Source organism: Ptiloglossa arizonensis, chromosome 9, assembly GCF_051014685.1.
Source record: "Ptiloglossa arizonensis isolate GNS036 chromosome 9, iyPtiAriz1_principal, whole genome shotgun sequence".
NCBI lineage: Eukaryota > Metazoa > Arthropoda > Insecta > Hymenoptera > Colletidae > Ptiloglossa > Ptiloglossa arizonensis.
Genome location: NC_135056.1, coordinates 18,213,401 through 18,475,258, shown reverse-complemented (window position 1 = coordinate 18,475,258; position 261,858 = coordinate 18,213,401). Strand labels below are relative to the sequence as shown.

Sequence of the window (261,858 nt, the reverse complement as noted above, 5' to 3'; positions counted from 1 at the left end):
TAGTCGTATCTATCTAACCGAAGTTTCAGAAGAGAAATTCGGAAAGGTGGCGGAAAGATACATAGAGACCGCAAGGGACTGCTCGGTTAATCTGGGCTCGTGTGTGGGCACACAATAGCCGATCGGGCATACTGGTGGTGACACGACTGCGGACTTTCCTTAGACAAGAACGAGAACATACGAAGCTCGCGAAGTGCATAGTGCCTGTGTGCGTGTCATCGGGAAACAGTTCAGAGCCGCTACGGCGGCGCTCCCCGAATCGTAACCACAGAATCGAGTCCGCCGCGGTGGTAAGACAGACCTATCGCGGTCTGTCTATCGGGCCACGAGAAATTGAACAGTACGATCGCGATCGCACGCGGCGGAGCCGTTTGTAATGGAGGTGGTTTCCGAGTGTGTTCCCGTGCAAGAGAACAGGTCACGGCGATGCATGCCGTATTGACTGAGACGCGACATTTATCTTTGACTATTCCTCCCGGCCGGCCGGGTGAGAAGAGAGCCAGGTCGAAATTGGTATGGAATCGTCCAGGGTCTTCGACACGACGAACATTCGCTCCCGTCTGTGATAACTATTAGCCGCATAGAAACAGATAGACGCAGAAGAAGAAAAAAAAGGGGGAAAAGATAGCTGTGCGTGCGTTTCGCGCGTGTTACTCCTTCCTTCTACCCTTTTCTTCATCCTGAATTAAGTGTAAACAGTTTTCCTGAAATCTGCTTCGAGGTTAGGATAGCATGGGGATTGATCCCCTGAAGGCATCGACCGACGAACCGTGACACCTGCGACTCGCCGCGTACACGGTGTGTTTCTCCTGTCTGTGCGTGCGTGCGTGCGTCGTGCGTGCGTGCGTGCGTGCGTGTGTGTGCGTGCGTGCGTGCGTGTGCGTGTATCCTCCCCAGGAAGCCGCTGGAGTATTATTTCCATCGGCGGTTGTTCGAGGGAAGACGAGAAAAGAAAATATGTCAAGAATGGGGATCGATCCCCGATACAACAACGTACATCGTTGCGACCATTAAAATCGACCGGGTTTATTATTCGACGTGTCGGGGGGAAAATTTTGACCATACGATCGAGCGTGTTTTACCTCAGCAGTTAAACGGACTGTTGCGGATACTCTGCCACGACGGAGGACACTATATAGCAAAATGCAGAAAAGGGACGGTAGAGATACACGCGAGAAGGAGCTCGCGCGTAATTCGGAACGCGATCAGGAAGCCGCCAAGAGGACTTCCCGTGGCAGCGGTAACGCCGCCAGATCCAATGTGCATTCCTCGAGGCATAGTGTCACGTCGTCGGCCAACGTGCAAATGGTCGGTCCTAACTTCCGTGTCGGCAAGAAAATCGGCTGTGGCAACTTCGGGGAACTTCGACTCGGTAAGTCGATTGTCTCTTTTTATTATCCGTTCTCCCGCGACGTTCCATCAAACGTCGCATGTATTTACTTTATCGAACTCGAAACGGCACGGAATAAATATCGTTTACCGTTTCACCGCTCGCACAGTCCGCGTTACGTTACATTACTGCGCCTCCGTTGACGACAATGCTAGCGCGCGAAAGTGGGTTGTTTAATGGCACATAAAACAAAATGGAGCCACGTAAAAGAGCACACGGTGCGTATGCTTTTACTCGTAAGCAGGAAATCCTTTTCCTAACCTTACGGAGCGATCGCGTTGCGGTTAGGAGCGGCGCCTCGTACCGAATATTTCGTGCTGATCGATCTTAATGTATCGAGTTGGTGCACGTGAAATGTCGTTTTTTTTCGATCGAACTTCAAAGGGGTTGCAATCTTCTTAAGGTATCGCGTGCTTGATCGAAGTTGTTCCCGTGTAAATTTTTATACATTTTCTCACAAGGAAACAATTCTGGGGTGCACTACCTCGGATAGGAATAGGATAAGTAATGAAATTGCTCGATATAGAAACAATACGAATTATAATTATAGACGTGGTCTATGTGGATATCAATGTCGAGAAACAGGAAAAGTTCGCTTTGTACCTCGAGTACAACCCTGAATAATATGCGCATAAATAAATAAATGTAGACTTAAGAAGATTTACGATGAAATATTTACAGGCTCGTATTCAGGTGTAAGGTGGTCATTTTGAGCACTTGATACGAAGAAAAGTAGTTGTAAGTTATTCGAATACAAAAGTGAATATAAACCGGAGGCCAGGCGAAATAGGTCATTTGTTTGTATATATGAATTTTTAAGAAGCAATTTTTCGACGTTAAATCCATTTTTAAAAGCCGGTGTACCATTTATAACGTATACATTTATTGTGTACAATAAATTGTATAGCAATGTATACGTTGAAAAATTTGACTTATCGATAATAGACGCACACTAATTACTTTATCCACCGTCATAGATAATCGCGACCTTGAGTCTAGGCACGACGTTCAAAGGAAAGAATACTTGTTGACGCCAGATCGAACGAACGGATAGTATCTGGTAAAATTTGATATTCCAATTCATGAAATTTTTTCATCGTCGTCCTTAATGCGCGAAATCTTGCGCTACCTTGCAGCAGGATCGATTTCCACCTATTCGCTAATGCAGGTTGTTTTTTCTTCTGATTTAAATGCACTTTTTCAATTTGTTTGCAATATTTTTCAGCAAGTCGTAGCGAATTGAAGAAAACAAATTTTGGACCGTAGCTAGTACCTTTTTTCGTGCGAATCGATTATTTCGACGGGTTTCTTTCCATTCATCGCGAACGACGATTCGATTCAAAAATGAATTTTGTTTGTTTCTTCGAAGTATCGAAGCGGCTGTATCTCTACTCGCTTTCAGCTTTCGAACGTCGCTCAAATCATGCGGAAGCCACTTATCCATCTTTACTTTGCAAATCTTTTCCAACCAACCAACGATCGTAGAACGACTGGCATTGATTTTTGTGTCTATTTCTTGTTCAATTTGACGTGGATTATTATTAGGATCTCCTTAAAAATTTCATGTACAATTTCCTTGGGTTTCTCGGTTCGATCATTAGCGGTGCATTACGAGCTTTTAATTTTGCGAACCAACGTTGAACGCAACTTTTTACACGAATATCGCTCCCTCTGGATGTTGTATTTTTTTCATCGTTTTTGTAACGTTATTGAGGAGGCCCGACACTGAAAATATCCAATCGAACGTAACAATTTATTTCTAATTAATATTATGCATGGTAATTGGATTTGTATCGTCGTATCGAGAGTTGAATTTTAGGAAAACGGCATTGCGCACGCTCCAATCTAATACATAGTTTGTTTCAGCCAATTAAACGAGTAATTATTAATATTCGCTGATCGATATTTTAAGCGAATAATAATAAATTGGCCGGTGACGCGTTAACTTTTGTATTTCGAATGCATCGCTTATCGTCGAAGTTCACGTCTTACGCGTGACGTAATTCTGCATGATAAATTTATATCTTTTATCTATGCTAAGAAGGAGCCGAATTTAGAACTGTTTATGTTTGTCGTACGATTATTAGTGTCGAGTTGCTGTTTTATTATACATGTTTACGCGTTCGGTAAACAGGCAGCTTTGAACTTCCAATTAACAGCTGTTAACGCTTCTGTAAATCATCGTGTTGTCGAATACTTTAATAACGAAGTTAAATCATACGTTATGGTTTGCGTGTCTCGGGTTAAACGAGTTATCGATGAACATTGTTCGACTTTCAACGGTTGATAATGTTTTATGCATAAACGCGTCGCGATAAACGGTGGATTAAAATTTGGACAAGTTGAAAGCAACTCGTAGCGAACTCTTTACACGTCTATCTCGTTTTGTTTACCTCGACCGGGGAGCAGTTAACTCGCGACGCGCGTTGTCTCATCGGGAACACAAAGATGTAAGAATATTTTTACGTCACTCATCGCGCGCGTAAATATTGCAAAAGACAACACGGAGTTACCAGGCCTCGAGGAGGAAACGGATTTACGTATCACACGCGAGAATGTACGCGGATTTCCCGAGCGAGAGAGAGATTCGTTTTCCATTTGGTCAATCGAAAATCGCCCGTATAGATCTTTGTATCGTTGGATCGGTACGTGTTTACGCGTTATCGGCTGAATTATTACCCCGTGTTCTGCCCTGGTCGCTGAATTACACGCGGTTCGCTGATATTTTAGAATTAAGATTCGGCCAATCGAGTTTCACATTGTACCCCTCGACGTGTTCCCGAAGTTGTTCACTTTGTGAACAAATTTGCGTATTTCGTTTGATTTACCAACGGTAATAAGAAACAAGTATCGAGCGAAAAAGAGAAGAACGAAAAGGAAACAATTATCCTTCTGACCGTTGTAGCGAATTTTTCGATACCGATTTTCATTGAACACGACACCGTAAATATTTCACATCGCGAACAACGCGTCACGTACTTCCGTTCGACGAATCTTCCCTATTCGTTCGTTCTTTCCTCTTGAAAGTTTTTATCCGGGAGCTCGTTTCGCACATGTTCCGTTGGTCCGTAATTGCCCCCAAAGATACGAAGTATCGTTTCATCGTTGAAGCCGATAACAACGTTGATAATTTATGTAATCAATTCGGAGCCGATTTGTGCCGGATTTCTCGTAAGAAATATATCCGTCGCGAGCGATCGGAATTCCTTTTGACAATAATCGTTCCCGTTTATCGCGCGCGTCGATAGAATAAAACGCGCTTTGTAATTCCGTTACAAAGTGCACAATCGTGTTAAATCGTTAAAGTCTGCATCGATGAGTACCAACGTCGCGTACGGGTTCGAATGTTTCGGGCAAACACCGTGAATTAGCGTAGCAGCGATCCGAGGATATTATTTTTCCCGGCAAGTCCGAGGCGGCACGTTGGATTTTCAATCAGCGTTTCGTTTTCTCGTTCGCTTAACGGTGAAAACGGTCGCTCCGAAGTTTCGTTTTTCGCTTGCGTTCCCCCGTGAACGGCAGCGTCGGGCTGAAAAATTTTTAGCCTCTTCCCGTGATTCATCTTCGAAAGATCAGCGGCGTGTGAATCCCCATTTAGTTCTTCCGCCTCGACGGTTCCTTAAAATCCCTCCGACAAATTGAGACAGTGCCTCGCTACTGTTCGAACGCTCACGACTCGTCGTATTAAGCCGTCTCTTGTTGCAGTTTACGGCTGTTCGAGGCTTCGCGGTATGAGCGGTGATTTAAAAGAAAAAAAAGAAAAAAGAAACTACCACCACTGTGTTGCACGATTATCAGGAACTTTGGGACGTGATACGACAATTACGCTTTCGCGTTACAATTTTGTCGTATCCCGTTTCGGGGAAAATTGAATAGACATTTCAATAGGGTATCAACAGTATCATTTATTTCTTGTAGTTAATCCGCAACGGGTGCATCGAAAAAAAAGACTTACGCTCAAGGTACACTTGTTACAATTTTTATCCTCTTTTTCCTCGACCCGTGAGTATGGGTATTACCATGAAAACCAAATAAGTATAAAGTTGTAAGAGCTACAAAAGCATATTTCTTTCTAGGTGTTTACGGAGAAGATACAAGAGTATCGAACAAAAATGATTTTAGTTGATAAAAAGTCCGTTTCATCGAGGAATTTGCAAACGTACCGAGGTTTTGAAAGTTCTCAGGGCCCGGGTGTCTCGGATACGTATTAGTATCGTTTCAAGTTTTTTAGTACAAACAACAGGGTCTGTTCGAAAAACGATGGTTTCGCAACGGGGTTGAGAATACATTGCTAGCGAATCGTACTTTCGGTTCTCTTCTATTTAAATTATGCATACCGATGCCACGAATCGTTAACCATTAGCCATGAATTTTGGCCACTGCGAGGAACATCGATGAATCTTAACGATATCGACCCAAATTATTTATTCCAGAATTTAAGAATTTCTCTTGTTCCACGTCCACTTGAAATACTTCAAAATTATACTTTCGTCGCAAGCTTTCGTTATATTGAACGTTTATCACCGAACTACAACGACAATCTAAACCGTAAGAAACTAATATTCTATTTCCAGTGGAAACGAAAGGATCAACGGGCTCGATGTTGGTCGTTTACGTTTCGCGTACACTGTTCAAAATTTGTAGAAAAAGCGACGACATCCGGTGTCATCGATGATTCGAGAACCGACTGCTGGTGAACCGCGTTTTCGATCGTTTTCTATTCAACCCTTTCGTTGCGCCAGAGTCCGCGGGAAACGCGTTCCGGTACGGGACACTGGAATCGCGCAGCCACGCGAACGAGGCTACAATTTAATACCCATAAGATTATCGAAACTTAGCAACGAGAGGATTAAGTTGCACACACCGATGTGTTAAAGCATCGACCGCTGACCACAGTTCTCGGTTACTTTCCCAGAACACACGGAAATTCTGGAAGTGTTCAAACATTCCGACAACACCGACAAGGACGCTTGGCTGTCGTTCAAATTTTTTGGCGCGACTGGTATTCAAACACCGATGACGTTTACACGGATCGATAGAGTAAACCGTCGTCGGACAGCGTTGAAAAATTCGTGGAAAAAAAAAAAGAAAAAAAAATCGCGCTACACCGATTCCTCCCTTCCGTAGGAAGATTCACGCGTCGGTGCAGTTGAACGTTATTTGGAGCACCCTCTTTCTCCATTTTGGTCCACCAATTAAAAGTCGCAGTCGGTGGTCTACGATCCGCGTTACTAGCGTGCGCGATTTAAACAAAACGACGATCGGGAACCATGCCCCGAGAGTATCGACGCGTTCTCAGATTCCAATGGCCGTAATCGCTTTCAAAAAGGACATGATTTACAGCCCGGAAGCCTCGAGCGATATTACCTACGAGAACCCGGGGCCGTGGAGACCTCAAGGACCCCTATCTCTTGTTATTTTACTTTTTTTTTTCCTCCTCCTCCTCCTCCTTCTTCTTCTTCTTCGTCTTCGTCTTCTTTCTTCTTTCTTCTTTCTTTCTTTCGTAATTCTTCGATCACGATCGGTGTATTCGATTTTCCTCGCTGAAACGCCGCTAGAAATTCGCGTTGATTTATGAACGGTCGTTGAAGCGTCGAACGAGAGCCCGTCTGTCCGGGAATGTATGAATTAAACGCGGTTGTCGAACGCTCGTTCGCTACCGATACGCCGCTGAGAAAAACTCGGGAGTTGTTAATAATCGTTGCTCGCGTACACGCGTGCCCCCGTGTAATTACGAGCGGCGATGTTAATTTACGGTCGACAATAACGTCGGCGGTTGTAACGATTTAGCGACATTATCTCTTGATAAGTTAGCGCTCTAGCGTGCCGCGAGTTCGGTTGCATTTAGAACGTCGTCGTTGAACGCGTGAGTCATTTTTAATATTAAAGCGCTGTCGTAGGATCGCGAGCGAGGCGCGTTGTCTGTCGTTTACGTTCGCGTTACTGTATAGTTGGCTCGCGGATCGGGCCACGGATGCGTTAACATCGCTGATCGTTTCTTCGCCGATGTTTATCGCGGGCCACGATTCCGCGTTCGTTTCCTTTCTTTTCGGTGAAACTCCGTGGCGCGTGTCGCGCGTGACACAACCGTTTCTGCAGTGGAGGAGGAGATCCGCGCGCGCACACGGAAATCCCGGTGGCGGTTGTTAACGTTATTTTTATCCGGATCGAAAAATATTTTATTTGTTTCTCGTTGAACAAACATTAGTGTTTGCATTGTAGAACGGGATATCTCACGTTGGTATTATTCGTTTTCGAATGAAAATTTCGCCCATTCCTGTTCAAAACCAACAAGGAACGAATCGACTCGACGATCTCCGATTTCGACGGAACTTGGCACGCGGATTCAGCGTTGGAAAACTATTCTATACGTATTTTTTTCATCGGTCAATATTCGTATTTAAGGGGCGAGAACTAGGTTGCGAACTGAATATCCATTTTGTCGGGCACCTCGAGAATCGATGGAGACGGAACAAAGTATTTGTATGAAAAAGTTTGGGTTTTTCCAGCGCGGTCTCAACGCGCGTATAAACATTTTAACGAATCACAGGTGATGCTACCTGTAGCTCATTCGATCGCCCTTTTATAAATATCCGATCGACTACAGTGCCTTTATCTACGGCTTGGTGAAATTTTTATTCCGGCTTTGTTCTTGCACGTCAAAAATCGAACCCTTTTTATATGTAATATTTTTTTTCTATCGCCGTTGGTATCCGAGATTTTTCACTCGTTAGTTTTCATCCCTTGAACACGAATATTGACCAATTAAAATGAAATCCGGGCATAATATTTTTCAATTCTCTACCAGTGTGCCAAGTTTTATGAAAATCGGCGATTGCCAATTGGACGATGGTCCTTGTAAGTATAACTTATTAATTATAGAACTAGAAGTATAATTGTATGCAATATCGGAATCCAATTGGACGTGTTCGAATCCTGTATAAGTACTGGGGAACTTCATTTACCCGAACACATTGGGAGGTAAGACTGTTCCGAATAATTGGTAGGTCGGAATAATAGGAGTTCGAGTTTGGATAATAGTCTACACCAGTGTTTCTCAGATGGAGGTTTGCGGATCCCTGAGGGTGCGCGAGCTCTCGGAAGAAACAAAGGAGCGTATGATACAGCGTGGTAAAAAAAAATGCTTCTCGTTTTTATTTTCATTAAAAGTACTCGTTAAAAAGTTTCCTACCATTAGTAGGGAAAACACACCAAAAAAAAAAAAAAAGAGGAAATAAAAAATAATTATCTCTCGTTAAATACACTCGAAGAAGATCCTTGCGAATCCAATACTTTTTTGATAAAATCGTTTAAATCGAATAAATATATTAAAAAAAAAATAATTCAATTGTACCGTAGGGGATCCGATAAAAGTTTTTCTTTGTTCTTTAATCGGGCAGGGCAAAGTTGGAAAAACACTGCACAGTGAAGCAATCGTTATTTTGTAACGGAATAATTATACTTTTCGCTAGAGTCATAGAGAACGTCGAGTTGACGTACATATTTAAATATTCCGCAAAGAGACCCGATAAGCAGAGCTCAGTAGCGGCGGGGTCGGTAGATCGTTCATTGAGAAAAATTTCGTATCGATAAATGGAGTTTGACCGTATTTTATCGTAGCAATAAAATACCGGGTAAGCACGCGATTCGAAGTGATACGGAGACGATTAGAAATATGCACGCGCAGTGGTACGTACTTCTTAAAAGGTTGAGTACTGGAGAACACTCGAGAAACTTGATTCGTAGGAGGCAGTTTGTTTTGTCGTTGGTCGTATCGATCTGTTTAACGTCTAGAGTCGATGTTGCTTTACATTCGAGTGATTTCATTGGCAACGATAGCGGTACGTTAATATCGTGTCGTTTTTGTTCGTGGACATTCGTCGTTCGACTAAATCACCCAAGTGCGAAGCGTCCCTTTTCCGTTCACGATCGTCTGTTATCAACGCGATTGAACGTGTCTACGTCGGTTCCTCGATGGAAATAATTCGCGCAAGCTACGAACCATCGCCACGGATTAGTGGAATAATCGAGGTACCGTCCACTTTATTCGGTTTGCTTTTCGTTTATCCGGCAAACCGATATCGGGTTTACATTCCCGTAGGTTACAGGGCAGCTACGATCGAGCCACGTCGGTGCAAGCTTCGTGTCGGTGGATTTGGCATTGTTCAATCGCATCTAAACAACCGACAATTAACGAGCGATACCCGTTCATTATCTAAATGCAACGACCGTGGTGAGAGACACGGTTATATCAATTTGTCCGTTATTCCATTAATACTAATTGCAGATTCGTACTTTGAGAGCAGCGACGCTCTCTACGTTCCAACGGCGGAACGAATGGACCATCGGGTTCCATTCTTGAGAGATTAGTTCGTCGTCCGTTTTATTGCGGCGAGGACAAAGTTTGTTCATAAGCAAAGTTTGTTATAATCGTGTAACCTACAGTTTATAGCCAAAGTTGCCGGTTTGGTCACAGGGTCACAATTGTACGGCCGTGTAGAGTAGAGACGCCGATGAGACTTTTTTAATATTCGTGGTCGTAAATTAAAATCATTTCCCGAACGACGTATATTTTCTTCGACCACCGACTTTCGAAATTTGATTTCGTTTTACATCGCGGCCAGGGCAATTAACTTTTTATGTACATTCGTGGAACGTTCTCGAAGAGGGAAATTTACGAATTTTCACCCGAAGCGACCGAAAGTCTAGAAAGAAAGTCACTTTGGCGACTAACCAGTCGCTTTGTTCGATTTAATCGGCAGATGGGTGTCTTCGTTATAGCATACGTTTATTACACATTGTTCGTTGCATCGAGTTTGGTATTCGTCGTGCAGCTTCGTTCGTTTTATCGATAATCAATGCAAACGTTAATTCGTTGCCTACGATAATTGCTCTTCGGTTATTTCGGACCCTCCGAAGAGTCGATTAAAATTTGATCTTTGCTTATCGACGATTGTTATCGTCGATATTCTATCGTTTCGAGGACCTCCCCGCCCGATTGAATATTGCAAAATCATTGGAACGATTTTGTTGTTCGTGGAGACGGCGAGAGTTTATTTTCGCGGAGTTACGTATTCATGGCATCGGTTGTCGATTCTACTTTCAAGAACTTGCCGAATTCGTCAAACGAGATGGATTTCCATTAGGATGCGAGTCTCTCGTTTCTCGAGAAATTAGGAGAAGTCAGGTCAGGGATTATTTCTAATTCTCGAACGTACGCTTTGGTAGAAACCGGAGCAACTATTATAAGCACGTTCCAGACCGCAAACTGGTATTAAAAGATCTCAACATTCGAGCAAAAGGGCGAAGAAGAGATCTCCGACTGTAGCAGTTTTTACGATAGATACACAAACGTTCGATCTATACTTCGTCGGCCGCTTTTAACATCGCTTTATTAGATGTTCGTGATCCGAAATGATCTTGCGTCACGGATATTAAAGTTACATTGGAGAAAATAGACTCGACCTTGGGATCTCCGTGAAACCCTCGACTAAAAATCGGTTCCCTCTATCGTACGATCTCTTGCCTCGAACCGTCTAACTTTCGTGCTTTTAACGTAGACCCACCCCTCCGGTGCGAGTACTCGTTGACGCATTTAATCTCGAATTAGTGGGATAAGATCGAAGTAATTCGCTCTCTTATTGACGAGTCTCGTAACTGCAAACCGATTGTACCGTTTGCATCGATTATCGGAGAGGTTGCGTGCAACTTCTCTTAAGTCTTAAGATCGCCAAAGGAACGACACCGAGCTCTTCACGCTAACGTTTCGATCCTCGGGATCGTTCATCTTTGGGGAAGTAAACGGAGCAGCGGCAAACGCGACGCGTACGTGGCAGGAACGAAAGAAGGAAGCGTAAAAACACAAATATTTAACGGTAAAATGATTTTGACTCTTTTTCCAAACACGCGCTATCCATTATCTACTCGCAGGTCGGGTGACAGATCGTCCGGGACGAGTTTACTTGTACTCGACGGTCGACGTGTTAACACAAATTCGGTGATGTATCGGTCAACCGAAGCCTGTATCTCGTCCGATTCTTTTTCTATCCCGATCGGAGTAAAATTAACCCAACGTCGAGCTCGTGTCCTGCCAGTTTACCGATCGATCTTCATCCTTCATATCGGTAATTCGCGCGGTTGACACTATCGCGATTACAAAGATAATCTACCGTAGAGCTGGATCGATCGATTCCCTTTTCTATTCATCGCGAGGAGACGATCGGAGCGTCGCGAGAGCGAGAGAGCGAGGGAGGGTCATCGAATCGTGACTCGCTCGACACGGAATGCAGAGGCAAAATCGTCTCGCGGTCCACGCCACGTGCTACCATTAACGTCGTCTCGCGCTCTTGCGTTATCAGTTTATCACCTTCCTCGTCGCTCTCGGCGACCATAAATGCATTCACCGAGGGCAATCGGGCCGTGATGCGGTCATTGTACGTCGGCTGTGTTTCTTGAATCGTGGTCGCCCCGGCGGGGTGAAATTGCTTTACCAAATCGATCCAGAAGCGGTGTTTCCACGGCGCACCGGTGAAACTGGCTCTTGCGGTCGCGAACCGAGCGCGCACATCGACGACTTCGCCAGGGTGTCGTCTTCCACGGGTGTATCTTGCATCTGCTTCGCGTGGAACTCGAAGACGCGTTTATCGATTCTCGGGGCGACGCGTGACAGAGAAGAAATCTCCGTCGACGATCAAACCGACGACGTTCCGTCGGTGATCTTGGCTCGCGATATTCGCCGTGTCAGGCAGTGTCAAGGATACCGATGACAAGAGGGACATTTGAATTGTACGGAGATCGATGCTTCGGTTTCCCCTTTATGAGCGTTTATCGATTCTTTAACGGACCTATTTCGGTACGTTACGTCAAAAGAAAAAAAAATTGAACTACGAATCGTTGCAGTTTCTTAACTGGGTACGGAGCAGCGGTTCGTACTTGTTTTTTTTTTACGCTCACTGTGTAGTCTAGAAAACGGTTCTTCTCGGACACACGGTACGATTTAGGGCGTGATTTCCCCGGGACGCGACCCATATTCGGCCGTAAAGTGTCATAAAGACATTTATTTCGGAAGCAAGTGCCCGTGTATCGCTCTTATTTTTTATTTTCAAAGGTCACCGTTTCGTTAAACGTTATTCCGTGTCACGCGTCCCGATTTAGAATCCAACCACGCTCGTGCGAACGAGATCGAAACAATTTTTCTCTTAACGAGAAAAAATTCGGCCACCGCGATAGATTTTGCGAGCGTTTCCAACGGGGTGAAAAAGTCGTCGAAATTTTATACGGACGAGCGGCGGGTAGATATTTATTCGATACGCGTGTAAAATTTCAAGGCGGCCGGTGCATCTGTTCGCGAGTTATCGCGGCGAGAAGAGTTTGAAAAATCTTGTTTCGAGTAAAGCTGCTTTAAAGTTTTTTCGTGCGTGGAACGAGGGCGGGGTGGGCGGCTGGATCGATTCAAGTTCTGTAAGCGCGGCAATGTTTCGAAATTCATCGCGATACTTTACAATCAAGTTTTTCACGCTAGACACTTTAAGAAAACGAGGGGCGAAAAATCGATTCCTTTTACCTCTGAACTAGGCAGCCCCCTTGAAAGACGCGTTTCAGTACTTTGTTCAAGCGGCGCGGCGCGTGCTTCTCTTTAACCCGCCTTTGCATCGATCTCCTCTTTCAACTACGGAGAAGCTCGGTGTCGTCCAAGCGAACGCGCGCGTTAGTTACATGTCGCAACGTATCGGCAATAACTTGGCTGTAAAGCTCTGGAACGGGCCGCGGCACGGTGCTGTCTATCGCTGTCTCTTTTCACCGCAATGGTGCACGCCGGAAAATTCGATCAGCTGACGCTGACGTCATTGCGGTGTAAAGCTGTTAAAGCGGCCCAGTATTCCACACGCTTTTGGAATCTTCGCGGCCGAGAATGTATCGCCCGAGCTTGGTTTCTTTGCGTGTATTCTTACGAGTGTCCCGAGCGTTCCCATCGATTTTATTGCGGTAGATACGATTGTATTGGCGCGTTACTACCGGGCGTTGAAGAAACTTAGAACCGAACTTCAAGGACGGGTATCGCGGAGCAAATAGAAAAGTCTTCGTAAATACGAGCCCGTGAATCATTTGTCCCGGATTTATGAAATATTTTCAACGGTGAAACATTATTAACGTTGTTCGCAGCGACACCCGTTGTTCCACGCATCCGCCATTTATTTCAACACACGTACGAAGACGTTCGTTGTTGGATCGTCTACACGTTCCACGGTCGCGTAGATGATACCCTGACGCGCGTATTTGTGTTATTGAATTTACTTCCCAGTGACACGTGCTTGATGAATGACTGTCATTACTCAATACAGTTTAGATAGGCACGCATAACAAGGTGTTGTTCCGTTATTGGTTTTTAGACGAGAATAATTCATGAATTCGAGGTGACTGTTTTTTTACAGTCTCGCAGTTGCCAGGATCGCGGATCACGATCGTTGGGGATCGACGTACCGAAAGAAATAATTGTTCGTTTCGGTACAGGGGTTACTACGAGCTAGCCGAATAATGCAATAAATATTGTGCATTCTCCTATCGAGGGTAATTGAGGAAAATAAATACCCCGTGGTCGCGAGTATTTTGCTTTACCTCGTGTAACTCCAAAGTTCGGCCCTTAATGTATTCAAAACCTTGCGTGTCATCGTGTTAATTCTTGTTCTCTTATCTGTGTTTATTTCTACGTTAGTAGTCGACGCGTTCCGCGGCAATAACAGTTTTTAATACAATGAAACATCCATTATCGGAGCGTTCTGTTATCTCACCGGGTTCTTGTTTATTCAGGCATTCTTCCGTAACGGTAGAAATTAATTCAGATCGTAAGAATTTAGTACGAAAGTTGCAGTATACACGTTCTCACATAGTAATGGCGTTAAAGCGGAAACGCGTTGCACCGTCTACGAGATAACACGAAAGTTCGAAAATACTCGAACGGACTGGCCGTAAAATTCAATCCACGGCCGTGGTTCGTTTTCGTGGATCGTTGTTGGAAAATTGGCGAAACGGATGCTCTACGGTACGTTTCGACTAGGTTTCTCGTAGTCGTTGGGCGAAGGTCCTTTATTTGGGCGGAATCTTGGTACGCGTTCGGGGACAGGAAGTACGAAATTCCAAACCGTAGGCCACAGAGTGGCGTACTGTAAAACCGACCTTCCGGTCGTACCTGAGGGGGTCGATCGTGCCCGTTACAAGGTTCCCACGGTCACGTTCGGGAAAAATTGATCGAGAACGTGCTTCGAGGAACGATCGGTGAAAAATGGTCGTTTTTGGTACTCCACGAGGAAGAGAAATGTTTGCGTACTGTGTGCATCTTATCGGTCGATTTTGTTACCCACTTTCTTGCCCCGGACGAGTACCGAACAATGGAGTCCTTTATCGTCGGTCGATCGTGTAGGTAGTACGTTCGAGAACGAGATCCGTGAACGTAACGTGTTCCTCGATCCGTTAAAGGTTACGTTAAAATTCGATAAACGAATCTAAACAATCGGTGCGCGCGTTTCCAAGGGTTCCTCCATCGTGGTCGGTTCCATCGGTCTTCTCATCCTCGATCCAATTTGCTTGGAATCCTCACAGTCCTCCGCGTTTCCGCTTTAATTTACTCAGCTCGTTTCACTTCTACGATTATATAAGTTTCGCATCGCCGCGACTAGAGCTTCGGGGGACTTCGTTCTCATGGTCCGTGATTGTTTGTTTCGAGTGGAAACAGAAGCCAAAGAAAGGGGCTGCCTCTTCTACGGTCCTACGTTGCGAAGGGAGGGGCGGTGTGGAAGAACCGTGGTCGATTCTTGGCGATCCACTTTCCGAACACGCTCGATGTTCCAAGTTTCTCGGTCAGCTGATTCACACCGGGCGCCCAGCTGACTCTTAATTTCCCCTATGGTCGATGGACGGGCCCCTCGATCGGGAGCGGTGGGCCTTCGTCGTCGTTGTAGTCGTTGTCGTCGTAGTCGTCGTCGTCGCGCAAATTTTCCAGTATCGAGTCGCTCGAACGACCGGTCCGCACCCGTGGCATCGGTGAATTCGCAAACCGTGCTGCACACGGGAAACACACAGGCTCACAGGTTCGCCTGGTCGCACGTAGACGGGCACGCGCGCGCACGCACACCGTTCCCTGAATGTTCCGAGGGCAGGTAGCAACCTGTCTGCCTGCCCGGCCAGCCGACTCGCTGGCTCGAGTGACTCAGGAGAACCTGATGACTGCAAAGTGAAATGAACTCGGCCCCGGATCCGGCTAGACTAGCCGCACACCGTGTAACGTCCTTTTAACGCCGCCTCGTCGCTGCCTGGCTGCTTTGCTTCGCTCGATGCCCCCCTCTGCACATACTCGCGCACAAACGCGCACACACACCTGACACACGCAAACGCCACATACACGTACACGTACACACACGCACACGCGCGCGCGTGCACACACACACACTTCACACCACACCTTCCCTCTCTCTTCGTGCGCCTGTATTCGCCAGCTCGGCAACGGAAACGCGATATATTTTTAGACGACCACTTCTTCGGCTACTCGGACTTGACCCACGCGGTATTAACGGTGTCACGCGTGTTTATACGCACGCCCCTACCTGTTTGGTGGTCCCGCGTCGTTAATTGGTCCTACATCTCGCGCGGGACTCGCGAGATCGTTCGCGAGACACGGTAAAAACGAGAGTTTTCGCGTTGCAGAGAGAGAGAAAAAAAGAAAAAAGGAAAACCAACGGGAGAGTAGTAGTCCGTAGTGAAATCGTTGGGTAAACGAATTCGAGATTCCGTGTCGGTGGTTATTCCGTTTGTACGCGGTACGAAAGGACGATATCGTTGGATCTACACCGTCGATAGTGTAGAATTTTCGTCCGATTTGATTTTCACTCGGAATTATTAGTCCGAGGCCGACGATTGATGCAAAGCGTACGTCCATAATCGTACACTCGGAGCTGATGTTTGCGGGCTCGCGTTTGTCGGTAAAATATAACCTATCGGCAAGGCGGGGCGCGCTGGTCTCAGCCGAGTTATGTGCTTTGTCCGAGCAAGTCGCCGTTGGAAAAGTTTGAGAAACACTGCATTAGGGGTTGACACATCGATCCGTGCGCGGTATCGCTTTAACCCCTTCGTGTTCCGTGTCGTTTTCGATATACACTGGTTTCAGACAATTTATATTACGGTATCAACGATGCATGTTTCTTTTTGTTTTAGGTCGGTACATTGCTCGCGAACGTGTTCGATACGATTTTACGACGATAGAATAGTCGTGACACCGATGTCTGACAAATATTTTTCTTTTTCTTTTTTTTTCTTCATGGAATTTCCTTACACTCGCGACGAAACAAACGAATTACAGAAAGGATACAACGTTCACCGCACCTAGGCACGGGCACGAAAGGATTAAAGTTTCAGCTGCCGGACACGGGTAGACCGACGATTTCAATGTTTCTCATTTAAAATCGTGAACACGTCCGTGGAGGCTTTGTTTATGTCGCTTCCGTTACCGATTTCCTCGACCCGGCTTCTTTTTCTAATTCGCTCGCTAAAGATACGATGGCCTTATTTCAACCAAGTTGAAACGATCAAAGTTTATTCTCCGTTCCCGTTCGATTCCTTGTAAATTTTATCCAAGAGAGTGTATTTTCAAACACGCTATCGAACCCTATCGAACCCTGTTAAATCCCTTTACACTGTTTCGACCGTGTTGAATCGAACTCGTGCAATTCGAGTACCGTGCAAATCGAAAGTATAAGCGCGTATTAATCGCTCGAGCGTCGCGATTCTCGACGATTAAAATAATAAAGCGTAAAGTAAAAGAAGAATTATACAATTTGCAGTGGGGAATTTTCAATACACTTCCGCGAACGGCTTCGAATGTGTGAAAAGCGAAACGGAACAAAGAACGTTGCGTTTTTTAGCTCGGCTGCTGAAAAAAGAAAAATTCGACAGGGAAGTGGTTACTACTCGGTGCATTGTTTCGCGAATACAGTGAATGCATATTGTACAAGAAATTCTCCATCGAACGATAAAAAAAATAAAAAGGAAGAAAAAAAAAAAATCTTGTACCGTGAAACGTGTTTTGTTCTTTGTAACGATCGAATCTTTGAGCACGGAAAGCGAACGCTTTTAACGCAAAGACAGAATTTTGTCGAATACCGATCGGAGACGGTAGGCGTTCAGAACGGACGAGGGAACCGCGCCAACTTTCACGATTTCAACAAAACTGTGTAGACGAACGGAGAACCGATAAACATTAAACTTACGTTCGACTGTCCTCCTCCGACGTAGACACTCGATGATTCACGTAATATTTAACAAGGAATATCGTGTCTCGCACTCCCCCGTTAAGTGCACAACCGTTGGAAGCGACGCGGCGAATTATGTAGTTATTACGTTTCACCTCTATTCGCGTAGTTTCGTTCGTCTCGCGACTGTACGCGATCACGCACTTCCTCGGTTTCATCGCAGTTTCAATTCGTAATTGGCGACGAAGCTCCCGAACTCTCGCGCGCGCCGCTACAAACGAACTTCCGTTAATTAGCCGCTGCCACCTGTAAAAAAAAAACATCGAAAAAGCGATCGGAATATTTCGAACGGTATTAACCTGCACGCGTTATTTTATATTTCATTTGTGTCACCGTGTCGCGCGCGTACATCGAACTTCAAAGAAACGAACCACTTACAAAAAAGTTCTTTAATTACTTCATTAGTCCGGTCCATCGGAATGGAAACGCGCGTTTTTTTTTCTCCTTTTTTTTTTTTTCGTTACCGTGCGCGCGCCTTGCTTTCGATTTGGTCGTTAAAAGTTTCGACCGGGAAAGAAAATCGCTCGTTACCGTGCCGATTACCGACAGAATTACGTGTCCGTTTCATCGCGTGGAGCCTCGTTAATTGCTTAGGATTTGCTGTTTTTTTTTCTTTCTTTTTTTTTTCATTTTTACGGGGGTCAACGAATCCTCCGCTAACGCGTGGCAAATGGGTCCCTCGCGAATAATTAGTACCGGCCTACGCTGTAACGACTCGATGCTTACGTGTGTCCGCGCGCGCATTCCGATTTCTGCGTGGAATCGCGACACGTGCGATGTATTCGTCACGTAAGGCTGTGTACTGTAACGCGCTGAAAGTGTATCGGATGCAAGAGGTAAGGAGGGAACAGATGTCGCGGCAGCGTGAAATTAAAGTAGGGACGTGGTACACGTCGCAGGATTTACACGGGATAATTAATCGGTGTTTCTCTTCGAATATTCCGACGTTTCTTTTTTTTCTTCTTCTTCGTCCGACAACGGTACGCGAGAATGTATCGAATTTTCTTCCAGACGGTGGTATATCGCAGCGCGAGTCGAAGAGCAACCTCGTTACCTTCCGATGCACTTTTCGTACACGTTGCACTCTCCGCGGGTGCCTCCCTCGACGGTTCGCGAGAATTTTCGATAATATTTTATCGGGCCAAACTCGAAACGGATACAATTGATCGAAAAGATCTCGATCGTTTCTGTGCAAACAGGTACGATTGCACGGTATCGCGAGTATCCGTGTTCACGTGACACACATATATACATATATATTATATGTTGCAAAATTTTCGACATTGAAATATCGCGTACAGGAATATTATCGTTGTCGAGACCGTAGAAATGTTACAACGTCGCTGTTGCCTCGGTAGATTGTACGCGTTTGAAAAGTGTTCCTCGTGCGTAATTCGAAGCCCCGCTATAATCGGAATAGAATTCAAGTTCGCGAAGAAGTCCGTTCTTGGGGTACCTCGGGACCAGATTTAGAACATCGAGGTTACTTTGGTAATTCTTCGTGCGATCAAAGTTTTCCCGTGCGCGTTTGGTAGCCGAGCGGACCGATCGGGGGATCAAAGAAATACGACTTTGCAACGAAAAGTAAGTTCTCGAAGAGGGAAGAACGTTCTTGAAGCAAGGACAGCCCAACGGGAGAAAGTAGAGCCGACATTGAACAGACGTCCAATAATTCGTGGCGCGGCGGTATTTTCGTTTTTCTTCGCAACTATCGACCCTCTCCCCCACAGATTTTCTTCGAATCCTTCTTGTTGCGTGTTATCGCGCACGTGTAAAATGTAAGGCGTCGGTAAACACCGCGTGGCGTCAGAAGCCATGCACCGAGCGTGGCGAGCGATTCTCTCTCGCGCGGTTCCGCTCGTTAGCACGGTCTGCTATCGAGTTTTCCCGCTGACAATGATTTATGCCTGGCCACGCGTATTGGCAGAGATTCGCGGTCTCGTCGAGACGGATAGTCGACGCGGAGAGACGTCGTTCTTCGATCCGTACGATTCGGTAGCGATAAAAATCTCCTTTCGTAATCCGTTTTATCTGTACTCTCCTCTATCGCGGCACTTTTCCATCGGGGCCGTGGAATATTTTTCGGTCGTGCAACCACGTCTAGAGAGTCTCCGTTAAAATCCGAACGGTACACTTCTCGCGAACGGTTCCACGGTCACTCGCTACGATGGAGAAACGAAGGAAGAACGTTTCCCGAAGAGGAGATACGGAGTAATCCGTGGTCTTCCTGGTCGTTGTAGACTCTATTCGAGACTTTAGATAGGACGCGATAGCGCGGTATCGTCGAGTGACCTAGGGTTGCGCGGGATCGTGTTAAAAGCGTAGTTTACAACGCAAACATTAAACGTCGCGCAGCGTCTTGTTTCCGAGGTTCGTTCGGTCGATATCTCGCGAAATTATCCGCGACGATGGTCCGGTAATTGTTTCTCGGGGCGGTGCAGTTGAGCAGAGACAGGAAGGCATAAATTTTTTTTTTTTCTTTTTTCTTTTTCAAGCCCGAGCGTTGCTTCTCGCGCTCGTCTCCGACCGATATACATACATACGTAATTCCAAGAAGCTTTGCCATTGCCGCAGACTACTTGGCACAGTAGCGTCTGGCTGCCTCGTGACATAATCGGGGGAGAACGCGTACCGTAGGCGGATTTATTGTGCAGAGGTCGTTGCAAATACATAACGTTGCGTTACAGAAACGATTACATCCGTAATAATCTCGAGAAACAAGTGCCGGGACGTGAGCGGAATAGAGCGGGGAAGACGGCGGCGCGCGTCTCGGAAGCAGGACGAACGCGACAACGAGGAGGAGGATCGCGATTTCTCGCGATGCACCTGCTCGACGCGTCCTTGCGAACTTTTCCAATTAAAAAGCCACGTATACGAGCGATCCGCGAAACAATTAAGCCGGGAATATATCGTTCCACGAAATTAACGATCGACTCAGGTTCTGGCGCGCCGTACACCAGTCACCGCCGCTGTCTCGGTTATCTGTGTCCGGCAGACGGTCCTGTTATTATTCCTATTGTTTAAAGTTCTATCCAAGTGTTACGGTAGAAGGTTTCGATCGTCGAGAGAAAAAAAGTAGGTCGGTCGTGCGTTGAGCTCCGATAACGGGACTATCGCGTTTCGAACGAAAAATTGAAAAACCGTGTATACGAATGTTCCTGGCCTGCGTTCGTTACACATTATTGTTCGGCTTGAATAGTTTACTGTTTTTTTTTTTTTTTTTTCAAATAAATTACAGAGTTTACACAGGCTTCGTTCGTGAAATGCGACAGTTTGAATTTTTGAACGTATCGATACTTCACACGTACTCCTTTGTTCTTTGCGTCTTGAAAAATTCGATGGTACAGCGACCCGTACAGAGCACGTAAATTTGTTTCCGTGATATTCAAGCCGCCTTTGTAACATTGATAAGGGGGGGGGGCGATTTTCATATTGCTCACCACCGACGTGAATGCCTCCCGAGAATCGCGGGACAAGAAAAACTTGGTTATTCCTTTCGTAGAACCACATTTCTAGTACACGTGCTAAGTGTGTTGCAGCCATGCACCGATGAAAAAATGCAACATCGTTTCCCCTTAGGGGTGTGAGTATGTTTGAATACGTTCACGGGAATATTTAAATACCGCCGTGGAATAAAATATTGCAACTCGTGCAAACTTCCTGCCAGAGGGATATCATTCTTCTTTCCACGGATAATAATACGCACACCCAAATCGGTCCATTCGAATTAAACTTTTCCCCATCCGAGAATATTACTTTGTGTCATTGATCGGTTCGAATCATACGTGGTCGCCTGTACACGCGACTGACTTCCACGCGACGCGTTTTATACATGTTTCTTGTTACTCGTATTTTCGTAGTCGGAACGGATGCCGTTTCTCCAATTTCGTGTGCAATTTTTTGTCTAGGAAGCGTCGAGTTTCAAATAACATATTTTTATACGAGACTATTCAAATAAACACCGCTCGATCGCTTCCCTCTGGTCATTGGGCCCGTTTGGTTTCTTCGTTTCGCGCGAGTTTACATCGATTTTCGTTCGCGGAAGTCGTGCGTTCGCATCGAACAATTATGCAACGATATCTATCTCGATGTCGTCCGAAAATGTTCGCGCGTAGAGCCGCGGCCGTGGTTTTTCCGTGCCCGGAAGCATCGTTGGACGAATATCGGGAAGCGTCGGATAGAACGGCTGCGAAACTATTTTAATATCGGCGCGGCGTTCGACGCGGTTTTCACGTCTCGGAAAGCCTTTTCGCTCGCTCCGCGAGCGGGGATTTATCGTCGCGCGCTGCGCATGCGTTCCACGGTTTTCGAAAAAATCTCGTGACTTTGGCAACAACATTGGAGACTTTGGCCGCGATCGCGCGCGTTCACGGGTACTCGTCCTGACCCGCGAGGCCGCCTCGTTTTCGAGTAATTCGAGTAATCGGAATCACCGAGCACAATTGCACGAGAGAACCACGCGCGGCGACTCGGAACAATGACTTTCTTGCTTACCGACGAGAATAATAACAGCCCTGGATAAAATATTTCTGTTATCGACGAGTTAACGGTGACGTTTATCCCTCCGCCCGTAAACAAACACCAACAGGGAATACGGTCACGTGTAGTTCCTTTTTCTTAGGACGGTCTTCGCCAAACATCCGATTGAATGAGATTCCCTTTTTTTTTTCTCTCTTTCTGCTCGTTTTACAACGCCGCCCATAAATCCATTCACCTGGTTCCACGAGGTACACTCAGTAGGGTACGAATGAATGCTTAAAACGATGAAGTTAAATGCCCGGCGTACAATAGCGTCCTCTCTTTTTGCCCTTTTATTACGTCGCGCTTGCGAGTGTAGCCAGTCCGAGTGTAGTAAGACGGCCTTTAAACAAAAAATCAGCGATATTTTTAACGTCCTTCTGAGTCACGTCGGCCGATTTCCACCAGATTTTTGTTGCAGTCGCGCGATGCACCTGCGCGTATGCAGAAGCTAGCCGCGGAATGCGGGCCAAAAATACGCCGGATTTGAAATAATTTCGTACAGCGAGTCGCGAAACTGCAAACCGGACTATTATTAGTTCGTAACACAGGGACTTCATTGTTCCCCCACCCTCGCGTTCCGGTTTGTTTTTTTCTTCCTTTTTTTTTTTATTCTTGTTGTTATCGTCCGAAGGTACACGCCTTCTATTATCTCGTCGTTAGAATAATAAGCCGTCACTCGAGCTCGATAAAATAGACGAGTCGATGGGCCAGAAATTGCATCGCTCGCAACGATAATCGTTCGCGTACCATTTATTGCTGTTGAGCGTTTACGTACAAAGTGTACTTTTATCCGCGAGACCGTTCCGAGACTTAATGTCTCCATACAGAAAAATTGTTCACGGTCGCGGCGCTTCCGAACAATCGTTGTTTAACGTCTCGATTTACGGCGACGTATCGAGAACTTTTTAACGTTTATTTACGCGAAGAAATTTCTAATTAAAAAAAAAAAAAGAAAGAAAAAGTGGCATCGTAATATCTTCGACGAAGAAACATCGTTCGACACATCGTTGGATTTCGTTGAAAAAATCACTCGACGGAAGAGGAATCGAAGTAGTTGATATTCCATTGTTCCCGATGTAAATACACTATCCCGAACACGACAAAGTTTTCGTCTCGGAAGCGGCGCATTTGGAGTTAAATATATAAACGTATCTGGCGTACTTTTACTCGGCGGAACAACGATTTCGAGGGAAAGGCCACGGAACAATGCGGCAGTTTTCGTTCGTAGGTAGCCGCACGGTTGTTCGCGTTGTCAACAGGCGAATCGCTTTTTGCACACGCACGCACACGCCTCGAAGAGCACATAATAGCGAGGTCTTCGTCGATGGCCTCTTTAGCCAAAGTCGGCCTCGGCTTCTAAACGTGAACGCGCACGCATAGAATTCTGGCTTTCGAAGTTTCGAACGACGTATACAGGGTGTCCCGTTTTGTCTAACGCAGCGACGTGTGCTTCGCGAGTCAATTTTTCAAAATAAAATTCGTACCGGGGTGCATTCGTATCGCGTTGCACGGTTCCCGTGATAAAAACTATTCGGTCGTTCGTTCGAAAACGAGAACGGAACGAACAATAGCGGAGCGTTGCGGAGAGAAAGAAAACAATACTGTTTATTTTTGTTTCGGCCAAGACCGTATTCTTGTTTGCGTAATAACGGTACTGTATCTCGGAAACTAAGTGATCGCGCGAGTCTATGTTTGCGCGAAGTTTGCTCTTGTTTCGAGTACCGCTACGGTTTCGAAGTTTGTTGAAAAAGATCTTTCATAGTTCTCGAGTCGATTTCCGTCGTGGCAAATTTCAAATCGGTCGGTCTATCGATATCCGAGATGTTGCTTCGACTGGCTCGAAGACTATCGTCGAGAAAAGGGTAATCGAAATTTAAAAGAAATTCAACGTTGAAAGAATGAAAATTTAACGTTGACACCGTGTTCGATTAAGTATCTGAAAATATTGTCGATTCTCTTTTAAAAATGATTTCTCGATCGTATTTATCGTCCGCTTCCTCTTCGGAGAAATTTAAAACGTTGGTCTTGGTACGACGGTCCCTTTCGAACAAAGGAGTTTGCGAGAAAGGATGACGGTGTCGCGATTGTATTCGTGAACAGCTGCTCGACGGTAACGGAACACGTGAAACACCCTGTAGAGGCGACACGAGGCACGCGAGTAGTTTACACTAACCAGCTGATGTTTAATGCGCGACGTGGATATACAGACGGGGTGTACACGATGTAAACTTTACCTTTCGTTGATTCAGGCCTGTTCCTCGCATCTCGTGACCTTCCGCTAATGTCACGGAGATTGAATCCTTCGAGGCAAGCCTTTGACGATACTTGCGCGATAAAACGATTCCCTCGGTGTTATTAAATTTTTCTTATTTTTTTTTTTCTTCTTTCCGTCTTGTCTCTCGATCGAAAAGCGAGAATAGAAAATTACAAAAATATCGACCGAGGCGGGACACGGAATCTTTCACGACCGATCGAGTTATACTTCGATACATTTTACCATCGTCCTTGGTCTCCACAACCGCGTTAGAAGATTGCGTCAGTCGGCGGCGTTCTTGTCCTTCCCTTCTCAAATCCAACACGGATTCTACTCGCATCGATCCTGAAAATACCGAGGTCAAGAACTTTGTTAGAAAGACGCGACGACGATTCGGCGTAAGGTCAAGCACACCATTGTATTTGCGATCTCAGCCCCCCTAAACCGGAACTCTAATTTCCACCACTTCGACAGATTTCTGTTGTCTCTCGGACCTTCGTTGTTTACAGACAGCAGCGAAGTTGCACTCTATTTTGCCTCCGGCTGGCGTGGGCGCTTTCGCTCCGACGACGGTTTCCACGTCGTTGCTCGTCGTTGCTTGTCTCGGCCCTCTCGTTAGTCCGGGGAAACATCTCGAAAGCTTTTCACGAGAATTCCGTCGATGCGTCTCAATTTTCACGCGAACCGCACGATAACGCACGAGTCTACGCCGAGGGGGACGATAATTCGATAATCCGAACCTTGGCTCGAGTCCGATTTATTTCTTATTGATAAGAACCGCGGTGTATATTATCACGTCCTATATAGAAAAATCAGAAACGGTGCACTCCGCGGACACGAGAACCCGTTTCGATTATTTGCCTCGAAGTTATAACGGACGGTCGGCGGCTATCCATCGAATTAATATCCAATGCTTTCTCTCGTGTTAATTTTCATCCCGAAGACCATCCGTTTCCGGCGTTCTCGCTTTCGCTTTATCGTCCAGTCGTTAACTTCGAACTCGAAACGTTTTTCCTCTATCGAGTGGAACGAGTTCGGAAGCCTCGTTAAAATCCTCGAATTTATTTTTCCTCCGCGCCAATAATGTTCCGCCCGATGAAACGAGATTCTTTCTTCTTGTCGTTGTCGTTGTCGACGTCGTCGTCGTCGTCGTCGTCGTCGTCGTCGTCGTCGTCGTCGTCGTCGTCGTCGTCGTCGTCGTCGTCGTCGTCGTCGTCGACGTCTCTCTGTTCCTTTATCGTGTACCTTTACGACGAACAAGGACACGGGAGCGCGGTAAAGTTTTCCAAGCTTGAAAAGCAATTTCCGCGGATATTTATTAAAGGAGCGCACGGACAAAGTTTGCCAGACGTTTTTTTCCCTAGTTTTTCAATTTGTTCATTACTGAACCCCGTCCGCGTCAAAGAATGGAACTGATTTTCGCAGCTTGCGTTATATTTTGTAGCCTCTGTTGCTTGTATCAAAAGCGAAGCGATAGAAATACGCCGCGTTTCTGCTCTCCGAAACCGTAACATCGAGAGCCACTTATAACGAGCGTAACCTCGCCCGCTCGAGCTGGTTTTCCCAGTGAAATTTTATCTCGAGAAAGAGGGTCGGTGGCGCGCATCGTGCATTCGAGATCAAAATGTCAACACGAGAACGATATACATATTTCTCTTAGAAGAAGCGTCATACGTCGAGCTTTGTTGGGGGAAAAAAAAGTGGGGAGGGGGGAAAACTCGAGCGCACCTCGCAATCAGCTTTCTCGAAGATTTTCCAGGATTGTTCGTGGATAAAAGTCCCACGATAGTTGTGATCTCGCTCTTTGAAAGCACGATCGCGTATTATACAACCATCGAGATATCAAAAGGATCTTCGCAAATTGGTCTCCGCAAACGATAGAAAAAGATGAAGGAGAGTCACCTTTCTTACGCAAAAAAAAAATAAATAATAATAATAATAATTTTTCATCGTTCTATTATAACGATTACAGGATTTTTCTTAATTAACCGAAGAAAATCGTCGTTCCATGAATGTAACGATGGCCATTAATTCGAGGCATCGCAGTTCGCTAATGCCGAAAGTCTAACCGTCTTCGAATACGAGTTGTTTCTCGATGATTCGCGCGTAATTAAATCGTCGAACTCCTCCCTAATTAGAGCTCATCCTGCCATTCGAAGCACCCATCGTCTTATCAATCTGCATTTAATTAGCGTCACTGCCGCTCCATTGGAAACATAATTAGCTAGATCTGAGAAAACTTAACACTTAAATTTGCCAGTGTATCGTTAAGGAGGACGATCGAAAAGTAGACCAAATAACTGTCCAACGAAATAAATAGATATCGTTAACAGTTTTTCGTAAAATCGTTTCTCCCGAAGGTCGGCGAGATAATTGTCTGCGTTAAATTGAGGAAAGACTGCGCGGAAGTACGCCGGTGAACACGAAATACTACGGCAACGTGCGAGAGGAACGAATCGGATCGCGATGCGAAAGTTCTTCCCTCGTTCGGCGCGTGAAATTCCATTTTTCAATGCCCGAACTTGCAGCGCGGAGCTGCCGCTAACTGTAAAGTTATCGATAAATTTAAATTAACTCGCGGTTGAAAATATCAACGGTCGGATGGAAACGTCCGCGAAATTTCAACCGAACGTTTCAACGGTCCACGGTTTCGTGGAAAATAATATTTATCGTTCAAAGTACGGACCAACCCGTTTGAAAAAAAAATTCGTTCCTAACGAAGTAAGCGAGCGGGTTTCGTTTCGTACCGTTTGTCAAAGATGTCTGTGTCCGATCGATGGTTTCTTCGTTCTCTCTCGATGAAAAAAAAAACTACCGTCGCCGCTGTTAAAATATTAAACATCGTATCGAATGATGTTTAATAGGACCTTTTTGCTCGAAACTCGAACTAAATAGAGCGACGCTAAAAGCTTTTCGCGTACTATATTCTATTTCACTTTGCGCGTACGTGCTTTATCGTTAATCGTCGGTAGCATCTCAATCGCGAAGGCAGACGGGACCGTTAAAAAGAAAATTCTAATGGTTCTTCGGTGCCGGTTACGACATCGATGATCAAAGAACGCATTGAGAACTCTAGAAATTTGATTCACGCTCGCGAGGATGTTTTGTCCGCGTGCCAATTGATCGTTGCCGGGTGTCAAACGTTGATCGTCTAACAAGGCACTCCAGGTCTCGCTTTGTGCAGTTTAATTCTCGGTTCTTAAAGCGTTCCACGGCGAACGCGGAACCACGGATAATGGCGGTTCCCAGCCCGCGGCAAAGTTCGGGAAAACTTGGCCACGAGATTCGTGGAAAGTTGGGAATCCAATAGGAGGATCGATCGTTCCCTGGTACGCGGTGTTTACGAGCGATGCCTCGCGCGGAGATCTCTGTTCCAACCGATCCACGAGGAACGAAGCTGTCGAAATTTCAAGGAAACAAGGGTGAAAAATGACCAAACAATCGATGAACGGTGACTATTAATATCGTAACGGCGTTGCGGATGTTTGCACTTCCCCGTTCGTATTTTCAAGTCTGTTGCCGTGCGGAATATATTTTCCGGGATCCCGATAGACCGATTCGTCGTTCGCGAATCCGACGCTTTCTAATTACGAGCCCGTTGCATACACACTTTTCTCCTCCAATTACGGAATAAACAACTATAGGAGCGGTGTATACGACCACTATCACCGAACGAATATAATTTTAAACCAATCGATACTGTTCGCGTATGCATAAATAATTGGGGCTAACGACCCGAATACTTCGGAATCCTCGCGCAACGTTTCGCCCGGTTCGGATTCGTCGTTGTCCACGTCGTTGTCGCCGTTTCCTCGTTTGCGTCGCGAATTATTAATCTCGAACCGCGATGGAAGTTGTGTCGCGCGTTGGATCTGAAATTGCCCGGAACGTCTGAAAATTTGTCATCATCTTCGCGATACGTCCAACCGGGGGCCCCACGGCACGGGGAGTTCGGTACACGGGCTGAACGTCGCGGAAAAAGCGTCGAGCGACTTTTCGCTCTCCCGTGGAAAATTGCGAATTACGAACTTCGAAGCACCTTGGATTACCCTTGATTGTAGATTACACGCGGAAAGAGTTGACGGAAGCAGATTACTCGTTAAAAAGGTTTACCCGTCGCGCGTAATTTCATTTGATAATTGAATGTCGCGCGCTCGGATTATCAGGCGTCTGACATTTAGATATTTCGCAGACGTTTAAAAATTATTTTTTAACGGCCCGCGGATAAGTACCTTTTCCCGATGGAACGCCTAATCGAATTCGAGACGCGCTAGGAGGAGACGTCTCGTTTAATTTTTTCGAACACTCGAAAACCTCGTTCTTCGCGAACCTTGATAAATTCTCCGGTCGTAATTGCAGAGCTACGATCGTTTCGTTCGTAGACCAACGTACTGTTGCGATTCTTTCGGACGATTTCCCCTAGCACGATGGAGGCCCGTACCACGAGCGATTCGGTGCCGCGAGTTCATCTTGTTCGCAGCACGGCCGACATAAATCGTTTAGCGCTCAGTTAAGCCTCGATGTTCTATCCGTAATACGTCGATGTTAATGGACCGAGCTCGGTGCAGAGGTCTTTGGTTCGAGTACAACGCGCGTATTTCCGGAAATAGCGCAGCTTCCGATCGAGAGCCCGGCTGCACTGGGAGAAACACGTATCCCCGGTGAATATTATCGATCGTGCCCTGGGACGGGAAGATTGTGTCCGATGTGAACCAAGAGCTCGTGACTGACAGCCTCGAAATCGTGGATTTCGTCAAGGTTTCGAAACCGGAGCCACGAAAATTCCGCGAACGGCGCAAAAAAAAACAACGGCTCGAGGCGGTGCTCCGAAGCCCTCTGGAGATGGCCGAAAGTGGCACTCCTGGACGCGGATAGGACTTCTTCCTATTCGCGACGTATTCTTTCGTCACGACCGGTCGGCTGCACGTGCTGGTACCCTGACCTACATTCACACCTACGTCCAAGTCTATGTCTACGACGGTCGATCGTCCGACCGTCCGATTGCCTGGCAACTGGGCGGACCGATTTAATATTTTCGAAATTACCTCCGCACTCTGGCCTACATTCGAGACGGCGTCGCGGCTGAAAAAGTATTTCCGTCGGCGCCGCGGCGCGGTTTACGCCGCAGTCATCAGATCTCGAACCTGTTGCTTCCGTTCTATTAGCTCGGCGCGCATTGCGCATCGCGCATCCTTCTTTCTTCTTCTTTCTTTTTTCTCTGCTTCTTCTTCTCTCCTCGCCGGAATCAAATTTCGGAGATGCGCGCGCACTTTTCTCACAACGATGCGCAACGATGTATCGCCGGTACGGTTCTAGCGCGGAATTTGTAACGCTTCGTCAACCGTTGACCAGTTCTCGCACGACCCGGCGTGCTTTACCCGGAATCGCGAGCTGTACGGTACATTTAATTGCATTGCGCGTACGAGTTTTTTAACGCGTCGAAAGTCCCTGTTCAGCACTGCGTTGACCACTTGCAGCGTTCATTGTCCGAAACTTCGAATCGTTACTCTTGTTACACCTCGATCGAACCGTTTCGAATGATCCTCGTGTACGGATGTTCTCGCAGTAACGTCTCGAGGATCGTTATCCCGCAACACTACCGAGGATCGTTTCCGGGAAGTTTCGTTCTCGCGTACACGACCCGAGAAACCCTTTCGCGCGATACACGACGATTGATAATGTATTTTGAAACCTCTGGTCGAACGGCCGGGGCAAGGTAATCGCGTTGATTTTACGACGCGAGTATTTGTTCACCGGTCGATCCTTGGCTATATAGATAGATAAACCGTTAGGGATAATAGGGATTTTTCATTAGGGGGCTGGTTTTAAAGTCGTTCGTTCAAGGACTTCCCCGCGAAGCCCTCGATAGAATGATATCTCTCCGCGTTCGTTGTGAAACTTTTTATTTAACGCCGCGCGAACTCTCGTGTCCGACGACACTAACGAACGTGTTTCGCCGCGGCGCGGTGTGCAGCCGTTGAGTCGCTGTTGCACATTCTATCTTGTTTAATTAATAGTTTCATTACCTATTTATAGGACGGGTATCTTTCACAGTTGAGGCTATATCGAGGTCGTTCGCTCGCGTTTTTATTCATCGTCGGCGCTCATTTTTATGCCACTTCGCGCGCACTCGAGAAGCAACACCCGAGACTCTTCGATCCACGGGAAATGCCGGAGAAAATCGTCGGACGTTCTCGTAAATTTCGAGACAATTGTCCCGCCACGTGTCACGTACGCGCAGCTCTTTTTTTTCCCGCGACCGGTGGCCCAGCTCCGTGTAATCGCCGATCGTTACTCAAACCAGACGCGGGATTATTTTTATATCGTTCTTTCAGCGTTATTTTCATTAATTACGCGGTGCTCGTGGAGCCTTCGAGTAGATCAAAGCCCCGACCCGCGGCAAAAGAAGACCGTGCCGGTAAAGAAATGGGGAGACGAAGGTAAATCGATAATGCAGCCCTTCTTTCCCCCGTTTGTCGGCTTTTATCTGCGTTCGCGCGTCGTGCAAGACAACAACGTCATTAGAATACCTGGGGACACGTGTTTCAATTAACGAAGCCGAGGAACGAAGCGTGCCCGCGCGCGCCTTGCGAATCCCCGAGCTGGCTGTTTCGTCGTCGCTTCCTTCCTTCCCAAGTCCGTGGATTTCTTTCAAAGGGTCCCTGGCGAAAGAGAAACGGGGACGAGAAAAAAATGAAAGAAAAAAAAGAAAGGAAAAAAGTCCACGCGACACACAGGATCCATTATTGCGAGGAAAATCACGGCACGGTGCGGAAGCTTCGAGTACAGACTTTCGATGAAGAATTTAGAGAGCATAATCGTGTCGACTGTAATTACAAGCTGCTCCTTCCTGGTAGTTTTCTCCTCTCGGATTCGCGTTACAATCGTTTCTATGCTAATCGCGGCGCTAATCTCGTTCTCAAATCCGTTCATAATGAAAACACCGTTAACTTTCGTGCGCGATCTCCGATCTCGGTTCGAATTCTCCCGGGTACGAGAAATTATGCATTTCCTCAAGGGCGTATCGATTCCCGTCGTCGAAAACTACGCGAGTGGGGGCGTACGGCTCGAGAAAATCCCATTCGTCGTTACGGCAATGTCGCGACATTGATATTTACTTTTGAGGAACGTTCGACGAGGCCACGGATGATCGATAAATCGAACACCGGGAAGCCCTCGTCCGGACGGGTTACAGACTTTGTCGATGGAACGAATAATTAAAGTAATCTTATACGCAACCACGAAGGTGTCCTCTCGGAAATTAAAATTTCTACTTCGATACACTCCGGGGACGTCGTTATCGTTCTGGCGATGCAGAGTCGAGTGACTCGATCTTCTTTCGCGCTTTCTCTGTGTTACACGCTCGATGCGACCCGGGTACAAATTGTCACCAGGAACGTTTATATTCCCGTTACGGTTTTCATCTGTTCGTCGTTCGTCGAGCTGATCGCATTTTACTACGATATCGCTCCATTGTACCGGATACCGTTTCTCCGATACCGTCTCGAACGTTCAGCGAATTTTCGGGTTCGTTCTTTCCTCTCGATCGAACGATTACCGTTTCGATTGCAATCGCGTAGGAACAATTTAACCGACGCTCGTGCAATTCTACTCTCCGATGTCCAAACTTCGATTTCCGTACGAAACGTAGATTTGTAGAGCGCAGGGAAGAATTTTCGAAAATAAAAAGGAACACTCGAGAAGGAGAAAAAGTCACGAAGAGTTATCCGGAAAGTTGCTCCCGATCGTAAGGAGAACAAGTCTGGTGGAAACAAATCGGAAGAATACGTTAGAGAAAGAGGAACTGGAATTCTCTTTTCCGAAACTGCGATTTCGCTCGGTCGAGTTTGAAATATTCTGCATTCGCTGCCGGATATTCCGACCGATCGGTCTTGGAATTTAAATGTCACGGTACGCGCAGGTAAGTGAAATCCATTTTGGGTCGGACGCACGAACCAACCGGAGTATCGGTATTGAATCAGGGCGATGTCAAGTGCGTTGCGATGTCGTTAGACGGTATTCAGTCAACGGTTTGCAACGTCACGGCAACGCCAGGACACGCAGATTGTACGTAATCAGCACTCAGGCACACTCCGCGTGCATTAACGGAGAAATTCGATCTCGTCGTGTACAGAATCCACGGCCGAACGTAACATCGACGATCGCGTAACATCGCGAACGGTGGAAAGAAATGTTCAATCCCGTTAGACGCGCGTCGGTGGATTGGAAATTTCGTTAATTATCGTTGGATGCGCATCGATAGCTGCCACTTGGTAACTTTCGTCGCGGATTAGTATACCAGTTACGCGAGTTACGCGCAAATTAAGCCAGAATCGCGTCTCGAGGAAAACTTTGCTGCCAAGTTTTGTCGCTTGACGATCTCATTAGGAACGAGACGTGGACTCTTCGTCGCAACGGATTCACCAACGAACCGTACAAACGAGATTTGTTTGCCGTTGGATTCCGGTGTCGAGTAACGCTCGGTTATTTCACCGCGGTACGCGAAAAACCGTTCCATTAAAATAAATATGAAAATAAATATTTCATTTCGTCGAAAATAAACTATTTTCCTTTCGTAACTTGGCTTCCGTGCAAATGTAAATAATCGTATATTTGATCGGTGTATTCCGTATACCGTGCGAGTGATTAAAATGTTACACGGAAACGTCGTGTATTTCAATGTTGCGTTCAAATTGACGGGATTCGTTTTCGACGTTGTGTATTTTGGCGATTCGAGCGAGAAACGATCGATTTTTCGATCCGAATTTATCTGACCGTTACGACGCGGACTTGAGTTTTCCTTTTCGAAGTGCAAGGAAAGTACTCGCGGCAGATTCAACGGAGTTGGATTACGCGAATCCGCGGTATCGACACGGTGTATCGTCCGTAGTTGCACGTACATTGGTTCGGTATCGATGTCTAATTGCTTTAGTATAAATCGTGCCGCTAATTGGATCGGCTTAATTAACCGAGCATACGTTAGCGGCTTTATTCCGGCTAGAAACGTTCCACAATGCGCGCTTTGTATTTTGATGTTTCTAATGGCTTCGTAAGCTCACGTTGCACGCGTAACTTGCATTGAAGCTCTTCGATTGCCGTGTACACACGCCTCGGTATCCGTTTAACGGGCGAACTCCCGCAACTTTGCCGGAAATAGTTGCCCGAACGTCTTCCGCGGTACACTTTGCGTATTAATTCGCGCTCGGTTCGATCGAACGCTACCATTACGAAGCAATTTGTGACTCGATTATTTCAGCTATTTCTACCGATTTAGCGATCGCGCGCAACAAAGTTAGGCGTGTATCCAACGAAGCATGACGTAGGTTGACGCAGCGCTGAGAGATCCTCAAACAGCGTAGCGTATCGCGCTTTGTGTTAACGTACGGTTCGATTGTATCGACGGAACGGTTCGATTATATCGGATCTGTATCGCGATAATTGTCTCGATCGACTGGAGAAATTGGTATTTCTAAGTCTCGTCCAGAGATCCGGGACACTGTTGCGTCAAATGTCCGCTAAAAAAATGCAATAAAGTTTCCAACGATCCGTAAACTGGACACGCAATTAAGATTTTCGAAGTTTCGCAATACCGTGTTACGCGCAGTAGTAAGCGCGTATGCAAAAAATATCTCCCTAATTAAATTTAATGCTCGCGATATGTTTCTACGTTAGTCGGTCCACGTGAGTCACGCGACATTCTACGGTGTACGATTGTTTCACTCCGTTCGTAAAACTCGTACGGTGGATCGAACCGATTCCCCGCGTAGTCGAACATTTTTCACCGCCTCTTTCCACATCTTACCTTCACCGTTGCGACACAGAGCGAGTTTGAAAAATTAATCGGAGCGTTTAAACGACGAATCGACGAGAGAGCATTTCCCAGCATCGGAAAACCACGACGATGAGAACGAAAGACCGTCGGTTCGGCAAACGGTGGGAATTGTCGAGAAAAAAAATCCACGTTGAATCAAATCCGTGTTGTACTGGGCCCCACCGTAACCTGCCCGTTTAGCTTAACTCGCTTCGTTCCGACGAGATTTTCCGCCCCGTTTTCGCACGCGTTCGACGCGTTTCGAGCGTTCCCCGGGCTATCAGCGCCGCGCGCTGACCTGACCGAGAATCTCGACAATTATCGAATACGGTACGGCCACGCTCATAACGGCATTCTAGCAGGTGCTTCGTCATCAATGGGATTACATCGGGCGGACAAAAAGTCGGTAGACAGCACTTGTAAATCTCGTTACCGGTATTCCGACGCAAAACGCGATTTTAGCCGGACGACGTTAAACAAATTTCGTTCAAAGTACATTAACGACGGAACGTATCGACGCGGCGTCGTTATCCAATCAACGACGATACTCGCTAATGAAATTTTATCGTACACCGGCACGATTTTTCCGTCGGCCGTGCCGGTTTTTCGGGAGTTTTATTTTCGTCGCGGTGACCGCCACGGTCGCACGATGGGACACGAAATCCCATCGCGAGACCTGCTCGACACTCGTACCAAACGAAAAATCTTAATAGGAACCGCGATTACGGTCGACGGTGAAACTAAACGTTCTGGTTCTCGTTTACGTTCGTTTGCAACGGAGTACGAAGCAATCGAATGGTCGATCGCATTTGCCTTCTGCGATACGGACCGAAGTTTCGAATCTAGAATAGAGGAACTTTTTGTCCATGTTCAAATTCTCCCTCGCGCCGAATCGAACGCCAAATTGTTCCCTCCGGTGCGAATTCTCGGATGATGAGCAACGTTACGATATTTTCTTCAATTCGGAGCATCATCGTTGGAGATTTTCGCGAAGGATTCGTAAATTCGTACCGTCCGAGAGGATCGTCGCGGTCGAGCGAGCTTTCGTTCAGGACGTGCTCCTCTTTTTCTGGCCGAGCTCGACGTGGATCGCGAACTCGTGTTCGTCCCGCGACAGGCGAACCACGGTCGATCAAGTTTTCACGCGAACCGTGTCGTGACGCCCGGGGCGCATTGAACTATAACATCCTAAGGATTCAGCGCGAAGATGTTCTGGGGCTTCGCCAACACGTGTTCTGGCATCTCTTTCAGAACGTCCGGAAGACCGTTCAATGTCCTATCATTGAACAATTCCTATTTCCTCGGTGCGTTCGCGCGAAACGAATCGAGCGAGCGTAGTTAGGCCGACGAGGAGCTATCCATCGAGAGTTTCACGGTTCGAGCACGGTTCGTTCTTCGTTGGTTCGTTCGCGTGGATTTCGTCCATGTAGTACAGTTCTATCGCGAACACTTACAAATTGGTGACGTTTCACGGTGAGAGCACGGTTCGTTCGTCGTTGGTTCGTTCGTTGTTGGTTCGTTCATCGTTGGTTCGTTCGCGTGGATTTCGTCCACGTGGTACAGTTCTATCGCGAACACTTTACGGACCGGTGACGTTTCACGGTACGAGCACGGTTCGTTTGTCGTTGGTTCGTTTGCGTGGATTTTGTCCACGTGGTACAGTTCTATCGCGAACACTTTACGGACCGGTGACGTTTCACGGTGCCAAACCGAATAGAACGCGTTACGGACAACTCGAAACGAAATCAAGACCACGGGGTTTCAATTATCGGGGAAAGGTCGTGTTCTCGTTCCAGAAATTTCAGGTCGAGGCACGAATGTATCGCACGCCGAGGAGAGTAAACGGGCGGGGTACACCGAAACCGAGAGAGAGCGAGAGAGCGAGAGAGACAGAGCAACAGCGAGCGAGTCTCGGATTACTCGCGTTTGACGGCCACCGAGTGCCATAAGCAACGCGCTCGGGATGAGTCATCCGTCAATGAATATTAAAATGTTTATATTTACCGTTGTATCCTCGGGGGAGTACTTATCGCCGTTTGTTGCGATTTTCCCAATGGAAATAGGCCCGAGTATGCACGTGCTCGTTTGAATTATTTTTAATTACACGTTACTCGAATCGGTTCCGAGAAACTTTCTATTACGCGCAGTTAAAAATAATCCGAGCGAGGTCGCGTTTCGACTTGTTTTCACTGGGAAAGTCGCATCGATCAACGATAACGCTCCGACGAAGATACGACGGTAAATATACAAATTTTTTTTATTTTTAGTAACGCCGACGTGAGTCAGTGGATCGCCGGTTGTTACGAATAAACGTAAACAACGGCGGTGATAATTTAGTTTCAATTATCCGATGAAAAAATCGCTCGCGGCGCCAAAGTACGTTCAATGTCTATCGCGTGCATATCGCGATACGCGATTCGACCTCAATTACCGCCAAGATTTAAATGTAAGTATCACGGATTCGCACGCCATAAATTAAAAGAAAGCTAATTCCTATTTTTACACTTTGTAATAAGTTTAAATGTATATACCGTTCGAAGAGGATCCGATGAATTACCGATCGTTTCGATCGGTTCCGACGAAAGTGAAAATGACGATGCGGTTCGTGCAGCGTATTTACAACGGATTTGTACGTGTCGTTACGTTCCGTATTTGATACAAGTAGCTCGGCACTACGACCCCGTCGATAAGGTGTTGAGTGGCCGTTGCAATGTACAGGGGTTGAAGCAGTTTCGAAAGAGGGATTAAGAGGGATGACAATGCGTCTTTCATAAACTGTATTCGTCACCCTGTGCTGGTACTCCAAAAGCCTCGACGCCGAACGTTCCTTAATTGCTCCTGCTTCTTCGAGTCCGGGAAACGCCCGGTTTATTGCACTTACCTGGCTCCAATTCGGATTTACGAGAGGTCGTATTCGTAAAATGTATCGTATCCGATTTAGTCCGCGGCACATCCGGACACGTGTCGACGATCTCCCGAAAACGAAGCGAGTTTTGTCCGGATCGATCGACCTATTGTTTTCAACTACCAAAGTCTTTAACCTATTCGCGTACATTATTACTGAAAAGCGTGAGTACCCGTTTAGATGAAAAAGGGAGTCGCAAATTTTGAACAAGATGAATTTAATTACAAAATTTACAAGATCGCCTCTGTCCGCATAGGAAAATATTTGACTCTTTTGAAAACGCTGTTGCGCTTAATTGGGCGAGAGGAACCAAATTAAACTCGCATATTATAATTTAGAACGAACCCATATATTACGAAGAATTATTAAAGCGAAAAGTTTAACGCAAAACGAACTATTTTCATCAACGCACACCATTCTCTTCGTTTGGTCATTTTCCCACGGCTTGGGAATAATTTATAATTTCATTCAATTTTTCATTCACGAACCGTGCGGTGCGTTCGACGGTAACAGCTTTAAACACGATCCTGATTTACTATTATTCTTTCCGGTGACACCACCGACGTTGGGAAAATTCCATTGCATTCCGATCGTCCGTCAGAAGTCAACGAAGCCTCGGAAAACGTTGATCAATGGTCGATTCCTTGATAGATAGCGGCGCTGCGATCGGACCTTTCTAAAATCCTGCGTAACGTATCTCGAAACGAATTCCAACCGAACGAAACGAAGAACGCACCACCGTCGCGAAAATCACGATTCTCGAGAGTCCATCCCCCTTCTTCCTCCATCGATAAAAAATCAGGAAACGATCGAATGGTTCGCGCTTCGTTGGAACTGCTCCGAGAAACTGCTTTCGATTCTCGGACAATTCGACCGTCCATCTTCCAAGCCGGTACAATTCCTCGGGTTTGAAGCGTCTCGTAAGAGCCAGGGTCGTGGATGGCCCAATCCGGGAGAGTCGAAAAATCAAAGGTGGCTTTCGACGAGCCGGGTACTACTGGGATCGTAAAATGCGTTCTTTTTATCCCTGACCCGGTGGCAGTTGGTTCGGAAGGATGCCGAGGAAGCCTGGAGGTCGAGATACCGTGTGAACGGGGCTTCACGCGGTGTAGGAAGAAACGCTAGAACGAGAAGGCAGCGAGCCACCAATAGAGTGGCGCGGGCCGAAGAACAAAGAGAGACAGGACCGAGCGGATCGTGGAAGAGAGAAAGGAGAAGTGCAACGCACAAAGTGCAACGCGGGCCGGCCTGCAGCGTGCACCGGAGACTCGTCTCGATCGTGACACCTGCGCTTCTCTCTCTCCCCTCTCGCTTTTTCCTCTCCTGTGTCTCGCTCGTTCCCTCGTTCGTTCATTTGTTGCTTTCCTTTCCGTGCATCGTCAGTCAGCCGCACTTTGTGCCGGTTCGCGGCATTGCGCGCGGACAGCTGTCCCTGGTAACGGTCGGAGGGATCCTCAAGGTCCTCCGTCGGTTACCACGCTTTCGAAATTCTTTTCCAACGTTCCTGGCTCCCGGCTCGCGTCGCCGCGACACCCGCTTCTAGGAACGATACTCCGCTCATTTCGCCCGTATTTCTTTCCATCCGTGGCCCGGATAACGAGCTACGGCCGCTCGTGTACGTCCGAGACCCATCGCCCGCGCAAACTCTTTCGTTTCGAGAAACGTACGTTGCGCACCAACCGCGAAACTCGATGTTACGGCCAACTGCTGCACCGAGCACACCGCGCAACCCTGGGAATTTCGTGGCCGATCAAGCGTGCACGGATTTGCGCGGGAATCGGGACTGGTGGATAGTATTTTTCGATAGTATACTACACATACGCACTGAACTATACATTTTTCCGGTCTGTCGCTGATCGTCACCTCTATGGTCGTTGCATACATTGAACTCGAATTTCGAAAGAACGACTCGAAAGTTTCCAAGAATAATTTCTCTATCGTTCCTTTCGGGGAAGATCGAATTTTCAGGATTCATTTTTTTCGAATACGAGGAAAAGAATTCATTCAAAGTTTTCGAGCAATTTTTTCACGGAAGGATTACTCCGTTCTCGATTGCGCTACGATTTCCACTCCATCGTATATATCGGTCGAATCGACCGGCGAATTTCTTGCGTTCTTCGCTCGTCGACGGAAGCAGCATTGGTACGCTAAAGCTGTCAATTCCGCGATCGGGTGCCGGTATCGTAAATCCTGGCGAATCGCGAGATGGACGTGGCTCCGATACGGGAACAGTGTACCGGTCTTCGCTAATGGCAATTCCTGATAGTCAAACACTGTGTTTGAAATGTTATCGCGCTACTAAACATTCATTAGTCCGTTGGACACTCTTCTCCCGGCGATACCGAGTTCTAGAATCGTTGATTCAAACGGAATCTCTCACGATGTACCGGGGTTCAACGAATCGATATAGAAAAATATTGGGTTCTTCGGACGGTGATTTCGTTTTCCAAAATGGAGAATGTATAATTTGATAAAACGTTTGTACACTCTAAAAAAATAAGTTTCATTTTCACAAAAAGAAAAAAAAAACAACAAAAATGTATCTCTCTTCCGCGGAAACTTACACAGCCAACAAGTAACGTAAATTTCATAGGATTTATCCAACAAGAGAAAATTAAATAACAGTCTCTCAGTGTCAAAATCGTTCGATTATTTATCTCGATTTCTGCCCGATCGGTCCGTTCTCCGTAATATTTGCAGGTGTTTCTAGCAGTCTTCGCAATGGTATTATCGGTGGAATTTGTTTTTCCGGATTCACCCTCTAAAACGAACGAAACGCGACGGAGCGATTGGCGTCGGATTTGTCCATTTTCCTTTTTTTTTCCCCTCTTTCTTTTTCTATAACCACATTAACCTCCGCGGGCTTCGACGAGATTGCGTCACATCGAATCAGTTTGCATTTGCGAATGATGCAACCGCTTCGAGGATCCTCGCGTTTCCACCCTCCCCCGGGGTAATCTATTCCTTATTATGTTTCCGAGAAAGCGGAGATTCGTCCCGGTGACGCGGTATCCATTCGACGGACGATCGAAGTCGCTCCTCGGTATTTTCTTTCGAGAATCGATCGCCACTTCGGTGCAGGACTTACGGACCCGTTGGACGTTTCAATCTTATCGGAGCGTCTCGCAAGATCTCGTTAATTCACGTTCGTCGTAGAAAAAAAAAAAAAAAACTCGACGAAGGTGAGAACGGAGAGTCGTGTTACTTTCTTACGGAACGTAGTGTGTCACTCCTTCAAATGGAACTCGCGTTCGTATTTTGAAACGAGCCCACGCATCGTTGCGTGCCGCCGGTTACCAGCTCCAATTACACGCGGGGAATACCGCTATCGATGGCTGATAACGCGCGCGAGTTGCCGATGTTTCCAACGTCGATTCTCTGGAAATTATCGGGCGTCTACGAACCGTGCCCGATGCCCGGTATCGCGCGCTTCCGAGCGAAATAAGTACAGAGAGGTACGTACCAAGAGCGTCGTCGCGACGCTCGGTTTTTCGTCGTCGAGATTCGTTGCTGCGCGTCGACGCCTGCCCAAGATCGAGCGTCTCTCGAGACTCGCGGAACTGGGAACACGCCCTGTGTCGCGACGCGTTCGCGTCGTTTAATTATCGCCGATATTCCGGCCGCGAATCGAACAAATATCACCATCACCGGTGATAAATTCGATCGAAAACAAATCCCCCGGTACTTGAAACCGAACGCGAATCGAAATTGTTTCGATTCACTTTTTTTCTTTTTGATTTTACTTTATATCGTTGTTTACGAATTTACGTTCACCGGTTACAATGCGTTTCGTTGTATCGCGTAACGGTTAAACGAGTCGAGTGCACCGTCGAGAGGAAGTACACGTGCACGTATTTTCATTTTACGAATTACGTACCTATCGTCGTTCGCCAACGAATCGTACCTGTTACGCATCGATCGAAGTCAACGCTCGAGATTGAAAAAAAAAACATTGAAATCGGGGGAAAAGAAAAATATTGAATCCAAACGAGAAGATTTGAGCAGAGAGGATCGTGTAACGTCGAGGATCGTGGATAACCCGCGAAATTGTATCGACGATTGCGAAATGAAACGCGGGAAATTAAATTCAAATTGAACGGTAAACAGAAGCGAAGGATTAACGAACGAAAAAGAGAATTACGTTTCGTACGTACAGGTATACACGCACGTGAAATTCAACAAATCGAACGAAAATAAAGCGGAAGATAATATTTAGTTACGGTTATTATTTTTATCTTTCGCTTTACTCTTTGCTTTAATCGTTTGTTGTTTCTTTTTTTTTTCTTTTTTTTTTTTTTATCTTATCCATAATGCAATAATTGTAACACCCGTAACTTTCGTTCCCGTCATATTTCTCGCACTTTTGTCTCTTTCTCTTCCACCGTGTGCTTCTTTTTCCATCGTCGTCGTAATTATTCTCATTTCCTCGTCTCTTTGTGTTGCGCGAGTCTCTCGAAAAGATTACTTTCTCGACGTCTTTAAAGTCGGAGGCACGGCGTGGTTTTAAACGGTATAATTCTAACGAGAGTTCGCCGAGACTACCGGGAACGTAAATTTTAATCATTTTCTTCGAAGAAGCAATTGTTCCGATTCGAAGCACGGACTATCCAGGGTGATCGGGAACGGTGAATTATTTCGGGATTAAAAAAGGAAACAAAGAGAAAAGAAAAAAGGAAACAACTATGCATAGCGAGCTCGACGGTAGCGTTTCTCGAACCGGCGGGGCGAAAATAGAAAAAGAGTCGCTGAAAGTCTGGCTGGTAAAATTGGCCGCGGATTAAATCGTTATCGGTCGGTACTCGAACGGGAATTCGATTTCCGGGGGTTGGGAGGGTGCGCGGTTCGGAGCAGGTTTACAAACGCGTCGGAATAAGCGGCACGCGCGCGCTTCGCTCGGCGGAAAAGCGGCGCAGAAAGGGGCGCGCGATTGTCGGCCGGGTGAGTAGAGGAGGAGAGGCAGGGCAGGGCAGAGCAGAGCAGCGGTCTGGATCGGAGAAACACAGACAACGGACCGAAGTGTGACCAACGTCCGATATGGAGTGGCACGCGTGCGGCGTTATTGCGGGAGCAGCCCGATAGAGAGGCGGACTCGAAACGGAGGGGCCATCCGAACGGAGAGAGCGCGCGCGAAAGCTTCGGCTGAAAAGAGACCAACCGAGAAAACAATGGTCTCGAAGGGGGTTCAGCGGAAGAAAGGGGATGTAGACGGACACGCGGAGAAAGAACGGGGCAAAGGGTGGTGCGGTGTACACGGTGAGCTGTGCCGGCGGACGAGATTAAAAGAAGGGTGGAGGAAAAAGGAAGGAAGGAAGGAAGGGGGGTAAGGATCGGGAAGGAGGGCGAAAGAAGAAGAGAGGAGACGAGGGTGGAAATAGGCTTCGGTAGCCCGATCGATGGGAGCGATGTTGCCTCCGCTCGCTCGCTCACTCGTACGTTCCGCTTCGATTTTCTAGCCGTCGAGGAAGGCCGGGTCGAGTCGGTTGCTCGGTCGACCGGTCGGCACGCTGGTTGGCTGACGGCGTCTGCGAGAACGCAGTCAGCCCCGACTAGGTTAGAGGGTTAAAAGTGTCCGCGCACGACTACCCAACACGTGGAGACGACGCGACGCGACGCGACGCGACTCGACGAGATTCGACGCGACTCGACGCGGTTTTCCTTTCCTCCGCGAACACGCGCAGCGGCCCACTTTTTATCCTCGGGGCACTGCCGCCGCCACCATCGCCGCCTCCTCCCTGTTCAACCTACAACCGCCGAGCTACCCACCTATTCGGAGTCGTCGACTGCCTACCTTTGCCCCGATATCGCCGGCGACGCACGATTCTCTTCTCCGCGTCCGACGAGGTTATCGCCGACTGGAAAGTCGAATGGTGTCCCGCAAGAAACACGTGCATCTTTGCCGGCGTTGCCCGGCCCCGTGGCCACCGCTAGAACATAATTTTCCCTTTCACCGCCTACTTTGCCTCCGCCGCCGTCCCGTCCTGTCTGGTCCGGTCCGGTCCGGTCTAGTCTTGTCGTTGCTCGTTCCGCACCGGTCATCCGGTTTGTCGATATCGTCGTTCGGCGTCTCTTAATTATCCCCATGGATCGGTCGCCGTAATATCGGAGCGCCGCCGTTATTATTACGCTTTCGTGTTGCGCTTTAAAATAGCATTGCCGTGGTTGGTCGTCGTCAGGGGGTGGGGAGGGGGGCTCGGTTATCGATTTTCTGGAACACACGGTCGGTCTCGGGGCTGGAAATTCGAAATCAACCGCGCGGCGCTCTTTCTCTTTCTCTCTCGTCGCCTCGCGTCGCGGCGGACGATTTCAATCGACGGAATTCTGTCCGTAGTCGTTCCGTACGCGAGATTTATTCTGGCGTGTAACGCCGCCCCGCGCCGTTGCCCGATGCTTCTTAACGAGGCGGTTGCGCGCCCGTTAAAACGGGGAAGCGTGTGTACGTCACCGAGTATTAGGCTCTCGAGTGACCTACTTTTACCCCCCGTGACCCCCTCCCCCCACCCCCTCACCGGCCCCGCGCGCGCGTCGGTATCCTTTTCTTTTATATAATCTCGACGCCACCGGCGCGCGGCGTCCGCGCGTCATTGTTATGCATTGTGATTTTGTTTTTCAACGAAACAGGTAAATAAGTGGAGCTCCGTTCTGAATACTTAATAGAGCCGGGGCTTCGGCGTCGTTCGGTATATTCCCACTTGAGAACGGGCCGGTGCAACGTCAGCTCGATTCTCTTCCAGCTTGTCGTCGCGATTTTTGTCCGCGTTGAGTCTCGTTTGCACCGGTAAGACAGGTTGTGTCCGCCCAGAGATACGGCCGGATAAAATCCTCGGCCGGTAGCTTTCTGCGGCCAGGCTCGAACGGTCGTTTCTTCGATGCGAATCGAATAACGCCTAGCGCGGGATTTCCTACGCCCGTAACCAGGTTAATTCTACCGATCGATCGCTCGTTAATCGCTGGTTTCTTCGTCCGCGTTAATTTCGCGCGCTCTATTAGGCCCGGTCAGCGGCGTGGGCGGGACCTTTCGGCATTGGAAGGTCGTCACTCGCTTCAGGGACTTCTCCCGAGGCCGCGGGCGATTCGCGTTAACGTCGATTTTCCCGAAAATTGCCGGAAGGACGCTCGTTACCAAAGTATACGTAGCAACGTTTCGAACGTGCTCGAAGAAATTTTTAAATCGCGTACCTCGAAGAGTCCTCCAACGGTCCTATCCCCGAATCGCGTAATTCGGTAAACGTTCGCGGCAATACGTTAAATCTCTATGGAAGATCCATCGCCTCGTACCGGTCGTAATTGTGTTTTCTCCGATTGAGCGCGTTATTACTTTGTTGCGTAAAAAAACACTTTTTCCCCTCTATAAATAAATGTCTTTAGAAATTCATAAACGAGCGAACGATTTTTTAGTCCGTGTTTTTTTTCTCCCGCGTTTTGTGCACGGACCAAGCAAGAAAAATGACGACGCGTCGACCGTAGAACAACGGATAGATCGATAAAAACGGTTAATTTTTTAACATTCATGCTTTAAAAATAAACGCCCTTCGAGACTGTAAAATTTATAAACAGAAGAAGAATACACCAGTGGTAGAATGTATCTGGGTCTTTCGAACCGATACCGGTAAGATGCGCGGATGATATTGTATCTTAATTCTTCTTCGCAAAAAAAGAAGAAATAATTAACAGTGTATCATCCACTGTCGAAATTCTATCGTCTCGTCTCGTCTCGAAGCATCGAATACGAGATCCGCGTGGCAGCGTTCACGAGTACCGAGACTTTCGCCTATAACCCCACCGATCCGAAGATCACGAACCGTAATAGTACCCATCTCCCAGCAGTTACCTCTAACTAGGCCTCTCGTCGTATTCGACTCGTCCAGGTTGGGTACGCAGGACCCTTGACTCCAGTCTCGAGCAATAATTGTAAGGAAGTTTACTCTCGGGTCGTTTTTGACGCTGGAGTTTAACGCAATTCCATCAAGGATAAGACTCTTCCGAGTCGAGGAGCGTTAAGTGCGAGTTCCGCGCGGTAAGGTTTACGAGTACCGAGGCTTTTGCCTATAACCCCATTGGTCAAGGATCACGAATCGTACAAGTATCCAGTATCCAGCGCTACCTGGAGCTACGGACGACCAGTCCTCTCTTCGTACTCGACTCGTCGAGAACGGGTTACGAATGACCCCGCAACTCCGATCTCGGACAAATTGCAAGAAAATTGAACGGAGTTTAATACAATTCCGTCGCAGATAAGACCGTTTCGAGTCGAGGAGCTGTCGAACAAGTACGCGCACCTGTACGCCGGATCCGTACCTTTTACCGTATCGACTAAATTGTCGACAAAGAGTGTCGATAGTGCGCGGCTCTGGCCTCGAGGGCGTTCGTTGCGTTTAACGCGCGCGCGTCTCGTTCCGCCGCAACCTTTTGTTTATCGCAGTCCGCGCAATTAACCCAGCTGGTAGAAGAAACGCGCGATTCAATTTGTCGTGGTTTCCCTTGTACGCGACGCGTGCGAGTTTTCCGGAAACTTTGCTTTCAAACGTGCGCCAAGCTGTAATGGCCTGTCGGGACGCAATTTCCGAGTATTTACGTAGAAGAATGTGACGAGACTGAATCGAAGTATTAGATTGGCGCCACGTGAAATGTCGTTTGTTCTCGGTTAGACTCGAACGGGACGCGGTCGTTCGTTCGTTCCTTCGGTAGACTTTTTCCACGTTTTTACGGATGGCGAACGACGCCACGGAATTTTCATGAAAATTCGGGAGCCGAAAGTTTCTTCGGTTGCTGTCTAATTTCGTAGAGAGCTCCCCGAGCAACTTAGAGAAAGGAATAGTTGCGGGCGGACGGCCGTGGCGGGGATCGGGGAGGATTTGTTAAAATTGCTATTCCGGTCCGCGAAGGTCTTCCACGTTAAAATGGGGATCCGGGAAAGGATTATTTTGTACAACCACGCCCCCGTATTCGTTCGCCTACCTAATCCAGATCTAACGTCCGTCGATATCTTCCTTTTCTCCGGGCCGAAACCGATACCGGGAAGTTGTTCTCCGGCTGGACGATCGGGTAGTAAAATTTGAATACTCGGAACGAATGGTTACGCTTCTCGAAAGGGGATGGGGGTGGAGCGGTAAGTCTTAGGTAGGTACGCGTACACGTCTATGTTTCGTTTTCAATCGTTGGTAGCCGTAGGCTCGATATTAACGGCACGACCGTGAAAAACAGCTTCGATACGGATATTATCGTTTTACTTTTTGTACGCGAGTAATCGTCTAAGTCACGGACGATGCTCCCGAGAACAATAGTTAATTCGGTAAAGGGGCGTGGCGTTTGTATCGGAAATTATTGTCTCGCCGTCGAAATTCGCCTCGACGCGAAATGCAACATTAATTACGCGAAAGCAGTGACTAATTGCATGTACGAGTCAACGACCTTCGACTGCGCAAGAGGTCCGAGTCATCCGTGGATCGGGTTCAGGCTTGCTCAGCTGTATCTTTTGTGCCACTGTCGGTACAAGTGAATGCAGGAATGCGCACTTATGCTTTCGAGTGGTGGGCGATGATGCTTTCGACGAATCGGAGCTTCAGTTTTGCGTAATTGCAGTGCAGTGACATGTGTCGCGTTCCGAACCGCGTAAAATGGAAACAGCAGGATCGTTCTCTTTCTCCCCTTGCCTCGCTCTCCGTTGGTAAACGGGGGGTGGGGGGTTAAACAAATATCAATCGGAATTGTTGCGCCAATTTTTTCGTTACACGGTTGCGAATGGGGAAAAAAAAGAGAGAATGATTTTTCGTTAGCAGAAAGTAATATTTTTTATTCGCCGCCGGTCAGCGACGAGCGACACACGTCCGCGGATGGTCGAACGAAATTTGAAAATTTGCGAAAAAGAATAAAACGATACGAGAATTTTATACGAAGGCGACAACGATAAGTATCGCTGTCGGTTTCTTTTTTTTTTCGCCACGGGTGGGTGTAAACGTTTAAAGCGACACGAAAATGGAAGAATCGTCGACGATAATACTTCCTGGCGAATCGATACGTCTTTCCAATAGCGTTGCGAGCGGATTGGAATATTGGTAATCGCCACGAGGAAATTACACGGAATTACACACGCGATTACTGGTGCGGCGGTCGGCCGGTAGAACCGTTGGTAGGATATTTCGTAGGTACGGTGATGGAGATCCACGCGAACGGAAGGGTTACGATCGATACAATCTTTCGATGGAAATATAACGCCGTCCGCGGACTGAATTTTGTACGCTCGGCCACCACCACCACCCAGTCACGCGTCCTACGCCCTCGAAATACCTTTGGCCAACCTAAGCCTTCCCAATATCCTGAATTATCCCCTGGCGCGGTGCATACGGTTGACCTCGCGATGGCCTTCCATTGTGAATGCGGAATTGCGAAACGAAAGTTTGCCTTAACGTTCTCGACGATGTTCCAGATATTCACGCGCAAGAAGAACCTCTAGCGAGCGTGAGCGCGGACGCGTTGGTACATCCGTCTTCGGTTCGGCTTTCAGCGCATTCGTCTTCGTTAGCACCGATTCAGTTTAGCTTACGTTAGACGAATTCCCGTTAGAAGCTCTCGGCACTCGGGTAAAATGTAGCAGAGATTTCAGTCAAATCCAAGATGTTGGCGCAAAAAGTGCCCGCCCGACTTGGCGTGGAACGACTCGGAGACGTTTTTCGAGGTCGATGAATCGAGACACAGGACGGTTCCTGGACTTCGCGATGAGTTTTTAAACACTGCGGGGATTCGCGGGACTCTGTCCGCCCGTTACGACGCTTTTGACTTTAATATACTCCGTTTCTTCTCCGCGGTTCTCTTCTTTTTCTTTTTCTTTTTTCGTCCCTTCTTCTCTTTCCCCGGGAATTTTTTTCATTACTCGCGGCGTAACAATCTCTCCGTGCCGACTCGACGAAGCGGCGGCTGGCGTTGAAGAACGACATCGATTGCAGGAAATATCTTATTCGCGACTTTTTGGCCGGCGGCCAGAATTTCAACTTCCGGTGACGCGTTCACTTTCGTTTCGTTGGCAAACTCGGCCTCTGCCGTGCAAAACCGCGCCGATGTTAATAACGGAACCATCGAGCGTTATCTTCGCGAACTTTGTTCCGCTCTCACCTCGATCCCGCGGAACCTTCCACGGGGAGGAAATTAATTGGGGTTCGTAGTCCGATGAAAAATTTCGTACACCAGTTTCGCGAGTTCTATTACCGATCGAATGCTCGGCTGAACAAGGATTTCGACATGCCGGGTGAACGCAGATGAGCCAACTACCGACCGAAGATCGTTAATGTATCCTGCGCGACTCACCGTTGAGAAAACAAGCGTAACGAAAAACGGAAACAAAAAAAAAATTTGTCGGACGAGAATAATGAAAAAAGTTCCCGGTTGCAACCCACTCGTGCGGAGATAGTTAATTTGCTCCGAGTAAACAAAGATCGATGCCCCGGGAAAAAGTATTATTCTCGAAACGCGATCCTTCGTTAACCGCAACGTACAATTCGAAAAAAAAGAGAGAGAAACCGTACAATTTTTCGGTGTATTTTCGAAAATTGCGAATACTTGGGAACGTACTTTTAAAGTTTCGTTTGGAAATTCGAGAATAATAAACCGTGTTACCGAATATTTTCCCCCTACGTCGAACTGACCCGTTGCGCGTTAATGAAGACGCATAAGAAAATAATTATCAAGCTCCGAGGTAAATTGGGAAAATAATTGCGGGAATGTTGGTCGAAATTCGATATCTCGCGTGCGTTTTCGGCATGGAAAGTACCCTCTGTGAATCGAGTACCGTTACGAGTGGACGTTTATAACAACGAAACGTTTAACCGGTTAAACATCGAGTAGGGAATATCGTGAATTTTCTCTTCGGGGAGGGGCGGGGGGCACTTGGGAAATAACTTTCGGCGTCGTTGCGTTATTCCGCGTCGCGTCGAAATCAACAGGCTGGCGAGCCGGCGATGTGTTTCCGCGCGACTCTCTGCGTTCGATTTATTAGATTTTCCGTACGCGGTTCGCGCGAAACCTTTCGCGACCGCAGCCGGACACCTGGCTTTGCGTCTTAACGGGCTTCCGTGGTCCAGTTTGTCGGACATTTCGTCACAACTCACGTGTCCGGTATGCGGAAAATGCTTAGCCCGCCCGCGGAGGGACACCCGTGGAAATAGTCCGGAATGCTGGAAAAAAATCAAGGACACGAGAGGGCCAACGTGGATTAGTTTCCGAAGTTTTCTCGAGAAATTTCCGAACGCCACGAGCATCCTGAAAAACATTTACATTCGCGCGAGAAACGATGGTCAACGCGTCAATGTTGCAGAAGACGAGCACTTCGTCGAATGGAGAGTCCTTCCTCTCGATGCGAGTGATCGTCCACGATGTACGACACGACGAGATCGTTCGTGAAAATATCAGAACGATCGAAAAGAGGCTGTTTTTAGAATCTTCCTACGCAATCGAAAACGAAACCGTCGATGACAAGGCTGCACATTGTGATCCCGATTCCATGTTTATATTTTTCCCTACGATACACTTTTCGAATCTTTATCAAAGTACCGCTCTTTGGATACTGTACGTACGACTTTCCATTAAAAAGGAACGAACACAGGCGATGCTCGTTCGCAAAAGATGCACGTACGCGGTTGATAAGTCGTGTACGAATCTACTACTTGGTCTCTTCGTTTGGCCAAGGTCGAAAATAGGTACGTATAACGTAACACTGGCCGAGACATTTCAATATCCCGTAAAACGATACAGGCGTGGATAACTGGTTGATAACTCGTAGAATGATAGAAAATACACCGTACTCGTAGGACTCGCACCGTGAAAAATATTTACTCGCCAACGATACTCGCGGGTGATCCTCGTCTCGAGATGCATTCGGTTATTTACAAATAGACGACCGATCGATATTTTTCGCACGATCGGTTCAAGTAGCCGAGAAAAGGGCGCGGAACTTTTCTCGTCCCGAGTATTCTGTCTGGACTGAAAAAAGCTGTAAAAAGAAAAAAAGAAAAAGCCCTTTCGTATTTTCCGCTCGTCGTTATCAGCGAGCTCGAACGTCGAAAAACATGGAATTCATCGCGGAACCGATAATGCAAAACTACCGGTCGAACATATTGATTGCTCGTCGCTTTCAGCGGGCCCGGTTGTTTCGAACGATCAACGCGGTTGAATAGAGCGAACCGTAGCCTGGATTCAATTTTCCATCAACGTACCGTCCCACCTCTAATTGGATTTTCAGATTCTGGTGTAGCTACTGACTTTCGGCCGGTCGAGAAAGTAGATTATTTGGAAAACAAGCTACAGACCGACCAGGAATCGCGGGAAACAAGATTAACGCGAAACGTTCACTGTGGGTAAACAAATTTAATTTAGCCGCAGTTACTTCGAGCCAGTATGTAGGACAGCGTGCAGCCAATTTCAATACGCGTTCGCGCCGATTAAGAACCACCGCACGCGGGAACCGTCTCTATGATTCGCGATCGAGAACCGGTGCGGCTGGAAAACACATAAGTCGGAAAACGGTTGGTGAAATTTCTTTCACCGATCGATGGTCGCGAGACCGTCTCGACTGTCCGTAATCGAGCCCGATGTTCACCAATCGGGAAAATCCACGGATTTATTTGAACGACGCGGAGTCGGTTTTCCTTCGCGTTGAAAAATTTCAATTTCAACCGGCGAGTTTTAATTCCCGGGTTCTCTCTTTCGCTCCGGGAGGCGAACGGTGGGACCGAACATGCGCCAGACACGCGTTAACCGTGTCTAAATAGATATTTCAACGCTCGGTATCGAACCGTCGTGCCGCTTCGCTCCTCACCCTCCGCTCGCCCCCGTTCTGTATCGTTCGTAAAGCTCGAAAGCAATTTCTACACGGTCGCAACTCCAGACGCACCGCGTAACGCGCCGACTTCGACTCTAATTATCAAACGTGTATACTTAACTCGGACTCTAATTATCGGTCTCGGTCCCGTCACAAAGGGTACCACTGTGTACACCGGTTCTCTTCGGACTAGGCCAAAGACGTCGAGCACACATCGAACGAATCCATCGACGAACGGCAATACCGATACGGGCGCGTAACGGTTCCAGAATCGTTTTTGTCGGTCATCGAACACCCGAGAACAGAGCCACGCGGGTGTCCATCGATGAAAATGTTGTTCCCGCGGCTAAAACCTACCGAACAAAAGCCGCTCGAGTATTATCGTCCGACCACGGCTCCGCATGTAAACGACCATCGGTCTCGAACGCTCGTACGAACGGAGAGCGCCGAGCGGGCATCGTCGGACGATTCTTATTGTTAACCGGGATTATTCGCTCGCGATGTTTCAATCTGCCCGCGCACCTGTTACACCAGTCGGCGATCCATCGGTGTTTACCAGCCTCGGTCACCGACAACACCGGGATCCGTATAATCAGGAAAATATATAAATATTTTTCCGCTCGGTGGCTTCCCGTTAAATTGTCGTTCAAATGTATCCGCTCGCGGCCGGTGTTTATTTATCGAAACAATACGGGCGCACGGGCAAATATTAATTTCCGAAGTGACACGGCGATACGATGTACAACAATTTCTCGAATAACGACACGGTCGCGAAACGGGGACAGTTTACAGCGATGCCATTTTTGTCGTTGACGCGTTCGGGGTACTCGTGTAGCTTAAAACGGCCCGTCCGAGCGCGAGTCGACGCGTACCGTTTCGTTCGATCGAGAGTCGATCGAGAGTCGATCGAGAGTCGATCGAGGGCTCGGTACCCGCGCGTATATACAGATTCGCGTCCGGCCCGTCGCGTTAAATTCATTTCCCAAGCCGTGTAAATATAATTAAACGACCTCTACCGTGCAATTTCTCCGAGCGATCGATGCGACCGCGTTCGAAAGATACGAGCCTAGACGCCTCTTTCGTTCTCCGCGTTCCCTCGGAGATCAACGATTAGATTTTTTTTTCTTTTTTTTTTTCGAAAGAGCAGAGTAGATCTCGATTTCCTCCGCGTTACGGTGAACATTCGATGAGGAACAGGTATACGGTGTTACCCGTACCCGGAATACCGTAAACAACGCCACGACTCGTGGTGGTGTTTTTATTTTCGAAAGCAAATTTTCGACCCTGGGGACACACCGGCGCGCAATGATCGATAGGAAACGATATATCGACAGTACACGCAAACGATCTTTATTCTTCCTCCATGGAATACGTAAATTATTCAACGCGTTGACCGTCGCGTCACGCGTACACGACCGATACCAGAGAGTTGTTCAGTAATTGATTACTTTGTATTTGCTTTTGTAATTAATTAATACAAGAGATTGTGATAATTGTATCCATTATGTTGATTAATCATCGTCGTGATTAATCAGCAATCGTAAACACGATTTGGTATCCGCGTCGGTAAATCGGTAATTGGAAACATTTCGGTGAAGTATTACACCGCGCCGCGGTCCTTTTTATTCCGTGCCCGTTGCTTCGAACGTGATCAAAAGTGCAAGTAATGCGTTTCGTAATTAACTCTCGACGCGTCGATCGGGTTCCGATGATTACGTTCGGTTCGATTGCGGCTGTCGCGCGATCGTAATTTCCACGACGAATTGTAATTCTCTCTCTCGAGGAGGAGGAGGAAGGTATATCGTTACGCGGCACGGTGTGCCTAAAAATAGAAGAAAACAGCGGTTCCGTTATCAGAGCCGTATCTTTGTAGCGAGTGTCACGAGCCACCGAGAGTCTCTTTCGAAGGAACCCTCGGTTGACCAGTCATCGGAGTCGCGGAAGCCCGAAAGTACGATAATCACGGTATCGTATCGCTCCGATCGATTTCTCCGTTAAACGAGCCAACCTCCTCCTCCTCCTCCCTTCCTCCAACGATCGAAACTTTGTCCGTGTACGCGAGGCTTTGCGCGCGATCGATTCGCGTTGTTTCGAAGAATTTTGGAGCAACGTAAACGGGCCAGTGACCCGTCGTTGAAGCGAGCGATGGATCGTCGAGCGTCACGTGACGATCGCCTCGACGATCTTGAAATTGTCCAGTAGGCTCGGCGCGTTTCGTTGTTATCGTTAATCGAACCCGGGACCCCGGTAGCTTCTCGTCCGGCTAAACGGTGAAATTGAATCACACGTAACGACGAATAGATGAACGGGAAGGCTGTAAAGTACGCCCGTGTCGATAATATCCGTGTATTAATTCACAATTAGTAAGCGCGCAGCCGCGACGCGTTAATTGCCGGCGTGTAAAGCGGAGTCGGTAGTCGATCGTCGATCGAATTTTAAGCGAGTTTCACGCGTCACGCACCACCGGCCCGTAAACCGTGCGAAAAACAAACCGGAACGGGGATCGTTTCGTAATTTCTCGCTTTATGTAATTGGCGTCGATCGTGTGGAAGCTCGAAACGAAAGCCGGAGAAAGCGACGCGACGCGACCCGACGCGACGCCCCGGCTAACCGCCGCCACCGCCGCCGCCGCCTCCGACGTGTTCAGTTTTGAGACGCTCGAGTATACCCGCGCTTAGCGGAAAATGCGTCTCAGGTTTTTCCCGTTCGTCCTTAAGGATCCGTTTCAAATTTCTTTCTCCATCCTTGCGCGCCGCTCTTACGAGTTTGGCCGAGTAATTGGAAAATCAGTCCGATTCGAACTCGAAAGCATCCGATGAAACGACACTGCGACAAATGTTACGGTATACGTTTCTAAGGAAACCTTTCTCAAGGAAACTTGCATAAAAAGTAACGTTTTTCGATTTAAACACGATCTAGACTATCATTTCTCGACGTTACTAGTATTTCCCGGCCGTCCTCTGGAGACGCTAAAGATCACAACGTAGTTGTTATTATTATTTATACTCCTTGATATACTTTCCAAGAAAACGTTTCTCAAGGAAACTTTCATCGAACAATTTCATAAAAAGTAACATTTCTTATCCAAACACAATCTAGACCATCGTTTCTCGACGATCCGAATATTTCCCGGCTGTCCTCTGGAGACGCTAAAAATTACATCGTAATTGTTATTATTATTTGAAATAACAACGATCCAAGTAATCGGTAATATCAAAAGTAGAGGTAACATTGTGCGTGAACCCGCTAAAATTACCTCAATTTTGCCAGGATTGTTCTGTTGGGTTTCCAATCCGAGTGCATTATACAGGAGAGGGTTAACCCGTAAACCGGGTAATTTCCCGATCATGAACGCCCGTCTACGCGTAGTTAACCCTTTCACAGTTTAGCCCGTCAGAGACACGGACAAGGCGTCAAGTACCGAACAGTTTAATCCGGCGTAGAAACGGACAAAGCAACGTCTCGGGACTGTTTGGAGTACGATGGATAAGGAACGGTTCGCGTTGCACGTACCGTTTTCTTATCTCGAAGTGGAGCGATATCAGTTTCGGAGCAGAATATTTTAAATATTGAGAAATGCTCGGTGGGGCAGTTGACGCAAGGGACGAGAATAGGTACTCGTGGAACGTGTTCAGTTTCTATGATATATTTAGGATTGGAAACTTTTAAATGTATTTTACTGCCTCTAAATGTTTAGAAATCGAAACGAGAAAATATTGCGTCCTTTGGATCGATTACGAGATCTCGACAGAGTAGTCGTTCTTGGGAGGAACGAGAAAAGATTCTCGTAGAACGTGTTCAATTTCTATGATATATTTAGGATTGGAAACTTTTAAATGTACATTAGTGTCTCTAAACGTTTAGAAACCGAAACGAGAAAATATTGCGCCCTTTGGATCGATTACGGAAAAGATCTTGGCAGAGTAGTTCTTGGTAGAAACGAGAAAAGATGCTCGTGGAACGCGTTCGATCGGTCGAGGCTCGAGTCTAAAAATAATAAAGATTCAGCGATAAATCGTCCGATAGAATATTCCTTAGCGTTTCGCGGATGTGTAAACGCGCGCGGGTGCAGTTACGTTTCTGGAATTTATATTTCACGGAATTAATCGGCGTGGCCGTTGGAGGAGTCGGCCTATTTTCGAGGACAGATCAATTCTTCGGCGGTATTCGAAGCCGGTAGGGATTTCTACGGCTCTTGTAGCTTCCTGCTGACATATTTTCCATTGTCGGACATCTGCTTACAATTAGCGGAATTGGATCAGCGTCGACGTCGTCGTGGTCGTCGTGCCGAGGAACGCCGCGGACGAGTGGACGCCACCGTCGTCGTTTGCTGCCGGATGAACCTTTGTTTTCGCATCGGCCGGTGATACGTGACGTCGTGGAACTTGACCCGGGTAACTCGTGGTTGATCCGATGCCGATCGTCTCGTTAAAATTTCGTCAGCCGCGTTCCCGTCGTTTCTCGTCGCGAGTCGTCCATCGAATTTCCGTTTCGCTCGAATTTCATCGTGCCGGATAATACCACGGGAAACGAAGAGACGTGTCGCGGCACGGAACGACTCGCGAGATAACGTCTCGGGTTCGATCGTTCGTTTAATCGAGCACGCGTGACCACTCGTTCGCATCCGGTTTCGCTCTCTTCGATCGGCGGGTGTTCTCGCGAACGATGGAAATCTCGCGTGTCGTTCAACGGTTGCGTCTCGCGTTTCGGCTAGGGACGAACAACGTTCGAGAACGACGTTTGAAAAGAAAAAACTATAATAATAATGATAAAAGGTAAAGAAACCCGCGTGGCGAAGTATACATCGAAAAGATGATTTTTCGTACGCGTATCGGTCGATTGTTTTCGTTCGATCCGCGAGGCGCGGCCCGGGACACGTATTCGCGCGCGTACGACAACGTCACGTGCTGCACGCCGTGAACCACGGCTACACGCGCACGCATTATGCTCGTCTGACGCGGCACGTGAGATCCGGCACTGATTCATCGACGTTGCGCACTCGTCAATTACATTCCCGCTTGATACATTCGCGATCCGCGCGTCTCGAGACCGCGATTCCTGTTGTCGTTCTCGATCGCGCCAAGTCCAGCCTTCTCCGGATACGATGGCGATTCTCGCGTTCGATATCCGAAGTTCAACCGCGTCGATCACCGTACAATATCCACTTGAACGAACGACCGTTTCGTTCGATCGTTTCGATGGAAAATTCCTAAGCGAACGAGTTCTCTGCGAAAAGACGCGGACCACCGTACGTATTCGGTGTTGCGCCGAAGCGAGCGACTCAACGCTCGCGAGACGATCAAAGTTATCGAGTTATCAAATTTGCCGATGCTCCTTTGTAAATACAATTTAGAAATCCGTGTAAGAAACTTGTCCAACGATGGAAAGAATCATAGGCGTCTACTTTATGGACGATCGGTATTTTTCGCACGTCCGTACATATTTTCCTGGAATGCAATTTCCTCGAATAAAAATGCGCGAGAACTTGCGAAACGACCCGATGCAACCAACAAAGGACAAAGACCGCTTTGGATCGGTCCGCGAAGAACGCGATCGTAAGTTTACCAGTTGTCGTCCCCTATTTCGGGGAGGTTTTCACCAAGATGTGCCAATGTCGTTTACACGATTGTCCGATCGTCTCGTGATCGAAAGAAAACGCGTGCACTTTCGTTTTCGAAAAGCTTGGACGCGTTCGGAGGTTCCGTTGGCGAGAACCGAACAACAAACTGTCGGTCGGTCGCCATATTCTCGTCACGAAAATGACGTCCATAGGATCGCGGAAAGTAGCTTTGTTTTCTTGGTCGTGTAATGCAAATTCGGTCGATGACGAATCTTCGCGTCGCGGCGAGTGTCTCGAGACGCCGCCGAGTAGGTCGGAACCGGGATATCGAATCGTATTCGTTTGCAGCGAGAATTGAATTATCGATACGTTTAAAATTTGCGATGTACGGATAGGACTCGGTGGGAACTAATAGCCGATAACCATAATACCGCAACGACCGCGTATGTTGGCCCACAAATCTGGACAATCGAATTTCTCGCGCGCTGTGCAATCAACGGGAGGACGTTATCGTCTGCAACAGAACTGTTGCACGGTAACAGGATTAACGGGACGCGTATTTTTCTTTCTACGTTTCTCAGGCATAATTACGCGCGTCGATACGGATAGCGGTGCCCGTGATAATTGCAACGTACATAGGCGCACGGGATTTATTAACGATTCGATCGACGAGAGAACGGAATCGTTACGTATAATGGACAGAACGAGACACCATCCGTACCGGTACCCGCGATTGCGTAAAACAGTGACGACGAGTATAATTAAATATTTGCCTACGCTCGCGGTGATACACGGAATGCATTAGATATCGGTAGCGTTGACAAACCGTGTAAAAAAAGTATCGAGAAGGTCGATTGGTGCGCGACGCGTGTAACTGGCGGGATCGTCGAACGTGTATTGACCTTTTACCTTTCGTTCTGTTTCAGGGAAGAATGTCTACAACAACCAGCATATAGCAATTAAAATGGTGAGTTCGTTACCATTCTTGATCTTCTGTCGCGAGAATTGTTATTTATTTTTCAAACGTCACCGTTTTCGTTTAAAAAGACAGAATCTTTTTCAAATTAAACCGAACTATCCATTCAAGTTACGTTAAATCATCGAATCGTTACAATCTCCCGCAAATTCGTGCCGTTCTAACGCCTTGTTTTCTCTTTTCTATTTCCACAGGAGCCGATGAGGTCAAAGGCGCCACAGCTTCATTTAGAATATAGGTTTTACAAAATATTAGGTACACACGGTGAGTGTTCTCGCTTCGTTCTTCTTTTTTTAATAATTCGAACCGAGCAACGGAAAGAATCGTCGAATCCAACTAACGATCTTTTGCGTTTCATGTGCCGCGAGTAGAGGGTATACCGGAAGTATATTACTTCGGACCATGCGGGAAGTACAACGCCATGGTGATGGAGCTTCTCGGACCGAGTCTGGAAGACCTTTTCGATGTCTGCGGGAGGAGGTTTACCCTGAAGACGGTTCTCAATATCGCCACGCAACTCGTAAGTGGAATTTATGCACCGGCGTTAATGTACGTGGATTTCGCGTCGCCGGAGAGCCATTTGCATAGATAGGATTCGGATCGGGACATCGATTCGGTAATATTCGTACGTCGGTTCGAACTTGGTAATTCGCTCGCAAATAGCGGAGGAAAGTTGCTGAATTTGGACCAGTTGGCTCATTATCGATCGCACGCGCCGAGAATTAAATATTTTCACCGAACTGCGATAACGTTGCTCGTTCACGGCGGATTCGTGCCTCGTTCGTTCGTTCGTACGGTCGTAAAATAGAAAATGATTTTCGTTGCGCGAACAGTGACGTTGGTCCCTCGTGAGAATGAACGCGTCGCGCGCGCGTGACGCATGGTAACGAACGTGTTAAATATTTGACCGTTAACCGACGCAACGCTATCGTCGAGCCACGAGAGTGAAACGACTGTCGGGAACGAATCGAACGATCGCGTCGTCGGCTAACCAGCGCGGATCCGTGTCGTTCCTCGAACGAGACGAGTTCACCCTAAATCTGAAATTCGAACACCGCGATCGAACCTAGACGACCACGGTCCAATTAAGGCGACTCCTTTCCTCCCCTGTTTCGCTCGTAATCGCTGGATAACACATTTTACGTTACGATCCGCGACGGCTCATTGATACATCGGCCGACAGTTTCGTAGTGCTTCTAATCGGCTTCTGCGAAGCATTTCTCGCGCGAACCACGAACGTGCTCCTAATTTGAAACTTCTTTGCGCAGCTCCATAGGATAGAGTACGTTCACAGTCGACACTTGATCTACCGCGACATCAAGCCTGAGAACTTCCTGATAGGACGATGCACAAACAAACGGGAGAAGATCATTCACATCATCGACTTCGGACTGGCCAAAGAGTACATAGACATGGAGACGAACAAGCATATACCGTATCGAGAACACAAAAGCCTGACGGGCACGGCGCGTTACATGAGCATCAACACGCACCTGGGAAAAGGTAATGCGTGATTCCCACCGGTGCTCGGGGGACGACTCACGCACCAACGAGAGACGCGAGAGCGTCCCGTTTCGTCGTTAATGGTCGCGTCGCGGTGCAACGACGCGATTTCGCGATAGTTTTTCCTCTTCGAACCCTAGCCTCGAGTGTTCCTCGGGCGTCAGCGGGAATCGATCGTAACTTTTACCACGTCGCGGTTAGATTATCAGCGGCAGACGACAACGACGATGACGACGACGACGACGAACTCGCTCCAGACTCGTCTATCCATTGCGCCGCGACGCTGGAGAAGTTTATCGCGCGCGCGCGCGCGCGCGCGCGGGCGGGTGGGCACGACCGATTCCTACGCGCCGAGAGAAAGTTGTAAGCGAACCGGCGCGCGTTGATACGCTATGCTAAATCCGGCGAGTCTGTCGTCCGCAGTGCACCGGCCGGCTAGTGTTTCTGTTCGGTAATTCAATCGCGAGCGAATTGTTGCGTCCGCGTTACGAAGAAAAACGAGAAACGTAGCGCAGTCTATTAGACCGTCTTTCGTAACGTTGTTCGATCAAGGGCATAAAAATTCCAGACGCGACCATGCGAAAATGCGGTCTGCGTTCGCGCGCTCGAGACGTCGAGGGTTATTCCGCTTCCTCGGTGCACGCGTTTGCGCGACACGATCGCGGTATCAATTCGCTCGAACCTCGCGCGTTTGCTTTCGTATCTACACCTTCTCTCTGTTATCGATCGAAGTCTCTCTCTCTCTCTGTGTGTTGAGAGAGCGAGCGAAAGTTCTTAGAATTTTAAGCGTCGTTGCTCCGCAAGATCTCGTCGACGAGTCGGACTCGCAACCGGGTATCTTAGCCGGTCGGTCTCGCGGATACGAGTAGTGGCGCGTCTCTGAACGGTTCCCTGGATGTTAACGGTGTCGCGAAGCGTGTTCCAACCGCGCGCGTTTTTTTCACGCGTGGGAACGCGGCGTAAGACTTCGAAACGAGACCGTGAACGACGTGGATTTTTCTTTCTCGCCAATCAGAGCAGAGCAGAAGAGACGACCTGGAAGCGCTCGGACACATGTTCATGTACTTCCTGCGCGGTAGTCTGCCGTGGCAGGGTCTGAAGGCGGACACGTTGAAGGAACGGTATCAGAAAATCGGCGACACGAAGCGGAACACGGCGATCGAGGTACTCTGCGACGGACATCCCGAGGAAATGGCCACGTATCTGCGGTACGTTCGCAGACTGGACTTCTTCGAGACGCCCGACTACGAATACCTTCGAAAGCTGTTCAAGGATCTCTACGAGAAGCGGGGCTTCGTCAACGACGGCGAATTCGACTGGACTGGCAAAACGATGGTGCGTGATCCATTGTTCAAGTGATCGGCCATTCGATCCCGCGTATACTTTATTTATGCGCGATGCATGCAAGAACGGAAGAACAGAAAATAATAGGGAGTGTTCGCGATGATCAGGGGCGAATCGCAAGAGTCGATATCGATACGCATTTATCGGAGATTTCTCGTAATTACGTCGTGGTAATGTTTCTCATTGCGCGGTTAACGCTATGTACGACATTGTCGAGACCTGTCATTGGATCGTGTAAATTAAAAGATATTTATCAACGAATTGTTTTTCAATCGATCGATACCGTTCGAGCAACGCGCGTTTCGCGGTGCGTATACATAGAGATCGTTTACGGTTGAAACTCCGAGGTATCGTCTCTTCGGGGTAAGTAAGTTGCCCTGAGCGCTCCTTCGACGTCAATTCATCCGCCATTATTGGTAAAATCGTATTTCATTGATTTTTAACGTTTGCATGCTGCCCCCAATCTATCTATAGCCATCAAATTTCGACCAACTTAGAACTTTGCGGATGGCTCCTCCATCTCACCTTGAGAAGACCAAGTCGAACAAGGTGGGTGACGTTCCGCGGTTCTCGCGTTTGTTTATTACCCGTGCCGAGGCACGCGTGTCCAAGAGCGTTCGAATCGAAGTTACCCGGGAAACAGAATTTCTGTTAATAATAAAAGGATGACGCTGCTACGCCTGTGTATAGTTTGCCACAGAGAGGTGTAATCGTGCTCGAAGAGTTGCTCGTAAAGTGCAGAGAACGATACTGGGAGCTTATCGACTTTTATTTCGTCGAACGTAAAAATCTTATTTCTCTTCTGAAACGCGATATCTCGTTCCCGACCGAGATTCGCATCTACGCCTGCCTGAATATCGCACGAAAGTTGTTCAGCATTTATTATGCGCGCATACGGCTTCCTCTTCTCTTGCGTTAAACTATTTAATTTACACTCGGTGTACGGCTGTTTCACGCGATATTTACGGTAGTCTTGTTGCCAATGCATGCCGATCGATAAGGCTTTTCTCTTTGTTTTTAAGAAGCTTGTTGATTCGAAGAAAAGAAAAAAAAAAAAAAAAATTAAAGAAACGAAAGACAAAACGAATAAAAGCACAAAAAATAACGAGTCGTACGACTTTTACTTTAAACGTATCTTACATTTCTAAATCGTACTTTGAACGTCTTCGTTTCGTTTTACGTACGAGTTCCAATTGCATTGACTTAATTGGATACTTTCTTTTTGCAGACGATATTAATTGAAATAAATATTGTGTAATTTAATTTCTTCGCTTAACGAGAGCATAGAATTTGTTGTCACCTTCGATTCGAAGAGTTGTCGAATCTTACCGCCGTTTGTTTCGTTCTTGGTATCAAGTACGTTGTACGAGATTCATCTATACGTAGTCGCACGCGCCGACGAAGTTTATCGTTTAAATATAATATTTACGTTTCTTTTCCAGACTACACCTGTCGGATCGTTGCAGACTGGACAAGAGATTATCGTATCGTCGAATCGCGATCGGCTTCCTTACAAGGTACGTTCGTACACATTCGTATTTTTCGTTTTCATTTGAACGGAGCATGAATGTGTAAAGCTTAACTATTTCGAATAACCGCATGAATATTCACGTCATTAGTACCTGGATAGATTTTCGATCTCTTTGGATAAAAAATATTCGCGATCGCGGATCGAGAACCGAACGGGATCGAAGCACTGAAACGGACGATTCGTGTAAAATCGTTTACTTGTCTCGGTTGTTGTCGGGGCGTTTACCTTAAATCTCTTTCAAAGCAGACAGATAAATAAATGATTCTGTTTCTTTGCGAAACACGGATATCCTCGGTGTATAGGAATGCGATGATTTTGAGGAAGATGTAGTCCTCATGTTGGATGAGGTTCACATCGAATTGCAAGGCAACTATGTAAGCCATCAAAATTTTGTAATGCCCTGGTCTTGCTTCTTCATGCATGTTTTATCTTATCGAAGATATCCGGGCCGATGCTTGAAAGTTTATAGTTACGTGAACGTACGTGCACGATCGGCGGTTGCCATGCAGTAACCAGATGCCTTGAAATGGTAGTAAACACCAGAAACTTACATTAAACCGCGTCGTTGAAAAATAGAATCTACGCGACGATTAATGCGTGTCGAATAATGCTCGATCGAACGCGCAAAGCGTCGAAACCGCGAACATTTCGACGAGAGTAAAAAATTTTACTGGATAAAATTATTCGCCGTTTCGTGTCGGAAAGTATCGTACATGCGTGAAGAAGCGTCGTAGGAAAAATTTGTACTTAAAAATCCCTGTTGGTAATCCTCTAGCGTTACTTTCTAGTATCGACGGTACAACTTAACGTAGCTAGTTACCGTAGTTTATACACATTAGTGTATTTTGTTGAGATCTCACGACTCGATTAAAACCGTTGATTAGCGTTTGTACATGTAGTATACATCAATGTCAAGCGCGTATATTCACACGTATACGAAAGGTCACACTGACGTATCAAGCCGAAAGCAGTAACAAATTTCATTCGCGTTACGATAATTCACGTTTCGGAAAAGCAGATTCACCTTGAAACTGTGTATCGGCCGAGTTTGCAAGGTTCTGTGTATCGGTCAAAGTACTCTTTTTTTAATTTTTTGTTTTTTTTTTCTTCTCCTGTATTGGCTATCGCGTTGAAATCTGGACATTCTCGTGCTTGTTCCTTTAGGATGTGACAGGTCCAAGGGTGGGAGGAGAGGGCGGTAAAGGGGTGGGCACCACGTGGCCAGATACTTTGAAGCAGTCAGGAGCTGGTGGTACATTGACACCTGCTGATAGGCACGGTTCAGTACAGGTGAGTGGACCTTGCGATCCCTTGTGCCGTCCGAAAGATCGTTGTTCCCATTTTACTGTTCTCTTGTCGTCTCCGATTGTCGATTCGCTCGAGACACACGCTCCGCATCGTGTTAACGATCGTTTAACTCGTTTCATTCGTTCGGTGTTAACGTACAAACGTTTCAATTTCGTTCAAGTTATACTGCTTCTAAGGTGAAATCTGTAAAAAAAAAAGAAAAAAAAATATATATATGTTCGAGCGCGGACAAAAATTTGAATAAATTTTCCTTCACCGATTGATCTTTTCGCTCCTTTCGTTTAACATTCTCTCAGCCCGGAAGGTGACGCGCAAACGCGTTTGCGAGTAAACTGTTCGCTCTATTTCTAGACAAAGCGCCAATGGATTATGGTCAGTTAGACAGACGTCTATGCGAGTTGGTTTGTTGCAGCATGCTGACATTGTTTCGTTGATCGAGTTGCCACTGATTTTTCACCACACTAATCCAGCACTATCACGTTCGCGTTTGTTTAATTCTCACCCCTCTCCGCGCTCGGAAACGTAATTCGCGAGTTTCTGGTTTCTTTTTCTTTTTTTTTCTTTTTCTTTTTATAGGAGTAACTTGTTGATCAAGTTAACGAATTATATCACGTGTTAGAGTATCGCTGTGTTTGCATTAACAACTCCTCATGAATATAAAGTGCCGCTTGTTTCACGTAAATTACGATCTTATTCCTTCAAAGTAGAGACTTGTATATATACGTATGTACATGTGTACGTAAATATATATATATATATATATATATATATATACGTTTATATATATATTATGTATCTCGTGTCGTTAGCCTTGTAGTGTACTCTATATACATTTTAACTCGTCGATGTACAAAGTCCCATCGATTGTTACATTTTCCAGTAATTGAACGTACTTTTTTTTCGTCTTTTATGTAATTCAATGTTCTTTCTCTACGTTTACGTATAATATTTCTCACAACAATGTGTCGTATATTTAGGTGGTGTCCTCGACGAACGGGGAGTTAGCAAACGATGATCCAACTGCAGGACATTCGAATACACCAATTACAGCACCTCAGGAAGTGGATATGGTCGATGAAACCAGGTTAGTATCATAATCGTTTCAAATTCTCGTACTATCGATGGATTATAAATTTTATAAACACATTGTTTCTTTACCTTTGTTTCGACAAACAAGATAAACGACGATCACAACAAAATTAACGCTTTTGATCGGGGATCGAAAAAGAAAAAAGATAAAACGGTTACACTTTAATTTAAAAAAGTCCTGTCACGACTTGTATCTTTCGTTTAAAAGAATATGCGTACTCGTTGTATGTTCATGGAAAGAAATTTTACCATTAGGAACTTTTTTAACGATTGAATCTAAGAGAAACGTTTAAACAATGCCTGTTAAAAAAGTTCCACAATTGTTTGGATCCTCGAGTTTGAAAGACACTTTGTAAATATTGCATGTGTGTGTTTTCGTCGTGTGACTCACTGTAAATCATTACCAGAAATGAATTTTGACCATACCGAAACAATGTATTGTACACTTAACACGATAGAAAATTAGCAAGAATTGTATTAATAGGGGCAGAAAGTATTGGTCGCTCAAGGTCGTTCGATAGCTATACCCACCAGACGATTGTCTATGTCCACCGTGTCGTTTGGATAACCTCAACGTACCGTTTAACCATTCCCTTCGTACTCTCGTGGTCATTGCCGCCATACAAAGAGACAGAGTGCCTGACGTGATTTGCAATGAGGGAAGTGACCTTGAGCGGACAACATTTTCTGCCCCCAAGTGACAACAGTGTCGTTCGTCCGTCACGGTAAAGTTTTTACACTCGTTATTTGTTATGTGCCGCATGATGTATGTTAAATCTCCTGTCTATCCTATTTCAGACACGAATCATTGCCGACAAAAAAACGTTGTCGTGGATGTGGAAAGACCCTACGCCGCCGTCCATACTCCCATACGTCCACCGCTGAACCTAGACAAATCCCTGAACTTGGTTTAATCCCTCAGTAGAAGTGGCCGTTACAGAATTTCCTATTGTGCAACATAAAAAGCAAACTATCGTATTTCATAATCATCTTTACTTACCCAATTATGGTTGTAGCGGTCGGAATGTTCTTGTTCATCGCGCACAGAGGTATTAAAAGACGTTACGTAGAATCTGATATACGATCTCGTGATTCAAATCACGATAAAAAGCAAGCATTATCGTCGGTAAAAATATCCACGAAAACGTTACCGTTCCTCGTCTTTCCCTCCTACTGTACCCCTATTCGACACACGACTCCACGCGTCCACCTCTGCGTCCGGACGAACCTGTAATCGGTCCAAGCCGATCTCGGTTTTCCGAAAGACAAGCTCTATTTTACCCACGCCGCTTTGGAATGTCTTCCTGTGTCGTAGCTGCATGTTGGTGTTTTAGCGTAAGACGATTGAAAGAAGACGATTATACGTCCTATTAGTGTTTGCTTTATTTGCAGATGCTGTTGCCTCTTCAAACGGAAGATGAAGAAAAGTGGAAGGCAGAAGTGACTGTTCATCGGGCTTGAGGTGGCACTACAGTGCGTGTGTAACAGTGAGGATAATTTTGGAAGGAACGTGTCGCCGCCATGGCAGTGCAAATCGTTAAACGCGATGGGACCGCGGCCAGGGAAGCTGCACCCGATCCGGAAAGGAAGGTTGCCGTTACCTTGCTACGTGCCGGAAGTTGGTCCGCTTTTTGAGATTCGGTGCTGCACACCATCATCACGATGACACGCCGTAGCCGTCGCCACCGTTATCAAATTAAATCACCACACAGCCATCATTATTACTGCTATTATTATTACTATTATTACCATTATTATTGTCACGATTAACTTTGCTCTTCTTCCTTTTCTTCTTACGATTATTATTATTATTATTATTAATATTATTATTATTATTATTATTATTATAATTATTATTATTATCACGATTATTGTATTATTATTTTATTATTATTATTATCGTCTATGATTATCATTGTCATCTCGTCTATGGTCATCGTTTATGAATCAACATCGTTATTAATGTCGATGTTACCGATACACCTGTATGTAACTCGTCACCGCTGACTGAGGACAGTCGGGGACCGTTGTCGTCGGCCCCGACAACGTTCAGTACCGGCAAATCCGGTGTCCACCACCAACATACCTGTAAGAAGTAAGGAATTGACGTGCCGATGGTGAAAGAACGCGTTTGTGCCTACGACACTATAATCATGTACCGCCGGCTAGCAATCTTTGAACAACACGCCGATTACTGCGAAATGTGTTACGATACGTGTATTAAATTGTAAATGAATTGAAGCTGAGATCTCATTTCACTCAATGTCCCGGACAACGAGCGCGTACCGTGTACTCCTGCTTGTGTCAAGGTTCAACGACGCTCGTGAAGTCTGATCGAGCTGAAAAGGCATGAAACTGAAAGGAAAACACGTTGGCGTGCGCTCGCTCCGATCGATTCCGAACGCATCCGGCTTGACAAAGTATTAACAAAAATTTGTGATCGCGTAAGATAGTCAATCGAACCGTGAATTGAACGTAGTAGTATCGTTTGTAAAACTTGGATTTTGTTCGTTGGATCTTGCCGACTGTTTTCGAAGTACAGAACCAATTGTGCGACGAGTGCTTTCAACGGATTATTGATTGTCCGTTTGATTTCACGTTGTAGGGTACACGAAGCAATCGTATAACAGTATTAACGCTATCGATAAGTAGCAGCGAAGATCGTGCTGGATTGTGCTCATCGTAATCTTAGTTGATTAATCTTTATTTTACACAACGATTTTTTACGCCTACACTGCCGGTCGTTGCTCTATATAAGTACACGATTATACACGAAGTCACTGCACTGTACATAATGTATCAAAAAAAAAAAAAAAAAAAAAAAAAATGTTTTGCTACGGGGGCTTAACCGTATACTTCTTTAATCGGGCGCGCGACGTTTCAGTTAATCGTGTATCGTGCCGCGAGCTTCGTATCGCTTCGAAGCGGACGTTCGAATTTTCAGTCAGTAGTCAGGGAGGAGATAAAAAGAAAAAAGAAAAAAACGATTCAAGGGAGATCGATTTCGGTTTCATGCCTTCCGCGATATTGTCGCGCGAAAAGCGTAATACATCGCAGAATTCAAACTACACTTTACATAACATATCGAAAGGGAATAAAAGAACACGTAAGAGTTTTTGTCTGTAGATTCTAATCGTCTACCATGAAAATTTCATAGTCCGACGTAGATGTCGGCAAATTATACACATGTATATCGATACACCCGATTCGTGTTCTACCAAACGCGAGGATTCGAGGAAAGAATAGGTTTTCTCGAGTCTAAATTATCGTCTATGAGTGAACCTGCTAGTATCGAACAAATTTTGTTTTTATTCGTGGAACACGTGTGTTAACGAACACAGCTAACTAAAAATGTAACAAATAGAGAACCAAAGTATGCCTGTAATTGATTATACATCAATATAGCACTGATTTTAAAACAATGAAAACTTTTACCGTCTTTGTTTGACGCTGCAAACAAATAAACAAGCAAACAAACAGAATTTCCTTCGAACGAAATGCCAGATCGACGTAAATAACATTGGATCCGAGTCAAAAATCAATAACGAACGAAAAATATGTAAAAATGAACGCGATACTGAATGCAGTACTGTGATCTTACTTTGTGGAGAACTTTGTCGAGGACTTATTTAATACGTTATTTCCACGAAGTTACGAGAAGAAGAGCGTTACGAAGTGATATATAAGTATAGAAATCCCTATCGATGTTCTCGAAATGCATTCAAGCAATGAAGAGATACTTAACGCGAGTATGCGCGCAAAGCTGGTGGCAAAGGAGAAAAGGATCTCGTCAGCTGCCGATTAAACGATCAAGTAAGAGCGTTCGGTGTGTCGACGATACGACGTTTTGTTACAAATTTGCAATATCGTCCCCGCGTCCCAAATGTGACGAAAGTTAGACATTTAGATGAATCATTTCACTCGACTCGTTCATATTTTTCGTCGGTGAATTCGAGCCCGTGTTCTGTTCGTTCGTTTGCAGACTGATCAAGAGTAAAGTGATTTTTCAATACACCTTAATTTCCTCGTGTTTCGAAAATAGATCGAATTTCCTATTGATACGTATTACAACATACACGACGTAGATATTAAGATAAAGAATTCCCCAGTGGTGTTGAAGTTATGCACACAACTATGCCAAGTTTTCACAAAACGTCCTTTCGTTCTTCGTTGTAGTGTTTACACGAAGAGAGAAGATACACACAGAGAGCGATAGATAAACATGTCCATATCTCTAAATATTACCAATAACGTATTACGCATAGGTGTACAAGAAAGTTACTATTCGAAAGTAAATGCATGTATCGCCATAAGTATATCAGTAGTTGCAGGAGTAAATATGCTATCGTTAGACTGATAAAGGGCAATGACGATAACGAATGAAAAAACTGTCGCGGCGATGTCGTTGCGTCTTGTTAGATAATCGTTGCCTGATAAAAAAAAAAAAAGTGACGTAACAGATTATAAACGTTAGTCGATGTGTGATAGTTCTTTCATCCTAGAATAAAATCTCGACCACTCGGTGGGAACTCCGATCTCTGACCACGAATTTGTAACAAAATGAACGAACGGGTCGACCCGAGAAGCGTACGTGTTTAATCGGCTAGTAAGCGTAGATGTTTTTCTTCTTGCAGGAGTATATTAAGGGGCGGTGTAAACGACAGATCGACACGTTTGTGCATCGGAGACGGTGAGCGTTGACTTTGTCGTGTCCGAAGGTCCGAACTTCTACTAGTCTGGCCAACGATTGCGTACTCCCGAGGCATACCAATGTACCGTGTTAGCGTACCGTGAATGCCCGTACACGTTGTATCCACTATTTAAATGACCAAGCACATCCGACGACGAAACGATCTGATGTACTTAGACAGCGTATCACGGATTCGGTGAAACGTGCATTAAGCGTGTCGCGCGCTTCTTCGTCTGTAAACGACACGCTAATTATCAGCCGTCGGATGTCTTTATGTAATACGCTTAAACAGAGATAAGAGCTAAACCATTAACTCTGTGAATTTCCTCTCTCGTTATACCTGTATCTTCCCACTGGATACGCACCGAGAGTATTGTTCCTTTTGTAAGCTTGCCAGCGCAAGTAATCGTCAAACAATCGGACGTTACGTTTGTATTACAGTGGTGAGAAGAGGAGAATGAGAAGCGCGAAAGTGTAGAAGAGAGAATGGACCGCGGGAATGTGAATCGGAGAGAAAGCGGAAGAAAAACGACCGAAACGATAGAGTGACAGGAACGAGAGAAAGGGAAGGACAAAAGCGGAAGGACCGCGTCGTCCTCCGGTGTACGTGTGTTCGCGCGAAAAAATGTATGAATCTTTTATGTTACTCGAATGCTTAAGCTAATGTCCCTTAAGTTTTCTTATTTTTGTCGACGATATCTCGTCTGTAAGCATGATCTCTTGACGGATAACATATACACACGTTCACACACATAACACGTACATACATACATACATACATACATACATACATACGTACGTACACACACGTATACGTATGCATACAAACGTACACATACCTCTTAAAGAGGCACACGCGTACACAAACAATTCCGTGATTAGGATTTATATTACTTCATGAATTCCAAATTTAAGGAACAGTATCTCCATGAAGAGAGAAAGAGACGGAGTGATCGAGCGAGCGAGAGATGGTGGTGAGTGAATTTTATGAACACGAGAGCCTCTGTATTTATATCTCTACCCTGCCACAAATTGTCGGCGCGATTATGTTGCAACTATGTTGCAATTTAGCTTGTAGTTTTTTTAGTCGATTTTTCAAGCGTCATCGATTTTTAAATACAACACGACTGACTGCTGGTTAAGTATGGTTGTGAGTGAACAAAAAGGAAGGAACGTTCCCCTATACGATCTAGGATCCCTTCATTCTTGATCTTCAATTTTATTTTTATTTGTTTTTTTTTTTCTTTTTCTTATTCATTCTTGTATGTACTCCGTACAGAAAGGCTGTTACGCTCGTCCTAATGGCGAGGTTATCCATTTATCGATGAAACACGGTGATTTAGTTCGAAAGCGATTATTTGTATATTTGTAAATTGGTGCGAATAGATCGGACCAAGATCAACGTATGCGTATATGTGTCTTTCATTTCCTTGCTCTCAATAAGTTGTAAAAAAAGAAACGATCGTTCGTTTCTCAATCGCGAGTACGGCGATAGGCGATTAAGTCTTCGCAAGACTAGAATCGAACGCAAAGTAATGCATAGAAGATATTTGCTTTCGTTTTATATTGCTGCGGATTATGTCATTTGTATTATGAAAAATTGATCTACCGATGATTGTTTTTTTTTCTTTTTTTTTTTCGTTTACGACGATTGTAATAACCGTCTGTTTTTTTAATTGTTCCTTTCGTCTCTGTCTATCTTCTTTGCACATTCTATATGCATGGATAATATCTTAGCTGCTCCAGTGTATCTTCAGCTCGTTTTTATTGTAAAGCAAGGAACATGTCATTGAATTTTGATTTTTTGAATGTGTCTGCTTCTGAATGTTGGCAACACTTATTAAAAATGCATTCAAACTATAACTGCTGTGTCGTGCTTTTATAGTGAATTTTTCGCGCGATAACGTTACTCTACGAACGTGATTTAGATATGCGATTAATGTGCAAATTTTGATTATTATTATTATTACTACTATTACTATTATTATTACTATTACTATTATTACTATTATTATTATTATTATTATTATTATTATTGTTTTTTCTAGCATGTATTCGTTGCTAAAGGATTTTACGTAGCTTGTGTTCAATGATTTTTTGCCACTTATATGGAATTGGCAGCTCACGTGCATTACGATAGTGTGCCCATGTATAATGAGTGTGTTTGATGACGTTATAGACATTTTGACAAGTTTATCGATATAGTGACGAGACCTTGTGCTATGTGCAACAGAAACAAAATCGGATATCGATTAATTTTTGTAAATAGGAATTATTGGAATGGACAGAAGTACGCACACGGAGACACGAAGAGTTAGCAAATAATGAAATGACAAATATGTCAGGGAGATTGTATCAGCTTCAAATTATATATACGTATTCATATACATAAAACTATATCAATAATGGCGATTAATAAGCTACGTTGTTACTACAGTAATCAATACTGTTGCACCAACGGCAGCGACCGACTAATTTTATTACCACGTAATCGTAACGATGCCAGTGAGAAAGTGGGTGTGTTCTTTACGGCGAAATCGGACAAAGAAGCATGAGATCGTAATTATTCTACTTGCTAATTTATAGAGACAATTTAACGGTGTCCAATATGCTTCGAGTGTTTTGTCCATTTCGTACATGTCTACAAACACAAACAGACAGATGTCCGAAGTTTTTGCGAGGATATACTATATTAACGAGAACGAAATTGTTCACTTTTAACGTGCTTTTTTGTTATAATTAGTGGATTCGTTTTCTTTCCACTTGTGAAACCCATAATCTAACGAACTGTTAAAGACGAAGAAATTAATGTACATAGAAATTAAATTTGTTTGAGTACTATTCCGATCGATTCTGTGTTTACGAATACAAGCGTAAGGACTACGAAGGCGGAGAGCGGTTTGCATCATGATGAAAAACACGAGACTGAAAAATCACGCCGGACCATAACAAATTAAATGCGTTGAATTCGCGTAACATAAACAACGTAATACGACTTATGAAATGAAACAAGGTTTTCATTAGTTTTGTCAACAAATGTGCACCTCTCTCCCCTATATATACTACATTTCTATCGTACTTGTAAGCTGTGATTGAAATCCTATCTTTTAACTTGTAATCACTGGCTTACAAACTGTTATTTAACGACTTTATATATGTGTATATATAAATTCGTCATAAGAATGATGCTTCTTTATATATATGTATATATAAAGAAAACCGTCTCATAAAACTGCTTTAAATAGAACTGAAAAAGACATTGAAAGTGCGCGGAAATCTTTTTCTGTAAATATGTGTTGTGCCTGTGCACTTAGAAAAACAAGAGAAGAGTACTACCTGAATGTCTTGTATGTTTCCATTTTGATTTACGCAACTTTGGTTATACCTTTACCTTTCAAGCTTGTTTTGTCTTCTTTTTCTACGTATGTTTCAGAAAAATTGTTCCCAAAATTTCAGGTTATATTAACATGCAGTAAATAGAGGAAATACAAAAAATCTGGTTTTCAAGTCTTTTATTTTGTTGCAAAATATCTCTTTCTCTACATAATTTCCACAAAATGTCACTGCGATTTGTCTTAAAGTTATTTTTTAAATATTTTGTACAAATTTAGTCGTTGACGTACCAAAAGAAATAAATTTTATTGCAGAAACAGCAATTTTAAATAAAAAAAAAAAAAAAAAAGAATTCAGAGAAGATAATAACAGAGTTTCACGATGTCAAATTCTTATATCATTTTTTTTTCTTATGTACAAAAGATGATTACAAACTTTCATTGTATAAAATTAATTTAATATAAAATTATATACAACTTCTTACTTTGAGTTAAGTACGTTAAAATTAAAAATATTGCTATTGTTAATTTGAATTCTGCATAAAAATTATTACATTTAAAGCATAATAAATATCAACATACAAAAATAATGTGTTAATACAGAATTATAGTATTTAAACTTTATCTACGTACTGGTTTCTGTACTTTTATTTGCATTTTCTGTGTTGTTTTGCAACATTTTTAATATCATATCCATACTAATTAAATCTCTATGATTTTCCAGTAATTTTATCAGAATTGGTTTTGTCAATAGCATTTGGTTAGAAGCAGCAATTAAATTTACTATAAGTTTTTTCATTATATTTATTTTTAGCAAGAGTTTCTTTGTGTGCTTTTTTTTACTAAAACAAAAAAAAATTGAAGAAAAAGTTAATTAAAACCATTATTTGCAAATTGTTATGTATATACACTTACCTTGCTATACTAGGATTTAACTCTTTTAATTTTTGGTTGTGCAGTGCCTCTTGTACTTGTAAGAATTTTTTATAATCAAATAGCGCATTCTGACACTGAATCTTTAAGTCCAACTGCTTTTGTAATGCATCTTGCATGGTCCTTTGTAATAACAAAGTATCGTCATTAAGACTAAACAATTGACACGCAGTGGTATAAATTTTTCTAAAATAATATTAAAACTATTCAATATTATATAGTTTAAAAAATTTTCAATTTCTTCGCTTCGGTGTTTCAGGACAAAAGTTCAAAGTTTAAATTATTCTTTGGTTTTTAACTGTATAACTCTTCTTACTTTTGCATATTATGATCACCTTCTTTGCCTCTTAGAATAGCTTCAGTAGTTTCGGAGTGAAAACATAACTTAATTGCTCTGTTAGTTATCAGAGACATCGCTGTTTCTTCGTGTAAATTTGTTAACGTACATTCTATATCTTCTTCTGGTTCATTATTTGTTGTTTCTGAAACAACACCATTCAAATTATATCCATATAAACGAGTATTACTTTAGATATAGTAACTTTACAACATACGAAGTTCATAGTACGTATTCAACATTAATAATCTGGCATTTAATAACTTTAGCGATTCTCGCATATTTCTAATTCTTTCCTCAATAGGTGTAAAATCGTCTATGGAGACAGCTCCAACAGGAAAATTCGATACACTTTTATTTAAACTTTTGATGGCAACTTTTAAATTTTGGAATTCTGACATTTTGGGGACATTTATTTTATTCTGTTCGACAAATGTAGGTGTCAACTACAATGTGTCTTTTTAATAGTTTCAATATTATTTTTAGAGTCTACTTTATTTATTTACAACTATCATTGGACTCATTTTACACAATACTATTTCACTAAACCTATAAATATTATATTATCACAAATACATTTCACACTCGCAAGGTCATTATTTTTGTTCTAGTAAGGCTATAAGAAATGTATTAGAGATTATAATATTTAAATACTCTTTTTGAATACTTCTTTTAAAAATTATATACCGGTATAAACATTAAGGTTATATCCAAGATCGTATAAGTTTATGAAAGTAATTATAACGAAGTCGACGAAATTTCTAGACTTACATGATTGGTCGTTGATATAGTAACTTCGTAATGGACAATGTAGCTAAATGGTTACATTTTATAGGTGAATTATTTCTGGATTTTTATTTGCTAATATGTGAAGAATAGAACATAGAAGAATGCAATCCAGTAACTTTTTTGCGATTAATGTTTTTATATTACTATTTTGGTTTACACAAAGTGCTATGCTACATGTTAAAATTTCTTATCGATGGCCTACATTATTATCAATGTAAAATATATACAAATAAGCATATAAGAATTTGCATGTTACATTCATTATATTATCCGTTCAACTTAAAAGTAGAGTGCGAGTAAATAGAATTACGTGTTGTGATAGGAGCGTAATGGCAGAGATGTATTCGCCGTACAAATATTTATATACGTTACTATGTACCTATAGTAGTGTATCGTTTTACCAAGATTTGCACCAATTTTTTAATGGAAGATTTCTCATCTATTTTCTCATCGTTTGTATTGCTTTTTCATAGTTTGATCCATTATGCGTCGACATAATAGCGTAGTATAGTTTAATACACCACTGACCAACACGACGGTGTCGACACAGCGGACCAATGGAATTCTGATCATGCGAAGCAGTACTATTTATATCTACTCTATCTGTAAGTTGAATGGATAATAGATATTTAATCAAGGATTGTAAGTTATACTGTTAATGTGATTACAGATATATTATGTTTAGGTTTAAGGTAGAGTTAATTCATTAATGTAGTGGGTAGACTAGCTCACTGCATTTATATTATATGTATAACTGTGCTGTAAAGTAATAATGTAAGTAGTCTAAGCCTATGTTTATGGATATAAGACATATATTTATGTATATAAGAATGTAATTCTAATGGAATTCGTTTCCATGTAAAAAGAGAAAAAACTGTTCAATATTTTTAGACATGTGTTAACGTTGAAAAATTATTTCTTTAAAAAGGAATTTTCGTTGCACTTTCAAAGTTCACTTTGAGATTATTTGCTTCTGATAAGTGTATCTTATATAACTTAAAATTGTGTATATATTTAGATCATTGTAATATAGTCTCGAGAAACTTTACTACATTCACAGATTTCCTTATTATATGCAGTGGGTCACGTGCTAGGACCGAGTAGTCGATAAGTAGTATGGCATTCACGCAATAGAGAGCGCCTCGAATTATTTTGAAGCTCGCACATTCTTCGAGTTTGAATACATTAGAGTGTGTGCACACTGCAAGTGCACTGTTCGACTTGGCTACCAAAGAATAAACGTATTTGCTAGTGAATTGTCCTTACATCGGCAAATACGTTTCATTTTCGCTGGCCTAGTCAAATATTAGAGGTTACTCATTGTTTACAAATGTGAGAAGAAGAGCTTCAAGAAGAGCTTGGTTTCGTTTATTTCTATTGGAAGTTACTTACGATTGCATGTATATGTACATCTATAGAGGTAAATTAAGCATTTTTAAGTGTACGAAATACAACATATCTATATTATGCAGGTCGTATATCGTGTACTGTTTCTATAGACGGATTTCTAGCGAGGAGATTCGGTCTTAATTTTCAAACTCGAAAGATCCGACATTGTTCGACCCGACATTTTTTCGTTACGATTTCGAGACGCCATTACCCTGACGGAATCGTTCATTTCGAGCTTACATTTCGAATAAGAAGGAAATAACGATTCGTTACCTTAACAAACGGTCCTAACCTTGAAAAAAAGATCCATCTCGCATTCAGTTACCGAACATTAACGATGTAAATATAAATGTTAAGAAATCGAACGGAAAAGGGAAAATACGTAAATGTCAATGATTTTGTTCACCAGATACGTAAGCCTTATACTTTCAATTACACCAAAGGTTACTTTTCTTTTCTTTTTTTTTTGTAGAAACCACGTTTCCTTGCATTTACGTCATTTTCCTTCATTTTTCTATGTATATCGATGTTTTGCAAGCTATTGTCACGTTCAGTGAAATACAACGGATTAACTGTATTATGGATACATGTTTACATATAAATTCCCTCAGTGTGATATTATCGGATAAGGTAAATAGAAAATGTTAAACGTATAAATTGTTCCTCGCGAGCACACTTGTGTTCCTCGATAAAATTTATCGAGTTTCCAATGTTGTTTCAAATCGTAGGTTCTAATACGATCGTCCTACACATACAGACTGGTAAAAGTGATCGTAGTCGCGTGTATTACTCGTCGCTATAATAACCCTTTCGATGGGAACGGAAGTTTGTCTTAACTTCCGCCTGCCAGGAAACTGATTCCTTTGAATTGATTCAAAAGCTTGATTAGCACGTTGATTGCTGCAGGGAAACGTATACGTATGTGTGTCTTGCGCGAGAATACAAGACGGTCGGCTTTTACGCCATTGAAGAGACACGTGTGCCCATATCTACTCGACAAATTGCTTTCGTTACGAATCGATGATACCGCGGTATCGGTTCGATTCGAATTGGAAACATTGGGCCAATTCGTTTACCCGCTTGCGTACACGTGTACTCCCGTACACGATGATCTCGTTTCAATTGTTTCAATTAAAAATGTTAAACGTATATACGAACTGCGCGTATACAGGCTGGAATTATTGTACAATGAGCACGTTTACGATAAAAATTAATCGAATCTGACGAGTAAATATTACGATTGGCAGATCGTCGTTTTTCGAGGTCAAATTTTTCGAGACCCCAAGCTCAATGATATTTTTCTTCCAAATGGGACTCTATATTTTTCCTTATACGATTTTACAGTTGATACTCCACGACACATAACGAGATACCCTTTAAATAACCTTGAATACGGAAATTCACGTTTACGTCAGTTTGAACAGTATATTTATTGACAAAGCGATTTCAAAATTCAAAATTTGTTTTTAAATTTGATGAAAAACGGGGAAACATTTGTACTTCGAGAGATTTCAAGATCACGTTTTTGTAGGTCACAATTGTCGATGTCGATTATTGTTTTAGACGAACAATGGTATTGTAGTTCAGTTTAAACGAAAATATCAAGGACTTTGGAGTTTCAGAGAACTTGGCCTTGACAAAAATATTAAACTTTCCGTGTTGTGTTTCCTCGTGGCCGTGAATTATTGCGGATCCGTGACTTGATTTCTTTTTAAATCGAAAGTTACTCGTTTCATGATATTATAATCTATTAGTCGTAAAAAAATTTGTTCGCTAAGGTTGTTGGTCCACTAATTCAGTCGCCGATCTCATGGAAGTTTTACGGTATTGTATACCCGTTTATTTTAATTAAATAACGTTAACGTTGCGTTCGTGTCGCAATTACACAAATCGTAGTTAGAGTGAGGGCACAATCTTTGCTCGTGAAAGCTTCGCGTAACGGTCGTATTTTTTGTCGCAGCTTTAAATTGCGTTATCCCTGTTCCTGACTGAACTCGCGATTGTCTTTTTTTCGTGTAATTTGTATCTCGTGTTTATCTTTTAAATTACTCGGCCCGTGTATACCACATAGTCGCCGTGATTATTATTACGGGAGTCGTATTTTCGTTAGGATCGAGGAAAATTCATCAGATAAAAATTCTGCGCAATACTTGTTCCAAATCCGTCCCCTAAAACCCTGAACTGAGCGCAATTAAAGTGAAATACGTTGAAACGCATAAATAAAGTAATAAAGGAGGTAACTCGGCGCTCGGACTACTTTGTTTTTTTTTTTTTAATACTGAGATATCAAGAGTATATGTGTATATATATATATATATATGTATATTATTTCCTAGCAAAGTTTAAACGATTTTTTAATCACGGTCGCCAAGTCTATCGAAGGGGTTAAAATGATTGCTTACAGGAAGAAATGAATGGAAGTATCGATAAGCGGATAATAAATTGAATAATTTTAAGTAAACCGTAAGAAAACGTAAAATAGCGTAAACGGGTTTCGCTTGTATGTAAATGTGTTGACACGATTCGCTGTATAAATGTTACTGCCACGTTTCAATTGAAGTTAAATTACCTTATAAGGACGAGAATTAACGTTTACACATACTTCTTAAGCAGTTCTAATAACGTCCATTGATATGTACCTTCGTGCTAACGTTTACGCTATACATGTATTTTGACTGACCTTTATTGAACATCGCGCGATCATTATCATTGCTTTCAATTACACCAGTATCTAATTATGTATGCGTAAAAATGACGATCGATGGATGTGAATGTTATATGTACCTCGATGTGTGATACGTGTAATGGATATTTGAATATATGGAAAGGAACAAACCTTACTATCGATTATTTATATTCCTTTGTTTTTCAGCAATAAAACGCAGCAATAAAAAAGATCAACCCTTTCGACAAATTGTCCAATCATCCATTAGAAAATGTTGAAGAAGTTTCGGAAACACTGATCAAGACTCTCCACTTAATGCATGTAATTCCATTTTCCTATATTTATTATTTTAATACAATTTCCTATCGCAAAGCTAGCGTTAAGATTCTCGTAGATCCTGATACGTATCAGGTTGTGCGGAATTTTATTCACGTTTTCATTCAGAGAGACGAATAGGTCGATTCGTTGGTTTGGATTCAATATGTCCTGACAGAATCTCCGACCGACTCTGTTCCAATAGTTGGCTTAAAAATCATAACGTTTTCTTACTTATTTCTTACATTTTCAAAGTCACTTACGAAAACAGTATTTACAAACGTCTCCTCTAAATTGTACATCCCCTCTTTTATTTCCTTTTCTGTTCTTTTAGCGACGAAGCACGATTTCACTTGGTTATTCAACAACCGTACACCGGAGTTAATTAGTTAAGGACGTCGGGCAATAACTACGCACGGTAATGCGAATTTAATTAACTAATAGGTAGGTACCATTACATAGTAATAAACAATACAAAATTAATAGCGGCCAAGATAATATTAACAATATCGCCGTAGATACTGCGATAATTGTTATACATCGTATCCAATTGTTATTCTACCAAATGAATAATCGGATCTTGTTCGAGGCTGTGCGAATCTGTCGTTTCGACCGAAGGAAAAATAATTCGGTAGATCGTTGAGGAAAACAGTATTGGTAATCGTGCAAAGTTGGATATGTACGTTAGGATAACATTTCTCACCGTTTTAATCGAAGACGATCGTTAAGTAAACGGGACACGATGTATCGGCAGGTGGATCGATTAATCTTGAACGGTTCCTTGGCATTAATTCACCGCAAAATGGCGATTGGGTAATCCTCGGTTACGGAGACGTCAGAGGTCACGCGCGCTACTCGCGATCACCCGCAATAAATAATCCCATAAACAAGGTAATCGAGCTTTCGACCGCAAATGATCCACGAATACGCGTGTTTTTGTCTCGATCGTAGTTCCCCGACAATTTGCGTTTGTCGGGCGCGTTACGAGCGACGACGACAATGGATTTCGTTCGGCGTCCGGGAGCCGAGTCCGCGTATCAGTTTCCAATAAAAACCGCTCTTCAATCTATTCGTATAATGGCGCGTGCTGTTGTTTCGCGAATCGAACGCTCGCTTTTGATGACGTTCTCGAAACACTTGTAGCTTTCGACACTCCTTTCTTGCGAGGGAACGATTCGAAAAATGCCGCCGCATCGAGAGAGAAATCGAGCACGAAGAGTCTCTCGGGCGCGGTTCGATTTTTTCAAGATACGCACGCGTCTCGTAACGTTCCATGTTTTATGAAAACGAAGGAAGACTCGGTTGGGTACCTATTCGAACGACTTGCGTTACGATTCGCGCGATGTCTCGATCGTCGAAACGTTTTAATTTATAATCTTTCGCCGACAACTCTCGAACCGCGGTTATCGAATCGACGACTAGTTATCGCGTACAAACAAAGAGGGATACCAGGATTTATTTCAACGGTTGGTCATTTTTTTTATTTTTCTTTTATTTCGAATATTCGTTCTCTATTTTCCAAATACCTGTCCGCCGGATGGAGGAAGATTACCATCGATCAGAGTGGCTCGTGCTTTTTGATGTTTCACTTATTCCCCACGGCGAAACTCGATTGCGATGACCAGTTAACGCTGCAGTTTGCGAGCAAACGTCAAAAGTCAAGTGCTGGTGAGCTAATCGCGTAGTCGGGGAATCACGGACGTCGAAAGATTTAAAGAACCGGAACGCTGGAAAGTTAGCAGTTAATCCGTCCCGTATGCCAGTTGTTTAATCCTACTGCCGCAATACTGTCGCGCGTTCATTTCGAGGATTCGCGCCACGGTACGCAAGAGGGTGAAATTTTTGGGGTTCGATATCGTCGACAACGATAACTGTAAAATAATCGACCCACGGACTCTCGTTCGCTTCCGTTTTTAACAATCGAGCTTGTTCCGCGAACGATGATCACCAATGGCTTCGCACTCTCCGTTCGCAATCGAAAATTTCAACTGTTCCTTACTCGGACCCGATGAACATGAAAAAAATTGAAATTATTCGAAAGATATTCCGCGAAATTTTTATTCCTTGTCACGTTTTCAACCTCCTCCCGAGTAAAACGTTTCGATAAACGAAACGAGACTATCTGCAAGACGATTCAAAATTGTTCGCAGACCTCTTTTAACGCGAGATTTCGATCTATATATCGTTGAAAAAATACTTTGCTCTTTCCGTTCGGATGAAATTTCCGAAGACGACGTTTTATCCCGACGTATCGTTCAAAAGTGGTCGAAGTAATCGAATTATCGGCTCGATGCTATTACGATCTTTCGAAAAATGCGGGTAATCGGTGACTCGCGCTCGTGGAACATTCCACGTCCTTGTCTCCTTTGCGGTGCAACGTAATCGAGAAAGCGGCATAGACGACGATACAGACGAACGAAACTAGTCGATTGTGTGCTCTATCGCTATTTAATTTGCGCGTATGGCCGCTGCAACAGCGTGGGATAACAGTTCCCACCGGTCTTTGACGGTGCGCGGGGTCACTTGTTGTCGATTATCGAGGCTACCCTCGCCGCTGACATTTGAAAACCGGGGTTGAAATCCTGGAAAATAATTCCCCGCGCGAAATCGAATTTCCATCTCGATTTAACGTATTTCGTATCGCTCTCGTTCAACGTACGCTCCCCGTCCAACGATTATCAACACAGTTATAATATTTTCCGATTATATCGTGCTGGAATTAATAAGAAATGTTTATACAATGCCGAGCGGGGAGCGGTATGCATTTTAATTAAAGGGGGAGAATCGTTATTCGATCCAATTTTCCACCTAGAACGTTTATACAAAATCCGCGCAGCTTCTTTTTCATTATAGGATTCGCGATTAAAAACCCGGTAAACGCGAATAATTTCAACTGTCCCCTCGCTGAACACCGCTATTTCCCCGTTTCATCTGTTTTTATCGAGTAACACCGGTGTGCCCGGCAAAGTATTATTTGAATCTCTCGTTTTAATCTGCCTCGGTAGTGTAATTACTGGCTCCATTTCCTCCATACGTGGTAACGTAACAGCCAAAAAACAACGGGACCGCTCCAAACGGCAGTATTAAATAGAATCGCCCTTTCGACGCTTGTACGAGATCTTAACGAGCGTTTTGCAGCCCATACTTTCGAAAGAATATGTTCCTATCGGTTCGTAGATAGTATTTATCGCAGTAGAGCACGGAAGGTTCGTTTCTCGAAGTTGACGCAAAATAATTTCCAACGCGTTTTCACCCACCCTGGACAAACACAGCGAGCAAAAAAAAAAAAACACCAATGATTTTACAAATTTTACATCGTCCCGAAGAAAGTCCACATCGGTGCGAAACGTCGACAAGTATACATGTCCGTTCAAAAGTCGCGTCCATTGTTGCTCACCGCCACGAAACATCGACAAAGTCCACGATTTTTGGAAGATTTCGTAGCGAGGTAATCGTACAACGGAACCGAATGGAAAAAGATTAATGTACCCATGGAATATCTCGTAATAAAGCGAGTTCGGAAAGCCGAACACCGTGTTCCCGGTCACGCGAAACCGAGCCGAAAAAAGGCGGGGAAAAAGGCGGGCAATAATTCGAGGTCCGGTCGGCGGAACGAAGTTCCCGGTAAGGGCGGCTAATCGGCGGCGTATTCCCGTCGCGCTATTTAATTTGCGTTCGCGGCGACGGCGTAAGGTTACACCGGGTTCTCTCGCACTTTGAGGTCGTCGGTTGATGGTCGTCGCCGGTACGTTGGTGGGCTCGCGCGGGGATGGGTGGAGAGCGGGTGGGGGTGATCCCGACGGTGTTACGCGGTGGATACCGCACGGAACACGGATAGCCGTTCGAGGAGGCGGGGGTACGGGGCACGCTGGACAAGGACGCGAAGAGGGAGGAGTTGTACCTGGATAACGGAGCGCAGGGGGTGAGCTCGCAGAGGTGGTGGGTTCCCTGGTGCGCGGGCTGAGCTGCGGTCGGAGGACCTCGTAACCCCGCGGATATACCCGCACTTAGGCCTGTCCGTGTATACGTGCAGAGCCGCGGGCCGTGGCCGCCTCAGGGATCGCGCAGGATGTCTCGGAGTGTGGGTCGAGAGGAACCGAGGGCGGTCGAGGACTACCGAGCGCGCACGAGCCGCGAATCGCCGCGGGAACCTGTCGCGCGCGGCACCCGACACGGCCAGTCTCTCACTGGCGCCCGACGCGGCGAGTGCCCGAGAGACTGGATCGCGCGCAGCTTGCGCGACCGTGATACTAGTCGAACGAGTACGACCGTTACGCCACAGGGAGCGTACACGCACAGGGACGAAGAGAGATAAAGAGAGAGAGAGAGAAAGATAGAGAAAGATAAAGATTAAGAGAGTAACGCACAGTAAAAGGTAGACCTGCGCGGGGGGCTGGGACCGGACGGCGGTAGACGTTCCGTCCTCTCGAGGTTTCTACCCCGATTCGGTGATCACCTATGATCGGAGAACGGCTGCAGAGTGGACGGTGCGCCAGGATGCGGCGTTATCCGTTCGTCGATCCTCCGGGCCACGTGGCTGGGAGTCTATCACTCTGGATCGTTGTTCTCCTGTTCTTCGTACGGGGTGAGTAGACAATCTTATTTCGCGTGTTCCGTATTCGAGTCGCCGAGGGGGAGAATTGTCGCGGTTTCGACACGGACCGATGGTCGGTGGATGAAGAAAGGGGGAGAGAGCGAAAGACGAGGATTTGCGGTGCACCTACACGAGCGATACCTCGACCGTTTGTCGAAGCACGACGCGTCCTCGAACGGGTGGCGGTAGGTGGAAAGATCCCCGCGCTGCGAGGGGCAGAAGCGTGACGAGTAAGAACGATCAGCCAAAGGGGTTTTCGAAGACACCTTCGTTTCGATTCGCTGACTCCGTACGGGTCCCCGAGTCCCCTCTGAATTAGCACAATTGCGGCTCCTTAGAGTATCCGTTCGATCGTCGGAATACTTTTCCCACAAATTGCATCGGTTTCGCCCCGTGTCTCGGGAGGACCGTGTTCGTTTCGATCGTACGGAACCAGTTCCATCTCTCCTCTTAGGTTTTTTTCCGAATCGCGTATTCGTTTCACGGGGTAATTCCATTCGCTCGAAACGAGTCACGTAAGCTCGATACCTTCGTTCGTACGGGTCCTGTGCCCTCTCTCGTCGGATTAAATAAGAAGCGAACGGGGGTGGGGCTGGGAGGAGACGAAAGTTTCCTGCGAGAGACTCCTTAACAGGCAAACGAGTCCACCTTTGACCCCGAGCGGGGGTAAAACGAGCGCAAAAAGCTAACTAACTTGGCCAGAAAGTCCGTGACTCGGGTTCGAAAAGATTTCGGTTCGTTCGGTGGGAACGATAAAGGGTGGTGGTTCGAAAGGGGCGGGGACAGGGACACGTTTGCCTTATCGTTGTTATTTTTGCGGCTGGTCGATGCGATTATCTCGAGCAACGAACGTATCCTTTCGATTTACTCGAACGACGAAACGATCGGAAACGAGACGGGGGTGTAACGTCGATCGCGTTCGAACGTTCTTGAAAGAGCTCGAAAAAAAGGAAGAGGAAAATAAAAAAAAGAAAAAGCCCGAACAGAGTCGACGGAAGCCTCGAATATTCGTAAAATAACAGTTAGCCGAATCGCTTAATTGGCTCGTCGGCGTAACAAAAGCGGCGCGGGGCCGAATTGTTTTTATTCGAACGAGCTCCGTTGTTCGAGCAACGTTGCGTATTAAAAAGAATATAATCGTCCGAACGATAAGTAAGCGCGGCGCTGACTCGTCGCGAACCGTTGGAAAATACCACCGATAAAGCGAGCCGCTATATTTTCCTTCGAGGGTGTTACGCGCCTCGAAACGCACGATACCGTGGACGTGGTTTATCGCGTGTTCCTCCTAAAATTTAAACTGCTGCCGGCAGGCCAAGCCACGGCACACCAGGACACACCGTGTCGTGCCGTGCCGTGCCGTGCCGTGTCGAACCGTTGCCGGATTTATGGCACGGCGTGCAACTTATAGCCGGCCGTATCGCGAAACGCTCCGAGGCGGATCACTCGGACCCGAAGGAACGAGACAACGCGGCTACCGTGGAACTTAAATAGCCGATGGTCAATGAAAATCCTGCTGGTCCGCATCGAGCCACTCCGTTCGACGTTGATCGGCTTTTCTTCTTACGTTGCGTCGGTTTCCGTTTCCCGTGAGCAGGTTCGCGCCGTTCGAGAGCCGGCTGTAAACCTCGCCCCGTGATTCACGGGGGCGCGATAAATTCGCGGAGACTTTAATGCGGACTGAACCAAATTCTCTATAAAAAAAAAAGGAGAAAGGAAAAGGAGCGAAAAAAAACGGACAAACAACGGGTAGGAGAAATTTTGATGGAGTTTCGCGAGGAAAAGTTTCCCCGAGTAGAGTTGTTTTTCGCGCACGGTAACGTTGGTAAACTTGAAATATTATACAACCGCTCGATGGAAGTGCGTTAATTATTCGTTCGACGAGCCGACGTATCCTCGGTTGTGAAGTACGTTCGACGGCAAGGTCGATGATCGTTATCGAACGAGGACACGGATTCCATCGAAGCGTTTATTCGGAAAAGTCGTTAACGGCGTCGGAGGACCGTCTCGCTGTACGCCCGCACGCGTCGAACGGAGTTTGTCAATGTATCCGATAGCTACGAATGCCTCCGCGTCTTGAAAGCAATTTGCTACGTCTTGTAAATTGCGAGCCAGAATTCACCGCTTATTTACGTTTCCTCTCGGTGCGTCTTCTTTCTCCCAACTTTGATCAAGATAAGAGCTTTCCACGGTTGAACGGGGTCGGGGAGGTATCCGTTTCTTCTTGGAAAGCAGATTTCGCGCAACTTAACTCCCCTTCGACGGTTAACAATTCAGCAACAGATACCCTCGAGAATATTCCACCGAACGGGCAACCGAATACACCGTGGATACCGATAGGAGGTCGTCGATCTGGTACCGATGAAATCTATTTCCCGTCTGTCGGGACGATTGTACCACCGCCGTAGTACGCGGCCGGAGTACCTTGAATCGAGATGCATCGTACGCGAGACACGTTACTGGGATGTATAATCCCGGATCGATCGTTTGGTATTTCCTTCTTCGGTCGTTCGAAGATAATTGCGCGTTGAGCGGTCGACGGATCGAAACGGATGAGCGATAGAATTCGTCGTTCGTTGGCCAGGTCGGTTGATAATCGGCCGATACACGGGTGAGGAGAGAAGCGGGGTGGGAGGGAGAACGATAAGGTTCGTCGAGCGCGTAATCGCGGTGATAAAACGCGGACCGAGATCGCGGAACCGTGAAGATCGTTCCAACGAATTTTAGCTACGGACGATGTCGCGTCGTCGAGAGGCCAGGTTCGACTTTACGGGGCGCGAATCACGGGATCTACGTACGCGATATTACGGCGCCGCATCGCGAAATTAGTCCGCAGCCAGACCGGGGTAGACCCTCGAGTGCGAAGTTAACTCACGGACTTGACTCTTGAATGGTAAGAACCGGGTCACCCGGTAGCCAACGACCGCAAAGGACGCGGCACGCGGGAAGACGAGGACGAGACGCGTTATTCGTTCGAGTAACGAGCCGGCAGCCACGTTTCGTGTCTTCTTTCCCTCGATGGTGCACACGAATCTCTCGGTTTCGCGTTTTCGCGCCGGGATAACGGGTCGGCCGCTCCCGTAATTGATCTTGTTATTTACATTAACGAATCGAGGTCACCGGAACGTTTGCGAACGCGGAAACGGGTGCCGTGTACACGTCAGATTTTTTACCCGGGGAGTGGATTTTCGATGAACGTTTGTATTGCGGAAATAGGGGACGACCGGATCAAATACAAGATGTGTCCCTCGCCGATGGGGATCCCCGGACGTTACGTACCGCTCGACGATAGCGTGGCGATTCTTGGTTGGGAAAGTAAATGGTAAAATGAATAAAATTTGTTCGCACCGTGGCTTCGTTTTCAAGAAAATCGAGCCGAAAAATTCGCCCGGTTACGATTCGTTCGGCGCGTCCGACCATTGCTCGGTGTTTCTACTCGCTTCGATGGTTATGCGCGTCATAGCTGGTGGAACAGTTGCGGTACGAGCTACCTCTAACTAGTTATTCGCGTACAACGTCGATCTGTACGGATACTATATATTTTAAATACTCGATCCGTGCACACTGTCGCTCGAGAGCGTTCGTTGATACATTCGGCACGATAAAAATGTTGTTTTATTCTCCAAAAGGAACCCAGCGTTCGAACGGAATATTTTCTTTCGAAATATAGTACGCGTATTCGCGGAGACGGTAATATCGGCGCGTATTGTTAATTTTGGTAAGTTCACGGTTCGATGTAGTTTCTCGACGGATGAGTAACGTTGCAAAATTACGGCTCCTAGAGAAAAAAGGTGTCTAGAAGCTACTAGCTGCGATTCTTCGAACGTTGGAAAAAACGTTATCGTTGCCGTGACCCTGACATCGCGATCCCGGAAGATAATCGCCACCCGTGGAGAGGGCATTTCCGAAGCGTATCAACTGCAGACTGTCTAATGCCGCTAATGGAGACGACGCGGCTGCGTCGACCGTAGAGAGATTATTGTCGCGAGAAACGGTTGGTCGCGCGAATCGATCTCGAGAACAGTTTCGCGCGGACGCGATCCTGGGTGTCTCGCGTTGCACTTTCGCGAAAGAAAAAAGAAAAAAAAAGAAAGAAAAGAACGTTTCTTCCGAGGATCGCGACGAGGATCCTGTGTACGTACATCCGGGAGGAGAATATCCGGCCGGGAAGAGCGAACACTTAGCATTTATATTCTTCTTTCATCGACTGCTGAAATGGAGCAACCGCTCTTTCCCGATTCCTTTGAGAAGCTCCTTATCGCTCTCAGCGCCGAAGGATCTCGGTCCGCCTTTTCCGATTTCAATTCAAGTGCGTTCGAACACCGAACGTCGCTTTCATCGTTATTGGATTAAAGGATTAACCCCTGGATCTACGAGGAATTATGAAGTCGGCGGGACTCCTTTGAAAGTCGATGGCTCGACGTATCTCACGGCACTGTAAATACATCCCGGTTCCTTTTAATCGATTAAACGCGGCTGAAACGAGATACTATAATAGCCACGGTAATCCGCGATTCTTAAGCGGCCGGACTCCACACGTGTGCCGGTGTATTTTCAACCGTTGATCCTTCGATGGATATTCGAGAGTTTTCGAACGATACGGTGCTATTCATTGGCCCCGAAACCTTTGTCCTCGTCTTAGGAAAATTGTCGATAGGAATCGTCGCGAAACGATCGATCGACGATTCTCTTTTTCTCGCGTTCCGTTACCCATTTCTATAATTACGCGATACTTTGCGAACACGTTGCACACGATTGATTCGTAGCAGAGGAACGCGTAACTTTCGCGGTATCTACGTTGGCGAGTGTTCTTCGTTCGTCGACACCGGCTGGCGTAATTCATCGAATTAAAGTTCCACTAGCGAAACATCCGAGCACCGTGTTGTACTTTACCCCGGTGTTCGCGTACTCCGTTCGTCCGTATCTCTCTGTCCACCGTCGCGTGTCTCTCGCGTTACCGGTTCATTAGGTACACCGTCCTCGAAAAAAAAAAGAAAAAACAGGAAAGAACGGGCGCGGAACGAGCCGCTCGTTCCATGGAACACGTTCCCGGGGATTGGGACGATTCGCGGGGTTCGCGTTATCATCAACGACGGGGCTAATTGACGAAACGCTGCGTCGCAACAACAACCGGGATCGTTGATCTCGCGGAAGTCGTTCGCGCGGCTCGTCAGTCGTGAACTTTAATTTCCTGTCCGATGCGCGCCGCGTGCATTAGGCGTGCACACGGAAACGCGGCTATAACACCGCGATCCGTCCGCGAATTCGATATTCCATTCGAACGGAGTATAGACGGAATTTTTATATCGAAATTCATTTCCGAATACAACGACGAGGATTTTATTCCCCTCCTAGGATCAAAGAGTCCTCGGAGATCGCCTTCGAAGAGAATCTTTCCTATAAACGTACGCGTGGAGTACGTAGTGGGTTGTTCGATAAGTTTCGACGTTTCTTCCATTGCAAAAAAATGACACTTTGACTTTGAACAAGTGTAAATACACGAACGACTCGACGCATCTACGCGAACGCTGGTACCATCTTTAGAGAAATAAAACGAGGAATGTGATAATTTTCTTTCTTATCCAACGGCGAAACTTATCGAGGAATCTATTGCGTCAAAATTCGGGGTACGAACATTGTATTCTGTACAGAGAACAATAACCGTAGCCGTTCACAGTGAAATCCGAACACCGGTGATCGGTCAGGTGCACGCGCACCGAATCGAGTGCGTTTTCCTCGGAAACGAAGTGTACTACGTCGCTACGGAGTTCGATGCACCGTGTCGTGTTTTCTCGTTGTTTACGAAAGACCACTTGGATAGAAAAATATGGTCCGACGAGCCCGTTAACGATGGAATAACACGTTGTTTCCCGCGCAAACCCCTGCTACATTTACAGCCGGCGATATTTAACGGTCCCCCGCGAGGGGAACTCGGGATGTCTTTTTTTTTTCTTTTTTTCTATATTTGCGCACTGCGAAATGATTCGATGGAGCACGACAAATATTTGCACGCTGCACGACTAGGGGGAACGATGATCGTTATTCGGCCGGTCGAGTAAACAGCATTGGAACGACTCAATAATAGTCGGTGCATTTCGTTTGCTGTTTATACAATCGGCGCGTATCGGTTGGATTTTTTGTTGTCATATCGGTCCGCGTTGGAAAAGCAATTAGTTTAATTATAATAGAAATGGCTGGCGGGAATCGAGGCAACGAGCGTGTCCAGTCTCGTACGCGAGGTAGGGTGTACACGCACACGCGCACGTACACGCGCGCGCGTCAAATTGCCCGATCAAGATCCGCTCGTGCCTGGCGCGCGCGTTTAACGCGACGTTACGAGCCCTGTTTTTCGGAGTATCGCGATCGAGCTACACAGCGGGACGGTCGTTCCGTCAACGAGGCAAGGTTAACCGGTTGTTGCGGCCCGATGAAATTTATGTGGCCGCCGGCCGACTCCGAGCCGACAATCGGTCTATTAAAACGTCCGACGTACCGACTCGATGGAGAAAAATCGGACGGTCGCCTCGCTCGGAGTGAGCTTCTTTTTTTTTTATTTCCTATTAAATTTGGAACCCGAACGAACGTTCGTCGACCTCCTACGCGGCGAACGTGTAAATGAAACAGCCACTTAACGAAATAGCGCTCCCCGGGCGAACGAGCTCGCTTTTTTCCAAGGGAATTCTTCCGCCCGCGCGGCTAACGCGAATTACGCGTGCGTTACGCGATAGAGGCGACCGAGAATTTATCCGCGTCGCGGCGATGTCTCCGCAACCCTTGAATAATTTTCCACGTCGTCGACCGTGTCTCGTGTAATCAATTTTCGTTTTCTATTTCGAAACGAGGGAAAAAAGAAAAAAAAGAAGAAGAAGAAGAAGAAAGGATGGATTCTGAAAAGACGGTAGTTTCCGCGGGAGAAATATTCAAGGTTCATTTCGAAATTCTACGAAGAGTATCCTCGATTCGTGTCGCAAGCGCGAGTCATTGCGAACGAAACGAAATACGCTCGAACTTGATTCCGAGGAGTACCGAAGTCGATCTACTTCGATTGGTCAAGATTGATAATTTCTTTTCGTTCGTATCGGGAACGATCGAAACGTTGGAATTAAAATAACGGAAAGTTCCAAGACTTCGTTTACCGGTACGCGCTAGATGAAACTGCCAGATGTAATAAAATTGCGATCAATCACTGCTAAAGCGATCCACGAGAAAGTTGCTCCAAACGGGAAGCAGATAAGCTCTACTTATGTCAGACATGCAGTCACGCAGTAGATAAGGTCGCCCCGAGTCAGACGCCCGTCAGACTAATAACGGCTTCAACTACTTTGCTCGTGGAGCTAATCGTCGAGTATTATGCGTATTAACGTTAAAGCGTACGTTAAGAAGGGAACGTTCAACTTGGTCGGTTCACGGATTGTTAAACGTTTAATCTACGGTGGAGTTTGTCGGTTCCGTTGCTTTGGGAAATTTGGTGGGAAATTGGAAACGTCGAGGAGAGCGGAGCCAATTAGACTTTTCCGAGTATCGTATCGGTACGGCATAGTTTAAAACGTGTATCGTCGTTGGTTTTTCGTCGTTATCCGCCTCGTGGATGTACTTTGTGCGTAACTCTTTGTACTTCACCTTCGAACGGTCACCGGATTCTCCGGAGTCGAATTAAATTATCATATTTTTTGCACGTAACTCGAAACCGTTTTCCGAAAAAAAGTTTATTTACGTTCGAAAGGCATTCGTTTCATTTAAACGGTTTTATTTCCTTTAATCGGAATATTTTATAGGTTTTTTTTTTTTTTACAAATGTGCAAAAATAAATACGAAAAAATTCACAAACTCGTATTCCCGTCCAGGAATATATTTAATATTATTTAGCGATCGATTAATTTTTTTGATCGAATAGTATCGGATAATCCTTACTCGGCTTACGGCTAAAATTGTTTGCGTTTCATTGCGGACGAAAACTGCGATAAAATTCCCCATTTTTGATCACTTTTAACGGAGATAGAACGGGAATACGTTACAAATAGAAAATAATTGGATAAAAATCTACCGAAGTTTCGTTCGTTCTGCACTTTCGAGCCTTTTGATTCCTCTTCCTTTTCTTTTCAACGGGTGTGTTCAATACCGGTAAAATAGAACGGAGTACCGAGCACCGATGTTTAGCGTAGGTTGTTTCGTATCGAGAAAACTCGAAACCGTTCGCCCGGACGAAGATAGAAAAATTCCAAACGACTCGTTTAGGGTTGAAATTTGCCAACGTTTGCGTTCTCGATGCGACGAAATCGTTCGAAAGCGATCGAACCGATCGAAAGAGCGGTCGCGGTATTTTTTTTGGAAAACCGTAGAAATCGATGGTAGAACGAGTTTCGCGACGTCGCGTATCGGAAAGTGCATCGCTCTTAAATTTTTGTATCGCGCGGGGTTCGTGTCTCGTCTAAAATTTGAATATTCATTATCGGCGCCGTATCCAGCGGTTACCGGCAGGTGGAATGAAAAAATGTAAAAGGACCGGGGCGAATAAAATCGCGCGCGATACCTGGCCGGGCGAGGGGAGGCGCGCGGGAAATAATAAAACGGAAGCGAGAGCACGAAGAAACAGATGGATACATTAATCAATATAGGATAGCGGGTAACAAAAAAGAAAGGTAATGCGGGATGATGAAAATTCAATATCGGTGGACGCGGGAGGAACCAGCGGGAACGCCACGGAAAAAGAGAAAGGATACGGAAAAGCGGGGAGCAACGAAACTAGAAAATAAAGTGACCAAGGAATAATCTGGCGAGTTGGCCGAACGAAAAGCTCGGATGTAAAAGTTGAATTCTTTTTTCTTTCGGGAACAGTCGGACAAATAAAAAAAAAAGAACGGGAGGTCGAGCAAAAGTCGCGTTCAACTTTAGACGGGAATACACAGGGTGTCCCTGGGAGATACGGCTGCGATAACTTGGAGAGAAAATAAATACGCAATCCGCGATAAAAAGCTCGCCGTTCGAGACTTCGTTTTGTGAAAATTAACGTCGAAAGTTCACCGGTTAGGCCCGCGCTCGATTTTTATCTCGCGATCGACTCGCGTTTGTAAACCTTGGTAAGATTACGGTTCGAGAACGAACGAACGGTAGCGTTCGTAATAAATATCATGAGACCGGTAGACCTTCGGGAAAAGAAAGATACGATTCGAGCAACGTTTACAAACACGAGAGAGAGTGAACGCGCGCGCGCGATGCTTTCCACGAAGAAAGAAACATCGATCTTGGAAGGAGCAGTCGTGCCAGCGACTCTCGAACAATTACGCAAGGTTGTCTCTGTTATTCGCGCTACCACAGTGGCCTTAACCCGGGACCTCTTTCCAAGATACGATGCAACGGTGGAAAGTTCGAATCGGTGAGAAAGTTCGATCGTCGGGTGTTAACTTCCTACCGGTTGTTATCCGCGTGCTCGCGGAACACCCAGTATTTTCGAGTGTCATTTTACGCACCGAGGATTTCACCTTCGTGGACCGACGATCACGCGCGATACATTCGCGCGGGGAGGAACGGTCTGACGGGCAACGCCAAGTTGCTTTTCGGTTGTTGGCTTCGCGAAAGTCGTTAAACAGCGTCAGCGTGTGCCATTTACGGGCTCCAGTTTTCCGCCAGACAGAAACGGGCATGGGTTGGATTCTCGTTGCTCGTGCGTGCACCATTCCGGTCCGTCGAAACCGCACAGTAATCGTGTTTATGAGATACGATAAATCAAGGAATTGAACGAAACCGTGTTGCGCGCCGCGCCAGGAGAGACTGACTGCGAACGGTACGAAATCTGTTACGATTCGAGCGTGACTTTACTTTTCTTTTCTTTTTTCTACGCGAAGATCGACGATGATTGTTGTTTCGCGGAACTCGAGTTCGACGATCGATCTCGATCGGAAGAAGGTGCGTTCTTTGCATATTTTTTTTTCTTTCTCTTTAATTTTCGTGTCGGGAACGCGTGACTCGTGGACGAGGGACGACCATCGAATTGGAAAAGGTTACACGTTTACAACGATCGTGGAAAATCAACTCGCGATTCCGTAGCCAGCCGAGCGCGACACTTTCATACGTCGGGAGGTTGATTTCGCGAAATAACTTTTCACGAAACCACGCGAATAAACATCTCGATTTGCAAACGGGGAACCGCGCAACAGTCTCGTCACGCGGAACGGCCGGGGTGAGGGTGAGGAGAAGGGGGAATGGCGCGCACTATGATGAATTTTTTGCTCGGAGGGAAATTTTTCAACCCGATGAAACTGTTACAACCTCCGAAACAATCTCGTCGTTACGGTGTCGTCGTCGAAACGTACAAAAAAAAAAAGAAAAAAAAAAAACAGAAAAAAAACGAAAAAAAAAACCGCAAAAATAGGAAAAACGAAAAACAAATTCACGAAAAAATCCACGTTCCCCGACTCTCGAACGGGGAAACCGCGTTCTTGGTTTGGCGGGGGTCGCGCGACGCGGCGTACCATTTAAAATTCCGGGACGATCCACGGTCTGGTCCGATTGTCCCCGAAATTCATCGGAACGTTTCTCCGGGCCTATGCGCGGTGTTCTTCCCCCTCCCTCTGCTCGTCCCACCCGTCCTCGCCGAATAATCAATGAAACGCCACTTTCTCGATTCTCGATCCGGCGCGCGGACTCGTTAAAAGCCGCGTAGGACCCGGTGTGTCGCTCGCAGGCTCCTCTTCTGTTTTCTGGCGGCGCGCGGTTGGATATCCGTTGTCTGGATGCACAGGCGTGCCGTTGCAACGGAACCGTGTAATAACCACCGTACACGAACCGCGATATACCATTGAGGGACGCGCAGGGACAGAGAGAGACAGAGAGACACACACAGGGAGCGAGAACGTGGTATATACTGGGTGTACATGGAACGCGGCGGGTCGAGAAGTTCGCCCGCGGTGGGAGTAGTAGGGGGGTAGGATGCTGGGAACGCGGGGAGGGCAAAGAATGGGATAAACACGGATAGACGAAGACAAAGAGACGAGGCAAGATACACAGAGCAGAAACAGACCGACCAAGGCGGAGTAACAGGGGCCGGAGGAGGGTATGGAGAACGAACGGGGGAGGGGGCGATGCAAATTTACAGGAGAACCGACCGTGAGGGCGGAGGATACGAGTTGCCGGATTGTATGCGTTGAGTGCACCGATGCAACCACCCCCTCCCCCCGGCCACCCGCTCAGCCACCCCCCCTGGGGCTCGGTTTATCCTTATCGGGGGTACCGTGCCACATAAATCAAAGTGTTTACTCAGCAACCGGGCCGACGGTGGAGGATGGAAACGGCGCAAACTCACGGCTAATAATGAGTACCGACGCTTCCCTCTGACCCGTTCCAGGAGCCATCCATTCAGGCAAACCAGCCTTCCCCGTGCCCTTCGACCCTTCCGGGTCCATTCACCGACGTCGATGCAGAACGGACGGCTGACCACATCCTTCCTCTCCCCCGTGCTTCGAAATCTCTCTCGCTCGCTCGCGTTCTGTCTCCCACTCTCTCTATATTCCCCTCTACCGGTCAGATACGTCGTTTTTCTTTGATGCCTGCTCGGACCAAATTAGTACGAGGGTTCGCACTTTGAAAAGGCCACGCGGCGCGGAGCCGAGCGGAACTGGTCCGTTCGGCAACCCCGACATCGCTGTTTAACGCCACTCGCTCGAACCCCCGCCGTTACGGCTGAAACTGCTAATCCCTGGTATCGCAGCCAATGATTCCTCCGTGTTGCGGGTGAACTCGTTCCGTCGGGTATCGGTTGACGGTGGTTTGACGTCGCCGACGAGAGTAATTTGCGGGACGTAATCGTCGGGGTTATTGGATTCCCGCGATACGTATACGTGTACGCGATTGTTACGTCGCAACCGTCGCGAGGAAAAAATCCTCGATCGTTCTCTTGCTAGGGTAACGTAACGGAAAGGGGAACGATATTACCATTTTTTTATTTTCCATTTCTTCGTAGGGATTGAATTTAGGTGTGTAAAAAAAATACTTTCGACGCGTGATTTGAGTACAATGACCGACGACGATCCATCGTTGACGATTCGTTAACGATTCGTTGACAATTCGTACCCGTTCGAACTCGTCGGGCATTCGAGGTCGTGGCTCTCACGGATACCGTGGTTGGTGTCTACGACCTTGTTTACACGAAGATCGCCGACTGTACGAATTCCCTAGCAGTCCTCTCCGTCAGGTGACTCGCGAACAACCAGACCTCTCGTCGTGTACGAATCATCGAGAACGGGCACGGAGGACCCTCGACTCCCGCAATTGCGAGGATGTTCCCTCTCGAGCCATTTTTAACGGAGTTTAACACGATCCTGACGGTACGACTCGAACCGACCCAAGAACAGTCGTCGACGCGTAATTCGACACGGAGTTCGTAGGCTCGTGAGAAGCACTTTCAGCGAAACCCAGTCGAGGAGGGTTTCGCGATTCGACGATCGTCTATTCATTCCGCGTGCCGTGAACTTGCATCGACACTTCGAAGATCATCTCGACTTTGAATTCGTCGTGTCCGAAAGTCGGTTGCTCGAGGTTCTCGGACGAGTCACGCGTCTAGGTTGCTCGTGATCGCGGCGTCGCTTTTCTTATTTTTTTCGTCTCACCATGGGTGACGTTCAGGAAGAATTTTCTAACCGAAAACTCGGCTACGATCGTCTTCACCGAGAAACAGTGTTCCTCGATTCGATCGAATACAACTGGAGAAGTAACGCATCGATCGGAAGTAACAACGATAACAAGAGATAACCTTTGCTCCCTGAATGCGACGCAAAGGGACGCGCAATCGTTCCGAATCGATCCGTCAACCGTCCCCCTACGCAACCACGATAATCTCGTTAATCCCCTTCCCGGTCGGGTTTGTTTTAAAATTCGGTAAACTCTCGGTCGAGCATCGGTGTCCGGCACTTGGCACGAAACGATCGCTCGAATTACGATCCATCGTAATCGTCGATTATCGTCGAGCGTAGTCCTCGCGTGGCTAGAAAGTAGCCGGTTCGTTTCTCCAACGAACCGATTCCGGCCGTTTAAAAGGCTCAAAGGACGCGTCAGCGAGCGACCGCTTCCGGGGAACGTGTTCGTCTTTGAAACGACCTGGTCGCTTTTATTCCAGCCGCGAGGGAATACTTTGGGCGACGTAAAATCCATAATGAGCGGTGCCCGGGGAATTCGACGCGGAAGTCGAATGCCTCTTAACGAGCGGTTGTGTGTATCGTTTCTCCTTGGAGCTGTGTTAAATTGATACACCGGTAAAGACGGTCCTCGTCCAACGTCCACGGACCGTCTCCTCTCCACCGAGAGTCTCCTCTTTACCGAACAAACTTTCCAACCGCGCGACCAACGCGAGACCGCCTTGTTCGTCGAACGGACAGACTTTCGGCATTGACGGTGGAGGCATTAAACGAGTTTCTTGGCGGAAAGAACGCTTCAACTTTCACCGACGGTGGCAAAGCGGACGAGCTTTGGGGAAACGTTCCCTTGTTATGGGAACGAAAGATTACGGGGCACGGTGTTTAATTACCGTTCCCGGTTAATACCGAGCGCAACTACCGCAGACTGGATCGACCGGGGCCGTCCATTGAACCACTCGGTAATCCTTGGGGCCACAATGGATCTACGACACGGAATGCATCGAAGCATCGCCTACACGGTCCCGATCTATCGCCCGTTCCCGCATGGATGGCCAGAACACGCCTTTCGAGATGCCGTTTCCACCTACACGCGATTCCTGACATTCCCATTCGTACGCCATTCGAAAGCCACGGAAAACATACGGGTTGCGCTTCAACGCGAATCGACGTTACCAACTTTTTTACCACGGAAGGAAAACAATCCTGCTCGATACGCGACCGAGAACCTTGAACCTCGACGTGTAATCGCAGGGAACCCGTTAACCCTTCTGCGGGCGCGGTTAAAAATTGCGATACCGTTGTTCGGTTTGTACGAGAGAAAGAGAAAATACCAACGATTTATCAGCGGCGTTCGATCGGGAAGTTTTAGACGAATAAAGAGTCGTTTGTCCTTTGTTCGAAATTTTTATCAGGATTATAATTACGCTCGTACTCGCGGCGAGGTGTGGGATTCTTTTTGTTTTTTCTTTTTTCGCACCGTGAGCCAAAATTCGCGACCCGAACGAGCTCGCGAGAAATCACGGCAATGAGGCGAGAATATGGAACGAAATTGCATCGGAGATTTCCTTCTCGAGAGAAATGCATTCGAAAATCGATCCAACGCGCGATGCACTTAATCGACGATTGGCGTTACGGTTTTCCATTGCGTACGGATAGAGCGATCGCTTTTCTACGGGATGAAACGTACAGTTCGCATTTTTCTCTCGTCTCGATCCGCAGAATTCTCCTTGGTCCCGATTCGAATCGCGAGTTTTGGTCCACGGGGGTACGCAAACGTCGAAACTGCGCCATTAACGGGAAAAATGCATTACCGAGCTCATTCCGTTGGACGAAACTTGGGCGAGCGACTATGCAGTGATCGGTCGATCGCGATTAAAACGCGATCGGTCAGCGATCAGTGCTCTTCTCGAGAGAACGAACTGGAAAGACTCGTACAACGCCATTAGCTACTGTTCGGAGAATTGTCAGCAACTCGTTGCTTTTAAACACTTCAGTCGACTCCGTTATACCAGCTCCAAAACTATCGGAACGCAACAATGCTCGCAACTTGGAAACAAATGAAAAGGGTAGAATAGAAATAGGTCGTACGTCTATCGGATGTTTTTTTTTTTTTCCTTTTTCCTTTTTCTTTTTTCTTTTTTTTTTTGGTCGTTCGTATCGCGAACGCAACCCCCGAAGTAGGTTTCGTTTATTAGGATAACCCTGTACGTCCACCGTTGTCGATCAATTTTCTATCGATGTTCGGTTTCCACTTTTGGAAATGTAACGAGAAAGATACGCATTGTTTGCCAACGGACCGCAGATTGGCGTTATAAAAACCCCGACTTTACCGGGGAGTTTGTTATCGATTGTGGCGCGCCCCTATTGTTCGGCTCTGTGTGTTTTTTTTTTTTTTTTTTTTTTTTTTTTATATTTTACGCAATTAGCGATAGGAAAAAGCGTGTACGTTATGGGATTTATTTGACCTCAAAATCGATTACAATAATGCTCGAAGAGAAGTCGGATGTTGTTCGGCCGGACGTCGATTGTTCGTTAGGTTGCACGGAACGGTAATTGTATCACTGGGAATGGATTGAATCGTGCTGTCGATATAATACCTATAACGTCCGCGGGTATAATAGTTGCGCGTTAATTAGCAAATTAACAACGGTACAATATAAGGGAGGCGCGGTGTAAACGACCGGGAACAAAGTTTTCCCTTTCGCGGACGTTGACGGGCGCCGGTGATTTGTTTCGTTTCATCGGCGAACAAAAGACACCGAGTCGTCGAAATTTTTCTCGCGGGCGAAAATAAAGATTTTTAATCTACCGTCGGCGAGAATCGACCGGAAAATTCATTATCGATACGTTGGCTCGCGTTCGTTACGTCCGTACGTTTCGCTAACGACGAAAAGGAAGAATCGACGAAAGAACGGAAAACGCAACTCGCAAGAAGGGATCCGTCGATACGGCGCTGAGTTTTTTCGATCGAGGCTTTTTCCGTGGTTTGAACATCGACGTTAACGATACAGGGTTATCCAGCGAACGATTAAAACGTAGCGCGCGTTGCTGCTCGTCGTGATAAAAACACGAGCGATCGACCACGTAGCCTCGACCGACGTCGTTCGTTTCTTAACGAACGTTCCGACCGCGAATTTAAGTCTTCGTTACGATCGAACGAAAAGCAAACCTTGTTTCGATTTAACGCGATCGAAACGCGAAAAACGAGAAACCGATGGCTTGATAAATTCCACGCGATTGGTCCGGTAACGCGTAACGAATATCTACAAAGTTGGAGCAATCTATTTCGTATTTCGTTTCGGGAAATTTTAAAGTCGAAAAAAAACAAAACCTCGGACGCATCGACTCGTCCAATTTTTATCGTTGCAAAACAGTGTCGAGTTGCGAACGGACGAAAATCGAGCGATAATAGAAACGAAACGGTGAAACGTTTCGAGCGTACGTTTCGAAAGTTTGGTGTTTTTGTCGACTGGTTCCCGATCGCGTCTTGCATCGGTCGATTCTCAAGAGTACGCGAAATCCTCCTCGCGTCTCGAAACCTCCTCGCGTGGAAAGAAAGGCTCTGTTCTCGAGGCGAGAGGAACGCGTACGTACGAGTACTCGCGAGGAATAACGAGTCGCTCGTTTACCTCTCGATCGGAGTTACCCCTTGGTCCTTTTCTCCTTCTCGCGGTCCTTTCGAAGGGGTTCCATCCGCGTCGGTTTTGCTCCATTCAGACCCACACCACCGTCCGGCCATTACGGAAGTACGTTGTAAAATACGCCAAGGCTATCTTTTCCCGAGCGAGCCACGAACGAAGAAGACGTCTTTTGAAATGCCGTTTCCACGTAGCACGTCGGTTCCTTAAATTCGCGGTTAATGGCTCCGCGGCGCGACACCCTGTGAAAGCTTAAAGGGGAGGGAAGGTGCGGATACGGTTCTCCACGGCCGAGGGTATAATCCTGTTTAAAGATTTTAAGACTCTCGCGCTACTCGCGACATTATTATGCGGCCGGAACGCGGTGCGGTGACGCGGGTGGATACGGGGTAACGGGGGGTGTGGGGGTTGAGTTTTATCGACGTCTGTCTTATAGAAATTTGCATGCATTTCGGTACCTTCCATCGAGCTTCGTCGCTCGAAGGCGTTTGGAAGTAATAGAATAGAGGGAGAATTTTTGAGGAAAAGGGAGTAACGGGCGTGGAGCGTCGTGAAAATTCTCGAGAGGTCTCGTACGCCGGTACGCGGAAGAGGGGAGGTTCAAGGGTCGGTTGTACAGTCTGGTGGTAATTTTAGCTTCGCCTCGAAAACCGAGATAAAGTCTTAATGTAATAGTTTCGGGGGTAAGCGCCGGCCCGACCTTTGCGGTCTTTTTATCGCACGGGGATCGTCGTCTTCCCTATTTCGCGGCCCGAGACGCGGTAAACTCTTATTTCGAGATTCGGACGGGACGACGCGTCGTAAGATCGCTCGGCATCCTCGTTGAACTCCATCAATGGTGCGCAGGGTTTACCCCTACGAGTGGTCTCCTTCTTTATCAAAAGGGAGCGCAACCTCTCGAAGGAAGTCCAGACTCTGTGGCGGCAATTCTGAAGCGAAACTCGAACGAACCTACGTACGAATGTGTATATATATATATATTTACGTGTGTATATAGATATACAGAGCTCTCTCCAGAACTCGTACCGAAAAGCTGCAGCTTTCAAACGCGTTAACGCTAATACGTCCACGGTGAGCTTCGAGAGGACCGCCGAAGAAACGGCGTAATTTCGTTTTTCGTAATCTTCCAAGGTCACTCTTCAATTTGTTTTTCTTTTCTTTTTTCGACGAGGCGCTACGACCTTTGAACGAGTACGAAAATATCGTAGAGTACCGCGATTCGTAGTTTCGTACTCAAGGTCGTTGGAAAATCGAATACGTACAATGAAATATTTTTAACGAAGCAAAAAAAACCGTTCAACGACCGCTACTCCGAATTCGCGAAAAATTCGCAATCAATGTTTGACCGATTACTTCCATTTCGCGACAACGATGGCCGTGTCATCGTCGAAATCAATTATGAATATTTATTTGCAATTTCAACGGTCGGCAGTTGCAGTATTTAAAACAATTTGTAAATCGTGCGAACGCTGGCTCAACGCTGCGACAACTTACAATATTTGTCGCTGATCAATATTTTCGAATTTTTTTTTCGCATTTCTCTCGTCAGCCCCGTTAAGCTGTTCTCGAAACGGTTTTCCTCACCGTGGTGTCCCAATTTTCGATCTCGATCTCGGTTTTCGAAACGCGCGAGTCGTATCTTCGAATCGCGGTTCTAATAAGGAAGAACGACAGCTTCGTCCGATTCGCTCTTTTTCTCGGCCGAGTTATTCCCACTCGAGTGCAACGGAACTGCATAAAACTCGCGGTCGTGTTCGAATCACCGTTCCCCCTCCCCTTCCCCCCGAACCGTGAAACGACTATCGGTTTTCCTTAGTTCGAACGTGCCTCGGCAAATATCAGAAGCTCGAATCGGGCCGCGAGTGCAGGATTTCCTCCGCTAATTCCATCATAATGGTCGGCCGGCGAGCCTCGAGTTATAATAACCCCCCCACTTTACGATAACGCGATCCTTTCTGAAAAGGTGGCCGGCTCGGAATTAATTTATCGAATTTCTGCCAATTAAGAGCCGTTCGGATCAAGAGCACGGCGTGGCAAACAAAACGAATTTCCCTCGACGAAATAAAAGTGAACGAGACCCCGCGATTCTTCGAATAGTTGGATCGCGCGAGTCGAGCATACGGAAACACGTTGCGCCAAATCGATCGTAACGCACTTGGAAACTTCCCTAATCTCCGTCGAACGGTTATCAATATTTTCCTCGACTTTCCCGCTTTCGTTACATTTCAAGTTCAAATCCTTTCGCGTCGCGTTCACCGTCGCGTTCGCGATTCTGTTACAGTTTACGAGATCGTTGAATTTATTCTTTACGCTTTAAAGAAATATAAAAGGAAGACATCGGTGAAAAGTCTCGCAAAAATTACCTTTGACGCAAAATAATATCGCCGCGCGTGTCTTTGAACTCTGTTTCGAGGAATTTTTTCCGAATCTTGAACAACTTATACATCGAAGTGTTCCCTTTTAAACATTCACCCACGATGTTTCCATCGATCGTACTTCCCTAATGAAAATCTATCTTGCGTTCGTCCGTTCGTCGAGTAACCGTGCGTAGCCAACGTTTTATACGAGCACGAACTCGTTGTCGATGATAAAATTCTATTATCATTAGTCAAAGTGAGCAACGAAGCGTCGCGGAAATAATACGAAGTACGCCCAATTAAGGATTTCGTTTTCTCTATTATTGGGACAATTGCGCTTTATAGTATTAATCATCGCGGGACGAGCGTCCGATTCATCGGGCCGGTCTCGCGTCGTTAATTCGATATGGAACGTCGATTCGCGTATCATCGTCCGCGTGCGCGCGCTACCGAACGAGATAATTTACGGTATCGCGAAATATCGTGCCGGAGATCGCGATACGTATCGAACGAAACGTTTCGATGGAGTTCGAAGTTGAACGGTACGAAATGGAATTTCGGTGTTGTCGTGGCGGTGCTTGATTTTCTCGTAAGAGTTATCGTTTCGCGTAGGAAAGAAGCGAGAAAAGCTTCGAGAAACGTAATCGTTCGCTAGTCTCGGCGTATACACCGTCCTGTACGATTAATCGAACAACTCGAACTCGGTCCCATTAACGATTGCACGGTACACGCATGCGTAATGGCGATCAATCGCGATTTACCCTGAATCACGAGTGAACGGCCGACGGTATGTGTGTTCCGTAGCCGCGAAATCGACCTTGTTCCGACGAAATTTATAGCTCGAAAACAGAGACACCGTACCGCGCGCCGTCGCGTCGCGACGCGTGGCGTCGCGTCGTTTCGTTCCGCGCGTCCGTTCGTTGCGGGCATTTTAATCGAACGGCCGCTAATTCGCGCGATCCGCTTCCGGTTATCTCTGCTTTCTGACGTTCCCGCGGACAACAACGGCCGGATCGTAACGCGCAAACAACTTGTAACGCTCGCCGACGCGCGGCTAATTTACCGAATTATTATACCGTCAATTTTCATTATCGTCCAATTTACACGGCGATACATTATTCCGATGGAATATAATGGGGCATAAATTTCAGCCGACCAATCAATAACAGAAGTGTCGGTGGATGGTATTTCGTCGGCGATTTCCCGCAAAATGGTACGATTACGTCCAACGAATCGCGTCAAGTTTTCACGTGCGTTCTGCGCGCGGGATTTTTACGCGAATGAACAATTTGTCGCCGATCAAAGAACCCTGAACGCTGTTGTATCGAATTTTCGGGATCGTGGCGAGTATCGAGATAGGTTTGACGTTACTTGGCGGACATTTGAGACACTTGAGGGCGATCCGAAGATCGTTTCGAAACTCTCGAAGACGGTTTCGTAGGACATTTTGGAACTGGGGTAAGTTACTTGAAAATCGCCCGGAGGATCTTTAAGATTGAATTTTAACGAACGATCGAACGCAATTTTGATATCCGAGGGTGCACGAGGTTATCTTGAAATCGGAACGCGGAGACAAATTTATGTTAACTGCGGTTAACAGGTGTTTCGAATTCGTCGTAAACGTCATCGAGTTACGGGAGAGGAGCACCGGGACCGCGATGGAAATATTTTTATCGAGCGACCTTGGATGGCTTCCAAACGACCGAAAACTCTCAGTACCACGGTCGAAACTTCCATCGTGGCGTCTCTGTTCCCTGCAAGTTCATATTTCACCGAGTCCGCCAGGACTCTCGCCGTTAAAGTCTTCGCTTTCTCCGTTCTCTTTTTTTCCTTTTTTTTTCTTTCATTTTTTTCGCGTCGCTCCGAAACGCGGGGGTGGTCGTCGGTCTCGAACGTTCGCGTCGCGAGGAAAATTAAGCAACTACCGAGGGATCGAGCGACGAGAACCTCGTTTCTTTGCACTTCGAGGAGAACCTACGCCAAAGGGTCCCTAAGTACGACCAAAGGAAATACCCGCGAACGTTACACGGGATACGTTCAGAAATCACAGAGAGAAACGCTTGCGCAGGATCTCGTTTGCGGGGTTTTTTCACGTTCGTTGCTACCGTGAAAATACACAGGATGTTAATCGATGGTACGAGACGAAAGAGAGTAACGCTGCGCGGAAAAAATTTACGAAAAAAATGTCACTTTACGCTTTCGACTCGTATATTCCTGTAAATTATTGGGTTGTTCGGAAAGTGATTTCGTTTTCCAAATTAGAGAATATATAACTTAATAAAATGTTTATTAACGATTGATTTTCTAAAAAAATCGTGTTTTACCAAAAACAAACGATACGACTTTCCGAACAACCTAATAATTGCGGTTCGTATCTACTTCGATAACCCCTGTATATACTTGCTTTAAAAATCTGTGGCGATGCTACCCACGTTCGCCACCAGAGGGAAATTGACCACCGACCGTTTCTCGCGAGTTCTCGTACCTGCTCCGATCGGTATATATACGATCCCTTATCGATCTCCCATTGTCCCAACGAATAAGGTAGAGCCTGCTATAATACCTTACCGACGGTCCACTAATAGGCCCGGTACGAAATCCCTATTAGTGGATCCTCCCCCTAATCGGAGAAATCCCTTTCGTTTCCCTCGCTTTCCTTTCCTTCGCTTCAACATTTGTCAAAGCGCGTAAACTCCTTCTTCGACCCCCTCGCGATTCCGCGTCGATCTTGACGAAAGATACCCTCGTGTCTCGATTATCTCCCGGTCGAAAAATCCAAGTTTAATTTCTCGATACGAGAAACATGTACGTATCCTCCGATCTGTTCGCGTTGGTTCCCTACCTCTGCGCGGCGTATTCAAAGCGCGTTACCGCGAACGGAGCAACGGAGTATTACCATTTGAAGCCGATCCCTCAACGGAGTTAGCGGTTAAAATTAATTCAAAGGCAACTCCTCGGTGGGAAGTGTCGAAATCGAAACGAGTTCGAAGGGTCGGGGCGCCCGCGTTCCGTTTGTCGATATCAAATAAAACGGGGCAAGTGTGTGTGGGGGGTTTGCTAGCGAGCTGCTGGCCGATGGACGCGGCGACGCATCGTTCGCGCGCGCGGCGTGTCCCCTCTCGTCGTTCCCCGTGCAGTTCGCGCGCGTGGCTGTAAATCGGAAAAATGTAGGAGAAGGGTCGTCGCGCCGCGTACCGAGCAGCCTGTTGATTTTCTCGCGATATATCTGTCGATACGCGCGAACCGGCGCCGGTGGTTTCGCGCGCGTACCCCGAAACGAGAACCGATCGAACGAGAGAGGAAAACGCAAAAACAACCCCCTCGGTGTATCTAATCGGGAAGCAATTACGAGGGTGGTCGACGTTTACGCGTTGTATCGACGCCGGTGCCCCTGTGTCGTCCGTTGTACCGTGGATAGGGGGAGGAGAAGGGGGGCAGGGTCGAAATATAACGCGTTGTCGTCGACGTGGCGTGGTTGTTATTGTTGTACGTCGCGGCGCTTAAATTATATTCGCGACCGCGGTCGATTAAAAGCGTTTATGCACGCTCGACGTGTACGTGACACGCGTTGACGTGTACCGCGCGCGTGTCGATCCATCGCGAGCCGTTTCTCTTTTGATCGAATTATCGGCTCGACGCGGCGCGTGATAGCGCGGTGAAACGCGCCGTGAGGGGGGAACTGAAGGGTCTTTCGGGACCCTGGGATCGATCTCGGGTTCCTGGATGCTTCGATTCGCGGGTAATCTCTACAGAGAGGTTTCGAGAAAGTGGAAACTACGCGAATTGGAACCGACTACCGATACGGATCTTCGAAACGGTGATCGGTGTTTCGGTGTTTCGGTGTTTGGGGAGTTTGCTCGCGAAGTGCCACGGTTTCGAATCTATCGTAGAATTAGATCGAGTAATTCTTGATTCTCCAGTTATTTACGATTCGTTATTAAAATAACAGATTTTATTCCAAAGAGTGATTTCTTTTACCTCGAGTGGAACTTGTCTACGGTCTGGACACCGCGAAGAAATTTCGGTTCGCCAAAGAACACGGTGTCACTTCGACCAGAGTACGTATTCTCGAAACTACTCTTTGCATCGTAACGACGTTAATTTTTCCAAGTCTCCTCGCTCGGTACCGATGAGCCCCAGGGTAATACGTTGTCCAAACGTCCTTATTTCCTCGAATAGTCTCGCGGATGTTACAGGTTCGTTTCGCGGCACGACTTCCGAACGAGATCACCAGCGAGCGAAAGAACCGAGGTCGAATCTACGCCCCGATCGGCTTACTCGCGGGAACACGAAGCTTCCGCGCGATAACAAGGGTGCACGCGCGTCGAATTCGTCGAGAGACGGCCGATTCGCCGGTTATCGCTGGCGTCCGTTGGTTTTACGTTCCGCCGCGACGCGACGCCGTTTTACGCTCCCAGACTCCGCAATTTTTAAGATCGCCCCGTACGCTCGGACGATTTACGCCCGGCATAAATTCCCGCGTCGCGTATAACGCGGCTCGACGCGTAATACGACAAGAATCACGAGCAGGGGCGTGCACGAGCCTTCGCGAGCCGAGCCTGTTTAGAGACTCGTAACCGGGGGAGAGAAAAAGAGCGAGAGAAGAGAGACAAAAGGAAAAGAAAGAGAGAAAGAGAGAGATAGAGAGAGAGGGAGAGACAGTTTTCCGCGGCTGGAAAGACGCGGCCGTGCCCCGGACCGCAACAATGCTATTCATGCCACTTCTGGGAATAGTTTCGTTGCTGGTCTGCCAGGTTATTGTTCCTGGTTCTTTCTTTCGCGCCCCTCGTACCCCTACACCCCGTATCCCACCGTGTCTCGTAACTTCGGCCAGACGAGATCCGTGGCTGGGAAACGCTAAGTCGAGCAGGTATTCCGCTCACGCGCGTCTTTGCAAACGCCCGACATAATTTAGAAGCGAAAAGCTGTGTCTTTCGTAGCGTGAACTTCCATGAGATTACGTTGCCGCGAAGCGAGCGGGGCCACGGGTTTGCAACAACGGTGTGGCGAAACGCTGATCCCCGCCGCGAGGCTGAAACGCGAATCGAGAGACCGAGAGACTTTACCGTGTTTTCGAAACGCTCGAGACGCTCACGGGCAGTGATGGCGAACCACGGATCGAGAAGTTCGAGTTCGATGGGGAGGATCGAGAGGTTCGTGTTCGATAACCGGTGGTCGCGAACGGAGAAACCAAGGATAGAGATTCCGGTTTCGAGCGTCGAGAAAGATCATTTCGTAACTTCCGAACGCGTTTCATCCGAGAACGAATTCTTCCGAGAATCTTTCTCGTCTCTCGTTGGTTTTTTTTCTTTTCGAATTCCTGTAAGTAAATTTCACGTTCGAAGTCCGGAAAGACCAAAGAATTCGCATGAGCGTTCGCGAAGCGGGATTTCCCCGTTAAATCCTCGCAACAGCGAAATCAGCGAACTCTACCGCTCCGGAATATGAAATTTCGCGCGATCCGAAGGATTCCGCGCGACCCTGGCCGACCGCGTAGCCGTTCGCGGCGAGATCTCGCCGTCAGATTTCGAAACCGTAATAAAACGATATCGACGTACCGGGAAAACCCCTCGTGTACCGAATTTCCCCGTAACTTCGATCCCGTTCGACGCGTCTGCGAATTTTGATCAGTTTTCGGTCGGTGGCTGCCACCACGGGTCACGGTTTCCGGTCGCGGCAATTTTCGACCTTATTGGCTTCGACGTGGAAATTTAAGTATGCTCTAAGATCCCTTTAACGGAGTAGAAAATTGAATTTGCTCGGGGAAAGAACTAGGAGCTGCGCGAGCGAACGCGGAATGGCGCTCGGTTAACTTCCAGCGGCCGATATTATTCCACATATTTCCGATCTGTAACGGAACTCGGAGCGTGCACAGTTTGTGTTCCGAAGCGGGGGGTTGGGGGACGGCTGGGGTGGCGCAGGGGGACAAATGCGTTTCCATTTACCGTGGGAAAAGAAGCTTGCACTTCCACGGGTGGACGGGGGCCATCGACCTGAAATCTTTGAGCAATTCCATCGGCACGGAGCTAGCTCTTTCTCTGTCTCGTTCGTTCTTCTCTCGTTCTCTAGCTCGCTACCTCCACCGATGTAACTTTCGCGAGCCTCGCGCGGAAATTGGGAAAATACGGCCGCGGATCCGAACCTACCGTGATCCGAACTTACGTTCACCCGGTTGAAAGTTAGTCGTCGCGAGGACGCGCGCGGATACACGAGAAACAAGTTGTAAATACAATTTGAAACGTTTCCGGTCGCGAAGAGAGAGAGACACAGAGAGAGAGACAGGGGAATAGGAAGAAGGAGATCGGTGCTCGGTCTTCTCGAAATTTTTCAAACGCGATTAACATCGACCCGGCAGCGAAACCCTATATCGAATTCCATCCGGCGCGCGGGAAGAAGTAGAGGCGACCGGCGCGGAATTTCAGATCAGGCCGTGTACGAGCCGTTTCGCTCGTATAAGTCTTTATTATCGGGGACTGGGTAAAACGCGGATCAACTATAAATTCAAGCATCGAACGTTATTCTTCCGTGGGGGTCCACGGACGGTCGTTGGCAAAGCCTTCGGCTCGGTATATCTTCGGAGGTGTGTCACCCGGTTAACATCGATTTGGGAACGTGACTTTACCGATCAACTCCGCGCACCGTCCGAGGAAATACACGGTACAATGGGTATAACGTTTCGTGCTATAGGGGTCCATTCATCTTGGCCCATTCCAGCCGGCGCTGCTGCTTTTTCGTTGTTCCATTAACTCTTATTTTTCCTTGGGCCCGCCCACCAGCTATCCCGTGCCAGCGGAGCCAGCACGGGGAGAACCGAGAACTTTAACCCCCGAGCCACCGTATCAAGGCATTTCCTTCTCTTTCTCTTCTCCTCCAGACTTTTACTCCCCCGCCGGCTCCTTCCCGTGGCAGCCATCAAAAGACAGTTCTTTCACCTGCACCCGGCATTGTGCGCCGGATGCTGCCGCGGCTTATCTTCCACGATACCCCTCTTCCACCCGTTACGGCGACCACCCCTCCGAACGAATCGACAATTTAACAGTTCGTAAATACAACGCGGTGTAATTAATTTTCATTCGCCTCGATACTCGAAACGTGGCTCGAAGCGACGCGACGAACATCCTTCGGCCGGTTCGAATCCATCGCACTGCTCGGAACGTTGATAATCGTGACTGATCCGAGAGATGGAAAAACGATACGTAGATCGAGAGGAAAATACTGTCCGCGAGAGGAAGATACTCTGGTTTGAAGTTTACCGGTTCTTCGTCGCTATCGTCGATCCTCGAGACAGTCCTCAACCTATAGCGACAAAGTTTGCGTTGGCAGCTGGTAGATGGTACACCAGAGTCTAGATGCGAACGTTCGTTGGCCTTTTTCTCGCCAGCGAACAGTAGCATCACGTTTAAGAGGAACGTGCGTACGATCGGTACGCGTCTGATCATCGATCGCTGATTCTACTTGCACCGACACAAATTCGATAAGTTTAGGAATAATTGCTTTTTTCTCGATCGTGTTACAATTTCTTACAATTACATCCACTTGGACGCGATCTCGCGAGACGCGATACCATTCAGCTGTTCGCCGATCTCGACGTTTTTATTTCGCCCTCGCGCGTTGCGCAACGCGGATACGTTTGTCGGCGATCGGTAAATAAAAATTGTCCGTTTTCCAACCGGCCGCTACCGTTCTCGTACTTTCCATAGGGAAACATTGCACGCGTTGTCCCGCGTGGATGCACCAGTAGCGGTTACGGCCGCGATTTCGCGGGAAAGAACGAACGGAAATTTCTTTTCCGCTTTATTCGACCGTGAAACGCTTATCGTTCACAGTTTCGCGCTCCGAGAGAACGCGATGTTCAACGAGAACGGTGTACGTCGTCGAACGCGGGACCGATTTTTCGGTTAATTATAGAGCCGGCTACGAGTTCACGGTGGAGTTGTTAACGCGTTCCGTACGTCGAACAAGTAACGAGCGCGGTAATGTCACGCGTCGATACCGAAACGTTACCGAAATTTAATAAATACGTTCGTTTCGATTCCCGCCCCGCGTCGTTCACGTCAGCTAATTACCAGTGTATCTTTCTCGCGGACACCGAGCGAATGGTTTTCATTAATTCGCCGCGTCGATGTCGATAATTGCGTTTTCCGGGTGACTTGAAATTTTTCGACGTTATAATTGCCAAGCCGAGTCACGGCTCGTCCGACCAGAAACGAATGGTACCGCTGCGCGACGATGGAAACCGTATCGGTTACGAGCGTAAACGAGCTACGAATCGTTCGACGTTCGAATATTTCACGGACACTCGAGTACCGGCAATCTCGAGCGCAGCGATAACTCGCTCGTCGAAACGGGAACGAAACTACGGCCAAGAGTCCGAGTTTCTCGAAACGTACGAGATTACCGATCGCGCGATGCTTCTCTCCGCTAAGTGCTGCAAGACCAACCGGACCAAAGTCCGTGCTTTTTCTTCCATGGTTGCTCCCCTCGTAACGCGAACGCGATCCATCGTCGGTGAAACGCAACGTACGAGATTCCGGTGCAAGAACGAGCACAATCGACTCGACCACGGTGCAACGAACGAGGTCGCGTTCGAGCATCGCCGCGCGAACGAGAATTTCGAAAAGAACGTTCAACACGAAGATACGCGCAACTCCCGCTAATCACTAGTATCGCGAATATCGGGAATATTCGTAGGGTGGATCGATGATCGACCGTATCGTTGGATTTCGAGGCGTGTACCGTTGGCTCGGCCGACAACCGGAAGTTTGTACCGGTTCGAAATACGAATCGTATAATTAATTCCCTCGTTTATGGAGGACGAGTGACGCGTAACGCGACGCGGCGATGACGTTGAACGACGGACGTTCTATATTTTTTTTCCTCGTTTATCCGACCGGTCTTTGAACGTTCCCCGAAAGGATCCCGTACCTTTTTCGCATCGCGTACAAGACAGGTATTTCCCGGTCGACCGTATTCGTCGAAATCGGAGCGATTTCGGCGATACGGCGATGGCGGACCGGCCAAAGCCCAGGTAAAATTAAAAGTCGAGTAATTCGATCGTAGACTTCGATGTTAATCGTAACGTCAGCGAGCGGAGTTACGCCCGCGTTCAAACGCCATTCGACAAAATTCCACGTCGGAACGTTCCGTCGCTATTTACAAAAGGTTTCACGGCTCCGTTGATAACAATGGGACCTGTGAACGTTGAAACGTAAACGTCTATTGTTATCGCGAAACTATTTTAGAGCTAATTGAAAACTTCAACAAACGCCGCGCTTTTCGGCGTAACTGGAAACGATTGTAACGCGGATACGGAGAGTGTACTTTTGCGTATCGTGGTTCGTTCTCGCGTGAAATCGAGAAAATTACGGAACTGAAATTACCAAGGTGGTTCGATTCGCGTTTATTCGATCTTCGAGGAGGACGTCCGGACCTGGACGACGCCGATCGATTCGTCGTGGATCGATTACTCGAGTCTCGTTATTCGTTAGCGCGACGATCACGGATCCGCGACGAAGGGGAGGAAAAAAATCAATTTGCGGATCTGCTCGAGCGTACGATCAAAGATCTCGACGTAATTACGTCGAGCGTTATCGGGAACCGATATCTCTCCTCCGTTGCGATATCGTTTCCTCCTGCGGAGGGTGTCGTGCCACGATGGTTCGCGGCTTCGCGGTGGTTTCGACGAGTCCGCGCCGCGTTACGAAAATCCTCGTCTATTTTACCGCGATGGAGGCTAAAACCGAGTGCTTGCCGCTGACAGCGTTTTAGTTAAAGCTGTTTCGTCGAGACCTCGCGGAGACGTCTTTGGAAGCTAGCGGCGGGACGCGGGAGAAAAACGGAAAAAAAAAAAAAAACACTGCGAGAGACAAGGGTACGAATAGAGCGAGAGGATGCGCGGAGGGAACGCGTCCGACAGGAGAATTAGCATTCTTGTACGGTAATCTTCCTGACAACGAAAACGAGCTTTTCCACCTCGGGCAAGTTTTTCTTTTTTTTCTTTCTTTTCGAAGAAACACGCGCGCATCCTCGTGGGTAATCGGAGCGGCGAGAATTCGATTTCGTTTCGATTATCCGGGGGAATCGCGGTCGGTCTTGAAAATCAAAGTGGCGACGATCCCTTTGACGAGGTCCGGCGATCGATTCTCGAAAAATTTGTACACCCCGTTGGGAAGATTATTGTTCGCGATCCATCGAGATTAGCCGTTAACTCGGGAGCGGAAATTTGATCGTCGGTGGCTCTTACCGGGCGGGTCGTTATCGAGGTAAATTTTTTACGACGGAATCGATCGCGGAACGGATGCCGGATGGCTCGGGAACGGTGGTTGTTTATCGGTGGAGGGTTTCGAGGAAATGAGAAATTGGAAAGACGATGGAACGGGGAGGAGGCGTTGGACGCGCGCATCGTTCGTTGATAAATATTTCGCGGTAATCGGGGGGAACAATCGGGTATCGTTTACAGTCGGTTCGTCGATCGCGAAGACGCAGAACGCGCAGCAGGTTTCGTATAGCGCGATGTCTCGAGTCTCGTAAGGAAGTCGATTCGTCGTCGAGCGTTGAACGGACAATCGGAAGCGCGGGAGCAATTACGGGAGCCGGTTGGTCGTATTGTCGATTCCTCGGTCGGGAATCTTTATGCAATCACGGTCCATCGAGGCGGCGCGGTTCGTACGGTATCGGAGAGAGGAGTTCCTCGTTTATTCTTCCGCGGACGAGAAGCCGGGCAGCTGTCACTGGCAGCATTTAGTTAAAGAAACGGTGGAGAGGAGAGATCTTCGGGGGACTTTGAAACGAAGCGAGACGAAGTAGATGGAAGAAAGGTGCGAGGGGTACGACGGTGGTTAGGTAGCGAGCAAAAGAGGGAAAGAGGGAGGCCCGAGCGGAAAGAAAAAGACGAGGAGGCGGCTAGGCGCGGCGCGAGGTAAGCGGGAAGGGAAAAAGGAACGCGAGCTTAGAGGAGCTTGCAAACGCTCCACGGGTCACCGCCGTCACACAACAATACAACCCCATCACCCTTAGCTGCAACCAGCCCTCCTCCGCTCTCTTCTCCGGCAGCGTTCTTCCTGCTATCCGCGCCTTCGCCACTGCTCGTTTCCACGCTCGTTTCCACCGTACCCTCACCTCCCCTTCCCTTCCCGTCCCACCATCTTTTCACCGCGCGGCCTACAACTCGCCGGGTGCCCTATCCAAGGTGAAACTCACCCCTTTTTTCTTTTTTCCCTCTCGTCGTCTCTCCTCGGGTTTCTCCGGTACTAAGGAGCACCGGTTCGCCCGGCTCGCCCTCTACCCCACCCGGTTCCAGACTTTCTCTTTTTATTTCGCGTTTCGCTCTTTTTCTTGGCCTTTCGAGCTCCTGCTTTCTCGGCAGTCGTCGTCGTCGTCGTAGTCGTCGTCGTCGTCGTGGTGGTGCTCACCCCCTCTCGCTCACCACGGAAATAAATGAGAAGCACACGTCAAAGTGGAAAAGGAAACCCCCTCCCCGTTTCTCCGGTCGCAGAGTCGGTGCACCCGTTCCCTGTGTGTTCTCGCGTTCTTGTGCCCGACGCTCGTGGAACGCCGCGCACGAGTCGGTGGGACGCGTTTCCTCGCAAACGATAGACGCCGCGACGGCTGGGCTCGTTCTTCTTTCCACCGTTCGAACCGATAATACCAGAGCGACGCCGAGGACGCCGGGGGCCGAGTTCGCGGACCGTCGAGCCACAGAGTCGAGGTTCGATTCACGGTCCGCGCGAACTCCCGGTACAGCTCCGAGGCCGGAAAATTTACCGGAAAATTCAACGGGAAAATTCTCACGGTTTTCTCACCGTTCGTCCAGGAATCATTACCCTAGAGGAGAGGGCAGCAATTCGCGCCAGTTCTCGAGACGGCCGTGATTTTTCTTCGTTTTCGCGTTTCAACGACTCCGTGTCGCCCGCTCGTGCGCGCTTTCCTCGGATCTCTCGCTGCTAATGATTGCCGAGATTCGTTGCCCGTGGTATACGAGCGCGCACGCCCGAACGAGTCGCTCGTTCGAATTCACGCGGGAATATTTACGCGAGGTACCTCCTCGCGGAATTGTTCGAATAACCGTCCTCGAGACGGGAGCCCGTCCTCGTTTCTTTTCTCGGGTGCCGTCACGGCCGAGCGATATTTACCTAGAGCTTGTTTCGCCGAAACCCTCCAACGTTTCCCGCGAATCGTGCAAATTGGATCGCCGAAATACCCGGCGAAAAGTCCGGCCCGATGGATTTGGTAAAGAAGGGTCGTTAGGGTCGCGGGGTGCTCGCGCGCGCGTATCGGGGAACAGGGAATGTTTCGCGGACGTTGATCGGAATATTATTATTAAACGTCTTTAAACGGAGGGGTATCTTGTTAAACATTTTTCACGGGAGAGAGTAGCCTCGAGCTAACGTTCGTTAGCGCGGTTTCGAAACGTTCGCGGTGGTTTGTACGTTAGCGTACAATATTAACGTACGGAGTAATTTTGCTCTCGGGACGGGAAGAAGAGATAGAGAGATAGAGAGAAAGGGAAGAGTCCGTGTTTCTATTATTTCTACTCCGACTCCTGTGTTTGAGTTAACCGTAGTAACGCGATATGTGCGCGGAACGAGACGTAGAGGGTAAAAGGTAAAAATGATTACGGTCGATATTCGGTTACGCGGTCCATCGGGGCGAGAGGCGGGAAATTTGGGAAATTTCCTCGGTCTCGAAACGGTCCGTTGGGTTAGGTAGGCGAAACGGTCGAATGTAAAATCGTTCGCTCCCTTGGCGCGAGTACGTGCCGCTCTGGTAACGCACGTGTTCTTTCAGTGGTACGAGTCGATAATACGACCGGACGTGGCGCTGATTCAGCGTCGAATTTCGCAGGGCTCGCCGCGACGTCGAAGTTATCGTTCGCTTTAACGGCCAAGAAATGGTATTAATGCGCGGCTCCGACTGCTGACTACGAAAACCCCGAGAAATACACGTGAAATTTTAACGCGCGCTCGATTTACCGTGGCCGCGCGTGTCCTGGGTATAAAAGCTATTCGTTTCAGCCGGCGGCCGGGAATCGTTACACATTACCGGACCGCCTTATCGGCGAAGCTTCCAGCGATATTAAGAGATTCCGGATCGTAAATTTATGGCATCGCCCCCTTTTCGGCGTTAAGTAACATCTTTTGTCATTGTCCGGGGGACTCTTCTCGGACCACGGGAAATTTAACACGTCGGCGCATCGAGCCGCGATCCAAGTTCTTGCGACCGGGCAACGGAGAAAAGGGTTCGCCAAATTTATCGAAAGACTACCGATGGAAACCGAGATTTATCGCAAACGTAACCTCGTAACTACGATTCCACGAGGGTTTCAATTACTTGCGACAAATTCTTTACGAAACTTTGTTCTCCAAGTGACCACGGATCCGTCCAAGAATCGTCGTCTCGACGTTTGATTCTCGCGTCGATTAAACCTTGCTCGTGTTTTCGCGCGCGATCGCGTTCTCGCGCTTTTGCGTTCGGAAACGCGACTTTGCGAATAAATCAAGCCCGGAATGTTTCTCGTTCGATCGAGTACCGAGGACGACTCGAAGTTTGCCGGATGTTTCTCGACGGTGTCGCGAACTCGGCCTCCTGGAATCGCGATGGATACGGTGTGGAAATATACAATCTTCGGCGAGGGGATCGATCGTCGGATACGCCTAGACGACGAGGCTCATCGAATTAAGTTGCTCGAATCCACTCTCGGCGAAGATGGGATCGCTTCGAACGGAAAACGAAAGCCCGAGATTCAAAGGTTATCGATCGAACGACGATCCAACCACGGAGAGTCCCGCTAATCGCGTCCGTTCGTTTCCTCTCGGCCGAGATGGAACTTGCTCCGAGCGAGCGCAACCGCTGCGAGGAACGCATCCGGATAAATAAATTCCGGTCATGAACGGCGTAATTCGTGTCGGCGCGAGGAAGTCTAAATCACTGTGGAAAGCCTGCCAGACGCTCGTCGGGTAACCCGAGGGTGGCGACGCGAGGAGGGTACCGGGAATGCGCGCGATCCGAGCGTAGAAACGGAGCAAATCCTGGCCGAGAAACACGATCGTACCGAACAATACTTCGCAACTAATGCGGAACGTTTGCCAAATGAAAGCTCAACGCCGATCGCGAGACACCGTACCGAGAACACTCGAGATCTCGCTAATTACACGCTCGCACTCGTCGTCGGCTCTTATTCGCGCCACTCTTACGGATTTATACCCCCGAGACGTTACCATCGGCAACGAAACGAACCAATTCGATACGAGAATGCTACTGTATCATCGTTTTCGCGTTCCTCGCGACGTATAATTTGCCAGAATCGAAGCTATCGCCGTGCTCGGTCCTCCCATGGTACAGAGTGTTTTGTATCTCGTTCTCGATTTTCGAAAGGAACGGAGGACCGTTGATTCGTGTACATGTATTTACGAAACGTGTTAAACGCGGAGATTGTATAGACCGGATGGCCTTGCGAGTTTCGTGTAAAATGTTTGCAATTTCTTTAATATTCTCCTTTAATTGCCATCGGCTCGATGTCGTCGCAGTATATTCGGTCGTGGAAGATCTGCGAGTAAAAATTAAAATACACTGTTCAGAGTCTTCTCTGGAGATTTAGAAGTCAATTTTCGGTTACAAATCGGCTCTTCGAGATACCTCGAAGACGTTTTCCATCGAAAGACTCGCGCGGACGATCGCTTCGAGTTCGACGCGGGTACGCGTTCTCATCGAGAAGGTAAATCGTCCGAACTTTCTTCCATGAAAAAGAAGAAGAAGAATAAAAAAAAAAGAAACAAACGTCCTTGAAACCGTCCACCGAGAAACGCGTCGCGTCGCGTCGCGTCGCGGCGCGCTCCGCAAAGTTTCTGCGTCGCCGGGCGCTTCGGCGAGCAGGTTGGATCGATTTTTCCCCCGCGAGGTATCAAAGGATCGGGATCGAAGACGCGCGTCGGCTCGCGGTCCGCTCGCTAATTTTCCCGCGCGCGTTTCATCTCCGTTAAGCCCCGGCGAAAAAGGCAACGGGGCCTTTGTGCAGCCGGCAGGCTCCAGGTAAATGAGTTCCGGTCGTAAACGCGCTAATACGGATCGCCGTGGGGACGAGTAAATCGCCTCGAAGAGACAGCGGGGCGGGTGCGGGTGACGGGACGGTAAAAACGGGTCGGTGTTCGCAAAGAGGGGGGTTTGGCGTGGCCGGTGTGGGTGTACGGTAGAAGAAACGACGGTGGTGCGGCGGTGGAGGCGGCGGAGGCGGCGAACAGCAGCCGTAATAGAGACGGAACGCGGAGAGGAGAGCGTTGTCGAACAATAAGGAGCCCGAAGGTAGCGCGGGGTGTTTGCCAAGTAAAACTCAGCAGAGCACGGCGAAAAATAGGAAGACCGAAGGCCGCCGCCCCGTATCCACCAGCGTCAGCCCCTTAATCTCTGGCGGCGTGATAACGTCGACGCAGCATTTTGCATGCTAGACTGCCGGGCTGGTACATCCATTCCTGTCCTCCCCGCCCGCACCCTGCGCCAACCTCCTCCTCCGCGTCGTCGTCGTTGCGTCCCCCGTTCGTTGCTACCCTACGCCGGCATCCATCGGCCGATTCCCGGTTTCTCGGTTGGCCCTACGGTTCGGCTCGTCGTCCTTGTCGGTTCTCGACGCGGCGCGCTCACCGCGCCGTGACTACAGACACAACGTGGCAGCCACGTAATCTACCCGCTACCGACTACCATCTTACCCTATCCCCGCCCCGTATCGGTGGTAGCGGTAGGGTGGCACGGCTCGGGTGACTCCGGCTACGCTTCCATCGCCTGCCTACCCTTCGTCCCGCGGCCGATGGAAGTCTCATCAATTACCCGAACTCCGGCGTCAGGAATACGTCCTTATCTCCGAAATAGGTCTATCTCTGCCAGCCGGAATTTCGACCTCCTAGACGCGTAATCGGTTATCGAGGCACTTGTTCCGACAGGGGAGTCGAATCGGTTCCGGAAGCGGAGCCCCGGGATACGCGAGGACGAAGACCATGAATTCCATCGAGGGGTGAAGTGGACTCGGAGGCTTCGATCGGCTTCGAATAATACGCGGCTGTTTAACGCGTTAACGCGGAACGCGTTTAATGGGTCATCGGGACAATGGAGCGAAACGGGGAGTCGCTCGCGCGCGCGCGCGCGGATCTGGAAACCGGGGTGTTCGCGGCACACTGTGCGCGTTTTTTCTCGATTTTCCTCCCCGACGCGGACCTCGAAACGGAGGGAAGGTGGCCGAGTCGATGTATTAAATTCGACGAAACACGGACGAGATAAATCGGGGTCGGATTTAATAGTTCGGAGGGTCGTCGGTGTCTTCGACGCGGAGCGATACAAGTCCGAACAATAAGGAACGAGAGAAATCGAGGTCGGATATTAGATCGAGTTTTTATCGGTAGCTACCGATGGGTTTTTCGCGTCTTCGATGTAACGTATCTCGTTTCGAACGGTGGGGGACCACGGTGAAATTTACTACGATTTCTTCCAAATCCGCGCAATACGCAGACCGAAGTAACAACATCGATACGAGGGGAACGGTTCCAGTGTATATCCAGGTCGAACGGTTCTCTTCGACTCGGATGTAGAACGAAACGTCTTTCCAGGTTCTCTCGCGCTCGAGAATTCACTCGTTCGTACACGCCCCGAACTTACGTATCGCACCGTATTCCGGGTTACGATAATAACGGCACACGAGGCGGTACCTCGTCTTTGTACCGTAACAACCTGCTGTATTTATTTCCTACGTCCGCGATACGTATTCGATTCTCCGCGTTGCGTAGAATTCTAGCGCGCCGGTCGACCGACCGAGTGCCGTATTCGTTGCTCACGGTGTTCGCTCGGGATTTACAACCGTGGCAATTAATCGTGCGCGAGTATTATTAGATCGCGCGGGGAAATTAATTTCGTTCGGTGATCGAAATAAATACGTATAACGGGCACTTAACGAGACGACGCGTTCGCGACGAGGGACCGTGACCGTTTCGACCGAAACGTGTGCCGATTACTATCGCGATCGTATTCGGGGTTTCGTGCTACGAACGATTTCGTGCACGACGGGACGAGCGTACGAACGTGTACCACCGATCGGTGAAAAATAATTTCCTTCCGCCGCGAGGAAACCGGCGACCATTATTACCCTTAACAATTTTCCGGCCCGGTCGACCGACCCGGAACGAAGGTTAATGGTTTCGACGTCACGCAGCTTTTAATTGGCGCGCAGCCGTAACGATAAGAATGGGAGATTAAGATGGCCGAGTACGCAACGCGGCAGGGTTAATTTATAGCCGGCGTTTGTACGTCTTTTCCAACGTCGGTCGTGCTCCTGACACCTATAATACCTCCCGACCACGTATTTCATTGCGCTCTTTTCCAACGGTTTCCGCGACGGTGGCCTCCTACGAGGGCATAAAAAGAACTCTCGCGGCGCGGCGAAGGACGTCACGAGCGACGGGAAACCCCTTGTGAAAATAATGACGCTTTTCGCCAAGAGATTACGTATAAATCACCTCGGAAACTTATTACCGGAAAACGCCGTGTGCCGCGTCCTCCTTTCTCGCAACGGGAGCTATTTGTCGATGAGTCTTCTTTCATCGAGCGGTAATACGCGTTAAAGAAAGCTACACCGGTATTCGAATATCGGAGAACTAATTTTAAGTTTCGAACGTTGACTCGACGGTCGTCGGGTGTTGCGAACGTCGAACAGATCGGCGAATCAACTTGCTAACGAGTCCTCCGTCGACCTGGAATCGAACGTTAAATTTTTAACGCCGAGTTTTACCGTTTCGAGCCGGTCCAAACTTGGAAAAACGTAAATATCTCGGGTCCCGAGGAATCGCGGGCTACGGATCGTTTCTCGCCTCGGTGTTGCGTGCAAAAGTCCGTCCGTGGAAACGTCGGAGACAACGACGCGGATTATTTTCGAATTACCCACTCACCGGGACTCGTTCGCGTTCTCCGAATCCGGAGGTGCGAGAATTTTCCTCGGGAACCGTTCGCGACGAGATGGAAAGGTAAAAGAAAAAATGATAATAATAATAATAATAATAATTGGAGCGGGTAACGACCGTTTCGGAGCGCGTTCTCGAGGAAACGGGTACGTTGTACCGCGTCGCTCGCGAAATTTCCCCGACATTGGAAACACGTCGGCGAAATCGTAGTTCGCGATACCCGGTGGATGGTTCGCGGGTACGACACACTTATCGTTGGGAACGAAATTCGAAAATGGACAATTCCTCGCGGTAATGCAACGGGCGGAAAGCGTGTTAACGGGCTGCGGATGTCGGTGGGTGCGCGGGTAGAGTAGGATAGGGTAGGGTAGGGTAGGGTAGGGTCCATAGTCACGCATTAGGAAGTTGCTCTCTGTTCCGTGGCCCCTCTAGGCTCGTACGTTTCAATTTGTCGCCGGTCTCTGATGTAACCGCGCGGTCTCATTAGTCGAGGGGTGAAGGAACGACAACCCTTCTCCGTTCCGTGCCACCACCACCTTGCTCGCCTCGGTCTCTCTTTACAATCAACCTTACCGCCGCTCCACTACCCTCGACCTAACCACCTCGCTTCGTCGCAGCTCTTACCACCACCGACGCGAGGGAACGAAGCCAGCCAGTATCGCGCGCAACGGAGAACCTCCTCGGGTATCCGTCTCTACCGTTGGTTCGGTGTAAGGTACGAACAAACAATTACGAGTTCCACCCTGGCAATTGGTATGCCGAGAACGAAGCCTCCATCCACCTGTCGGCCAGTTCCTCTAAGACTTCGTCGAAGAAACTTTAGCCGGAATCGAGAGGGGGTTGAGAGACGATCCTCGTGGATGGAAAGAGGCGGAGAGATTCTCGCCTCCCGATCCTTCCTCCGCTCCCCTTCGAATTCTCGGGGAATCGAAATTACGCTCGCTTCGAACCCTCCCTCTTTCCTCGTTCCGCGGTTTCTCCGGTTTTTCATTTTTCCGGCGAGTTCCGAGCGCGCGATAGAGACAGAGAGAGAGAGAGAGAGAGAGATAGAGAGAGAGAAAAGTCCAACCCGGCGGCGGTGGCGAGCCGGTGAACTCGAACACGGGAACGAAGTCGCGTCGAGGGAAATAGGAAATCTTCGATCGCGATCGAATCGGCCCAGTTCCGTACCGGTTGTAGCGCGACCGACCCGTAGACGCGACGAGTAGTACCACGTAGACGTCGGAAGGAATAGTTTTACTTTCCCCGTTGAATTCGCGTTAAGATCTTCCGGCCGGAAGGACGATCGAACGCGAAATTTCGACGGATTTCCGGCCCGGGGGAGTACGGGATCCCAACGATCTCGTTGTTTGCTCACGGTTATGGCGGCTCGTGAACGCTATCGTCCCGTAATTACGTCGAGTGTAATTGTAGTCCGCGACGGTGAATCGTGGCCCCGGATGTTTACACGCCAGACGAACGCGGAGAGGTTAATCGAACGGAGGACGTTGATGGATATCGTCGAGGTTCGTCGGATGCCTTCTGTTGCCTTTCGTCTACGCGGTGATTCCGTGAAATTTATCATCCCGACGATCCGATCCTATCATCGTAAAATCAGCATTCGAGGGGGTCCGTGACTCTGCCGCGATGTCTGCCGGATGTCGTCGACTCGTCGAATCGATCGTGCCGTTCCTTTCTCGAAAATATCCCCGGAAATCGACTCTCGGCGGATTCAATCCCGTCGAAATGAAACCCTTTGCGAAACTGTCGACCGAGTTTTTTCCCTTCTTTTTCCTCACGATCGGAAGGGGGTGCTACGGGGCCGGGCGGGGGGAGGGACGCAATTTTAGGCTCCGTTCGCGCATCAATTCGAAGAAAAGTGTCGAACGACGCAGACCCGAACGCTCGTGACAAATCTCGTTCCAAGTTTCCCCTATTTTCCATTTCCTCCTCGAAAACTTGTAATTTTCTACCGCTCGAAATCGGACTTGCGAAGTCTTCGTCCGTGTTATACGCGTACGCGAACGAAATCCAATACGTCGCGTTCGTGTGTACCGAACGCACGGTCGTGTTCTCGAGTTAACGCGATACACGGCGGTCCACGTTACAATGGTGACTGCGCGTGGAGACCACCGCCCTCGAGGGGTTAATAATTGTTCGTTCTCGAGTTACGTATCGCTCTCTGCGGAAAATCTCGAGGAAACGCGAAGAAAATTCACTCCAATCTCGAACGTACTTCGCCGTTTCTTCGGGCGTACTTTCTCGGAAATTGCCGAAACTCGTGGAACTTTGTTTCCCATTGGTGTCGCGTAAAAAAAAAAAAACAAAACGTTCACGTTACAGCTACGGAAACGACGGTCTTCCACATTTCGGTGCCTTCTCTCCAGCTTCTTCTCGCAACGTTCAACGAACGTCCGGCTGTATCGATTTCGAAACGTCTCGGTGCACGTCGCTTTCGGCCGTAACCTTCGCGAAACGAGTCCACCTCGTATTCTCGTTCGCTTGAATTTTATGCCAGACGTTCCTGCGGCAGTTTCGGTTAAACCGCTAGCAACGCTCGCGACTTGTTTCGTTTGTTCGTGCTCGAGAGAGGTTTACGGTTTCCACCGAGAGGATTCTCGTGGGTCACGATCGCGAGTGTCCTCCCCGCGGGGACACCACCCTCCCGAGTAACTCGGTCCGGTTCTCGCTGCTCACGGCGATACACGATAACCGGCTAATGAGTAATTATGCATTTTACGTTGGCTCCGCGACGTCTGCCGCGACGATTTGCGTTTCGCCGCAGGGGAGAAAAGTAATCGACCGATTGGATCCTTGGGTGGAACTCTTTTCTCAAAATTCGTCTATGGTATATAGACAGAATAGGTGCAACTTCTTTTCTCAAAATTAGTCTATGGTATTTATTTAATTTCGCTAAGTTACTGTACGATAACTCTCGGTCACTGGTAGGTTCGACGCGGTGAGTTCGAGCGGTGACAATTTAATAAACTTTCATTTCTTTGGAACTCGAAGGGTCGATGTCGATGCAATCGAAGAAGAAAAGAAGGAATTGGATACGCTAAATATCCCTACATATCGAAAAAGCCCTAAAATCAGCAAAGAGTTAATCGTATTCCTTCGGGACGCTCGCTCGAACCGTTCAATAATTTCGTATGTACGCGATCGTCGATACTTTCGGGTACAGTGTTACGCTGGTGCGCGTCGATGAAAAAATGACAGTTTTATCGCGCTGGAAATTGAACGATCGAGCGAGAAAGGTCGGACTCGGTTCGAGGAGGGGCGATTCGACGCGCAACGGTGTATTTCGATAAAAATCGGTGCGCGGATCGAAGATTTCCTTTCGTCGATTCCAAAGCTCGGAATCGTCGATGGTCTCGCGATAATTTTCGGTGCACCGTGCGCGGTGCTCGAACCGTTAGGTAAATAGCGATAACGAGTCGATTCGAACGGGGGGTTTAGGGTCGTTGAAGGCGACGAACGAAGAGGGGAAACGATCGGTGCAGCGATTTCCTACGTTCGGCGCAACTTGGGAAAACTTGTTTCCGTTTGGAAACGGAAGGGGCGAGGGCGCAGACGACCGTTATTCGGATCGAATCGTCGATACGGTCCGGGATCTTACCGATCTGGAAGCCGTGTTGTTCTCCCGGAACGAAGATACGGATTGTATCCGCGAAACGATCGTCGATTCGTTGGTGATCGATGAGACGATTACCAGAAACGGTAGGAACGTCTAGCGGAACTCGTTCCCCGGAATTTCACCCGGTCTCCGTGTGCAACGCCGAGATTATCGACCATCGATGGTCCACGGTCGAAAGCCGACTAACGCGAATTAATTAATCGCAAAGTGCGCGGAGCGGCCGGCGCGTTGTAATTATATCCACGTGTATTTATCAACGCGTGAATCGCGGAACGGTAATTGAAATTGATTCGACGTAATATTACAATGTTTCTACAGCCGTTCCGGCTCCACCGTGCTTCTCTACCGGCATTTCTGAGCGTACGCGCGATCGGTCGAGCGTGGACTCGCTGCGAGCGTTTCATCGCGAACGATCCCCGTGCACGGGAAGCGACTCGTGTATTAAAATTTTTCAATAATTACGCACCCGTTCCCCGACAGAAGCCCCGCGTTTGTTAACCGACGTATTCGCGACTCGATTAACCGTCGGCTGAAACGCCGCCCGAGTTTCTATCTTTCGTGCAAATATTCGCGTCCGGGCAGCGCTTCGTAATCGATTTCATTCCCGTTTAATGAGATTTTAATTAAACGTCGAAAGGAAATCGTCTCTGGTACGCTCGACGCGCACGTTCCGCGACAAGGATGAACATTTTTCGCGTAGGTGCCGCGCGCGTTGCGTCGTCGCGGCGACGGAATCCCGCCTTTTCGTCGAAACCTCGAATTCTCGAGCGTTTTTCGTTTCGTTGGAGAATTTTGCGATCGTTCGTCCGGAAATAATCTCGGTGAGTGAAAATTTGTAATTCGACGAGGTCCGATACGTGGCTCGCGCGAACGATCCGCGTTCTCTTCATCGATGAAACTTTTCCTGCCTCTCGATTCGATGCAGAGGTAATTTCGATACGGAACGAAAATTTACCGAACGCGGTAATTTGGTAAAACATCGGGAGGTCACCGTGTATCGAATATTCGTCGAGCAGGGTCCGTTGGATCCCTCGTGAAACAACTCCGGTGTTAATGAAACGCGAGGATCGTCCAGGTGTCTCGAAACGAGAGGAGTATGGCTCGCGCGACGTTGAAATGAAAATCGTGGCCGACGTACGGGCTAATCGGAGATGACGGTTCCGTCATCGTATCGGGTCTTTGCAATAGAAGCAATTAAGTGCGTAATTATACGTAACCGCACACGGCCGTCGGGTCACGGCGCCACAAATTCATTCGACGCGGACCGCAAAGCAAATCACTGTCGTGCATTGCACCGAGGCTGGTCCGAGGGTTGTCAGGCGTCATTGAAAACTACGCGGGTTCGGTGCAGCGATAGGGTTACCCACGCTCCAGACCTGTGCGCGACGTCGACGGTTCGTTGTTACGGAACTTGGCCAGCTAAAACGATTACCGGAAACGCGCCACCGCTTGATTCGTTTATTGTTTTAACCGGCGTACCGGACGAGCACTTTAACGCCGCGATACCGAAACGCGGATCATGTTTAAATCCACACTCGACGTACGCGAAACGTTCGACGTTGGTCACGTCGAGCGATCGCGGTGGCTCGAGCCTTTCTTTCGCCAGACGAATAATATCGATGCTCTCGAGTCTTCCTACGCTCGTATCGAGAAAAGAAATTCAACGTTAAGGAAATCTTGCAACCTTCTATTCCTTCATGCGCACTTTTTAATCGTTTGGCATCACTGGATGTACGTTCGAACGGAAGGTAACGTCTCTCGATTAAAACCGATCGAAGAGCCACGTTCTCGAGCCCAGTCGCACTTTCACCGTTGCACCGGATTTTGTCAAGAATCTTGAAATCGAGAACGCGCGAGGTTTCGGTACTCGACACGGACCACGAGGCCGAGTGAATTTTCGTCCACGGTTTCCCAGGGGGATCGGTGTTGCGACGAGATCGTTCGTAATTTCGAAGCCGCGAAAGAACCGGACACCGAGCGCTCGATTCGATCGCGCGACGCGGTACGCGCAATTTATTTCGATGCACTCCCGGTCGATTGAAACGACCGCGAACGCCACGTTGTTTTATTTCCTACGGTGTCTCTACACGGCCTGTCGTATCCGTCTGAGCGAGGGTGGGTACCGATTCCACGGTTGCGGCGATGAAAATACGCGCGGTTCTCTCCGACCGACGCGTACTCTTCGAGCGTTGCAAAGCGCATCGAGTCTCGCGAACGAGATACTTTTCGCGACGCGTGCATCGTACGATCCTCGGCGCGATTGTTTCACCGTTGAACCGTTCGGTGTTCGTTTAGGTACCAGAGTCGGTGAAATTTCGATCCCGATGGCCGACTCGAGCTTTGTCCTCGGTACGTTGAAAGTATTCGAGGATTCGCGCGTCGCGTCTCGAGGTTTCGCGCGCGCTTCCAGTTACTTTTCGAAACGGAATTTACCTCTGGCGTTCGCGGCGCTGTTTGCACCGGTCGGACGAGTTTGAAAAGGACGAGTGGGTGAATTTATATTTGCTTTAATCGCGCCAAAAGACGGGATCGCAATTTTCCGTTCCGTGTGTACGAACACACTCCTGTATCCCTTGGCGTTTTCGGTTCGCTCCAGACCCTGTGCGCGAGCTAACGCCACTGTCTGTACACTTTTCGAGAGGCGTTCGTGTGTTCCGACAGGTGTGCGCGCACGGTAAACTGATTTCTGTGTCAAGCACGGCGCAGATAAACTGCTTTGAAAAATTAAACGAATCGCGCTGTTTACGCGGCTACGACGCGCCCGCGCGTTTCAAACCGGCGCACTTACGCGGCGCTCGAACCCCGGGGTTTCCCATTGGTCGTGGGATTTTTCGTATTTACCGTGCACGGGAGATCACGGGAAGCGAGCCGCGAACGCCGCCGGAAACTGTGTTACGGAGAATCGTTCCGCTGCGAATGGCTGTTCCTAATTCGAACGTACGTTAATTTCATATTCACGGACGAAATTGCGTCCCGGTTTCTTTTTTTCCTTTTTTTTTTGTTTTATTTTCCACCGAGTCTCGCGGCCCACATTTTTTCCACATTTTATATTATTCGACGCTTCATTATTCCATCCGCGTTGCTTCGCTATTCGAGGACGGTTGTGCAACACATTTGGCCGTGCCGTCGATCCGAATCTCCTCGAAATACCATTTTCAATGCCGTTCTTCCCTCGCGCGAGTTTCGTTCCATGGCTCGCTTTTGCACATCCGCGATGATCCTACGTTTCCTCGAAGAAACTCGACCAATATGTATTTTCCTTAAAATTTCTACCGTACCGAGGACCACTTGGAGATTCTTTATTATTGTTCTTCTACGTACAGTAAAAGCGTGTTCCATTTATTTACCGTTTCGTTCCCCCGTGTAATTTCACCACTGATTTCCACCGATTCGAAACGTCGCAAAGAACTCTCCGAAACTTTTATCCGTGCACGTTTTCGAATGAAAACGAGCGCACGTATATACGGAAATATGAAATATTTCGCGCCGTTTCTCGGCGTAGTCGACGGAGATTGCGTCTCGATAAGGAACGGGGTATCGTCAACCTCGGGGGTGGAAACGTTCAAAGAGCCAGCCGGCGGGGTGTGGGTCGCAATGTTTTCATTACGATTCGGCGAACGGTCGAATGTAAATTTCTAATTTTCGAGGAATTTTCTCTATGCGCAATTACGGTGGAGCGGCGGAGAAGTAGTGGAAAGCTGACGGCGGATGGTACACGGGGAAACAGAGTTTCAGGCGGCCGCTTGATGGTAAATAGACATTTCTGTTTGCAAGAGGAGCGTGTCTGCTCGCGATAGACAAGAATGCCGTCGTTATGGCGACGCTTCGGTGTAGCCGGCCCTAGCAGCAGATGCGTAAACGAGATAGAAGCTTACAAAAGGCGCGCTGCGGATACGATGCCAGCTCGCGGCCGCCCGCACGTTCTTTCTCCCTTCTTCCACGATCCCCTGTTTCGCTCGGTGAACTTTAAAGAGTAATTGAACGTCAACGGGACTCGACGCATTTAAAAAGCACACGGTTCCCTCTCCGCGTCTTCTTACCCGTAGGCCATACGGTGAATATAGATTCGCGAGTGTGTTCGAATAATCAACGTGTCTAAATGGCGTAATTATTCGTAGAAATTGTACTCCTACCTTCCGTTTCGTTCGGCCGTGCGCGATTTAAAATTCCATCGGGGCGCGTGATTCGCGAACGGAACTTTCGAGAGCGGGGATTAACTTTTATTCTTCGATACGTATTCGATAACGAACGGAAATCCTCGAGAAATATTGCTCGTCGTGAATCGAAAGCCGAGAAGACGAATACCGGACGGATACGCCGACTAAATGTATATATATATTTCTTTTGTTTTTTTTTTTTTGAAATTCCGTTACGACGGATAATATTCTTTCGCGAAGAAACATCTCGCGGTGTTTTCACGAGACAATTTCCACCATCGGAGATTGTTTTCTTTTTTGAAAATCGTTCCCCTTTGGAACGAGTATCGTAGAATTCGCGTTCGAAGGAGATTCGTAAAATAAATAATTCTACCCTGCCGCGCAAGAAGTCGTCCGATCGACGTTGGTCGTAACGCGGAGAGTACGTCGTATTTAATAAATCACCGGGCAACGTTCAGTTTTTAACGGAACGCGAAAGTGCACGGATTGCGATCTTTTTTCGACGCCGATGAACGAAATATTCGTTCCCCGATTGGCCACCGATTTTTGCTCCCCTCTTTCGTAAATTCTACGCGGGCTAAAACTTGTCATGGAACTCGGTTGAAAATTCTACTTGTAAAAAATTCAATTTACAACGTTACACGGGAAGCTACCGAAAAAGTTTTACGATATTTCCGAACCCTTGCGCGAAAGTACACGACGGTGGATAACAAGTGGAAATTACAACGGGATCGTTTGTTAAAATTCTCGGTTCATAGAGCTTCGATTCCCACGGAAACTGCCGTTCCGTAAATTCTGGCAGGGCTCTTTGAAAACGGTAGAATCGTTTGCTCCCCGTTAGAGGTCGGTCGTTGCTCGCCGTATTTTTCTTTCTCGCGCAATTATACCCATTTAACGTACGTTAGCGATTGAAATTTCTCGGTGGTACCGCCGCGATCGAATTACGAGACGCGAGAGCGTCGATGGCTCGTTAGGCGCGCGAGTTCTCGCGAAACGAAACTGGTACCGGGGATGAAAAATCGCGGCCAAATTGTTAAATACGACACGGAGAACGATACCGACGGTAGGGGCCAGCTGCCACGATGGGATACCTCGTGTAACGTACCGTTGAATAATTCATGCGAAATATGAGGGGATACTCGATCGATCGTGATACACGCCGCAGCGATTCGCAATTAAATGTAAATCGCCAAGTCGATGAACGTTCCTTTCGCGAACGTTAAGTATCCTCCGTCGAGTTCCTCCGTTCCGATTTTACGGCGAATTTGCACACCGAGCGGGGACCGATTTCTCCAAGAACCGCCCCTTTCGCGGGTTAACCGTGAGACTCGATTTTAAAGGAGTTTATTCTCAATCGGCACTTAAAGCGAGTGGATATTTGAGAAGGGAACGTGCCGAGCGTTCAAGGTCTAAGTTTCGGCCGGTCGATTCTATTCTCGATAAGGTTACTCGGGACTAGACGACTCGGGCGTATCTATATCGTTCGTTTTTAGTTTCCTCCTCGTTTCGATCGTTCCTCGCTCGCTTTGTTCGATTTCTCGCTCGGTCTGTCCGTTCCTTGCTCTCGGTCTCGCAGTTTCCTAATCGCTCTATCCGTTTTTCGTTCGCTCCGTTCGTTTCCCGCTCGTTCTCGCGGCCGTCTACCCGCTTTGATCCTTCTTCGCTCGCTCCGTTCCTTTCTCGTTCCCTCTCTTCCCCGGTATAAACAGAGCGCTCGTTCCACTTCGGGTGGATCCAAGAGCCATCGAACGTCGTACACCACCCCTTCGTCGTGTCGCGATCCGTTCTCGAGCCAGCGACACGATGCGAGACATCCCCGAGATTGAAACCACACCGGAGAAACACATTTCGGTCGAGTCTGTTGTGCGTCGTTTCGGGATAAAGGGTTGCCAGGTTGTTCGCTCGATAACGCGAACGCAATGTATTACGCGATATTACCTTATTTACAAATAATTCTTGTATACGGAAATACGTACTTGAAAATTGAACTACCCTCGCGAAGCAACCTCGTTGGTGACGCGGTTTGTCGAAAGACTGTGCGGGTAAAAAATCGTTAGGCGTGGAAGGACCGTAGTCGTGAAATTGGAAACGGAAAATTCCAGAGATACCTTCTGTTTCGAGCGTTCGCGATCGTGGTTCAGGAGAGTACGATCCGCGTGGTGCTCGTGGACGTTTCACGGACGATTTTCGGGCATCGTTTTTCCCCCAGTTATTCGCTACACAACCGTGCCCTTGAGAAACGCAACGACGATCGTAGAAACGACCCTCTGTCGCTGTCAAAAGCGACGTAAATCCAGCGACGCGACATCGGCGTGATTCCCGGCGAGCGATCCGCTCTCTGTTCGAATCTTCTTCGTAGCGGGAAACGGTCTCCTCGTGGAAAACGCTCGGCAACCGTTCGAACGTTACGCGCAAAAATGGTCCGGACGTGTCTGTTGTTCAAACTTCAGCCGGATCAAAGGTCAGATAAAGGATGGTAGTTCGGTGAATTCAGTGCTGCAACGTGTGGTTTCGTGCGCAAACCCGTCCGCCTGAAAATATATACACGCGTGTGTATACGTGTACGTACACGTATATATATATTCACACGCAAACACACGTAACAGAGAGAGCGTACGAGAGAGAGAGAGAGAGATAGATAGAGAAACGGGGCAGTGAAACACAGGAGACGACATGGCGGATAAAGACAGAGAGACCTCGGAGGAAACCGGCGCGGCGTGGTTGAGGGTCGATTTTACACGGACAGCGTACAATCTCTATGCATGAGGCTCACTGGCGCTACAGCTTCCTAAGTACACAGAATACGTATTTGCATTTCGGTCTTTGTACCGGTGTGTGTATCCCTGTTAGTGTTTCACCTCGGTCCGTCTCTGTTCTTCGTTTCTACGTTTCGATCGCGGGCTCTCCGTTCCCGTACTCTGTGCGTCTCTCTTACTTTTCCCACACCGGTCGGTTGCACGTTACCTCTCTCGTCGTCCTTCTCCGTTCCGTCTTGCGCTCGGTTCCCTCGCCCCCTTTAGTCTCTGTCTCGCTCCCGTGCCCGGTGTGTTTCTATATTCCTTGGTAGCCACCCTCATCGGAGTTTCAACGTTGACCCGAGTCTATACGGGCGGACCAACGGATCTACTTGCATCCTGTTAACCGCACTGCGGTCTGTCTCTAAGTCCCCCCGAACTATCCTGCGAGTCAGTATTTATAAACTTCGGATTAAATCATCGTTAAGGTATCCGAATAGCTTTCGGGAGCACCCGGAATCTCGCACGGTTCCGCTCCGGTATCGTTCCAAAGACGACGCTCCCCGAATGTTACGTACCACGAAACTCTCTCCCTTTTTCGCAACGGGCAGTTCGAGGGCCTCGCGGGTATTTTACGCGAGCGTATATTCCGCGCGGTTATTACGGCCACGTTCGCGTACTTCGGACCGCACTGCGGCTTCGCTCTTAAGCCCCTGGCGACCTACTCGCGCGAGTTGCCGTTTAGAAACGCTCGGGATTAAGACGTTAAATGCTCCTCCACCGCGGGTTGCTTCGAATCATCGTCGACGTTGCCAGACGTCGTTCCCCGACGATCCCTCGAACATCCACCGACCCACCGTCATCATTTTCCACCCCTCTTTGAAAATTTACCTTTTTCTCTCCTTCGGTGCCCGGTCACCCATCGTTTTCAACGCGAAAATACAACGCTCGAGCGTCCGCGTTATTTTCAATTTTGTACCGATGCTTTTATTACCTTCCCGTAATAGGAAACAATGTTTCCGATGAAAAAAAACACGTTTTAAGACCGCCCCTCTCGGTTAACGAGATCGCGTTTCGAAACAGAACGGTCGTCGACGAAACTTCAATGTTTCGTTGAATTTTCCATCGAATTTTTAGCGAAATCGGTCCATCATCGATCAGTTACGATTACCACTCGTAATTGTGCGGTTCTCCGATACGCGCGCTCGTTGTTCGTGAAAATTAAAAAGAGAACGTTACCGATGAATCTCGGAAAGAATTAAACGTTACGCGAAACCGGGGAAACATTTTCTCCATTTTCTCTATTTTCTCCATTTTCTTCGGTAATTCGTGTTTCGTATTCGAAAATAAAAAACCGAGTTCTCCTTCCAAAGACGATTCCGTTCGAAAGACAGGGTCTAACAGCTCGAAACAGTTAACGAAACGATCGCGCGCGTACAATCGTTCTCGATGTTGCGCAAACTCGAAGCTTCGTTTACGAATTCTCGTCAATCGGTATCGAATCGTCTAAACCGCGACATCTGGACGTTTCGCCGTGTCGAATCGTTGGAACTCGGTCGAATTTCGAGTCCGCGTGGTCTGGTCCCGTTCGCGACTGATGAATTCCCAGAGCGTTCATATTTCAAGCAACCGAACTTCGCTCTCCGCCGTAATCGAAGCGGAGGGGCTGCCCGAGAGCGCCCGGAACTTCGTTCTCGCCCCGTTTCTTCTTGTTTGTCGGCGAGAAAAATATTGAATTTCGAGGAATTAAACTCTTTGAACTGCGAAGCGCTTTCGATGATCGAAAGAAAAGTTCCCGGGACTTTCGGAGAAACTCGGAGCAGCCGTCCGTGAGTTTTCACCTTCTTCTACGAAGAACCTTTCGAACCTCGTTCGGGAAGAACCTCGTTGGACATCGGCGATGGTACAGGGACGAGCGAAATCGAAGCCGCGTCGTCGAGTTTTCCAAACGCGTATCCCAGCATCGATGTGTACCGTGTAAAGTTAAATCGTGGGCGAATGGAAATTCGATTCATCGCTACGATGTATGCAAGTGGCACGTTTCGAGCTCGTGGGATATGCATTTCGCGGGTAGTCGGATCACGGACGAATTAAAATTGTTATCTACCGTCTGGCAAGACCTCTCGTGGCTCTGCAACGAAAAAGAAGAAAATAAAGAGAAAGAAAGAAAAAAAAAATGAAAAAACCGAAAAAAGAAGATTCAGGTTTTACGTATCGTTACATATTTCGTAACGCAACGTGTTACGTTTCGGAGAAACCCTTGTTCGGAAAAAAAAGTGCAGCTTTCGCTGCACCAGCGCGTAATTCGCAATGCAACGTTACGATCCGGAGATACGCGAGTGCATACGTTCGCACGCGTACGTTTCTCTACGTTGTAGTGCTCCTCGGTCGGTTTCGCTGTTATCATCGGACGTCTCGGGACGTTACGTGCTTTTTCCCCCGTAGCGCCTCCCGTATCGCTATAATCCTCCGGTTTCGCGCTACTCGAGGTTGGACGGTTCGTAATGGAGCTTCTATCCCATTAGCGTTCGCGCGACTCGCCACGCAGTTCCTTGGATTCACCTTTTTCGTCCGGGAACCGCGCGAGTTATTTCGCGGCCGGTCTGTGGTAAATCATCGTTAAAGCACTCGCGTTGGCGACTTACGGTGCACCGTGGTAGTTTTCCCACGAGGATGGGAGCACGGTAAATTAATCGTCGAACCGGCGCCGAAATGCTCGCGTAAGAGGTGGCGGCCCCCACGCGGAACAGCCGCGCCGGGATGCGCGGAAACTTTTAGATTGAACAGCTTTTATCTATTCCTCCTTTCGGGTCGTACAAAATGGCTCCATAATTCCGAGGAGATTTTTCACTCTCGACGAGGGAGGGAAACGCTTTCCTCGTAGCTTGTCTCCGTGGTTTCTCGACGCGGGTGAGCCGCGTAGGCCATCAGCCACACTCTTATTCGCCGCGGCGAAACTTTGGATTAAATCATCCTTAAAGCGCGGCCCTCCTACCCTCTCCCCTCCGTCTTCCGGTTTACGATCCCACGCTGTCTCGAGTAGTTTCGAAAGCAGTTAAGCAAGTTCGCCTTGTCATAAACCGACATCGATTCCTCGCGCGGGCGTAGATATCGAAACTGGCCGCCCGCGCCGAGCCGAGTCGAGCCGAGCGCTAGACGCCCGACCAACTTTTCCGGGCGTTCGATCCGCTCAATTATAATAGCTTAACCTCCCCCCCTCGTCGGTCGAACCGAGTTCCCTTCCATCCAGATGGAAACCGGCAGTCTAAAATTGCTACGGGGAGAACGAGGGCGGTTGGACAGGGGGGGAGGCCACTCGAGTGGTCGGAAAAATTTTTTTCGTCGAAAACGTTTGAAACGCGCCACGGTCGCGGCTCGACAGCGCCGGTGCGATTCTTCTCGGACGGTTATTCTTGAATTAATAAGAGAAACGGCTGGAACTTTAAAGGGACCTCTTTTCCCACTGACAAAGGAACGCGCGCGGCCAGCTTTCAAAGAAACATTTTTTTCCACGTTGATCAGCCGCTCCGAATTTTTACGAGATAATTTCGCCGACCGTGCGTTTTAGAGCGATGAATTCACCGACCGCTCATTTCGTGGTCGCGTGTCCTGAAAGTGTCCCGTACGATTCTTTCATCGCGAAGACTTCTCGCGAGAGTTCGAAAATTTATGCACGAAATGGTAAGCGCGTCGATTTTTCGTTCGTTCGTCGAATCGTGTATTCACCGAATTAAGTATCGCCGAACGAAACGATTCGTCCACGGGTCGGTCGGTCGTTCGCGCCCGTGCACTTTTCAACGGCCCGGAATTCGCTGGTTTGAATTTCAATCGCGGAAATACACCGCCATCGGTGACACGCGACGCGAAATTATACGGGAGTGGTATATGAGACCGTAAACGCGTCATCTTTTATCGCGTTACAGCGGCCGGCGTTAAATCGCGATGTAAACTGCATGCATTTAACGAATCTCGTGTTTCGGGACTCGGTATTTTTTCACGTACGCGTCGCGTATCGGTGTGCCGTGTTTCGGCGGTGTTTCGTTCCGATGTACTTCGATCCATTTGTTTCGCTCCGCAGCGAAAACAGCGAATACGTTCGCAAAGTGAAAACCCGATTTATACGGACAAAGGGAATATACGACTCGATCGATTCGCGTTCGACTCGCTCGCACACGGAATCATTTTCCCTCGATTATTTTCCAGATACGAGGTCTCGTTTCCTCGAAAAACGTCTCGTCGAGGTGTATCGCGATCGTATTCGCGATCTTGGCAAGAGAATCGCGAGCGTGTCCTCGTTGCACGGAAGACTGCAGCGTGGCCGTTAGCCGCGCGCAAACGTTCGCCATCTTTTCCCTCTCGAGAAAACGCTGAACGGCGCTTTCGAATCAATTCGGAAAAGCTTACGATATCACCGATCGCGTTGCCTTATCGCGTAGAAACTCGGTGGCTCCTTGTATTCCACTGCGCCGCGCCACGGCTTCAAAGAAACTCGAACTCGAGACGCAGCGAGAAAGAAACCTAAAGAACACTGCACTCGGGTCAGGAGAAAGATGTCGGGAACAACGTTTGCGCCACGGCCACAGCCGTACCACTATTTTCGAGGCAATCTAATTCCACGTAGATACCGCTCGGGGTTCAAATATTACGTTTCGATCTCCTTATCCGGCAACACTTTCCAACGTATTCGTAAAGTTTCACTCTCGCCGGCCTGTGGTGCAGAGAGTGTTTCGGTACGGGTACAACGTCGAACGGCGTACGATATTGAGCGGTAAAGTAAATAGAAAAAAAACACGAGATTACTTCGTTTCTCGTAGCTCTTCTACAATTAAATGCAGCGACGCCTCGAGGTTAAATATCGTAACGGGAAAGGAATCGAGACCGATGCAACCTGTAGTTGATTTAAATTTTTCTCTAATTTTCGGCTAAACAATTGCATCGCGAAAGGCTCGATCGGGAAATAATATTTCCAGCCTCGGGCCGCGCGTTGCGTTCGATATTCGCGAACGTACGCGATACCGGGATCGAAAGGCTCCCGGTTCGAATTTCTGTTTATATCCGACAAAATAATTCGTCTCTACGGATGGTTAATCCAGGCCGCGGTAACTTCCAGCCTCGAATCGTGTGCACGATACTTACCGTTTTCAAACAGCCGCGGTATCGGGATCGAAACGTTGTCGTTTCGAATTTTTATTTATTTCCAACAAAATAATTCGTCCCCGCGGTAGAGTTAATCCAGGGACCGTAACTTTCGCCCTCGAACCGCGCACACGGTACTTACTACTTTCGAATGCCCACGGTACCGGAATCGAAAAGCTCGCGGTTCGAATTTTTCTTTTTTTTTTTTTTTTCATCCCCGAACGAAATAATTCGCTGCTAAAAACCGGTCCCGATCGCGCGCGTTACGTTATTTTCCAACTCGGTTAGGCTCTCGGTTCGAATTTTCCACCGTGTACGCGAAAAAGTAATTCGCTCTCGATGACCGAGCGGAGTTAATCCAAGAATCGTCTCTCGAGTTGGCCGACGTAGCGGTGTATTTACTATTCGCAAACACCTGCGATACCGGGAACAAAAGGTAGGAACCCGGGCCGCGTAAATGGCGTTGAAAAGTTGGTCGGTTCGACGTCCCCCGGGCAGCGAGAATCACCGGGAAAAATGGAGGGAGCGCGTAATATCGTTCGCGGGGCTCGCGAAAAAGTGGCCCAACGAAACGCTGCGCTGCGCCGCGTCGCTCCACGCCGCTCCATACCGCGCCATAACCGAGAGAGGGAAAAAAGACAAGCGAGCGGGTGGGCTTGGGTGGGTCCGAGATAAGTGCAGCGTTCGCGGTCGGGTAGACGAATTAGTTTCAGCGGGTTTTCCGCGTCGGGGCAGCGAGCGCGCGTTTGAACGTACGTACGGGCGTGTAACGAGTGGATTTAAGCTCCGGCCAGCCCGGAGAAAGTTCGCGGCGCACCCCTACGGTCGGCGAGCGGTTCCGAAAGGTTCTCGGGATCAGCCTCTGACCCCTACCGCGGGGTTTTTTTTCATGTCAGCGCGCCCCATCGTTTTAATATTCGCGCGAGCCCCTTTTTTACCCGTCCGTGGTGTACGTCCCGGTCAAAACGTCGTTTAACTTCGATACAAGTGCGCGCGGCGGGTAGAAAATTGGCCTGCGCGCGGCCACCGTATGAAAAGCACCGAACCCAATGGCGGAATACTTTCCGCGAGGGACAGAGGCGGAGAATTAACGTTTGAAACGAAACGGAGGGGGGGAGGGTGAACGTTTCGCGCGGGGGGTACGCGGACCGACACCGGGAGAGACGGGGCGGTTGTGCCGGGGGTAAAAAAAAATATGTTTTCAAACGGGAACTTTGCCGCTTGCGGCGAATTTTCGCGTTTCCGCGTGTATTTTGTTTTCCCCCCGAGGTCCTTTGAGCCGCGCGGTACCACCGTCGTTTCGGATCGATTATTGTTCCGGTGCGAATTAAGCGAGCGCAGAGGCCCCCTCGAAAAAAAACCCATCGGGTCCCGAGCTACGGGTTCGTTGGACGTTAAGGCTTCGCTGGTGGAGATCGACACCGAGTTTACGACACGGGTCTAAAAACGGTAGTTTGGCGTGTGTTTTTTTTTCTCTCTACTCCTCCGCGAAACAGCTGCAACTTTCCTGTGCCGGGCGTGTTCAATAATATCCAACCGAGGGTGAAGCGTCGTAAAGCTGCTCGTCGAAAGCGTCGTGTCGTCACGGGCCGTTTGTTCGCCGTAAAACAAAACGTCGCGGCGACAATCGTCCGGATAGCCGAAAGTTACGTCGCAGAGATCGGGTATCGATTCTCGTTTGGTTACGTCTCTGCACACCTACGCGCGAAGAGTCCGTTTCTAGATTTCGAGGCTCGGTCACTGAATCGTCCCACGCGACCTCGAACCTTCGAATCGGAGTCGACGCAAAATTGACGGTTCGTTTCGAAGAAATATAGAAAAATTGTTCGCGGTGTTTCGAGAGTTGGTCGTCACACCCGTGGATAAATATTCCGACGTATTACCGACCGAAGAACCCGAATACACGGATAGCGAATATCGGTCGCTGACCATCGTTACACGGGATTCTTGGCCAGCTGTTCCCGTTGGGTTCCACGCGATGGAATCGCCCATTGTTTCGCAAAAATCACGGCGCAAGATTTATCGAAACGTTCGTTAAAATACGGCACGAAGATGCGAATCGTGATTTTTTTTCCCGCGATAATAATCACCCGTCGGAGTTCTCGCTGCTCAATTATTATTTTGTTTACGGTCGGGAACACGTAACAGGGGCTGGCTAAGCGGTACGTGGCCCTCGCGGAGGGATAATGACGTTGCTTACGCGTTCATTAAGCGCTCGGATCGACCTTCGCTGAACTCTTCGCAACGGTTACCGCGGATTTTCGTATTCAGAGTCGACCGGCTCGATGGATTCCGCGATTTTCGAAAAAGTTACAACCGCGACGAATCCACGGTCGTGCATAGAAATCTCTTGGAACAATCGGGGTATTTTGTCGATATTTTCGCACCGAATGAGCGAGACTTGGACGAATTTTTTATTCGCTGTTACCGAAACTGGTACCGAATCGGTGTACAAAAAAGTGTACCAAAATACACCGATACGTGGTATTATCGTTACACGTGTAGCGTCGTTATTCGTTTCGTTCTTGGTATCGTTCGATGTAAAAAAGAAAAAGATGGAAACGTGGGTAACAACGGTGCGGTCTAGTATCTCCGGCAACGTTATTCGGAGACTAACGAAGTATCGATTTATTCGAGGTAACGGTTATTTCAAGTAACGGGACCGGAGCGGGTGTTTTTATTTTCGTTAATATTTCAGAAAAACGATAAGTCTCTCGAATGTTCGCCGAACGGAATGGTTTTATTCATAATTAACGAACTGTTTCGGACCGTGGACCGTTTTTTTCTTTTTTTTTTTTTTTTGTGTAAATATTTCAAAGTCACTCGATTTTGAGCGACGAACGGTCCCCGTATCGGACGACGAGTCCCGGTTTTTCGTTCCGATTCGAAGAATTTTTCCCCGTTAGGCACGCTCGGTACCGCGATCGAGTTAACGGTTGCTCTTTAGCTTTCGAAACGGAACACTCTCGGGATTGGATCTATCGTGAACAGGGACGTCGGTTTCAGAGGGCAAGCATTCAACCCATCGTCGCATTACGGGGACGTCCTAATGCCATAAACACTGCTTTCAGTCCCGATTCTCCTTCAATCACGAATCACAAGCAGTATCATCCTTTCTAATCGAGCCGATATCGTAAACAGATTTGCCGCGACCGCGCGAGAGCGCCACGATAAGCCGCTCAGCTAGAAATCATGCTGATCGCGGAGACACGATAATGAACGGCTAATACGCGCGGCCATTCTGCGATACGAAATAATTAGCGGCGGATAGCGATGCCTCGGCTCGACCGAATCGATGGCGAATCGCTGACGCGGTCGTCTACGCCACCATGGCCGAATTTACACCTTACGAGAACGCCGATCATCGTCGGTATACGTCGTAAAAATTCCTCGCGCGCGAACCCACTTACCGCGCTCGAGTGAAAATTGTCGCGACGATGTACCTCGATGATTCGCGTTCACACGTTTCACGCGTGACCACCTTTGCCAGGGATTTTCGAGAAACGAACGAAGATAGGTGGGCGCACGTTTCGCAGCGTTTTAACGAAGCTGTCGGCCCGATTTTCATTTCACGCGGCGTTTTCAATCAACGGCCGGCATTGTCTCTGGCACATTTTTACAGCCCGAGTGGTAAGTTAATCCCGAAGTGCATTCGATTTTGATTTATTATGCAGTCGGAATTTTTGCGCGTTCACAAAAGCACGCTCAACGCGAACGGATCCGAGCATTATTAACCGCGATCGATGATTCCGCCTTTCGAGTACTTTTCTCCTCTCCTCTCCTCTCCCGACCTTTCGGGTTTCCTGGTTCTCCTGGATTCGAAAAATCCCCGTACGTGCGCCACAGAGCCGCGACGTCCAACGTGCGTTCAAATCGAACCGGTGGAAAATCTATTTTACGAAAAAACCAAAGTCGCTTCGATAATCCCTCCTGGTACTTTTTTTCCTCACTGTGTAACGATCGGTGACAAAGGAAAGGAACGATAAATTTGTCCGGTTCGTTCGACGGTTTTAAATCACCTTTAAATTTGTCCACGGTTGGGGGTCGTTCGTGTTTCGTATTGTCGTATCGTTCGTTCTTTTCTTCGAATGTTCACGTCGCGAACGATCATTATACCATCGATTCGATACACGGTGAGAGCATACGCGAATCGGTCCACTCTCGACACCTTTTTTCAACCGGTGCCCCGACGAATCGGAAATATCACGCGCGATAATCGCACCGTATTTATTAGACAATGACGCGCAAACGAGGTACAGAGCGGAGATTTCGCTTTAATGGGAATTGGTGTCACGCGAGCTGAAGCACCGACCCCGTGAAAAAGCAGTGATTTTGTAGCCCACTCTGCCGCGTTTAAGAGTCGACCGGGCGCAACCCTGCGCACCGCGATCGGCCAAGTTGCTCGACTACCAACTTTCCAAATCGAACGAAATCTCGACTATTTTAATTCACCGGAATTTCACGGAAACGACGTCGAGATATTCAGGAATTCGCGAAATTGCGTCTACCGGTGCGCGGTGTCGTGTTCTCCGAATACGAAGTTTTTAAATTGTCCGCGGAAGACTCGCCAAAATTCCGGAAATGTTGGCTCGCGGAAATTCTTGGGAAATGACGTCACGATTCCCGGAATTCGCGAAATTGCGCCACCTCGTCCGCCATCCGGTTCGAAGTTTCCAAATCGTTCGAAAAACGTCTCGCCGAAATTCACGGGAAATTTACCTCGCGGACATTCAACGCGATTTTCCGGTTTCGTTTAATTCGTGGCTGAGTTTTTTTTTTATCGATACGCGTTACCTTAACGACCGGAATCTGATCTCGAGAGTCGCGAACGTCGTTATCGGAACGGAAGGTGTGCGTTTCGTCTCGACGGGTTGGAGTATCTCGCGAAGGGTCGAAAGAATCTAAAGTACGTTGTCGAAAAAAAATTGTTCGTTACGCGGAGAGACGTTGCACGGTACGTACAATTCGTTCGTCCCTTTTACGTAGCGAACAACGCAGCGAAGAATATTTTTTCCATAGCGTTTCGGTCGCTCGCGAGATATATTCCACCGTGTCGAGATAAAACAGACTCTGTACACAATAACGACAGTTCCGTTAGACGTATAGCAACCGTGGTATAAACGATAGCGGTAACAACGGTGGTACTGCAATGTGTAGCAGCGATGGAAGTAGTTTAGTAGCGATTACAGAAGACAAGTATCTTTCCGGCCCAGGGCTCCGCGGAGCGCACTCGGAGAAAAGCTGTCCCAGGTTGTTCCTCGTACCGGGACGGTGCTAGGCGATAAATATTTTCCGTCTTGGTACGCTCTCCTCGGTCCCCCGTTGCCTCCCGGAGAAGATAAAACGATAAATAACGCGTTCGGTCGCGATTCTCACGCACCGTTGGTACACTTTTAATTCAATTCCGTGGAAAAAGCGTAAAGAAGCTACGGTGGTTGCGGCGGCGGGGGCTCGAGACGCGACTCTCGATTATCGTCTTTCAACAAGTTGGCCGCCGAGCCGCGTCGAAGTTGAAACATCCCCGAGAGCGAACTCGTATACCGCGGGGATTGCAAGTTCACGACCCCCTCACCCGACGGAGAGAATCGATAGTCGACTAACCGACGAGAACTTTCCGCCTGTTAATAATTCACCGGCCAAAGCAAGATCAGATTTGGCGATTGCTGCGGCTCGGATTAAATCCGTGCGCGTGAGCGAGCGAACGAGCGAGCGTTAGCGCGAGATTCCAGGCCACGGTGTAACTCGCGGGTAAACAGGTCGCGGCTGGTTCGAAATCGCTCGCATTGTCGACCGATACGCCGTTAGAACGGAATTTAAACTTAAATCCCATTGTGGAACGAATCGCGACGCGACTCGTGGCATTCTACAGGCTGCTGCACCAACCCGGATAAAATCTCCAAGGCCTGTAGAACTCTGTGAACCGTAACGGAGGGAGGCTTCCAAAAGAACACCTTAACCGCCGCGGTACAAAGAAGCTTAAGAGGTATCCTTTCGGTCGTATATTTATCGTACGTCGTTGAACGCGTCGTCTCTCGATCCTGGTTGAAATTTCGTTTGCCGACTTGTGGACCGAATTGTGTCACGAGTCGCAGGATTTTACCGGTTGCAGCTTCTTCCACTGTCGTAGCTATTGCAGCGTGGAACCTCTCGTTGTACTCCAAAACGAACACGTTTTTTGTTTTTAAATTCTACAAGAATAACGCAACGCTGGTAAATTACAGAACGAAGAAGAGTCCGAGCGGTCGAGTCTCGGTCGAGACATCACCTGTGTATCGTCTCGAATCGCGTCCCAAATAAAAAATTTGGCAAATAATCGGCCATTAACGCTTCTTGCCGCGAAGACGATCGAAATGAATTCTCGTCGGCAAAACAATGCGACCGCGAACACGTCGGTGCACGATACGCGTTTCCGTGTTCCGTCGTCGGACGAGCACGCGGTGTCACGAACCACCCCCGCCCCTGCCCCTCGGCGGACGGATTCCCGGGCCGCACGTTCCTGTAATTTCATTAGCAATTGAAATTCCTTCACGGACTACGAACAACGAAGTTGCGTGCGACCGATTTGTTGCGGACGGTTACGCTACGACCTTTCCGTGATTCGGTTTCGTTGTTTTACGAATTTGAATGTACTTAGCATCGGGACTTGTCGTGTCTCGTCGAGATGGATCTCGTCGTGGTAATGCGAGCTTTGAAAACGGCCAGGTGGACTCGTCGATACTTTCGGCTCCTCGATCCGATGAAATCGGTTGGCCGTTGGTTACGGAACACGGTAACCCCGTAACCGCTAGTTTCTCGGGTATTAATGGCACGGAACTCTGCACAGTTTACGTTATCGTGGCATCGACGAAGCAACTTTGCCCGGTTCCCTTTCGAAACGCTCGCTCGTGTCTTCGAGCGGGTGTATCAGTTTTCGGTGCAACGTCCTCCCCGGCTCGATATCGTTGCAAAATAACCGGTCCGCTCGTTGGATCATCGCCGTGGAAAATACGGCCGGGTACGTTAGATTCTATTTAAACTCGCGGCAACTTCGAGATCGACGTTTTAACCGCGTTGTACCCGCAACTTGTTAGAAATATCCGTTGGGAAGCTGGAGATGTTTCTCGAAGCTTTCGTTTCTTTTATAAAGGAGTACGTACCGTGTACGAGATTATCGGCGACGAGGAACGCTCGTAATTACTCGGTTATCGTGGATCGTAGATTGTCCTCGAGGAGAGAGATTCGAGCTGAAATTTTCCACAAGGTCGTACTTGCCGCGTACGAGGATCGAGCGCGATCGTTGCATTCGTTGCGCAACGGAGCCGAGTCCTTCGATGGCAGATTGGAGATTCTCTCGCGACCCGTTCCGATACGCGTTATGATCTCCCGGCTAGCGAGGGGACTATTTGGTGTTTTTTGGGGAGAATAGTTTCCCCGAGTGCTTAATTAGGTCGTCCGAGGGGAGGTCGTTCGGTCGTTTACGTTCTCCGGGACGTCTACGTGTCCAGGGATCCGTACAAGTTTCGTCTTCCCGAGCGGCTCGTTACGAACGAACGAACGAACGAATCGATGTCGCCTCGAAGAGAAACGAAATTGACAATTGTCCGTTTGCGGAGATCGGAGAGACACGGAACGAACGGACGAACCGGGTAGAAGCAAATTCGATTCCGTTATTCCGTATCAAAGTTGCTCGAAAAGGAAAGTAGCCGAGTTCAGGACTCCAGGACTCCATCGAATCGCGAACCGTGGAAAAATTGCGAACGAGGAGGGGGGACGTAGTTCAATTGCGGCACAGATTTTATTATTCCGTCGGACAAGTAATTGCAATAAAATTAATTCGCGTAGCCATTGGGTGGGCCGAACGACGTACAGGCCATTAAACACGCGCGCGTCGAGCGAGCAACGCGAAAGAGCGGAAGCGACGCGGCCGGCACCGAAACGTTCAAGCCTCGGCTGCGCAGGACGAGTCAGTCGTTCATCCTGGCCATGGAAGCCGCTGCTAATGGAGTACAACGAATTACTACTAATTAACGGCGGGTCGCGTGGCGCGTGACTCTGCGTCACGCGACAAATCCCTGGATTTCCCTTTAGTCCACGGTCGACCAAGGAGCCCTGCCAGCATAATTAGAGTAATGTAGTCGTTGCCGCTGATGGGATTCAGCATTAAACCGCTCGTAACGCGCACTTGCGCACTTATTACGCACGCGCGTTGATCGAGTTCGTTTAACCAACGAACTCGCGCAGCGCGGTTCATCCGGCTGATCTTCGGGGATACCGAAACAACGACAGTGATTTTAACGATGCGGGGATACACCCTGTGGAATCGAACCACGAGAAAAATCGACACGAGAGTAGAGTCGTTCTTACGGTTGCCGAGGATCAGAGTTCGAGATCTTTCGTGTCCATTCTCGATGAGTACGATTCAATCGAGTGAAAATCTCACGGTCGCGGCGATTGATACACCCGGTGTAATCGAACTACGTGAAAAATCGACACGAGAGTAAAGTCGTTCTTACGGTTACTTAGGATCAAAGTTCGGGATCTTTCGTGTCCATTCTCGATGAGTACGATTCAATCGAGTGAAAATCTCACAGTCGCGACGATGGATACTCGATACATATTTTTCGGTCGACGAAACGCGTTCGAACTTAGGTACACGTGAACGCTGCACGGGGAATTTCTTCTTCGTCGGAATCACGTATCGCGAGAACAAGATGCCCGGGTTTCGTTTCGGACAAATCGTTCCATTTGGTTTCGTTCTGCGGAGAAACAAGAGACACAGGGCTCCGAGTGCACTCTACCGTTTATAGGATGCGCGCTTAGGGAAAGAAGTCGTTCGTAAAACCTCTTTAAGCGTGTTCTTTAAACCCGAAGGGCGTCTTTGCAATATCTCGCGTTCGTACGAATGCGCGCTTAAGAAGAGCGAACAACACGATGCGGGGTAGGAGGGTAAAGTTGTCGATAAGACTGGTCGAGGAGCGCCCGATGAAACGTAACGTCGAGAGATTCCACGGTGTTCGGGAAGACTTGGATGTTCTCAATGGAGCATTGTGAGGGTGCTGGGTCAGAGACGAGTGGAGCAAGTGTCGCGATATTTCTTGGACGAGATCGAGCATAAACCAGAGGACGACGATGCGCGAGAAGCGTTCGAAACAATCGGGAACGTTTACGGTGTTCCGAGCAAGCTCGACGTCGAGGAAACGACACGATCGGGAATCGACGCGGCTCGATCGGTACCGAGAAGTCGCAGAGATCGTCGTCTCGCGTTGTTCTTACCAACGAGCAACGTTCTCGAAACTTGGTCTTCCTTCGCGACACACTTCAGATGGAATTCGGGGCTCGAGAAACACCGAAATAAGTCTACGGAAAGGTCCGGTCGATCCGACCTCGTTTCCAACTTATCCGAAACAGTTTCCCCGGATAACACCCACCGCGAAGTATTCCATCCCGAGCTTCTCGATTCGTCGAACCGCCAGGTTGAACCGATATCGTCGGGTGGTCGAGAATCGAACAACGCGAGAACACCCGAAACGGACGACTACTCGCGAGGGTACGAAGCAGAGGGATTGGAGCAACAATCGGGCAGCTCGAATGGCAGATCCCCGGTGTAGCGCGATGGTTGTAGCGTGACTCGGTGCACCCGGGTCCGTCCCTGAAATTATTCGTAATCTTCGAAGAGACGAGTACAGGGGGTAGGAAAGGGAGGTTCTTCGGGCAGGAGGAAGAGGAGGAGGAGGACAGAGACTCGATGTTCGCGAGACCGGGGCGAAGCGGGGAGAGAAAGTTTCACGATGACGATCGGCGCTGGAAAGGCGAGACCCCGCGTTCCCAACCTCTCCCTGCCCGGCACCAGCGGGTACAACCCTCGCAGCCTGCACGCCCGAACAATGGAAACAATACATTGAAATGAGAAAGTTGGTTTGCATTGTCGGACAACCGCGGTAGTGGTGGCGTGGGAGGATGAGTAGGAGGATGAGGAGGATGAGGAGGATGAGGAGGATGAGGATGGAGGACGGTGGCGTGCGTCTGTCTGTCTGTCTTCATCCCTGGCTCCCGTACTCTTTTCCGCGCGCGCGTTGCTCTCGCCCTCTCGTTTCTCCGTTCGCGTCCTCCCTCTTCTGCCTTTTACCCCTTTGTCTCTGTAGGCTACGTACGTGTGCCCGATTCCGCGCTCTCTCTCTCACTCTCTCTCTCTTCGTCTCACCGCGCGTCTCTTTGTCCCACGGTGGTGCCCCGTCCTACCCGGTGGTCCTCCCCCTCTCGTCACCGGGTTCTTTTTTTTTTTCTTTCTTCTCTTTTTTTTCCTCGGCGAAGAGAGAGACGGCCCCGCCTCGTTTCCCATCGCCCGGCTGAAAGAAAGGATTGTAAACCGCCGGATGAGCCGCGGATTCCGGAATGGGGACTGCTCCATTCGCCGGTACTCCCGGTGGTCCCGGGGCGCGCGAGGCCGAGCCGGGCCGGGCCGGGCCGTGCCGGGCGGATCGCGCGCGCGGCCGGAACGCGCGCATCGACAATTGGTCGGAGAGACGTCTCTCCTTTTCCCCTGGTGCATTTTAATAAGTTAATCGGGTCGCTGCGCTCCGCGGTCCCCGACGTTGTTCGTATGCCAGTCCGTCCCGTTTCGTTGGCTCGACAACAGGGGGTGAAGGGTGGTGACGGTGGTAGTGATGGTAGTGGTGGTGGTGGTGGTGATGGTGGTGGTGGGAACGGTGCATGGAATTTTTAAGATGTTTTGCTATCGGTGGAATTCGAGTGGAGATACTTTTAGACAATACCTCGGTCCGGGGAGACAATACCTCGCGATACAATAACCGCGTGTAGCTCCGTCTCGCTCCCTCGCTCGTCCCGTTCTCCACCCCCTTTAACGGTGAACGAACGCTTCCCGTTGCGGTTTTTCGAGTGTCCTATTCGCTTCCCCGGTCGTTCATCGCGTTAGCGATACGCTTCGGGGCATTATGCCGGACCGTTCCCCGGAACGTTTTTCCTCCTTGTCGCGATAACGACGAAATTATAGGGGGTTTTCACGACGCGTTGCGCGCTCGAGATAAAAAACTTCGATGATTGTACGTCAGCCGGCGAATTATGCATTCCGGAGACGTCCTCCGGACGTGGGTCCGTTTGGATCTACGGCCAAGGGATGGTTGATTATTTTCGCGCGATCGAGGTGCAATTTTATTTCGGGAACTTTGCAATGTTTATTACGAAACATAGAAATCCTCTGTTCGATTCTTGAGAACGATCTCGGTGATTTTCACACTTCTCGGTGGGCCCGTACGCTTCGGTTTCGTAAAGATCTTCGAGCTCCGTTCGCGCGTGTTCTTTATTTCGGAAGAATTATTTTTTTTTGCAAAGGTCGACCCAAATGTTTAACGAACCGGACGTTCGTTGGCAAATGATCAAGGGAACATGGTCCGGGTGGTAAAATTTCATACTCCGATTCGCTAAGTTTTTGCAATGCCGCCGATGTATCGGATTTTGCATTACGGGGGCGAGGAGATCGATGTACACGTATTACCCGGCGGAGGTTGTTTTTCCGTTAATTTCGAACACGCTTCGTCGATTTAAAATACAAGGTCGTAAATGGCGTACCGGTGCTTCTTACCGGACATTGTTATCCCCCTTTTTTTTGGAACACGGTGTACATTTTCGAATCGGTACGGGGATTTTAATCGCCTTGTAATCGCGAAATAAGGTACCGATAACCGCTGCGTTCGCGCGGGTTCGTTAACGTCGCGACGATACTTTCAGTGTAGTTGTTGACTCAACGGTGGTGACGGAGCGTTTTTTTTTAAAACGACGGACTCGTCGTTGCACCTTTCTTCGCACAAAGGACCGCTCGTTGCGATAAAACGTCGCGTGCAACGATCGACGATCGAACGAACGTTCGACCGGTCCTCGTTGCGTTGCAAAATTACGATATTTCGCGAGCATCGCTCCGTAATATAATATTCCATTCGTGCTCGAAAACCGATAGCTCGGGCGTGTCTTATTCGCTGTTCATCCGCGACCATTTATCCCGCCAAATTCGTCCGAAATCCACAACCGCGAACGTTCCCCGATATTATTCCGCGTCACGGATGCGCGCACGCGCGAGCGAGACGAGAACGCCCGACCGCGATTACAGAAATTTACGCAGCGCGATAGCGATTCGAACAAAACAGGAGCAGAGGAAAAAAAAGAGAAAAAAAGAAAGAAAAAAAAAAAAAAAAATAATACGAATCACCGCTCCGAACCCGACGATCGTTCATATTTCACGAGCAACCGTCCGCTCCAGCGTTTTATATTTTCCACGTCGCGCGGATTAATGTTTAATTTTAATTCGTCGCTGGTCGGTGTTCCGGCGAGGGGTTTTCTCGCCGATTCGTCGCGCGTCAAACGGACCCGTCTGTACGCGCTCGTACGCGTACCCCTCTTACCCGACGAGAGAGAGAAATCAAGGAGGACGACGGTTTTCCTCCTCTTCTTGTTTTCCCTTTTTTTTACTTTTCTCCTCCCCCGTTCGCTCGAAGACGCGAAAGAGAATCGGCAGGGGTGGTCCGTGTACACCGGAAAAGTGGGACGAAAACTTTGATCGCGGTTCCATTAATAACGCGACGGTAACGCGAATCGCAGCCAGACCTAAAAGGTCGGAAGCGGAGGAGTGGTCATTCGAGCACGCTTAAAAGAAGAATCGCGGAAGAAGAGGCCGGTCGTTAAGGGGACGGGGGTCTCGGTCGAGTCTCCAAAGGGATGTTGACGCAAAGCATTACGCAGATGGTCGACGGACGGTTGTGTGTCTCGTCTCTCGAACAGCAGCCAACAGAGAAACAGAAGTGTACAGCTTCAGAGGGCCCCTCTACCGATGACGTCGAGGGTTGACTAAGGTTAGGCCACTCGGCGTGTATCGCGTACAACTCCGGGGGTGGCGAATGCGCAAACATTCACATGCGTGCCCGAGAGTGTACGACGGGGACGCGCGTCGCAGACCGAGCCCCCCTCCGACCCTTTTCCACTGTTGCAGCCGCATCGCCGAGTACATCCGAAGAGGGAGTTCTCGAGTGTCTGGCTCGGTAGTCGTACACCGGCTGGAGGTTGGACGCCGGTAGGGTTGTCGCGGATTCAGAACCCGAAGGGAGGTAGGGGGGTGGGGGGTGGAGGTCCCCCTCTTCGTTCGTTCTGTCCTCCACCTCCAGCCGGCGTCTATTGTTCGGCCATTCTGATGAGCCAGTGCATTTCAAATACACTCGACCGGGCCATTATATCGGGGAACGCATCGCTTCCTTTCGTGAAGCGGGCCGCGGCGCACGTGCCCCCTACGACGCCCACGTCTTCCCTGTTACGTCGCGCGAATGACACGCCTGCCTCCTCGGATCTGGACATTTTGATACGGGGTGCCGTTAATTGGAACCCAGCGTAGATGAATCGGAAACGTGCGCGCGTGTCGCGAGCAACGACGACCCTGGAGCTCGTACAGGGAGAAGCTGCCACTCGAGCCGAGAACGTCGTTGATTCTTCGACGTAAACGATCCTCCGAGACGACAGGAACGTGGAAACACTACGGTTTACGAAATTCGACGAACCACCGCGAAAGAAAGCCAACAGAGAGAAAGAGAGAGGGAGACGGACCACCGGGAGAGACAGACTCTCTGTCCCGTTCGATAGTTCCGTTGGTACCGTGATAATAATGCACGTCGATGAGTAGGCACGAAGGTTGGCGGCTTTTATTCCCCGTCTTTCTCTCTGCTGGGCTTTTTGTTTTCGTTCCGGTAAAAGCTGAATCGGTGAATGAACGCGTATGGAGGAAACGCGTTTCATTCGATCAAAAGCGCGTTTTCTATCGTTAGCGCGCGATTATATCCGCCGTTATTCGAATTAAAAATACCGACCACGGTTAAGAGAGAGGAGGGAGAGAGGGTGGGAGGAGAAAGAGAGGAAAAGGCTTCGATCCGATCCACACGTTCCCTCCGCCGAGCCCCTTTTTTCCACCTTCCTCGTTCGGAAATGGAATTACCGCGATGTTCGACTTTCTCGACGTTTACCGATCACAGGGGTCGGGGAAACAAACCCGACGTAGACGTGTGTGGGGATTCTTCGTCGAACTACGAGTTCCGGGCCGTAGTTCCCCAGAACTCGACCGGAATCACCGGTTACCTTCGATCTTGGATTTCGCCGTTCGTTTTCGCGTTTTCTCTCGCCCGTTCCCGGGGGTTTCCTCTTTTTGTAAATATTGGGGACGACCGGGGGATCTCGAACGAAAAACTGAGCGTAAAACTAAGCGAAAAGTAAAATAAACGGGACGAGGGAAAAAGTAACGTGTACCGAAGGAAACGGAGTATACCCACCGCGGAAGAATTTAAAACCCCACGATTACGTCGAAACGAGCGCGTTAACCCCGTCCGCTCGTAGCTTTTATTTCCTACGAGAAGAACACCTACACGAAATAATGTATTTCGTACAGAAAATGGAACTAAATTCAACGGTTAGTTCGAAACGTCGCACTCTCGTTTCGACGTTACCCGCGATATTTCGGATCTCGGGGAGGAAAACAAAATCTGATCGAAATTACGCATTCGAGAACCGAGAAAACGGTGAATTTCCACGGTGTAAGCTAGGGATACGTTCGTTCCCGTAAAAGGTGTATTCGATCGAAACGGTAGCTGTTTCGCGCGTTTCGATTGTCGCGGCTTTGGAAGAGCGACGCGTAAGAACGTCGCTCGATTCTCCCGTTTTCGCTAACAACGTGCTCTTTTGCCTGAACGCGACGGAAAAAGGAAGTCGTCCTGGTGTTGTTCCACCGGTTTCGATACACGGACGAGCCGCGATTCCTGTTGTTGGAACCGTGGTGCGTTTAATCGAACGTCCAGTCGACGCGAAACGACTGAAACGAACGGGTTCGAGGGGGGATCGGTCGACGTGCGTCTGACGTTAAAGGAAATTAAGTTAACTTTGTACCGCGAAATGGACTGCTCGGGTCGGGAAATATAAAATTGCGTTTACGGTGCGGGCGTGCTTTGCTCTTTGCCGCTGAGAAAAATTGTTGCGGCGGTACCGCGGGGATGTGGGTCATAAGGTATTACCGGATGCGCGGAAACAAGAGATTCTTGGAAGTTGCCGCGACGGAGCTTAGAGAAATCTCGCGAGGGAACACGGCCGTGGACGAGTCCTCCGCGGAATAATACAATTTCCTTCTCGCCCGGTGACCGGCCCGGGGACTCTCGTTACGCTTCGGAATTTTCAAACGAATCGGGAACGCGAAATTACGAATCGCTTTCTCGGTATCTCGGTAGAGGTTTTCGAGGATTTTTCATCGCCCGCGAATCTTTTAATATTCCCGCGTGCCTCCTCGTCGAAACCTTTAACTCTCTGTCGCGGAATCTAATCTGGAACTCGATGAAAAGAATCCTGTAAAGTTTCAACTACGGCGATTCCTTTCCGTACGAGAATTTTTATCTCCGGCTTATTAAAACCGGGAGAGAGAGAGAGAGGTTTCGAGCAAACAACGGTCTCTTGTTCAACGATCGCGAGCCGTTCCCCGTACGAGGGTGTGTTTGAACACACCCTCTGCGAAACGCAATAATGATAATAACAACCGCTCGAACCGGTTCGGGGCACACTGGAGAGTTTCTAATTCTTTGGAAATTATCGAGACGTTCGACGAAAGATCTCGAGACCCCTCGAGTTCGCGTTCTCGATACAAAAGTGACTCGTCTCGAGACGGTTTGAATCCCGTCGTTGGTCGAGAGGCGATCGTTCGTTGGATCGTAGTTCGGGTCACGGTTTTAAGTGCATCTTGGAAACAATCCCGGCGGAAAGGAGAGAATTCTCGGCGATTCCCCGGCCGGCGAGGAAATTCTTCGTTATTTGCGAAGTCCGCGCGTGTCTTCCGCGGATAAGGATTGTCGTGTCGGGGACGCGGTCTCCGTCCGGAGCTTCCGGTACCGAGGGGAAGTTAATTAACGTTGACTCCACGTTCGCGGAAACCTACGGTGAAAAGAAGCTACGAGGGAAAAGGAATCCTGACGGGGAACCGTTCTCCGCTTTGCCGATACCGGTAAGGCGAAGGTTTTTGGAAAATTTTTATCCAGCCGAACATCTCCTAGCCGGGTCACGCGTACGTTTTAAACGTTTCGAGCTCGTTCGGTTTCGAATCGTAATTTCTTTCGACGAGAAAAAAGTGAACGATTATTCTCTCTCGTACGAAATTCTTCGTAATATCACCTGTTGTAAAGTTCAGATTGTAATATCTAGTTTAGTATAATATGCAGGGATCTCGCGTATAAATTAGTATAGTTATTGTATACATAAGAATTTAAAGTTCGAAGAAATGCGTATACAGTGATGTGTCTTGACGTGAACGACGACAATGTCGTGTGGTCTTCCTGACTCTGGACTTGGAACTCGACTAAATAGAAAAGCCAAAAAGGAAAACGGCCAAACCGTTGACCGCGTGACGGAGACAGTTCTTAAAACTGACATCGACGTCTGGCACCCTTAAGATCGTCGTTGCATTAATTCCAACATGACCGTTTCGAAGTATCTTCGCGTAGGTTCGCGTCGCATCGTTCGAGACTCCTCGATTCGTACTTTCGTCTCGCGACGTAGCTCACCCGACGAAATCGCGCATCTACGGTGCTCGCGATTTTAACATTTAACGGGCACGTGCACGTAGCACTCGAATCGAAACGATTCCTCGGCCAGGAGTTCCCCGGGTACGGTGGGTCCGGTTTTTCCGCCCCAGAAGTTCCAGCGACCGCGTGCGCGTCCATCGGACATTATTAACTAAAATGTTAGCGGCCGCGCGCGGAGAAGTAGCTGCGCCATATTCGTTGCACGTTCCTCTGGGTATTCTGTGTGCTTCGTTGGGCCGGCTTCCAGATGGGCAATGTTGGACGGAATGCGGAATACATCCGAGCCGGTCCGGCATTCCTACTTAAATCAACATAACTCGAGTGATGAATGGTTAACAGGCTTCGCGGGGGGACGCAATGCGCTCCATTTATGGAAGCTATTACGGCCGAATTTCAGCGTTAAATGTGTGATTTATGGCCGACCGTATTATCTTCGTTCGTGTCCCGTCGACGATACAGCGCAGCTCCCGACGCACACCCCTTCTCGCTCCGACCACCCCCTTCGATCGTCCGTGCTGCGTCAACCTTGCGCGCCCATCACGGCTTCTATTTCCGAAAATTACTTCGAACTCGGCAACCCAACGTTCGCGCGAGAACAAAAATACAAAAAATATTCATCGATCGGTGTCCGCGATGATTAATGTCCTCCTAACGGCCGATCGAAACGGTAAGGAAAATTTATTCCCCCTTCCCCGACACCATTACCGATTCGTAACGTTCGCTCGGAACGACTCGCGATGGATTTACGGGGACGTACCGTTCGTTGATCGGATTTCGTCGAAAGTCATCGGTCGAGCTTTCGACTCGATCGTTGACTCGACGCGCGCCCTCGGGTTTCAAACTTTCGCGAAAACGGATGTGAGGTGTATTCGAAATCGCGCGAGAGAACTACTCCGCGATCGTTGAACACCGATCTTCGTTTTTCTCAAATCTATAAAGTATTCGTCCGCAACCTTCTTGGTTCACGATTCGTTCGGAGAACACACGTTCTGTTCGCATTTGAACTGTCCCCGAAGTACCATACCACCTACAAACGAGACACCTCGAAGAGGAGTATCTTCCTCGGGTCGATATCGAGCATTCGTACCTCGAGTCAAAAATGATGTCCCTTGTTCGTTGTTTTCTCCGCGTTCGAAAGGGTTTGGTGGTAAATTAACGAGGGGCTTGGTACCTCCCGTGGAAGATTTTCTCGCGCGGAGAAGGGTATTCGGGACGGGTCGTTATTAAAGGCACGACGCCGCGATAAATAACAACGGGCTACAATGGCCCGCGGTTCGTGCGGGCGGGCGGGCGGGGGGTTAGGTGTGTCTCTCGCGATGCGGGGCGCCAAGGCGAATCTCCGGGGCCCATTATGACCGATATCTGTCCCGTGTGTTGCAGGCTGCGACGCCTCGTACGAGATGCAGGGACCGAGCTTCGTGTCGGAGCCGCCGTCGCGGGTGGAGTTTACGAACGTGAACGGTGGCCGTGTGGACTGCATAGTCAGAGGAAATCCGGCGCCCACCGTCGACTGGCTGGCAGCGGACGGCGGCAGCATAACGAGTATACCCGGAATCAGACACGTCCTTGGCAACGGGACGATCCACTTCCCTGGTTTCGAGGCAGAGGTGTTCCGGCAGGACGTCCACTGGGCCATTTATAAGTGTTCCGCCGTCAACAGTGTCGGCGCCATCGTTAGCAGAGACGTCACTGTCAGAGCAGGCACGCCAACGCGAAACTTTCTTGCTCGTTATCTGCATTACGTTGTCTCGCGCACGAAACGCGCGCTCGCGCGCGCGGTACTCCTATCGCGTCCACGCGCGATCCGTCTTCTCCGCGACCCACGGCATTGTTCCACGTAACGGGCCACGAAATTCAATTCCTCGCCGGGATATCGCAACGCGTCACCCTCGCGTACACGGGTGTCCGAACGAAACGAAGAGTCGAGCAACGCGTCGGTGTTCCGATCGATCGCGTCGATATGGAAATGTTTGCTCGTTTCCGCGGATCCTGCTCACGGTTCGCGTCTAGTTTGCGCGGATACGCGTTTCGAGCGTCGAGGGAGACCGAGAACTTCACCGAGCGGAAGAATCTCTCGCGACGGGAGAGATTCTTCTCGTTCTATCCGATTTCTACATTAAACATCGTAGACGACGATAGAGGACGGGGTCCGTGTGGTTTTCCTCCAGGACGGAATAATGTATCGTTGGGCCGTTGGAAGACGCGTTACCGACGATATGAAATATTTATCCGCGCGTCGAGTGTCGGTGATTTGGCTCGCGCAGTCGGTCGCGCATCTGAGCGTCGTTCGTGCACGGGGACGCCAACTAGCGGAACCCCGTAATTCATAGTTTGTCGATAGTTGGTCGGATCGAATATACCTACCGAGGGGGTGCGGAACGAGGGGAGAATACTGGGCGTGCTTTCTTCCCCCCTGTCGCGAGACCGTCTTGGTTCTCGCGGCGCGGCGCGACGTCGACGACGACGACGACGACGACGACGACGCGGACACCGAGGCGCGCGCGGTGATCGATCGTGGGGAATTATTCAAATCCCTTTCGTCGAACAGAGGCCAGAAAAGGAGAAACGGCGCGTTATCGGGCTTCGTTTTCAACGATGTCGTCGGTCTCTCGTCGCGGATAAGCCGGTTTGGCTCGCGGCAATGCGAACGCCGCGCGTACGCGTTCACGGTCGCGTCGGTTTCTTCTCGCTGTTTCATCGGGCGCGTCGGTTTTCGATGGAAAACCGGGCTCGGTAACCGTGACGCGATCCACGACATGGAACGGACCGACGGCCGTGGGGTAGGGACGGTTAGCTAGGTGGAAAAGAGGAAGATACGAAGAGCCGGCGATAGACGGAGCAAAAGGTTCTCCGGTGTCTCCGCGGAGCCGCCTTAAAAATAGAGCTTCCTACGGGTCAACGAACCGGAAGATATCTTATCGACCTAATATGCCCGTAAATCATCGTCGCGTGAACGCGGCCCGTACCTTTTCAGATTCATGCCCGCTACCTCTGCCGCGTCAGCTATTGGCTCCCCGTCCTCGCGGTCTCCTTTTTCTTTTTTTCTCTCTTCTCCTCTCCTGGTCCCTCCGCGTCCTCTCCGTGTCCCCTCCGTGTCACCTCCGTACCCACCCCCTACCCTGTCCCGTCTGCGTCTACGAAACCCGAGTTCGCTGATTCCGTTCTTTTCGACGGAGGGAACGGGACGAGAGTGGAGCGTCTCGAACGGATGCACGGGGCGTAGCTCGAAGCAAAATGGATACGATTACGCGAGCGCGATGCTCCGACGCGCAGAAGGAGCGATCGGCTCAATGGATACGCGAATCGAACGACGACTACCGGTTTCCGCTTACCGCGGCGATTCTCGTCCCGACGATTTTCATCGGACGGAGAATCGAGATCGCGAGCCGCTCGCGGATACGCGGTTCTCCGTTGCGAGATTTCGCACAGGACTCGAAACGAACCGGCTCGTTCGACCGTGGACTTCCGGTATCCTCCGCGAGATACGCCCGCGCAGGAAACAAGGGTAACCGGCCCGATAAAGGGGAACGCGTCGGAAGGGTGGGCCGTGTTTAACGATTACCTCTTTGCGAGCGCTTCGAGTATAACGCGGGGATGGGGCAGGATGAGGGTAGTTAAGCAGGGTATTAAATTTCAATGGTATAGGTCTTTTCGGAAAGTGTTTGGCTTTATTCGAGCGGAAGAGACGCGTATTGGAGCACCGTCGAGTAAAGGTAACGCCGCGTTGATTCTACGGACGTTTGCTATCTCCGGGGACGAATCGTTTCGTCGAAAATTGATTACGCGACTCGGGGAACGTACAGAGTACACCGTGCCGGTTACGAGGAGAGAGTGTAATCTTCGGGCGCGATTTATTCATTTTTCCGGCCTCTCGACTCGAAGCACGACTCGCGCACCGCTGATCTTGGAACGCTCGGTGCTCTTCGGGGACGAATTATTCGGTGGAAAATGGTTAACGCGATTCGTAGCCGAACTTTTATTTCGTTTCGACCTCCTTCGGGGTCAATCGAACGGTCGGTCGGGCCTTGAACGCGGTTTTCGTTCTCGGTTCGTCGATGAATCGGGAACAGTTGTCCCACAACCGCGCGTTGCCTCGAGCACAAAAATCCACCAGGTCTACCTTCGACGGTAGAGATCCGTTCTTCGGTCGAAAAATCGTCTCGTTCGATCAAGTTCGAGTCGTCGTTCCCCGTGAACGTTCCGTAAGCGTTCTCCATCCGTACGATCCGCTATTAATGTACCACGCAACGAGAATATCCATCGAGGAATAAAGCATCGAGAAAGACCACCGTCCGGTCGGCGGTAGAGAGCTTTTCCCTTTCACCTTCTATATTTTCATCAGCGTTCTCGAGGAAATCGAAACCGATTCGCGAACGTTGATCTTAAAGGGCACAGGAGACGCGGAAAATATTTCCATCGTTTCGTCTTTCCCGGGTTGAACGTACCCTGAACGGGGACGATTCGCTCGAGGATCGAGCTTTCCGTGACGAACTTTGATCCGTCGTGTTCTCGGTGTCGTCCTCCTTAAACGAACCTATTTAAAGTATATCCAGCTCGCGTACCAAAGAAGTTAATTAAAGATCCTCGGTGGAGGAAATTACGGTCTCGGAGAGGCGAGTCGGCCTCGATAATGGACTAAAAATTACTTTTGCGTCTTTCGCGTTTACCTCGGATCCCGTGGTATTGTTAATCTTCCACGAGCATCGAGGAAGATACGGTCGCGTTGTTTCGTCGGGACAATGATAGTTTCATTGGGAAGCCGGATGGCGAGACGAGAGGAAGGTAAAAGGAGGTAGGGAGGGGCGTTGGGCCGGGGGGTGGATTCGGATGAAATTCAAGGAGTCGGCGAGAAAACGGAGGAAACGAGACCGTGCCGTGCCGAAGAAAAGCGAACGAATATCAGCCACGGGTAAGAAGCGGACTTCGAACGAGCGGACCGTCTCGTTGACGAGACACCGTTTAATACCGGTGCTTTCCACGGGGTTACCTCGCTCGCGGAGAATACGCCTCGGAGGACGGCTGCTGGGGAACGGTTTAACGACGTTTGCGCAAAAACAACGGCATTGTTCGTTTTCGCGGTGCGACGTAGTCGCTTTCGAGCACGGCCGATCTCGGCCGAGGCGTTCGTTTTCTCCATTTACCCGGCACAATGTACACCACCGGTGGAGAACTTATTCTTCCTGTAAATTTCGTTGTTCCGGATTAATTTTCGTGCCGGCACCGCGACGACCACCACGACCACGACGACCACGACGACCACGACGAGACGGTCGTCGTCGTCGCCGCGTCGAGAAATCTTAACGACCGCCGCGAGCGGTGTTCGCGCGAAACAAACGCCTCGGCCTCTCGCGATGCTTTGTCCGTGGTCCTCGCGCGATACGTTCAACGACGTCCATCCTCGTCGAAGCGTTTTCCAAACCGAAATTCCACGGGATCGAGTCCGAGACGAAAGAGTAAGACGCTAGGGTATTACCAATTACGCAATTACTCGCGGAAGCTTCGGTTGATTCGACAACAAGCACCGATTGGCAATTGAAATGATTATTTCCCCGAGGCACGAACCGCCATCGCTTGAGATCGAATCGCTTGAATATACATGCCCACGGCCGACGGTGAATTGCGAATTCGTGAAGCGACGCGACGCGAGGCGTGGCGACGCGACGCGGGGGGCTCGTGTTTTAACGGTTCGCAAATACTTCCTCCGTTGGACGGAAAGCGTCTGCGGAATTTCCGCTACGCTACCCCCGAGGAGCGCGCGCATAAGACGCTAAGCCGTGTTCGACGTGCTCGAAACAAGACGGTTGAAGTAATCTCATTATCATAACCGCGCGAGTGGATGTTTCCGTGAGTCTGATACCCCTCGACGAAAAATTAGATTAAACGAGAAGGTTCGCGTACCTTTGTTTCCTTTCGCGACGTAAAATTCTTTCCCGTTGGTCGGGTATAACCTCTGTTTACCCGCGAGCGACTCGGCCCGTTCCTCTCGGACCGAAATCCCTCCAATTACCATTTTCACCATCCTTTAAAAGGTAGCGATAATCAATTCCTCGAGGCACGAGGGGGAAGCTACTTAACGTTAGGACCCTTCCTCGGTTATTCGTTCGATCGATCCCGTTCTCGCGTACAGTTTCTTTCATTGTTCGGTTGTGTTTCTTTTGTTCACTGGTTGCGTCTAAGAACACGAGTACCGTATTCGAGAACGCATTGTACGGGCATCGAGCGCATAGTCGTACGGAAGAATGCCGCGAGGTTAATTAAAAGCACCGTTCGATCGAAATAACTTCTCGTGAATCAACGTCGCGCGATTCTTTGTGATAAACTCGTTTGCGTAGCTGCGGACAATGGAACATCTCGAGCGCCCTACTCGAAGACATTTGGGCCTGGAACCCCAACCGGGAATTTTCTACATCTGCCGCGCGTCACGGCGCTACCCTTTTCACCGAACGCTAATCATCTCAAAGCTTAATGGTCCCTCGAAGAGTGGCCATTATGCGAAAGACATTATCGAGACATTGTCGCTCAACGAGCGTATCGTCGAGCATCGTCGAGCACATCGCGGGGCCCTTTGCTACGAGAAAACGAACCGAGCCGCGTCATTTACCAGCCGTTGATTCCAAGCGCAGCGATCGACATCCTCGCGTATCGTGCTCGAACTCTTCTCATCGGTTGCGTTTCTTCCATCGAGAAAAATCGAAAATATTTTTTTTCTTCTTTTACTACGAAACGATCGTTACCTTCCGAGCTGACGTTGAATTCACCGGTAAACCCGATAGAGCGTTCGTTCCGAACGCAGCTGCGTTTCTTTCGCGGTTCCCTCGAAAGCGGAAACAACGGTAGTAGTCGCGCGCCTTTCGTTTTATCGCGCGGCTAAGATACGAATTTGTTTGAAAGAAAAAAAAAAAAAAGAAGAAAACGAAAATGAGATTGTTCGCCGTGGCGTAGTCGGTCGGGGAACAGGATTTTTCGTGGCGCGCTACCCGGTCGCGAGGGGCGGGGACAATTATTTTTAATTAAAAGCAACCCCGTTGTCCTTTGCGACATGCTGCAAAAGCTAAATTCCTTTCGGGGGTTCTCCGTTGTCCATTGAGAGGACGGGGGGTTCGCGAATCACCGACGCGAACAGTTTCGTTTTGTTTCGCCGAGCCGGCGCGGCGTCGCCGAAGTGTTCTTCAGGCTTTCGTTCGCTAAAAACGGAATTCCCGGAAAGTTTCGCGGAAATAATTATGCGTCACGGTTCAAGTGTCTCGCGCAGGGTCTCAACCAGATCGAGGAAACACCGTTCAACGTTCAAAGCGCTCGATGGCGTTGCGTTTTTTCGCCCTAGCCGTGGCTCGAAATCGTTCCTACGCTCGGAAAGTCGATCCTCGAGCGACGTCGGCGGAGACGTTCGAAACAGAGGCGTCGCCGAACGGAAACGATTTCGTTACTCTTTCGTTAAAATTCTACCGAACTTTCACCGCGCCGAGATCGACGTAGTCGAAATAATACCGGTGGAAAAATAACACGAAAGCTGAAATAACATCGATATATTTTTCTCGTCCGCATCCAACGGGCGCGATCCTCGCGCAGCCTCCTTTCAAACGTAATTCACGATATTAGTATTGCTTTTTCGTACTTCTTCGAACACTGCCACGCTCTCGACTCGGCGCGCCTCGCAATTCTCTCTCTTTCTTTCTTCCTCTTTCTTTCTCTGGATGATTCTCGGCACCCGTGACGCAGCATCCTGAACAAAAACCGTCGACCGAATCGTTCTTTTCATCCAGCCTGGAACAATTTCCACGCGCGTAGGTGGCTCGTCTCGCGAGTCCGGGCGAACGATAACGAAGATATAATTGCAACGGTGGTGGGTGCGAGAGGGTGGTGGTGGTGGTGGTGGTGCGTTCTCTCTCTCGAGGAGAGGGTCGTCCCCGTCGAAAATTCGTGCCGCCGAAAAAGCACCGGACGAGGATTTCGAGCACGCGAGGCTAGCTAGCACCCCCTTGTCGCTCTTTTCGGTTAGGCGGCTCACGGTGGTTGGTAGGGGTCAGAGGTTCGGGATGGACGAAGGACGAGTCCGTGGGTTTCTCTCTTCCCGTAGGTTTCATGGTTTGTAAATATTACCTGCCGCGATACGTCTGCCGAGTTTATGCTCGGCTTGGTTGCCGCGTAACCGAGAGCCGTGTGATACGGGGTGGTAGCAAGCCTGGAAACGGCCGGAAGGAGAGAAAGAGGGAGGGAAGCAGAGGCGAACTCACCGAGTTTTTACCCCATTCTGGAGTCTGAGTGCCTCGCTCCGCTGACTCTCGAAACGGGTTGCAGAGCCAGGGCCCCTACACACCACCACATTTTCCTTTACCCACACCACCGCCCACCTACACCCTCCGTCCCCCCCTTTCCGAGCTACACACCCCCGCGGACGTCTCTCTTTCCCCGGCGCGGTTCCTCGTTCTGCATCCTTGCCTTCCCAACCCTCTTTCAGGCCTGCTCTCTCGCCAACCTTTCAGCCGAGACCATCAACTTACGCGGAATGCTAGTTCATGGCCGGATCGGGACAGCCTCGAGATTTTTGATAAGATACCGCGACCCTTTTTAGGGGGTTTCGCCCTCTGCCTTCCTCTTCGTCGTCGCCCACCCGACCAAACGGCGCTACGAGGATTTTTCTTGCGTCGATTAACGCGACGAGGTCATGCGGGCGTCGCGCGGAAGAAACGACCGCGCGTGCCATTGCACAACGCAATCGAACACCGCGAACCGGATTATTACCGTTTTCCACAACGAAATCGGATTCGGATCACGGGACCGTGAGTTACGAATAATTCGAGACACCTCGAAGGTACCCACCAGCGGGTACACCGATCGTTGGAAAAAATGTTCACCGGTTTCCAGAGCGTACGGTACTCGCGGAACCGAGTCAAGGATCTCGAGGTCGCTCGAAACTTGGTAGATCTGCGCACTAGGTAGATTCGCTCGGTTCGTTCACGAATATGTAGCATCGTAGATGGTCGATAGTGGGTCAGATATTTATCATTGAAATTGTACCGGGTAGATTCGGTCGTTTCGTTTACGAAAATGTAACCATCGTAGACGCTCGATACCGCGTTACATGTTTACGAGTAAACTCGCCCCGTTCGTTTAAACGGCGTCAAGTTTTGTATTTCTTGCGCTTAAGGACGAGATCTTCGAAAATTATTTCCTCGGTAGCGATACTCCGCCTAAGAACTTGAGAACCTAAGCCTCGAGTCGTTGTAAAAAAAAAACATTCTTTCCAAGCTCGAAGATATCGTCCTCCGTGTTCAAGAACGGCGAACTTCTCCGCTTCGTTCGAAAAAATTCAAAGAGAAATCTTCCTCGAGAGTTCCTCCGCGATCGCGACCGAGACGCGCGCGTTATGGTAATTATGGCAGCCGGTGCTCGTTTTCCCTTTTAAACACTCCGCGGATACGTTACACCTACTATATTTCGTTTCCCTCGTTCAATTTTCATTATGACCTTTCTCAGACCGCAGATCCTCCCTAACGCTCGCCGACGAAACAGACGCTCGAGTTCGCCCGGCTATCGAGATTTTTTTAATTAAGGGTCTCAGCCCCGCCTCGTTTCGCGTCCCGTCCGCTTTCATCCGGGAAACGTAAAAGTTGATTCCACCGGAGACGGTATCAACATCTTGTAGTCGTAGCTCGCACAAAGCTCCGCGGATTTAATCCCGGTGTATCGCGGCTCGCCCTCCGTCTCGTCTTACACCCTTACACCGCGTCACTTAACAGCTTTTACCGGCCCTGTCGCGTCCTACCGCGTCCATACCGCGGGGACAATTAAATTCACACCGGACCGACTTCAGAAACGGATTCGAGGAACGCGACACGCCTCGATCGACGATCAAAGAGACGAAGTGAAAAATATCGTTCGGGGAAATCGACGACGACCGCGACTCCGAGACGAATGATAAACTGACACGGTCTCGGCTCGCGCGTCCCAGTTTTCTAATTACTCGCGCAATCGCACGTAAAATTGCATTTTTCCTTTCTGAATTTTCCGCCGGTGTAGACCACCGCGCGTAATTAACGGTCAAGACACGCTACGAAACCGTGTCTTTCTCTTTTCAGGTAGTCGAACACACGGGTCGTCGGTAGGTAACCGCGTGTAATTAAACGTCCGAGAGGTAAATAACGAAGTTGTTACTTTATTCCCGGATTATATTCTTGCTACGTAGCTCGTCCACGGTGCAAGAAAACGCAAGTCGTTTCGTTCCGGAGAAAGTGGGAATTCCTCGCGACCTGGAAAACTTTCGCGGAAAAAAAAGAAAAAGAAAGAATGAAATTTATTTCGTTCTCGATCCCGGTACGATATTACGCGCCCGATCGAACGGAAGAGTAAATTGACGTTGGCTGTTCATTTAACATCGCGTTATGATAATTGTATTGATCGAATGACGCACGCGCAGCAATTTACAGAGTATTTCCGATGCGTGTTACGCTTCGCGGGAAATTTCGCTTCGTTTACCAACGGAGTGGTACACGGGCTCGAGGTCAACATTCTTAGGTGTTCGAGAATATATCTCCGGCCGTGGAACGGACGGTATCGATTCGATTGAAATAATTTAGTCCTCGTCGCTAAAACTGCGCCAATGCGAATCGACACCTGGAAATTCGTCTTTCGAGTGTTCCGTTTTCTCCCGAGAAACACGCGTTCGCAGTGATCACGGTCGGTCAACGATCTTGTACGACGAAAGACCAGTTTGTTGAAATTCCGATCGCGCTCGCAACGATACGACGAAATTGAGCGCGGCTTCCAGAATTTAATGGACACCTGATGAACTCGTGTGTCGCGGTGTACGATACATCCGGAAACCGACAACGAAGCCATGTTTAACGTTATTACGTTTACCCAAGTTGGCTTGTTAACGCGGTATATCGCGTGGCTTCGAATAATATTGGAACAAAACGTGCGGCAATTAATTCCCCCGGAGTAGTCATAAATCGTTCCCCAAAGCGAAACCTATTGAAATTTCCGCGGGGGATGTTCACAAACGGGTAGGAACGTTATCGATAGAACTCGTCGAAAGAAACAAAAGAGGAAACAAACCGACTCGAAAATGTTCGAGTACTCGTGAAACGATCTCCGTACGATCGTGTACACGTACGCGGTAACCAACGTACGTAATAATTATTCAAAGGACAAGTGAGATTCAGAACGACGAGAAATCCGGTAGAGATCGCAAAAGTATTTGTTTTCGCTTATTACTGGCCGGTATGATTCGTGTCAACCGGGTGCTTTAGAAACGATCCAATTTTCATCTCGTTTACAAACGTAAGTAGGGATCTCGCGATCCAATTAACCGTCTTATTTCCACGGTCATGTTGCACGGATAACTCGGATTTCTTCCTCGACTCTGTGCAATCTTCCAAAAGTGTTTGGGAGATTATTAAAATCGCTTCGTCGAGGGAATTTCGTCGGGAAGGAACACCGATTTAACATCGTGGATCGTTTGGGTCCGCTTCGATGAAACGTGGTATGGAAGTGGACCCAAACTGTACAGAATCGGAGCGTTTATTTACATGTATTTGCATCGGAGCTCGTTTCAGACTGTACATTTTATCTCTCGGGATTTCCGCACGGCGTACGATTTCTCATCGAATTCTTGAAACCAGGAGTGCTCGGTAACGTACCTAAACCTCGCGCGTTTCTTTGGTTACGACCTATTAAAGATAAATAAATTCCGTGTCTCCGAAACTGTCCGTTCGCGGACGTTACCGGTACCTTGGAGTTCCATCGGGTCGTAAAGCTTGCGTTTCCAACTTGTGAAATCCACTCTGGATCTACTTCGTTAGGCTCGCGTCGGACAACGTTTCTCGTTTCGGCGAAGTCGACACCGAAAACCGCACCGGAACCAGATTTCCTACTTCGTCTTCGTGTGCACGAATTACCCGAAAGCTTGCTTTTTCTGGACCAGCGAATCCGAGCCTGGCCAGCTCGTCGAAGGTGGTTACAGCCTCGTATTCCAACGGGCCCGTCGTTTGTGTGTTTCAGTGGTGAACCAACGTTACGATCCGGAAGTGCAATGTCCCGGCGGTTTCCCCGGCAACAACGTACTCATGCGATGCACCGTACCCAGTTTCGTTCGCGACCACGTGACCATTACGTCTTGGCTTCAGGAGCCGTCCTTCAACCTATACCCGTCCACGATGGGAGGTGAGTGCCGTTACCTCGTGGATTATATCTACAGGGTGTTCTCAAACCGACCAACTTTCACGGTTTGGTAGAAAAGTGTCGTACGTTCACCGTGGATCGATTAGTTTGCACAAGGTGTTAATTTTGTTCGATGCACTCGAGAGATCGTGCACTGCGAAAAACGTTACGTCGCGGATCGATTCGTTCACGGGATACGGGAATTGTTTTTGCACCTATCTGCATAATTATTCAAAATTACCATCTACGCGCGCAAATAGGCGTGTTTCCGATGACCGCAGCCACCAAATATTGGCAAGATCGTCGCCAATGCTAACCAGCACCTTCTCCTATATTAGCCGTGCATAATTATACCCATGTATTAAATACACCCTAGATTCTATCATCGGTACGGAACGTAAACACCGCGGGAAATACTCGTCTCGATAAACGCGCGAACAGTTTCCCAAACGAATCGATATTTTCGTCCGTATCTCGAGGCCGAGTCGATCCACGGTGTACGTAACACCGTTTTTTTTCACGGAACGAGCTTCCAAATACATTGACAAAGTTTGTCGGTTTCGTTCTGGAACACTTTATATAATATATAATATATAATATACGTACATATATATCGCTTAACCGTTTGAACTCAAGGGGTTATTGAAAAACACAGTCGAAGACTGTCGGGTCATAGACGGGGGTAACACTACTTGTCTGATCATGAACTGGGAGTAACACTACTCGTCTGACCATGGACGGGAATAATACTACTCGTCTGGCCACGGACGGGGGTATACTACTTCTCTGTCCATGGACGGGGGTTACGCTACTTGTCTGGTCAAACACAGGGGTTATACTACTTGTCTGGCCATAGACGGAGATTATACTACTTGCCTGACTGTACGTAGGGGGTTATACTACTTGTCTGACTACACACAGGGGATGCACCACTTGTATGACCACACACAGGGGGTACACCACTTGTCCGACTACACACCGGGGTTATACCACTTGTCTGACCATAGACGAGGGCGATACCACTTGTCTGGCCATAGACGGGGACAATACTACTTGTCCGACCATCGGCGGAGTCAGATGAACCCACGTACATGGCCTGAGAAGTAGTATTACGTCCGTCTATGGTCAGACAAGTAGGCACGCGTGCGTACGGTCGAACAAGTTGAAACGCGGTTGTACGGTAAGAAATTTGACCTTAATGACGCCTCGCCTCGACAGCTGCTCGTAAATAAGAACCGGCGAGCAACTCGACCCCCGTTCACGCCCCCCCGCGTGAAAGAGAGCATCTTCCTCGTCGACCGGGACCCCCGGGGGTTATTTCTCGACTTCTCGAAATTTATTTGCCACGGACGCGTTGGGCGGCGGGGTGAAAGGCGGGGCGGGGCGGGGCGGGGCGGTTGGCGGAGGTGAATTTTCATTGAGAACGTTCGGTCGCGGTGAATGCGGCAGTCGGTTTCGAGGATCGCCGGTGATATCGCGGCTCGTGGAAATAATCGAGTGGATCCGAACGAGGTCGAGATACTTACGTCTTGCGCAGATTACGCGGGTGTCTCTCGGTTGCCGCGCGGCGGCCTCCATTTCGTCCAAGTAGAATTCCGCCATTCACAGCGAGGCATCGCTCAAGGGGGTCTTCCACTCTGCGAACATTAAAAAACAGGCGGTTCTTTGTGAATTTTTTCTTTTCTTTTTTTCCATTTTTTTTTTTTTTTTCCCTCTTTCCTCTTTTTTCCCCTCGCGATATCGATGACAGCGTTTTTTCATACCGCGCGTATTCGTTTATACGGGAATATTCGTTTCGAGGGAACGAACGCGCAGCTACACTGTCCTCTGGTAGTTCGAGATCGTTCATCGGTACATTTTATAACGCGCTTACAGGAAGGTGACTCCCACCGATTATTTCGCTTTGAGTCTAGAAACGAGCGGGATTACTTTATTATCGTTCTCCGTTCGCGTACGCTTCGTTTCGTTTGCAAATATCGGTGTAAGCGATTAATCCGCCCGGAGTGTATATTCGACGATCGGGAAATATCAAAGTCGAAAGAACACTGGTGGAAGTCGATAAACGTACATTGGGAGAGCATTGCTCGAGACACGATCGAGAAATTAATTCGATACAGGTGCTTCGTACAGGTACATTATTTTACAGCGTTTACTCGGGCGCGAGAAGACACTTGCCCGTAGCAAAGGTGTTATTTTTCGAGGGATAATCGCGTCGTTTCGAGCGTCGTTCTTTTCGCGCGGCGGTCCGAAAATGTTGGTCGACGGTGTATATTTTCTTTCATAAAGAAATATTGAGTCGGCGATGAGATACGTTGACCGAAGTGCTCGGCCGAACAAAAGAAACGCGCGCTGCTCCGGAGCTTCGATTTTTTTCACTTCTTTGAGTTCGAAAGCAACAAAAAAGGAAAAGAAAATGGCACAGTTTTGTATCTAGAACGAATGCAGTCACGGCCGGGACTGCGAGAAGATAACGTTTCTGGAGTGGTAAAGATCAGAATTCGTCTTCGTGGACGCATTCGGTCGAACTAACGTTTATTGATTTCACGTTGGGCGACTGTTCAACAATATGGATAGCGAGACGTGCCTTTGTATTTACATTGTCGATCGTCGACAAATACTTAGGGGTTTCCGAACGGTGATTGGTCCTTCGATTTCCCGGAGAAGGAAGACCGTCGTTTCCTCGTATTGCTGATTAGAAGGTTTCCAACTCTTAGAACCGAGCGTGGCACTGTCGACACCGACTCGTCAAGGGTAACGTTGCGGTTTTCTCGCTCGATTCGAGAGCTACGCGAAAAACGAGCCACGCATCGACGATGCACGGTTTCGTCAATGTTTTCGAGCCTCGATCTACGAATCCAGAGGAATATTTTTTAACGAACTCGAAGGGGATGCAAAGAAAAAATAAATCGTTCGAAGCTCTTCCAAAGTCGAAGACCTCGCCGCACGAGTAGGTGAGCAATACGTTTCTTCGGTTTTGTTTTATTTTGTTATTTTTTTTTTCTATCTAAAAATATAGAAAACCGATACGGAAGTATACGGGAACGATCGAGAGCACTCGTCCGGAATTCGAAGTCGAAAAAAAAAATAAAAGAAAAAAAAGAAATGTATCGTTATAGTTCGCCGTTAGGCGCACTGCAGACTCGTTTGTCACTGTGCAATAGGCAAAGTTTTCGCCTCGAGCACCGTGAAACCGTTAACGAGGCAAACTTCATTAATTATAGGAGAGTTCGATTAAGGTATGCATCGCGAGACTGGTTTGAATGTGCCCACTAATAATCCCGACGGATTTGTTAATACACTTGTCGATCGGAGTAAGACGGTCGATAGCCGGTCGTGGCCGAAAGTTTCGTCGTTGCGCGCTCGAAGGTACCAAGCTGAACGGATTCGAATCGCGGCGGAGGACGGGTTGGAACGAAATCGGCCCCGCGCGTTTGAATATTTATTATTGCAATTCGAGGTGGAATTCATAGCGCGAGCGAGAGCGACCAGAGGAAAAGAATCGGAACCGGGATTCGAATATGGATCTACCGTAGAACGAGTGCTCTACCAATTAACCTATCCAAATTGTCAGCGAATCCATTCTCTCTCCGGTGAATCTAATATTCGAAACGCGTCGAATTGCATAATAATTTCATCATTTTGTCAAAATTACGCTTGCCCTCGTATTTCGCGCGTCGAGGGCAAATTTCGTAATTGGAGATATTAGAAAGTATCGCGCAGTGGTAATTTCGTTTCGAAAAATTCGAACAAGAAACTTGCAATCGTTGTCGCGATACGTATCTGTCCATAAATTTGTCGCAATCTACGAAGATCGTTCTCGATCGTGTACGCGCATAATTTCAGACCTCGAAGCGACTGGAGAACGAAATATTTTTTCCTCGACGAGGTCGACGTTCGAAATTCTATCCGACTGCAAAACCGTGGCAAAGGAGGTTCTCCGTTTGTTCCTCCGTGCGATCGATGTTCGATGTTTGATTTCAGACGGCAAGTATCACATGCTCTCGAGCGGGGAACTGATGATACTGAATATCACACGGGAGGACGCCGAAGAGACTTATCGATGCAGGACGCATCATCGTCTGACGCAGGACACGGTCGTCAGCAGCAACGCTGGAAGACTTCAATTGACCGGTGAGCGCATTAAAATCCAGCCGGCGTGTTCTCGCGGATAAGATAACGCGTTTTCGGTACAACTCGTGTTGCTCGGGCTTAATTGAAAATTCATAACGTAACTCAAGGGTGCTTATACCCGGCTTCCAGGGTAATTAACACGTGAGCTACAATTGCGGGGATGTTCCGTTGTTTTCATCGTTCGGCTCTTCGTTGCTACCGTAGAAACGATAATACCCTCGCCATTTTTTACCAGGCGTATTTTCATCGCGGTGAAGTCCGTTTAATTTGCGAAATAGAAACTCGTCTAGTTTTTCCATCCTTCGTGATTTCTTTCGGGGGTTATCGTTCCACTTACTTCTAGTATTTACGTTTTGTAAATTGCGGAGTCATAAAACAGGGGTTAGTACCTTGGTATTTCCCTTCCGTGACTCGGGACGTATCGTACACTGTCCTCGAGAGGTCGTCTTTCCTTCGTCGTATCCATTTTTCTCTCTTTAAGAGGTTGTACGGTGTCTCTTCCGATACGTATACATCGAACGATGATTCCCCGGAGGTTTCGAAGATAACTCGAGTTCCGCTCGTAATCCAAAAGTGGCAATAACGTTCGTTCGAGTGTTTAAGTATCGAACGCTCCGAAGAAATATCGAACCTCGTTCGAGCAAGATTCCATCGTTACGCGGTTTAACGCCGGTGCAATCGGTTCCTGCGTCAATCGGGCGCTCCGAAATCTCTTTTATTTTGCATTTACAATAACGCCGCCGGTAGAACGTGAAATCGGGGCTTCGAGCGGCTTCGACGAGCGGGTGCTCGAGCGCATTCCCTTGAAGTTTCGCTTTTAACCCAGTTAATAGTTGTAAGTTTTAACGCGAACCTGGCAAGATTTCGCCGTAAAGTGACGGTTGTCGATAAGAAGTATCGGTGAGATAAAATATCCGCGGGACGGTGGTTGCCCTCGCGAAGGCGAACGCGCGTTCTCCTCGGTTTTTTTTTTGTTTTTTTTTCGGGCGCTAGATACGCGACGCTCGGCGTTTCGTCTCCCGTAACGTAAAGTTATTACAGCTCCGATACGATATTTACAAATTTCTCGCGGCGAGCGTTGAATATTTATGAACCGTTCTCCGATAAGAGCGTCAGATGGCGCGGTCGGTGATTCCGTGTTCTCTCCGATTCGAGGCCCCTGGCGTCCCTCTTTCTCCGGTGGTCCCTCCGTCGAGGCGTCGTCCTCTTCCAACGCTCTCCCCCGAGTGCGTGATTCCATAATTGGACAACTGCTAGACGCTCGTGGCATTTCCTCGGTGCACGGGGTTCCAGTCGGGGCTGGAGAATCGAAAAATCGAGTCTCTCCGACTGGTTCCCATCTCCTCCTCCTCGTCCTTCTCCTCTTTCTCCTGCTCGTACCAACGTCACCCACCCACACGCGTCTGCTTGCTCGTTCTCCCTCCGGTTCCCTTGTTTTTTCCCCCGTCGGTGTTTCCCGGGTCGAAGACGCTGTAGGTATCCGCGGTTATTAAATTTTTTCAATAACAAACGGCCAGCGGGGACAACGCAAAAAAAAAGAGAGAGAGGGGGAAAAAAAAACGAGGTGAAACGAGACTGCAACCGCCGGGGGATATCCTGCCGGCAAGGAAAATGTGAAATTCTGCTCGGCGCGCTGGTCGACACGCCCCCTGGATACGTTCGATTTCAATTAAATGTTTGCTCTCTGGCCCACGGACGAATCGGGGAACGGTCTGTCAATTATTATCGCGTTTCGGTTGGAAAAACGACGCGGCGGCGGGCGCGCTGTCGGCGAAGAAAGGAACGTTGCTGTATCGAAAACACGTTGCATTGTTATTTCCCACGGATGCACGGTGGTTTTGGTTATTCGCGGTTCCCTCGGTGCAAAATTGGGCGGACATCGCGGTCGGCTCGATCGCTACGCCGAGCGGAAATTTGTCGCGTCTTCGTTCGATTTTTCAAACCAATTGTTTCGAAAGATTCACCGATCGTTCTCGGGTCCTCTCTCGCGGAATCCGTGTCAAGATAATTTCGTATGCCCTTTGTGGGTTAACTACCGCGTACGGACTTCTTAATCCGTGCGAAGTTACGAGCGGAATTTTAAATTTTACGCTTCGCGTCCGGTGCTGCGCGGCGATTTTTATAATCCAAATTGCGCTACCCGAGCTCGTGGATCGAAGTCGTTTCAAGTGGCACCGCCGAGCGAAAAATTTAGGGGGAGAGACTCGCCGCTGTGGATAACCTTGTAAACCGTACCGGACGAGTTGACTCGTCTTTATGTTCGGTTACTCGTACGAAGAGGGTTTCACGTCGAAACGGTTGTCTTTAATATTCCACGATCGAGAAATCGTCCCGCAACTGGAGCAGAATACGATATTTCGTCGCGCAACTGTTTCGAAATTTCGGCTCAATCGACGATTGAACAACCTTTGACGAAACTGTGGTCGCAATGCACACGATATTTGGTCCATACGAGATAACGAGAGGATCCACGGATCTCCTCTGTGCTCTTTTAAATACCCTTTCGATCGGAGAAACTATCAACGACGAAATAATCGGTCGAGAGGCGAAAAATACCGTCGAGGATAATTTTCGGTATCGCGCACGCGACGTGTGCGGTGTGGGGGATTGGTAATCGATTCGATCGTCGGTTTGCCTACCGATAATGGTCGGTGCCTTCGATATTTCGGCGCACGTTTAGGGGCTCCACCCTCGCATCTCGGTCGCGAAAAGTGCACGCGTCATGTCGAGCGAGGGCAAACATCGCGGTGGATATTACGGCGTACGTGGAAATCCGCGATAAACTCACTTTTCTCGGTGTGCACCGGTCGCGCGCGATTCGATATTCGACGGTGGTGGTGAGCATACGTGAATAGAGAAAAAGCGGTTCCGCCGGTGAGCGAAGTTCAGCCCGGTTCATTAACGAACGCGATGCAATTAAAGGCCTCGTTCGAAGAGGCCGGGGGCCACTTATTGCCGATAACGCGATGTTTTTTCGGTGAATTATGCTCGTTGAATAACGAGGCTGGCCTTTTAACAGGCACTGCCACTCGTATCCCAGGGTTATTCGTTTTAAACGATATCGTACATTCGGAAACACGGTGAATCGCGTTCTTCCGGTACGTAGTAACGTGTTTCGTTCTATTCATCTCTTTTATCTCGAAACACCGGTTTCCCCCGAATTCGAGTTATTCGAGAATCCCGATTCATCGATGCCGAAACATTATTCGACGTTTATCAAAGCGATACGTAGAACGTCACGTGCGACGCACGAGCCGTTTCAACATCGCCCGGAAAATCGCGAAACTCGAGTAATCGGATGATCGAGATCGCGATTTTTAATCCGGCGGGTATCTCGGTGAGTACGAATTTCGGAGCAGATTTTCAAGTAACGAAGACGTCGAGACAGTTTGTCGAGAAAATTTGTTATTCCGTGTAATCGTTTACTTGTAATATTACTATTTCAATATACACGGGATATTGCGCCCAACCGGGAGCTCGGAGCTTACAAAGCGGTACCTTTGAGCATCCTTCCACGTACTCTATTATGTGCACGTCCTTAATCGTGTTTACGAATGCCTTTGGAATGCTTGTAAAAATTAATCCAGTTTCAGTCTCGACAAAGATGTTCGTAAATTTAATTAAGAGAACGCGCAGGTACGTCGAGGGACGCGAGTCTTCATTTTGCGATCTTAAAGTTAAACGACGTCTTCCGTCGATAGTTTTTCGCAGAGACGAATACGACAAGGATCGTCTAACGCTCCGTAAACGTAAAGTGTTCGCGATTGCGGATCGACGACCATCCCGTGATCCACGTACAAGCGCACGGACTCGCCGGGTTACTTAACGCGTTTACCCTCGACTCGGTGTCGAATCGATTTCGCGAAACTTTCCTCGGATATCGCTCTAGACTTTTTCATAATTTATACCTTTAACCCGGGACGTTTCTTACGACCAACTTGACCAGAAGTTTTCGCATTAAATACCGCCCTGAATAATTTACTCGAGTATTGCAACAACTTAAGCGACGGTACGGCAGCAGACGACGTCGTGTATCGATTTTAATTTACCGAGGAAAAAATAAGAGAAGCTTTCCTCGTTACCTCTACGAGCTGGATGCGAAACGTACAAAGGACTCTCGTTCGCGTACGTACGTTCGTTCGTTCGTAACGTTTCGAAAGTTTTCAACCCCTTTCGCGCGTTAAAAAAAAGAAAAGAAAAGGAAAGAAAAGAAAAGGAAGGCAATTCGAAAACGAGGGAACGAGAGTGCGCGTCTCGGTCGGTGTTCCTCGGTCTCGAAGCGAATCGGGAAGACGAACTAATTAAATCAAAGTCCGATGAGCTCGTCGCGTCTATTTCCTCCGCGTCGACGTCCCTCCCTGCCCCGAGTCGTCCGTCGCGTACTCGGAATTAAACCGCGAAGGGTTAATGAGCCTTCGGATGATCGGCGCCCGATCAAAGGCAAAAAGAAAAAAAGAAAAAAGAAAAAAAAAATTCCCTGTGGCTCGGTAATTGCCAGCCTCGCGGCGAACGAGAGATCCACCGATCGAGAGGTCGATTGAAAAGGTTTTCCCCGTCGTTTCGGTCGGTCTGCGGTGTAACTCGTTACCGGCGCGCGGCACACGCCGCGAAACGTCTGCTTTGGGGTTAGGGAGGCGCGCGATACCGCCCAGGGACAAGAGAGACGCGAAGGACGAACAAGAAAGGGAAAATGTACCGACTCTGGTAGACGCGGAAGACGCGGAACAAGGAGAAGAAGAAGAAGAAGAAGAAGAAGTAGAAGAAGAAGAAGAAAGGGGAGAAATCTCCACTCGAGCTCGGCTAACTAATGATGCTTCTCTTCACATGCCACACCTACCCTCCAGATTCGCGTTGAAGCTTCAGACGTCCCTGTACGATGCGTACATAAAAAAAAGAGTAGAGAATAAGGTGAAAAAAAAAAAAAATGAAAGAAGTAGAAGAAGAAAAAAGTTGAAGACATTCTGCACGTTCTTCGCCACCACTTTTCCCCGGTCCCGCGTTAATCCTCGAGGTAGGAAGCGTCATAATTTATCGCTCGTTTCCTATCCTCTCTCGCCAATATTTTCTCGCTCGGTTGTTTTCATATATTTTTCCTTTTCTTTTTTTTTTTTTAATACTTTTCCACCCCGTCCTACCAGCCGATCGTTCGGTACATCGGGCTGTCATCCAGTCGATAAGTCGAGCTGTGCAGGCTGCCGTGGAATAATTAATACACCGTCGGCTTAATCGTAAACGACGCGAGGCGGCGCGAGTACGCGCAGACTCCTCGTAATCACGGCGATGGTAAACGAAAGTGCACCGAAAATTAGGTTCGCGATACACACACGGGCTCCCTAACCGTCGAGCGGCCGGAGGAACGCGCGGCCCGGTGCTCTTTGCATTTTTAATCGTGGCTCCGTTACACACCGGAATTATTATTTAAGTTTAATCAGCGTTATTACAGCGGACCGGCGATTATTACGTGCGCGGGATATGGTAACCGTGGCCCAGGCCGGTGAAATACTGCTAGATATTTGAATATATTAACAAACATATATTCATGAAAATGAATTAGAAATAGAGCAAGGAAACAAGTGCAATTTGATGTTACGTTTCCTTCGCGGTAGCCGAGATCTCGTTTCGTGCAATATTTTCAGTCGTCGACGCAACCGACGAAAATTTTAACTCGCATCGATCCCGCGGCACGCCGGCGGGGGAATTTCATTACGAATATTCGATCACGATTTTAAGATCGACATTTACGATACGGTGTTTCGAACGAGGGAACGAGGAGAGAACGAAGCGTTAAAACTGACTCGATACCCGTACGATTGTACCTAATCTCTATGCGAATCGAAGCTAACTCTAACGCAGAATTAAGTCTAATCTCAGCCGGTATAAACCAGATTTAAATCGCTGGTTAATTCGACGGTAATTCAAACCGGACTCGATCAACTTGATTCCGATCTAACCCGGTGTTAACTCACAATTAACTCCGGCAATACTCGACCAAATTAGATTCGAAATAATCCTTACTGGATTCTGATCCAACACCGTCCGATCCGGAGCTAGTCCGGGCCGAATTCCTCTAGAATACGAACCCGGCTCGGGTTCGATTCGTATCCAACGTTGACCTCGAATACTTCTCGCTCGATCGTCGTTGCAAAAATTTTCCCAGCCACTGCTCCGGATCGCGTGGAACACGTTTAATATCTTCGTTCTTCGAGCTGTATCGTGGACGATCGATCGCTCAACGAGAGTCGAACGTTCAACGACGCGCGACGATCTACGAAAATTTGAACGCGTCTCGACGCGGAACCAACGTAATTGTTTACCGTTCGCGTATCAGCCCGCGCGGAGATTCCACGTTTCGTGTAATACCGGTTCCCGGGCAATCGTTTATCGCGAGATACGCGAAACCGTGCAATATTTACATCCCGTGCTCGAAACAGAAGACAACCGAACACCGGTGGCCCGTCCCGGCGCAAAATTCGCGTTACAGGAATTGTTTCAAATTCCTATGTAGCTGCGCGAGTAAACACTTGGTTTACGGCAATCGCGCGCGCAGTTGTTATCTAAATACAGATTACCTCTAACGGGATTGCAAATTATTATTAGCTCGTGCGGAGCACGGGAATCCGGGTACGGTGTTTCGCGTGCAAGCACGACCGTAATTGTTAGCTTTGCCTACACCGACCGAAGATTTGTTTACAATAACCGGTTTCTCGTTCGGCTGGCAACAACCCCGAGCGGTTCAACTCCCTGCCTAGCGACTCGTTAGACGCGCCATGTTTTTTCGACAAGTTTCGAGCTAACTTTGCACTCGCGAACCCCGGAATTCCGACGATCGAGTCCGTCGAGTGTTCTCGCGAGCTTTGTCGATCCATTCGCGGTTTAGAGTCCCTATTATCAACGAAACGATAAACCGTTGGTATTTGAAACACATAGGGAAACGCGATCGAGTAACAGAACGGTAAATATTGCAAAATATCGTTCGACGAGACGCATCGTTTCGCAAAATTGGCAAAGTTGGTCACGTCGATCGAAAATCAACTGTCCATCTTGATCGATTCATCGTCTCTCGCGAGACTCCACGGAGGATTCGAAGGTTCTCCGTTAACCGAGAAATAATTCCCGCGAAACGCATTTGCATAACGGCCGCAATTTCTGTAAGAGCATCGTGCGTGATCGGTCATTTTTCACACCGGGCCGGAGACACGGAATCCGTTAATTTCGAAACTTCCCTGCTAATTTCCCGAACGCTTCGTCTTCCTTACCGTTCACGATTCTCCATTTTCCCGACTCTCTTGCCGCGTCGAAATTTTCACGTTCCACGTTCCCGTAAACACACCTAGTGGATCGGGTAGATAGAAAAAAATGTAAAAAAAGAAGGATATCGAACAGAGTTCGGAGAATCTAGAGCTCCATCGTTGAAAGAGGGTTCCGCAGTGTAGCGTTCGTGGGGTCTCAACCCCGTTGACCCGAAGATCGTGAACCAAATACATCCACTCCTTAGTATTCAGCGCTACCGGGTGGATGTGACTCGGAATAATCAGACCTCTAATGATATTCGAATCATCGGGAACAGTGGACCCTAGACTTTGGTCTTCAGGGTTCGTAAGGACACTTGGGTCGTTTTTCTTGCTGGAGTTTAATACGAATTGCATCCGGCGTACTACTCGGAGGACGGAATGGACATCGTAGAGTTTCGTGCACAGCGTTCACGAATACCCAGTGTACTTTTAGCAACCCTGATCGAACCGATCCACTCTTCGGTATTCGGTACCATCAGAGATGCGTGTGGCTGGGAGTAATCAGACCTCTAACAATATTTGAATGATCGAGGACTCTAGACTTCGCTCCTCGTCAATTTTAAAGATGTTTACACTCGGTTCGTTTTCTTTCTTCCGGAATTTAACACCGTTCCATCGGAGATTCGATCCGGTCTCGAGCTCGACCGGATGCTCGACTCTTCTGGTTCACTTCTCGTCTCTCGCGCACGATCGAGTAGACTCCTGGTTTCAATTCTTCCGGCCACTTTGGACCCACCGTGGTCGTAACGAAGCCAGGCCACCGTCGAGCGGGATATAAATTTATGCTAAGCGCACTTACATACTTATTAACTTAATAACGAAGTTTGGTAGGGTGCCCGAACGTTTGCATATTCCGGGGCTCGTCCAACGGCGCGCGACTCCCCTCCCTTCCGCCCCACCCCTCGAGTCCCCGCGTTTGGAATACATCAAATTAACCGAAAACCCGATGTACAGTGGTTTTCGCGAGTAATGAGCAAACTTTTCGGAATTATCCGGCAGCGCGGGCGGTTCCGTACCGGTGGGAAATTTTAGAATCGGCCGGGAAGTTTGGATTCATTGTGCGAGCCGGTGCACCGGCCCTGTTACGGGTTCGTTGGTGATTTTTCGTTGCCACCGATCTCGCGCGTGCCGTTGCAAAGTAATCTCATCGTAGCTGTTGGTTCGCTACGCGTGTTTCCCATTACACCTGAACCGCGACCGGTGTATACGGTCAGCGTGGTCCGCGTTTCGAGTCGAAAATTTCGAGTTCTTCGTTCGTTTTTCTCCACCGCGAAGAAATAATTGGACCGGAATGAAAATTGGTAACACGCGTACCTCGTCCAATTTAACTTAACGAGATACGTATTATCTTTTCGAAATAATTGTTCGCTTCGAAGCAAAAAAAGAAGAGACAAGATCGTGGATCCGCGGTACGGAATCTGCCGAGAGAATTACCGGGGCAAATGTTTCGAAAATTATCGAAACGATCGAGGGATCGTTAAAATTTCATGCTACGAACGGTCATTGTACCCGGTGCGCTCGCGACAACGGAACTTTCGAACGGATCTCTGGGACCGTTTGCTCGTCTTCCCTGGAAAGCTTTTCCGCCGCGAAAGAATCGGTGTCGACCCTTCCGTGACGTCTGTTTTTCCCCGGATACGAGGGTTTCGTTTTAAATTTTCAGATCGCACCGCGACACCCGAGGGAGCTTCCCCTACCTGAAAGCGACGATCGGATTCCTCGCTGCGTTCGCCACTCTCTCCGGTTTCTCGTTTTTTTTCCCCTTTTTTTTTTCTTTTTCTTTTTCGTGTTTTCGTTCGCGATGCAAATTAGCCTCGAGAATTCGTCCCGTCGATCGGGAAGATCGTAAACCGGTAACCGTACGATGGATTCCACAGTGGTCTGTAAAGAACTCTCGATCCATCGCTCGATCTCGCGCGCAGTTGGAAGAATCGGTGGTTAATTCGGTAAAGGGGAAATTAATGCCTCTCCCTGAACGCAAATCGATCGAACACGCGGACGCGGTCTCCGTGTCAACGGATCCGTCTATGGACTTCGGACTATCCGTCTTCGCTTCGTGACGAAACATTAATCAGAGGTCACGATACGGTTCGACGATACAGCGCGCCGTACCGCGAAACTTGCCCGTTCGGAACCTACGTTCCGAAAACGAGACCCGGAGTACCATCTGTACGGAAACTATCTTTGTTCCAAGTTTCCATCGAAACGAGAGATCTCCTCGGGAATTTTTAACTCGAGTACAATTCCCAACAAGTTGTTCGAACTTTGCGCATTCATCGTCGCGTGCCTCGAGAAGATATCCGCGTTTCTGCCGGTAAAAGGTACCGATTCGTCGAAGAGATGCGATCGAGCGACGCGCTCGTTGTAAATCCGTTGTTTTGAATCTTTAAATCTCGTCGATTCGAAACGAAAGGGAAAAAAAGCAAAGAAAAGAAAAAAAAATTACGAAATTGCACGATTAAATGTTCACTGCGCGTACACGGGGGATTGAACGTAAAACGTTTTCACCGCTCGGGATCACCGATGTGTATTTTACACCTCGAGCGTGCCGTGTGTAGACACATCCGGTCGTAGTTAGAGATCGTTAAGAACACGGGACACCGTGGAGATATCTTCGGGCTCGAGTCGCGAGCAGAACACCCGGATCTCACGTGCACGAGGCTCGCAAGCTTTATTGCACGCAAACGCGGGAAAGCAGTTAGTCAAAGCTCGGTGTAAACGTCAGATCCACGGCATCTTGAGGCCCCCTCTCCGCAGCTTCCGGCTTCGATACGTCGTAACGCGAAATTGGCGCACCTTGGCGCACGATTCGCGAATCTGCGCCCGACAGCTCGGTTCGTCGCGGTTTCTCCTCGCGCGGGTAACGTTTTCGTCTTCGTCGACGATCAAAAGCCACGGTTACGAGTATCTTCTTTCCGAGAGGTGGCTCGACGAGGGGGTGGCGTGTGGCGTGTGGCCAGGGGTGTGGCGTCGGGTGACAACGCGTCACGTTCTCGGTAATCCAACGCAGAGTATTAAATTCCCTCGTTGAGCGCGTGCGGTCGAACGAATCGATGCGTTCGCGGAACTCGAACCGCGCGCGGATGGATCGAATTCGGTGCAATTTCGTCGTAGAAACGAACGCAGAGACACAGCTCGGGTCAATAGCGCCGTTTCAAAAAACGTTCCGATTTAATTACACCGTGCCGCCGTCCGTACGTACGTTCTCGCGAACACGCTCGCCCCTTTTGTTTCGATATTCGTCAAAGCGTTATTACTATATGTCCGCGAGTGTCTCGTAACGCGTCGGTTTGTTCGCAGGATCGCTAATTACCGAGATTCTAGCCGCTAACGAAATCTTAACGAAAGGAATCGACGGTGACCTCGATCTCGAACGGAATTTCGGGTAAATATTTAGCGAAAGCTCTTCCAACGACACCTTCGCTGTCGTTTTCCTCGAGGATCGTCGAACGGATCGCGCACACCCGGTGTAGAGCAAAACGAGAGAGACTCAAAGAACGTACAAACGTACAAAGACGCGAAATGGAAACGCGAGCTGGGTATAAAAAGAGAGGAAGTTGTGAATCACGCGGCAGCGGCGATCACGGAACGTTTAATCGCGGACAAAGAACCGTGAAAGGAGTCGACGAAATTACGAAAATTAGCATTCATAAAGACGCGATCCGAGCAATGGGATTTCCGTTAAAGCACGGCAACGAGTCTTTCGCGAGGTTTCTTTTTTTTTTCCGCGTCTCGGACCGGAGCGAGAAAACTGAGCTCGCGGAGAATATCGGTGGCGCGGTGTAAATAAACGATTCGTCCTCCCGGGCGATGGTAACGTTTATCCGTTCCACTTGGATAATCGTTTTCTCGGTTATTGCGTCGCCTCGTCCGTAACAGAAGGCATTTCGGTTATCGGTTCGAGCGTGACGATTAATCGACCGATAAAAATCGGGATCGGGTCGAAGAGGGTCGAAGGAGAGGCACGTTTCGTCGTCTCGTCGATAACGGGCGATGTTTCGACCATGGATTCGACGATTGGAGCCGCGACTGGGTCGAAGAAGACCCCGCCGTATCGGGCGTAGTCAAAGGAGAGCGTTGAACGAGGTCGGGCGTTTGAAATTCTCACGGAGCAGCGACGAGATACCGCCGCGGTTATCTGTCCCTTTATGGCGAGCCACGTCGTGGGGCGAGGCTGCTATCTGCGGCCATAATTCCCCATTAAACGTTGGTCTGACGCGTGCACCGCTGGTTTCTGTTCCTTTCCCTTCGTCTTCTTCCGCTTCTTCCCGTCCCCGTTCCCCGACGAGCCTTTGTTCCTGTTCCTTTTTCAGCTCGCGGCTATTTATGACGCGCCGTGGAAAACATTTCCCGTATATCACGGAACAAACTTACATGAACTCGTCCTGAGGGAAGGGAACCGCGGAGGGGTACGTCGAGGCTACAAAGTAGCCTTGTACGTGTATTTCGCTTCGGTTCGTCGCTAGCGAGCTAGCGAGCTAGCGAGCAAGCGAGCGAATCTCTTCCATCGTGGAAGAACCGCCGGCAGGATCGCTCGTTGGATGTATCTCCTCCATCGTTTCGTTCTCCCGTCCTTTGTTAAATCTGCAGCGGCATCGTCGCTATCAATTTTCCGAACAATGTAATCCAATACCCGTTTCCCCGGTGTTTCCGTTATTTTTCCCCGGGTTACGGCGGTGCGCGTTGCGCACCGAACCCCCGTACACCCAGCCCGAGAGGGATGATCGTCGTGGCACGCGCGCGTTAGAAAGGATTTCATTCCGTCGTTTGGAACGCTCGGTTTTTAATCCCGTCTCTGTTTTATTAAAGCGTCGTCCGTCGCCTCGCTCTCCCGCCCGCCAGGATTCTTCGTCCTGTCTCCCGGTTTCGTCGCTCCGCTGGAGAATATATCTCGCGCGTATACGTCGTCGCTCGGGAAAAAAAAAAAAAAAAAAAAACTTGGGAGGAACTCATCTCGATGGAGGGACGAGGCGATGGCGCGGGTTCTTTCGGGCCGAGATATTAAAGGGGGAGTTTTCCTCCCTCGAACCGTTGTCCAAAATTTTCGCCAAAGTTTCGCCTCCCGCGAAGAAATCTGCTCCGGTTGGTAGGGGGCACGGGGAGGGCTCGGGCGGTGGTTGGCGGGGGTATGGAAGATTCCTTCATTATTTCGCGCGTCGAGGATCCACCCTGGCGCCCCCGACCCCCCAACCCCCCAACCTCCCCGCTATCGCGGGTTCTTTTGTGGAAACGTTCCGAGCGTATTGTCGTTAGAGGATTTATGCGATCTTTGCGTTTTTCTGTTTGCAGAGACACGGAGCTCTATGCCGCCGATGATAAACGAGAAGGTGGTTTATATGTCGGCGCGCCTGAAAGACACCATTGTGATACCATGCGTTGCATACGGGAATCCCACGCCCACCAACAGGTAAGAGGACGGCAGGGACGCGTTGGCTGTTATTTAATCGCGGTACGCTCGTTACCGAGGCACGCGACGAGATCCGAGAAGCTTTTGAACAAATTTTCACCGAAACCGTACTTTACGTTCGACGGTTTCAACGATCGGAGCGCGAGTATCGAGCGGCTCTCTTTCTCAAGGTCGTCTCTATTCACGTTTCAAGGTCACGGTATTGAATCGCTTACGACCGAAACGTACGTTTATCCGGGTCGTATCGGACGACCTTCGAACGACCTTGAACGGAAAAAGTTTCCCCGGAGCCGACCGAGACACCGCGTCCGCTGGATGCTCGAGGCACGAAGTCGATTTTAATTCATAAAATATGAGCGCGTTAAAGGCGGAGCTCGAGACCCAGCGCGGGACGATGTTTCGCGCAGCGATGTTTCCGAGAAAAAAGAAAAAGAGAAAAAAAGGGGATAGATCGCCATATTTATCCCTTCGACCGGTTCAATTCACGGAGAATTATCTCGTAACTTTCGGACAAATTTCCCTCGCGAAGTTCGCAGACCGGCGCCATTAACGGGGCTCGCGGTATAAAATACGAGCGTTCTTTGGAAAAAGTCTCTCCGCTCCCCAGCTCCCGTTGGAACCGCTCGAAACGCATTATTCCGTGTTCCATGAAGCAACAAACGAGCGAAAGAGTTCTTCATAACCCTGACGCTTCGTAATTGCCGACTTTGGCGGAACGGTCCTCGAGCACGGTTCGCTTACTTACCAAAACAGTTTTCCGATACAAGCACCGAGTAGGGGTGGCGGCGAGAGGGGTGGTGGCCCGATGCATTGGCGAAGTTTAATTGGCTCGGTTCGCGGGTAACGGGACCGTGGTGGATTCCTTGCTGGTGAAAAATATTTTGATCGCGCTCAGCCTCGGGGAAACTTTTGGTCGACTTGCTTGTTGACAACGATGGCGGCTCGCGAACGCAACAGCGGTGCTCCGATGCTCGTTCTCGGTCTCGCGTTCTCTCGTCGCGCGTTTCGACGTTGTATCTCGTCGGTGATACGACTTTTGGTTACGTTTCCGCTTCCATCGGTATCCACCGTCACCGTCCCTCGTCACCCTTTCGGAGTAACCACCCATCGCGCTCTTATTCATCCCCGTGGCCCGCGTAAACGTCCCGGTATGCAATTAAACGGTAAGCAGCCATTTACTTTGCACAGTGGCGGCCGAGCCGGTCCCGTGTAATTCGCCGTGAAAGTAGAAGGCAACGCCTGTAAATTAAAGGCCGGTGCTCTCCTCGGATTAATAAGACATCGCAGTCGCGTCCTGGAATTATCGTCGAATCTCCGGCTCTCGTTTGGTTCGCGCCCGCTTCCGTCGTTAAATCATTGATCGTAATCCTCGGCAACAGCGGAACGATGGGATTGCAACCGGGTGCGTTCACGAGAAAAATTTTCAATTTTCCCTTTTCAAATATTAAGCGGGTTCCGCGCGAGTCGGAGCTGCGGTTCGCGAGGAAAGTTTCCGATCGGCTGCCGCCTTGTTCGTCGACGAGACGTTCTCGTGTCGCGAGCCGTGACGCGTTCTCGAAACGCGGTTCGATCTTCGAATTTGAATTTCATCCGGAGACTCGTTTCGCGTGCGGGGGAAAGTAGTTTTTTTTTTTCTTTTTTTTTTCATCGCGAGAGAGGAACGTTTGCATTTCGAAACTCGATCTCGTTCCGATGGAAGCAGCGCGCACGTACGAGAAGTCCAATGCGCGAAGCGGTCTTGGCAGCTGGATAATGCACGCTCGTCGAGCGTTTCTCCGTTTTTCTTGCATCAATGCTAATTTCAAACATAGGTCTCGCAATGGTATTTCGCGCGTCGGGTTATCTCCGCGGCGTACGGTGTAGCGCGCGGGGTTCATCGATGCGTACCGGCGCATTATACAAGGGGCGGATGGCGGTAGCTGGAAGAGGGGTGAAAAAGGTGACTCCGTCTTTGAAGCTCGGAATTCGCTGGCGCGGATCATCCCTTTCTGTAAGTCGGGCCGGGAGCGACGACTGAAAGGATACGTCGAGTTCCGATGAAAATCTTTCGTTTCTTCGCGCAGCCGACGTTAATGGGCGTAGCTACGAACCACGAGTGGCCGTAACTTCTTCGCGGGAATAAATATTTCGCTTTCTTCACCGTGGACGGTTGTTCGCGCTACGAAACTCTCTTTCCTCGTAGAACCTTCGAAACGACCGAATTTTATCTGCCCTTTTTTCGAAACCGATACTTTAAGACCGGCCGATTGAATCGTACCGTTTTCTTCTCCCGCGGTGGAAATAGATCGTTACGGGGTACTTTCTTACGGATAACGATTGTAAAACTAACTACGTACCCAATTTTAAACGCTTTAAATCGTTCCCGAGTGGATTCGACTTACGTCGCGGTTTCGCATTATGCAAATCGTCGAACGCTGTACGTAGACGTTTCGATCGCAACCAGATAGCGTATTAGAACCGCCACGGACTAGTTACGATGCACGAAACGATAACGAAAAGAATTTCAACGATTCCTCGTTTCAATGGCCGTGCACTCGTAACGGAACGATAACAAGATTATCAAACGACCAACTACTTTATCCCTTTGTCTGGCCGTGACTACGAAACGGGACACGAAAAAGACCTCCAACAGGTTAAACCCGCGGAACGCGATTATCGTATCGCTGGAACAAAAACTGCTTTATTTTTTCCGGTAAACCACGAGCTTTGTACCGTTACGAGTATCACCGATACCTTGCGAATAATCTCTCCACGGATACTCTCTCCATTCCGTTGGACACTTTGCGAACGTCGTCTCGAAGAAATTCCTTACGAGAACCGCTCGCTGGATTCTTTGAATCTTCGCTCCTTCGAAAACGAATTCGCGACGTCAGGAACCTCCACGATGAACGAAAAAGGAGCGAAAAGTACGAAGGAAAAATTCACAACGTTTCCCGATGAATCGCGAGCGAAAGTAATCGATTGGTGGTTAATTAGTTCGGCGCGAGACTTCGCGGCGGTCAATTGACTGTTAATTCGAGCCGCAACGAGCTTACATCGGATCGCAATTCGTCTCGGCGTTAAAACCACCCGACGACGTTAACGACCATCCCAGGGCCGTGTTCGCGGCAGTTATCGGCCCGTCGGGCGAGTATCAAAATTTTAACGACGCTCGACGCGCGCCGCGGATAATTCGATACGCGCGCGCTCCGCTTTATTAACAATTCCCTGTCGCCGATGTTTGACAGCTGTAATTAATTTCGTTGGTTCGCGCGGCGGTTAGGGGCGTGCGTGTGGGGGTTCGGTCGTCGAAGAACGACGAGGACGACGACGAGGAGGAGGTGGTGGAGGACGATCGATCGTCACCCACGGTGGAAAGGCAAAAGGAAAGAAATAGGGACGTCTGACGGTGGTTCCTTCGGATTCGGTCGATCCGCGTAAAAATCACGGAGCACGGGTAGACCGGGTTAGCCCTAATAGACACGCGGCGCGCGTTTGTGCATCCGCGATGACGGCGCGCTGCCGGGGACGAGGGAAGTCTGTGCCGGAACGTAGACGCGAGGAGTGTATGGGTAGCGCAAACAAACCGACCGCTGATTACAGAGACTGCTTCTGACAGCCCATCAAATATTCCGCATTTACGTGTACGTCGACGTCACTGAGTATATTCCGTGCCCGGGGTTCGCTCGTCTCTCTCCGGTTCGCCACGGTGGCACGCGGTGTCTCCGTCGTGCAGTCTCTCGGTTCTCCTGCTGCCTCTTCCGTGGCTCCGACCGAGTTGACGGAGCAAAGAGAGCGAGAGACACCGACGGAGAAGGACCGCGAAACCGTGGGATAAGCCAGAGAGGAGGGGGATAAGGACGAGGAGGACAGGAAAGGGAGAGGAGAGTCTGAGGGTTTGCCAGCGCGGCGGAGCTTCCATCTCTGGGTTCCCTCGCTCTTCGTCCTTCCGTCCCATCTCCTTCCCTCGCCAATTTCCCTCCGTAAATTCGATTATCTATAGGTATATATATATATATGTGTGTGTGTATATACATATATATATATATATCTTCCTTGGTCGCTAGCCGGTCTCCCGCTCGCTCCGCTCGCGTCCTGCGACTCTTCGACCTCATCGGCGTCGTCCTTCCGCACCTCGAGCCTTATCCCGATGCGTTCGCGAGCATCCGGTTGAGCCTCGAGTCGACGAGAACCGTGACGTCTCTTTTCGAGGCAGCCGGCAGGGTCGATCGCCGCTCCGGCAGGACCGAGAGACCGCAACGCCGCGCTCTCCTCGAGGGAACCGGTCTACGTATCGTTTTCGAAGGAAGTTCGGTCAGCTCTCGAGGGAGATCGCTTTAGCCCCGAGATCGCTGGCCGGAAAATATTCGACGCTGGAGACTTCTCCGCCGGCACGGGGGCCACGAGAGGGTGTCCGTCGAGAGACCCGGAGCGGCCTAGATTTCTCACGGCGGTTGGGAAGTTTTCGGTTCGCGGACGTGTTCCCGGTACAGGGTGGCGTTTCAGCCTCGATTTTGCGCGGTCACGTTTGCCTCTCGACCCGACCGGCCGATGGAAGCCAACCATCCCTGGGACGAGACACCCGTCTCGGCAAACGTGGATCCCGCGTCACGCCGAAACGAAACATTCCCCGGGGGTAATATTTCCCGAGTGGAATCGATCGCGCGTCGAAATCGATCGAGAATTTTGTTCCGACGATGAAACGTTTATACCATAGGAACGATTCCACAAGGTGGAAATTTTTCTTTCGCGCGGCTCGCGCGCGCGATTGTCGCCCGAGACGTCCACCGATAGGGGATCGTGTCTGTCGTAGGAGTAGACGATATTCGAGCGCCGATGTGCCTTTGACTGGATCGACTTCGCGCGGAAGGTGCTCGCGAATGTTTTCGCGCAAGTGGGATTAAATTGGAAAATTCTTCGCGGTCGTGTTACAGGGTTTCCGATCTTAAATTAGAGGGGGTCGGCTCGAACGATCGACGGCGCAACTTGAACTTTCCAGTCGACGCGCTGCCACCGTGGAAACTTCTCGACGCTTTGAGAATCGCGTCGTAGAGACGAGTTCTAGCAATGGTATCGCGCGCAAGGCATCGTCTGTCCTCGGTTTCTTCGTTCGTCTGGAACACGATCGAAGAAAAAGCGCGACTCGCGATCGCGTTGGCCGTCGCGCAATCATGGCGACTGAACGCGCGCGCTCGAATTTCCAAAAGGTTCCGGGAACGATCGCGTTAATCGACTCGTCGACGAGTAGCGGCGCGGAGCCTGGAAACCACGAGACCGAATTGGCTCAGTTTCTGCGCGGTGGTGCGGCCCGACGAGGTCAAAGGTCGCGCGTGCCCGTGCCCGCACGCGAAACGGAGACAGAGATAGAGAGAGAGAAAGAGATCGATTCGATTATCCCCCGTCTGCCGAGACGCTTTAAATCCAAGGGCCGCGAACGGTTTCGGCGAGGAAGAGAACGACGACGAGCGAGCGAATTTCCGCCGCGGAGGCCACGCGCGTCCATCGATCCGAAAACCGGTATCGAACCGTCGCCGCGTCGAAGCGCGCCCCTCGTTTACGTGCCCGCCCGCTTGCCCGTGCCCGTGCCCGTGCCCGTGCCCGTGCCCGCGCGCGCGCGCGTGGGCGAATAATTTCCGGCGAACGAGCGCGATCCGGTCGCCGGCGCTCCCTCCTTATTTAAAGATCCGTCGGCGGTATTAACGATTTTCGTCCGTAGCCCGTGCGCGCCACGGGCGCGGTTTATCCGGCTGCTTGTTCAAGCGGGAGTGTTTTGAAAGCGTGCCAGTACATCCTGGCGTTGCATGCGCACGGACTGTGGAGGCCCGAGTACAACGAAAAAAAAAAAGAGGAACGAAGAAGGAGAACAGAGAGAGAGAAAGAGAAACGAGGGCGAAGGTGGGGAACGTATGGATAGCGTAGCACAATTCACGGCCGTGCCGTGTGTATTCGGTCCTCCCAATGAAACAGTTGTTATTTTGTGGTTGGCGAGTGCACTAGAGAGATACACCGGTGGAATGGAAAGCCTCGCTCGAATAGCGAAGCAACAATATCGCCCTCTATGTCCGAGCAGCGGGTGGCGTTCTCCTATTTTTGCCCCGCCAGCGGGGTGAATCTTGAGCAGCGATCGGACGTAATATAACACCGTGTACCGCGGGACGAACGGTGATGCAACCTTCGGGATTTATCGGACAACGCCAGCCGCCGGTGCAACGAGATGCACCCGGCCAACAGTAGTACGTTCTCGTTCCGCGTCGGACACCGCGGTTGGAACACGCCTCGCGTACGCGCACGGTGTTATTCTTTCTTCGGGATGGTGGCCAGCTCGCTGTTAAACGATAGATTTACCGGTTCTTCGCAGAGTGTACGGTAGTTTTTTTTTTTTATCCCGGAAAATTGCGAGCACTTTCGTGGGTAAAACATTCGAGAAGAATCTCGCGCGGAGTTCGGTGCGCTTCGCGTTACGAATAAATGTTCGTAAGAGTATACTTGGTATTTCGAACAGAGAGAGATCATTCTTCCCGTTCGCTCGATAATTAACCAGAGTATCGAAACGAGTAGGTATATCGGAGAGAAGCGTGATTGCGCAGACCGGATAAACGCGGTGGACTTTTTGCACTGGTTCGTAACACCGTAACGTTGAGTTTATCGCTAAATTTCGTGCAACGCGTCCTTACGTTCGTCAACGGATCAACTCCCCGGCAGTTTGTCCGGTGAAACACCCTGTATACGTTTCGCGTAGTCCGACACGGGTGTTGCGAGCCGATTTTAACTCTCTGTTGCATAATGTAATCGATCGGGGAACACGATAAAGCGGCTCTGTAACAGGGACGTCTAGTTACCTCGGGGGTTCGGTCACTTACCGTTTAGTTCGAGAATCGATTAATTCGCGAAGGATGCGGATAACCGTCGAGCAATTTCTTCTTATAAGAGATAAAATATTCGCGCGATAGAGGGTTGATGAAACTTTTCGCGAGGATCGGCGCGGCACGTATAACGAGGTTGCGGTAAAATAGAGGGTAAAACAGAGATCCTTTCTTTACTTCGAACAATCTTCGAGATGCAATCTCGACTCCCCGCGAATTGTACCCTCTCCCTGAAAATCGACGACAGAATCAAAAATTGATGTATCGTCGTCGCGAAATAAATATGAATTCTTCGCGAACGTTGCATGTACGATTTTGGCGATGATCCCGATTGGTCGGTGATATTTCTTTTCGTTTCGCTTGTATGTCGTAGGTGGTACTACAACAGAAACCAGAGGGAGGAGCCGATCGAGGACACGTCGGGGCATTACGTGGTGCGAGACGGTTCGTTGATCGTGCAAGGCGTTCAGGAGAGCGACGCTGGCTCGTACATGTGCACCGCAAGTAATTCCGAGGGCAGCGAATCCATGGAAGTGAGGCTAACGGTATCCGCGCCATTGAGCGTGCACGTTCAACCGTCGATTCAGACCGTCGATCTTGGGAAAGCCGCTCACTTGGTAATCGACGATTCTTATGGTTGCCAACGTTCGAGAGGCCGGGTTTCGCAACGGTAATCGACGTCGAAGCCCGTTCGTCTCGATTACTTGTTACTCGCGCGATAACGCGTTCACCTCGCGACGCGAACGAATCATCGATCGCGATACGAACGCGATCGCGACGCTCGTGAACCACCGAGAATAAAATCGAACCGTTCGCCGAATGGAACGCACTCGCGAGCCGAAAACCTTGCCGAGAATATTTAATAGTCGACGTCTTTTTACGCTCGCGCGAATATTCGCCGTGGAATTTACGACGGATCGTAAAGCGAGAAGCGCGTGTATAGGTGGAAGCTGGAAAGATGGTTCAGGGATCGAGGGGAATACGGACACCCTCGCGAATAAGAAACCGCGAGCAAGGTAGTTTCGTTCGGTCGTCGAACGCGCGGTAATCGTCGTCGCGAACGGGTTAAACGGAGCGGAGAACGTCGATAATTTGTTCAACGTTACGCGTTGTTTATCGATAATCATCGGGGAACGACGCTCGCAAATATTCGACGGGACGAGTCCTCCGTCGTTGGAATGACAAAAATTTCCGGCGCGTCCGAATCTCGAGTTCCGCGGCGAGAATTCCTTCTCGGTGGAATTCTTTGTTCGTTTCCGCGTGGCTTGCGCGGAGCGGCGCGGCGAAGGGACGAAGCGGCAAGGGAGCGAGAAGGCGAGCGTTCCCGAGGTAATCCGATTTTTACGAGGACAGGAAAAGAGCGGAAAACGTTCCGTGCTACGTCGAGCGTCTTCCGGTTGGTAGCGGTCGCGGGGGCGTGCTAGCGCGAACGAGCGAGCTACGTCGTCCGGAACGGGCAATCTTGTTTCCGAAGGAACGCTCGCGCGAGCGTGCGCGCCGGAAGATTCGTGGAAGGGTATTCTGTTCGCGAGCGGTGCACGGGAAACTTGGCCGGTTCTCATCAGGTCCCCTTTTCTCTAAACTGCTTTTCAGACGTGCAGCGCGAGTGGATTTCCGCAGGCGGCGCTCTACTGGCTGAAGGACGGTCAGCCATTGAGAACGGGCGCTCGCATAAGGGCGGTTTCCAGGGAACGTATTTCCGTGATGTCGGTTGCACGGGAGGATCGCGGCATGTACCAGTGCTTTGTGAGGAACGAGTACGAAATGGCTCAAGGAATTGCGGAATTGCGGCTGGGCGGTGAGTCTTTGTTTGCTTACCGTTTACGCGTACCACCTTCCCGTCCACCTGCGCGACCATAACTGGACGACGGGGGTGGAGGAGCGCCGGTGGAGAAACGGATCCGTCGATGGTGCAACGTTTTCAACGGCCGCCGCGAACAACGGAATCGTTTCACCGAATCGTCTCGAACGTCGTTACGGGATATTTCTCCGATCGGTCGTTTAATTCGGTAACCACGATAACCGATCTTTCCTTTCCTTGGAAAAGGATCGTCGATACAGCTCGCGGGATATCCGTCGTGTCGTTTAAACGATTCTCAGCGACCCTCGAGAGTTCCTGTTGCGTCCCGGTTCCGAGGTCACCGCGACGCACGGTCAACTTCGGTGTTTGCGAACTTGGCGAAAGCGGCCGCGCGACAGAGACCGGCGTGTCTCGCGCGAGAATAAACTTCGGGATAGTATTTCTTCGCGGAGGGTTTCGCTTTCCGGAGAATCGATTTCTACAAATTCTCTTTCTACAGATTTCTACCGATCCTTTCCTCGATATTTCCACTGCTCGATGCACCTAGTTACTTCTACTCGCGTTCGCAATCACGACTCAACGCGAGTAGCATCCAAAGGTTCGATTCGCCCGAAAAATTACCCGTTCCGAAATAATTTCTGGGTTCTCGATCGCAGACAACCCCCACCCATCGTCTGGAGACGGAGTACTCGGTCTAACGACATCGCGGTCTCAGCCACAGGTTTCAATTACGTCTAGCTGCCTCGTCTTCTCGGTCGAGGTTACCGCTCGTTAAATTCTCGCGACGAATTTGCCGCGCGGTACCGTCTCGGGCCGACCACGGTTCGGATTTGATCAACGACGGGAAAAGAAATCGGAAAATCCGCGAGGCTCGAGAAATACCTTCGTTTCCTCTTTCGTTCGTTCGTTTTCGTTCTCCGTTGGTTCGCTCGATTCTCGAGGCTCCTTGGCCGATGATGGAAACGCGGCCTCGGCGCTGTTTGGAAGACACACTGCTGGAACGGGGACCGAGGGGGTGGTTATACTACGGCGAAAAGGGGTTGGGCGGAACGGGGCTTGTTTGTCGAGCGAATGGTTCCGCGGTGATAGGTTGCCGGTGGTTAATGCAGTGGAACTCTTCCCCATACGATCCATTCCCGGTTTGCGTGCCACTCCATCGTAACGCGTTTTCCATCACGGGAGCCCGGGTTTTCCTCTGGGGAAAGTATGCGCCGTTTTCGCGCGAGAATGGCCGCATCGGTTTCCACGATCGTGGCATACGTCGCACGAGAATCGGCTGTTTGCCGCCCGTTGATCGCCCACCGCTTCGACCGACGAATGCTTTTAATTACGAAGTCGTTGGCGAACTTTTCACCGACCCGATTTTTCGACTCTCGACGACGACGACGACGACGACGAACCGAGCGTCGAACCGAGTTTCGATTCGTTCGGACAACTTTTTGCGACGGTCGGTACCGCGCCGCTAATAGCCGTGACCCTCCCGGGGCCGATTTAAATCCATCTTTAAAATCCATTAGGTCAATTTCGCGCACGCTCGGGGAGGATTGGCAAGGTCAGAAGTATTTCACTGTTTCCCTTGTAAATGGACCCGGAGTGCCCTACGAGAAGTCGACGTACGTGTACGTGGGTTGACCGTGTCCCTCCGACTCTCGATACACAAACGCGAGCGGTAGAAACGGTCATCGAGATCCTCGAGAACGTATTTTCTCGTTAACCCTGATCCGGATTCGAATCCGAATCGTTCCGTATTAGAAGCCACGGGTCTTGTACGACCGGATTTATAAATTCTTCGCTTTTTTTTTTTTTTTCTTCCAACGAGCACGAAAGTAGGTCGACGGTCGCGGCCGTTGTTTCGCGACTACGGTGCGAACGTTCTTGGTTGTATTTCGTCGCGTGTATTTATTTCTTCGAGTCAATTTCTCGCGTTCTCCGAGCGATCCTAACTCGATGATGCCGTGCTCGAACGATCAGTTTCCATCGCGCGAAAATTCGGGATCGCGTCGCGCGTTTTCGTCTTTGCACGCGCGATTAAACTTGCCGCGAGTTCGCGAACACGAGTATACGAAAACAGGATCGGCTGGAATACGAACCACTCGACTCGCGTCTTCGAGCGATTCGCGTCGAAGGAAAAAGCGACGCGATTCGTCCCTTCGATGTAAAACCGTGGAAAAGAGAAAAAAAATTGTTCTAGCGATCGGCGTGTCCCGGTGTTTGTTGATTTTATCCCGTTCCAGTTTCGCGAGTCCGCGTATCTGTTGTCGGTCGCGCGTCATATTTCGGCCGCGGAAACCGTGGTGCTCCGTTGCTTTTTCCATTAACCGGACATCACGGTACGCCGGTCGATGGTTTCGAGTTATGGTCTCGAAGATTTCAATTAAAACACTTTTACCCGGGCCAGATTGCCGTTGCTCGCTCGTTCGCTCGCTCGTTCGCTCGCTGGCGAGCTAGCTGGACGGGTCCGGCTCCGTTGGCGTATAAAGTGTTCGTCCTGACGATTTTGCGCACGAGAAACTCCCGTCCCTCGACGAGGGTGGGTTTCGTTCCAACGTGTTTCGAAAGTATCGGTCGACGGTAACGAAACTCCGCGGTGGTACGCTCCCTCGTAACGTATTTTCCATCACGAAGTCGTTTCGCCGCGGGCCAAGCGCGCTATTTTTGCACGAAAATGGCCTCGTTTGCTCCGCGTCCCGTTCGCCCCTTGCACGGGACCGACGTTGCGCACCGACCTCCCATCGAAAACCACGCGATACGCGAATTTCACCGGGAACGTAATAAACCCGATTCGCGTGGCACGCATTTCCACGAATACCGCACCGTGTGCCGACTCCGAATCGCGAAAGAGTCGCGGTCGATGCGATTACCCTGCCGGCGGAGGGAAAAGATCGTTCCACGGTTCAGCGAAATAGCCATGCCACGTGCTAGCGAAATGTGGACGATCTCGCGAATCGTTACTATTTTTCTCTTTTTTTTTTTCTTCAGGAGAAAATCGGAAACCGTCGCGATTGTCGATTCTTCGGTGAAATTTTACGTATTCGCGGAGATACCCCCTCTACGTTACGATTACACGGGTAGATCGCGCCGATCGTCGAAGAGAGGAACGTTGAATTTCAATTACACCGTGGAATCGTTTGAAATTTTTTATTCGTCGCGTTCCACTCGTCTCGAGACGGTAGAGAAAACCCGAAGGTCGATGAAATCCGTTGCCACCCGGAGGGTAGTTAATTATTCTCTCTTTCTCGATACCGTGGTGCGCGCGCGGTGCTGGTTGCATTGCTCCCTCGAGCGAATTGGTACGTTTTCTGGAAGTTCTCGCGCGTTTTCCCGGCCATTAACCTCGCCGACAGTTTGGCAACTTCGATGGTCGTTGAAAGTTGAAATTTTCTTTCGGGATCGTTTAACGATGGCCTCGATTCGAGAGGCTGCGGCCGAGTGTCGGACGCAACGACGCGGTTCCCCGTACACGTTCCCGTTTTCTTTTCCCCTCGTTCTTCGATCGAGAATCCCGCTGGGATATCGAGGATGAAACTATTTCCTCTCCCTCGCTCGGCCGCGCCCGGTTGCCAGGGGTAATTGAAGACCCGAAGGAAAGAAGGTTCTTAGTTGGCCGGGCCGCGATAGAAACAAGAACAGGGGCAAACAACGGTAATGGATTCAACCTTTGAACGGTTCGCTCGCAATTGCATCGGGCCGCAATAACTTCCCACGGGCGTGAGTTGGCCGCGGTAAGCGATTTTTCATTAGGTTTAGACGGAACGATGACGGCGCGTTGTTTGTTCGCGCTCGGGGAGACGTCGATTGCGTCGATCCGGTTTATTTTTCGATCCGATGAAGCGGATATCCGTCGTTATTTTTCGCAAATTTCACGCTTCGCCGTTAATCGGCCAAATTATTCGCAATTCTGGTAACGATGACTCGCGCTCGTGCCGATTGTTTACTTTTATATCATCGTCGCGTTTTCGTTTCGGACCGGCGCGTCTCGATTTTTATATATTCTCCATTTAAGCTATCAACGCTCGAAAGGATCGGTTTCCCCGTACTAACACGTTGACTGCCACGTCATGCATATATGCATGAAACGGATGTTTCGGTTACTGCGGCTCCTACCCCCACCCCCCATTGGTTAAGCCATGATATTCAAATACGAATAACGGTATGTAAAAATCCAACGTGTGTTCGAAGCTGTGATTTTTGCGGAAACCCAAGTTGGACGAAACAAAGCCATTGAAAGTATAAACGATGGAAACACCCCGGAGCGTGTCCTACGGTGGTGAATTTTCCGAAATCGGTTAAGAAATCCACGTTACGTTCTCGTTACGTCCCCGAGTATTTCCGAGATCGATTCGATTCGTCGGGATGCTTCGAGGATCCTCGAATTTCTACGCGGGATTAACTCCTACCGCGAGAATATCGCCGACGAGAACCGTATCGCGTTTGATAACTAAATTTTTTCCCCATTTCGCTACCCTGCTCCCGTGGTTCCTCTTTCGATTCCGTATCTTGTTATTCCGCTCTGTTTCGTTCTTTCTCTACGTTTCCGTTTGATGAGTTTTCATTTGTTTTGTAATTTTCTACAAACCGTATTATATCACGCGCCCCGGTGAGTTTCAATGAACGCTAACTAGCTATTCCCGGTCCGGCATTCTCTTCGCCCCGTCAAATTTTCATGGCGCGTGCAGAATTAACTTTGCGTAAAAATATTGCGAAAAATTCAGTGGTCGTTCTCCGCTCGGGGTGAGCGCGAACTTCGACTCTTTGTACTCGAAACGTTTCCTTTCGTCCCGTCGATTCCCGTTTATCGATCGTTCGAGCCCGCGGAGCCTCGACGTCGTTCGAATTAACGGATGACGCCGAGTCGACTTTCCGAGATGGGTGAAAGTTCGGCGTCCCATTACCCTGTCATTAGGATTCTTCTCGGCTGCACGACTTCTAAGCTGCAAGGCATACAGTGTACATTAGGTGGGGATTGCCCGCAGCACGATGGGATAGTTAGTACCGCCACCCTGGATTTGCATACGCTAACGAGATTCCTGCGGTTTTGCCGACGCTTTGCATGCCGGCCGAGCACGATCTCGCCCCAGTCTGTGGCTCTAGCCACGTCTATTTATTATGCGTCATAGATACGTCAGGGAAGAAAGCGTGTCATCCGTGAGAGGGACGCAGAGCAGCGTGGAACAGAATCGCGGGATATATCGGTGCACGCGGTACTGCAACCAGTTGCAGTGTAAATTTTCGAGAACCGGAACACTGTGCTCGCCACTCGGTTCGTGCTCTCCACTCTTTGACCCAGAAAATTCACCCGCGCGATCGGTTATCCTCGCTCGTGTTCAATTTTCGGAATACGGACAACGATCGATCCGATATTCGATCCTTACGTCGAGACGAACCTGGCGGATTTTTGCTCCGACTTAACTATTCGCCTCGCGGAATGTTTTCCAAGACAGCGGTGGGCGATGGAAAATTCGCGGTACGAGAAAGCGTTACAAGCTGTTCCCCGGAAAATAACAGAGACATCGACTTTTTTATCGTTCTCTTTTAATTAAATCCTACGGAGGGTTTCGTCTCGCCAGCGACAAATTTCTGGAAAGCGACCGTTAAGGGAAGAAAATGGATTCCTTGGACGTTTTTAAACGGAAGGTGGTATAGATTTTTTGTTAGGAAAAGTAACATTCGTTCGGGGAGCACCGCCTCGATGGTTACGAGAGCAATATACGTCTCTCTCGGTCGGACCGTATCGCTCGATTTTTATATTAAAATAGAAAAGCGTTCTTTTCGTTTCAAGGAAACCCGGTGGCAAGGTTGGTCGTTGGCGTGCAAGTGGCCGCGATTCGGATCACCGAGGATAGCGCGCGCGGACGTCACGATTTTGTATTTTTCTTTCTCTCTTTTGCCTCTCCATTGTCGGCTTTATTAACGTCCTACGTACCGGTTGGACGTCTATACGTCAACAAATTGATGCATCTCGCTCTCCCGCCAATCCGCAAACTCGTTGCGGCCGCGTAACTGGGTCACGGGTTTATTCGAGCGATGCGCGATTTAACCGGAGAAATGAAATTTTTTTAGTGGCCGACGACGGGGTCTACGTCTTCTCGCCAACGTCGATTACGACACGCCGTTATACAGAGTGTTCCACCGGAAACGGGTTAACGTCTTCGTTATTTTAAACGGCAGGAAGGAGAATATATCCCGTGGCCGCGTTCACCGCGTACTTATCCAGCGATATTTAACATCGATTAGGAAATTCCACGGTACGGGCGAACTTTGAACGAACCGATACGATTAAACGCGTAATCGTTTAAATTGCGCGCGTGCGTATCGTGAGAAGAATCTTCCCTGTTCCGAGAAAAGCAACACCCCGGTTGTATTCTTTCGCGAGAAGCTCGATATATTCCATTTAAGAAAGAAACCTGTACGAGTTACAAATCTTCTCTAAGATTACGCATACGAAGAAACTATTTCCACCGGTATTACGAACCCCGCGAAGCCATACTTCCGCAAGAATGCTTCTTCCTACTGCTTAAAATAGCGAAGGTATTAAGGTAGTCTGTCTCCAGTGGGGTACCCTGTGCATCGTCGATTCGAAAATCGGAGTAATATCCGAGAAACCGTCGTTAAGGGCGGGGCCCTTAAAAAGCGGAGAAAAAATAAAATAAGAAGAAAAAAAAAAAAAAAAGAAATTTGTTTCCCTCTAATACACGGAATTAAGTTTCTCGACGAGACGTTGCTCTCGAGGTGGCCTGGGTTTCCGCGGATTTTTAATTTAAATTGCACAGCGAGCACCTGGCCGAGAAAGAGGGAGAAGGAAACGCTCACGAGTACTGAATATATTTGACGACGGACGTGGCCATTATTTACACGCCGAGTCTCCATTCCTTTCGCGGTAATGATAAACAAGCGGCGCGCGGCGCATTCAGCGGTTTCATTAACACTTGGACGAGCTGGCGTCAATACGTTCTCGCTTCGTAGATGGTTGTAAGCCTCTTACGATCGCGTTACACACGATATCGGGCAACGATCGTGGAATACCGACCAACGACACTTTGCGAGGCGTGTTCGTCCCGACCGAAACCTCTGACAAGTTATCACCGATATCGTTCAAAGAGAACCGAAGAGAAAGGAATTTATATACGTTGGCCAGCGATAACCCTATCCGCTCTGGGTTCGAATCGTTCGAGTGTTATCGCTTTCATCGATTCGAAGCGCAAATGATCGGCCAACCATGGCGCTCGATCGAATTCCAACAACGGAAATGGAATTCTTACGATTCCATCGTTTATTATTGGCCACGGGGGAGCTACTACGGGAAAAAGATCGCCCGGTCGTGTTTCATAGCACGGTCGCGGGAACGGGAGAGAACGAACGCAACCTGTACGGTTACTATCTCTTTAATCTGCATAATTTTACGATAAATAGCCGCGGCTTGGGCGAAGGAACGGCAAAGAGATACGATGCCCGAGCGGGCTGGCTTTGGCCGGGGATCTCGTAATAGTACGCTTTCTTTTTCGCCGCCGTCTGTTTCGGACTCGGTTTCGGTAAACAGACGCCGCTTTTAAAGATTACTCCGCGCGCTCAAGGGATCCACGGACGCAAAGTTCCTCGCGGCCGGCTGCGAAATAACGAGGCGAGCTAATTGGACAGACGTAATTGTTAATTTACTAATAGCCTCGTTGGCCCCGCTCGTCTTTTAATTATACGCGTCCACGAAAGTGTCCCGGTGTCCTACCGTGGGTCCACGTTCCCTCCCGCTTCTTTTTCCGCTCGGAATCCGAACGCGAAACGACGCGTTTCGCGTAATTTTTAAGACGTTCGGTCGAGGAACGTCAAGGTCGATGGAACCATCGTCGATTTCCTTCGTAGCGAGCACGGGCCTCGAGCGCGGGCTTCGAGCGGCCAAGAATCACGGTATGCATACGGAAACTTTTAGAATGTTATTTCGTAGTCGGCGTGCTCGCGCTTATGAACTTCATGAATTCATTACCGGCGGGGCTCGTTACGCGAAGCGGCGCGTTCATTTAGAGCCCCTCCTGGAACTGGAACGCATGCCTGCGAACGCGCCGCGGTTATTTTCAATGTTTCTTCGTTAGGTCGCGGGCCACTCTTAATCCCCAGGATCCATTAATCTTCGGACCAATTATTTAGCACAAAGTCCTCTTGGTTATTGCGGCCCACTTAATGGAAAGGGATGTCGCCGTATAATTCGGCAATGGTCGCGGTAGCTAGGTTTAAAATGGGGCACATTGGGCTCGTTGCGCGTGTAATTCTCGTCGCTCCTCGTAGCTGTCTTTATCGCTCGACGATGCTGAAACGTTTAATTGTCTCGTAGCTCGCTGACACATTTCGCATTGAGAATTTTCAACGAGAATCACCGTGTCTCTTATTGTACAAGCGTGGCGTCGCGATTTATTCGTAATTTTATTCTCTCGATTTTCGTTACGGTGCTCGACGTGCAAGCACCAACGACTGTTTGTCGTTTTTTCGTCGATCGACGAGTATTTCGCGTCAAGCTGAACGTAAGGTACCGAACGTAAGTAGAATCCGATCGTGCTGGGTCGGCCGAAAGAGAATCAGTCGGCGATCCTACGAACAGATTGCACGAAAGAAAGAGAGTTAAAGGGGAACACCGGCTTTCCAATCGTCGCGAGAATCGACTTTTGTTTTTGCATTTTCTTAATATCCGACCTCGCGAGAACGCTGCCCTGATACACCGAGGCGAAATTGGAAACATTACAGCGTTCCCGGTCCTTAAACTTTAAACCCGTTTTTCTCGAAACACGTTCTTTCGAACTCTTGGATAACTTTTCTTGGAAACTACTCGGTATACGCAGAGTACCTCTACCACCGATACTGATTTTTTCCCCTAATATTTTTCGAGAGAACTCGTTCGCTTTCGGTGAAATTTAATTTTTGTTCTTTTTTTATTATTTCAAAGCTCTCCGTTCCGACGCTTACGTTTCCTCTAGGAAAATTGACGTAAACATCGATCAAAGTACACGCTTTTAATCCGTACGGGTAAGTTTTACGTTATACGTACCGTATCGTCGGAAAGGATCGTCGAATATTCGAATTTCGTTCGGCCCGAAAGGTGGTGGTTCCCCCTTAAGGACGAAGGTTGAACGGAACGTGGAAAGGGCCCTCGATGGTATTTCGATGCTTCTAGGTATGCGTAATCCGTGCCCTAACGTCTGTTAACAGAGATCGCGCCGCAGCTGGTCTACAGGTTTATCGAACAGACGATGCAAACCGGCCCGTCGGTTTCCCTGAAATGCAGCGCCGCGGGTAATCCCACGCCGCAAATTTCCTGGCTGCTGGATGGATTTCCGCTTCCGCAAAACGACAGGCTACTGATTGGCCAGTACGTGACTGTGTACGGGGACGTGATATCGCACGTTAACATCTCGTCGGTGAAGTCCGAAGACGGGGGCGAGTACGAGTGCATCGCCAGCAGCCGCGCGGGCGAGGCGAGCCACTCGGCGAGGCTCAATATTTACGGTGAGTCCTGTAGAGCTGAGAGAAAGAGACGAGAGAATGAGAGAGAGAATGAGAGAGAACGATAGATGGATAGAGAGAGACTGTTAAGGAGAAGAATCGCCAGTCGGTGTCGATTGAAATTGACTGGAAACCCGAGGGAATATTACGTTTCACCCGGAATCGATCGCAGGGAATATCGGCTTGATGGGATCCTTTTGTCATTAATGCCGCCCGAGTCTGTGGCCCACCAGGGGAGGAGGTTTCTGTTAATTAAAAACCGTCCCTTCTGTTTTATCGACGATTTTACAGGCCCCGGATCGTTCCACGATGCACGAGGTGTGTAACGCAAATATACCGTTCGGTGGATTCGAGGGCGAGTTCGCTACCTCGACCAGATTCCCTGTGTCCCGCGCGATACAGGAAACAATATTTTTCTTTCCACGTTTCCTTCGAGTCGCGAGTTTCGAAAGTGTACCTCTAAAAAGGTACCGTCGAGGTTCCTAAGATGGACGATACCTTCGAACAGAGATGTGCACGGACCATGAAATTGTGCGCTCGGTGCACTCTTGCGTTAATCCCTCATTGCATCCTCTCTCTCTCTATCTATCTTTTTCTCGTTCTCGTAAACAGACGGATACGTTTGCTTCGGTTTCTCGAACCTCTATTATTTTTCGAGTCCTTGAAAATTACAGAGCGAAATATTCGCGGCTGGTTTCGAATCACGGGACAGCTTCGCGCGCGATTTCTCCTCGTTTCGCGTCTGCTCGTTCATTCGCAGACGATACTCGATGTATCGCGCCGAGCTTCGGCGACCGGTCTTTAAACACGGTCAAATGTCACAGCGAAGGGGTTGTACCTCCTCCGTCGAGTAATCTTCCCTCATAGTCGCGTTGCAAGCAATCTGGTTGCAAACCATCGTTAACCTCGCCTCGAATTTCCATAATTGAGATTATACAGTTACCCACCTACGTGTCCCGATAGTCTGTCTTCGGTGAGCGCGACAGTTCACTCCCTTTTACCATCGTCTCTAACGGATGCGGTCCACGTTCGAATCGGAAGCCACGTTTCGCATCAATTTCTGGGACAAATAGTCAGAGATACGATCTGCCTCGTAGTCACGTCAGTCAACCTCGTCTCAAGTTTCCATAATTAACGTTACGTAGTTACCTACGTGTCTCGATGGTCTCTTCTCGGCGAGAGTCGCGGTTCGCCTCCTTTTGCTCAACCATCGTCGCGGCGCCGGCTCGCGTTCGATTCCGTAGCCACGTATCGCGGAAATTTCTCCTAGGAATATACCGTTTCGCGGCTCGCGTCTACTCGAAACAAACGAACGAACGTGGCTTCGCATGGACGTTCAAGTTCGATGTTCGAACGAGATTCGAAACGCGCACTCGAGCCCCAACTTCGATCCTTGTTTTCGCAGAGAGTATCGAGACAACGAAAAGGCACGAGCGACGCTCGATTCGTTGCGAGAGCATCGAAATGCGAATTCTCTCATGGGTAAAGGTAAATTAGACGTAATACAGGTTTTATTGTTCGTCAATCACAGGCTCGCCATACGTCAGACCCATGTCCACGGTTTCGGCGGTCGCCGGGAAACAGTTCCACATCAAATGCCCGGTAGCTGGTTACCCCATCGAATCGATAATTTGGGAGAAAGGTGAGTAAACCCGTTTTATTTTCGTTAAACGCCGGTTCATTTGCATGGAGTAATTAAAGTCAGCCGGCCGAGCGCCACAGACCGACGCTAATTGAACCCGCGCGTGCCGATTACATCGCTGGTGAAATTCGAATAGAACGAGAAGCATATTTTCTCTAATTTCGAAATCGGTTACAGCGACGGGGCTCGTTGCATCGGCTGGTCACGGTTGTTTGTTGTTGTTGTTGTTCGCCAGACGGAGTGAGGCTGCCCACCAATATGAGACAGAGGGTCGCGAACGGCAGCCTGTACATCGACACGGTGCAACGGGCCGCCGATCAGGGCACGTACACCTGTACAGCCAGGAACAAGCATAACTTCACGTCGCAACGGTCGGTCGAAGTGCGGGTCCTAGGTGAGTAAACGGAACAACCGAGTACCTACCATTTCGATAAGAGATCTTTTGCAGGCTTTGCAGAACGGATTGAGTTCGCCGCAGTCGTCCGGACTCTGTCGGTCGAATATTCGTTAACCTCGGGAAATTTACTTTCGTTCGTGCTCGGCGAACTGTGCCTGGAAAGCTTCTGGAACCGATCGCGTCGAAACGAGCGTCGCGAAACGAAAAATAGCGCGTCGTATCGATCCACCGTTCCCGAGATTCCACGGGGGTCTTTGACATTCAGCGATTTTGAACGTTCGAGAAACGTTCCACGGATGCTCCGAACGTTCCCGTATTCGTAATTGGGACCGGGTGACGGCTCGAAATGTTTTCCAACTCGCCGAGAACTACGGAGAACAGGGTCGCGGGAGATCGTTGAACGACGACGCGCGAATCGCACGATACACCGTATTTTCGGTAGACGAGTAAGCTTCGAGGTTTCCGTGGAAATCACGGCACGGAACACCCGGGTGGTTTCCTACGCGTCGTGATTCGTATTCGAACGTCGCGTCGCGAAAAGGAAAAAAAAAAAAGAAACGACACCGCGGTAACATTAGCGTCGTTCGTACGCGCGTGACGCGACAGTGAACGCGTCAGAAGAGTTCTGGAAACCGGTTTCTGGAACGGCGTGCAGGTGTCCCGGTCGTCTAGATATTTCATCAACGTCAGCATGACTGCGGAAGAAGGTAACGTTACGCGGTGACAAATGGGGAGGATATTGCGCGTTCCGTAACACAGTGATTTGATGTTTTGCCAGAAATTGTTGTTCGTCCATTGTCACTGTTAAAATTCGCGGCAATTTATTACTACCGTTAACGAGAAAGTGACCTCCAGTCGGAACCTTTCGCGGATCGTTCGGAATCGTTCTTCGCTCCAAAGCCACGTCTTCCTCTATCGAAATACGGGTCCTTCGATTCGCACTGTCTTTCGAGAACGTTGTTCTTTTAAACGTTTCCAGCGTATTCACCGCGAGAACGGTGGCTCGAGTGATTCCGCGCTCGCACATCCCTACGCGGAGCTTATCCTCGGGATAAATTAATAACAGAGAAACTACCGTTCCTCGAAATTTGTCGCACGTATTTACACCACCGTATCGCGATAATTTCGTAGACGACATTGGAATATACGTGTCGCAGCGTGGCCGTAAGAAATCGTTTCTAAAAGAATTAGCATATCTCCCGCGAGCACGGTTCAGAGACTTTCCACGGGCACACGTCGCGAGCAAAATTCGGCTCTCCCCGAGAGACGAGAGTAATCGTCTCGAAACAGCGCCGTGCGTGATCGCTCGGAGCATTAAAGAACGATCAACAACGGCGCTGACGAGCACGAAGCTGCTATATCGTCCCTTCGAGCCCCTTCGTTCGACACCGTCCACCCGATCCTCTCCGTAATTTTCCACTCCTCCCCTCCCCCCTCCGGCAATCGCGTATTAATTACAATTCGTGTGTGCACAATGTCCCGGCGTGTTTGACGCGTGCCGTCAAATTTACCTGCACACAAAATGTTTCTGTATCAAGTTTACGGAGCGAATTCCGTGTACTCGATTGTTTATCGCTGGGCGGGATTAGTCGACGCGGGGCAGCATTGCTTCGCGTATCCGCTCGATCGTACCGCGCGCCAAATTTTCGAAACGATCGCTACGACGAGTTCCCTACGGGAGTCTACTCTCGCGTTTAACAATCGTTCCTCTTCCTTTCGATTATCGTTCTTTCTTTTTTCTTTTTTGTTCGTCCGATACTTTTTTCTCCAAGTAACCGTTCGACGCTTCGAGAACAGGCGCGGCGCGGCGCGGAAGCCGCAGAGCTCCCTTTGTTGTTCCACGAACGGGTGTGGCTTATCGAGCCGGGCGATGCAAATACTGTAATTCGATTGGTAAAACAGATATGGATCGTGGTTCGCTGGTTAATGGGGAAAATTTTGATCGGTTTAGCGCGCGATGCTAGACGCGGCTCCGTTCGAGCGTAAACAGCGATGCATCAGCGTAATTCCAGTTTCGAATGAAAATTTCGTTCGCGTTCGCGAACCGGTCTCGATCGTTCTCGTGTTTCTTGCGTCACGTGAGCCGCCGGTTCTCGAAGCTACGAGGAAGAGAAAATCCGCGAGAACGTATTCGATTTCGCTGGAAATACTCGCGTCGCGCGGTTTAATCGAGGCTGCCTCGCGGGGAAAGTCCCGGGAGACCGTCCCGGATCTATGATTCCTGAAGCTTGGTAAAGTGCGGCGGAGCTTGCAAAAATTCGACAACTTGCCGCAAGTCGCATCGGAGGATACTGTGCCGGGTGTTTCCGGTGGTGTAGGAATATCGTTGGCGTTGATTCGACGGGTTGTCTCGTTCTTAAAATCGGTTTACGGCTACGGTGAACGCGTTCTTTTCATCGCGTCGGAACTTGGACGATAAGCGGGTAAATGTCGCTTTGTTCGCGATGAGTGTCCTTTGTGTGCAGAAACGAAGTAGTTTTTCACGACGATGCGTTTCTCAAATCGTGTAGAAAACGCGTTGCATAAATGGGTCGAGAGATCTCGTTCCCCTCGGGATCGTTTCGCGATCGTTTCGCGACAAAGGGAATCGAACGCGACAAGACACCGTCGACGATCGTCGACGATCGACGACGTTCGGAAGGAATCGGGAATCACCGCAAGGGTAATTAATCCACCGGGAGCCAATTACTCGCTCTCGTCGTTCCTATTTATCCGCGCGGCGGCGTGACCGCGTTCTAATGGTAATTAGCACGAGGGAGCCGACATCCGCCTTATTCCTACGCCACTGGATCCGGTTCGCGTATCGTGGCAAAGGAGGAGACAATCAAAGGGAGCGGCGCGTATTGTGCGCGCGCGGAGGGTGGTTGCATCACTGAAACGCAATCATCCGCAGCTCGGGGAGTGGTCCATCGTTCGTTCGAGAATCACTGGACACGATTGAAAAAGTTTGTCGGTTCGTCCGTTACAACCCCTTCTCAACCCCCACGGTGAAGAAAGATTTCTTACACGTACTAGCGCGGAGCTACGTAAGCGTGCGCGCGTGCTACGGTGTGTACGTGTGCGTGTATGCGTCTGTCTCTCTTCTCTCCTTCGCTCTCTCTCTTTTTCTATCTGTCTCTCTCGGACTCTTTCTATTTCTCTCTCTCTATACGTATATACATATATATATATATATCTTTCTCTTTTCTTCTCTTCTTCTCTATGTGCGTCACCGGATATCCGTGCGTTTGACAACACTCGCGAACGTAACCCCCCCACCCCACGCACAAGAGCACAGCACTTCACTGCATCGCTCAAGCATCCGTCCTTGCACGCGCTCGCCTAAACTGCTCTGTATATTATATTCCGTACGTGTACTTTTGTACATAAAAATTCATAGCGCGGCGATACTACGTACTCGAGTCTGGAAGGTACGGGGCCGCTGTTACGTGTACACAGGATAAAGTGCACGGGGCGCGGGCGAACCGAGCAGAGGTTTAATCGCGTCGTGCGTCAACCCTGGCAACTCCGATGTCGGTGCACCGGGTCAAAGAAGTTCCTTTTGATGCCACGGACGAGATAGAGTCGACGGAGAAGCGAAAAAGTATCGGTTATTTATCGGATCGTTCGACGAGTCCGCTGAAACGGCGCGTTGACTCGCGCGTACGCGCGATCTCGAAGCCGATTTCGAATCGGCGAGTACGATCCGAAATTTCGTTACGAATCGCGAATCGTGTCTTGGGTAAAAATCGAAACGCGTACCGATCGAAGTCGGTCGCGCAGCTCGGTTCGCGAAATACGAAAGAAATCGATTCGAGTTCGAAATTCCGTTTTCGAATCGAAGTTCGGTGCAACGAGACTCGAGCGGTTAAAGTTACGCGCGACTCGAGAGTTACGATAGTTCGCGGGTCGAAAAGTATCATTTTTCAATTTCAACGTCTCGTCCGGCGTTCTTGGCACTTTTGTTCCACGCGACGGAGATCGATGATCGTTTAAACATCGTGGCTCCGTTGCGGCGGAGTTCTTCTCGTCGCGCGACTCCTACGAAAGACTTGGTTCGAACTGTCGCGAGCAGTCGCCGAAGAAATACAGTTCGCTGTATTACCGTGCCCGGTTTCGTCGTGTTCTTAATTTCCTCGGTGTTCGAAGATCTCGTTCCTGCGTAGGCTGTATCGAGAGTGTCCCGCGAAACCTCGATTTAATTTCCGCGGGTCCTCGAATCGAGTGGTTCGAAGCGTTCGAAGACGAACGCGCCCCGTGCACTCGAGAACGTGTGCGCGCACTTGTACATAAACACGCTGTTGTCGAAGTATCGATATTCCATTCGCGCGACACCGTCGCCGTTTTCTTTCGCGCGTGGCGCACTTCACTGGAAAAACCGCGCGCAACCTCTCGCCGCGCGGTAACAACGTTGCGACGCACGCGGTGGCTGAGCGGGTTGATCCGTGGATCGTGATTTTATCGGCAATTTTCCTAATCGAAAGTTAAAAAGCGAACGTCGAGTGAGCGAACGACGCGCACTCGCGACCGAATTGTGTCGACTCGAGAGCAAGAGGCGCCCCGATCGATTGTTTTCCCTTTCGCGGGAAAATTCTCGCGAGAGTTTCGCGATTGCGTCGATCGACGCGACGCTTCGAGTCCGTTCGCGCATCGTCGGGAATTAATTGGGAAATTCCGTGGGTCGAGATCGACGAGAAAGGGAATCTTGGGGGAAAAATACGACCTACTCGAAAATTTGGAAAATTTTTGGCGTTTCGCGTACTGGTCCGCGTGGGAAAAAAATAAAAGAAAAGGAAAACCGATTCGACGGAGAAATGATCAACACCGACCGTGTTCGAACAACAATCGTCGTTCGTTCGTAGTAAAATCCGTTAATCGTCGAGCGGATGGCAAAAGGGAAGAGAGCGCATTACGCGAATTACGATCGCTGCGAGCCGTGAGCCGCGAGCGCGTCGGTTTGCGATATTAAAAGAACGACGGACGGATAAAAACAAGGAAACGCGTGTACAGCGCGGCCGGAAGAGGCGCAATTACCGACGAAACGCGTTTGAAAACTGCGTGGAAACGGTGTACGTTTGTCGAACTTGGTACGCCGAGTACTCTTTGATGGCTCGGTTCTCCGATCGAGTGTTTAATCGGACGGCGTAATTACGCGCTTTTCGTACCTTGGCAAGAAAGCTGAAACGATAGAAAAAAGAGAAAAAGAAAAACCCATAAAAGCGGTTCGTACCGCTCGATAAATTGTTCGGAATCTCTCGATTCGTGGCTGGAATTCTTCGAGGGTTCGTAATTTTGGAAACCGATCGAGATCGGAGCCTAACTTTTTCGCGGAGTTTCGGTAAATAATCCTTCGTTTGTCACTGAAAGAAGAAAACGAAAGTAGAGCGTGAGAAAGAAGATTAATCGCGCAGTGTCGCGAACGTCGAACGTACGTTCGATAAAAATTCGGATAGAAATTAGGGTCGAGTGGAAAATGTAACGCAACGAATCGAAAGCGAACGGTCCGTTGGTTGGCCCGGATTTCTTGAAACGAGATTTCCACCCCTAACGTTTGTTCGCTCGAAAGAACAACGCGGGTCGTTCGGTCGACGATCGCGTTCCGCGTCGCGACTACGAAGATGGTTGGAATTCCTCGGCGCGAACTCGTGCGGTCCTCGACGCTGCGCGCGGTCACCGAGCCCGGGATTTTCATCGCGGATGAATCGCAAGCGTATCCAGTGAGGTCCGTTGCGCGCGCTCTGTCTCCGAAGCTGTCCGTTTGTATAGAGAACCGCAAACAAAACGACATCCTTTGTGCGCCGCGCATTAGGACACTCCGTACGGCTGGTGAACGTTCCGGGAACGAATATCCGGCGCGGAAAGAGCCGAGCAGCCGCGGGAAGAAAATATTCTTCGGAGGCGGCCGGTCTCTCGAAAGCCCTCGGAGTTTCGAGGCTTTAATTTAGTCGCGCGCGGCCGTGGAAATTTAATTAACGCGGCTGTAATTACAAGCGGCACAATATGAACGGCCTTTGACCCTGCTGCTTTCATTAAACAAGAGAGCCGCGCTCCTTCGACGTATCGGCACCGCGAGAAACTTTGACGAGCTTCGAGCTGCTTTTTCGGGCCGCGCGGAGTGTTCTACGAACTCGCTTTCTCTCACGACCGGGTGCTGCCTGGATTCTTACCGTCTCGTGGCACGGGTACGGGGTTTCGCGACGAGAAAGAAACCCCCGTCCACGGCCCAGCTCCTGTCGACTCGAAACGTTAAACGACCCGATATCGACGAGTTTCTCCCGTGAAATTCGATCGACGACGAAACAACGATCGCCACTCGTGAAATAATTCTCGGAACCGAGCACCGGTCCAGACAGCACCGGTTGGACGATTACGACCGTCCGTTCGACGTGCGTGCTCTCCTACGGTATTCACTCATTCCCCCTGTACCCAGACCACCCTCGTGTATCTCTCTTCTACACCGAACACGATCACCGACCTATCCGTACCCTCGCCCCTCTAAACCACCACCGCCACCAGCCCACCCACTACCCCCTACTAAACGCGATTCTCTTTAGCGATTCTGAACCGCTTTGACTGGGAATGCCACCTTTTGTCTTTGTATTGTTCTTTCAGTGCCACCTAAAATCACGCCTTTCAGTTTTGCTCGCGATTTAAACGTAGGGGACCGTACTAGCGTACAGTGCGTGGTCGTGACTGGCGATCTGCCACTGACGTTCACGTGGCTCAAAGATAGCGTCCCGATAGAGACGATCAGGACGTCGCAGGATGCTCCGTCGTCCAGCCATAGCCGCGTTCAGGCCCCGGCCGGTCCTGGAGACGCGATTAAGGGGCCCAAGCGGGGCCCCAAGGCCGACGGCCAGGCCGAACAGTCCCCGAGAAAGGCCATTACCGTCCGGCAATATGACGCTTTTACCAGCGCCCTGAGCATTAGCACGATCGCACCCGCGCACAATGGCACGTACACCTGTCGCGTGGCCAATGGCGCTGCCACCGTCGCTCATTCTGCACTCCTTCACGTCAACGGTAAACGCACACCGTTGGTGTACTTCTTCGTTCGCGGTTTTTGCGCGCCGACAGAGGTGTCTCGCCTGCTTCGCGGTTTCCGCGCGCGATTCCACGCCGAGCGAGCGTCTCGCGTTACCGTCTGCACGGTATATTTTTTTCCTTTTTTTTTTTTTACATTTCTATCTCTCTCTCTCTCTATCTATCTATCTATTTATCTCGCTCTCTCTGTTTTTTCTTCAATTTCTATCTCTCTCGCGACGTCTTTCGCACGCGTTGCATCAATCTCGACGTGTCTGCATGCATCGACGCGTCGTGAGATCGCGTGAGCGCGAGTTTTGCATCGTTTGTTGCACGCCAAGCGTCGAATACGTCGCGACGCGACACGCGTCGTTCGAGAGTACAGTTTCTTGCGCGTTGACCAAGGGCTCGAGTGTCGCGTTATCCGTCACGGAATCTCGTATTTTCGAATTTTTCGAAAGATACACAGGTGAATCGAATCAACGAGCACGGATAGATTTACGCGCCGCTACGGGTCGCAAGTGCATCGTCTCGAGAACGAGCGATCGCGGCTGGGACCGATCGAATATTTTCGCGATCGAGAGGGAAAATTGCGCGAGAACGTAACAACGGGGATATTTGAAAACCGTTTCCTCGGTTTTGTCGCGCCGAGAAGATTATCTCGATTCAATTTCGCGATCCATCACCGTCGTGATAATATTCGAACGACGATACTCGAGCAACGGTGTTGAAAAAATGGCACTCGATGATATCACGTCGAGGAACGATACTCGAGTATCCGAGTATTATGAAATTTAATTATTCGAGTAGTCCCAGACCGGCGCGCGATTCGCGGAACATAATAAAGACAGACTGGCGATTTTCCAGCCGGATGGATTATACTTTCGCGTTGGAAAGTAACTGATCGATCGGTGGTGTAAGGAAACGGTGGTACGCGCGGTCGTTCTAACCGGCGGGCGAGCACGATCGATCAATCAGCGCGCTCGAGCCGGTGCATCGCGCCGCGATGATCAATTTTCCGTCGCGCGGCACCGTTGAAACGAACTTTTTTCGTCGCCGGTTGCATCCGCGCGGTCTTTACCGGACGAAGACACGCCTCGCCGTCCTCGAGCGTATCGATCGTACGCTCGAGTGCATCGATTCAATGCGGTTCGATCTCTCCACCATCGTCGACCACCTCTGTCGTCGCACGCGAGTCGAGTTTCTTAAGCACCGAGTACACCGATGATCGTCGCGGATGATCTCGGACCCCGTCGGTTCGAAGTCATTCGACGCGCGACCTGTTTCTGCTACATGCTAGTCCGAAGTGCACGCCCGATGAAAAGAAAAAAAAAACAAATACAAAAACATCGGTACGTCCAGTCGACGATCAGCGAGAAATCAATTTCGAGATACGCGCCTCGCGTCGTCTCGTTTCTTTCTTTGTCTTTTCTTTTCTTTTTCCACGAATAACGCGACGGAACGTGCCGCGAGCCTACGGACGCGCGCGCTTATTCAGATTTCAATTTATACGGTCGAGGCGGAATCGCGACGACGAGACGATCCCACGGCCGGCGCGACTCGTACGGCTGGACGTGCCGTGAATTTTCAATCTCTTACTTCCGATTTTGATCATCCTCCGTTACTCTGTCTTTACACACTCTGTGATCCTGCACGCTGTTTCTCTTTGCACGCCTAATTGCACGCTTCGATCAGATTTACCATACGGGCACTCTTGACACGTATATCTCTATATATGTGTATCCATGCAGGGCGCCCCGCTCGAAACAGGCCACCGAATTATCGCTCTGCGTAAGGTAATAACTTAAGAGGATATCCTAGACTTAGGGACAGCTGCTAGACGAATAGATCGTAGATCCCACCTGGACGAACGACGAGCGTATGCGTGAGAATTTGCTAGAAGCGTAAAATAGTCGCCATTGCTACGTCGCTCTTCGTCTTTGTTTCATCCCGAATATTTTCACCTTCGGTCGCGACGACACGAGAAAATGTTTCGCGCGCGACGCGAATACGCCACCGGGAACATTTATTTTACAATGGCTTTCAAATTTTTTAAGCCTGCTTGTTTTTCCTTTTTTTATACGCGAGTACGCGTTCATATGTTTCTCGCGCGCGTTGAAGAGTTCTAGAATTTCAAATCGAACGTTACTGTATACGGCTCTACTATTGACTCTGACAATCGGAGAAGAACGATACGTTGCTGGATGAAACAACATAAAACGACATACTTGCCTCGAAACCGTTCGAATCGCGCGCGAAACAAACACTTGGTCCCGTCGCGACCGAAAATTACAATTAGACGGCCGGTTTCGAGCGGAACACGCTGTACATCTCTAAATGTATATGTAAGGTATATCATCTTTTGCCAGTGTTTCATACTCTCGTTTGTGCGAACGTCAACTTTTTTCTAGTGTGTATCGAACTAAGTCGACCAAGTATGTTCCGTAGATCGTATTTATCTGTGACATCGAAGCGTTCGTTGAAAATTCTGCTTGGAGAGAGAGTTTCGATTGGTTCTTCTCCCCCACTCTCTCTCTCTCTCTCTCTCTCTCTCACTCTGTTTCTCCTTCTCTGTCTCTCACTGTCGCTCTCTGGCTATCTCTTTCTCTCTCCTCTCTCACTCTTCTCTCTCTCTCTCTTTTTCTCTCTCTCTCTCTCTCTTGGGACGCGGTGCACAGAGCGTTCTCTCGCGTTCGCCGACGTTTCGAATCGTCTGCCGCAAAATTAAACCGGGATCCCGCGTCAGATTAGGATTTTTCGTTTAATTTTGCGCCCCGGAGCCGCGGGATGTCACCGGCTCGATGTCACAGCGTGAGATCGCTTCCACGTAAAGTTTACCGTTCGTAACTGGTTTTAATCTTCGCACACACCCGTGTATATGCATCGTTCAGCATCAACATATATGCGAGAGTACACGTAATGTCATTTTTTCGATATTCTTTTTTTTTTAATTTTTCTTTCATTGATTGAGTATCACAGTTTATCCATCTCTATGGTACTTTTGCAACGACGGATCGCTGTGGACGACGCTCACGCGATCCGAGTTGGTAGGAGTCGTGCTCTTTTTGTCCAGTTCGAATGAATTCACCATCACCTTTGTTGCTCTCGATATACGGAGCGGCGGGAAAGTCCCTCCGTGTGATGTTCGTTCGCGAACGAGATAACGTACAATCATTGAAAAAGTTCCGGGAGAGATTTTCTCGATCTTTCGAGTCTCGCCGGAAACTCCGTTTGGAATAAAAAATACGAGCAACAGCTTCGGTTCGCGATTCGATTGAAATAAATTCCCGCGTTCGCTTTAGAATCGTACACCGTGTCGCTGTTTGCTATTCGAACGATCCGCGAACATCCTCGCCGCGGAGAGACTTTTCCGCGCGCTTTCGTATCTGTGTTGTATCGTACGATCACGTTTGGACCGATTCTGACCGAGCTATTATCACTATCACTATGTAGAACAGTTTTTTCATTACGAAGACTATGCTATGTTTCGCTCGAGATATTCTCTATGATTTGTGTAATATCATGCTCATTATCATTATTATCATCGTTATCATCGTCGTTGAAGTAACATTATTGGGACCGTAGTAAATCGTATCGCGAGACGAAATCGATGCGAGCGAGCTCGACGAGCGGCGGGCTCGTTACGCTGCATGAAATTATATTTCCCCCGTCCCGTTCGTCCGTCTCCTTTTCGATCGATCATCGCGAAATTCGAGATCGCTCGCATACCTTTCGTCCCGTGTAGTGTTTCCGGTTCTTTTCAATTTATTTTTTCATCCGCTCGTCGTCCCATAGGCGTCTGGTAAGTAACACAACGACGACCGAATCGAACAACGGATCCAAATATCGTCCAATCCATCGCGCGATCGTGCGCGTTCCAGGGGATACGAGGGGATACAACGTTTCACCCCTCGAGAAGTTTCAATCGGGGCGAGTAGAGCGTATCGCGACTCGACCGCCCCTAGTCCTCGTAAGGAGGCATCGACCGACGTTAACGTTTAGCCGTGGTCGTAAATGTTCATTACGCGGGGCTCGTGTGGAGCGCCGTGGCCGAATATTTACGAGCGTGGCGCAATTTTTCACGGGGGAGCGTTGCACCTGTACCGCGTTCAACGGGGGTGTTTACACGGAGGTTGGAACTCTTCGAAGAGCCGGAAGATTTCCAACCGAGTTGAAATAAAAAAACCGAAGGAAATAGAGCCCCGAGAGAAATCGCTGACCGTACGGGGAGCAGAGGTTCTAATCGGCTCTCTCGAGGCTCGCGATCTTTCGAAAACGACGCGCTCTGTATCGATATCGAACCGTGTACACCCCTACGTGGCTCTTCTTTCCAGCTACTTTATTAACCAGTTCGTCCCGAGCGGTGCGAGCCTCGCAGCGACGATATTTGATCCACGGCAAGTGGTATAGGCCCGTGTCCGGTCGGACGCGCGCGCCGCTCGTTTCGCGAGATGCGGGCTCGATCGAACGCGGTCCCTCCTCCTCCTCCTCCTCATCCTCCTCCTCCTCGAAAGCGAGCGGGATTTCGAGTTTCGCGTCTCGCGAGCTCGACCCTCCTGTTCGTCCCTCGTCGTCGACGAGACTTCGAGAAACAGTGCGGGGGAAATCGTCCGTGGAACGAGAGGAGAAGATAAAAGGAAGGGAAAAAAAAGAAGGAAAAAGAAGAAAAAAAAAAAAAGCGGGAACTTTCCGCGTCGCGGGGGGCGACTCGACGATATTACCCGTGAAAGCGTTCGTTTCTTTTTGTCGGACGTTATATCGGAGCGTTGTCGGTACCGAGGGAAACATTAATTACACTCCCTTCGTTCTCGGAAACGGATTAAACTCCGAGCAGTTTGTATCCCCACCTCTCCCCCTCCACCCTGTTCCGCGCCGTTTGTATTTTAATGTTAATTTTAGACATTCGTGAAGAAGATTTATTAACTGCGCCGCGCTTTCGACGCGAACCGAGGCGCCCGGTTAATTCCGTTCCGTTTGGTCCGAAGTCCCTCCCGCGGAGTTTCTCCAGTTCGATGTAATTATCCCGCGAATCGTTCCCGTCTGCGATTCGACGAACAGGAGAACCGATCCGCCCACCTGCCGATCGTTTCGTTTAAAACGAACCGTTCTCGATGTTCGTCGAGGAGGGGTGGTAATTGCTCGTCACCGAGGATCGAAACGCGAGTGTTTTATTTTATTTGATTTATTTTTTCTCGAGAAACGGAACGACCAGGTGAGAAAGTCTCGTCGAGAGGGACGCGTTCCCCCCTGGAACGCGAACGAGAGACCCGTCGAGAGCCTGCTTCCCGAAAAACATCTCTCTCTTTCAGCTTCTAGATCGTTCTTCGCAAAAAGAAAAAAAAAGAAACGAAAAGAAATAGAAAATATATTAAAAGGGAAGGAAAAGTGGCGTCTCCGGTCGAGACACGCGTATAGGCGAAGCGGTTGTTAGATGGCGGCACGCAGGTACATACTATTATCACACGTCACGTTTGTAGTTCCACCGCGGATCTCGCCGTTTTATTTCGAGAACGGTGTGACGGAGGGGATGAGGACACAGCTAATGTGTACCACGAGCCAGGGTGACCAGCCGTTCAACATCACGTGGTTGATGGACGACAGACCGATACAGGTCAGGCCGGGTGACGTCGGCTCGGCGTCGTCTTCGTCGGGCGGATCCAACGCGGCCGTCGTCCAGACGGGCAACAACATACAGATAAGCGACTATCCGCCGTTTTCCAGCATCCTGACGATAAATAACGTCAGCGCTAGGCACAGCGGGAACTACACGTGCCAGATCAGCAACGTCGCTGGCCTGGCCGAATACTCGACCAGCCTCTCCGTTGCTGGTTGGTGTCTCAAACGAGCAAGAACAAAAATCGACATGGTAGCTGTAAGAACCTGTGTACATAAAACCGCGAGCAGTCGATGCATATCGTCTGCCGCGACTCCCCCCCGGAAACCTCTCGTGTGCGTTTCTGCGTATATACGGAAATCACGGGTGTCCGGAAAGCGTGTACACCGATCGAGTTTCATCGGTGGCTTCGAAGCGACCAAGTCGCGCTCTCGAGGACACAGAATCGCGGTTCGAGGATTCGGGAGTCTCGCCGTTGAAACTCGCGAATACGATAACAGGAAAACGAACGAGAAACTTCGAGAACTTATTCGGTGTTCGTTTTATCCACTCGTCGTTTCCGAGATCGTTCGAAGATAGTCCAAACTGCGCGTTTCGACGTATCGGTGTTTCGTCCACGCGATTCGAGATACATTTCGTATCGTTCGAAGCAGTCGCGGATGAAAAATGTCCCGCGTTCCGTTTAAAAACGAACGGTTCCTCCGTTTCGTGAAGAAACCGCGATCTCGAGGAATCTCCGGAACGAGAAACGAAACATTACCGCGGTCTCCTCGAATCGTGGATCGTCCTCGATCGTGTCCTCGCTACTTCGAAAACAACGAAGACGGTTGGGTCCATCCTTTCGGGCGCCTCTTCTTGTACATATGTATATACGCACATGTATATATATATACATATTACGGAACAGTAACCGAACGACCACGGGGAAGGATTGGAGTACGGTGTGTCTCGACGATAATCGATCGGTCGCGTTTCCGGTGACCCCTTCGGTGTCTCCCGGTCCGCGATCGGCACTACCTTCTCGAAATTTTCGCGATCCCTCAACGTTGACGTTTCTCGACCACGAGTTCCGCCAAGTTGCTGCGTATCGAGAATCGAGCCGCCGACGACGCGTCGCGACGCTGGAAAATATCGAAGAGGGAGAGGTCTGTTTCGGTAAACTTCCGCGAACTCGCGACTCTTTGAACTTTCGACCGGAAGTCCTCGTCGAGGACTCGTCTCGAGTCTCCTTCTCTCTTTTTCCTTCTACGCGCGCACACACTACTTTCCCAGCAGTGAATGCCTTTTAACGCAACTTCGTTAACGAAGACGTTGCTCGCGTTACTCTCGATTCGTTTAATTTCTTTAAGCATCCCGTTGCTCCTCAATGGTTCCGTCTAGCGGGGCCCGGCCCGCATTATTTCTCATTCGTTTAATTTCTTCGAGCACCCTCGGACGGACTTTGCGAATTTCCTTGCCATATACCAAAGTACGCGTATTCACGGACGTTCGTCCCGTCGGTGGCGTCCGTTGGGCGGGAATTGAGCATTCCCCGAAAATTACGAGAGTTTCGCGCGAAATTTTCGTCGATCACCGTCGTACGGCCGCAGACGGAGCCGGAGGCGGCGCACGGTTCCTCGAATTAGCACCGAGCACCGAGACGTCTCCAGGGCGTCGTAACGTTTCGTTTGCGAGCGGAGAACGACCGTATTCGGGAAACGCACGGGCCCCGGGAACGACTTTCCTCGCAGATGTTCCGAGACGTTGCGCCAAAAGGGGTCGGGGTTCACCGATCCCCGCAATTACAGTTCGCCAACTGCACCGTTCTCCACCGTGCACGCCTCCACCCCCGGCGGTTTAAGCGCGGAACGATGAACGCTTTTTTTTTCTTCTCCGGTATTTCTTTTTTTCCAGCGCACGTTCTCCCGTACGCTCGTTTCCCGCAACGACGTCGTCGTCTCCGTCCAAGGTTCTCCCCGACCGGTGTTACAAGCCTATCCAAGGGGAGTGGCGTGCAAGAAGTTCTTCCGGTCCCCGGAATCGAGGCTCTCGCGAGAATAGTTCGCGCGGGGAAATTAGTTTCGAGTTTCGAGACGGCGGCTACGGAGGTAATGCGAGTTTTCAAGTTCCCCTCGACAGCGAGGGCCACCGATTTCCGCGTAGTCGACGACTTCTGTTTCTTAACCGTCGTATCGAATCACCGAATCGTTTTCCGGCTGCGTGGCGAACGCCCAGGAGGGGAACCAGACTGGTAAGACGCGAGTCGTTCGGGGCTGTCATCGGGCCGATTAAATTACGTAGAGGTTCGTCGCGCGATGATCGCCCGGTGATAACGCTACGGTGATAAATAATAATAACGGCGGTAGATGGAAGCCGCGCGCATCAAGGAAGACGACGGTGGGCCGCGTTAATCTTCGTTAGCCGGGAACGAATTCTTCTGATAACGATAGAACCCATTACCCTTCTCGTTTTCACCCTCCGGCGGTGGCTGCGTTTACGTGGTTAGAAAGGACGCGGGGGCAACGGGGCCAGACCGGTGGAACAAGATGCGAAAGACGAGGCGAAGAAGTCGCCTTCGGTGGTCGGAGCAACGCGCGGGCGCAAACATCAAGAGTATTAAGAACGTGACACGTCGCGTTACGGCGTAATGTTCTACCCGCCATTCGTATTCACTAGGGTGTCGGGTTCTGTCGTGGCCCCTACCCCCGTCCCCCTCGCGAGTCGGGTAACGTGTAAAAACCACCGATAAATTCGCGTTACACGCGTTATAGCGACGAATCAATGCGTTCGCGGAACGGTACGCGCGTCCGTCGTGATTTCGATATCGTTTTTTCTTTCTTCTCTTTTTTTTTTTTTTTATTTTCTATTTTCCGTCTCGCTCGCTCCTCGCGCTGCCTGAAACAACACGAGCACAGGTGAGGGAGGGGGTGTGTTTCGAGCCGCTAACGAACTATTTTCACAGTCTCCCGTCCAATCTGATCTCGAAAATACGAGGCGTAGCGGGCGACGAAGAACGAGCGGGCACATCGGTTACGAAATATATTTTACAACGTACGGAAGTGGGAACGAACGAACCCTCTTACACTTTCGTCGACTACCGTCTGAGAATCGCGAGAATTTACGACCAGGTTACGTTTTCGCGAGATGTCGAACAAACTGGCGGTAGGGGACAATCGAATTTCGAGCTGAAAATTTCCAAAATCGAGACCTTTGAGTTTTCTCGTCCGGAGTTGAACGCTCTTTGGGCGTAGAAAACGTTCTTCTTAACGGAACGGAAGAACGGTTCCAGTATATCAAAGACGTTGTACGTAATCGGGAAAAATCTCAAGGTTTCGCGACATTCTCGCGCGGAGTTACGCCCTCGGACAGGAATAACTTCAACTTTGGAACTCCCGGCGAAAGTTAATATCTCCGTTGTTTTTTTCTCGCGTTTCCGCGCGATCTTAAGTAGAAAATACTCCCGGAAGAACTTCTGTTCGAGGAAAGGAAATTAGAAAAAAAGAAAAGAGAAGAAAAGAAAATATCGTTTCTTTCGCAGTTCGACGTTCTCTGGGCGCGAAAGGTACGCTTCTCGATACGATGAAAAATTGACTGCCGAGTGTCCAGAAACGTTGTATTTCCAGGCAATCGGGAAAAATTCGAAAGCCCTGCGACGTTCCGGTGTCGAGTTGTACCCTCGAACGACGCAGAGAATAACTGGGACTTTAGAACCGTCGTAAAAATTCATATCTCTCCGTTATTCATTCCCAGTAGCCGCGTACGACCGGATGGGAAACGTTCCACGGAGCTTCTGCTTATGGAAATTTAAAAAATATCGATTCTTTCGATACGTCGTGGTAACGTGATCTCTTAAGAACGATCGCTCCGGTCGGAAGTCGACTCCGTTTGGGCGAAACTCGCGCTGATTTTCGAGACGCGGCCGATATCGGGCCAAAATGGGAGCCAATCGAGTGGAAAATAGGGTGCGCGATTTTCAACGATCAGCGAAAACGTACGGAACGATAAGGGCAAGAACGGTCCTCGCGGTGGGAACGATAACGGGCAAGGAGGTTGCACGGTATCGAGCCAAGCGATAAGGAACACCTGACTTTCCATTTGTTTTCCATTATTATAGCGCGGCAGCCGGTCCTGCCGCGTCGTTGCAGTATATCCGTTGTACGGTCGGTGTGTTCTGGAATCGGACGACGATACCGTCCGGAAGCGAATAACGTCTAGCCGTGTCGTGGAACAGGAGCTGGAACGGAAACGGCAACGTGTTCGGATAAACGTGCACGCGCGTTTGCTCCGTTATCGGGTACACGTGTCCTAATGTCTATAAAACGACGGGTACGTCTCGTCATTCGAAAGCCATTTCGCACGAGAGCGTCTCCCGACCAAGGAACGGAAACGTTCTCGCGTCAGAGGAGGAACGCCAGAACGTAGGATACACAGGCGTATCGCTTAAACTCGCGATCTCGAAACGGTCCTTGTACATTTTTTTGTTCTCTTCGAATCGTCCGACGACAAAGCTACCGCTACGCTCTTCTCTCCTACCCAGACATCGTTTCGAACGCGAGTCGCTCGCGCCGGAACCGTGTACGTTTGCGCACGCATACCTCCAATATGCAAAACTCATGCAAATCGTATGCGGAGTACGTAGCAACGGAATATACGCACTTACGTGTACTTATGAAAAATATGCAAAACCAAGTGTGCACCATTGAAACTCTCGAAACGGCGAAACGAATGCCCGATTAAACATTTCCCTCGGAATCTTCATCTCGATAAAGAGAGCTACATCCGGAGAATTATTTTTTCCTACCTCGGTCGTTAGGTCTCCCGTGTACTTCTTCTCTTCTCGACGCGTTCGAACGATTTATCGTCTCGTTCCGAAATTTTTCTCCGCGTTGCGACTTCTCGTACGGCGAATCTTCCGCCACTCGACATCGATCGAGTTCGGTTCTCGCCGGTCGAGAGGAAGAGTAAAATTAGCTTCCACTTTCGGGGAAAAGTGGATAGAACGAGGAGGTTCGGTTAATTAGTCTCCGCGATCTCCAGATACGAGTTCTCCTCGCTTTTAGGCTGCTCCGCGCGCGCGAGGCGTTCCAAGTTCCTCGAACTCGGCCAATCACGGCACACTTTCAACGGAGCTGGCTCCCCGAACGTTTAAAAACAGTCGCCGGGAACCTTTCGTACTGCCGCGAAACTCCTCGCTCGCCTCCATTACGTCCATAAATAATTAAGTGTCAAGTTTTCGCTACGGGAGTCTTCGTCCCGAAGTCGAGCGATTTCGCTACGAAGTTCCGCGTCCTCGCTCGACAATGCACACCCCCGCGCTCCCCCACGTCCCGTGGAATCGCGAAACAAATTTCCACCCCACGGCTCTTTGCGCGTTCCCTGAAAACACTTTGCAGCCGAACCTGCAAAGCACGGCCGATGCTCCCGCTCGTACGGAACTCGTTGCGCTTTTAGCTGGTGCTCCGCTCGCCTATGATCGGGACGCGCCATCTTCCCGTGTTACCCCTCTGCAACAGGTCCCACGATCGGGCCGCGCCCTTTATCGAGAATTTTCTGTTTGCTCTCGTCGTTTCGAGCGCCATCGTCCTTTGTCGTCGGGCGCCTTTCACCGGGAAGAACGGACGAACAAATAATGGAAACTGCAATATCTTCGACGAGCGATTGTTATTTCCCGTAACTTTGTCCGCGAGATCCCATTCGCGAGATTCGTCACGGTACTCGTCGTCGAGCGACAAAATCAGGATCGACGTTTCGTCCGGGGTAGCGATTTTCATCGCGAACAGAGACCGGTAGGAATCACCGGCTTCGATACTCGTGAATTTTCGAGTCAAATTTTGATCGCGAAGTTTCCAATCTTTTTGGAGGATAATGTAGGTGATTAAAATTCTACGCCTGTCCGTGAGTCTCGAGAGATTCGATCGTTGGATACTCGTTTGTGTGGTGAATAAAAATTGATACGTCACGATTCTCAAGACTCGAGAGCGTCGAACAGTTTGCGTATCCGTAAAATTTCGGAAAGTCTCGCGGAGAAACAATTTCTCCTCGCGGTGTTCGAAGAGTAAAATGAAATTCGCGCAGCCGGGAAAAGGGGTTAATTCCGCATCGCGTTTGTTCCGAGAACCCAACACGACAAGACCTCGTACACGTTCGAGAGCGGAACGCGGAAAAAGTAGCTCGCAGTTGAAACAATCATTCCGGGGAGCATTGTCCCGGTGAACCGTATCGTCCCGACTATTCCAGCCATCCGGGTCCCTGGAAGACTCGATGTAGCCGAATTCGGGTTACTGGGTTCGAGGTGGACCGTTTCCTCGAATGCCGGGAGCTCCGCATAGCGGTCCGCATAGCGATGCACGTGGTACCGATTCGTACCGAGGTGTTCGAACGGAAACTAGCCTCCTTTTCGCGGTGACTTTTCGAAACGCGATGGAATACTTCGCGCGTCCGTGTTCGCGACGACGCCACCACGTACTCCAATCCTCTTCGAGGCGACAACACTCTCGCGGAGAAGCGATTAATCCCTTGCCTTACGATTTCATTTGCGACCGCGCGTGTATAGTTACGGGCTGGTTCTTTTTCGCGCGAGAGACACACACTCGGTGGGTGTGTCACCTGACGCCGATCGACACGTGAGTCAACTTTCAAAAATTGCAAAAATATCCAAATACCTTCGTCAACAACGCGAGCATATTTTATCGGGTTTGGTATTAGCCTACATTTCCACGGAAGAGGGATAAAAAAAAAAAATAGTAACGAAACGCGAAAGGAAGCTTTACACAGTGTAATGGTTCCGTTGCCGAGAAACATACGATATATTATACTTGGGATTTGTTTCGTTACGTGCGAAAGAAAAAAAGCTCACTCTCGAGTATCATCGTTTGCATTAACCAAACAAACGTGGATACGTTTCTCACTGGTTTCTCGGTATATTTCCGTGCCAGTGTTTCTCGTTTACGACATTGTAAAAGGCACGAAATCACCGCCGATATGGACGACACACGTTCGTCCGTCGCAAAGACTGAAAAAATACACCGCGAGTCCGACTCGTGTTTATTACGCTTGACCCGTAAATACGGACCACGAGTCTCGTTCTATATTTTAAGGCAAGGGGTTAACGGCACCGAGGAAAGAATTATGAAAAAAAAAAAAAAAGAAAGAAAAAAAGAAACACGACCCGATAGGCCGTACAGCACACAATCGTCCCGTAAGTCCAAGGGTTCTTTCACGTACCAACGGAAGGGGACAAGGTTTCTAGGGACGCAGACTTAACGTGAACCCGTTTTGTTCGTAATTTTGTTTTATTTCTCATCCGATTGCATGCCAAGCCGACGAAACCGATTCAACCGGGACCGGAACGGTTCTCGCGGACACGGTTTCTTTCGTTCGCGCGAAATTATAAACCGGAAGAGCACACACGGTTCTCGGTCGACGATTAAGTCGCCCGCCAAGTAAATCCGTCGACGAGCCCGGGTAAGGCCAACAGACAAAACGAAAGAAAAACAAAGAACGAGAGAGTACCTTCGTTTGTCGAATATTCTGTTTTTTTTTACTCTCTTCTCTCTGTTCATCGTTCAGTTATTGTGTACATCCTCACGTTCATCAGCATTTTGTAAAGAAGTTCGATGTAGTAAACGAGCGTTGAGCGAGCTGAATTTAATTAGAATTAGACACGTTTTGTTGTTACGGCCGTTTCGTTTTGCGAACGGTTCCTTGTTTTTCCGTTTGATTTTTATCTTCTTCTTCTTCTTCGTTTCCTTTTTGTTTCGTTGTTGTTTACGCGTGTTCGTTAGTTAGAGTATCATTCTACTTCTTTGATTGTACTTTTGTAGCGGTTTCGTGTACCGAGAGATACTTATTGTGCTCGTGCAATGCAACAAATGTCTGTGACAGATGTAAAGCATGCGTTCGCGTAGTTAACGTTTCTGGTTCATACGTTTCTCGTAATAATTTTTTCTCACTCATGGTATTTTTCGTATATATACATATACGAAATATGTATATCCATATGTGTGCAATGTGTATACGTATGTATACATATGTCTATGTGTATATACATACGAGCAACTTGGAATGACGATGGAAGAGAATGTTGGAAGTAACGTTTTATATACATTTACTGTGTGCCTCGAGTTTCTGCGTGTTTTTCTTCGTACTGATTACAAGTAACGTTCTTTGAGATAGGTTTGCGTTGTTCGTACGTTGTTCTTTAAATCGATCGTTATTACATTATATATTCACGTAAATCTTTTTTACTTGGAATGATGCCTGCCTGTGTTTCGTTATACTTTTTTCAATAATTCTTGCACGAGACACGTTACCCCGACCAACGGTATACTTTTTCCTATACAATTTTTCGTAAGAATACTCTCTCCTCGTTTGATAAGATCGATCGATGGGTTCCCTCCTTCTATTTCTTTCTTTTCTTTTTATTTTAATTAACGTACATTGTGTTTCCCACTTTCGAGACTTCGTTGCTGAATACACATTCAGTTCACCACTTAACGAAGAATACGTTCCCACGAAACCAGCACGATTTTATTTACATTAAGAACGCACGTATTTTCCTTTTCCCGTTTCAATGGTTTCATTCAGTCGTTCGTTCGTTATTTTAATTGCTGCTCGAAGTTTCTTCCTGGTAATTAGTTTCCTTTTGATTGAGACAACGAATGAGTAAACATTTCCATCCCTTCGATACGACATCGTCAATTCAAGTAATCCAAACACAGACACCGTCGGCTCTGTTGACACACAGTTGTTGTTTTACACACTTAGCGATGCGTAAGTATGCAGTACATCGAACCCGTTGGGAATTGCATGCGTTTCTCACAACACGAATACGTAAATACAACAGTCACACGCGACAGTGAAAACAGTAAACGATCGACGATCCCCGTCGACGGAAACCGTACTTCGATCTTCCGTCTCTGGCGAGCGACGTTCGCGAGAACAATAGCTAATTATTTACTATGGTATATTTCCTAGTCCGTTAAAAAAAAAAATTAAAAGAGAGAGAAAACAAAAAATAAACGTTCTCCGTTACTCCGTACGGCAGCTCTGTTATTCGAGATATTTTCAACGCCATTGTTATATTTTTCGAAGATCGAATTTCGTACGGGAGAATAATTAATCGGAACATTTCTAAGCGTTATTACGAGAGAGCTCTACGCATAGAGGGTGAGCGAGGACCGACGAACGTAAAAGAAAAAAAGAATCGAAAGCGTAGAATCGAATTATCCGACGCGTGTCCTTCTTTACGGAGAAAATACGTAACATCGAGTATAATTTGATCAATGTGTTTGACCAACGTTTGATATTTCTACCGGTGTTGGTATTTGCGAACATCGATTGTGGTACGGTATTAACTACTTTAACCGGTTGTAATTAATTAGTAGATAGTCAGATAGATAGAAAACGGGTAGTATTAGCGTCAATGTCTACGAACGCTAATTCAAGTAGAAATACCGGGAACTGGACGGACACGCTGGCAGAGTCGTACTCGATGCCACGCGTGCTCGACGAATGTTCGCAATTTATTTTCTCGAGTAAGAAGGCTCGTATCGAAAAATTGCATTCTACCATTTCGATTTATTTTTTGCGCCGAAAAGCATTCTCTGCCCGATTTATACCTCGACTCGTATCATTTAAATTTATTACCTGGAACGTCGCCTGTATTTTCGTTGCTTCGAACAATGTTCCGTAGAAAAGTCCCGTGGTATCGCGAGTGCGGTGCAACGCAACTAAAAATATTTTCAATCCAGAGAAATACGATCAAGTAAAATATAATTTACCACGGTAAAGAATCACGAAATTGAAACATTCAATTCCGACTGGAAAAAATTCAAAATTCACTCGCCGCGTAAAAATATTCAATTCAACTTTCCGAGTAGATTTCAATCAAAATACTCTCCGCGCTGATACCTTCACAGAAATTATTCGTACAATATTCCTTTGACGTCTTTCGTCGGAAACGAGTTTTCTTTTTCGCAAAACTGGAGGAAATATTTCGATTAGCGAGATAAGACGGGCCAGGCCGTGTAAGAGGATTCGGCGGTGGCCAGGCCCGCCTTTAGAGGGCTCAATTTGTTCACCGAAAGGAATCTCGAGCCGTGTCCGTGGTAAAGAACGATCAGATGTTTCGCCGGGACGAAAACGAAGCATTGTGTCGGCGTACGGGAAACGGTTCTCGCGAATACGGCGAGACGGGGGATCACGGTTCAGGGGAGGGAAAGACGTTGGCAAAGGTGGCGGACAAAGGGCACGGATGCCGTAATTGACGGCGATTCGTGTCCCGTGAACGGGGCCCGTATAGAAAACGTCGTCGACGGGGATCGCGCGGGATCGGGCTCCGGATGAAACGCACGTCCGAAGCGAGCCGGCGAGCCGGAAGATTTTAAGCCAATTGGATCGTATTTTTAGTGCCGCCGCGGTGGACGGTGGAACCTATCGACCAGAACGCCGTTGTAGGTCACGGCGTCTCCATCGCCTGTCAGGCTGAAGGATTCCCCATTCCGACTGTGACTTGGAAGCAATCGATCGGTAAGTCACGACTCCTTGAAGCCGGGGCTCCCGTTTGCGACCTGGCTTTTCCCTCCGCCGGCTGCGTTCTGAAAAACGCGTCCAATCTTGCCCTGGAAATCGCGAAACGCGACTACAGACATCGACCGACTAACACCACCGCGTCGAACAACCGCGTAAAATTAGTTTCCCGATGTTTTCCCGTGCGTCCTCCCACCTTTGTTTCCTTTGATATTCGGTTCGAGCTCGGCTCAGATCGGAGTACCTTGCGAGTGTAAACAATTCCGAGTGCTGTTTTCTCGGAACGCGTACGGGTACATTTACGAGCGAACGATGGTCGAGAGTGTACGTACAGCTCGAGGAGTCGGAGAAAGTCCCCGAGGTGGGAGAACCCATCACTTTTATAATACACCGAGCGTTTCCTTGGTCGTGTTTGGGTTTTATCATCTCGCGTGTGTACTCGATTTATAGAGTTTGTCGTAGATGTCGGCCAATCATTTTTCGGATGTTAAGTATTGTTCTTCGTCGAGTCTCGTGCCAAAGATTTCTTATCATCCAGAATCGTCTTTTGCATCCTCGTACGATCTAGTTCCCGCCACGATCAGGCCACGCCCTCTGCGTTGTCTTTTTCAAGTCGTAGACCCGGTCCGCGCTTATTAGTTTTTACTCACAACGGTGTACTCTATTGCTCGAATATTCCGGTTATCGTCCCTTGCACGATAAAGTTCCCGTTGCCCTTTGAGACGACAGACAGGGACGTCTGGTGGTTTTAAAGCACATTTTATTTCCCCTCGCATCTTGGGTGGCGCTTAATAAGCGGTATTCGATGCTTCCGCTTTGACGGCTTTCTTCTACCTCTGCGAGACATGCTCGCGTCGATTTTCCGCCGGCAACTGCCTTTGCCCGATCCTTATTAGCAGCCCTTATTCATTTTGCGTTTCTTCCGTAATGGTTTTCGTTCGGAGATGGGAAATTCTGAGCATTCACGACTCCCTCGTTTTCCGGCCGCGTTTAATTGGCTGGATCAACGCGTCTTCGTCGAACCTTCGCCGATGGAATCGTAAAACCCTTCTGTGTCACGGGGGAAATGACCTTATTCAAAATAGACGAAATCCTTCCACCCTGCCTCCTTCTCTCTGGTGAATTTGCATCAAATTTCCCACGGTCGTAAATCTACGCGATCGTCAATTCCTGTTGCCAATTTCCCACCAAATCGATACAAGGCGGAAGAGAACTCGCGCGAAAAAAATAACAAAAAATCACTCTGCTTTCGGACGATGCATAGTTTCAACGAGTTACCATTAGTTTCTGCCGATTTTTTTACCACGGGACGCGGTTACAATTGAACCCTGGTACTCGCAAATGTTCTCTCGCGACACCCGACTCGGGTCGTCCGAACGAGGTACGTTCGAGATGGTTTCGCGTTACAACGGAAAGAAAATATTATTTTCCACGACGATCGACACCGATGCGCGCTAACTGTGTATCGAGTACAGAAAGCAACGATTTCTTCGGTAATTTTTGGCGCGAGTCGCCAAAAACGGATCAAAGTTCGCTCATTGCGATTCGAAACAACCGTTTTTCCCTTCCGGATTGCCGAAGAAGACAATGAAATCGTTTATCATCGATCTTCTCCCTTTGTTTCTCGCTCGCTCAACCCCCACCTTAACAACTCCAATAACTTTGGATGACTTTTACGTCGATCCCAGCGCTCGTCGTTTTCATTAAGTTACACCTGTCGGATAGTATTTAAACAGAGGGGCGGCGCAAGGATCAGTCAGACATTTCGCTGAACGAAGGTTTTCCGGCGGTCTCGTTCAGCTTGAAATAAGCCCTCCGCTCAATAAAGCGCCGGTATAATTAGTTTCATCGGTTCGTTGATCGCGAACATTATATTGCCGGTGCTGCTTCGGGAATGGAATACGAACAATGACATTTTTTTCTTCGCCGTTTATTCCGATTTCGCGGTCGAGCGTCGTATTCTCGGGGCACGTTTCTCGGTTGCTGTTATACCGGGTGGAACCGGAAACGCGTTATCATTGGTAGAAAATTTATTCGTTCGTTTCTCTCGTTGAAACGTAAAAACACTCCCTTCGTGGTTGTGATTGGATCTTCGTTGCGCGTAAAAAAGAAACTTTATTTTTTACCATCGAGGACAAGAGCGGACGATTGAGATTAATAATACGATCCAACGACGGGATGTGTTTCCACGTTCGCGCGTGTTTCCCTTTTCGAGCGTTAAATATTTTAATGGTCGAGAACCAATGTTTTCCTCGATGAGCGCCACTGGATCTCGCAGAGGTCGACTGCACTTTCCGCGAAAACTGTATCTTTTCACGCAACGCCGAGCTTTCTTTGGACATTTACCCGTTTTCCCGCTGTTTATTGTATCGGAAAGAATGTCGGGCGACGTTGATCCGACGGCGCAGCGTTCCCTTGTTGAAAGAAGGAAACGCGACACCGTGAATTCCGACCGATACTCTAATACCGGGGAGCATTCTGTAACGTCATAAACGTGCGCCCAGTGACACAGGATTCCTTCTTCCACGGGGTAAGACAACCAACGTTTTCACCCCGGTGATCTACGTTGACTTTTCAAATACGAGAAAAAGTCTCGGGGAGAAACGGTTCGATTCGGTGAGACAAATATTACAAAGGTCGAATCGTTTTCTCGGTCGTCGATGTCTCTCGTGCCGAGTCCACGTGGAAAAATCTTACGCGTTCGGTTTTCCTTCGCGATCCAGAACCATTCACCATCCACGAAACGAATCGTTTTTACGTAAAGTTACGTTTGCCCGCGACGAACGAGCGGTGAACAGCCGAAAGAAAGGTTACCCGTGAGAGCGAGCTCGGTGGCGGACAACTTCGGAAAATTGGCCTCGAAGAAGAGAAGCCCCTTTCCTCCCCGGAGTGTACACACCACGGGCAGAGAGGTTTCGAGGATTTGTTTTCTGATAATGTATGTTTTAACGGTCAAATATTTGCGAACACTTTTCCATTCCTTTGTGGTCCACCGTTTTCAATGTCGAGATTTCTGGGTCATTGCAGTTTCCCGCGTATCAAAGCATTGTGTCGCGCGAAACGTTTTCAATTTTAACGGGGAATTTTTTTATGCGCCCAGAGAGCACGGAGCGAGGATCGAAAGGTGTACAAAGGGCAGGACGTTTTCTTCGACAATTGTTAATTCGCGCGATGTAATCTCGGGACGAATTCTCGAGATCTACCATCGATCTCTTACGCGAGTCACACTCGGCTTCGCACCTACGTGTGAACTGTTCATTTCATTTTAAACGTCGTCCTCGAAATTCGACCACCGAATCTCGAACCATCCTGTACAAGTCGATAGAATCGATTCGACCGGTCCGATCGACGGATTCCTTCTCCCTCGATATTCCAAAATCGTTCCAATGTGTTCGAGTTGACCGGCTTCCTTGTTTAATTCGCGTCGAGTATCGCGATCTCGACTCGTTTTCGGTGACGCGTTTGTCGCGTAATCCGTATCGCGAGTCTCGCGTTTGTCGCGTCCAACACGATATTAGAAGGCAAGGGGTTAATAACTGGAAGCCAGACGCGCGAATGAACGTTACGGGTCGCATTTGACGAGTAATGGCCGGTCCCTTGGAACATTCAGGCGAGACTCCAGGCGACTACAGAGAACTGGGATACAGCGGCACGGAGGGAGCCGGGGTTGCCGAGAACGGGTCCTTGACGATCCCACGGGTATCCAGAGATCACGCCGGGTACTATCTATGCCAGGCGAGCAACGGCATCGGCCCCGGCCTCAGCAAGCTCATTCAGCTAACAGTTCATGGTAAAATATTCACGCAACACGGAGTTACCGCCGGCTGGATCTGTGTCAGCCATCGGGGCTCACGAACTTGGGATTCCGTCCACGATCGACTGGCCTGGAATTCTTCGTTTCGCGGCCCGAAATTCTGTTCACGAGCTCGAACGATCGGGGGAAATGCCCGCTGGAAGTGTCGTTATCGGGACGTGTGCCTCGAAAACCCGCGCCTACATCGAGCTTGTTACTCCAAACTACGAAACGCGGAATTGATCCAACGATTTCTGATAAACGCGGATCTCTTGGCCGCGCCCAACGAGAGTCCATTTCGGTCCGGTATAAAAGATGCAACGTTTTCTCGAGATGTTCGAAAGACAGTTACGAAAGTATATTTAGACATTTTTGCCACAAATTTTCTATAACGACCATCCGTGTAAATCTCGAACCGACCGTCCATCGAGTTTTCTCGCTCGAGACCGCTACCACGGACCGTTTAATACGCTGAGCGATTTTTAATATCTTCCACGGAGCTTTCGATCACTGCTCGTAGACCGAACGTACTTCGTTCTCGAGATATCGAAGGCAGCTGGGAAAATATGCTTATCAATTTGCGCGCTAAATCGTTTACGCGTATACTTCGAACCGTTGGTATAAATTTTGCTACCGACAGTAGCTCCTCTAACGAGTTTGACCAACTGCAATCGCAGTATCTAATATACCCCTATGTTGTTAACTCGACTTAAACTCGCCGCGTGAATAATCTATACCCGTTGGTCGCGCGCGATTGAATTAGATTATTGCAACGGAGTTGCTTGCCAGGAGTTTCGCGACGCGGTACCACCGATCGCGACTTTAACTCGATGGAGTATCGATACGAATGAAATTTAGCGGTTTGCGGTCTCGACGACAATTTTCGACCCTCGGTAATTCCAAGCTCGCCCTATTGAACCGTTACGAGTTCTCGTCGAACAATCCTGCACTCGAGGTACGAAGATACTTCACGAACGTCGAGCATAGAATCGTACGTAGAAAAGATAACGCTCAAAATTGTACAAATACGGAACGATACCTCGTGCTCGACTAAATCGTCCTCGAAGCATGTAAAAAGACGCGCTCGACGCGGCGCGCTTGTTAAACGCGCAAGTTTCGTCCCGAGGAATCGTCGATTGTCTTTTCGAGTCGAACGTTGCCGGTGTCTCGCATCCGAGTTCGCAAAGAAAATTTAACGAATCCCGAATCTCCGTTCCGTCGCGAAAAAGTTGCGAAACTAATGATTAACCGCTCGGAGGTTTAACTTGGACGGGGCGAATTGTGAAAGTTTCGCGTCTTTCGAGGAGAATCGATAAACCCCAGTCGCGACGATACAATTCGGTACAACGACGGCGGGCGTTTCCTCGGCCAGAAACGAGCGAGCGAGCGAACGAACGGAAATTAATCCGCGATTTCTGGTACAGCGGGCCCTCAGATATTGGTGAAAACAAGGGAGGAGTCGGTGCGACGAGGTGAGAGCGTGACGCTGCGCTGCGAGGCCAAAGGAGACGCTCCTCTTGATCTGAGCTGGCGTGCCCGTGACAGCAGAGTCGATCCCAACTACGATGTTAGGTTTGTATCGAAATTAATCAAGCCCCCATACCCTTGCGAGCTCGCGCGGTTCTACGCAGCACGCACGATCGATGAGACTGACACTTCGATCTCCTATCGGGCACCGGAGGGTACATGTTAATTACAGCGGAAGTCGCTCGAGACGGACCAACCGAACAACATAACGCGCCCTCGGGGGTACGAACCAACGTTTCCAGGGAAACTCGTACCCATCGGAAGGGACAATACGCGAGAAGAATTCCATCCCAACGGGGGAACACGTCCTTTCCAGAGATATCGATCTTTGCATTTGTCAATTTTTTCACTCGCGCATTAAAAAGCGCATCCTTCGAACGAAACGTTTCTCTCAAATTTTCACCGAGAGACGTCGATGCTCGTAAAAAAACACGAGCATCCCCGTACCGAACGATAGAGGCGTCGAGTCGAGTAAAATTGGTATTCGATTCGACACCGGATAAACGGTCAACGGATGGTGTGTTCCCCTCGAGAGGAAGGCTCGAGAAAAAATTTGCAAGGTTCATTGGTTAATGTTTCGTTTGAAATTGTAGACGGCTCCGTATCGGTACAGTTTCTAATCCCGTTCTTATTAAAAACCGAATCCCATAGTTTCGTTGGAAGTTTTCGGCCCTCTGCGTATCGCGAACAGCGAGTGCAGCGACCGAAGATGGTTGCGGATACGTTTGAAAAATTTCACTCGAGCGTAAGAACCACGGCGCGCGAACGCCTCTTCGAAAAGAATCCCGTGTTTGAAGACGATAATTGGAGCGATCTTTTTCCAAGAGCGAGCCTCGGTTCGGCACACTCCGGCGTCGATGGCTGCGCTACAAAGTACGCGACTCGACGCCACGGTCGACGAGTTTCCTCGAAACATTTTCCCAACAACGGCTCGCTGCGGGAACGCTCGCTCCTTCATCGTGGAATTATACCGTTCATCCCTGGTTGCGTTCCCCGCTAACTTTCGCTCGCGTAAAATTACTCCCCGATAACGGTGGAGGTACGAGGGTGGGGGGAACGAGTCGACGTTCATCAATAATTCCCCGGCGTAGACCTCGTCAAATATCTATCAAATCCCGTGGATCCGGCGCGTAGTTGGCGCGCGCCACGTTAACGGGCGGGGTTGGATGGTCGGATGGTCGGATGTGAAAAAAATCGAACGGAATCCAGCACCATCCATCAACGTTCCCAGAGTGTTCCGGGTCTCGGGTTCCTCCTGCGCGTCGATCAAGCCAGGAGGGTTTTCTTTCGATCAGGTACACGATAGACAAAATGAAGACCACCGGTCGGGAGATCTCGATCCTGAGGATCGTCCAGGCGAATCACATAGACCGGGGCGATTACGTCTGCGTCGCGACGAACGCGTACGGCCACGCCAGGGCGACGATCCACTTGCTGGTCCAGGAGCCGCCGAATTTCCCACGGAATGTACACGTGAGCGAGCAGGGTAGCCGATCGTTGGTGTTGTCCTGGTCGTCGCCGTCCAGCGAACAGGATCCGGCGCACGCGAGCTCGCCCATCACCAACTACATCGTCCAGTACAAGGAGGCCCAGGGTACGTTCCCCAGACACGCTTTGTCCAGGCGTTCGGTACACGACCGCCGCGATGTATTGGCACGACGCGCGCCGCGATTATCGATCGAGCGGTGAACACACCGCTGTCCATTCGACGTCAGCCGGGACCTGGCCGTCCCAGCCACCGAAAAGCTTCTCAGATACCCTTTACCCGGTGTAATTATCCACCTAGGAAAATTACCAACCGTTCGTTTTCACCGCGATTTCGAACCAATGGTGGCTCGCGTTACACGCGCACCCGTCCAGCCGACCGATACCGAGAGACACCTACGGAGAAACTTCCTGCACGCGCCATGGAACCCTCCTGCCTGCCTCGAGGGTTCAATTACGCGTACACGTCGCGTTCCATCCGCGCGTCTCTCGTTTACGAAAATCGGGATATCTACGCGCGTAGCGAACGTTAGATTCATTTTCATTAGATACGCATATTCATCGTGCATTCGTTAACGTTCCTCGACCGCCGTTAACCGACCTCGCGCCTCTCCATGGGAACAAACGGTGGGAATTACCGGGGGTGTTATCTCAAAGGGAAGAGCAAATATTATAGGAGGAAGCCGGGGGTATTGTTTCTGCGAATGGTGTTCTCACGGTCGGCGAGTTCCGAGTCGAATAGCTTTCGTTAAATTATGGGTCACGTGTAGCTTCCGTCGTCGTCGTCGTCGTCGTCGTCGTCGTCGTCGTTATCGTCGTCGTCGAAGGAAGCTATTGTTTCAACGAAGATACGACGGGAGATCGCTCACGGACGTGTACGGGCGAATCGCGCGCAAAAACCGGCCATGTTTATCGGGCAAGAAAATTGTTTTCGATCTCGCGCGTGGTCCGATCGATCGCCGCGTCGACGAAACTTTGATACTTCGATGTCCAGGTGTTCGAACACCACGGTACCGCGTACCCACGTTCCGTTAGAGCCGAAAAAGTTCGTTCTGTTCGGCCGTGTTCCGGTAACGGTAATTCGATAACGAGTAGGACGCGGATCCAAATTCAGGGACGACCTCGTTTTCTTCGGATCCTCTTTCGGTGATAATTGGAGGGACGGTAATTGCGTTCCACGAACGAAGGAAGGGTCGTCGTAATCGATCGTCGACGAACAAACACTTTTTTCCAATCCTTCCGAACCGTGGCAATACGAAACGCGCATTCGTAAGTTCGAGCGCGTTCCTCGTCCCCGCGAGAACTCTTTAATTTGGTCATCGTAACAAGACCGAGTAGGAAGAATCCGTAAATAGACCCGGCAATTCGTACTTTATCTACGACGCCATAATTAACCGTTGAACGCGTTCCAGGGAAGTTCCAGCAGGGTACGCATCCGCGGCAGTCGCAACAACTCCGCGAACGCGACTTTGCAATTACACGGGTTGTCGTGTCTCAGCGGCGTCCCGGCGCTGGTTTATTTTGACGGTACGACGCGAGAGCGGGTAACAGCAGCTCGGCTGCCAGGAACGGGCTACGCTCTTGATGTTCTTTCGTGGTTCGTCCGCTCGTCTCTCGTCTCGCGCAGCTTCTACGCGCCAACGTTCGCCCGCGATGCGGTGGAAACTGATACTGTAACGGAAACGGATACGAGCTCAGCGTTCCCGGATTACCGTCAGGTGGTCCAACCTTCGCTGGCGCCGGAAACGGTGGATCAACTTCGGCCCAGCGTTTCTCAAATTCGTGTCCGCGTTTCTTCGTTTTTTCGTTTCTTCGAGATCCTCGGTCGACGATAGGAGGATCTCGATGGAGCGGTCGAGACCGGTGACCGGTGATGTTCGAACGGGGTTAAGATCGATCGAGGGAACGAATTACGAAGACTTAGAAGGTAGTCCACTTCGCGGCCCAGCCACGGATAACCAAGGATAGGTGATTTATCGCTTTGACATCCGCAGCAGGAAAAAGACTCTCCGAGAGCTGCTTTGGAATTCAAATTGCGACCTATTCCGTCGCGAGTGGTGTTATCCATCGCGTCGCCGAGATACCTCACGGAGTCCTTTGACTTCACGGACTCGTTCTTTGACTCGATTCTGATCATTTCTGAAAGATGAAACATTCCGGGCGCGTCTCGGCCCGATACGTCGTTATTTTTAAAAAACTTTCCCACCGTCCTGCTTTCCCACCGGCGAGCTTCTTCGCTCGCCAGCTCCTGATTCTTTTTTTTTTTCAAACGGGTCACCTCGACGCGACGCAAACACGTTAGAAGGAAACGGAGATTTCTTTGGCTCGCAAATATTTCTTAATCGATCCCGAAGCACGGATTCCGTGTGCTCGATACGTTTTAATTGATAAGAAAAACATACGCCTCCGTCCGACCAGTTCACCGTTCTACTCCTTATTTCTTTTCGAACGAGTTCTCTCGTCCTGGTCCCAACGCGAGCGTCGTACGGAAACGAACCGAGTATTCCCCTCGGTACGCAAATATTTCTTAATCGACGTCGAAGCACGTTGCACTCGATTCCCATGTGGTGCGGGATGTTTGAGAAACGCTGAGCTCGACGCACGCGGCCATGCCCGCTGCCGAATCGATCCCCTTTTCCTCGACACGTAGCAACGAAAAAGTCCTTATAGATTTTTGGATATTTAGGGCAATATCTCGGAGAATCCAAGGATCGAGCCCGGATACTCCGAAGGAGAAGATCTCGCGACTCTGCTCGAAAATCTTACATATTTCACCGCACCAAAGCCACCGACTTTCGCGAGACATTGCGAGCACCGTCCGCTCGTCGATTTTTATTCGCTCTCTGGTAGACGGAACTCTTTAATTTAAATCCCGTTGCTGAATTATAGAACGAAGTTAACCCGTCTAACTCAACGATCTTCGTTCCGAAACTTTTTCCCTTCGAAGTACGTTTCTTTAAAACCTCGACCGCTGGTCCGCGAAATTATCCCCGGGGATCCGTTTCAGGTTCCTTCGTAATTCACTCTCCTTTGATTAACCACGTTTTCTAAACAGTTCGCGGATTCACCGAGAATCTAATCCCCGCGAAGTAACCGTCCCGAAATTCGAAACTGTCACACCGGGGATCTCGTTTCCGCTCGGGAAATATTTCACGGGGAATGCATCGGTATTCGGGCGTCGCCGTTTCTTCGTTCGTGGAAACTTTCCACCCACATTTCGATCGCCCTTCGAAGCCCGGGCTATAATTACCGTTTCATTACGGCCGATCCGTCGAACGGAGTTTGATCCGTGGCATCTCGGCGGGGTCGCATTAAGACTCCATTATTGGACTGTCAAGCTCGATCTCGAGTTTAATCGATACTCGGCTGCGGCTGCGGGGCCAATCGAGGAGAATGAAATTGTAGCGCAATATTGCAAACAATATACAATCAACTCGAGGGCAATCGCGAGCGGTGAGGATCTTTCGTTTCCCGACGTGGCGAGTTTTTTGGTCCACGGTGGCCGCCTGACCGTTCTTCGTCGCCACTGGGTACTTTGTACCCGTCCGGTCCTCGCGATCCGTCGACGATCGATAAGGTAAAAGAACGACAAACAATCTCTCCCCCTCCCCGATTCCCCAGCTCCGGCCTCGAGCGACCCGCGATCCTCGGCGACGAAGCCAATTCGCGGCCCTCGGTTTTTACATTTTAATGGAAAAATTAATTTTCCCCCGTCCTTCGAGAGTCGGCCTCCTTCGGCTCGCGGTTCTTCGTCCCCGCGTGCAAACCGAGCGCGAGGAAACTTTTTCAATTTTCAACGGAAAGCCGACCCGGCGAATCAAAACGTGTTGTTCGAGGCACTGTCGGCACGGACGATACCCGTGGAAAAACCCGTCCTGGTTACTCTCGACGATATATTTCATTATCGCGGTGTCGAACGACCAAGTTTCCACCGCTAGTCGCGAGCGGGAACGTTCTCGCGCGCGCGCGTGCGTTATCCACGAGACGAGAGTGTCGAATTTTCGTCAACGCTCGAGGAAGCCCGAAATTTCCACCGCGATGTCGACAACCCGATGTCCAAGCTTTCGGGTACTTCGTCTCCGGTTTATTTTCGCGCGGCGAGAGTTCCCTTTGAAGGACCCACACCCCCACTGTTCTCAGGATCCGGTCCCTCGTTAACTTCGGATGTCCTCATTTACGCCTAATCGACTCGAATCGCCCGGCCGGCGCTAAATTATCGAACTTAACACATGGAGAGGCAGCCGGATCGTCGGGCGGTGTTCACGCGCGTGAAACACGTTTTCGGAGCAAGCACCGGGTCGAGAATTTGTTATCACTGCCGGCAGGGATCCTCTCGCGCGTGTTCTCCGAACGGCGAGGAACGTCGCTTTAGGGGTAACCCCAACCTCCACGTCCGACGATTTTTCTTTATTTTCACGGTACGTTGCGGAGCATCGAGAAACAAAATGTAGGTTGTCGTTGTTGTTTCTTTTTTTTTTTTTCGTTTTACATCGGCCCAAGAGCGTTTTAAAGGGGTGAAACCGAGGCTCGAAGCCGGTTGCGGGACGTTGCGGGTCGATTTCGGGTCGTTGGTACACGCGAGTGAAACTAATTGGAAAACGCGCGGTAATATATTTCGAGGGGTAAATTATATTTCGCTCTCGCTCCAAGCATGAATATTTATAATTATTATGTATATTTGTAATTAGTTGCCGGTGTTACGCTCGATTTAAAAACGGCAAGTATTTTTTGTTTCGTTTTACTCGGGAACAATTCGGCCGTTCCCCGGGAAATTTCGAAAGGTTTACGGGCACGGCGGATGAAAAATATGGAAATTTAATTTTTTTGACCGGAACGTACGAGAGAATAAAGAAATACGACGCGCCTCGTCGGTCGACCGCGACCTCGGTGTCGACGATGAACGCGTACGACAGGAATCCTGCGGTCTCTGCGAATCGGTGAATCGTTTTATAGCTTCTCGGTGAAACGTTGTACGACGCGAGATCGAGTCGTCGACGGACGCGAATACTCGCTCGGTATTAACGGGTATTAGAGGGGAGGTAATAGAAACCGCACGAGCACCGAGTTTTCACTCAATCAGAGCGGAGCACGCTTGATTAAACTTGGAGCGCTTTCGGGCCGGAGACGCGACGCTTCGTGCCGCTTCGATGCTCGAAAGCTTTCGTCGAAGTTGCCCTTCCCTTCTCGTTGAACTTTGCCCTTGCGTCGAGCGCTCGCGTCTCCATCCGTACGGGGATTTCGTGCAATTCGGTTTTTCCTCGACCGCAGAACCGCCCGCTCGTCCGTTCGTGTTCGATTTTTCGACCTCTTCGAGGCGGATTACCGTTACTCCGCCGGGACACGATAACGGCGAACTAATCCCGTCGCTCGGGATAACCTAATTTCGAGGGTACCTAACATTATCGTCCGCGAATCCCTCGGTTTACTTTTCGTCGAAACAATAACGGGACCGAGAGCCAAGTTGTTCGGATCGATCGAAGGACAAGGTGACTTTGCGAAAGGTGAACGATCGTTGTCGTTCTTTTCTCTCGATTTTCAAACATTACGAAGAGGAACTCTTTTCGCGTGGATTGCCCCGTAATATCCACGATTTGCTCTCAAACAACGGAAGAAGAGTCGGTTGCGGGGACTTTGTCCATCTCGGAGCGAACTTGCGGGAGCGTCGAGCGAGCGCCAAATGTTTTGGCCGCTCGAGGCTGTCGAGAGACAGAGCTGTACCACCGGCACGCGAGGCGCGCAACGATACACAGGGACGAAGAAAGTAGCCTCGAGCGGCCAAACTATTTGGCGGTGACTTTATCTCGGTAAATTTTTCAACGCCGTCGACGAGTTCGACGTCCAGCTGTATTCGTCGATCCGCGACACCGTACTCGGTTCGTCGACCCGAACAATTTACACTCCGAAACGTTGCGTCGCGTAACTAGTAAACGATTCCGAGGCAAATTACTTTAAACGAGGGTAGCGGGATCGCGTCGACGACAAAACGAAGCTCAAATCGTCGTTTTCGTACAATCGAGTATACGCGAACCGCGAGAAAGTAGGCGACTCGTTAGCGAGGAAATCCGCGTATCTCGATATCTCCCCGCGCGTCACGAATCCGCTCGACCGATCTATCGAGCAGCGCTGCACAAATCATCTAAGCGTTGTCGTTGACTTTTGCTGTGAAAGACGTGTGGCATGAGCACAACACGCAGAAGGAGGTGGCGGGGGACAACACGGTCGCGCTGGTGTCGCCCTTAAAACCGGCGACCTCCTACCACTTTCGGGTGCTTGCGGAAAATCACCTTGGAACATCAGCGCCAAGCGACATCCTTCATGTCAGTATCAAACATAACCAAGCATGCCTCGTAAGAGGGAAATCTCTCGTCATTCTATCGCGTGAACTTTCCGTTCGTTTTGCGTCCGCGTGCGCGTTACGCGCGCTCCGTTCACTCACGAACGCTTTTCTTCGTCCGTTGGTCCCCGTGTACCCGACGACCTCGCCAACCGTGACGACAACAGGCCCAAACCGACGGAGAGATACCCAGTGGACCGCCGAAGCACGTCACCGCGGAGCCCATAGGACCGCAGCAAGTGAAGGTCACCTGGCAACCGCCGGATCGATCCCTCTGGAACGGCGAACTTCTCGGATACACCATCAGCTACGCCAATCTCGGGTATCGTTATCCGCTTACGGCTGTTTAGAATAGTTTCTAGCACACTTCGGGACCCTAGAATCCGCCGCTGGAAGCATCCAAGCTCCTCCGGTCCGCTCCGACGGGGCGAGGGATCTCCACCGATTATCGTAACGATTTCGCGACAATGGGCCGGCGATCGCCGCGCGCGTTTCCGTCGGCCGGACGGACGCGGATAATCGTCGAGCTTTGTTCTCGAATTCGCGAGAACCGATGTTCCGCGAGCGGTCGCCGACCCGTACACAGCGCGACGGGACAACGTTCGAAAATGGAAACGGTGGATCGTGGAACTTGTACTCGTAACGATACAACGAACGCGTTTATTGGATCCTTCGCGCGTTTATCGAATCGTTCGCGGAGCATCGAGCACCCCGAATTTCGAGACATTTGGGCCTCGTTTCTCCGTATCGCGGGAATATTTCCCTCGTCGCGTTTACCGCTTCACCGTGACCGGATCAATCGTCTCGAAACTTTTGCCCCTCGTAGAGCGTAAGATATCGCTCGTCGAGGACATTATCGTTCGAGCGGTTCATCTCGAGAGAAGATGCATCTTTACCGATCGTGCAACTTCAACCGTCTTCGAGTTACCGTGTACTCTGTACGCGTTTGTACGCGGAGCGCGAAACAGCGATAACTCTCGCGTAAACATCGATCGTGTTCCGCGAATTTAAAACGTTGCGCGTGAGTTTCTCCTTTCCGACGAGGGTGGCAAAATCGACCGCTTTCGAACGTTGTTCCACGATCGGGACGCGCTCTCGTCGCGATAGTTTACTCGCTCTCATAATCGTCGCCAAGTGTTTACGATCGACGTCGGAATTCCGAGCCGTGGGAATCACGATCTTCGGTATTTACCCGAGAATTCTTCGCCTTTAAATTCTATCCGTCGACCAACGAAGTCTTGACCCACCGGCTCGGAGGCAACGTAACGAAAATTCCGGGGAACGGTCTCGGGAGTAATAAGCTTCGAACGTAACAGATCGCCGGGAGAGGGGAAGAGCGGGGTGATGGGACAGGGTGGAAATTGATCGGGAGATATTAATATTCGTCAGGGTGGGACGAGTTCGGATTAGAGTCGCGAAACTTTCGACGCCGCGTCTCCAGCCGGAATAATCAGATTCTTCGTAGTCCCGGATATCGAGGGGTGGATTTCTTTTTTCCACCCTCTCGGTTCTAATTCGCGAAGAATCGCGAACCGAGCGGAAACGCGACGAGACGCCCGCGAATCGAACGCCTCGAACTTCCGGACGGGGTCCTTCTCCTCAGCCGCGAGAGGGGGTAAATTTCATATCGGCGAGGTCCTGGAAGGTGGTACGGGGTATCGGGGAAAGTTCCAGGAATCGGAAGACTATTTTTCGCCCCAGTTTTCACGGGATGGGTTTAAGTATCGTCGGTTTCCGCGCTCGCGTACCTTCCCGCGCTTTATCTTTCCGGCCCGTGGCACATCGGCCGTGGCTTTCTTTCAGAGGGAACGATCAATCGGTGAACATCACCAGAGTGGGAATCACGGGGAACGGGGATGGCTCGTACGATTACAGTCTAACCGGCCTCCGAAAGTACACCCAGTACAGCATCGTGGTGAAGGCGTTCAATAATAAAGGCGACGGTCCAGGATCCGACCCGGTGGCCGTGCAGACCCTCGAAGACGGTGAGTCTACACCGCCCAACGATCCCTCCTCCTATTGCACGCGACACTGTCCACGTCAATTATCCCGTAATCCAACGACGAACGTTCACCGGCGTTACGGTACCTCTACGGAGGAACAACTTCCGAACGATCGTCGGAGGAAAATCGAACCGCGTACGGTACTTTAATATTTTCGCGTGTCAAATTTTTCAAGTTTCCACGAATCCAACAAAAACTCCAACAACGCGGAGAGAAATCCGTGCCGCTGGAAACCAATTTCTACGTTACATTTTTCATTAAGGAATTTAAAAATTTTAAATTTCGCGTTTTCGGTTTTCCTTTCAACGGTAATCTTTTCCCTGGTTTTCCGAAGAAATACGCGACACGGTGTCGCGCGTTCGCGAGCAACGACAAGATTATCCACAATGTTGCCAGAGGCTGAAATTAATTTTCATAAAAAGAGTCCACGGCGGAGAGTCAACGGTACCGCAAAAAATGGCAACGAATTTGCGTCGGGGTTGTATTTCACGAGACGAGGGTCGTGAATTCGCAACTCCCTCCACCGTACGCGTAGCTTGTTGTTCGTAACTTGTCGTGTTTGCCTCAACGAACATTAACACGCTGACGTTGAACTACCGTAGCGTTTCATTTAAAACAGTTAAGACCGTCTCGGGCGTCTCCACGGTGCAAAAACTAGCTTCACCGTAAAGGATGTCTCCCTCGATGCTGATAAAGTTTTTGCACCGAATGACGGGAATATTTCAACGGGACGAAGTTGTTGCTCCGATCCGTACACCAACGGAACGAACGGGAGAGCGTCCGAATAACTCCTACAACCGGATATGTATCTTCGTCGATCGGATCTTGCACAACGGTATAATCGTCTAGGGAAGATTGCCCCGATTCCACCTATCGCTTCCGCTCCGTTAATCCTACCGAATACTCCACGAGGTAAAATAACACCGGGTGCACTGTCTGCCGCGCGAATCCTCTCCGCTCCCGAACGAGCTTGTCGCGATTAGCCGAATCGTTCTCTGTGTATTTCGAATTCGCTCGACGAGATCGAAAGAATTCTTTTAACGAGATCAACCTTACGCTCCAATTGGCCCTCTTCGGGGAGGGCGTAACGGCGATCGATAGCTTCGAAGAGATCATTTTTTAATCGCGATACAGGGTGTCCCGTCTAAAACAGGACTCATTCTACACGCGCTGAAGACAACGTACGGAACGCGTACTTTTTCTCGCAAGTCGTCGCTTCGATCCGATTCGCGGAAAAATATATTTAGAAGCTTCGTTCGAGGATTTGCGAAAAAGAAAAAGAAAAAACGTTTAACCGGGTTAAATCGTTCTCGAAAACGCGGCGTATTCGTTCGTCGCGAAACGTTGCTCCGTCTCGATCGAGCCGTAGACTCTCTCGCGTGTTATTTTCTCGAGGAAAATGGCGTCGAACAACGAGCGCGACCGGTTTGAAAACATTTCTGTGGGAAATTCTGCCCTGTTACCCAGATCTCGAGAAAGAGTGCATTTGCCCGGCGCGTTTCGCTCGACCGCGGCGCCGGAAATACCTCCTCCCGACCGCGTTCCATTTTCCATCCTGTTTCGTTCGCCGCGTAGAATTCGGGACAGCGAGCCCCGCGATCCATCGAACCGGCTTCCTCTGAAGGGGGGCCCCTTTTGTGCGCGGGAGAACCGCGCGGAGAAAGTGGATCCCTTTGTTGGGGGAACGCGCGCGTGTCAGTCGATCGCGCGGCCCGTTGTTCCACATCGCGACGCGCGTAGTTTCGCACTCGACCAAGAAAACGATACTCTCTCTCTCCCCGAGAGACAGAGGAGAACCACTCTCCCGAGAAAGAGAGAGAGAAAAAGAGAAAGAATTCCGTGTCTTCGTATCCAGGCCTCCGAAACAGCGTTTCAACGAAAATAATTCGCCCGGCGCGTTTTCCCAACGAAGCGCGACTTTAATCCCTTCGTTCGAAAATCTTTGAAAATCCCGCTTCGTCTCCTGGATCCTCGTTGTAACGAATCTCGTCCAGCGATCGAACTATTCACTCCGAGCGATAGGTTTCTTGGTTATTCGTCGCTTAACCTCGATGTTTTTCCAGCGTCACGAAGCTCGTACGTAAGAACGGCTCGAAAGTTTCGACGCTAGTCAACCATGGATAAGATCTATTTCGCGTTAGCGAACTTTGCCCGGAGAGCTCCGAAACAAGGATCCTCGCGAAACTTCCACTCCCTAGGATGTGTCCGCCCGACGGATACCCGGGACGAAACGACGACTCGGGGACGTATTTATGCCCCTCGAACTCGGTAAAAGGATCCTGGAAGCGTGCTTACCGTTTCCAATAAATGCTCCATTAGACCATAATCCTTCTTTCCTCGTGGAACTTTTCCTTTCCACGAGAGGGGAGGAGTGACTCGATCCGCCCGACCACAAGTCCAGATACCCTCCTCCCCCGTCTGTAAATACCTCTTCCCTCCTCGAAGATGCAAACACCGAAGCGGGTCCGCGCGTAGCCCTGAGCGTACGTAAATTGCTTCGCGTCTCGGATCCGCGCGGGACGTCCCCAACTTTCCGGAATTCGTTACAAACAACGACTATACCCCGTCGTTTCGCGATGTTCTTTGACCGTGGCACTTTTCGAACAACTCGGTCGCGTCTTCTCGACGTATCTGCTTCGAGCATCCGTCACTGCTCGAAACTTGGCGCAAACATCGAACAATCGTATCGTAACGCGCGAAGATTTCCAACCCTATCGTTATCCATAGATTTCTCTCCTGTTCCACGAACGGTTCGGCACCTATCTACGAAATAAACATTTAATTCCATGGCTAATATTTCGTATTTTACTTCAGAGAGTCTCCCACGGATTACAATCGAACGGTAGCATTCCGTTCTACACTCGGCGCTCGTTTTACGCTTCTGTGGCATTCCTCGAGCATTCTCTGTTTCATATCAAAGAGTCTCTCGCGGACGGATTGTAGCTTCTTCGCGAGTAGCCGAGCTCCGAACATTGTACGAGCTTCTCGTCCACCTTTTCGTAACGACACAGACAAGGAGGTTTTTCGAACGGTAAAAGGTGTTTTTTTTTTTTTGGCTCGGTCGTCGAAAAATCGGTCCAGGTCGCACGGACGAGAAAGCGATCAAGATCCACGAGGGGTTGATTCGCCGGAGGTTCCCAATCTTTCCAAAGATCGCGTCCAAAGACCCTCTGGAACTTGTCCTGGGGAAAAAACCATCCCCTCCTTGCTTCTCGACTCGCCACGAGTACAGAATCGAACGCTCTCTGGTTCACGGATACGCTCGTTCCTCCTGGCGAGTATCGAGGATCGGCTTCGCGGCGAACGAACGGCGCGTAAAACCGCACCGATCCTCGTAGCTGGTAGGAGACTCGGTAGACGAAATTCACGATACGATTTTGACGCAGTTCCAAGCGCTCCACCGCAGAACGTTGCCTGCGCTTCGCTGACCGGCCAGAAACAAATCCAGGTGACCTGGAAACCACCGCCATCGGACAAAGTTCACGGGGTCGTGCAAGGCTACAAGTTGCTGTACGAGGCGGCCAGCGTGGTTCTCGAACAGCAAGCCGGCAGAGAGACGAAAATCAGCCACGCGTTGAGCACGGTTCTCCACGGGTTGAGCCCGTACACCAATTACACGGTGCAGGTGCTCGCCTACACTCGCGCCGGGGACGGTGTCACCAGCAGCCCGGTATCCTGCACCACCGAAGAAACCGGTAAACCCCGTACGCGTGGCCGAAACCGGACCCTGTCTGCGCCGGACACTGCCGCGCACGCGGGCAAACGGAAGTAAATTTGCCCCACGGGGGTGTTTCGAGGGGTTGGGTGAGGTCGGAGCGAGCGGAGTACCGACAGTTCGGGCGTTAGATGCTTTACAGCGGTTCGTGCTGTTGATGTTTCGATAGGTCAATACGTTTTCGAGCGATCGTGAAGCGACGGTTTCGCGGCAGGTTCGTAGTTTCGGTAGCGCGGGATATCGGCTCGTTGAAATTTTAACTCAGCTGCGATGTTAATGACGGTACCGTAGTCGCGGGGAATATTAAAATCGAAACCGTGGATAAGCCACGGAGATTCGAAAATCTACGCGAGATCGAGGAACTGGAAGAATCGAGTTCGGACGCGAGGTCGCTCGAAAACGTGTAGACTGCGTTCAACGGAAGCCTCGACTGTGCAACGCTGTGTGGTACATTGTATACTTTCGTTGAATTTAAGAAGGTTTCCATTGCACCACCGGTCGATCCTTCGTTTTCAAAGACAGATTCACGAAAGTTTTCTCGAAAGATTCGACAAGACGGGTACCACTCTCCGGTTACCTACGGTCGTCGTAAATTTCGCGCAAATCTCTTTGGCGCGAATCGCGCTCTCGAGGAGTTACAACCGTCGGTGTATCGCGCTCGTGGACGCTAGAGAAGCTACGTAGAAAACTAACCGAATAATTAACTTCGAAAAGACTTCCATCCCCGCGCGATCCGACGTTCGCAATTCCCGTCATCGTCGGTGTCGTCGTCGTCGTCGTCACTGCATTTATATTTGCCGTGCACGCGGACGCTTGAAATTCCAACCGCGCGAGGAGGCCACTTTCCGTCGAATTCCGTGGAATCGGGCGTTGGTGCTCGACGAGCGAAACGGTGGGACCGAAAGAGTCAATGACAGAAACTTTAACGCGCCTTTGAAGCAACGTTATACCACGACCGCGGCCACAGCCGCGTACACTCAGCGTTTCCCGCTGCTCGACTCCGTGGAAACGCCGGGCCAGACCGGCTCCGGGCTGGTTTTCCATTAAACGCAGCTGCACCCGCGCCGGGAGCTCGACTCGCTGCCGAAATTTCACGAAATGGGTCGCGGGTAATTGTATCGTTATCGCGAAATTCATAATAGAGCGTATCGCGCGTCGCGGGCGTAATCGAAATTTCGTGTAACGCAAAGAAAACCCCGGGAGCGGGCTGGCACGCGCGTATGTACGTCGACTGTAGAAATTTGACGCCAGTCCTTGTCGCGAGCATCCCCTCGCCCTCACCCCTCGTCAAATCCCGCGGATTACTCGTTGGCTTTTGTGCATAAATTCCACGCGCCAACGGCCGTGTCTGTCTTGCGCAACTGGAAACGCATCGAGCGACTCTTTATCGCGCGTCGATGCGCCGTATCGAGAATTAAACGTGTAACGCGACACAGGGGGAAAAAAGTATATTTTATACATAGTTTATTTTCCAAATTACGGCGCATCGTAGCGTATAATCGATATTTATCGATATCGCGATCCCCCTACCCGCTACCGACCGGGGAAACTGGCTACCACTCGCAATTACCCAACATTGAAAATATCGTACGGATAATTATTTTAAAGCTCCCCGATATTCGATGTTTTTTCATTTTGTATTTCACCGCGAGTACAGTCGCCGTTACCGATACACCGTCAAACAGAGATCTCGGTTACGTTCTATCGAAAATTTCGGTACGACGGGAAAGTTTTCGAATTTCGTTCGTTATCAATTACATCGTCGCAGACGTTTCGGTGCGTGTCGTAATTGCTCCGTTTGCCCGTGACGCGATAGAAAACGGATAGAGATCCACTTGTACGCGGATTCAGCGACTGTACGCCACCGCGTCCACGGCACTTGAAATTTTTATTCACTTTTTCCGTCCTAGATTCGTCTCCTCGAGTATTTGCGCGCAATTAAAAGTCGTCCCGCGGTATAAATATCCGCCGCCGTGAAATCCGACACCCCGAGCCGGGAAGGTATTACGGGCTGGGTGCGTCCATCGGTTTCATCGATAGCGCGCGAACCTCGATGTTCGACCCTGTTACGCGAATCTCTCTTTCTTTCTATTCGCAGCTCGTAAACTATCAACGTTCGTTTCCGCGATTACTTCGCCGCTGGATTTACCACCTTTAACGAACGTTTAGGGTGGTCCTCGTATCATCCGCGCGAAATATTTCCTCGCGCTTCGACCCGAGGCGACTTACTCGGAAGGTTTATATCGAGTTACCGTGACGAACGGTCCGAAGAAAAATGAATCGGACAAGGTAACCTCGTGCAACGGTTGCTCGCCGCCATCTTGGCTTAAATTCTTTAAATTTCTCCTTGTCACGGGTTATTGGAGGAACAGTGTCTCGCGCCCGAGCCAAACGGAGCCAAGAGAACTATCGTTGCTCCGTGATAACGGGAAGTGTATACGTTCTACGAAGAATATATTTCAAACGGTTCTTTTTTCTTTTTCGTTCTTTTTTTAAATGCATTCGAAAACCGTTCTTCTTATCGGCGAACGTCGAGCAAAAAAAAAAACGCTCTCGAGCGAAGCGGATATTTAATTATCGAAGATACTTTGCACCGATAACTCGAGTAATTCTTAACGCTCCTCCCTCGGCCGACTCGAGGAATTTCACTCGGATCGCTTACAGAATCGGATATATATATTCGTAGAATACGAACGGGCGTTCAAGGTACGCTTTTAATTGCCAAAAGCGATACATCGATCCTCGATTAAATTTGAACGCTGCCACTTGCGTGGATCGAGTCGGGAAATTGAATCGAGAACTACTCAAAAAGTTAGATACACCGTTTGGTCGGCCCGAGTGCTGAAATTAGAAGGTTAGAAATATAATCTACCCTGTCTCGAATTTCCGGAGATAAATCCGTGTCCATATTTACAGGGATACTTTTTCCTAGCGGGTAAACCCCGAACGCGATCCATCCGCGTAATTGTTTACGAGAACCATTGAAACTCGGCGATCTTCGTAATCCACGTTCAATGGTTCCTTTCGCTTCCCGAGCGAAATGGACCATTGCCTTCCACGAGGATCGCCCCATTCGAGCCGGTCCTTCTGGTGCCGCAAACTCCCGACGATTCACCCGAATTTCGCGGAACAATGCGGCAACGAACTTCCGCTAAGACGCTCCTCCCTCGTCTCTGCCGGAGGCTCGAAAACGGTCCTCCTCACCTTCTTCGTCTCGATCGATTATCGGCCTGGAGGGAGAAGAACGAGCAAACTCGCGCGCATTAGAGAGAAGGAGAGAAAGAAAGATAGATGGATGGATAGATGGATAGAGAGAAAGAGAGAGCCGTGTTCCCGTTTTTCTCCCCGCTGTCACACGCCATCATCGGTGATGCCGTTTTGCTCGCAGTTCCAGACGCGCCGGACCGCGTGAAGGCAGTAACCAGCAACGAGGACGCGGTTGCGATATCCTGGTTGCCGCCACGACGACCGAACGGCGTCCTCACCAAGTACACCGTTTACATACGGGTGTTGGACCAAGGCGAGGAGGTGAAGATCACCCAGACCTCGCTACCTGCGCAGAACTTGCACCACGAGGCGACCGGTCTGAAGCTGCGCGAGTCCTACGAGGCCTGGGTTACGGCCTCGACCAAAGTGGGGCAAGGACCCAGCACCCCGGTCATCAAACTTCAGCTGAGCAATATCGGTAAGCCGTGCCGTGCCGTGCCGTGCCGTGCCGTAGCCGCCGCTTCCAAAACTTTTCCACTTCCCGCGACGAACCGTTTTCAACCCGCGTAACCACCCCCTCACCCCGGGGGATCGATTTCCCGTCGATCGATATCTACGCGCGCGCGGGAAAATCGAGCGTAACTTTTCCAGGGGAAAAAAATTCGCGGCGACGAGTCTCCCGAGGACCGGGATCGCGATTTCGCGTTTCAGCCATTTTTTTCTTCCTTTCGCTCGTTTTTTTTTTTATTTTTTTTTTTCATTTTCGAGCAATCGAAACGAGGACACGCGCGATGGGCGAGGTCTCTCGATTTCTTTTTTTTTTTTCTTTTTTTCGCGAAACGCGAGACGGTTCCATTCTCCATCGAGTTACCTTCGCGTTTAAGTTCGACGAAGTTCGTAGGGTGGGAGACGCTCGTCGGGACGACAGGAGAATCGCAGACTGCGTTAATTAGGTGCGAAGTTTCCGATTAACTTTCCCTGTACGTTTTAACTCTCGCGCGGCTGGAGCTCGATGGAGTTTCTTTTCCTTTTTCCGGGCCCGGGGTTCGATACGCTCGACCGCGGTGTCGTACGCGCGTCTGGAGGATAGATCGCGACGAAGCCGCAAAAATTCGAGCACGTCGCGCGGAATTTTATTCCGGCGAAAGATATTTTTTTTTTTTTTTATTTCGTTCGTTACGAAATGTTTCGTTGCTTCGATTTTCGTTCGACGAGTGACGGGCGAGAAGGTAAACATTCGGCCCGTTTCCGTCCGGAGGTAATACATTTTCTAGCGATATTCAGGGCGTCAGGAGGAGGAAAGGACGCGTCGGTGTTCGCGTAAAGCGAATCCAATTCGCGTAACATTATTTTATTATTTCATCTTTTGTCTCGGTTATGGTACGAACGCGTGTCAAAGTGTACAAAAGGTGAGTAAAAAGAAGGCAACATTTTTCCGAACGGAAGGTGAAAATAACGATACGTGTGAAATATATTCGCGCGTTCGATACCGGGAACGTGGAATCGTTACGTAACAATTGTAATGTTCGTTCTAAATTGTAGCCGAGCTCGAAAAATATTCACGGATAATATCATCGGTAAAAGTGCACGTACGAGAGAGAAAGGTTCGTTTATTCGGAAGACCGAAGCTCCGAATTTTTTCAGCAGCGTGGTCCAATTAATAAACTCGCGTACGACCTATCGTTTTCCATCGAATTGGTTCCGATGGTTCCACCCATCGGTTGTGCGTTTCGAGCCTCGATCGACTCGGTTCTTTAAGTGGCGCCCTCGGAAAAATTCCTGGTCGTGGCTTAACGACGGAGCTCGGGAACGGAGGAGTCCACGGTGAACTTTCGAAACTGAACTCAAACACGGATCACACAGCTCGAGGAAGTTTAACGAAGAGCTAGGGTAACCGGGACTTTTAATTAGTTCCAGCAGCCATAATATCGTTCGGAGTGCCGCTCGTGGTGCCGTGGAGGGTGGACGTCAATATGGCCTGTCTCGCCGTCGGTAATCCACGACCTACGGTGGAATGGCGTCGCGGCGACGTCAAGCTGCAGCAGAAGTAAGTGACGAAACGCGGTCCAAGAGCCGTGACGGAGTCTTGATCGTGGATTATTTTTTGCTCGGTACAGCAGATCCGACATGGGACCGGACAACGCGCTGACGTTGAGGAACGTGCAGAGGACCCACGAGGGGAACTATTCCTGTCACGTGAAGAACCCCCTCGGCTCGGACGAGATCGCGTACACGCTGCAAGTTCAAGGTACGAGATGCGGGGGATGAAACGGGAGAAAACGCCCAATCGAACGTCCAACTCCCCTAAAACGTCGCGGAAAATCGTTCAAATCGATCCAACATTTTTCCACGTCGGAATAAAAGCCCGGTTGAAACTCGATTGTCGACATCAGTTTTACTACCGGATTCAATACGAGAAGTCATTTGACACTCTAACTGCCGCGTGTGTGCTTTATCGTCGCGCATTAAACCCGGGGTCGACGGGGCACGCGAATTTCGGCCGACGACCACCGCGTTAGGAATATCGTAGACTTCGTTTTACAGACGAGCCCGGTGCCGGGGAAATAATAAAATTCCCGGCGTGTTCGAGATTTGTCGCAACCCGGTTTCCAAATTACTCGCCGCCTATCTATCGACTGGCTTTGAAAAAGTCCGTGGCACGCCTGTTGTGCGTCGTTTCGATGCTTCGATTTCGCGCTCGATAAGAGCTGTCAAACTTTTCCTCGCCGCGTGGACAACGTTCCACCGATCGAAACTGGCGGCTACAAAAATCGCCGAGTCGAGATCGAAAATCCAGTCGGGATTTCGCGGAAACGTCGAAACGAAGATACGCGGGTCTCGTTCGCGTTTATAACGGACGATCGATACAATTTTTTCTAATTTCCATTACGTCGTTGTATCTTCTTTCGATCGTCAACGGACACGCGCGATCATTGAAACTCATGGTTAGCGACAATTTACGGACTCGGGCGTTTCTTTTTATCTATTTTCTTCTTTTTTCCGATTTCGGGACACGAGAAGTTATCGCGCGTAGAAATACAGCAATATCGTTCTCGTTTGCTCGGTTTCGTCGAAACGTTGCGAGAGTTTCGCGACGAACCTGTTTCTCGACGAAGCGTTCTCGGGAGGGTGCGCGCGTAACGTTACTCGCGGAGGAGAGATATAATACAGCGACGGTAACCGCGCAGCGAGGAGGATGCGGGAAACGAATCGCGTCGACGGCCTAAATTCCCACCGGTTTTCGAAAAGCGAGGACGACGAGAACCCCCTTCTCGCGACCCCATCGGGCGAAACTTTCCCGACGAACAACGCGCGTATTATCGCGACAATGGCGACAGGACGGGTCAGCGACGGGGCACCGGCACGTCACACCGGCCAACGGTTCGTTAAAAGTTACGCTAAACTATTTTCCATCCCGATGTCCGTCCCCATTATTCTCGCGAATAATTCGAACGCGCCACGTAAGGAGAACGAGCCCCGTGAATACGCTCGCCGGAGATACTTCGTTATCCGAAACGTCACGAGCGCTCACACGGACGAACGACCGAGAACGTACGCGCAACACCGACGCGAATCTCGCGATGCCCCGATCGTACGTGACCGCGAGTCGGTCTGGTTACGCGCAACTCGGCGAAAAATACGAGGAATATATATAGAGAGAGAGGGAGACGAAGCCCTCTTTCGACGTTGACGCGAGCGAACTTCGAACCGGGGAAGCTGGTGAATCGAGAACTTACCGTACAGAGCGCCGAAAAGATTTTCTTTCAATTAATCGGTATCCGTGATTAAAGTTCAAGAATCGAGATCGCGAGGAATATATTTCTCCGGGAGACGGAGCCTTTCTTCGACGTTGACACCAGCGTGTTACGATCTGGGAGAACCGGAGAGGAGTTGCTGTAGAGTGCTCCGAAAATGATTTTCTTAAAATTGACCAGTGTCCGCGGAGCAATAGCTCAATGTTCGAAAATCGAGCGAGTCGGTGAGACGCAATTTGGAGAGAAGTACAAGGAATATAGTTTTCTAGAGACAGATCCCTTTTCGATTTTGTAGCGGGGATGACTCCCGATCGCGATACTCGGTGAATTGTAAACAAGGGAGGTGACTCCTGATCGCGATACTCGGTGAATTGTAAACAATGCAGGTGACTCCTGATCGCGATACTCGGTGAATCGTAAACGTTGGGCGTGACTCCTGATCGCGACGCTCGAGTCGAAGGGACACAAACGACGGGGACGACTCTCGATCGGGACTCGGAGCAACGTAATTCTATCACCGAGAGATTACCGTGGCACGGTTAAGGGGAGTAGTTCGAAAGCCTGACAATTGAACGATGTTCGAAATTCACCGTCGTGATAACAACGCTCGGGAGGGCGCATCGGTTAGAGCCGGGAACGAGGATCGAAACGGTCGTATACTCGACTCGGACACTTTACACGCTCGCGGATACGTGTACAACTCTGACTGAAATATACATAACTCGATAGGACCGCGCGCGTACCGCGATACTTCATCCGTAGCGTCCACTCGGCCGTGGTAATTTATCGAAACGGAGGGCGGAAAATTGTCGAAAAAGTTGAGCCATCGCGATTCTTGTCGCGCACCATTCGTCGTATCCGTTCTGCTCGTTGTTCCGCGCGATTGATCGACGAAACGGACGCCTGGAAACGGTCGAGCCGCGGTTCTAATTGACAAACTTTGCTCAGTGCCGCCGACACCGCCGACTTTGCTGGCCACCGGCACCACCACCGACGCCGTACAGCTGCAATGGAAACAGGGCGACAACGGTGGCGCTCCCATAAAAGGATTTCTGTTGGCTTACCGTCGAGAGTTCTCCGAGTGGGAGGAGGTGATGCTCGATCGTAAGGCGAGCACGCACCTGCTGGAGGGTCTGCAGTGCGGGACCAGGTACCAGTTCACACTGGCGGCCTTCAACAGGATCGGTAGCGGAAGCGCGAGCAAGATCGAGGCGGCGAAGACCAACGGAACGAAACCGATCCCGCCATCGAAGCACCAGCTGATCAAGGTTAATCAGACCTTTGTCAGCTTGGAGCTGGCGGCCTGGCAGGACGGTGGATGTCCCTTGATGTACTTCGTCGTCGAGTACAGGAGGCTTCCCGGTGATTGGCTGCTGGGTAAGATAGTTCCGGCTGTTTTCTACCAAGCGAGATTCTTTTCACGGTGACGCGCGTATCGACCATCGAAGAAAAAATTTTGTTCAACGCGGTTCGATTTTCAGAAAAATATTCCCCAAAGTATTATTATACACTACATATTTCGCAGAAATTACGCTGGTTGTGTGTAGACTCGTTAAAAAATTACCGTATCGTTCTTCGACGCGTCGGTACATTCCTCCGTTCGAGTCCACGTTCCAGTCGAATCGAGACCAGAACCGATCCGAGGGAGGATGATTTCGATTCCAGTGTCGAACAACGTGCCACCGCAGTCGAGATTCCCCATCGTGGATCTGGAGAGCGGCACCAAGTACGAGCTCCGTGTGACGGGCTACAACAACGCGGGCTCGACGCAGGCCGAGTACCTGTTCAGCACCTCGTCGCCGAACAGCGGCAATCGAATGCACGACGAGCACCCGCCCGAAACCGAGGAGACCTCCCTCTTTTTCGACGCCCACGTGCTCGCGCCCAGCGTCATCTCCCTCCTGGCTGTATTCCTCGCGGTGGCTGGTGTCTGCTTTTGCCTGAAAACGCGTAAGTTCCCGGACTGGGCGTTCCGTCGACCCACGGAGACACCGAAACGCGACCAACACCGAAAAACGTTGCTCTCATTTAACGTACTCTCGAAAAAAAAAAAAAAAATAGAAAAATCGTGCGTACGACAGCCTTGAACTCTCTTCCATCGAAGAATTCTATACAGAACGATTCTCAATTTCATCGACAAGTATTCCCGCATCGAACTCTTCCTATACTTTCTCCCACGCGTAGAAAGTATAATACAAATTACGCGCGCGTATCGCTCGGTGGACTCAACGTACAAAGCTACTCCGAGGAGCAAAGTTTCCATCCATTGATCGAACAACGTGACTTTAAGTTTCCTCGAAGACTTTGAAGCGTCGCTGGAAATCGCGGTCGAATTTCTTCGCGCAAATTTCTACGCCGGACGTATCTCGTGTGCAGGTTCGGGCATCGAACATCGGGCGCGTTGTTCGACGTACGATCTCGCGGGGGACGTGTAGGTACATCGAGGTCGACGAAGATCGATCGTCCAGACCCGGTGGACGTTCACGGACGATCGATCTCGGCCGAAACACGGGCCGAGACGAGTCGTCGAACCCCACGGAATCGGTGCGTCGCCAAGCCACGAGGTTGTAGATAGGATTTCACCGGCACCGGCAATTTGCATTAAGCCAGAAGGGCGTGCTGGCGCCGCGTTCGCGGCACTCGACTGTTACCGAGTAGCTAAACGTCGCAGGATTGTGCTCCAATTACGATACCCACCGCGGGAGCACCTTTCGAAGCCCGGCGAACCACGAGATATCTACTCGTCCCCTCGTACGTTAAACGGGCTAGCAAATTGATTCCCGATTCCGCGTCCCTCGCCTCGGACTCCGCGTTTCGTTCTTCCTCGTTGCGTGAGTTCTCGACCCGACGAGTTCTTAACGTTGCCTGGGTCAACGTCTACCCCTCCCGGTAGGATCAGATCGATTAAAAGCCCCTTCGACGACCAGGCCAACGGAACGTCCCGCGCAATTATGCTCATCGTCTCGAGGATACCGTTGGCCGACAGTTGCACGAGGAATCCGCTTGTACCGGGTAAACGACACGAGCGGCAAACATCCGATCGAAAATCGAACGCTCGTGAGTTTCGATACGGAAGATTTTATTAATCGAATCGCGCAGATCGGACCGATACAACGGACGTAGATTTTTCTTCTCAATTTTCTTTTCTTTTTCGCGACTCGTGGAAAATTACGCTATTTACCGTTCGATACGTACACGATAGTTCGTTCATGGAAAAGAAACAAAGGAGGATCGACGTGGGGATACTTATGGATGAAACTGAGAATCGTTCTGTATAGGGTGGAAGGATGTTCAAGGATATCGTACACCTTTTTCTCGACAGTACGCGAAACAGGAGCAATGTTCTTTTTTCCACGAGAGCACCCTGCGATCGAGCGTGCGATCGTTTCGGTGAAGTTCGCGAAAGAATGACACCAGAGGGCGTCATTTTCGCGCGCGGATCCGTTTTTGCGGTGGTAATTGGATATTTGGAACTTTGATCGGTGGACTCGGGGCTTTGTTCGCCGAAATTCTCGCAACAGATTGTCAAAGGCGACCCGCGCGTTGAAATTCTCTCCGATACCGCAATCCGGTGTCGCGTCAAAGCTCGAGCGTACGGAAAGCGGTCGGGCAACGTGTGTTGAGCTTAATGCGCGTCATAGGAATAAGGAGGACGTTTCTTGGTTGCTTCTTAACCGTTAGAGAGAACCGAAAATTCTATCGGTTCCGCGATCAGGTGTCGAGAACGAAACGCGTAAATACTCGAAACGCGCGGAACGTTCGATCGCGCGTCGAGCTCGGATAGCGCAGCGTTAAAGTCTCTATTTTCGTTACCGTTTAAACCGTGACGAGCGTTTAATCGGTTCGTTGCACTGGCGCTCGAAAAAAAAAGGATATTTAAATCACGTAGCAGCGTTTGCTTCTCGAAAAGATCGACGTAATTACCTATCGAGGCGAGAAACCTTTCGACGCGGTTAGAATTTTTACAATAGAAGGAAGAATCGATAAACGGAAGTGGAAAGGGTGTCGTGGAAAATGGGAGAAAATCGATCGACGTAAATATTTCGATCTCTTCGTTGGAAAAAAAATATACTCGAGTTGCTCACGGAGCGACCCAGCCGAACAAAATTTCGAAACGATCGCGAGAAACTCGCGGTTGCTCCCTACGAGCTGGAAGAGTGCCGGGTCTTCCGTTTTTAGAGACCGGTTGGCGATAATTGCAGATGCAGAGCGGTCCGGTCGCGCGAACGACCCAAATTCGCAAACACAGGCTGCCCTGGAGAACAAGCACAACATGGAGCAGAGGGAACAGTACTACGCGACCGTGAGGAAACCCGGCCAGCAGTCGCCCTGTCGCGAGGTGAGCGCGCTGGAAAGAATTCCCGAATATTCCGAAGACATTTATCCGTACGCCACCTTCAATCTGCCTGAGCAGGAAAACCTCTCGGCGAACCCGATCCGACAGGCTTTCTACTACGAACGCAGCGAAACGATGCTGCAGGGCAATCAGGTACGCGATCGAGAGACACTTCGAAACGCTGCGTTTACGATGGACCGGATAAATTGGCTCGTCAAGGTCACGTTAGAGGACACTCGAGTCGCCCGATCGCGCGCAGCGCTGTGCAAACTTCTCGAACCACTTACCGTACGCGAGATACGGGGGGGATCGTTGAACCGGGGACGCACCTCGCGCACCGTTTGAATAATTATCGATCGACCGGTATCGACAATACTTGTACTTGTTCCCCCGAACGACGCGCGTATCGCTTTCGTAACATCGAAAGCGCGAAAACGCGTTCGAACGGTTCGAGAAGTTTGCACCGCGCTTGACGAGCGGGATGCTGGGAGTGACCTTGACCGGCCAACTTTTTCTACCGTCAGTGTACACTCGCCGCTACGAATTTACCGTTTGGCCCTCTGTACGGTTCGATCGATGCAACGGGACCGGGTAACGTGCGCGTTCGCGACGCGAGACGCCCGTTTTTAACGTCCGGACGTTGCAGTGCGACATGGACCAGTACACAAAGGTGCGGGGCAGGGCGCGTCGCAAGTCAAAGTCCTTCAAATCGGAATCGGAGGAGTACGACACTCTCGGCTCCGACAGCGACACGGAGGTCGGTAACAGCAGTCGCACCGAGTCGTCGAACCATCTGGACGACTCCGGGCCGGCGTCGATAATGACGCGGTCACCGGGGCCGAATTCTATCGGGCAGAGAGAGCAACGGCTAGCCCTGGTCCCGAGGCCGGTTCATCATAGTAAGTTAGTATTCGATTTTCTGTGTCGACGCCGCCAACAGCCTTAACAGCATCCGGTCGCCACTAACGACTCACCTTTCTCGCATCAACGTCTCGCGTGCACCTTCCAGATGTGCTGTACCACACGCACGAATCAAGTACATCAACCGAGCCGTCACCAATTTCTGAGAGGAAGACCTTCCCGAGGCTCGAGAAGCAAAGGTGAGCCGATTCGTATCGGTCGACCGCCGAACCTATCGGTCGCTCGAGGTCACACCCCTCCCTCGGTACAGGACAGGACTTTCACCGAGGTTGCGTCGTCTCGGTAGACTTATACGGAGTGGAAAGAAAAACGTCATCGCTTCTGGAACGGTGCTCGCCGAATGTAACCGACAAGTCCCGATAAACGTTAACCGAGAAACCAATAGTCGCGAGCGATTCTTTTCTCTCCACTCCGTACGAACGATCGAAATCTCAATTCGGGAGACCGATAGCGTGTGCTCGGAGCTCCGGAATGGATGGTAAACGGTAGGGATGTCCGGTGACCTTGAACGACCTATATTTTCCGCCACGTGAATATCCCTCGGGTTCTTTTTACATCTTGTCGAACAATTAGCCATCTTCTTAACTTTGCGTCTGCTTTCTCTGGGTGTTTGCTATCGTTTGTTCCGTTTACACGCTCCTGTTATGTTTCATTTCTTAACGATGCAACTGAAACGTACACGATCCTTGTTAAAATTCTGTACAAGGTGTAGAGAAATGATTCTTTCTGACCTTCGAAACTCTGCACCTTTGCCATCGTACGTTCGCGTCCGAGATTTCTTCGAGAAAACGAAGAGAAACGGGTTATCTGACGACGATGACTTCTCGAATTTCCAGGAATCATGGAGCAACGCCCGACATTGGGATCGACGGTCGCGTACCGGGTATCCTGCGCCCCGTGATGAAGCTCTCGGAATCCGGGATGCATTCGTACTCGAGGGGGGCATCGCCGAGCCGGCCGGCGAGGCCTGGTTCCTGCGACAGGCTGGGAAGGGCGCCGAGCCCGCGGAAATCCATGGAGTCGCTGTGCCTGCTGGAGGAGCCAGGTTCCTCCAGGATGGTGAGAAGGGAGGAGGACTGGGGCAGCGAGCTGTCTACGTTGGAACTGAAGCCGCCGACAGGTTTCACGGACGCGCACGAGACCAGCGAGGCCGAGTGCGACATCGACATGAAGCTGAAGCTCCACAGGAAGAGGACGGGCTTTCCTTCTAACTCGCTCTCGAAATCACCTAAAGACTTCACTATCACTGTCTAAGTGTTAATCAAATATCGAACGAGCGAAACGCTAAACGGAAAATAAAGAAAAAAAAATTAATTTAAAAAAAATTAAAAAAAAAAAAACAAGTAAATAAGAAAGGTATATTAAAGAAAGATATACACACACACACCTTAAAACGAAAATAACAAGAAAAGTATATATAAAGCTGCCAAGCATGATGAGTGTTAATTAAAAGAAAAAAAGAAAAGAAATACAAAAGAGATCTTTCCTCGTCGTTGAGATTGTCGGGATACCCCAACGCTTCTCTGTGGATGGATAACTGTCTTTCCGTGTAACTACCGTCGACGATCCATTTACAATAAAGAGGTATTTTTGTAAGAAAAATATAAGAAAATCGCTAACTGCGCTCGTCTTCTTCTATTACCCTCTCCTTCGTACGATGTTAAAAACCCACCGAGTGTTATTTTTATTTCCATTTTCTTTTCTTTCGATAGTTTCGTTTCAATTGATACGACAATATATCCGGAAACGTTCACCGCGCGAAAGAACACGGATAAAAACAAAGTTCGCGGATAGCTGTTTTCTACGAACCCGTTAAAAATTTATCGCGACCGTTGTCGACGATTCCACCGATTCCTCGGTGGAGGTTGCTTTTACCGCGCGGTCGATTGCATCTTCGTTTCCACGAAAATGATCATTCGTTAAAATGACAATTCATAGCTATAGGCGAGGCCATAAACGAGACGTCAATCAGTTTAATTGCTAACGCTTATCAGCTACGCGTCAGTCGCATTTCCATCGAACAGAAATACGATCCGGTGGCGCAGCGTTTCTCAAAGTGTCCTCTACGGGGCCTTGGATCTACGCAGGACACGTTTAGAGCTTTCACGGGATCGAAATCTATCTTCGTAACTTGTACAATTATCATTTCCGGTTATAGCGAAGGTGCAATGTCGGTAGCTTGATACTGTTTCAAATTGGTACACATATATCGTACTTTTAAGTTAAAATACAATGTTTCTGGTATCTTTTAATACCATTTTCGTTCAAACAATAAAAGGTATTTCGTATATAGTATCTTTGCAACCCTAAACAACAAAGGTAAACAAGAGAAAAAGTACTCCCCGAGGTAAAACGTATACTGTTATAATACATATATTCCTGTTTCATGGTGACTACAAAACTACTATCACCTATAACTCATACGTATTGCCACCATTGCTGGAAATACTACTATTACTACCCCTACTAGTGCTTCTACTGCTACTATTGTTGATGTTAATGCACCTACTGCCATTATTATCACGACCACGTTTCTACTGTCACTGCTTCCACTCCTACTACCGTTACTATCATTGCTACTATTGCTGCCACCATGAATTTGTTATTACTCGTAACGGGTCGAAGATTTTACTCGTAAGTTATGTTTTCGTAAAGATAAAGGTACTTAGAATTGAAGAAAATCCTATTCTCATTTTCAAGAAATGTCACCAATTCAAATTTTCAACGTAATGGTAAAAGTTTCGAATGGAATTTTAATTCGGTGTTTATTTCTTCTTAATCAAAGAATATGTAAAACTTGAGGAATTTACCGAAGTAAAAAGAGGAAGGAGATTTATTCTATAAATATTTATGCAATACGATCTAAGTGCATACATGTCAGCGTCAATCCAATTTATAAATATTCTCATAGGCGGTTTCTGAAACGATGGTTAGTCAACTTGAATTATTGCTCGCGAAATATGTTTAAAAATATTGAAACATTTGTAGATGTCAATTACTTCTCTGACCATAAGGATTGTACGCGTGTAAAAAATAGCAATATCGCGTGTAAAAAATAGCAATATCGCGTGTAACGCTAACAACAATTCTGCAAAATTTGTAACGGAGAATACTTTCAAAGGTTTCCAAATTGATTCACATTGATAGTTGAATTGAATATGGTTTCTAGAGTCACGATGCCGATATTGGCATGTAATGTTCATCATTATATTCGCATATATTCCAAGTTATACACGAATAAATTTATATAAAATAACGAACATATATTGGCAATATTTCAAAATTGAATTCGATGTGTTTATCAAGTTTAAGTTCAAATACGATAAATATCGATAAATAGAATCCACGTAAACAACAACTATACGTATTTCCGTGTAGATTTTTACGATTATGATGCGCTTTAGGGATCAAAAAATTTGAGAACCACTGCAACGGATCTGGAGATAGAATTGCTACGTTCGAGGGTCGATAAACGGGACATTTAAACCGAGTAATATTCAATCGTGTCCGACTCGCTTTACGAGATGAACACTCGGAGGTTGTTACTTCTCGCTATACACGAATATAGATGCTTCTATCAGTCGATATTTGGATTGTACAAACTAGATTATTAATTGTTGCTTTATATTGGAAAGTATCAATTTTACAAATGGAGAAAAGTGTAACATCGTGTGCTATATACACACTCGAGTAGAATATTTTTCGTTTCTTTACTTAGATCCAGGACAATGTTTTCTATTAATATATTGGGATTTGCAGAAGTTGTACTTTTTACTTAAACGAACCGAAAGTCGATTATTCACTTTTCTATATAGAAAAATCATCGTGGAGAACGCTTGTAAATCGATAATCGATACGTGAAAACTTGGCAGAGCTCGACAAAAAATGCCTCCGCGAACAAAGAATATTTTAACAATATGACATTTTAAGCCATTATATCGGTTGTTGATAAATATGAAAAATAGGAATCGAGATGTTGGGAAATCTGTGAAAATCAAGGTTTTCAACCAATTTTTATTCTAAAACGAGATTGTTATTAACGTTTATGCACATTCTAAATGTAATTATTATAACACGCATTTATTTATGCAATATAAATAATTAATTGGTCTACAGAAATGAATTTTGAACGATAAACAAAGTAAAATATCGCTACTGACCTACTTTTTAAATATATAGTATGACCGATTCATTCGTCGTAATGTTATTATTAATTACGGAACTTCTACAACAAAAAACTCAATCAAATTCATTTTTAACACTTCTTCAATTTCATTGTGAAATTTCAAATTATTTTCATTCATAATTTTACAGTATCATTCTAATATATGTAATCTAGTGTGAACACATTTCTTTTCAAATTTATAAATACAATGTACAACAAAATAAAACTTTAATATTCTCATAGCAGATTATATAAATTATTATATATGTACAGTGGATTTATAACAATTCCTTGCAAAAGGAATTAAAAAAATAATTTGATTGCATATATAATACAAGTGGCGCAATCTGTGACTATTCGGCCAAGTTTGTCGAGGAATAATGTCTACTAACGTCACTAGATGGCACCACAATTGATATTCTAACTGGTTTGAATTGTTTGTTACGAAAAAAAAACTAATTCGAATACTTTAGAAACCTAAGTTGAATCAATTGATGTATTTATACAAGTTATTTATTATTAACATGAATAAAGGGTATATTTATGTCAATCAACAATATATAGTCGGAGTTTTAGAAGTGTTTTTAAAAAAAAGGATTGTTTTTGATAAAATTTACAAGTAAAGTATTAATAAAACAGATAGTGATTCGAAAACACGAATTGATTCATTTTTAGCGTTTAAGGTACTCCAATTACTTGTTTATTTATGTAAAAATGTGATTAAAACTTATAAAAAGCGAATTCAGTCATTGAGTCGCCATCTGCTGACGCAAACAGGAATCATTCCTCGACAAACTTGGCCGAGTAGCCACAGATAGCGCCACCGTGACAATTTCTGCAACAAAATTATTTTATTCAAAATGTGTTAAAAATCATCTCATCTTAAACCTGTTGCGCTTATTTGAAAGGGAAATGATTCGATGCTTTAGGATTCTACAAGAAAGACCGCAGCTATTCGCTCATATTATTTTGTATGTAATTAATAATTGCATTTCCATTCTACCGGCGATGCAATTAGTAATTGCATACTAAATAATATAGATTGCCCAGGTCTCACCACGTGGAGGTTGCTGCGTATAGAGACCTACCCTAACCCTACCCAACCACCCTCCATTTCGACAGAATTTGGATTTACAACTTTCCTAATATACGACTCGGAAACGATCGTGTTCAGATCGTTATTTTAAGAACCAACAAACATTAAAGTTTGCAGAAGAATCTGCCTCGAAAAGGATAACTATGACACAAGTCTATGCAAAGCGGAGCACAAACCTACGTACTTAAATTCAAATTATTCCTACCTAAACGAGCGATTGCACTTAATACTAATATCCTCCCTACATAAAAGCTAATGTTAAATTTCTAGAGGAGCCTACCTAACTAAATATCTAATTTCATTCACATCCTACCTAATATAAATATCTAATTTCATTCACATCCTACCTAATATAAATATCTATAAATATACAAGAAAACATTATATGTTTCCTTTGTGTTTTAATGATCGGTGACACGAAGATAGTCCTGAAATATAAACTGTGGATATTATGTACAATGACATACCCAAGAGCCTACCTAACTAAGTATCTAATTTCATTCACACCCTACCTAATAGAAATATCTAGAGAAATACAAGGAAACATTATGTTTCCTGCTTGTTTTGGCGATCGATGACTCGAAGATTGTCCTGAAACATAAATTGAAAGGTATTAGATACCCTGTCATAAGTGTTACCATTTTCTCCTCTTGGCTATATTTGATCTTCTCGCATTCCATTTGCGATTCCTTTACATTTGTCATTTTTCTTTGCGCTTATCTATAGTCCCAATTGAAAGTGTGCATACACACATACCCTAAAACAAAACTTATTTCATGGATTAGTAAACATAACAATAAAAAGAAGGAAATAGCTGAAAATGAAATTTGTTAGTAGACAGAAAAACATTATGCACAGTCAAAATAAGTATTTCATATCAAACACAATAACACTGACACCAAATTGTTATTGTTTCTTTGTTATATAAAAATTGAATTTACGAGAAACACAACACGAATTTTATTTTACTTTCATTCGTTCAATTTTATTTTACGTATTACTTAACGCGAATATATCAATTTAAAAATATTTTTAACGTCATTGATATTGGAATAATTATATTTTACTGGATCTAATGTAAATTATATTTGCATCCAGAAGGAAACGATAACGACGCGAT

General features: G+C 48.8%; 3 protein-coding genes across 20 annotated transcripts; 2 read left to right on the top strand and 1 right to left on the bottom strand.

Moving 5' to 3' along the window:
* Nucleotides 1-994: 994 nt before the first annotated feature.
* Nucleotides 995-71,828, top strand: Gish (casein kinase I gish). Of its 9 annotated transcripts, none has more exons than XM_076320687.1 (11): nucleotides 995-1,372; nucleotides 57,473-57,513; nucleotides 57,717-57,786; nucleotides 57,894-58,042; nucleotides 58,791-59,025; nucleotides 60,041-60,360; nucleotides 60,844-60,918; nucleotides 61,812-61,886; nucleotides 63,065-63,190; nucleotides 64,186-64,292; nucleotides 65,672-71,828. In XM_076320687.1, exons 1-11 carry the CDS (start codon nucleotides 1,144-1,146, stop codon nucleotides 65,739-65,741), a joined length of 1,497 nt encoding a protein of 498 aa, XP_076176802.1. In that variant the 5' UTR covers nucleotides 995-1,143; the 3' UTR covers nucleotides 65,742-71,828. The 9 variants fall into 9 exon arrangements, with proteins under 9 accessions (XP_076176802.1, XP_076176795.1, XP_076176794.1 ...); XM_076320684.1 differs by lacking the exons at nucleotides 995-1,372; nucleotides 60,844-60,918 and adding exons at nucleotides 7,281-8,371; nucleotides 8,452-8,521; XM_076320680.1 differs by lacking the exon at nucleotides 60,844-60,918 and having other exon boundaries at nucleotides 65,690-71,828.
* Nucleotides 71,829-72,715: 887 nt separating this feature from the next.
* On the bottom strand, nucleotides 72,716-74,234 carry LOC143151773 (uncharacterized). 2 transcript variants are annotated; one of them, XM_076321235.1, is made up of 4 exons: nucleotides 73,807-74,234; nucleotides 73,569-73,734; nucleotides 73,235-73,375; nucleotides 72,716-73,161 (listed from the first exon to the last, which is right to left on the bottom strand). In XM_076321235.1, exons 1-4 carry the CDS (start codon nucleotides 73,988-73,990, stop codon nucleotides 72,945-72,947), a joined length of 708 nt encoding a protein of 235 aa, XP_076177350.1. In that variant the 5' UTR covers nucleotides 73,991-74,234; the 3' UTR covers nucleotides 72,716-72,944. The 2 variants fall into 2 exon arrangements, with proteins under 2 accessions (XP_076177350.1, XP_076177349.1); XM_076321234.1 differs by having other exon boundaries at nucleotides 72,719-73,161; nucleotides 73,235-73,438.
* Nucleotides 74,235-78,648: 4,414 nt separating this feature from the next.
* On the top strand, nucleotides 78,649-257,099 carry LOC143151772 (cell adhesion molecule Dscam2). 9 transcript variants are annotated; one of them, XM_076321229.1, is made up of 29 exons: nucleotides 78,649-78,753; nucleotides 79,082-79,191; nucleotides 153,500-153,820; nucleotides 164,123-164,284; nucleotides 168,263-168,412; nucleotides 180,994-181,111; nucleotides 188,327-188,570; nucleotides 189,547-189,751; nucleotides 198,944-199,240; nucleotides 200,769-200,879; nucleotides 201,115-201,273; nucleotides 207,868-208,278; nucleotides 224,282-224,401; nucleotides 228,012-228,191; nucleotides 229,619-229,766; nucleotides 231,017-231,315; nucleotides 237,375-237,523; nucleotides 237,708-237,862; nucleotides 239,344-239,525; nucleotides 242,930-243,238; nucleotides 246,647-246,943; nucleotides 248,377-248,512; nucleotides 248,583-248,713; nucleotides 251,169-251,597; nucleotides 251,886-252,170; nucleotides 254,423-254,709; nucleotides 255,203-255,455; nucleotides 255,566-255,656; nucleotides 256,314-257,099. In XM_076321229.1, exons 3-29 carry the CDS (start codon nucleotides 153,520-153,522, stop codon nucleotides 256,729-256,731), a joined length of 6,027 nt encoding a protein of 2,008 aa, XP_076177344.1. In that variant the 5' UTR covers nucleotides 78,649-78,753; nucleotides 79,082-79,191; nucleotides 153,500-153,519; the 3' UTR covers nucleotides 256,732-257,099. The 9 variants fall into 9 exon arrangements, with proteins under 9 accessions (XP_076177344.1, XP_076177345.1, XP_076177346.1 ...); XM_076321228.1 differs by lacking the exons at nucleotides 78,649-78,753; nucleotides 79,082-79,191 and adding an exon at nucleotides 82,819-83,332 and having other exon boundaries at nucleotides 254,423-254,559; nucleotides 254,635-254,709; XM_076321231.1 differs by lacking the exons at nucleotides 78,649-78,753; nucleotides 79,082-79,191 and adding an exon at nucleotides 82,818-83,332 and having other exon boundaries at nucleotides 255,203-255,459; nucleotides 256,314-256,451.
* The last annotated feature ends 4,759 nt before the right edge of the window (nucleotides 257,100-261,858 follow it).

Excerpts from the sequence above, each read along its gene's own strand:
- LOC143151773 (XM_076321234.1), bottom strand. The coding sequence starts at position 73,990 with ATGTCAGAATTCCAAAATTTAAAAGTTGCCATCAAAAGTTTAAATAAA. Across the intron at positions 73,735-73,806 it reads GAATACGTACTATGAACTTC|AAACAACAAATAATGAACCA; the intron begins GTATGTTGTAAA and ends GTGTTGTTTCAG. Across the intron at positions 73,439-73,568 it reads GGTGATCATAATATGCAAAA|AAAAATTTATACCACTGCGT; the intron begins GTAAGAAGAGTT and ends ATATTATTTTAG.
- Gish (XM_076320687.1), top strand. The coding sequence starts at position 1,144 with ATGCAGAAAAGGGACGGTAGAGATACACGCGAGAAGGAGCTCGCGCGT. Across the intron at positions 57,514-57,716 it reads AGCATATAGCAATTAAAATG|GAGCCGATGAGGTCAAAGGC; the intron begins GTGAGTTCGTTA and ends CTATTTCCACAG. Across the intron at positions 63,191-64,185 it reads ATAGGCACGGTTCAGTACAG|GTGGTGTCCTCGACGAACGG; the intron begins GTGAGTGGACCT and ends TCGTATATTTAG.
- LOC143151772 (XM_076321224.1), top strand. The coding sequence starts at position 83,206 with ATGATCGGAGAACGGCTGCAGAGTGGACGGTGCGCCAGGATGCGGCGT. Across the intron at positions 228,192-229,618 it reads CATTCAGCTAACAGTTCATG|CGGGCCCTCAGATATTGGTG; the intron begins GTAAAATATTCA and ends TTTCTGGTACAG. Across the intron at positions 237,524-237,707 it reads CGCCAAGCGACATCCTTCAT|GCCCAAACCGACGGAGAGAT; the intron begins GTCAGTATCAAA and ends TGACGACAACAG.